Genomic DNA, 246271 nt, shown 5'->3' with positions numbered 1-246271 from the left:
TTTACATCACATGATTTTAAGTGATGTTCTCTTTCTCCAAAATGCTCTCGCCCTTCTATCTCCATATGCCCAAATTGCATTCACCTTTTGAAGAAAACTAAAAATAATCTCTCATTTATTTCACAAAAATTTGTTACATGCTTACTGTGGAGCAAGCACTCTGCAAGTGTTGGGAATACAAAACATGAGCTTTTACCTCATTAAGCTTGTAGTCAGGTGGGGAAGACTGACAATTAACAAATACAATTAAGTGATGGGGAAGAATAGGATACAACAGAGGGCTTTCCAGGTGGTGCTAGTGGGAAAGAACCCACCTGCCAATGCAGGAGACGTAAGAAACAAGGGGTTGATCCCTGGGTTGGGAAGATCCCCTGCAGGAGGTAAAAGCAACTCACTTCACTATTCTCGCCTGAAGAACCCCCACGGACAGTGGAGCCTGGCAGGCAACAGTGTGTAGGGTAGCAAAGAGTCAGACCCAGCTGAAGGGACTTGGCACGCCCGCAGGATGCAGTGGGAAGACAGGGAGGGTATTTACTTCTGGTGGGAATGGGGGCAGAATGAGGAATTTTTTTAGAACTTTTAAAAGAATGAGTAGGAATTGGGAAGAGGAAGGAAGATGTTCAAGATAAAGAGAAATCATAGAGGTGAAAGTGTTGGGGAAAGCACCCTTTGGGGAAAGCACCCTTGAAAAAGGCCCCTTTAATTCCTTCTTCTTCCAAGTAATTTCTCCATTTGATGAATGGATTTGCATAGTACACAATATGCAACTTTTATTTATTTATTTATTTTTAATTTTACTTTACAATTCTGTATTGGTTTTGCCATACATTGACATGAATCCACCACGGGTGTACATGCATTCCCAAACCTGAACCCGCCTCCCACCCCCTCTCCCCACAACATCTCTCTGGGTCATCCCCGCGTACCAGCCCCAAGCATGCCACAATATGCAACTTTTAGACCATAAGATCTGTAAAGATTAAACATATTACTTACACAGAGCACTTGATAAATATGAATTTAGCTTCAGAAGAGAATGAGGCTATGTATGTGTCAATGCAAAATGCCAAGTTAAAACATTAAAAACATCTGAGGTAAGAGATGCCTATGTAATATTGCTCTTTAGAATGGTAGGAATAGTCACACCCACCCAGGTGATTACAGAGATCAAAGCAGCAGGGAAGAATTGATTCATAAAGTTCTGGAGGGAGCACAAAATAATTATAGTTCCAATCCTCAGATGTTTCTTTAAAGGTTATTTTAGGAAACATAATGAAGACCTGGTACACATCAGAAAGAAAAAATCGCCACTCATTTTTGTTTGCAGAGTTTTTCTACTTGGTATTAGCTACTCTTTTTGTGTACTAAGGTTCTGGGTTACCGGTGGAGAGGGCCTTAGCAGACCTGATAAATTCCTTTTAAAATCAAATATTAAAAAAGAAAAATCAAAGTTGTTTCCTGTCACAACTGAGGTTTTTACCATTTCATTTTAGGTGTGTGTTCTAAAATCTTTCCGCTGCTTGGTTGACAGGAACTAGACAGAAGTAAATTTTGATGGGGAAGGAGATTCGAGGATATATCTGTTGTCTTGATAGGCCAGAATAGATGAAGATTGAAGAATCTCTTTTCCTCCCCTCACTTTATCCTAGTTCATTCAGCAATTCATCCCTGGGTTTGAGAAGGCAATTGTTTGATCCTGTCATTTCTATAGCTAAGTAAATAACCCTCAAATAATGAGAAAATGTACATAAATGTGTTTTGTGAATGGTATGGCTCTATACACAAATTTAATAACATTTTTTATTATTATCTTGGAAGTATTTTTGAACAATTTTCAAAAGTGTCTCTTTCAAGAGCAAGGATTACTTTTTCATATGCTGTCCTATAGTATGGTGAGTTGTGACTGAAGTATGGTAGGGGTTGATGCCAAATTCTCTAATTTGACAATTTGTTTATTTGATAATTCTTAACATTTTTTAATCTTTTATTAATAGACTTTATTTTTTTTTAAGTTTTAGATTTACAGAAAAATTGAGTACAGAGTACAGGAAGTCCCCATATGCCTCTCCTCACCCCCAGTTTCCTCTATTACCCTGCATTAGTATGATATGTTTGTTACAATTAATACACGAATATTGTTACACTGTAATTAACTAAAGTCCATATATATTCAGATTTCCTTAGTTTTTGCCTAATGTTCTTTCTCTGTTCCAGGATCCCATTCAGCCTTAACAGTTTAGTTATCATGTTAGTTGTGTTCACATTACTCTTAGTTGTCACATTTTCTTGAGCTCCTCTTGAGTGTGACATTAGTTTTGGGGGGTCATCTTCACTTTGGGGGTCACGAACTGGGTTGAAAGTTATGGATTCTCTTCACAGAAAAATAGGCAAGCTGTAGATGGCTAATTTAAGGGAGGTCTACCCACAGCAGATTCAGAAACCCTGCTTTAGAAGAAACAGATGATCCTTAGAATATCCACTTACCCACATCAGGGCCATGCTCTACCTCCAATTTGCTGTGTGACCTTCCTGCAAACCCATTTCCTACATGAGCCTCAGTTACACCAGCTGTGAAATGGAGGATTTGGTTTACCTGATATGTAAATCCTTTTCTATCACAGTAGAAGGTGGGGTCACCTAGAGCTGTCCATATCTGAGCAACAAAGATTGGTAACAGAAGACCATAACAGGTCAGGCAAAGAAAATGAATAGGCTTATCAACAGGAGTTGTGGAGGTTCAATAGGGGAAAAAGACAAAACCTGGGTTCCACTTTATGACTGTGGATTTTGTAAGTCATTTCCTTCCCATGAGCTTCTGTTTCTTCATCTGCAAAAAATATGAAAGCCCTGCTTCTGGTAGTTAAGAAACTCCTCGGAGCAACAGCGGAGAATGTACCAAGAAGGGTATCATGTGAGGAATTATAAGAAAGAAAATGGAGAAAGTGGGTGAAAGGCGGATGTGAGGAATGAGAAGCAAGGTTGAGGGCTCAGGAAAGAGGAACCATCCACACACCTAAGGCCTTCTGACTTCACCTGCACTTGTCTGGGTCAATTCCCTTTCCTTTCCGGCCCCGCCTCCGCCCCAATTCGCTCCCCTCCCCTCCCCTCAGGCTGCGCCTGGCCACACTTCGCATGGCCGCCATGCTCAGCCGCTTTCCACCACGCGAGGGTAGCGCGCGCGCTCTGGCGCCGCCACCTCACTCCCATCTGCCTGCCCTTGACCTCTTTCGATTGGTTCATCCAGTAACTGACGTAAGTGCTCCCTATTCCACCTCCAACAGTCCTCCAGCCTCCGCCCCACCACCTCCCTGCATCTCCCCAAGCCGGTGGAAACCTAACCACCCCTGATCTCCGCTGAGCGGGCGGAGCCGGGAAAGCAAGCAGAACCAGGAAGGCGCAGTCTGTGGCGCGCACGCGCACGCACGCACGCACGCCGGGGCTGGCGGGGCGGCAGGCTCGCGCCCGGGCTCGCCCCGCGCCGCGCCACAGGCTCGCGCACTCAGCAGGTTGGGCTGCGGCGGCGGCAGCTGTGGAGCTGAAGCGCTGCGTGTGAGAGGTCCCAAACGCTTCTGCGGCTCCCACTCCGCCACCCTCACCTCAGTTTCGGTGCCGGGTGCTGAGAGGGGAAAGGCTCTAGCCTTGGGATTCCCCCCACCCCTAGCACACCCCTGGCTGCTTCCGACACCGCCTTCATTCCCTTGCTAGCTGCGGGCCTCGCCAGGTGCTAGGCGACTCCGAGGGGAGGCGACGGCGACGGCTGCCTGTCTGTGTAGAGGAGCCCTGCTCTCCAGCCTTGCTCCGCCGCCGGGCCCTGCAGGGGCCGAAAGAGCTCGGCGCCGGCCCCTCCTCTAGCCTCTTCGTCAACCGGTTGGAGCGGCGTCGGTCCGGGAGGTCTCTGGGCTGAGGCGGCGGCAGCTTCTCCGGCTCCATCATGTCCGCGGGCGGAGACTTCGGGAATCCGCTGAGGAAATTCAAGCTGGTGTTCCTGGGGGAGCAGAGCGGTGAGTGCGCGGCTCCCCCACTCCTGGCAGCTGGCCGTGGCTTCCCCGCACCGCCCCCCAATGCGGCCCTCCAGTACGTGGAGGCTCCACGCAGCCCCTGCCCGTATTCGGTTCGCCGACCCCTCTTCGCCACCCGTTCCTCTTCCCATGATCCGTCGCTCGGATTTTGACCCTTCAGTCCCCGACTCCACCGGCTCCGTTCCCCGCAGCCCGGCCCTCTCCTGTCGATCTGCCCTCCCCACTCCTCACCCCGCCCAGCCCCAGCCTGCTGTCCATCCCTTTCTTCCTCCGGTCTCCGTCGTCTCGCCAACCCCAGCTCCCTCCCTTGAGCCCCACCCTTGTTCCTTGCTCTTATCCCAGTTGGTCTGCTCTGTGAGGCCCACCCGGGAAGCCCCACGGTGGGTAACCGGCCCTCTTCAGCCTTGCGCTAGGAGGGTGGGATCTGGGCGTTGTTTTCCCCAGAGGTTTAGCCGCGAGAAGTGCGGGTCTTAGAAGGTGGGAAGTAGGTGGGTGGGTGGGGGTCCTAGGAAATTATTGGATTGTTTTCACCTGGGTGGGGAATTGGCCGGGGTTTTGGAGGATATATATCTGAATCGGAGGGGACTTGAGGATGGAGTGGTTGGTGAGTGAGGGAGTGGCGGCGGCAGTGGCGATTTTTGCCCCTTGGGTTAGGCTGTGGCTCGTTGGAAAACCTCGTTTTCTTCTCTTGACTTTCATCCCTGACGATCTTTTCGGCAGTGTTCATGCCTTTCCAATCTCTGCCAGATGCTATGTCATGATCGTTTTACTTGGAATTTTTCACATCTCACCTCTCCTTTTTCTGCTTCAACGCGAAGCAGTATCTGATTCTCCTCACGGTGGTGCAGACAGGAATTACTGGGGAGGTGTTAATTATTCCATTTCATTAGTATTTTTCAAATATATATCAATATTTAGGATAACTTTGAGAGACCGGTTTAGAATAATGAACATCTTTGTTTTGTAGGATTTCATTTGGGCTTTGGGAGTAGAGAAGAGTAGAGAAGGAATCGATTCATCCCACTTGTTATCTAAATTAGATTCGAATATGTAATATCATTTTGACTAAATGATTTTTGTATAGTTAATATTAGTTAGTATCTGATGAGTGAAATTGTGTCATTTACCTGGTCAAACTTGTGCCGTCATTGTACTGCAAAGTAATACAAATTAGGTATAAGGTTCTAATTTTGTGATGACCGTTTCTAAAATTACTTCTTATGGTAATTCTAATTTTATGCTATATTATGCAAACTTCATACTCTGTAGTTTAGCGATTATCATGCTCTGTTGTTTCTCTCACATTTTTCTTGTCTTTAAAATTGAGTCATTGAGAGATTAATTAGTTTCTCCCGAGTCATCAGACAATTGAGTTACCTGCTAGATATTTTAGGTTAGGCTATAGAAAACATTTATTTCTTTTGATGGGAAAGAAAATAACTGATAGATAGCAAATAAATTCGGAGCTCTTATTACTACTTTGAACTATTTATACTAATTGGAATGGCATTAAAGTAGGTTAACAATAGTTGCAAAATTGCTTCCAGTTGGTCTTGAGGAATCGTTTTTCTCCTTTCATAAATAATCTTTTCTCCCTGATCTCTTATCAAGTCTCCTCGTTGCGTATTTTTCCTTTGTATATTTCCAAGTAAATATAAACTTGTTCCTTTAAGTAACTTACTGAAACCTCTGAGATTGATCCCTGTCTATGTATTTTATGACAGTTTCAAGACAGTGCCATACATAAAATACACCTATTGGTCATTATTGATAAATAGGACACACATACACATACACACACAAAGTGCTTATGGTGCACTCTAGGGATTTGATTGCCTGCCTTACATTGTGATGCAGAGCTATTCAGTTTGCTTGAAAAATACATTAATCTCTGTCTTAGGAAGATTTTAGTATGAATAGAGACCATAATTTAAGAATCTGCAAGTTTCCTTTGAATTTCTTGAGTATTTATATTCTAATTCACATTGCAGAGTTTTATGGCTTTTCATTTAATTTCTTAAATCTTAACTAACTCCCCTTCCTTCCACCGTCTTAAATTTTTTGTAACTAGACTTGATTTTTTAGAGCAGTTTTAGATTTACAGAAAAATTAAGATCTTGCAGAGTTCCCATCTAGCCCCACCCGGATTCCTCTATTGTTAACATCTTATATCTCTATGGTGCATTTGTTACTGTTAATGAACCAATATTGATACATTATTAACTAAAATATATAGTTTATTCAGGTCTTCTTAATTTTTATCTCTTTGTCTTTAAACATTCAATTCAGGATGCCACATTACATTTGGTAGTCCTGTCTCCTTAGGCTCATCTTAGATTTTTTTTTTTAGCATTGTGTTTACATGCTTTTTAACTCTGTAGAACTGTGAGATTTATTATCTTTTGAGACCACTGTATTGCTCAGTAATACCGTCCATTGGCTTTGGAAAGATTGATCTCTGTTTTCACAGGCAATGTCTAGTTTTCATATGTATTAGCAAAAGTCTAGAGTCCATGTCATCTTGATTTAACTCATGAATTTTTTATTTTTAGGTTTTAGAATTCCACAATTCATCTTTCAAAGACTAATCTGTAGCAAAGCCTTGTCTCTTTAATAGCATTTACCATATTTCTAATTCTTACTTGTGTTTATTTTTGTCTGTTTCCCATAACAGAATGCAAGTCCCATGAAGATTAAAAATTATTTTTTTGTTCATTGTATCCCCAGTGCCTAGAAGAGTGCCAGGCTTATAGCAGGTACTCAGAATGAATGATGATTGAATCTAATAGTAACCAAAGCCAAAGTCATCTTTGTTATGGTGAAGTCTACATTTTTTCCTTATGCAGTTAATAGTAACAGTAACTCTTGGGAGGGGAAGGCTGCACTGCATGGTTTCTGGGCCCAACCCAGGATTGAACCCAGGCCAGCCAGGGAAAGTGCGGAGTCCTAACCACTGGACTGCCAGTGAATTCCCAACAATAACATTTTGTACTTAAATTATTTGATTGTATATGGGGATAGTCCATATGCTCAGGGGACATGGATTCCAGTAATTTACATACAGCCTTTATCATGGCACGTAAAAAAAAGTGACCATAATTTTATACGTTTTTTTTAGTTGAACAAAATTAGTTTTGTATTGTTAAAGTTATTTTAAATTATTTTCTTTTATTATAGTGCCTAAAATGTGTCAAATAATTATAAAGACAGATTCATGGAACAGATTTGAAGTTAGATAGACTGTTTTATTTAGCTTTTCAAAAAATTAAGGATCTGTGCTCTATAGTGAAGGTGAATTGTTTAGTATTACGAAGTCTCATACTGAATTAATGACATCAGTCTTGGTAATCTTACTGTAGTAAACTTTTATGGTTTCTTTGTATTTCAGTAGTATAGATAATTTAATAAAGAAATGTTGAAATACACATCTTAAATCTGTGTATTTAAGTTTTATTTGAGGAACCTCTTTTGTTAGTACTTTTGATCATTGTCTTGAAACGCAGAGGCACTTCTAAGAATGTCATGATAGTTTAGAGTAGAAAATAATACAAACAAATGTTATGAGTTACAAATTAGGAAGTGTAATCTCAAAAAGAGGCACATACCTGGCTTAGTACTACTTACTTTTTTACTTATTACCTTTTTTACATTAGGTCTTTTGAATTGTAGTATGCAATGTTGGAAAAAAAAATCTTAATATCAGAGACAAGAAATACTGAACTGTTTTGACTGGCTAGGTCAGTCAGTGCTCTTTGTTTCTTCTCAAAATCCTGTTACGCTTTCACAAATTGTTGAGGCTTCTAAAGAACTTTTTATATCCCTGTTTACTGCATCAAAAGTTAATTGAGAAAATTTTAAAATATTTATTTCATCTAAAAATAATAGTATTAAGTCTATTACGTGTTGACATAATCATTTTAATGAAAGAGAACTATTTTCCAAACAAAAATTTCGTGAAAGAGTGGCATTGTTTTGCATATTTGCAAATCTCTGTAATGTCTGATGTATTAAACGTCATCTGGTTATAACTGCTTCTGCATTCAGTCTCTTATAATATCACACACCACATAGGCTCTGAGAAACTCCACTATACACTCATGAGAGAATGAAAGTGATAAAAAGCCAAATAACATCTTGATATTCCGAAAATGGTTTTGACCCTCAGGAGAGTAGTGGGCCCAGCCGAAGGGTCCTAGAGATCCTGGGAGTTGGTGGACCATATTTTGAGAACTACTAGGATCTAGATAATATTAAACCAGTTGTATCTTATAGCTTCATATTGTATTTAGAACAGAAGGAATTTTTTCCATATCTTGTTCTGAAATGGTAAAGCTAATCAATTAGTAATTATGAGCACTGTGTCTGCGTTTCATATTTTAACTCTAATCACTGATGTTGGGCAAATTATTGACTTCTTTATCTATAAAATAAAAATAACAGGACCTATCATATACAGGTACTGTTGAGATTAAGTTAGTTACCAAAAGGTAAAGTATTTAGAAGAGTGCCTGGCACTGAAAACTGCTATGCGGTCAAGTAGTTTAATATGAGCCTACTCTTAAGAAATAAACATTTCATCATGGAAGAAATATATAATGGGATTCCCAGATGGCTCAGTGGTAAAGAATCCACCTGCCAGTGCAGGAGACACGGGAGATTCAGGTTTGATTCCCTAGGGCAGGAAGAACCCCTGGAGGAGGAAACAGCAACCAACTCTAGTAGTCTTGCTGGGAAAATCCCATGGATAGAGAAGCGTGGTGGGCTACAGTTCTTGGGGTCGCAGAGAGTCAGACATGACTGAGCACACACACATGCATGCACAGTATAGTGTGATGAGTGCAGTTACTTTGAAAGGTATAAGTAAAAGGCACAGAGAAGTGACAGAGGAGTATGGTGTTTCGGGAAAGGTACGTTGTAAATAGGACTAATAGTTTAAGCATCTTCGAGTTGAAATTCTTGAATTAGAGCTTCCAAAGTTGAAGGAGATACTTAAGAAGTCAATCCATTTCTGTTAGGACTTTAAACTGGACCATTTTTTTCCTTCCCTAACATTATTTTTAACTGTTAATACAGTCACATATTTCACAAATCAAAATCATGTAAAATTATATTCAAGAAAACCTTACTACTGCTTCTGTTCGTGTGACCTCATTCCTTATTTCCTCCTCCATTAGTAATTATATGTATATATGTTATGTATACTCTGAGATTTTTTTATGCAAGCACAGGCAAATACGAATATAATTTTTTATTCCTCCTTTCATAAGATGGCAGATTTTCTTCTGAACTTGAATGCATCAGGTTTTCTTTCAGTTTGATCTGTCTGGGACATCTCCCCGAGAATCTTATGATCTTTTCTAATTTATTTGCCTGACCTTCAGCATCTCCCAAAGTTTGCTCAAATTCATATCACTGACTTTGCTATCCAACCATATTATCCTCTGCCACCCCCTCCTCCAGCCCTCAGTCTTTCCCAGCATCAGGGTCTTTTCCAATGAGTCGGCTCTTTGCATCAATGAGGCCAAAGTACTGGAGCTTCAGCTTCAGAATCAGTCATTCCAGTAAATATTCAGGGTTGATTTTCTTTAAGATTGACTGATCTTCTGCTTTCCAAGGGACTCTCAAGCATCTTCTCCAGCACCATAATTTGAAAGCATCAGTTCTTTGGTGTTCAGCCTTCTTTATGGTCCAAATCTCACATCCATACATGACTACTGGGAAAACCATAGCTTTGACTATAGGGACCTTTGTTGGCAAATTGATGTCTCTGCTTTCTATACTAGTTACCCTCTATGAGTGATGTACAGCTGTCAAGCTTTATTTTTATTTTGAGGTTTTCCTTGTCTCTCGTGTGCATGGATTCCTTGTTTCTCAGATTACATTTTTCTTCTTTATTGTTCACTCCCTCATTATGTAAACCTATCTACCAGTAAGTAGCTTCCTAATAAAAGGAACGTGTTCAGTTGAGACGCTCAGTTGTGTCTGACTCTTTGCGACTCCATTGACTGCAGCACACCAGGCCTCCCTGTCCATCACCAACTGCTTGAGCTTACTCAAACTCATGTCCATTGAGTCAGTGATGCCATCCAACTATCTCATCCTCTGTCATCCCCTTCTCCTCCCGCCTTCAATCTTTCCCAGCATCAGGGCCTTTTCCAGTGAGTCAGTTCTTCCCATCAGGTGGCCATAGTATTGGAGTTTCAGCTTCAACATCAATCCTTCCAATGAATATTCAGGACTGTTTTCCTTCAGGATAGACTGGTTGGATCTCCTTGCAGTCCAAGGGACTCTCAAAGAGTTTTCTCCAACACCACAGTTCAAAAGCATCAATTCTTCAGTGCCCAGCTTTCTCTGTAGTCCAACTCTCAAATCCATATGTGACTACTGAAAAAACCATAGATTTGAGTAGATGGACCTTTGTTGGCAAAGTAATGTCTCTGCTTTTTAATATACTATCTTAGTTGGTCATAACTTTTCTTCCAAGGAGCAAGCATCTTTTAATTTCATGGCTGCAGTCACCATCTGCAGTGATTTTGGAGCCCAGAAAAATAAAGTCTGTCACTGTTTCCACTGTTTCCCCATTTATTTCCCATGAACTGATGGGACCAGAGTCAGACTTTGTTTTTTTGGGCTCCAAAATCACTGCAGATGGTGACTGCGGCCATGAAATTAAAAGACGCTTGCTCCTTGGAAGGAAAGTTATGACCAACTAAGATAGTGTATTCAAAAGCAGAGACATTACTTTGCCAGCAAAGGTCCGTCTAGTCAAGGCTATGGTTTTTCCAGTGGTCATGTGTGGGTGTGAGAGTTGGACTGGGAAGAAAGCTGAGTGCTGAAGAATTGATGCTTTTGAACTGTGGTGTTAGAGAAGACTCTTGAGAATCCCTTGGATTGCAAGGAGATCCAACCAGTCCATTCTAAAGGAGATTGGTCCTGGGTGTTCTTTGGAAGGACGGATGCTGAAGCTGAAACTCCAGTACTTCGGCCACCTCATGCAAAGAGTTGACTCGTTGGAAAAGACTCTGATGCTGGGAGGGATTGGGGGCAGGAGGAGAAGGGGACGACAGAGGATGAGACGGCTGGATGGCATCACCGACTCGATGGACATGAGTTTGAGTGAACTCCAGGAGTTGGTGATGGACAGGGAGGCCTGGCGTGCTGCAATTCATGGGGCCGCAAAGAGTTGGACACAACTGAACGACTGAATTGAACTGGTGGGACCAGATGCCATGATCTTCATTTTCTGAATATTGAGTTTTAAGCCAACTTTTTCACTCTCCTCCTTCACTTTCATCAAGAAGCTCTTTAGTTCTTTGCTTTCTGCCATAAGGGTGGTGTCATCTGCATATCTGAGGTTATTGATATTTCTCCCAGCAATCTTGATTCCAGCTTGTGCTTCATCCACCCCAGCATTTCTCAAGATGTACTCTGCATATAAGTTAAATAAGCAGGGAGACAATATACAACTTTGACATACTCCTTTCCCAATTTGGCACCAGTCTGTTGTTCCATGTCCAGTTCTAATTGTTTCTTCTTGACCTGCATACAGATTCTTAGGCGTTCTCGCAGAAGATGAGCATGTGTCCTACTCCACCATCTTGGAGAAAATCCCAAAAAGGAACATGGGAGAAAGTTTTTTTAGACCTTGTATATCTGAAAATGTGTTTGTATAGCCCTTCCACTGAAGTTTGGTGGTGTTAGAATTTTAGGTTGGATGTGTTCTTTCTTCAGAAATTTGAAGACATTAATGTATTTTCTTGTAGTGTCTAGTGTTGCCGTTATAACTCTTCGTCTTTTGATCTTTCATGATAATGTGTTTGTTTTCATTTTATATGCTGAGTAATAGGTAGAAATCCTTTCAAATTGGAAATATAAGTTTAGTTTCAGGAAAATTTCTTGACTTAACTAATGTGATATTCTGTTCTCCATTTTCACTCTGGAATTCTTATTAGACCTTGTGGATTGATCCTCTAACTGTATCTTATCTTGTCCCTTTTTCATTTGTTTCTGTTTTAATTATCAAAAGATTTTCTCAACTTCTATTACATTTTATTTGTGCTATCATTTTAATTTCAAAGAGCTCTTTGTTTTCTGATTGTTTCTGTCTGTAGAATCTTTTTTGAGTCTAGCATCTTCTCTTGTCACTAACATTTTTTAATTGAAGTATAATTGATTTTCAACGTTTGTTAATTTCTTCTATATCTTGTCATTTTGAGAACATTAAAGGGATATGACTTTCTCATTACTCAGTTTTTTGTAAATTGCTTTTCACTTTTTATTCTAGTTTTTTAATTTCTTGTTTGATGTGGTCCTCAGAGAACTAGTAATTCTTAACTGTGCCTTTTTTAAGAGTTGAACACAAAAATTTGCTTTTAAGCTCTTATGTGGGTTTATTGGTCGTCTCTGTAGGACAATTTGCCTGATTTCTTTTGGGGGAAGGTCTCTGATGTTAGCTGTTTTAAGTCTTTTTGCCAGTCACATTTATTAAAGAAGAGTTGTCCAGTGTTTTGCTGGAGAGGATAAGCTTGGTTGCCAGCTTTCTTGGAGCTGAATGGAGATGTGTACTTTAAATTAGAAGGTGAGTTAAGTTGTTTATAATAGGGAAATAAAGAATGTGATTTAGACAGATTTTAGGCCACCTCTGGACTAAAGATATTTTGACCTATAGTTCCTTTTCACAAAAAGACTGAATTCGTTTAGTTTTAGATAAAGCATTCCTTTTGTACTTCCAAAATTCTTAACACTTTCCTCTCCAGAATATTGTACATTTGTTTTCAGAGTTTTTACTGTAATATTCTGTCTTTTATGTAAATACAATCTAAATGGTTACTTCAGTCTCAATCTGATAGTTCTTAAGGCTGCACAGAATCCATCTTACATCTTTTAAATTTCTGTCCTTGGTGTCTAGCATAATGTCCTTCATATAGGCAACCATAAAATATTGAATCTGTCCAGTCATTAGGAAACTGAGTAAATAGGACTTTCTTTCTTTAAGAAGATGACATAAGTACCAGCATATTGACATTAAGTAAATAGAACAAAACTGGATGGCTATTGCAGTTATTAATTTGCAAACCTCTTATGTTTGTTTATCAAGTTGTTTAATATGGAATGTTTATTTCCTTTGGTTCATGAAATTTTTATAGTTAATGTGATGTGGGGGAAAAGTTGAAGGGCAAGAGTAAGGGATACTGAACTATGTGATCTTTGCTCTACCACCTTGTATATTATGTGCTCTTAGAGTTTATTTTAATCTCTATGTAAAATGAGAAGAATCTACCCATATAATTTGGCCTGCATAAATGATCCTCTGTAGGCGCCATGCAGGGATTTACTGTCAGCACCCTCTCGTATTCCTACCGATTTAATCTTCACAAAGCCTCCAGAAATTGAAAATAGTTCCTCTCCACAGAAAGACTTGAGTATGTTTAGTTTTAAATAGAGGATTCTTTTTGTACTTCCAAAATTCTTAAAACTTTCCTCTCCAAAATATTGTGCATTTGTTTTCAATATATTTACTGTAGTATTTAGTCTTTTATGTAAAAACAATCTAAGTAGTTATTTCAGTCTCAGTCTGATTGATATTCTTTCTTATATGTTTGTTTATTTGACTGTCTGGTCTTACTTGCATCACGCAGGATCTTTTGTTGTGGCGCATGGACTCTCTAGTTGTGACATGCAGGCTCAGTCGTTGCAGCATGTGGGCTCTCTAGTTGCAAGGCATGGCCTCCAAGTGCTGAGGCTTAGTTGCTCTGCAGCATGTGGGATCTTAGTTCCCCCATGAGAGGTTGAACTTGCCTCCTCTGCACTGCAAGGCAGATTCTTAACCACTATTTGTTCTCATTTTACCATGAGAAAATTGAGGCACAGATAGGTTCAAATAACTTTTCTCAGTAGTGTTGAGTTGGCCAAAAAGTTTGTTTGATTTTTTTAAGTTAAAAATAAAAGACACATTTTTCATTTTCACCAAGAACTTTATTGAACAGCCTATTCACTGTTTTGTTCCACTACTTTCTACCATTTTTAAGGCAACTTCATAATTCCATCTTCTCAAAAAACTTTTTATCTTTTTGAACAAAGAACTGTTCCAGGTGCCTTTTACAGTCTTCCAGGGAGTTGAGAGTTTTTCCATTAAGAGAACTTTATAAAGACTGAAGTAAATGGACATCTGAAGATACAGTGTCTGGTGAATATGGCAGATGAATCAGAACTTCCCAGCCAAGCTGTAGCATGTATCATCAGAGAAACATGCAGTCTTGCATTATCCTGATGGAAGAGTGTGTTTTCTGTTGACCAATTCTGGATGCTTTTCTTTAAGTACTGCTTTCACTTGGTCTAATTGGGAGCAGTTCTTCTTGGAATTAATCATTTGGTTTTCCAGAAGGAGTTCGTAATAGAGGACTCCCTTCTAATACCACTGTGTATACAACATCATCATCTTTGAATGAAGACCAGCCTTTGGTGTGGTTGGTGGTGGTTCATTTTGCTTGTTCCATGATCTCTTCCATTCCACATGATGGCACAGTATCTAGTTTTCATTGCCTGTCACAGTTTGTTTTAAAAACAGAACGTTTTAATAGGGATTTGCATGCAAAAATACGTGAACTTATATGGAACCCAAACATCAAAATGATTAACAAAACCAAGCTGATTTTCAGCCCATGGTTTTCAGCACTTGATTTAGATATTTTGAGTATATCAGCTATATTCCACATGGTATAACATTGATTGTTCTCATTTAATGTCTTTGCTTTGATTGCTATCAACTTCAACTGGTCTCCCCAACTGTGGAGGATCATCTATTGAGAAATCTCCAGCATGAAGCTTTGCAGACCACTTTTGACATGTTCCATCAGTCACGGCACCTTCTTCATACACTGCGCAAGTCTTTTTTGCATTTTAGATGGTTTTTACCTTTATTGAAATAATAAAGCTTAATATGCCGAAAATGGTCCTTTTTTTTCTGTCTTCAAAATGACTACACAAAAATTCATGAATTTTTATAATTTTTTTAAAAAATGCACACTGATATGACAGCTGTCACAGTACAATCTAATTTTGTTTTGAATGAAGTTAAAGATATGTGAGTGCTACTAGAGCCATCTTACTGGGGAAAAAAAGAATGAACCTTTTATTTGGCTAACCCCAACATATACAGTTTACTAACTGGCCACACTTGGGTTTTGGCTCAACAGTCTGGTTCTGGAGCTCTAGTACTGAAACACAAATCTGTACTATCGTTCCTTGATAAATTTTGTATAGGTGAAATATGCAGAAAGTACAGGATACTTTGGTGTTCCTGAAACAATAAGAGTGAAAAAACTGTAATCATCTGTGGAAAGCTGAACTATATGAAGTAAATCTGTTAAGTAAATTTTAAGTGTTTCTCAGGTATTTTGCTGTACTAGAATTTTGTAATTTATATGACAGTTTTTAATACCTGTCACTTAAACTGTTAAGTAGATAGTAAGATAAACAAATTAGTTTTAAAATTCAGTGGCTTTGATAAAATTTGCTTTGTTAATGATCGTTACTGGCTAATACTGAATTATTAGAATCACTTCAAAATGTTCCTTATACACAAGGAAAATTATAGGTTTATTTAATCATGGAATTAAAATGTGATATTCAAATGAGAATTGTTTAGTCACCTCAAGAAGCAAAAGTACAACTGAAAAAAGTTTTGAATTTGTAATATCTTACAGAAAAGATAATAGCTTATTAATTTTCAGTTTAAGATCTGAACAATAGGAGAAAGGCTTAAGCTAAAACATGTGAATTTAAGTCATATATATGGAAGAATTTCCTGACTGAAAAGGTTGTAAAAGCATTAAGAGTGGGTTATGAAATCACCTGAAGATACTTCCTTTTTCAGAGAAATGATTTCTTGGGAGAGCTAGGCGTGCTCAGACAGAACCAGAAGTATAACTACAATGCTTAACATTCTATTTTGTGTTCTGCGGAACCATATTTGTTGATAATTAAATGTTCTTATTTGTTCTCAATAGTTTTAGTTGGTCTTACCTCAATATAAGCTTCATTTTATCAGACCTGGTGATGGACTGAATAAGTTTATTTATATAATATAGAATAAATTACATGACATGGATTGGTAGTGGGATAGAAAAAAGGTATTAGAGTATAATGCTGTATGAAGCTTTGTATATATGGTTGCACAGGAGTGTTAGGTACAAATGCTAAAAATACTGTTGAACAAAAAATGAATAGCCACAGTGTTCAGTATGAGATTGGTTAGTGTTTGAAATGATCATTTAAATTGCTTTTATATGGGAGGACATAATGACTGTTGTTGTGTAGTCACTAAGTTGTGTTAGACTCTGTTTCAATCCCATGGACTGTAGCCCTCCAGGCTCCTCTGTCCATGGGATTTCCCAGGCAAGACTACTGGAGCAGTTGCCATTTCCTTCTCCAGAGGATCTTCCTGACCCAGGGATCAAACCCACATCTCCTGCATTGCAGGCGGTTTCTTTACTGCTGAGCCACCAGGGAAGGCATGTAATAAATGTACTAGTAGGGATTTTGAAAACTGTTTTGGAGAAATAAGCTTAGCCGAAGAGCTCTGAATGAATACAGAAGAAATGCTGTTTTAAAAGTAGATATGTTTAGGCGGGGGGGGGGGGGGGAGGGGAGAGTAGATATGTTTAATATTTATGTGAAAAGGAGCTATTCTAATTTCTGGAAATCTTGTGATCATAAGTGGTTAGGAATATTTCAAAGAGGACTAAAATATGTCTTTTTATGTAAAGGAACCACCTAAGTGGATTATACTCTTTCTCTGAAATTTTGGGGTACTGTCCATATGAGGAAGATACAACAATTTCAGTGCTTGACCAGATGAGACATTGAGATCCTGATCTACTATTTGGAGATTCTGTCTTTAAAACAAAACAAAAACTAGTTGAAAATGTTAGTTTTAATGTAGATAGATGTATCAGTCTATAAAAATCTGAATTTTGTGTCCCATTTTAAGTAGTTTTTCCATAGTGTGAGTAATGAAGATAGCTTCCCATATAATACTTTAGAAATTTAGCTTTGTTTTTTGCATTTTGTATTAAAGAATTTATCCTCCACACCTAAATAATATATACCTATATTGTAAGGTATGTTTATTGCCAGTTTTAAACCCCATGAGAGCAAAGCCTTTAGTTTTCTTATTTCTTGTAACTTAAAAAAAAAATTAGTATGCTGGAAATGTGTTTTAATAGAGTTGAAAGGAGGGTATTTTTGAGCTTTGCTTTTTTCTTTGGGATTTTAGTTTTGATTACTTTATGGTATTATCAGAAGTATTTTTCCAAATCAAAAATTATCTGCTTAAATTCTGCCATGAACAGAAAAGTTAAGGTGCACACATCAGAGAGACTATACTCACAGTTTAAAGAAAAACTTTAAGGCAGTGACAGAGACACTGTGATAACTGTTGCTTCATCCTCCTTCAAAACATGTGTCCTTTATTCTCCATAAAGAAAAACAAAACATGTAATTTTTTCTTCTGAATAGGCCAACTTATGCTTGCTTGCGTTTTTCACTCTTAAAACTTTTTCATAGAAAATGTTAGTTTTAATGTAGATAGATGTATCAGTCTATAAAAATCTGAATTTTGTGTCACATTTTAAGTAGTTTTTCCATAGTGTGAGTAATGAAGATAGCTTCCCGTATAATACTTAAGAAATTTTGCTTTGTTTTTTGTGTTTTTTTTTGCCTTTCACATTTAGGTTTATAATCCACCTGAAATTGATATCTATGTGTACTATCACATAGATGTCAGGTTTAATTTTTTTCAATATGGATGTGTAATTATCCCAACATCATATATTTTAAAACATTTCTTTTCCTCAGTGCTCTGCCATGTCAATTTTTTAATGAATGTCTGTCTGTAAATTCATTTTACAGACAGTCTGTTTCTGGAATTTCTGTTCTGATAATTGCTTTGTCTACTATTGGAACAATATAAAACCTACCCAGTATAACTTAATATAAAAATTATTGATTTACCAGAGAGCAAATCCTCCCACCTTATTCTTTTTATTTAAGAATGGCTTGGCAATTCTGGACTTCTGCAACCATGGGGAAATTTTTTAAAATGGAGCTTCAATTTTTTAGTAAGATTTAAGATTTTCTTTTCTCTTTCTTATTTTTTCTTATTTTTCTAGGACTGTGTACATTTCATCTAATGTTTCAAACTTATTAGCACAAATTATTCATGTTCTAATGTCTGCAGAATCTGTCTGTAGTCATGCTTCATTAGTTTCTAATACTCGTTATCTGTACCTTTCATTCCTTGGTAAGATTTACTAAAGGTTTATAAGTTTAATTCTGGAGAAGGAAATGGCAACTCACTCCAGAATTCTTGCCTGGGAAATCCCATGGACAGAGGAGCCCAGCGGGCTACAGTTCATGGAGTCACAGAGTTGGATGCAACTGAGCACATATAAATTTAATGTGTTTTTTTTTCCCCCCCAGAAAACTATTTACCAGCTTTGTTGATTCTCAGTCATGTGTTTTCTGTCTTATTTCTGCTTTTTATTTCCTTTCTTATGGTTTCTTTTGTTTATTTCCTGATGTTTTTCATCTTCTTAAGAGAGAAATATATAGCTCTGGGTTTTTTTGTTGTCATTGTTTTCCTAATATATGCTGCATATAAGTGTGTGTGTATAATTGTATAAATTTCCCTTTAAGTACTATTGTAGTACTATTTTGGAGATTTGTTATGCAGCATTTTTGTTATTCAGTACAAAATGCTTTCTAATTTCTGATTTCTCATTTGACTCATGGGTTATTTAGAAGTTATTACTTTCAAACACTTGGGGAGTTATTTTTTATAATTTTCTTTATATTTTTGATATCTAATTGTACTGTGGTCAGAGAATATATTTTCAGTGTTTTTAATTTTCTTGAGACTTTATTTATGGTCCATATGTTATATCAGTTTTAATAAGTATTCTCTGTGTGATTGAAGAGAATGTATATATATTAGGTGCAGAATTCAATATATGGTCACTGGATCAGTTTTGTTAATCAAGTGGTTCAAATATTCTGTGTCTTTTTTCAGTTTTTGTCTGTTCTATTATTGAGAGAGGTATGTTAAAATTTCTCATGATTGTGTCTCTGTATATTTATCCTTATAGTTTTTCCATTTTTAACTTGTGTTTTTGAGCCTTTGATATTATTGCACAAATTTGAAATTGTTGTTATGGTCTTGGTGACTTGAACCTTTTATCATCATCAGGTGTTCCACTATTTCTAGTGCTTTTTGCCCTTAAGTTTCCTTTGATGTTATCCACTTGCCAATGCAGGAAATGTGGGTTTGGTCCCTGTGTTGGGAATATCCCCTGAAGGAGGAAATTGCAGCCCACTCCAGTATTCTTGCTGGGACATCCCATGGACATAGGAGCCTAGTGGGCTACAGTCCATGGTGTTGGAAAAGTTGGACATGACTGAGTGAATGAGCACGTACTAATATACTTACTCTGATGTTGGTATAGGTTTTATTGGAGGATAATTACTTTACAATATTGTGATGCTTTTTGTCATACATCAGCATGAATCAGCCACGGGTGTACCCATGTCCTCTCCCTCTTAAGGGCTTCCCAGCTGGCTCTAGTGGTGAAGAACCTGCCTGCCAGTACATGAGATGCAAAAGATGTGGGTTCAATCCCTGCATTGGGAAGATTTCTGGAGAAGAGCATGACAACCCACTCCACTATTCTTGACTAGAGAATTCCATGGAAGGGGAGCCTGGTGATCTATGTCCATAGAGTTGGAAAGAGTTGAACACAATTGAAGTGACTTAGCACACACACTCCCTCTTAAATCTCTCTCCCACCTCCCTCCCCATTCCACCCCTCTAGGTTGTGGCAGAACACTGGCTTTGGGTTCCCTGCATCATACAGCAAATTCCCACTGGCTATTTACATATGGTAATGTATGTGTCACAAGCTGTAACCAAAGATTGCCTGGAGAAATATTAGCAACTTCAGATAGGCAGATGATACCACCCTTATGGCAGAAAGTGAAGAGGAACTAAAGAGCCTCTTGATGGTGAAAGAGGAGAGTGAAAAAGCTGGCTTAAAACTCAGCGTTCAGAAACTAAGATCATGGCATCTGGTCCCATCACTTCATGGCAAATAGAAGGAGAAAAGGAAACTGAGGCAGATTTTATTTTCTTGGGCTCCAAAATCACTACGGACAGTGTCTGCAGCCATGAAATGAAAAGGCGCTTGCTCCTTGGAAGGAAAGCTATGACAAAGCTAGACAGCCTATTCAAAAGCAGAGACACCACCTTGCTGACAGAGGTCCGTGAACTGAACCATGGTGCTGGAGAAGACTCTTGAGTCCCTTGGACAGCAAGGAGCTCAAACCAGTCAGTCCTAAAGGAAATCAACCCTGATTCATGGAAGGACTGATGCTGAAACTAAAGCTCCAATACTTTGGCCACCTGATGCGAAGAGTCAACTCATTGGCAAAGACCCTGATGCTGGGAAAAATTGAGAGTAGGAGGAGAAGGGGGCAGCAGAGGATGAGATGGTTCGATAGCGTCACTGACTCAATGGACAGGAGTTTGAGCCAACTCCAGGAGATAGTGAAGGACAGGGAAGCCTGACACGCTACAGTCCATGGGGTCACAAAGAGTCGGACTGGGACATTACCTAGCAACTGAACAACAACAATGTATGTGTTTCAATACTACTCAAGTCATCCCGCCCTGTGCCTCCCCCATTCTTACCAAAAGTCTGTTCTTCATATCCTTTGTGTGCTAAGTCGCTTCAGTCATGGCCTACTCTTTGCTACCCTATGGACTATAGCCCACAAGGCACCTCTGTCCATGGGATTCTCCAGGCGGGAATACTGGAGTGGTTGGTTGCCGTTTCCTACTCCAGGGGATCTTCACCAACCAGGATCGAACCTGCCTCATATTTCCTGCATTGGCAGGCGGGTTCTTTACCAGCAGCATCACCTGGGAAGCTGCCCTGCAAGTGGGATCATCAGTTCCGCCTTTCTAGATTCCATGTATATATGTTAATATATGATGCTTGTTTCTTTCTCACTTACTCATTCTGTGTAATAGGCTCTAGGTTCATCCACTTTATTAAAACTGACTCAAATGCATTCCTTTTTATAGCTGACTAATAGTCCTTCGTATATGTACCACAACTTCTTTATCCATTCATCTGCCAGTGGACATTTAGGTTGCTTCTGTGTCCTAGCTATTGTAAATAGTGCTGCAGTGAACATTAGGGTACATGTGTCTTTTCAGTTATGGTTTTCTGAGGGTATATAGCCAGCAATGCGATTGCTGGGTCATATGGTAGTTTTTTTTCCTAGTTTTTTAAAGAGTCTCCATCCTGTTCTTTATAATGGCTGTATCAGTTTGCATTCCCACCAATAGTGCAGGAGGGTTCCCTTTTCTCCACACCCTGTCTAGCATTTACAGTTTGTAGACTTCTTGATGATGGCCATTCTGACTGGTGTGAGATGATGCCTCATTGTAGCTTTGATTTGCATTTTCCTAATATTGAGCATCTTTTCATGTGTCTATTAGCCATCCATACATGGATGCAGAGTCTTAACTGTGGGACTGTCAGGAGTGTCCCTCTATCTTTTTACATTCATCGTTTTTGAATTCTTGTGTTTAGATGTGTCTTAGTAGTCATCTAGTTAGGTTTTGTGTTTGTCCAGTCTGGTAATTGTTTTTAAAATTGGAACATTAGTACATTTACATTTTTAAAAAATATTTATTTATTTATTTTTGGCTGTGCTAGGTCTTCATTGCTGCACGGGCTTTTCTGTAGTTGATGCAAGTGGGGATTAACCTCTAGTTGCAGGGTGGGGGTTTCTCATTGCAGTCGTTTCTCTTGTTGCAGAGCACAGGCTACAAGGAGCTTGGGCTTCAGTATTTGTGGCACATGGGATCAGTAGTTGAGGTTCCTGACCTCTAGAGCACAGACCCAATTGTTGTGGTGCATGGGCTTAGTTGCTCTGCAGCATGTGAGATCTTCCCTGGATCAGGGATCGAACCTGTGTCTCCTGCACTGGCAGGCAGATTCTTTATCATTGAGCCACTAGGGAAATCTAGTACATTTACATTTAATATAATTATATATTTGGATTAAAAATAAATCTACCATAGGTTTAATGTGCTTTTTTTGGTCCTGAGTATTTTTTCTCTTCTTGTGTTATTTGGATTTGTAGTCTTTAAAAAAAATTATTCCATATTCTTTATTAATTGGGATGTTATACCTTTTTTTTTTCTTGTTATTAAGTGATTACCCTAGAAGTTGTGGCACATGGCCATAACTTACAAGTCTACAGGTAAGTGATTCCTTTACCCTTCTGGACAATTCAAGGACCTTGGCACTCTAACTCTACTTAGCATTCTTCCTTCTGACTTGACTTACAATGTGTACTTTAAGTGTGTGTGTGTATAAAACCCCATGTTACCATTTCAGGCAACAATTAGATTTTTATTTTACAAGGAAACGTTTTTATTGAAGTGCAACATATAGAAAAGCATATAAATCATAAGTGTCAGCTTGAATGAGAAAATTTGCTAGTCATATTGACCTGAATATTCCCATCCTTATGAAAGCTATTTCTTACATTGATGAGTAAATTTGGCCTTCTGGTTCTAAAACCTGTTTATTGAGTTTTATGATGTGTGTCCCTGTGAGCTATATCTATTTTAACTTGCCAAAAATGCAGACTCTTGACAGCCTTAGTGAATGCTGCCTACTTCTTGGTGGTTTCTTTCATTATTTCATTTAGTGCAGGCAGGTACCAAAACTATGAGTATAGCTGTGATCAAGATAGACAAGGTCCCTATTCTGCAGCTTATCATTTATAAATTGGGAAAGATAAAATGGTAAACAATGCATAAATAAGGTAATTTGAGATGTTCCTTATATTGCCATTTTTTCTAGTTTTCTCCCATTATAAAAAGTGGATCTTGCTTTTCCTTACCTTGTGTGTGGGTGCATAGTCACTCAGTTGTGTCCCGACTGTTTGTGACCCCATGGACTGTAGCCTCCAGGCTCCTCTGTCCATGGGGATTTTCCAGGCAAGAATACTGGTGTGGGTTGCCATGCCCTCCTCCCAGGGGATCTTTGCAACTCAAGGATCGAACCCAGGTCTCCCGCATTGCAGGCAGATTCTTTACAGTCTGAGCCGCCAGGGAAGCCCTTCCTTACCTTCAGTGTAGTTGCTCAGTTGTGTCCGACTGTTTGCAACACCATGGCTCCTCCATCCACGGGATTTTCCAGGCAAAAATACTGGAATGGGTTGCTATTTCCTTCTCCAGGGGATCTTCCCAACCCAGGGATTGAACCCAGGTCTCCCGCATTGTAGGCAGATGCTTTACCGTCTGAACTACCTTAAATTTGTACAATTAGACTTTAAAAGTTCTTGAGTAAAGCTAATGTAAAACTTACACTAGAATTTTGAACTTTCCATTCAACTGTTCTTTGAGGATGCAGATTTTTTTCCAGCTCATCTTTTGAAAATAATTTTTTTATTGAAGTATAATTGATTTGTGTTAGTTACTGGTACACAGCAAAGTGAATCAGTTTTAGATATATATGTATATGTAAGTGTGTATATACTCTTTTTCATATTCTTTTCTGCTATAGTTTATTATAGTATATTGAATATAGTTCCCTGTGCTATAAATAGAACCTCTTTATTTTCTATATAGTAGTTTGTATCTGCTAATCTCAGACTCCTAATTTATCCCTCCCCTACCTTCTTTTCCCTTTGATAACCATGTTTGTTTTCTAAGTCTGTAAGTCTCTGTTTTGTAAATAGGTTCATTTGTATCATATTTTAGATTCTATGTATAGGTGATAGCATCTGGTATTTGTCTTCCTCTTTGTGACTTATTTCACTTAGAATGATAATCTCTAGGTCCTTCCATATTGCTACAAATGGCATTTTTTCATTCTTTTTGATGACTAAGTAGTATTTCATTGTATATATACACCACATCTTCTTTATCTGTTCCTCTGTTGATGAACATTTAGCTTGCTTCCATGTCTTGACTATTGTAAATAGTCTGATATGAACATTGGGATGCATGTATCTTTTAAAATTAATTCAGCTCATTTTATCCATAAGATACATTCATAGATGGATGTTGACTCTGTTGTAAGAATAAGTTAAAAGCCTTGCAGCCATCTAAAATACTTCTCGAAATACAACCTTAGGCTGAAAGTAATTTTTTTTTTTTCACTGCACCATGCAACTTGCACAGTCTCAGTTCCGTGACCAGGGATTGAACCTGGACCACAGCAGTGAAAGCCCAAAATCCTAGCCACTTGGCCACCAGGGAATTCAGCTGAGAGTAATGTTGAGAGGTAATTTAGTTTTTCTCTCCTCCAGGCAGAACTGTATCTGATATTGAATTCATAAGTTCATAATGTAACCAGAAAGAAAAGTTCCACAAAATTAGGTTACATGAGCAAAATCTCAGAGGCTCAAAGGAACATGTTAGGCAAGAAGAACTAATAGCCTTCCATCACTGTCAGATGTTTTTTATGTTTGGCAGGGGTAGGAGATGACAGTAGAAAGGCTAGTTTCCAGTTTGAGTGCCTGCTAAGGATCTTTAGCTTATGGATACTGGGGAGCATTAGAATGTTTATAAATTGATGAATGATACCTCTGGCAGTGGACCTCCTAGGTGGCGCAGTGGTAAAGAATCCACTTGCCAGTGCAGGAGACGTGGGTTTGATCCCTGGGTCAGGAAGATCCTCTGGAGGGGGAAAAGCAAACTTATTCCAGTATTCTTGCTTGGAAAATTCCATGGACAGAGGAGCCTGGTGGGCTCCAGTCCGTGGGGTCGCAGAGAGTTGGACATGATTGAGTGACTGAGCACAACGTAACAGCAAACTCTGGCAGCGCAGAGAATGGACACTTACTTTGCACAGTGCTTTCTTGTTGATTCTCTTGTACGTGTGCATATTTGTGTCTCAGTGCCTCGTAAACTTCCTATGTGTTCAAGGCCTTACTCTTACTTGGTTTTCAGTCTCATTCTCCAGCCTCCTTGTTTCCTAGCAGTTGGTGGTTTTGGAATGTAGTGAGAAATAGTAGCCGTCCAAGAATTAATATATTTGTTTAAGTTGTGTTCATCAGTGAGTCTTTACCTGTATGTGAATATCTTTTCTGTCTTCTTATGTAATTAACTATTTTTTGTTTTTACTTTGGATATCTCCATTTCATCAGCCTGGAAATACATATCATAGATATAATGCCTTTAACATAAATATTATTGTAAAGAAATAAAACATCTTTATTAAAAACAACTTTTGAGCCATATTGTGAAATTGCTTATTTTAGCAATTAATTTATATGACTAAATTCATTCTCCCTGTTTTTTAAATATGATTGTACAAGTGTAGTTGTAGTTTTCTTCTTTTAAAAACTTTGGGAGAAACAATATCTTTATGCAGTTTTGGTCCTTAGAGAAAGGTTACTAGCTTTATTGAACTTCAGTGTTGTTGATTAGGTTTGCTACATGGGTGTAGTGTTAGCTTGGTTTAATTGATTTTCTGTTTTGCTGTAAAATTGCATCACCTAGGTGAGACATCCTGGGTTTGATATTGCAGTGAGTTTTGCTTGCAGCTGAGCTTTTTTTGTGTGGTCCCTAGGTACCTTTTTCAGGTGTCTTTGTTACCATGATGGACTACAGATAGTGTTGTGGTTTGTTGTTTTTTTATGCTTAACTCTGTTACTAAAATCATAGCATCTGATTTAAACTTGTATTATCATAGCACATTAATCTTTTATAGTGGTTTATTTTTGTGGGGAAGAGTTAAAAAATTTAAATATTTGTCCCTTTCAGTGTTACCCGGCCAATATAACTGACAAGGTTCGAAGCAGTTGATAAATGTTCACTTATATAGATTGTAGAATAACTGAGACTTCTCTTTTTATGCAAACATTAGTCTTATATTCTTTGAATCTTAAGTATTCTTGAAGAACATATTATGTAAGGAATTACTTTATAGAAGTTAACTTACAGAAGTTCTCTCTTAAATTATTATCCCTTGGTTTTCTGGAGGCCCAATAATTAGTTCTCTAATCTTTAGTAATCAGCACCTTTTTTTAGTTATCTTTGGTGTTCCAATATTAAAATTATTATACATAGCAAAATTTACCATTTTAACTTATTTCTATTTATACAGTTCAGTTGTTGTTCAGTCGCTAAGTTTTATCTGACTGTTTGTGACCCCATGGACTGCAGCGCACCAAGCTATCCTTTACTGTTACTATCCCCCAGAGGTTGCTCAGATTCATGTCCATTGAGTTGGTGCTACTGTATAATGATCTCATCCTTTGCCATCCCCTTCTCTTTTTGCCTTCAGTCTTGCCCAGAAACAGGATCTTTTCCAGCGTGTCAGCTCTTCGGATCAGGTGGCCAAAGTATTGGAACTTTAACTTCTGCAACAGTCTTTCCAAGGAGTATTCAGGGCTGATTTTCTTTAGGATTGACTGGTTGGATCTCCTTGCAGTCCAAGGGACTCTCAAGAATCTTCTCCAACACCATAGTTCAAAAGCATCAATTCTTTGGTGCTCAGCCTTCTTTGTGGTCCAACTCTCACATCCAATATATTCACCTTGTTGTACAGTAATCACCATCATAGGTTTTTAATCACAGCTTTATTGAGATAAAATTGTATACCACACAGCCCTGCTTTCCTGTGGAATCTGAAGGAACTCTCTCAGATTTTCCCCCTCTAGAACTGATACCTAAGTTAGGTCATCATGGTGACTGGAGAGAGGTTGATGAGAGCTGTTAGTTTTTAAATTTGGTGGATCAAAAGTGCTGTAACTCCAGTCAGATTCAGCAAGATCATTCTGCAAGACCATCAGGTTCTAATCAAAGTCCAAGCATGTAATGTAAACCTAGTGAACACATTTACTTTGGTGCTTAAAGTAGAAAACCCACTTCTATCTTATACTCCTGGTTTAGTTTTAGTTGGGATAATAGACGCTCTTGGAGGACATGTATTTGCTTTCAAGAAAGCTGACAGTTTTCACTACCAGCACATTTCGGGGGGCTACACAAAGTATGGTCTGGCAGGCAGTCAAACTTGTTTACACACTGCCAGAAAAACTGGACTTTAAACAAGGAGCTCCTGTATTTTACTGCTTACTGAGCTCTGCTCCACAGTACCCATGTGAAAGCTGGAGGAAGTATTCAGGTTATGGGGCTGGTGGAGGAGTTGGGTAGGCAGTGTGCCACATTGCTAGAGCTTATGGCTTAAAGGTTTTGTGCATAGCTGGTTCTGAAGAAGGACAAAACACTGGTTAGCAGAATGGACCCCATGAAGTATTTAATCACAAAGAAGCTAATTAAGTTGATAAAATTGAGAAGTCTGTTGGTAAAAAGAAGTTGATGTGATTATTGAAATTTTAGCTAATGTAAATCTTAGCAATGATTTGAATCTTTGTCACATGGAGGACAAGTAATAGTTGTTGGCAGCAGAGGTCCTTTGAAATAAATCCATGGGACATCATGGTAAAGGAATCTAGAATAGGAGTTGCTCTGTATTCATCTACCAAGGAGGAATTTCAGCAGTTTGCAGCAGTCCTTCAAGCCAAAATGGAAATTGATTGGTTAAGATCAGTAATGGGTCCTCAGTATCCATTGGAGAAAGTGGCCTAGGCTCATGAAGATGATATTCATAGCAGTGGGACTAGTGGAAAAATAATTCTCTTAAAATGATTGATCCTTTCATAGATTTCCTGTGTAATTAGAGGTTTCTTACTTCAGTTTTGTGTACACTACATTTTCTTTAATTACCATTCATTTGACTCAGTGAGTTTTCTAATGTTAAAAAGATTTATCTTTGAGATGATAGGCATTGGAGTGCAGTTTATTTAATACTGGCAGTATTCTTTATGCTTTCTGTCTCTCATCAAAGTACCATCATAGTAGGAAATTCTTGATACTTGATCATTAATTCCATGATTTTGACTAAAACATCAAAATAGGACTGCTTGATTTCCAAGCCTACTTCTTCATATAAAGGTTCTTTAGCCTCTGCATGCATGCATGTTCAGTCACTCAGTTGTGTCTGACTCTTTGTGACCCCATGAACTGCAGCCCACCAGGTTCCTCTGTCCATGGAATTTTTTAGGCAGGAATACTGGAGTGAGTTGCTGTTCTCTCCTCCAGGGAATCTTCCCAACCCAGGGGATAGAATCCCTGTCTCCTGCATTGGCAGACAGATTCTTTGTCACTGAGCCACCTGGGAAGCCCTTAGTCTCTGATTAATTCTGAAGATTTTTTGGGCTAAACAAGACCCCCTTTCAAAACTAATCTCATCTAGATCTATAAGTCTTTCAGAAGGGCAAGATGAACAGTATCCAGATAAATTTGTTAATTTTGCAATATTTCCCAATACATTGTGACATTAACTAGTTTAATGGTTGATTACCAATGATCCATATATTCTATGAGGACAGCAGCCTTATCTCTGGTATAATATGGTACTAGGTACGTAGTTTCCAAACAGATAATTATTCATTGATTCAATTTCAAGGTAGAGTTAGAATTATCTTTTTATGTGATTGGGTTTAAATATTTTTACTTCATTAATGAATTTGGCACGTTAAGAATGATCTGCTTTTGTTTTCATAACATGGTAGCTGTAATAAATTCTAGAAGAAGTTTAAAAAAATTTTAAATCATATATCATACAGTTCACTCATTTAAAGTGTACAATTCCATAGTTTTTAGTATATTCGAGAGTTTTGCAACCATCACCAATATCACTAATGAACATAGATATAAAACTTCAACAAAATACTAGCAAACCAAATCCAGCAATACATTGAAAGGATCATACATCGTGATCAAGTGGGATTTCTCTCAGGGATGCAAGGACTTCAGTATCAGCAAATCAATCAGTGTAATATACCACATCAAACAAATTGAAGAAAAAACCATATGGTCGTCTCAGTAGTTACAAAAAAAGCTTTTGACAAAATTCAACACCCATTTGTGATAACTCTACAGAGTGGGGTATAGAGGGAACATATCTCATATAATAAAGGCCATATATGACAAACCTACAGCTAACATCATAGTCAACAGTGAAAAGCTGAGAACGTTTCCTCTAAGATCAGAAACAAGACAAGGATGTCCACTTGTCTCTTCTGTTCAACATAGTTTTGGAAGTCCTAGCTTCGGCAATCAAAGAAGAAAAAGAAAGGGAATCCAATTTGGAAAAGTAGTGAAACTGTCACTGTTTGCAGATGAAATACTATACACAGAAGATCCTAAAAATGCTACCAGAAAACTGCAAGAGCTCATCAGTGAATTTGGTGAAGTTGTAGGATACAAAATAAATACACAGAAATCTGTTGCATTTTTTAAAACTAGTTTATTTTCAGCTGTGCTGGGTCTTTGTTGCTGCATGTGGGACAGATTTCTCTAGTTTCGATGGAGCAGGGTTTACTCTCTGGTTGTGCTTGGGCTTCTCATTGCGATGGCTTTCTCATTGCAGAGCACTGGCTCTAGGACACATGGGCTTCAGTAGTTGTGATGCATGGGTTTAGTTGCTCTGCGGCATGTGGAATCTTCCCAGACCAGGGATCGCACCCATGTCTCCTACATTGGCAGGTGGACTCTTCACCACTGAGCTACTGGGGAAGTCCTCTGTTGGATTTCTATACACTAACAATAAAAAATCAGAAGGAGAAATTGAAGAAACAATCTGGACTGCTACATGTTAAAAAAGAAAGAAAGAAAAGACATTCTTTAATACCATAAGCAAAAATAAACTCAAAGTGGAATAAAGGCCTAAGTGTAAAAGCAGATACTATAAAACCCTTGGAGGAAAATATATGCAGAACACTCCTTGACTTAAACTGCAGAAATATCTTTTTCAGTTTGTCTCCTATAGTAATGGAAATAAAAATAAAAAGGATCTAATTAAACTCAAAAACTTTTGCATAGAAAAGGAGAACATAAACAAAACGAAAAGACAACCCACAGAATGGAAGAAAATATTTGCAAATAATGTGACCAACAAGGAATTAGTCTCCATAATGATACAAATGAACTTAATCAAAACAGAGAGAGACTCACAGACTTGAGAAGGAACTTAAGGTTACAGGTTTGGGGGGCGCGGTGAAGGGGGGAGGAGGGAAGGGTGGGTGAGTGGATAAATGAGGAGTTTAGGATGGACATGTACATGCTAGTATATTTAAAATAGATAACCAACCTCAGATATGGAGATGGTATCACCGTAATGGCAGAAAGTGAAGAGGAACTAAAGAACCTCTAAAGGAACTAAAGAACTAAACCTCTTGATGAAGGTAAAAGAGGAGAGTAAAAAAGCTGACTTAAAACTCAACATTCAAAAAACTAAGATCATGGCATCTGGTCCTGTCACGTCATGGCAAATAGATGGGAAAGATGGAGACAGTGGCAGATTTTATTTTCTTGGGCTCCAAAATCACTGAGGATGGTGACTATGGCCATCAAATTAAAATACACTTGTTCCTTGAAAGGAAAGCTATGACAAAGCTAGGCAGCGTTTTACAAAATAGAGACACCACTTTGCCGACAAAGGTCCATACAGTCAAAACTATGGCTTTTGCAGTAGTTAGGTACTGATGTGAGAGTTGGACCATAAAGAAGACTAACACCGAAGAATTGATGCTTTTGAACTGTGGTGCTGGAGAAGACTCTTGAGAGTCCCTTGGACTGCAAGGAGATCAAACCAGTCAATCCTAAAGGAAATCAACCCTGAATATTCATTGGAGGGACTGACGCTGAAGCTCCAATACTCTGGCCATCTGATGCGAAGAGCTGACACATTGGAAGGGACCCTGATGCTGGGAATGATTGAAGGCAGGAGGAGAAGATGAGATGGTTGGATGGCATCACTGACTCAATGGACATGAGTTTGAGCAAACTCTGGGAGATAGTTAAGAACAGAGAAGCCTGGCGTGCTGAAGTTTGTGGGGTCAGAAAAATTGGACACGAATTAGTGACTGGATGACCACCACCAACAGCAAGGATATACTATGTATAGCACAAGGAACTCTGTTTAATAGTCTGTAATAACCTAAATGGGAAAAGAATTTGAAAAAGAATAGGTACATGTATAACTGAATCACTCTGCTGTACACCTGAAACTAACTCAACAGTGTCAGTCAACTATACTCCAGTATAAAATTAAAAGGAAAACAATAAATTCTACTGGAAATAAATTCTGCAATAAATTCTACTGGAAATTTTAAGAAAGCAAAATTCACGCATTTGAAGCGTTTGTAGTTTTTAGTATATTCACAAAGTTGTGCAACCATCACCATAAGCACTTTTTAAAATTTATATTGGCTATGCTGGGTTTTCATTGTGGCCCACAGGCTCTTCCTTGCTGCATGTGGGGTTCTGTTTTGACGAGTGGAGCTACTCTCTAGTTGGGATGCTAGAGCATTTCAATGCAATGGCTTCTCTAACTGCAGTTGCATGGACTCTAGGGCTTCAGTAGTGGCACCGTGGCCCCAGTAGTTGTGGCACCTGGGCTTACTTACCCCATGGCGTGTGGAATCTTAATTCTCCAATCAGGGATCAAACCCCTATCCCCTGCATTGGCACGAAGATTCTTAACCACTGGACCACCAGGAAAGTCCCACCGTAAACAATTTTAGAACATTGTCATCACCTCCAGAAGAATCTTTGCATCCGTTAGCTATCATCACCCAATTCCCCTACCCTCTTCAATCCTTAAGCAACTACTTATCTGCTTCCTGTCTCTATATATTTGCCTATTCTTGACAGTTCATATAAATGGAGTCATATGTGGTCTTTTGTGACTGGCTTCTTTGACTTAGCATAGTGTTTTGTAGATTGATCTTTTTTGTGGCATGTATGAGCACTTCTTTCCTTTTTATGATTGAATAATACTCTATTATATGGATATACCACACTTCGTTTATTCATTCATGAGGTTATAAACATTTGACTTTAATGAATCGTGTATAACATATATTTTCATTATCATTTAGTTGAGATTATTTTAAAATTTCCATTGTGATTTCTTCACGAGCCCATGGGTTATTAGTGTATTAGTTTATTTCCAAACATTTTGTGTCTTTCTAGATATCTTTTGTTTATAAATCTCATTTTCAGCTTCACTGAGGGCAGAAAATATATTCTGTGTATCAAATCTCTGAAATTTGTTCAGGGTTGCCTGATAGACCAGTATTTGTTTTCAGTTAGAGGATAACTAGATTCTAGATTCATCTAGAATTATTCTCATCCTTCTGTTGAAATCTTAAATCATTATGAAGAAAACTGTCTTCTAAAATGCTTCCTAATAATTGTTTATACTCACTGTGCATCCTTTTTGTACGTATTAATAACCACCCTGTGATATAGGAGCTATTATTATACTTATTTTATAAATGAAACTGGGGCACAGAAAGATTAAGTAAACTGTGTAGGTTACATAGCTGGTAAAAAAGTGGGCTAGAGAATAGGCAAATCCATAGAGATAGAAAGTAGATTAATGGTTGCTAGGACTAGGGGGTTTTGTGGAGTGACTGCTAATGGGTATGGAATTTCTCTTTTGGAGTGATGAAAATGTTCTGGAATTAGTGATGATGGTTGTACAACTTTGTGAATATATTAAAAACTATTGAAGTTTGTACTTTAGAGGGGTGAATTTTATGATATGTGAATTGTATCTCAATTTCTTTTAAAAAGACAGAACAGGAATTCCAACTCAGGAATTATTTCCCCTAAACTGCTTATTCAACTCACTCAGACTTTGGAGGTTGCAATAGGTTCAATATTATAAGTAAAATCTTCATCAGCTTGTAATTTAAGAGTTATATCCTATATATAGCTTATTGCAAATGCTCTTTTCTGATTTGTTTTTGAAGAATTCAGGTACTTCTATATAGAAATGGAGTTGCATATTTAATTCTTTTTAGATGTACTTCAGATAAGATTGGAAAATTAATTGAAGCTCCACAAGTAAGCTGTCTAACATAGGGTAGTTCATAATGCTTGTTAAGGTCATGAGATGCCATCTTATCTCTCTCCTAGCCTAATCTGTTTTTCACCTCGGCTTTAAAGGTTTTCTTTCAGGTTTTTCCTGGTCTTCTAGCCTCATTGTGTAAGACTACTCCCACCCACAATATTCTGTACATATTTCTACTTTTTAATCGCACTGCATTAGTTTTTTCTGTCTTCCCTACTTAATTTGAACAGGGACACCATTTGGATTAGATTTCATACCTAAATTATTCTTCAGTGATTGTTACAGTAAAATAAAATAGGAATCCCAATAAGAGCTTATCAATGCCTAGTCTGTAGTGAACTACAAGAGAGTGGAAGTAATGCTTTGCTGATGGTCTGATTTCAGACACATTGTTATAAATGTTGTAATTGGGCTAGAATTTCTGTTTCTGGAGGTGGCATTGAGGCAGCATTTTAAATGCCATTCTAGTCTTTTTAGAGATTACTTGAAAATAACATGTATCAGAATGGGACATTGGAATATTTCATTTGTTGTCATTCAGTCGCCCAGTCATTTCTGACTCTTTGCAACCCCATGGACTGCAGCATGCCAGGTCTCTCTGTGTCCCTCACCATCTCCCAGAGTTTGCCCAAGTTCATGTCCATTGCATCGGTGATGGCATCCAGCCATCTCATCCTCTGATGACCTCTTCTTCTGTCCTCAATCTTTCCCGGCATCATGGACTTTTCCATTTAGTCAGGTGTTTGCATCAGATGACCAAAATACTGGGAGTTTCAGCTTCAGCATCAATCCTTCCAACGAGTATGCAGGGTTGATTTCCCTTAAGATTGACAGGTTTGGTCTTGCTGTCCAAGGGACTTTCAGAAGTCTTCTCCAGCACCACAGTTCAAAGGCATCAATTCTTCAGTGCTCGGCCTTCTCTACGGTCCAGCTCTCACAACTATATGTGACCACTGGGAAGACCATAGCCTTGACCATACGGACCTTTATCGGCTTTTCAACACACTGTCTAGGTTTGTCATAGCTTTCCTGCCAAGAAACAAACGTCTTCAAATTTAATGGCTGCAGTCACCATCTGCAGTGATTTTAGAGCCCAAGAAGAGGAAATCTGTCACTACTTCCACCTTTCTCCCTCTGTTTGCCATGAAGTAATGGGGCCGTGGTTTTTTTCATATTTAGTTTTAAGCTAGCTCTTTCACTCTTCCTCCTTCACTGTCAAGAGGCTGTTTAGTTCCTCTTCACTTTCTGCCATAAGAGTGGTATCATCCACATATCTGAGGGTGTTCATGTTTCACCCACCTATCCTGATTGCAGCTTGTAACTCACCCAGCCTGGCATTTCTCATAATGTCCTCAGCATGTAGATTAAACGAACAGAGCAACAGCAGTCAGCCCTGTTGTACTCCTTTTTTGATCTTGAACCAATCACTTGTTCCATATAGGGTTCTAACTGTTGCTTCTTGACCCGCATACAGGTTTCTCAGGAGACAGGTAAGATGGTCTGGTATTCCCATCTCTTTAAGAGCTTTCCACAGTTTATTATGATCCACACAGTCAAAGGCTTTGATGTAGTCAGTGAAACAGAGGTGGTATTTTTCTGGAATTCTCTTTCTCTGTGATCCAACAAATGTTGCAATTTGATCTCTGGTTCCTCTTCCTTTTCTAAACCGAGCTTGGACATCTGAAAGTTCTTGGTTTGCATAATGCTGAAGCCTAGCATTCAAGATTTTAAGCATGACCTTACTAGCATAGAAGATGAGTGCAATTGTCCCATGGTTAGAAAAAAAAGTTTTTGTTTCTTCCTGGGGTTCTCTGATTGCATTTCAGTCTTAATTGCATAACAGTACCAATTTTAGTTTCTTAAAACATTGATATTTGCTACTTGAGAAAAAATTAGTGTATTTAACTACCTTGACCTCCAGTATTTTATAGTTGTCTTATTCCCATTTAATTTTACTCTGAGAGGGCTTCTCTCCTTTAGTTGTTTATTCTCCTCTAACTTAGATTTTTACTATTAGAAATTGTTTTGCTTTTATAAGTTTTAGTTATTGTAGATGTAATCTTTCTTGATTGTGAATAATTAATACATATGTTTGCTTTACCAAAATTAGGGTAATAAAATTATACAGATTTTTCTTTTACAACTTTATTTTACCCATTTCCTCTGTCACTAAGATTTCTATAGCAGAAATTTGAATTAGATACATAGCACTGTGGACCTTAGGAAGATGTTATAATTGATATAACCATGGATAGCCCTGTTGTAATAGCAGGCTCTTCCTAAATTTTACTCTTAAAGATAGTGGTACCTATACTATTTAAGGCACAGTCTTATACCTAAATCTTTGTGTATATGTCTGGTTATTTTCTTACTTGTTTAGATCAAACTGCATGCTGGATTGAACTACACATTTTGTTTTTTAATTAAAATATTTTGGCTGTGCTGGATCTTCATTACTGTGCTCAGACTTTCTCTTGTTGAGGTGAGCAGAAGCTTCTCTCTAGTTGTGGTGGGTGGGGTTCTCATTTCAGTGGCTTTTCTTGTTGCAGAGCATGTGCTTTATAGTGTGAGGGCTTCAGTAGTGGCTCAGGGGCTTAGTTGCCCTGCAACATGTGGAATCTTCCTGGAACAGGGATCAAACCCGTGTCCCCTTCATTGGCAGTAGGATTCTTAACCACTGGACCACCAGGGAAGTCTGAGTTCCATATTTGATAAATACAGCAAAGTGGCTCTATAGGAAAGGTTGTCCTTATGTTCCCAACTATGCAACATTTTGTTAGCTTTGCTAATACTGGAATTTGAAATAAAATACCCCAGATGCTTCTCCCATTTTAAATGAATGTACTTAAGTGACCTAACACTGTTGTTCAGTCACTCAGTCGTGTCCAACTCTTTGTGACCCGATGGACTGCAACACACCAGGCTCCTCTGTTCTCCACTATCGCCTGGAATTTGTTCAAGTTCATGTCCATTGAGTCAGTGATGCTATCTAACCATCTCATCCTCTGCTGCCCCCTTCTTTTGCCTTCAGTCTTTCCGAGCATCAAGGTCTTTTCCAGTGAGTTGGCTGTTCGTATCAGGTGTCCAGAGTATGGGAGCTTCAGCGTCAGTCTTTCCAATGAATATTCAGGATTGATTTCCTTTAGGATTGGCGGGTTTGATCTCTTTGCTGTCCAAAGGACTCTCAAGTGTCTTTCTCCAGCACCACAATTCAAAAGCATCAGTTCTTTGGTGCTCAGCCTTCTTTATGGTCTAACTCTCACATCCATACGTGACCACTGGAAAAACCATAGTTGTGATTATACGGAGCTTTGTCAGCAAAGTGATGTCTCTGCTTTTTAATACTGTCTAGCTTTGTCATAGCTTGCCTTCCAGGGACAGAGTGTCTTAAATTCATGGCTGCAGTCACCATTCTCAATGATTTTGGAGCCTGAGAAAAGAAAATCTGTCACTGCTTCCACTTTTTCTCTATTTGCCATAAAGTGATGGGACTGGATGCCATGATCTTAGTTTTCTGACTGTTGAGTTTCAAGTCGGCTTTTTCACTCTCTTCTTTCACACTCATCAAGGGGCTTTTTAGTTTCTCTTTGCTCTGTGCCCTAACCGAACCCTAACCCTAAGAGTGGGGTCATCTGCATATCTGAGGTTGTTGATATTTCTCCCAGAAATCTTGATTCCAACTTGTAATTCAGCTTGACATTTTGCATGGTGTACTCTGCATATAAGTTAAATAAGCAAGGTGACAATATATAGCCCTATTGCACTCCTTTCCCAATTTTGAATCAGTCATTTGCCATGTCTGGTTCTAGTTGTTGCTTTTTGACTCGCATACAGGTTTCTCGGGAAACATCATAAGGTGGTCTGGTATTCCCATCTGTTTTAAGAATTTTCCACAATTTGCTATGATCCACATAGTCAAAGGCTTTAGCGTAGTTGGTGATGCAGAAGGAGATGTTTTTCTGGAATTCCTTCGCATTCTTTATGATACAGCAAATGTTGGCATTTTGATCTCTGGTTCCTCTGCTTTATCTAAACCAACTTTTACATCTAGAAGTTCTTGGTTCACTACCCATACTGTTTAGGATTTGTAGCCTTTGTAATATTACTGTCAGGACCATTCGTTTATTTGTCTTTCCACAGAAAGATCCATTCTACCTAAGGAAAAGGGTTGTCATTAAGGCTGTATTTACTGTCAAGAGAGCATTAGAGGATGAAGCTGTAAAGACTTGGATAAAGACTTCATGTGAAATGATATTTGAATTAATGACAGAGCATCCTTTGACCTTTATAATAATTTAATTGTAACATGCTTATTTTCACATTGGGGCCATGATATGTTAGATTATGAAAATATTTTCAAATACTTTTTATTATGGACTTTTTCAAATGTATGTCATATAGTTCAGATAGTATAATGAACTCTGTTCAGTGCTTACTCCCTGAAAATAGCACTAACACAACCTGTTGTTAAGGTAAATCTGAGTTTATTGCTTACCACTTTAAGGAAGACAATGCTTAGTTTTAGGAGCTTTATTAATTTCTTAGGACTGCCATAGCAATTACCACAAATTAGTGTCTTTAAACTACAAAAGTTTATTATCTCACAGTTCTTGGAGGCTAGAAGTCCCACATCAAGTTGTCAGGGAGGTCATTCTCCCTCTGAAGGCTCTGTAATAGAAACCATCCTATCTGTTTCTCTTAGCTTCTGATTATTGCCAGAACCCATTCTAATCCATCATGACCAGAATTTAACTTGATTGTATCTGTGAAGAGCCCTATTTCCAAAGAAGGTCACTTTTCAGTTTGCCAGTGAACAGGAGCTTTGGGGATACACTATTCAAACCAACACTGTAGCCTTTTGGGAAGGAGGAGAGCAAAGTTGGGATGTTTATGGTTTGGGAGGTTTGATTTAAGGAGGCTATATTAATATGGAGGCTTGATTAGAATTGGGTAAAGACTGTTGCAATCATTTAAAATTTGTGGACACTACAAAGAGTGAGCATTTTGAGACAAAGTTCAAAGAATCTGTGAGAGACTGGTGGTCTAATGGCTAAGACTCCAAACCCCCATTGCAGGGGGCCCTAGGTTCAATCTCTGGTCAGGGAACTAGATCCCATATATGCTGCAACTAAGAGTTCACGTGCTGTTGCTGCAACTAAAGATCTTGCACGCCACAACTAAGACCTGGTGCAGACAAACAAGCAAACATTTTTAAAAAATCTGTGAGAGTAAACGATCATTTTATGCGATCTTATGACTAGATGGACAGTTTTATGTTAATTTGATGGACTTTGGGGAATTTCCTGAAGGAGCAGTAGTTATTTGCAACTCTGATTCCCTAGATAAGAATTTCCAGGTGGCGCTAGTAATAAAAAACCCACCTCCAAGTGCAGGAGACATGAGAGTCATGGGTTCAATCCCTGGGTTGGGAAAATCCCCTGGAGTAGGGCATGGCAACCCACTCCAGTATCTTGCCTGGAAAATCCCATGGACAGAGAAACCTGGGCAGTTACAGTGCATAGAGTCACAAAGAGTCGGACATGACTGAACTGACCTGCCTGCACACATGCAGGCCAGTAAAGTCAGATTGATAACACTAGAATGGTAAGCTGTGTGATTGTAATTGTTTCTTATTTTCAGTCCCCAAGTACCATCAGAGAGCTTATGTTACTAATGTTTTGCCATTTCTTGTTTTATTTCTCTCATATGCTCCTTCTCTGCTACCCTGAAAGAGTAGCAATCAAGCTTCCCTCCCTGTGGTCCTTTCTGTCTTTGTCCCTCTTTCTGTCAAACCTATAGATTTTTATTAACCATTTACTGGCAGCCAGACATAGAACTCTTCATACAGTCTATGTAAACTTGATGAAGTGTCCCTGTTTTCTGATCTTTATGATGATTCTATCCAACTTAATGAATGGTTTACTCAAGTGGATATAGTATACTCAGTTCCAGGATACTGTTACATTTACTGTTTAGTGCCAGTTAACTTGAATCTTCTGACCCTTTACAGGTCTCCTCTGATCCCCCTTTTTAGGGATCAAGCATGTATAGGCTCTGAGGCTTGTTAGATTTCTTTTTTTTTTTTTTGATTAGACATAATATATACACAGTAAAGCATACAAGTCTTTTAAACTTTGAATTCAGGGATTTTGTGTGTATGTTTTACCTTTGTTAATGAACTTTTTATTTTAGAATAATTTTAAATATGTAGAAATATTACAAACAGTACTGAATTCCCATTTAACCCTCTCCTAGGAGAAGGCAATGGCACCCCACTCCAGTGCTCTTGCTTGGAGAATCCCATGGACGGAGGAGCCTGGTGGGCTGCGGTCCATGGGGTTGCGAAGAGTCGGACACAACTGAGCGACTTCCCTTTCACTTTTCACTTTCACGCATTGGAGAAGGAAATGGCAACCCACTCCAGTGTTCTTGCCTGGAGAATCCCAGGGACGGGGGAGCCTGGTGGGCTGCCGTCTATGGGATCACACAGAGTCGGACTCAACTGAAGTGACTTAGCAGCAGCAGCAGCAGTTTACCTCATGTTAACATCTAAAATTACTATGGTACATTTGTCTAAGAAACTGACATTAGTATATTACTATATATAACTGAACTCTCTAGACATTTATTTGAATGTTACTAGTTTTTTCACTAATACCTTTTTCTGTTCCAGGATACAGTCCAGAGTGCCATATTGCATTTAGTTTTCATGTCTCCATAGATTCCTTTGGTTTGTGACAGTTTCTCATTCAGCCTTTGCTTGTTTTTCATGATCCATCTTGAGGCAAGGTGTCCTCTAGAGCAGCAGTCCCCAAAGTTCTTGGCACCAGGGACGAGTTTCATGGAAGATCTTTTTCCACAGACAGGAGTGGAGTGGAGTGTTTCAGGATGATTCAAGAGCATTACATTTATTATGCACTTTATTTCTCTTATTACTATATCACCTCCACCTCAAATCATCAGGCATTAGATCCTAGAGGGTTGGGGACCGCTGCTTTAGAGTGCCCCCAGTTTGGGTTTATCTGTTGTTTTTCTCAGGTGTAGGGTAGACTGCAGCAGAAGAAAAGACCCTTCTTAATACAATAGATCAGGATTACATGATATCCACATATATATATGCAGTTTTTATTGGGAATCACATATATATAATTAAGTATTTTACTTTAAAAAAAAATTCTTTTTGTTAAAGTGTAATATCTGTTAAGGTCATAAAGTGAAGTCGTTCAGTCGTATCCGACTCTTTCCAACCCCATGAACTGTAGCCTATCACGCTTCTCAGTCCATGGGATTTTCCAGGCAAGAGTACTGGAGTGGATTGCCATTTCCTTCTCCAAAGGATCTTCCTGACCTGGGGATCAAACCCGGGTCTGCTGCATTGTAGGCAGACGCTTTACCATCTGGGCCATCAGAGAAGTCCATAAAGTAGACAAATTTTAAATGTATGGCTTGTTGAAAATTTTACATATTAATACATTCTTGTAACTACTCCTCAGATAAAAATATAGGTCTTTCTAGCAGTCAGAAGTTTCCCTGACTCCATATTCCAGTTAGAAACTCCAGAAGTTACTACTATTTTGACTTCTATCTCCACTGATTAGTTGTGCCAGTTTTGAACTATATATAAGTGGAATCATACAACATATATATTTTTATATCTGACCCCTTTCACCCCATGTATTGTCTGTGAAATTTGTCCATGTTGTTGTGTATATAGACTTCCCTGGTGGCTCAGACAGTAAAGCGTCTGCCTACAGTGCGGGAGACCTGGGTTGGGAAGATCTCCTGGAGAAGGAAATGGCAACCCACTCCAGTATTCTTGCCTGGAAAATCCCATGGATGTTGGAACCTGGTAGGCTACAGTCCATGGGGTCGCAAACAGTCAGACACGACTGAGAAACTTCACTTAGTTGTGTATATAAGATGTTATTTTTGCTTGTGTAACATTTCGTTATTACGGTGCCATAATTTATTCATTCCCTCCACCACTCCCTTCTTTTTAGTCCCAGGGCACGTGCAATTTTAGTTCCCAGACTAAAATTGAATCCATATCCCCCACAGTGGAAGCACGGAGCCCTAACCACTGGACATCCAGGGAATTCGTAATCCATTCTGTTATTGATAAAGATTTAGATTACTTCTGGTTATTGGCCATTATGAATAAAGCTGTTTTTAACATACTTGCACATGGCTTTTTTTGTTGTTGTTCAAATACCACAGACATTCTTTTATTACTGAATTTTAGTATATTTTCTTGAGTAAATGTTCATTTGCTTTATGCCCTTAGGACTATTTCCAGAGATTTTAAATGCTTTTGGTTTTGTTTAAATTCTTCCCAGTTTCACTGGGAAGTTGGTGTATGCAGCTCCTTACAGTGTCATGCTGAAACTGGTTTCCCTTTCACATATCTCACAGTCTGGGTTTTCCTTCTCACTCTCTTAATTGTCTGTCTCTCTCTTGTTAAAATTATTTACTTATCTATTTATTTCTGGCTTTGCTGGGTCTTTGTTGCTCTGCATGAGCTTTCTCTAGTTGCGGTGAGTGGGGACTACTCTTTGTTGTGGTGCTTGGGCTTCTCATTGCAGTGGCTTCTCTTTTTCCCAAGCGTGGGTTCGGTAGTTGTGGCCCACAGCCTTTGTTGTTCCGTGGTGTGTGGGATCTTCCTGAACCAGGGATTGAATGTGTGTTCCCTGCATTGGCAGACAGATTCTTAACTGATGGACCACCAGGTAATTCCGAAGCTTTTTTGTATTACAGATCTGACAAGGAATTCTCTCCCTTTTGTTTGTCTGTAATCTTCACTTGTCTGTGGACTTGCCTGGTGGCTCAGACGGTAATTACGTCTGCCTCCAATGCAGGAGACCTGGGTTCGATCCCTTGGTTGGGAAGATCCTCTGGAGAAGGAAATGGCAACTCACTCCAGTACTCTTGCCTGGAAAATCCCATGGACGGAGGAGCGTGATAGGCTACAGTTCATGGGGTCGCAAAGAGTCGAGTACAACTGAGCGACTTCACTTTATGACCTTACTTTATAATCTTCACTTAATCTTCATTTTTGAAAGGTAGTTTTACGAGATATAGTATTTAAGTGTTAAAAAATGTATTTTCCTTAAGAAATTTAAGGAGGTAATTCCATTGTCTTGATTTCTCATTTTCTCTGTGGAGGAGTTCATAAAAATGTACATCACTCTCTCCTGCCTCTTCCCCCGTTCACCTCCTATGTGTAGTACATTTTCCCTGGATGTTTTCAACGGTTTTCTTCCTTTATCCTTGGATTTTAATAGTTTGTCAAGGTATGATTTTCTTTGTATTTGTCCTGTTCATTGAATTTCTTGGATCTGTAAGTTCTTAACTTTTCACTGTATTTGAAAAGTTTTCAGCTATTATTTCTACAAATATTTCCCCCTAATTTCTTCTATCTATCCAGTGGGAACTTCTTTTATATATATGTTAAACTATTTAATCTGTATTCAGCTTCACTTCTTTCTTCGGCTATTTCCATCATCTGTTAAATCCATACAGTTACTTTTCTGATTACTTATTGTAAGTTTCAATTTACATTTGATTCTTTTTTCTCATTTTTGTTTCTCTGTGGAAATTTTCCTTTTATTTCTTATACATACCTTCCAAGATATGTATAAGAATATGTCTCTGATAACTGCTTTAAATCCTTGTCTGCTAACTACAAAATCTGACTCATCTTGGAGTCTTTTGGTTTAGTTTTTTGTTTTTATTTTTGTTTTTACTTTTTATTTTGTATTGGGGTATAGCCAGTTAACAATGTTGTGATCGTATCAGATGAATAGCAGAAGGAATACAGCCGTACATGGACATGTATCCATTATCCCCCAAACTTCCCTCCATCCAGGTTGGAGTCTGTTTTTTTTACTACTTTTTTTCTTGGGTATGAATTATATTTTTTCATTTCTTTGCACATCCACACTTTTAATTGGATACAGAATGATGAAGAATACATATATACAGACTCTAGATTTTATTGTTACTCCAAAGAGTTGTTTTGTCCTAGAAGGCAGTTACTTTGGCTGGATTCCAATTCTGAACTGTGTGTTGGACTCTTTCAACATCCATCTGCTGCTGGGAACCCTAAGGTCTCCCCATCAAATCGTCATAGATCATTGAGGACATCAGCCAAGAATTTAGACACGTTTTAAATGCAGATCTCTCTATTTGGAGCTCTCTTTTCTTGCAGAAGTCTACTTTCCCAATCTTTCTAAGTGTTCTTTGAGCCCTGAACTTTGTCCTGTGACTCCTCAAACCTTTTAGGAATTGGGTCTTCTGCTACCAGAAACATGCCCATTGGGTTGTGTTTTATTGTTTGTTGTTTAGTCACTAACTTATGCCCAGCTCTTTTGTGACCCTTTGGACTCTTGGCTGCCAGGCTCCTCTCTGTATATGGGATTTCCCAGGTGAGAATACTAGAGTGCTGGAGTGAGTTGCCATTTTCTTCCCCAGGGGATTGTCCCAATCTGGGGACTGAACCTGTGTCTCCTGCATTGGTAGGCAGGTCCTTTACCACGTATTCCTAGTGCTTCAGGAAAAAAGTTACTGCCTGAAAACTCTCATTTTTCGCTGTTTTTTCTTTCAAGGATATACTCCCTTTCATTTTCTATTTCTTATGGTCTATGTTCAGGTTCTTTAAAACCTGGAGGCTAGGTAGGTGGTAACAATAGCTTTTCTGCTGTGGTGACCATGGGTTTTTTTTGTTTTTTGTTTTTGTTTTTTTTTGCGGTGGGGTGGGGGCTTGTTTTAAACAGCAAAAGAAAGTAGTATATTGAGAAGAACATGACCTTTGGTTAGAAATGGAATGGCATCGTGTTGTAATAGGGAACTGAATTACCTTGGATAATTTTCTAAACTCCTGAGCATGTTACCTTTTCTTGAAAGATGGAAATAAAATTTCACTTCTTGCAAATTAATGTCAAGGTTAGCATTGTCCTGTAAAATACCCAGTATAGGATCTGAGGCAGAAAAAGATACAGTATTCCCTCCTTTTCACAAGTCTGCTTTATGCCACTTTACTTTTGTGTAAGACCCATCAGTACTTGTTTTCACTACCCGAAAGAAATCTAAAGAGGATTTTTGCTTTTACCAAAAAATGAAAATAGCATCCAGTGTTTTTTACGTAGAGAGGTTATTGTTGAGGCAACACATACCCCAGGCAGCAAGAGTGGAACCTCCAAGCTCCTTCCCTGGGAACTATACTTAGCATCAAGCTGTTAAAGCTTTGAACTGTGTGGGTGAGCATCTGTGCTTTAACTTGATTTTATTTTGTGCATCCATTTAGCAAGATGTGTCCTAAGGTAATTGCTGCTTTGCTTTATGCCATTTTGGCTTAGGAAAAGTTTCGTATGAACACTCTACTTTGAGGTAGTGGGGGAAGCTGGTCGTTTAAATTTTTTTGTCATTATTATACATAGAAGCAAACCCATTGCCTTGGATTTACAAACCACAGGGTTTGTTGTTATTTTTTTTCCATATAACTGGCTTTATTGCAATACTCACTTTATTGTAGTGCTATAGTATGTAATATGTAGTCCTTGTACTGAACAAAAATTATTCTCATTAGACATCTTTAAAAATACAAAGTATATTATCACTTTGTTGTGTTTTGTAGAAGTATTTATAATAAAATAACTTGTTTAATTAAAAATAAGATTTATTTGGAAGAACCCTAGATATGTATATTTTATCTTCTGGAAAATTATCAGTTCGGCAAAGGTGTGTCAGACTCTGATGGTGTGGACTAAATAAGACAAATATGGGCCTTACATTTTATCAAAGAAAGCAAACATTGAACAAATCATTATAAGTTTACATACCATTTTACAGAAGGTTTTGGGGTAAACAAGAACAATACATTTACAAAGATCCTATATTGAATCATATTTAAAATGCCTAGTAATGAAATTTTAATCATTTGAATAAAAACTGTTTTAACAAGGTACTTTGTATTTCTTCACTGTATATTTTATATGTACCGTGGCTTTTCTCTACCTCTCTTTCCCCCATCACTGTTTTGCCTTTTATCTCTTCAGATTTTTAGATTTACTTTTTATAGGTTCTGATCAGTGTTAAATAATACTAGTAGTAGTATATGTATTGTTTCTACTTTACTATGAATGGTTCTAGGGTTTTGCCTTTAAGTACATATATATTTTTATATATAAAAGCATTTTAGAAAAATATATACTAAAGTTTTAACATTAGCTATATATAGGTGGTAGGATATACATAATTTTCACTTTGTTCTTGGTCTTTTCTGTATTGCCTGCTTTGTAGCATGCGTTTTGCTCTTTTTATAAAGAAGGAGGGACATTTTTCAAAACAAAATAAAAACTATACTATCTACTATTGGTGATGGACAGGGAGGCCTGGTGTGCTGCAGTCCATAGGGTTGCAAAGAATTGGGCACAACTGAGTGACTGAACTGGACTGATTTGTTATTGAAGAAGTGCATCGGTCTACTCATTGCTCCGGATAGAGACTTCTTCTCAAATATTAATTTGCTTTTGACTATGATCTAGGGAAAATAGCTTTAGCTCTTCTACCTACTACTTTAAATTCTTTTAAATGAGACATTTGGGAGTAGGTGATTTTATGAGATTCTTATCTCTTTGGCTCTGTTTTTCCCTCATGTTTTCATATGAAACATGGATGGAGGATGCAGTAAAGAGGCCCCAATCAGGTCTCTTAAAAATCAGAAGTTGAAATCAAAAGTTACTTAAATCCATACAAAAATATGAATGACCAGGTATTGTTTCTTCTTCCCAAAGTATTTACATTTTGGGGAGCATTTGAAATATTTTATTTGCCCAGTTGTTTTCTAATTGATAAAATTTATTGTATTCATTTAGTATTTATTGAGTCTTGGCCAAGCTACTGGAGAAATAAGAAAATTAGATATGGTTCTTGCCCTTGAACAGTGTGCCTGTGGATAAGGATATTGGCAGTATACCACTATTTTTTCCTGGTGACACTTCCTTGTGGATTAACCTAAAAATACCAATACAAGATAGTATTATGAATCTTTGGGACTGCCCTGTCAAAGAAGTATAGAGCTCTGATCCTGAGATGAATTTCAAAACAATTTTCCAGGTCACTTCATTTAAGCAGTCTAGTTTTTACAGCTCTCATACCCCTCCTGGAACTCTTCATCTTTAGTCTCATACTTCCAGAGATTAAGCTTTGATTCACTGAATGAAGTGGATCTGACCTTCATTTTCCCCAGGTTACTGTCCAGGAAGTTACTATAATTTCTTCCTAGTATAATGCTAGTTCTTTTTGTTAGGGCCCAAGTAAATATCTGCTTGCCTTTTGTGAATTAGAGATGTCAACATAATTGTTTTCCTTCATGTTTTCTCCTTATTTTCCTCAACTCTTAACTAAATGAATATGCTTTATTTGTGCTCTCAATTTGAGAGATTATCTGTTATTAAAGAAATACATTTCAACAAACTCACGGCTATATGTTTTTAAATTATCATTAGTAGAACCATTGCAGATATTTCTCAATGAATTGAATTGCAGTTCTCTGTAGAAAAATTACTTGAGAACCCAATTTAATGTGCTAACTGAGTGAATCTTTTTTTTTCTTTTCATTTCAGTTGGAAAGACATCACTGATTACCAGATTCATGTATGACAGTTTCGACAATACCTATCAGGTATTTTGTTTTTTTCCAGCCTACTAGTTGTCTTTATTTTGTTTGCAAGTAATATCCAAGGTGCTTTTAAATATTCACTTTTTTACATTGTCATAGATACAAAAGCACTTTCTGTAACCTGTAAAATGCTGTATAAATACAAAGTATAACTGATTATGCTCGTAGTCCTCAACTTTTTCATTTGATTTCTTTAGCTTCTCTTGCAGAATCTATTGAAAGGTTATTGGTAATACCATCTAGAATAGAAGTAGAGTGTTTATGTTGATAGATATTCTTTTGGAGAGATTTCTTCTAAGTCTAGGGTTCTGTGACATTTTGGTCAATACTTGAAGTCAAGAATAATTACTGTAATTAGAAATCATTAGTAGAAGGAGATTTGGGAATGGGTCAAAGACAGTCACAGGGAAATTAGGAAGTATTTTGATAAATGAAAAAGAAAACACAACATTCCAAAACTAATGGGATACAGCTTAAAGCAGTTCTGTAAGGAAAAGAAGAGATATATTAACTCAGTAATTTAATCTTCTATCCTAAGAAACTAGAAAAAGAAAAGTAAACTTAAGCAGCAGTAAGAAACAGCTTTAAAATGTAGGTTTTATTATTATTATTCAGGTATGATGAAGCCAACAGATCAGGAGATGATTGCTACTGAAAAGGCTGTTATACTCACAGATTCCAAGAGGGAGGGACACTCCAGGCCATAGTAGGAGGGCAGATGAAAGCAGTACTGATATTGATCAGGAGATGGGGTAGGGGACAGGAAATGTAGGTACTAGGGTGCTAGCCTTTATTGTGATTTTTTTTTTTTAATTGTGATTTTTATGAGATGGATGGGTAAGACCAGCAAATAAAGGATTGCCTAGTTTTAATAATTTCAGTGCTCCCTGGGCTGTGGGGGCTGTTCTTGGTTTTCTGGTACTTGGCCTTGGGGTGATTAGGGCAGGGGCATAGTGGCTCTGAGTGTGATCGAGGAGATGGTTGGGGTATGGGTCTGGATTGGTTGGTTTTCATATGAAAGTCCCTCTCACGAGCAAGTTTACATCTCTATGGAACTGGCAAACTCTGGGAGGGCCAGTCTCTCTGGTGTTAGGAAGCTCCCAGACACCAGGACAATAAAAACACAGAAAATAGACATGCTTAATTCAGAAACTAATAAAGATTAGAACAAAAATATATGGACGAGAGAACAGGAAAACAAGAAATTCAGTGAAACCAAAAGTGGTTCTTAGGAAAGATCTGCAAAATTGACAAGACTTTAGCTAACTAATAAAAAAAAAAAGAGGAATTATTAAATTATTAAAGTCAGGAGTGTAGGAGAAAATCTTATAACCAACCATATGGAAATAGAGATTACTATGAGAGAATATTATAAGAGAATAGTGTAAAATGGCTATATGCCAACATATGAGATAACCTAGATGAAATGGACAAAGTCAAAGAAAGATACACTACCAAAACTAACACAAGAAGAAATAGAAGATTTGAACATACCTGTAATAAGTAGATAAAATTAGCAATCAAAAAACTTGTCATAGGGCTTCACTCGTGGTCCAGTAGTTAAGAATTTGCCTGCCAATGCAGGGGACACGGGTTTGATCCCTGCTCCGGGGAGATTCCACATTCCACAGGACAGTTAAGCCTGTGCGCCACAACTATTAATCCTGTGCTCCAGAGTCTGTGCTCCACAGCAGGAGAAACCACTGCAGTGAGAAGCCCATGCACTGCAACTGGAGAGTAGCCCCTGCTCACTGCAACTAGAGAAAGCCCCATGTGCAGCAACAAAGACCCAGGATGGCCATAAATAATTTTTTTCTTTTTTAAACTGACAAAATTGCAGGACTAGATGCCTTCACTGATCACTTCAATGAAGTACGTGAAGAGCAACATTAATACTTCATAAATTTCCAAAAGTAGAAGAGGAAAAAACATTTTCCAACTTATCCTATGAGGATACCCAAACCAGGCAAAGACATCAAAAATAAAACTACAGAGTATATCTTTTACGAATAGAAACACAACAGACCTTAGTAAAATACTACCAAACTGAATTCGCTGACTTGTGAAAAGGATCTATGCCATTTACCGGGTGGGATTGGTAGATGAGTATCGAGGTTGCAAGGTTGATTTAACATACAAAAAGTAATGGAATATGCTATATGAATAGACTAAAGGACAAAATCAGGGAAATCCTCCTGTGGTTCAGTGGTTAGGACTCTGCACTCTCACGCCTGAAGGCCCAGGTTTGATCTCTCATTGAGGAACTAACACCCACAAACTGTGGGTTGTGGCCAAAAAAAAAAAAAGGATACAAATCACATGATCATTTCAGTAGACACAGAAAAAACATTTGACACAATTCAGTAGCCTTTGATGATAATGATAGCTTATGGTGAACAATGTTGGATTCGTGATCTCTGAAGATTTAGCTTCCAGACCAGGGACCAGGCTTGATCACTGAAGAGATTTTGTGTAGCAGAGTTTTATGAAAGTAAGAAAAGGGACAGAGAAAGCTTCTGACATAGACATCAGAAGGGGGACAGAGAGTGCACCTCTGCTAGTCTTCAGCAAGGTGTTTTATGTCTATTAGAAAGCTATTAATCAGGTGAGAGACACCTCAAGGCTGACAGAGTTTCACCAGGCCCCTCTCCCATAAAATGCATTTTTGAGATAGGATGGCACAAAGTGTGTCATCCCCCAGCCATAAAACAATTAACATGATTCCTGGTTTGTTGAACTAATATCAGGCCAAGGTTTGAGAAAAGAAAAAAGTTAATCTTAGGTGGAACCATTTTGAAGAAAGGCAAATTCCAAAGCAAATACATAGTTTCATTAACATAACTTAAGAAAAACATTTCCATAGAGAAACCTGCTTTTAATTTTGTATGGAGAAAGACAAAAAATCTGACACTTGTAGTTTGTTTCCTCCAGATTCTTAAGGGAGAGAGAAAAAAATGTCTGACACTTGCAGCTTGTTTCCTCCGTTTGGAGACCCCTGGCTTTCCTGCCTGTTAACTTCTCAGTAATACACACTCAGCAAGCTACAAATGCAAGGGAAGTGTCCAAACATGATAAAGAATATCTCTATGAAAAACCCACAGCTAATATCAGACTTCATGTTTGAAGGCTGAATGTATTCTCTAAGATCAGAAACAAGACAAGGATGTCTGCTCTCAGTTGCATATATATCTGGTTAAATATATATATATACTGCTACTGCTATATATATATATATACACACTGCTACTGCTACACACACACACACACACACACACACACACACACACCCCCCACTGCTGCTACTGCTAAGTCACTTCAGTCATGTCTGACTCTGTGCGACCCCACAGATGACAGTCCACCGCCCTGGGATTCTCCAGGCAAGAAGTGGGTTGCCATTTCCTTCTCCAGTGCATGAAAGGGAAAAGTGAAAGTGAAGTCGCTCAGTCATGTCCGATCAGCGACCCCATGGACTGCAGCCTTCCAGGCTCCTCCATCCATGGGATTTTCCAGGCAAGAGGACTGGAGTGGGGTGCCATTGCCATCTCCGATATATATAACCCTAACCCTATATATATAACCATATATATGTATATAAATATAACCATGTATATATATCTGCATATATATATGTATATGTCTAAGTTATATATATGTATATTTTAAATAGCTTAATTGTAAAACAAAAACCAAAGAATAAGTTAAAAAGAATAAATCAGTAATCTTCAAACCAGGTACTTTCACTTTCTGAAGTATTTCATTATACTCAAGTTCTCTGTAAAATTAAAGAGATCTTTAGGTGTCTAAAGTGCTGTTGCTACTTAGTCATTAAGACTATTGCTATTGTTCATGCAGACATTTTTTAAGGGAGGTAATGTTGATGGGGTGAGGTTACATTTGACAGATAAGCTAAGATTTTGATTCTTTCTAAAAAGTTGTTGAAGCCAAAATACCATTGTACTGTGGCATTAATAGGAGACATTGATTAACCATGTAAGCTACAAGTTTTTATAAGAGTTAGGCACAGTCCTAGATATTATCTTACTTTAACAGGGTAATTAGGATAATGTAGTACCCCACATCCTTACCTAGGGAAATTATCTTGACAGTGTATTAAGTATTACTTTGGAATATGAAGAATTGACCATATGTAGTTAGCTGCCAACTTAATTATCAGGTGAAGAATTCTTCAGTGGATTATTTTTTAAGATTGCCTATCTTATGCCCTGACCATACACACAACAGAAAGACTTCTGAAATAATTGAAGAGCTAGTCTCATAGCTAGAAATTTATTATTGAGCTATATGTAATGTATATCTGAAACTTAGGTTAAGTGAAATTTTATTTCACAAAAAAGATAAACTTTATATATAATTCATAATTCATGCTATTTATGATTCCTTTGCACTGAATTAATTTTCTTTGAAAAAGACTAAACTGGTTGGCCAGAAGAGTCCTTTATTGACCATATTTAGTCAATTATTTCAAAGTAAAGCAAAAAACCTGAGAAATCTGGTAAACATTTGTAGCTAGAGGCTGGAAGTGATTCTCTTAAGTTGCTCTAGTTTTTCACCAGTTTTTTGTTTTTGTTTTTCTTGTTCCAGTTGTCAATTTTTCCAGTAGTTTCAAATGTATCAGTTTGAACCATATTATAAAATTGCTATTTTTATCATTCAAAAATGATAGAATATTGGCAGTTTTATATTATATGGTTCAACTTAATATAAATAAGCTCAAGAAAGATTCCTACAAATGGAGTAGATTCTTTTGAGGAAGATTACATTACTCAGGGTAACCTTTGTGATTTCTTTGAATTTAGAGGATTTCTTATTCCAAGGACTGTTACAAATCAACAGTTAAGTTCAGGATGGCATAGATTAAAACAGTGGGTTTTAGAACTTGTCCAGAAAGATGATGGTGGTGATTAAGTATATCCTTAACCTGTATAAGTTAAAGCTCTAGGTTGTTCTATTCAAAATTCTAGTTATCAATAGAACCAAAATCCTTAACTAGATGGACTGTTTTTCTTTTTAAAATTATCATTATTATTTTTATTTTTTGGCCTCAAAGTATGCAGGATCTTAGTTTCCCAAGGGGGGTGGGACCCATGCCTCTTGCAGTGAAATCGCAGAGTCTTAACCCCTAGACTGCCAGGGAGGTCCCAGTGGACTGTTTTTCTGACTCAGTGTTTGATTTGTCTTTTTATTTTCATTTAATTTTTTAATGACTTTTTTCAGGATTTTTGCCTTTTCTAGAGGTGTTGTCATTTTATTTGGGATGGGTTTCTTTTTTTTTATTGTGGTAAGGATACTTATATGAGATTCTAACTTTTTATTATACTTTAAAGTGTACACAATATAGCATTGTTATCTACATGTTCGTACAATGCTCTGCAGCAGATTTCTTGAACTTGTTCACCTTGTATAACTAAAATCTTATGCTCATTATAATGACTCATTTTTAAAATCCACAGACTCTACCTAGTTTCTTTCCTAATGGAAAGAAATGTAATATGGCAGAAAGATATCGATACATATGTATCGATACAAATATATATATACATTTTCCCTCCATATATGTACATATATGTAAGGATATTTTTAAATGGGATTCTCTTCTAAATCAGATTATGTATCAGCATCTTCTCTCTGGGGTCCTTTCTTCTTTTTAAAATTATTTCTGTTAATTTTAGATTCTTTAACTTATCCACTCTTTTCTTTCTTTAGTCATTGCCTCTTTCAAATCCTTCTCTATTTTCTCTTGCTAGAGAAGGCAGCAACCAGGCAACAGAACTTTATGTGTGTTTGAACCACAGAAAGAAGCTGATTATCATTGCTTTGTACAGAAGAAAACTTGTTTTCCTTACTGAGTTACCTTTGTAACTGGGTAAAATACATTCCCCATGTGAAAATCATGTTTATGGGTTTCTAGCTTCTCTGGCATCAGGACAGGGGACAAACCACCATATACAAAGTCAGACAGAATTGTAACTTATATCTGCAATCTTTCATAAATTAGCTGTTGGGATAAATAAACACCTCTCTGAGTGAAGAGCATCCAAATAAAATAAACAAATGGAAGTTATCATCCTGACACCGATATATTTGAATAAGCTTTTGTTCAGTCTTGATTTGTAAGTTCCTGTAAAAGTACTGTTTAATTTTTTTCTCTCTGTTTTTTTTTTTGCAAAGTAGACACTCCCCCCAACATCCATGAATTAGTTAACATTTAAAATAATATGTAAAAGTAAATTAAGGTACATGAGAGAATTCTCTTTTTTAATTTCTTCTGTAATGATTGCTTTTTGCATTTCTCTAAGGAGATGAGCAAAAGACTGCACTAATGTCTCATCTGTCTTTTATGAAAGTTTGAATTAGTTCCACATCAGTAGCATTCAAGATGCTGAAATAGTTGATAATGCTTAGTTTCCCAGGCATCTCCTTTCTGTTCTTCCTGCTGTTGGCTTAATTCTTAAAGCTGATCAACTTCTTTGCTGTAGCAGCTCAGCTTGAAATAAAATTAACTTAAAAAAAAAGAGCAGGGGACTTCCCTGCCGGTCCAGTGGTTAAGACCTCGCCTTCCATTGCAGGGGGTGAGGGTTCAATCCCTGGCAGGGAGTTAAGCTTCCACATGCCTCAGGGCCAATAAATAAATAAACATAAATATTTAAATAAAATAAAAAAAAAAAAGAGCAGCAGCAGGCTATTTTTCAAATTAGTTTTGATCTTTATGAGTTCACTGGTATAAATGATGCCCTAAAACTTGGATAGTACAATGGAAGGGGGGGACTATTGTAAAGTCTGACTTTGTACTAATTGTAAAAACATTTATATCTTGATTATGAGATGTGAAAATACTCGTTTTCTATTTATAGCCATTAAAAATTACTTTCAGCTGTTTATAACAAATATAAAATAACATTGATAAGTGACATGACAATTGTTTTTTTCATGTAAAAGAAGTGTAAAGGTAGTGTGTTTCAGAGCTAGTGTGGCAACTCCATGGTCATCCAGGACCAAAACTTCTATTTTCTGTCTAACCTAATCTAATCTAGGGTTTCCATATTGAATTTTGCCTCATGGTTACTGAATGATTCCCGAATTCCAGCCTTGGTATCCACAGTTCAGGAAGGAAGAAGGATGAAAGGGGGAAAAAACAAGAATCTACCTCCCAACTGAGTTAACTCCATTTATTTAAAGTTCATAGAAGGCTGGAAAATGTAGTTTTTTAAATGGGAAAAGTATGGATTTAAATAAATGTTTGATTGTGTTAGTAAGGAAGGAGTAGATGGATATTTGTGTAGGTAGTTAACTACCTCTGCCACACTGAGTAAATGAGGTTCTACTAGTCAGATTTCTTAAATGCAGCCATGCCACTCCTGTACATTCCTGGGGTTTGTCAATTAGATTCTCTTGCATAGTAATTCAAGTTTATAAGCCCATTCCACCATATGAAAGAGTGGGATATAATTCTCAAATTGAATGTCATAAGGTAGAATTAGTACTAGGTTGTATGTTAGTCATATAGTTTGGGATAAAGGAGGAAGCTGCTTCTTTTGTTGTTTGTTTTAAAATATAAGTCTGTGTGAAATTGAAACCTACAAAACTACTCACAAAAATAAAAGAAGACCTAATTAAATGGAGAGATATCCCAGGTAAATGAATCAGAAAACTTAATGTTGTTAAGATGTCAATACTTGGCTTCCCTGGTAGTTCAGTGGTTAAGAATCCACCTGCCAATATAGGAGACATGGGTTCAATTCCTGGTTTGGGAAGATCCGTCATGCCATGGAGCAACTAAGCCTGTGAGCCACAACCATTGAGCCTGTGCTCTAGAGCCCAGGAACCACAACTGCTGAGCCCACGCACCACAACTACTGAAGCCCAAATGACTTAGAGTGTGAGCTCCTCAACAAGAGAAGCTACCACAAAATGAGAAGCCCATGCACCACAACAGAGAGTAGCCCCCACTCTCTGCAACTAGAGAAAAGACTGTGCAGCAGTGAAGACCCAGCACAGCCAAAAAATAAATAAATATAAAATAAAATGAATCTCTCTGGGAAAAAAGATGTCAATACTAACTACTCAAAGCAAGCTGCAAATTCATTGCAGTCCGTTTCAAAATCCCTATGCCTTTTTTTATAGATATGAAGAGATTAGTCATAATTTGCAATAGCTAAGACATTACTGGAAAATATGAAAAAGTTGGACGACTCACACTTCCCAATTTGGGAATTTAGTACAAAGCCACAGTAGTTAAAACAATGTGGTAATGCCATATAGACACAATGGAGAAGGATCAGTCGTGTCCGATTCTTTGAGACCCCATGGACTGTAGCCTACCAGGCTTCTCTGTCCATGGGATTCTCCTGGCAAGGATACTGGAGTGGCTTGCCATTTCCTTCTCCAGGGGATGTTCCTGACCCAGGGATCAAACCTGTGTCTCTTATGTCTCCTGCATTGGTAGGTGGAGTCTTTACTACTAGCATCACCTGGAAAGCCCCGTGGAATAGGGTAGAGAATCCACATATATAAGCACACGCACAGTTGATTTTGAGCAGAGACACCAGGCCCAACCTACAGAATAGGGGGAAATATTTGAAAGTTATAAGGATTTAATATCCAGAATATATAGGAACTTGTACAAACCAATAACAAAATGACAACATTTTTTGGCTGCACTGGATCTTCGTTGCTTCGCGCAGGCTTTCTCTAGTTGCGGAGAAAGGGGGCTGCTCTTCATTGAGGCGTTGTGCACAGACTTCTCAACGCAGTGGCTTCTCTTGTGGAGTGCAGGCTCTACGGCACACAGGCTCAGTAGTTGCAGTGCACAGGTTTAGCTGCTCTGCAACATAAATCTTCCTGGACCCAGGATCTAACCCAGTTCAGTTCAGTTGATCAGTCGTGTCCGACTCTTTGCAACCCTATGAACCGCAGCATGCCAGGCCTCCCTGTCCATCACCAACTCCTGGAGTTTACCCAAACTCATGTCCATTGAGACGGTGATGCCATCTAACCATCTCATCCTCTGTCATCCCCTTTTCCTCCTGCCTTCAATCTTTCCCAACATCAGGATCTTTTCTGGTGAGTCAGCTCTTGACACCAGGTGGCCAAAATATTGGAGTTTCAGCTTCAACGTCAGTCCTTCCAATGAACACCCAGGACTAATCTCCTTTAGGATGGACTGGTTGGATCTCCTTGCAGTCCAGGGGACTCTCAAGAGTCTTTTCCAACACCACAGTTCAAAAGCATCAATTCTTCTGCACTCAGCTTTCTTTATAGACCAACTCTCACATCCATAACTTGACTACTGGAAAAACCATAGCCTTGACTAGACAGACCTTTGTTGGCAAAATAATGTCTCTGCTTTTGAATATGCTGTCTAGGTTGGTCATAACTTTCCTTCCAAGGAGTATGCATCTTTTAATTTCATGGCTGCAGTCACCATCTGCAGTGATTTTGGAGCCCCCCAAAAATAAAGTCAGCCACCATTTCCACTGTTTCCCCTCTATTTGCCATGAAGTGATGGTACTGGATGCCATGATCTTCATTTTCTGAATGTTGAGCTTTAAGCCAACTTTTTCACTCTCTTCTTTCACTTTCATCAAGAGGCTCTTTAATTCTTCTTCACTTTCTGCTATAAGGGTGGTGTCATCTGCATATCTGAGGTTATTGATATTTCTCCCGGCAGTCTTGATTTCAGCTTGTGCTTCCTCCAGCCCAGCGTTTCTCATGATGTACTCTGCATATAAGTTAAATAAACAGGGTGACAATATACAACCTTGACATACTCCTTTTCCAATTTGGAACCAGTCTGTTGTTCCATATATCACCAGTGGGAATTTAAAATAGTGCAGCCGGGAACTTTCTTGATGATCTAGTGGTTAAGACTCTGCACTTTCATTGCAGGAGATGCGGGTTCAAACCCTAGTCCAGGAACTAAGATCCCACATGCCATGCAGCATGACCATAAAGAAAAATTAATTGATTAATTAATTAAAATAAAATAGTGCCACTGCTGTAGAAACTTCCCTCACAAAGTTAAAAAGAATTACCATATGGCCCAGCAGTTTAACTCCTAGTTTTATACCAAAAAGAGTTGAAAACAGGAACTATTAATAGCCGAAATGTCTTATCAGTGGATGAATGGATAAACAAATGGTATATCCATACACTGTAATTTGGTATTGCTTAATGGGTACAAAATTTCTGTTTGAGGTGGTGAAAAATTTTTGTAACTATTACAGTTATACAGTTGTGAATGTAATTAATGCCATTGATTAAATACTTAAAATAGTTCAAATATCATATTTTATGGTGTGTATATTTTTGTTGCTTAGTTGCTAAATAGTATCCAAGTCTTTGCAACCCCATGGACTATAGGCCACGAGATCCCCCCTGTCTGTGGGATTTCCCAGTCAAGAATACTGGAGTGGGTTTTCCTTCTCCAGGGAACCTTGCCGACCCAGGAATCAAACCCTCATCTCCTGCATTGGTAGGCAGATTCTTTACTGCTGAGCCACCAGGGAAGCCTGTATTTGTTTTACCACAGTTTGAAAACAAAGCTTGTCTTTAAAGAATTACATCACTGTCAGTGTTAAGTTCATCATTGGTAACAAATGTAGTACCACTCTGCTGGGGGATGTTGATAACAGGGATGCTCTGCGTATGTGAGGGCAGGGGCAAAAGGGAATCTCTGAACCTTTGTCTCAGTTTTGCTGTGAACCGAAAACTACTCTTTAACCCTCTTAACCATTTTTTGAGAGACTTTTTAAAAGAGCAGTTGTGTATTTTACCACAAGTATAGTTGTATATAAAATGTATAACATATGAAGTATATATGATACATGAAATTATAAAATATGTATATAAAGATATATATATATAAAGTGAATATAGAATTATGTATTAGAAAGAGATACAATTTTACTCTCAACTCCACAGCAGAAGTTGTGTGTTCTTAGACAAGTTATATAACTTCTCCAAACTCTAATATTGTTTTGTATAAAATGAGAAAAATAATGATGCTGGTAGCTACTTTGTAGGGATGTATTAGGATTAGAGATGATCATGTAAAGGGCCTAAAAGAATCTCTAATGTACAGTAAGTGCTCAATAGGTAAAAGCCATTATCACTGAAAATTTTGTTCATTTATTATTTGACTATGATAGTTTATATATTTATTCATTATTTTTTCTACAATCATAATGCCCACTTGAACTCTAAACTGCTGACTGTCATTAAATTATTACTATTTTTAACTTGTTTTGTTTTGTTTTATAGGCAACAATTGGTATTGACTTTTTATCAAAAACAATGTACTTGGAGGATCGAACAGTGAGTAATGTTTTCAGTGTTCAATTTTCTGCAACACTGCAGGACAGAATATTATGCTTAAAACTATAATCAGTGATTGTTGCCATAAGAGTACTTAGCAAAGTTGCCAAAGTTGGTGTACAGGCCTTGAGAAAAAGTGTTATTATAGAATGAATAGTACTTAGCACTTTGAATTTTTTATCCTCAAGTAGACTCCAAAGGGGAGAGAAAGCCATTATTTATAATACTCTGATAGCCCTAGGCTTGTTAAACAAAATATATTGTCCTAACTTGGAATATTATAACAAATAGCATTGAGATAAGAATATTTTCATGAAGAAATTAGAGCTGCTAAAGACCTTTTGTGTACTACTCTGAACCATTCAAACATTTCATTTGAATATCACACAATTTGTGAATTTCCAGGCTTTGTCGGAATATGGTATATACCAAAGTGACTGTGAATAGACAAAAGTAATGTGTATCTCCTTGTTAGATTTTTGTCTTCCATCTTTTGGAATGCTCTGTTTAAGTGCGATATAAATTCTGTATTCTAGCCTGCTGTCCCTTGAAGAGATTTTTGTCACCTAAACAGTAACTCTTAAATGCATTATTTTGGGACCTGTACCCAAAAAGCATTATCTCTAATGACATTTCTTTAAGTTTGTAAGTCTTTTTCTTTTGGATGTTCTCCTTTATGTTTTAATATGTAGCATTCCATTTCTTAAAATTTGAAAACAGAAACTGCTTTATGATGATAAAAGAACTTCATGCTTGTTTTCAGGCTTTTCTTCCTGGAATGTAGATGTGAAGAAGAAAGTAAAGACATGTTTAAGTAGGGTTGTAAAAAGATATTTCTCCTTTTTGCTAGATTATATATAATGTTCTAGAAATAAATGTGTGGGAGAACAAGCACAGTCGTCAGAGATCCAGTTTCAAAGTGTTCTATATCCAATAGAGAAAAGAGACATTTTATTTTCATTTCAGAGGGGCTGATCATTGACATTTACCTTTGTTTTTCTCTTTTATTTTGACTATTTGAACATGAGCAGTCTGCTTGTGCTGTCCGGAAGGTATAGGATTCAAAGAGAGGTTGTAGAGGGGGGGGATAAAAAGGAAGCTGTACTTCTCGTCCTGTGAAATCTTTCCTATTGCTGTTTTTTATTTTTTATTTTTTTGAGTTATGTACCTTCAGAGCAAGCAAATTTTAAATATTACTCCCTTTTGAAAAAGGAAAGGAATTTTATGTTGTTTTCATTCCTCATATCCCTGCAACCTTTTGCATGAGTTTCCTTTTTACCTCCTTGCCACCCTCCTCCCTTTAAAAATATTATTTCTTTTTTCTTTTTAGTATGAGTTTGGTTTTTTGTTTTTTTTTTTTATTTATTTTTTCCCATCCCACAGATCAGGCTGCAGCTGTGGGATACTGCGGGTCAGGAACGTTTCCGTAGCCTCATTCCCAGTTACATCCGTGATTCTGCTGCAGCTGTAGTAGTTTACGATATCACAAGTAGGTATTTTGCAACGGGTTGACCTTTCTTATTTTTCTTGCTTGTTTGACTGATTTTATTGTTAGGTACGATTGCAATTATGGGACACAGCAGGTCAAGAGCGGTTCAGGAGCTTGATTCCTAGCTACATTCGTGACTCCACTGTGGCAGTTGTTGTTTATGATATCACAAGTGAGTGGGGGGGGAATTACGCATTTCTAATCTTCTTTCAACCTTTAGCTTAGTTGCATGCATGTTCTTGTTTTGTGCTTGTTTTCTATACTGGCATGTAAAATTGAGTTTTATCATACCAAACCTTATCACACACCATCTAGGTCAGAGTATTTGCTTCATTGTTTGTACCAATATATCTTATTTCTACTATGCCAGGGTTTTTTGCCCCAGAAATTTTCATTTGGATCTAATTATGAACCCTCTCCAAGGCTTTCTTAGTATCCTGTTATCCCTAAGCTACACCATAATTATGACTGGAAGAGTGTCTCCTTTTTTACTTAATTTGATTTCAGATTTCTCTAAAATAATCTGCATTTATGTCTCTTGCCAAGTTTTCCAAATCCTTATAGGCTTCTACTGAGGCTGTTAAAAGCTTCTGATAACCAACTTTTCTCTGCTTTCACCTTCTAGCCATCCTCTCTATAGAGGAAGAGCAGAGAAAATTTCTGTTAATCATTTTCATTTGAGTGAAATCTGGATTCTCTGACTAGTTCATTTACTTTGTTGCTAACAAGTGACACTTTTCATTTCTCTCCAAGAAAAACATTTAAATGGGAGACTAAAACAAGTGATGGTCTTCCTTTTTCTTTTCCCTCAAGACTGAATAATAATGCCTTTGGCATTTTAAGTGACTGTAAATTTTGAATAGAGCCTTGATGACTGACAGGGAAATGTTATCTGATTAAAATTGTCTTTGTAAATTGGTTTATGATATATTAGGCAATATTAAGTATCATTCCATATAGTGCTCCATAATTTATAGGAAAACCAGGATAGTACCACATCTTGGACTTCTTTAAAAACATAAACTATAATATTAGCATACATTTTTACAAATTTGCTCAAACAGAAATCATATTTACTTAAGAATAATTACAATGGCAGAATTATAAGTTAGAGGTTTGCATTCAGAAACTTTTTATTTTGGTTAGGTACCAAATGCAGTCCTTCTTTTCTTGAAGCTTTTCTTTGGGTTGCTGCCTGTTTTAAGAATGTATGTTCATTATTGTGCTGTCACAAGTTTTGCAGCTTTAAAATGTTTGTGCTTACTTTAACCAAATCAAGTAAAACCAGGTGTATTCTTTGAAATTTGTGCACATATGGTTAAAATATTAGCAAATTGTTTTCTTTAGCTGCTGTAAGAATTATTGAAGTACTCAGAATCCAGGGCTGGAAAAGATGGGTTTTTTATAAGTGATTCTGGTACATTAAACTAATAAACTCCAAGTTAAAGTGATCACAAACTGAATAAGCAATGCAAACAGAGTGGTGTTGAAAGCTATTGAAAGGCTTTAAAAATTTTGTGGATGTGTTGGGACTTACTGGCTGACGTACTTTTGGAGATGCTTTCTTTGTCACGTTTGGTATGTGTAAGTAATCAAAAGAGCATTGTGGCAACATGACACCATATTATCTGCCATAGCTATCCTTTCATTATTTAAATTTTTTTTCAGTTACATATAGTATACTCATCTTGTCATGTACAAAAATTTAAAACTATTATAAAAGGTACCTTGTGGATTTTATTCTTATGATTTGTTTAGATCACTGATATTTGTATTCAGATAAAATGGAGTTATGTTGCAGGCACATTAAAGGTGGGTTCTAATGTGCCAACCCCCTTCCAACTTCCAGTGCTTTTTTTTTTCCTTTTTTGGTCCTTCACTTGGGAAGTTACTTGCAGTAACAGTAATCTCTGTCCACCTTCCTATGTACCAGATGTTAACTCCTTCCAGCAAACTACAAAATGGATTGATGATGTCAGAACAGAAAGAGGAAGTGATGTTATCATCATGCTAGTAGGAAATAAAACAGATCTTGCTGATAAGAGGTATGGAATGATTTCATATATATGGAATGTTTGATTTCTTTGTTAAGCAGCCTATTATTTTTGTTAGTGAATCCTATTATTTTTGTTAGTTTTAAAAGGAGACGTGTTTAATCCTTAATCTTATGCCCCCACTCCTTTTCTTTAATGTAAGAACCTGAAATAGGTAAACTCAGTCCTGGAAACTCCCTGATAGTCCAGTGGTTAGGATTCTGCGCTTTCACTGCCAAGGGACATGGGTTCAATCTCTCATTGGGAAACTAAGATCCCACAAACCCCGCAGTGTGGCAAAAAAAACCCCAAAAAACATTGAACTCAGTCCGTAAAGGAAAATAATTTTTCTGTGTGTGTAAGCCCATATATAAATAACTCGTGCAAGATTGTTTACACATGAACCTCATAGCTATTTTGTATTTTTTAAGTCTCATATTAATAAAAGCAGTATTCTGTTAGAGAACAAAATATTTTTAAAAACAAATCCTATCTTTAAAAAAGTATTCATAATGATTAAATGCACACTCTTTTGCTAGCCTTATAAATATTCATTATAATTCAGTAGTGTAGTTTTTTTCTTTTCTTTTTTTAATTGTATGGTTGAGCCAAACTGTGAGGTTGAACTGAATAGCTTGATTGTGATACCTTAGTCAAATGAGCAAAGATATATTCAAGTCACAGGATGCAAAATGTATTAACATTGACTGTAGAACCCATGGCTTGAATATCTGCCTTTAGCATTCCTCAGTGATCTACTAGATATTCTTTCTGCTTTAAGTAATCTTGACAATTTAATATTTGAAGTTTTTACTATTTATTATTTGTTTATTCATTAGTTGGATATTGAAATTCCAGTAATGAACTTTTGCTGTTAATTTAAAAGTTATAAATAAATACAGTATGTTCAAAGATTTATGAAATGTAAAGCCTATTTCTGCTCACAGTACCTCATTTGGAATTGGCAAGAAAGTCTTTCTTTATTTAAAAATAAATTCAGCATATGACTTCATCTTTTCTTTATGTAAATCATTTTTCAGACTTTGATGCTATTATATAAATTTTCATTATTTATCTTCACTATGAGAATTTGAAGATCTTATATGTATATATTCTTATAGTGGAGAGTCCCAGGATACCTTCACTATTAAAAGAAAGCTTATATATATATTTGTTTCTCTTTATAGCTGGAATTATCTAAAAGGATGCATACAAGCATCTGTTCTTTTACTGCATAATAGTTGAGTATACAGATATAGAAAGTTATCTAAATTATGTTTATAGTAACTTTTCTTTAAGATAATATATGTCCATTGCTTTAGAACTTCTTTCTCAGTAATTTTTGCCAGACTATTGCCTATTAGCTTTCACATTTAAAAGAATTAGTCTTAAAAAAAATTTAATTAAAAAAATAAAAGAATCGGAGTCTTGTTCATTCCATTAAAATAATTTTGTTTTTTCATCTATTTTTATTATTATTTGTTACTTCATCTACTTTATTTTATTAATGTAACAGTTGCCTTGTTTTTTAATTGAAGTATAGTTGATTTATAGAGTTTCAAGTATATAGCAAAATGATATTAATACATACATATGTATTTATCCTTTTTTGGATTCTTTTCCATTATAGTTTATTATAAGATACTGAATATAGTTCCCTGTGCCATACAGTAGGTCCTTGGTGTTTATCTGTTTTGCATACAGTGTGTATCTGTTAATCTGAAATTCCCAATAAAATACTTTTTAAATGAGGAAAAAAGTTTAAAAAAATTTTTTACAGCGTTAAAAGAAAATCTTTGGTAGTAGGTGGCTTTTCATAAGCATAACATGGAATTCTAATGCCTTAGAGGGAAAGATTGATGTTTAAATACATAAATATAAAAATTATATTCACCTATTAGGTTGGCCATTATTCAAAAGATTGATAATGCACTATATCATCAAGCATCTGAATAGATAAGAACTCTCATACACTGAAAATGTAACTAATACAATTTTCAGCAGAAACAGTTTAACATCAGTATTTAAAATACTTTTTGACTGAAATCTACCTCCAATAACTTATTCCATAGATATACCCACAGAAATGTGAAAAGATGAACATAGAGGAGTTATTATTGCACCATTATTTGTAATATTAAAGAATTAAAATCAGTCTAAATGACTGGTAGTAGTAGTAGAATTTTAATAATATAAATGAAATTCTTCTAGTCAGTAAAAAAACAAAGAGGAATTTATTGCTGGCTTACACATGAAGCTTAAGAAAAACCCTTGATCAGTGCATGTACTTGAATCCTTTGTCTTTAAAACAAGTAAATAAATAAGATGGTTCTTTGGCCTAGAACAAATCTGTGTAAGAATAAATGAAACTTAACTAGTATTTTTTGGGAAGAGAGTGGGATTGTATAGGAGTTTATTGTATTGGTCTTTTAAAAATTACTGTTGTAATCAGAAAAAAAAAAAGTTTTAATAACAGCAATTTAAATTACCTTTTCCACTTTCTTTGACAGTTTTTTCATGAAAATTTGGAGGAAAGACTGGAATATATCTGTTACAGTGTCTTAGCACCTAGATGCTCAGTATTCTTTTTGTCTTCTGTAGCCCAGTGCTTTGCAGATGTTTCAAACCTGAGAATCACTTGGTAAACACGGTATATTAGACCCTCTTTTAAGATTCTGGCTATAGAGGATTGTGGTCAACTTGAAATTTTTTGATGTTTTTGAGCCTTCTTCCAGATTCAGTTAATCCAGAGTAGGTCCCTTGAATCTATGTTTTAATTAATCTTTCTGGGTATGTGCATGCTAAGTCGTTTCAGTCATATCTGACTCTGTGGGACCCAGTGGACTGTAACCTGCCAGGCTCCTCTGTCCATGGGGATTCTCCAGGCAAGAATACTGGAGTGGGTTGCCATGGCTTCCTGCAGAGGATCTTCCTGACCCAGGGATCAAACCTGTGTCTCTTGTGTCTCCTGCACTAGCAGGCAGGTTCTTTACCACTAGTGCAACCTAGGAAGTCCCAGGTTCTGGGACTTCTGACAAATCCAAACCACTGTTGTGAACCTTGGTATAGCTAACTTTCAACCATTTTATTTAGGTGACTTATAGTTCTACAACTAGTTAGAATTTCTACCTGGAATCCTTCATGTGTAGGGTCTATGGACTAATAATCATTGATTCAGGAGATGTTTATTGAGTATCATGTATATTTCAGAGGATGCTATATATATTTCAGTGAACTAAAATCTTCAAGATTTTATTCCAGTGAATAAACCAGGCAATAAATAAATAAAGAAAAAATAGCATGTTTTATAGTGATATATGCTAATGTTGAAAATAAAGCAGGGAAAAGGAATGTGAAATGTTAAGGACAAGTTTGTAATATTAGATGCGATAGCAGTGGAAAACCTCCCTGAGAAGATGACTGGTGACTTTTGAGTAAAGAAGCTAAGGAAGTGAGGGAGTTAACTATACAAGTATGTTGAGGAAGAAAAGGTCCTAGGCAGATGACTCAGAAAATACAAAATTACTGAGTTGGGAATACACTTATTTGAGAGACAGCAAGGAAGCCTGTATAACTGATAAAGAGAATGATGGAAAGAGCGATATGGAAATGAAATAAAATGAAAGATAATGAAGGCCAGATCATATAGCACAAAGTAAAAACTTTCTGGATGAGATTGGAGGGTTTAAGCAGAGGAGTAGCTTCTCATAGGTCACTGTTTGCTCTGTTGAAAATGCATAAGGGGAGAAGAGAGGAGGATAAACTAGACTTTATTCCAAGCGAGAAATAATGATGACTTGGACCAGGATAGTGGTAACTTGTGTGGTGATCAGTGGTCAAATTTAGATATTTTGAAGATAGAACTGACAGGATATACTGATGCGATAGATAGAATATATACTGATGGATGGAATATATGATGTTGGGGAAGGAATTGTCAAGAATGACCCCTAGATTTTTGACCTGAGAAATCGTCATTAACTGAGACAGGAGAGACTACATAAAGAAACAGTTTGGGAGGGAATATCATGACTTCAGCTTTTGGTCATCTTAAGTGTAGAAAGGCTATTAGCTATTCTAATAATTAGAGGTCAGGTAGGCAGTTGGCTATGAGCATGCAGTTCAGAGCAGCAATCCAAGCTAGATATATAAGTTGAGAGTCATCAGCATATAGATGATATTTAAAGCCATGAGACTGCATAGGATCTCCAAGGCAGTAATGTAGATAGAGAAAAGGTCCAATGAGTAAGTTTTAGGGCATCTGAAATCGTTTTTCAGAAATCCATACTGCTGAATGGGGTCGCAAAGAGTTGGACACAACTAAGCGACTGAACTGAACTGAAGTGTTTAAAGTTCTGCTGCTGATTGTCTGTCAGCTTACTTTCAAATGGTTAAAAAAATATATTTTTAAAAATTTATACATGAATATGTCGAGAATGAGTGGATTTAACAAGCAGGTAGAATAAAGCATTAGCAGTTGAAGTATTATATATAAAGAATGATTTTGCTCTTAGAAGGTGGAGAAATTGTAGAATAATATCTTCTTGTAGACAAGAAGAGAGTGGAATCTAGTACATTGGTATAAGTTTGAGGAATAAGGACAGTTCTTCCACAGTCATGGGTCTAGAGGTAGAATATGAGGCACACACACAAGTAGATTGTAGGATAGATGTGGTGTGAGCTTGTAGAAATTCTCTTACATTGCTTTGGTTTTCTGTTTTGTAAGAAGCAAGATTTATCAGCTGATAGTTTCAGTTCAATTCAGTCGCTCAGCCTTGTCCTATTCTTTGCTACCCCATGAATCCCAGCACGCCAGGCCTCCCTGTCCATCACCAACTCCTGGAGTTCACTCAGACTCACGTCTGTTGAGTCAGTGATGCCATCCAGGCATCTCATCCTCTGTCGTCCCCTTCTCCTCCTGCCCCTAATTCCCCCCAGCATCAGAGTCTTTTCCAATGAGTCAACTCTTCACATGAGGTGGCCAAAGTATTGGAGTTTCAGCTTCAGCATCAGTCCTTCCAATGAACACCCAGGACTGATCTCCTTTAAAATGGACTAGTTGGGGGAAAAAAAAAAAAATGGACTAGTTGGATCTCCTTGCAGTCCAAGGGACTCTCAAGAGTCTTCTCTAACACCACAGTTCAAAAGCATCAATTCTTCGGCACTCGGCTTTCTTCACAGTCCAACTCTCACATCCATACATGACCACTGGAAAAACCATAGCCTTGACTAGACGGACCTTTGTTGGCAAAGTAATATCTCTGCTTTTAAATATGCTATCTAGGTTGTTCATAACTTTCCTCCCAAGGAGTAAGTGTCTTTTAATTTCATGGCTGCAGTCACCATCTGCAGTGATTTGGAGCCCAAAAAAATAAAGTCTGCCACTGTTTCCACTGTTTCCCATCTATTTCCCATGAAGTGATGGGACCAGATGCCACGATCTTAGTTTTCTGAATGTTGAGCTTCAAGCCAAGTTTTCACTCTCCTCTTTCACTTTCATCAAGAGGCTTTTTAGTTCCTCTTCACTTTCTGCCATAAGGGTGGTGTCATCTTAGATCCATTTAATTAGAATGGTTGCTTATTCATTAAACACCTATATGATTGCTGGGCACTGGGAAGACCACGATAAATGAGAGAATACTGCTCTTGAAGAGCTGACATCTTGAGAAGCTTCCCTGTAAAAGAAGCATTAATACTGTGTATCAAGAAACTTTAACATATGTATCTTTGACTCACTTGTTCCAGTTACAGAAATCCATAAAATCCAACCTAAAGAAATGATCCAAAGTGCTCAAAGCACAAAGATGTCCATAGCAATATTTTTCACAGTAGTGTAAAATTTGAAAGCAACATACATTTTTAATACTTTGAGACTAGTTAAAATAGATAAATGTCTAGCCATTAAAAATTGTTTTACATTAAAAAATTTTAATCACAAAACTAAATTTTTACAATCTGATATTAAAATATTGGGTTGGCCAAAACGTGTGTTTGGGTTATATATTCTTTTCCATTATGGTTTTATCATAAAATATTAAATATAATTCCCTATGCTATACTCCTCTGGTTCTTGTTGTTTATCCTTCTGTATAGTTTGAATCTGCTAACCCCAAACTTCCACGCCATCCCTCCCTCCCTCAGCAGCCACAGGTTTGTTCTTCATGTTTGTGAGTCTATTTCACTTATATCATATTTTAGATCCTATATATAAGTGATATCATATGGTATTTGTCTTTCTGACGTAAGAAGTGCACAAATTTTAAGTATATTGCAGTTTGATAATCAAACTAGTCTTACCTGTATAACCAGCACGGTATTAAGAAAAGTTCAGAACCTTGTTTATAATCTTCAGATCATCATCTTTCAAAAAGGTGAATTTGTTTTTTTTTTATTTTTCTACAGGCAAGTGTCAATTGAGGAAGGAGAGAGGAAAGCCAAAGAGCTGAATGTTATGTTTATTGAAACTAGTGCAAAAGCAGGATACAATGTAAAGCAGGTAAGTTATTTGAGAATGAGTGGGTTAAAGTTATCAAATTGAAAAAATATATTTTAAAATAATTGTATGAGTTTTCTGTTCTCTAGTGTAAGATTTTATTCCAGTTGACAGTAGCAGGCCTCATGAATTAGCAACATACTACAATGAACAGTGAAAAATCTAAATGTGACATAGTTTGGGATAAAGAAGAGACTTGTAAAACTTTTCAGATTGTTCATAGAACGAGTATTTCATTAAGATTAGAAGATGATTGCTGGGTTGTAAACCAGCCATACTCTAACTGCATCCCTACTGCTTTGTTTTAAGGTGAATTTTCTTCATTTTAGTGTTTGATGATAAGATTATGATAAAACAAGTATTTGCTTTCAGGCTTGTTATAAAAATGCATTCTGATTATTTTATCCTTAATAACTGCTGGTATTAACAATGTTTATAACAGTGTTTATTCCTGTTTTGGAGAACAGGAAAATATGGCGAGACCTCACATTATCAAGTTGTTACCTTAAAGGTGGGGTAACCAAAAACTTACCTGCTTAATTCTTCAGGTCTACATATCATATAGAGTACTGGTCCCAGATTTATAGGCTTTGAGTTCAGTTCAGTCGCTCAGTCGTGTCCAACTCTTTGCGACCCCATGAATCGCAGCACGCCAGGCCTCCCTGTTCATCACCATCTCCCCGAGTTCACTCAGACTCACATCCATCGAGTCCGTGATGCCATCCAGCCATCTCATCCTCGGTCATCCCCTTCTCCTCCTGCCCCCAATCCCTCCCAGCATCAGTCTTTTCCACAGAGTCAACTCTTCTCAATAATATAGGCTTTACCTCCCAATAAATTATTTTTAAATTGTATGTTATTAGTAAAGGGGTAAAATTAAATCCTTGAAACTGAGTAAGTAGAGCTTTATGAAAAATTCTCATTATTGTTTTCATTTTTGGCTCTTCCCAATTCTCTTTACCTTGAAACATATGTAAGTAATACTGAATTGTCATTAATTCCCTCCTCATAGTATATTGTTTCATGGCTCCATATCTGCATTCATGCTGTGTTCTCTTTGCTTAGAATACTCATTTTCTTCTTTCCTGGCTGATACCTACCCATATTTTTAAGTTTCAGTTTAGATGTCAGCTATTTAGAGGTATTTTCTCTTACATTCTCCACCGTGCTGTTCTGTGCTTATTTGCTTGTGTCTGACTCTATGTGACCCAATGGACTGTAGCTTACCAGGCTCCTCTGTCTATGGGGATTCTCCAGGCAAGAATACTGGAGTGAGTGCCATCTCCTCCTCTAGGGGATCTTCCCAACCCAGAGATCGAACCCAGGTCCCCCATTTCAGGTGGATTCTTTACCATTTGAGCCACCAGGGAAGCCCATTCTCCACCATACCTCCAGGTATTATCACTTAGTGATAAATGACTCTCTTGTGTGCTTTCACAGATCCTTAACCCCTGTGAAACCCCTGTTATAGAACTTACCTACCACATTGTATTGAAATTGCTTTCTCATCAAAATTATATATTCTCAGAGCCTGCAAGTGTATAAAAAATTTATTAAACAGTTTGAGTAGTAAAAGTTGCCATAATATTATCATATGTTACTGTATTAAGACAAAGAAGTGGGTAGCTTCATTTACCTTTCTCTATTACAGATGTTTTGATAAGGATGTGAAATAGTTGCTTATATGTTAGAATATGGACTTCTCCAAGACATCTTTGGATCTGGGTTAACCCCAGATCCAACCCCTTGGGGGTTCTGTGGTCCCCTAGTCCCAACCTTAAGTAATCTCATAGGTTTAGTAACAGCTTTCTTAGGTATAATTTGTGTACCACAAAATTCACTTGTTTTAAGTGTAGGATTCAGTTATTTTTAGTGAATTTACATCATTGTGCAACCATCACCATAATTCAGCTTTAGAACGTTTTCATCACTTGCCATGCAATTTTTTCTAGAAGCCTGATCTGTACAGACAGATATTGGTACCCACTGATAATGAAGAGAGACTTTTTACAAAACAATCTTATCCTGAATTTGAAACCCATTTGCTACTTTATTATTTCTCCTTATTTAGATGATATGTCTGAACGTGTGGTTTTGCTAAAGTCCCTATTCTGTTAGGACCTGATTTTGTTATTTTTTAAAATATAAATGTGACTAAAATTTCCGTTTTCAAACTTTGGAACAGAACTGCCTTTTAATGTTTTTGTAGCTTCTTAACTCATAAAAACCATTACATTTTATTTTATAGAGAGTACCAACGGTGTGTTAGAATTTTATTTCAATATTTAAAGACCTATGCTTTGTTAGCTTATATAATTAAGTTGAGGAAGAAGGAAATCCTGGGGTTCTCACATGCCCATGAAATAATGAAAAATTAAAACACAATTAAAATCGTATGTTAATAAGCACATTTAAATAATAGGTTTAAAATCTTCCCCCCAACTGTATATAGTTCATCATTTAGAATGCATTTCTGCCATGTGTGGAAATTACTGACTGATTTTAACTTTTAGATAAGAAATAAATCATTTTTAAAAATTATTTTTTATGGATTATCTGTTCCTTGAGTTAGGTTTTATAAAGGAACTTAAAACTAATCAGCTAGAGTATCACTTTTAAAAACTTAATTTAAAAAAAAAAAAAAAACTTAATTTTTTAAATGACCAGTGGTTTTTAAATGGAAGTGTTTATCTTTGTAGTTGCACCACAAGTCACTCTAATGTTTTTTTTAAAAAATAGTCTTTGATACTGGTTAGCTGTATAGAAAAATTCAGATTTTCCTAAGTAAAATCTTTATCAAATCTGCCCAGTAACCATTGCCCAGTTCTTGACTGGACAGTGCACCTTGTGTGGTTGGAGTTCAGTGCTTACTTTCCTAGGATTAGAGATTAATGGGTCTCAGTTTTAATGTGCATCAGTTACCTGAAAGTTTATATAAACTACTAGTTCCTGAGGCATGACTTACGGATATTGATTCAGTAAGTCTAGGTTAGTATCCTAAAATCTACATTTTTAATAAGAGTACCAAGGGATTTCTCATGCAAACCATACTTTGTAAAAAGACACAGAAAGCCATAGAGATGGTTTGTCAATTATATCAAATATATTCAGTGTGATAATTGTTTGAACAAGTGTTAATTCCCTAATCCCTGTTAGATGCAGAAGACAGGCCTCCTACACTGAAACCCCTCAATCTTTTGTAGAAGCCAAATTTAAAACATGAGGAATTAAATGTCATGTGTCCCAAGTGTCAAAATGTGTCTTCGTAAAGTAAGAGGACAAATGTAGTGAAACCCAGAAGCTCTCTTGATTTGGTTGTATCCACACTTTAGGACCATCATTTAGATACCAAGTCTTGTTGATTCTCCTTTTTCCACTGGTGTATTAAGGTACTTGTCTATTTATTGCCTTGTTTGCTCCCATACTTATTAACTGACAGCTGCTCCAATGTTGCCCAACTTTAGTTTACTCTCCATTCTGCTGCCAGAATGATTGTTTTACAATACAGATGTGCTCAGGTTACATCTGTGAATTTTATCCTGAATTTGAAGCAAACTCCTTAGTGTGCTATGCTCTCCTGTTCAGAATATGTGATCTGGCCTCTCCATGTATCACAATTCTAATCTTTGGCCACCACATGCCCATACAATACATTTTAAAGTGCCTGAAGTTTACTGTGTTCTCACATTTTCATTGTATGTGATTGTCCTTTCTAACACATTCCTTCCTCCCTATTTGCTATCTGTAATTAAAAGCCCAGTTTAAACATAATCAAATGTAGATTAAGTGCCTTTCCTATTTGTTGTAGTAGCTCTTTTCATATTGAAGTTTTTTGTCAGCTCTGCCTCCCATTAGACTGAACTCAGTAAATGTTCATTGAATGAAAGAATAATATACTGAGTTTGATTAATAATTTAATGACTGTGCTTGACTGTGTCTTAAGCTTAGAAAATCTAGGTTACATGGGGAATTTTCCTTCATTCAGTACTTTGACTGCAACTTAGATAAAGATACATTGAATTTGTTTTAATTTAGCTAAACTTATGTTGAACTTTTTTCCATTAGTTTGTTAAGATAAGTATTTATAGGGATGTGTACACATCTTGAGTTTATAATTAGATGAATTTTGATAAATGTAATGACCACATTAATGAAGATACAGAAATAGGTTGTTTGATTTCCAAATATTTGAGGCATTTCTAGATATTGTTATGGCTTCTAATTTAATTGTGCTGTGATCAGAGAATATCCTCTGTAACATTTCAGTTGTTTATAATTCACTGAGACTTGTTTTATGGCCTGGCACGTGGCCTATGTTGATGAATGTTCCATGTGTGTGCCCTGGAAAAGAAAAGCTTTTCTGCAGTTGTCAGGTACAGTGTTCTATAAATAATATCAATTAGGTCAAAACAGTTGATAGCATTGTTCAAATCTTAGATAGCTTTAGTAATTTTGGGAGGTAGGTAGTCAGTCAATTACTAAGAATGGGGTATTAAATTTTTCTATAACAATATTTGTATTCATGGGAAGTTAGTTCCCCAACTAGGGATTGAACCCGGGGCCTCAGCAGTGAAAGCATGGAGTCCTAACTACTGGAGCACCAGGGAATTCCTTCTGTCAGCTTTTAGTTCATGTGTGTTGAAGTTTTGTTATTAGATGCATACATGTTAATGTTGTTATCCTCCTAATGTGTTAATTTTTAAAATAATGAGAAATATTGCTCTTTATCTCTAATAATACTCCTTTCCATTATTTGATCTTAATATGGCCACAGGAGCTCTCTACTTATTGTTTACTTGGTATCTCTTTTTCTTTGTAAAGTGGGTCTCTTGTAGATGTTATACAGTTGGATTTTTTTTTCCCCCCTCTGGTGTGGCTATCTTTTGAGTGTTTGGTTTATTTAGATTTAATTGTAGTTAGGTTTATTTCTACCATTTGCTCTTTGCTTTCTACCTGTCCCTCTGTCATTTTTGTTTTAATCAAATATTTTTATGTTGTGTTTTAATTCCTCTTTTGATCCTTAGCTTTTGTTCATAACCTTTTTAGTGGTTGCTCTAGGGGTTAGATTAGAGTTAGTATTATGCCATTTCATATGAGATTATGCACCCTGTCCTTTGTATTCTTGTTGTCACATATTTTGTATTTACATATAAGCCTCCATATTAAATGTTTTTTGTTTTTTTTTTTTTAGATTTACTTTTATTTTTTGACTGTGCTGGATCTTTACTGCTGCATGTGGGCTTTCTTTAGTTGCGGCTCATGGGGGGCTACTCTAGTTGTGCATGGGCTTCTCATTGCCGTGGCTTCTCTTGTGAAGAGCTGGCTCTAGGTGCATGGGCTTCAGTAGTTGCAGTGCATGGGCTCAGTAGTTGCGGCTCATGGGCTATAGAGCGCAGGCTCAGTAGTTGTGGCATACAGGCTTAGTTGCTCTACAGCTTGTGGATTTTCCAGCACAGGGATCTAACTAGTGTCCCTTGCATTGCAAGGCAGATTCTTAACTACTAGATCACCAGGGAAGCCCAATAAATATTTTAATTTTCGCTTTAAACAGTAATTAAAAGAAGAAAAAAGATAATTCTATTTACCTATATACTTCCATTTCCAGTGCTCTTCATTCCTTCTTACAGATCTAAGTTTCACCTGATATTTTTCTTTAGCCTAAATAACTTCTTTTACTGTTTGTTTCAGGGGTCTCCTAGTGATAAATTCTCTCTGCTTTCACATATGCCAAAAGGCCATTTGAAGAATAATTTTGAAGAATATTTTTGCAAATTTTTAAATTTTGTTTTGGAAAGAAATTTTTCTCTTCCAGTACTTCAAAGTTGCCTTTCTATTGTCTTCTGGCTTCCATTGTTTTTAATGAGAAGGGAACTCTAATTTATATCATTCTCTGTTTGTAATGTGTTGTTGTAAAGTATTTTTCCTGTCCCATTTTCTTATTTTCTCCAGTGGCACATCTATTAAATGACTTGATATTATCCCATGCCTGCTAGTCATTAAGGCTTCTGCTCATTGTTTTTATTACCTTATTTTCCTCTCTTTTCAGATTATATATTATTATTGATGTGTCTTCAAGTTCACTAATCCTTTTTCTGCCATATCTAAACTGTGATGAAGTCCATTCAGTGAATTTATTATTTCAGATATTGTAATTCAGTCCTAAATTTTTTTATTTCTTAAAATTCCCATTTCTTTGTCAGAATTCTCCATCTGTTCAATCATTATGGCCATTGTTACCTTCAAGTTCTTGAACATATTTGAGTAATTGCTTTGAAATTCTTGTCTGCTAATTCCACCATGGGAAGTATCTGATGGCTCAGCAGTAGAGCATCCACCTGCAGTGCAGGAGACACAAGTTCAATACATGGGTCAGAAAGATCCCCTGGAGAAGGAAATGGCAACCCACTCCAGTGTTCTTGCCTGGGAAATCCTGTGGACAGAAGAGCCTGGCAGGCTACAGTCTAGGGGGGTCGCAAAAGAGTCGGACACGACTGAGTGACTAAACAGCAACAAATTCCAACATTTGGGTCAGCTAAGAGCCTATTTCTGATGTTTACTTTTTCTCTTGACTCTAAGTAGATTTTTCTTTTCTGTTTCATGTATCTAGTGATTTTTTATTGTATGCTTGGCATAGTATATACATAGAGATTCTGGTTTCTGTTATTTTTCTCTAAAATTTGGGATTGTATTATGGCAGGTTGTTATATTGCTGCCTGATGAACATGAATTTGTATAGTCTTGATATTATGCAGTTCGGGTGGGCCTGTAGAAAGCCTGAGATGTTTAGCAAGTTTTTCTATTTTGGTGAGATTCAAACTCTAAACTATATCCCTGATGCAAGCGGTAGCTGAAATCTCTGCTCATTTCTTTCAGCATTCTTTCTAGCTTTTGCTTTCAAGTAGTTCCTTGAAGTCACCTACATGGTGACTCCTTAGAGCTTCTCCTACATGTGTACCATTAAGGAGTTAACTGAGAGTTTGTAGGAATTTTATGTGTAAATTTTAGGGCCTCTTGGCTCCCTCCTTTTTGTTATTTCCTTCATCAGTATGGCCATCCTGGTAGTCAGTTGACACCTCAAACATGTAAAACTCTAGTTTTTGCTTGAGTTCTAACCACCCTTTATTGTACAAGCTAGGATTGGCTCTTGGGAAAACCTGTTGATAAGCATGACTCTCACCCATTGAGTTTTGTTTTTCCCAGGATTGAATTACTTCTAGTTTGTATCTCCTCTTGTTACTCTTGAAAGTCTTCAAATAGTTGTTCAGAGTTAATAATTGCTATCTGCAAGAGTGTTAGTCCTATACAAGCTGCTGTGCTATTACCAAAAGTGGAGTCTATCTTGAACTGGGGTAAAAATATCTGATAAATGAAATAGCTGAGACTATTTAGCATGTACATACTTAGTCTTATTTAATATTGAAGGTTAGTTTACTCCTCGATTCTATATGTTGTTGCTTATCTAAGATCAGTGTAAGTAGATCTTTGAAGTAAATTATTTGGTCAGTGAGTAACATATCAAAAGAAGTGATTTTGAAGAAATAATGTCAAATTCCTTCCGAATTTTTGTTGTAAAAAAAAATAAAATAATTAAAAAATAAAAAAAAAGAAAAAAAAGAATTTTTGTTGTAGGTCAGTAACAATTTAGAAATGGTGCTGGTATTCAAAAATTTACCAGGTAAATTTTACAGTCCAGTCACTTCCCTGGAACACATTGGGAATCACACTCTTGTGAGCTGTTCAGTAACCATTGTGTATGTTTATTCAGCCATGTGTTTGCAAAACAGAATTCCTTTTGATGATTGTGCATTGTACTCATTTTATTTGACAGAATCATGCCTTTTCACTGAAGGTAAACAGAAGTCATTCTGTATATAAGACATGTTTATCAGTACTAAAGGTACCATCTAGTTGTACTTTACATATACAGAGATGTCTTTTTAGTTTTTTCTGCTAATTGGATTCCTCCTCCCTACTCCCTCATGTACTGGCTTATAATACATATAATAAACATAATAAAAGCTTAAAATGGGCTTTCTCTATTGCTTGTTTTCATTTGTAAACAATTCTAGGAGAGAGTTCACTAATGCATCATTTAATGTCTAACCATGGTTCAAGTAATTGGGTCTTAGTGCCTGAGAGCTTTGGCTTAAAATAAAATAAATTTATTCTTACTCATTATTGCTACTTATTCTTCTTATTTAAAAATGATCTTTGCTTAAAACCTTTTACTCTTTAGTCTGGTTTAAGCACTTAACTCTGAAATCCTGATGGAAACACAGCCTAAGAAAAATTTACCCTTTATTTTTCTAAATTTGTTCTTAAAAAAATAATAATAATAATATTGTTTTCTTTGTGAAAGTGGTCTCATATTTAAATTGCTGAAGGAAATGGTAATGATAAGGTAATATTTAAGGTTCTACTTCATTTTTCATCTGATAATTAATACATTATTTTAGTAAAGTATTCACTGTGTGGGTGTTACCCTTCTTGCTATATTATGTAATTTTGCATTACTGGAAAATGAAATAGAACTGAAACACTCCTTGATCTTTCTCTTCTAAAATCATCAATACTTATCAGAAGAAAAAGATTTGTTTGAAAGAGAGGAGGACTTTTTGGGAAATTAATGATAAGTGATGGGCATCAGCACTAACAACTCAGTGAAAACTTGTGTACTGTTCATCGTGGAGTTGCATGTGTATATGAAAAAAATTGTTTTATATGTACTGAGAAGACATACTTACTTTCAGCATTGGTAGGGATGTTGTCTCTTCCACACCACCATATCCCATGTCAACTATAGTACTTGACTCATAGCAGATCTTAATCTTGTAATTTATCACATACCTTATTCCACAAGTATCAAGTGCCTACAGTGTGTATTACCTCTGTAGGTTTTTTGGAGAATATAAAGTGATATAAAATACGATTCTCAACTTCAAAACATTTATAGCTGAGGAAAAGAATCACATTCTCATGAAATCTGTGTAGTGAAAGGTAGGTAGTATGTGATAAAAGATGCAAATGCTACATGATAGTAAGATTCACATAATTATTGAGATGTAAAATGAATAGTGACACAAGGATGTATATTTGTTGCAGAAATGAATAAGATCATATTCAGATAGGATGATCAAGGAAGACTTTGTTTATAAATGCCGCAAAGGGGACTTCCTTGGTGGTCCAGTAGCTAAGACTCTGTGCTCTCGACACAGGGGCCCCAAGTTTGATCCCTGTCTGGGGACTAGATCCCGTGTGCCACAACTAAGACCTGGTGCAGCCAAATAAATAATTATTTCAATGCCGTGAAAAAAAGTTAAATCCTTGAGAAGTATATTTGAGGACTTCCTGATGGTCCAGTGATTAAGACTCCACACTTCCAATGCAGGGGACATGGATTCAATCCCTGGTCAGGGAACTAAGATCCCACATGCTGTATGGCTCAGCCCTCCAAAAAAGGAGTATATTTGATTTAGATACATAAAAGACAGATGATACTCCAAGAAAGAAGAGCAATTAACATATAGTACAAGAGTGCCTGGTACACATTGTATAAATACTTGTCATAAATCATAAATATTAAGTTTAAAACACTTCTTTGTTGTCTTCTTACCAAGTACTTTACATACAGTATATAAAGGCTTAGATTTTTGTTGAATACAAGAATGAATCCATGTAACAGTCCTCTAAGTCTGCTGCTATTGTTTTCCTGATTTTAGAAGATCTGAGACACAGAAATTATACAGTTTTCTCCAAATTACCCAGCTACTATGTGTTAGAACCACTTAATATACCAAGTGTTGATCTCACTTATTCCCATAGTATCCCTGTGAAGTAGATAGGTATATCCATCTCACTGTGAGGAAACCAAAGTTTTAGAGGGTAAGTGTCTTGCTTAAGATTATAGCTGAAGCTAGAATTTGAACCCAGATCTATTTAATTCCAAAATCTGTGCTCTTAACCCTACACCACTCTGCTTCTTTCATATTTAACCTTACCCCTAATTTATCCTTTTGTGCTTTATATCCCTAACACGGTAGGACTTTAATATCACTGAATGGTCAGGAATCCATATACAAGTGGATATGAACTGGTTAAATGAGAAATTATTATATTGCCCATGTTCTTATTAATTCACTCATCAGATATTTATTGATCCCCTCCTACATGCCTAGTTCTGTTGTGTTATAGGCACTGGAGATACAATAGTTAGCAAAATATCATAATTCCATACCATTATGAAGTTTGCATTCTAGTATGAAAAGTTAGGCAATAAATGAAAATACAGTACTTAATGAGGCTATAAGTGCCGTGGAAAAAAGTAAAAGTAAGGTCAGGGAAATAAAGAGTAGTAGTTAAAGTGTTAGGATATTGATGTTTTATGGAAGATAATCAAGAAAAGCTTTTCTGATAAGGATATTTGAACAGATATCTAAAGGAATTGAGGAAGTATGTTGTTTATGTATTTGGGGAAGAACATTCTAAGCATCAAGTGCAATGAGAAGTTCAAAGATACTTGGCATGTTTAAGGATTAGTAAGGCTGCTTCAGTTAGAGTGAAGTGAAGGAGGAGGCAAGTGATAGGAAATAAACTTACAGAGGGATAATACTAGGGGACAGAGATCCACGTCCATGCAGGCTGTAACAAGGATTTAGGCTTTTATTCTGAGTAATATGGGATTCCCAGGTGGCTCAGCAGTAAAAAAATCCGCCTGCCAGTGCAGGGACACGGGTTCAATCCCTGGGTGTGGAAGATCCCCTGGAGGAGGAAATGGCAACCCATTTCAGTATTCTTGCCTGGTGAATCTCCATGGATGGAGGAGCCTGGCTGGCTGAATAATCTGAGTAATATAGGAAGCTGTTGGAAAGTTTTAATCAGAGATTTGACATGCTATGGTTTAGGATTTAAAAGAAGTCACTGGCTACTCTGTAAAAGTAGACTGTAGAGGGGTAAGAGTAGAAGCAAAAAGATTATTCAGAGTTATTGGGGAAAAAAAAACAAAACCAAAAACCCAGGTAATAAAGTAACCTTTTATTTAAGAAATGCTTGGCTACTAAAAATAGAAATCTAGCAAAAAAAATCAAAGTTAACAAATACTGAGCACACATGTGCAAATGATAGTGATGTAAATACACTCTGTGCTCTTACAAAGATTATGTTCATAATGGGAAAATTTTTTATATGTTAATGGAGCTGATTAGGATAGCTTGCGGAATGGAATTTCCTCTTGCTTATAAAATACTTAGTTACTTTTATAATAAAGGTAAGAACTGGTAGCAACAGTGATTTTACTTTGAGATCTCCAATTTACCCCTTTAAATGAAATACCTTAAATTATAGCCCAAACTTTATTCAACTTTAAAGTTTCTGTGGAGAGCCAATATTCAGCTTGTCATCATCCCCAAAGCTAATTCCTGTAGCTGTCACTGCAATTTAAAATGTCTATTTCCCCCTAGAAATTACAAGTAAAATACCATACACCTGGAGGTCCGAGTGGAATTGATACGATTTTTCCAGGAAAGGAAAATGTCCTAGTAAGCATCCTGGCAAGGATGACCCAGAATGTCTGTAGAAAGTGGATTCTTGGAACTTCCTTGGTGGTGCAGTGGTTAAGACGCCATGCTTCCAATGCAGGGGGTGTGGGTTCAATCTCTGGTTGGGGAACTAAGGCCCAAAATGCCACATGGTGCAGCCAAAAAATAAAAACAAAAAACTTAAAGAAATAAAGTGGATACTCAGTAAATACAAGTGAGAGGATTTTAAAAAAATATTACCAACAGTACTAACCCCATAGTTAGTCAACTGTCATTTCTAATTTAGCAGAACCCTCTGTTAGCATATTGTTGGCATTTAAGAAATAGATTTTCCTTTAATAATTTAAAACAGCTTAAACCTCTAAAGTTTTCTCCTTCTCGTCTTTTACATTTATTTATGTAAGGGTTGAACTTGGTTTTTGTAAAGCGTTTTCTTGGCCCATTTTCAGATGTCTTAAGTTTAGTATAAGTTAGTTAAGTTAGTGACATTGTCCTTTTTAATTGACCCTTTTAACTGAAATATTTTGGAGGAGAACTAAATTTTTCAAATACATTGATTAAAGCTATAGGTAAAAATTTTAAGTTACAGAAAATGGATTAAATTTTTATGTCTGTAATTTGTGTATAATCAGTGTTTCACAAAGCAAACTCCTATACCCAGAATCGATTGTTAGCTATTTAACATAGCTCTTCCCACAGAAGAAACAACTTCCAATTATACTAGGCAACATAAGATAATAGGAAAAATATGAACTTCGGAATCTTGGCTCTGCTGTTCATTTGGTGAACGGCAAATACTCTCTTTAGCCTTAGATTTCTGTAAAATGGCGATATTAATACCTTCCTTACAAGTTACTGCAAGGACAAAAATGAGAAAATATGTGAAGTTAAACACTCAGTATTAGCTTCTTTCTTGCCTTACTTGATTTGATTACTTCACACTCCTTACAGGTTATTGTTAGAGCATTGGCCTTTAACTTTCGCAGTACATTAGAATCATCTGGAGATCTTTGAATGAAACACTGAAGATCCAGCCCCACCCCAAACTGGCTTACTCTGTCTTTGGGGGTGGAACCCAAGCATCTGGTGTTTTGTTTGTTTTTAAGTTTCCTGGGTAATTCAGATGTACTATAGGTGTTGAGAACTACTGGTCTAGAGCAAAGGACTTCACACATAACCTTTCAATAAAGCTTTCGTGAAGTATTTAGTCCTAATTACTCTCAAAGTTAAATAAAACAGTGGGAAGAACCTATGGGATCATGTTAACCTATTTACTCTTCTGTGTGTAATATATTTAATTTTGTAGATAGCGGAGGCTTGTTGCTTTCTTTAAGTGTATATTTATCTGTGTGCATGTGTGTTCACTCAGTCACGTCCAACTCTTTGCAACCCAGTGGACCATAACCCACCAGGTTCCTCTATCCATGAGATTTTCCAGGCAAGAATACTGGAGTGGGTTGCCATTTCCTCCTCCATGGGATCGTCCCAACCTAGGGATCGAACCCATGTCTCCTTCATTGTAGGAGGCTTCTTTACCATTGAGCCAATGGGGAAGCCCATATTTCTCTGATCTACCAGTTGTTCTGGTTCCTCTTGTCATTTTCTCCCATTATATTTTCCTCGTGTTAGTCAAATCCTAACTTTTTAAAAAAAATTCTTTTTCATATTTGATTGGAGATACTTAGAGGCATTTGTTTTTCATCAAATTGAAGTTCATCAGTGTTTTCCTTCACTGTCACTGCATATTCCTTTTATATTTCCTTTTTCTATAAGAAACTGAATACATTAATTTCTTTTGTTGCCTTTTTTGGGAGTTGGGAGAATTTGATGGGCATAAGTATTGCTAATTTTTCTTTCACTTGATTAAAAAAAAGAGGCTTTCTCAGATCTGTGGTCATGTGCTAAATAGTATTATGGATAGTCATGCCTAAAGAATTAGCTGAGAATTCAGATGCAAGTGAACTCAAAAAAGTCAGTAGTTAAAGGCACTAACAACCATTTGTACTGTACTCTGTTTTCTAATGTGTTTTCACCATTCTTTCAGTTAACATTAAAAAAAAAAATCTATTGCATGTCATGTACTAGGATAGCAAAAATGAAATATGAGCCTTGTCCTCCAGTGGTTAAAGTCTAGAGGGATAGACAGGTAAATAGGCCATTGCAATCAGTGTATTAAAAGTTCTGAAAGAAGAAATACAGGGTGCTATCGGAATATATAGAAGTATTTAATTGATTGTAAGATGATGGGATTGAAGGATTCTGGTAGTGGGTTAGGGATGTTTTTCTCAGGAATTATCAGGAAATGGATCCTCAGGGATCTGTCAGCTAGACTGATTGGGCTGGGAGTAGGGGAGGATGTTCCAAGGAGAAGCAGCATCATTATGACCTTTGAACTGCACGACTATGTCCCCCTTTTTATTAGAAGGAATCTAAGGATTAGAGGAATTCATATCCTTGAGGTCACAAAACTTGTAATAATGGGGTAGTTAGTACCAGAGAGTTTCTTAGCTCAAATTCTGTGTCTTTCTATAAACACATTAAGTACTGTAAACATATTAAATACTGTAAACACATTAAATACTGTGCTATGATGTATTATGAGAATAGGTAGTTGACTGTAATTCTAACAATATCCTCCTTGAAAGACCTCATTAGTTATCTGCTTTTCACTAATTAGAACTTATTTTAATTTTTTTTAAAGTCTCAAAACTTGTAAACTTCATTCCATTTTCATGGAAGGTAAACAGACCTCTGTGCCTCCACCATAAAAACAAAAAAATTCAATTTCTAAGCGAGCATGTAATAAAATATCCTTTGGAGCCAAAAAGATTATGTAGATTATAAACCGGTAGGCAGTTAATTAAATAAATATTTCATGTCCAGCCAAGCTATGAGATCTTGGGGGTAATTTCTAGATTTCCCTAAGGAAGGACATTTCAGTTCTGCTTAAATATTTTCAGATGGTTTCTCCCAGCCCGTACACCTTTCCTGTCAGTTTTATATAATTTCCTAAAGCAGAATTTTCTGTCTGTTGGTGTTTTGCTGTAGTCCTCGAATTCTTGCAGAATTTCATAACATTTGGAAAAACATTGTGTTTCCATAGTCCACAGGGCCATGGATGGTTGTGAATGATATTTTATTCTAATAGAAATAGAGCTACTGTATATGAAAGACTTTCTATATAACAGATCATCTTTAAGCAGTTTACATAATGATTTCACTTAATTTTCATAGTAATCTAGTTGGTTATGTGTACTATTATCTTAAGTCTATTATACAGATAAGAAAATTGAGGAACAGAAAGATGGCCTGTCAAGTGACCTACCCAGAATGTAAAAACTTCACCTTTTAATTTTTAGCCATCTACCTTAGTATCTTTTGTTTTCAATATGTGATTTATATGACTTTATATTTATAGTAAGATGCTGGATTTATAGAAAGAAGTCTTAATGCATGCTTTTTTTTAGCACCTTCCTTTGCTAGGATGAAGTCCACATTCTTTGCAGGTCTGTCTTAGTCTGGCCTTCAATATATATAGATTCATTCTAATTCTTTTACATATTGTGTGTTCCAGCTGGTCTGGACTACCTATCCATCCTTGAAAATCATTGCAGCCAAAACTGAGTATCATCATTATAGAATGAATTTCTGGGATACAAGATTTAGTGCCATGTTGTCAGCTGCTAGATTATTCCAATAATCACTATACAGTATACTGGTTTGCAGCCCTAAATAGATGATTATTTTCAGTTGATTTTGGCAGGGGAACGCTTTTTTTTTTTCCAGTCTTTCTTATTGTCTATAAAATGTTTTTCTTCATACTCTATATTCTTCACTTCTGGATGAAAAGTGATTTTTAATGGATGTCAGACTTTCCTGATGCATAAAATTTTGAGCTGACAAAGGTGGCATTCTGCTTTTAGTGTATTACCTAATACTAATATATAAAAACTTCAAAAAGATTAGAATTATTGTCCAACTTTGCATGCATTAATTATAAACACTTGCTAGTTTTGAAAGGGCATAATACTTTTCCTACACTTATCTAAAGTACTGTGTCAATATATTTCTCTGTTCATTTTGCTTTTGTAAATTTTAAGTTATTTCTGTTCATAACATTAACAGCTTTCACAGACATTAATTGTTGCAATATTTATTCTTGTATCTAGATCTAGAGAATGCTGATCTTTATTTGAAACTGAGTATTCATATATTAATCCATATGGACCCGCCTTATACAGTTAACTAATGGCTTAATTCAAAAGCAGAGACATTACTTTGCCCGCTAAGGTCCGTCTAGTCAAGGCTATGGTTTTTCCCGTGGTCATGTATGGATGTGAGAGTTGGACTGTGAAGAAGGCTGAGTGCCGAAGAATTGATGCTTTTGAACTGTGGTGTTGGAGAAGACTCTTGAGAGTCCCTTGGACTGCAAGGAGATCCACCCAGTCCATTCTGAAGGCGATCAGCCCTGGGATTTCTTTGGAAGGAATGATGCTAAAGCTGAAACTCCAGTACTTTGGCCACCTCATGCAAAGAGTTGACTCATTGGAAAAGACTTTGATTGATGTTGGGAGGGGTTGGGGGCAGGAGGAGAAGGGGACGACAGAGGATGAGATGGCTGGATGGCATCACTGACTCGACGGCTGTGAGTCTAAGTGAACTCCGGGAGTTGGTGATGGACAGGGAGGCCTGGCGTGCTGCGATTCATGGGGTCGCAAAGAGTCGGACACGACTGAGCGACTGAACTGAACTGAATGGCTTAATTAATTGTATAATTAATTAATAATTAATGGGCTTTCCGCATAGCTCAGTTGGTAAAGAATCCGCCTGCAATGCAGGAAACCTGGGTTTGATCCCTGGGTTGGGAAGATTCCCTGGAGAAGAGAAAGGCTACCCACTCCAGTATTCTGGCCTAGAGAATTCCATGGACAGTCCATGGGATTACAGTCGGACACGACTGAGTGACTTTCACTTTCACTTCACTATATAATTAATGTTGTGTTGATTTGATTGATAGTAATTTATACAATTATTCATGATCTTTGGTCATGCACAGTTTCTTGAGTAGCAGAAATGATGTTAAGGTAAGCATTCTGCAGTTTTAAGTCTAATAACTGATTTTGGTTGAATATTGAGGCTAATGCCTAACTTTGGCACATCTTTAAAATGCTACTAAATGTTATAGAACCAAGACAATTATACTTTTATTCATATCTTGCTTAATCCTACCCCATCAAGCTATTGCCTACAGATAAGGATTTGCTCCTTTTCTATACTTCTTTCCGTAAACAGATTATTTATAGTTCCATTCTTTCATCTCTGGCCTTCTTTCTGTTACTTCTCACTTCTCATTTTAATACAGCAACATTTATGGAACACAAACTCTGAGTGCTTTCCATGCTATGGTTTTCAACTGAGTGAAATCTTTAAATCCCAACTCAAATGTCATTGCCTAAGAATTTTTCTCAACTGCTTGAACAGGGCCTTCTTACAGCTGTGTTCGCCTATCGTTTTCTACTTCCTTAGTTTATAGCACTCATAACATTGTATCATAAGGAATGGTTTGAGTCTATATCCTTTGCCAAATTTTGAGCTCCTTACATCTAAAAACCACATCTTGTTCATTTCTGTGTCTCTGGAGAACTTTAGACAGTGCCTCAAGTAAGCAAGTACTTATTTATTTAGTACAGGTAGTTACATCATATGTGCACTTTAATTTATAGGAATTTTGCACTGAATGCCTAACAAAAAAGAGAAATGATTGAAATAATGTGGCAGTTTCACCTGCCATTCTACCCAGTAAGTGGATATCTAGGTCTGGGCACAAAGTAAAAGGTATAAATCTTTTGTCCTTCAGTCAGTTTCTGTTCCGCATGCCTCTCAAAGTGAACATCTCACCCAACTTGAGTGTGGTGTGGTGGTTTCTAAGATAGTGATTTCCGACTAGACTGACTTCTCATACTGTACACTAACTTTAGAACCTAACTCATTATAAATAAGATAGGAATGCCACTATACAGTTTAACTAAATTAATATTCTGTCCTTAATCTGAATTCCTATAGTACTTTGTTTTATGTGACTCAAATTATCTTTTTACTGCTTAGTTCTTAGCTGTTTGTTCATGTCTAACCTCACTTGTTGGAAAGCAAGGATCGTATCTTTATTCCTCTTTGTGTTTGGCATATTGGTTTTCATATAGCATTTGTTTATAGAATAGACATTTTAATGTGTTTTAATTGTGCTAAGGTCTAAGGAATAACCAAGAAGCCATATCCTTTAACTCAGCCATCCAGTGGTCTTTACTTGATGTCATTTGCTGAATTTCTCCTCCCAATTATCATGTTTTTTTGTCCCCCATAGCTCTTCCGACGTGTTGCAGCAGCTCTACCTGGAATGGAAAGCACACAGGACAGAAGCAGAGAAGACAGTATCCTTTTTGTTTCATAAGAAAATTTTGTTGTTAACATAGGCCTTTAAAGCCCAACTTGGTTGACTTAGGAATATTATGCCATTGCCTTTTAGAGCTAAGAATTGATGGTTTAGAAGCAAAAAAGCTCTGAGTTTTTCTATAGCAAATGCAGTCTGGTTATCCAAGTGTACTCTTTGCAGCCTGCTGCTCACTACAGTTAATCAGTGACAGGGTTTGTATTTGTTGTGCCTGCTTGGTTTTTAATGAGTAGGAAACTCCTAGCATCCCACCCTGCTGCTTCTTAATTTTGACTCCTCTTGACTCTGGGCTTTTTCACCACAGTATTTTCTAACATTTGAGCTTTCTACTTGGAATAGGCAGGAGATAACTCAGTCTGGAGCTTTATCACGGCCTCTGCTTTCAGAAATGGGGACAAAACAAAGCACATGTAAATTATTTATTTAAAAGAGTTTTTATATTTTCCTTATTTGTCACATATTTATCTTCTAGTGTTTTTCTATATGCAGACATTTTTATTAAAAGCCATGGAATTCATAGCACTTTATAGTCACCTCTTCCTATTTCTAAATGTTATGTGTTTTCTAAGCCTTTATTAATAGTATGATGTGTTCTATCGAGTTGAAGCCCAATTGTTTGTTAAATTCTGTCCCTATTGTTGGAACTCTTTCTTGTAGGCTGTTTTCAGATTTTTGTTACAGATAATTCCTTAAGGAACATCATCTTTGTATGGTTTCTTATTCTTGTAGAATAATTACTTTAGGATAGATTCTAATGAAGGGGAATTAACTTTGTTTGGAAACTTGCGGCATATAGGAGATAAAAGCACATTTATTTCATATGAGTACTTCATGTGGTGGACTAGCTATAGAGGAAATAATGGATGAGTAGGCTCTGAAGCCAAATAGGAATGGGAGAATCATTGGTGTCCAGGAGAATTGGAATTGTACTTCTCTGTTTATGGTTCCTTAACTTTTGTTTCAGTGATTGACATAAAACTGGAAAAGCCTCAGGAGCAGCCAGTCAGCGAAGGAGGCTGTTCCTGCTAATCCCCCATGGCATCTTCAGCTTTCCTCCAGAAGCTCACTGCTTTGGCCCCCTTACTCTTTCATTGACTGCAGTGTGAATATTGGCTTGAACCTTTTCCCTTCAGTAATAACGTATTGCAATTCATCATTGCTGCCTGTATCGTGGAGATGATCTATTAGCTTCACAAGCACAAAAAAGTCAGTGTCTTCATTATTTATATTTTACAAAAAGCCAGATGATTCCAGCATATTCCAGTGATAACTTTAAAAATTAGATACATTTTCTTAACATTGTTTTTCATTTTTAATGTTATGAGAATGTACTTCAAAATGATGGAACTCTCAACAGTATGTGGCTTGGTTACAGAATAGTTGTTCATAGGAGTACTTGCCTATGCCGACTTACTTGATCTCTCCCTGCTGTACTCACTTGTCCTTTACCCCATCTCCTACTCCTATCCACCCTCCCTCAAAACTAACAAGAGGAGGCAAAGCCAGACCAAGTCAGACCAAGCCCACTGGAATTACCTTGTATTTTAGCGATACCACTTGCTCTAGGCCTTGAGCCAAGATATCCAAAATTATTCTTGAGCACTGATATAAATTACTTAGACCTTAACTGAGGTCAAAACTCAGCTATCATGGAAGGCAGTGCTGGAATAAGGAAAGGGTTTCTGATATGTCTTCAGAATGAGTCCTAATGACCATACTAAGTACTTATAAGTAAATGAACATAAAATATATTTCTGACCAAAACAAATGATCCTTGCACATGTTAGACTCTGGGAGAGAAAAGTAAAAGCGCTTCAGAACAAGTTTTAAATATTTAATTCTTCTAAGAGCTAATTCTCCCAAGATTTTAAAATTGTCAAAATAGAGTTCTGATTGAAAAAGAAGACTTTTCTAAGCAATAGATTTCTCTTGAGTTTATTTCTTCCTTTGTTTCTTTTTTAAAAAATGCTATGCAGGCAAGTCACTGTAGAAATCAAATTCCTTTAAGAAGAACCAGTGCAAGAATTTAAATTTGGCATCTTAATCAAAACTACTGTAACAAGTGGAAACAATGATATCTAAAGCGTACCAACTGTAGACTCTTCAGCAGAATAGCAAATACTTTGCCCAGGACATTTGAGATCAAATTGAAGATGGAAAGTTTTCTTATAAGCCCTTAGAGGCAGATCTGAACAAGCATACATAGAAGAGGGAAAAGAGAGAATGAAAATAAAACTTAACATGCAGATTTATGCCTTATTTTTCAGCATTTTTTTTTTATGTTGGTTCTCTCAACCTGGTTTTGCTTTTTATTAGACCTGTATAGTTTGGTTAATTAGTGATTTGGTTTTATATTTAAGCTGCAATTAATCTTTTTTCTTTGATATTTATTTCTTTGCCTTTTTTAACTATTACTTTTTAGATGTTTTATTCAGTCTTTAGAGCTTCATCACAATGGCAATATGTATTTCCCTTAAAACACTGCAAACAAATATACTAGGAGTGCACCATTTTAATCTTTACTAGTTATTGTGAGATTGCTGTGTAAGTTAATAAACATATTTGTAAATACATTGTTTGCAGGAAGTAAATTTCTGAGTTACAGCTCAGGAAAAGCCTGCTGAATTTATGTTGTAAGCATTACTTAACACAGTATAAGGATGAAAAGACAGCAAAAATATCTTCATACTTCCTCATCCCCTCATTGCAACAAAGCCCTTAACTGGGAGAACCTTATTCCCCTCTCTTTCCTCTTCCTCCTCCACTTCCCACTTACTGTATCACCTTATAATATTCAGAGAGCACTTGGATTATGGGTCTGAATAGAGAAATGCTTTCAGATAATCATTAGCCCACATAGCCCAGTAACTTGTACTCAAAGATGGGATGGAGTTGTAAAGTGCTTTTATAATACAATATAATTGTTAAAGGCAAGGGTTGACTCTTTTGTTTTATTTTGACATGGCATGTCCTGAAATAAATACCAATTCAATATGGCAGATGGGTCGGTCATATTCTTTATTTGGAAGAAGTTGTGATTTCTGATATGGGGATGATTGTCTTCCTACACTGTAGCATTTGATGTATCTTTAAGGCAGTCACCAGTTATGCTGCTTTTAATATTGGTCTTTTTATTTGGCTTGGGGTTCTTCAACAGAAGCAGTGAAGTGTGTTCATAGTGCAGATTTTCTGTTTAATAAAGTTTTGCTGCCAAAAAAATGTATAAATAAACACAAAAGAAAACAATTATTGACTTGGTTTCCCATTCCTGCCAAAGTAATGAATTACCTTCTGCTACTTACTTCCTCCCAAGGACTATAAAGGGAATATGGAATCAAGATAAGTAACAACAAAACTGAGAAACCTCAGGGGAATCAGAAGACTCTCTTCTACTGTTGAGGGTGAGGGAAAGTGGCTGCAACTTGAAAGATAGGGTCACTGGTGGAGGCAATAATAAGATGTCTCAAGGAAAGCAGTTTAAGTTTTGCTTATGCCACCTCACTCTTAACTCCACTTTTGCTTTGAGACAGGAGTGACAAACTACACTTCCACCAAATCCAGCCTGCAACCTGTTTTTAAATTAAATTTTGTTAGACCTCAGCCATACTCACCTACAAAGACTGGGTTGAGTAGTTGTAGCCGACTTTATGGCCCCCAAAGCCAAAAATATTTATTATCTTTTACAGAAAAAGGGGCTGATCCCTGCCTTACGGCAAACCACAACTACCCCCATTACTATAGAAATGGAGGCCACAACCTAGATTACAGGTGCAGATATCCACAGGGGTGAAGTCAGGGCAGAATAGAATCTGTGAGGGAGTTGCCTGCTGATCTAGTGGTTAAGATTCTGGGCTTTCCCTGCTATGGCCCAGGTTAATCCCTGATCAGGAAACTGAGAATCCCACAAGCTGTGCAGCATGGCAAAAAAAAAAAAATCCTTGAGTAGTGAGAATGAAACTAGGTAGGAAGTAACTTATCTACCTTAGGCCTTTCACTCACTCACTATCCTTTGAAAACATTAGTTAGTGGTCTGTAATCTAGGGAGACTGCCTCCTACAAGAGTTGCTTCTTCCTAGACTGAATTTAAAGATTTGGTTTGGTGGGATGAAACTGAATGGCAACAGTCATATGTGGTCTTGTGGTTCCTAGAAAGCTGTGCCAAGGTTTGTCCCTTCCCTACCTTAATACTTGACATTCTGGTCTTTGGCTCTTGCCCAGTGTACCTTCCCAGAGTTATAGCCCAAACCCTAAGAGAATTCGGACCCATAAGCTAGAGTAGTTGGATATCTGAAAACTGCCTCAAAAGAAAAAGTGAATACCATTTGAAGCAGAAATACTTAAAAAGACAACCAATAATTTAAATATGGCATGATAAATATTAAAGAAATAAGATAATGGTAATACGTGGAGCAATAGTGAAAAATAACAAAAAACACAACCATTAAATGAAATATATAATAGCTGAAATAAAAAATACAGGTAAGTAGTAGACTGGATTGCATTGATTGAATTAGCAAATTAAATTGAGCCGTTTCATTAGACAGCAAAGAAATAGAAAAGTAAAGATTAGGAATAGAATAATATACATAGCAACATTCAGAAATTCCAGTAAGGTAAAAACCAAGAAGAATTATAAAGTACTGAAAACAAAGAATTTTGAAGATAATGTTTATATAGGCATCTGTGTATCTTCTGAAAGCAGTTTCTGAAATGGTATATCTGCCTCTAGTATTCATATTCATACATTTCATTATCCTTTCCCCTAGAATATAGTCTGCACCTGGTGACTTGCATCTAAGGAATAGAATACAGCAAGGGTTGCATCATCACTTTGAAGGTTAGATTATGAATGATTGTGGCATTTGTCTTGTCCACACAATCTGACTCCTCATTTGCTTCTATGCAGCAATCTGCCACATTTGAGCTGCCTGTGGAGAGGCCCAGCAATGAGTTGAGGGCAGCCTCCAGTCAGTGAAGAACTGAGGTTCTTAATTAGGCAGCCTGAAACGAACTGAACAAAAAGTAAGCTACAGATTGAGAAAATATTTGTAGCTTGCATGCTTGATAAAGGACCAATATTCAAAATACATGAAGAACTCTCATAAGTTGATAGGGAAAAAACCATGAAAAATGTTTGACATCATTACTCATTTGAGAAATGCAAATTAAAACCACAGTGAAATATATATCAGAAAGGCTAGAATTAAAAAGATTGGTCATACCAGGTGTAGGTGAAGACGAGCAACTGGAATTCTCATACTTAGATATCTGAGATTTTGGAAAAACAGTTTGGAAATTTCTTTAAAAGTTAAATATTTATATAAAGTTTCCATTCCACACCTAAGTACTTACCCACAAGAAATGAAAGCCTGTTTCTATGCAAAGACTTGAACACAAATGTTCATGGCAGTTTTGCTTGTATTAGGCAAGAACTGGAAATAACCCAAATGTCCATCAAAAAGTGGCTATGTAAACAAATCATGGCACATACTATGGAATCATATACAATAAAGTAGAAGGAACTATTGATACCTGCAACATAAATGAATCTCTGAAATTTATCCTTAGAAAAAATTATTCAAAAAGAAAAATATGTAAACTATTCTAAACAGCAATCTGTTTCTCCCTTTCCTTAGTCCCTAGTAACCTCTATTCTGCTATCTGTGTATTTGCCTATTCTGGGTACCATATATAAGTGGAATCACAACACTTGTCCTTTTGTGTCCCCCTTCCTCCACTTAGCATGATGTTTTCAGTGTTCATTCATGTTGTAATGTGTATCAGATTTGCTTCCTTTTTGTGGCTAATATTCCACTGTATGTATATACAATATTTTGTTTACGCATTTATCCACTACTGATGGATACTTGTGGCTATTGGCTATTTTACACTTGTGGACATCTTTTGGCTATTTTAAATAATGCTGCTGTGAACATTAGTGTACCAGTCTCTTGAGTCTCTATTTTCACTTCTTTTTAGTATATAACCTAGGAATGGAATTGCTGGATCATGTGATAATTCTATATTTAACTTTTTGAAGAAATGCTAAACTACTTTTCATAACATCAACACAATTTTATATTCTCAAGCAGTGCGTGAGGGTTCTCATTTCTCCACATCCTCAACACTTTATGTTCTGACTTTTTAAATGATAGCCATCCTAATAGGCATGTATTGGTATCTTCCTCATTGTGGTTTTGATTCACCTTTCTTTAATGACTAACGATGTTGAACATCTTGCTTACTTGCCATTTGTATACATTCTAAGTTCCTTGCAGGCTCTTTTACTGAGAGATTTTGGAGGTATGTATTGAAGTCTTTTAACCATTTTCAAATTGAGTGGTTTATTAATATTTTTGTTGCTATTGAGTTAGGAATTCTTCATATAGGCTAGATATTAATTTGATATATGGATTTACAAGTATTTCCTCCCATTCTATGGGTTTTCTTTTCATTCTCAAATAGTGTCCTCTGATGCACAAGTTTTAAAATTTTAATCAAGTCCAATGATCTTTTTTGCTTTTTTGCTTATGTTTTTGGTGTCATATCAGAAAAATCCTTGCCAAATCCAATATCATGAAGATTATTTCTTACGTTTTGTTCTAACAGTTTTATAGTTTAGCTCTTAAAGCTTAGATCTTTGATCAATTTGAGTTACTTTTGTAAATGACATAACATAAGGGTCCAGCTTCATTCTTTTTAGCATATAAATACTGTTTGCGTAGCAACATTTATTGAAGACTGTCCTTTCCTCATGGAATGGTCTTCACACTCTTGTTGAAAAGTGGCCATATGTGTGAGGGTTTATTTCTGTGCTATCTGTTGTGTGTCTGTCCTTATGCATTACCACACTGTTTTCATTACTGTAGCTTTGTTGTATACTTGGAAGCCTGGAAGTGTGAGTCTTGCTTCTTTGTTCTCATCACTTTGGGTAGTTTGTCATCTTAAGTTTTCCAATCCATGAACACAGGATGTCTTTTCTGTATTAGTCTATTCAGGCTGCTATAACAAAATACCACAGACTGGGCAGTTTATAAACAACAGAAAATTTACTGCTTATGGTTCTGGAGACTGAGAAGTCCAAAATTAAAGCACCAGTGTGATCACCTGGTGAGGTGCTAGTTCATTGCCATAACCTTTTCTTTCAATGAACTCACAGGGTGAAAGGCGTGAGGGATCTCTCTGGAATCCCTTTTATGAGTAGTCCTGTTCATGAAGGTTCCACCCTCATGACTTAAGCATGTGCCAAAGCCCTACTTACTAATACCATCATCTTTTGGAGGATTTAATGTATAAAATTTTGGAGGGACACAAACTTTCAGACCATAGCATTCTGCCCCTGGCCACCCAAAGTCCATATCCTTCTCACATGAAAAATACATTCATTCCATCCCAGTAACCCCCAAATCTACCTGTTCAAGTACTGACTCTAAAGCCTAAATCTGTGAAATTGTTAGTCACTCAGTCGTTTCTGACTCTTTGCAACCCCATGGACCGTAGCCTGCCAGGCTCCTCTGTCCATGGAATTCTCCAGGGAAGAATACTGTAGTTGGTACCCACTCCCTTCTCCAGGGGATCTTCCTGATCCAGGGATTGAACCCTGGTCTCCTGCATTGCAGGCAGATTCTTTACCGTCTAGGCCACCAGTCTCATCCAAATTAGAAATGGGTGTTGACCTAAAGCAGACAATGCGAGTTACTTCTCCAGGGGGGGATAAAAAGGCTTTATTCAGAATCAGCAGAGAATTGCAGTTTGGGATCTGCAACTGTGGCAAGTCCCTGCGTGGCAAGGGAAGGAGAATGGTTTTTTAGTGGGGAAAAGAAGGACTATGAGAAAGTTCATGGCTTTGCAGAGTCTGAGAGCTCCCTCTTCTGGTCTCCTAACTCTGACGCTTCTGTTTATTAATTTTTTTACATGGGTGAGATTCAGTGTTGATTCAACTTATGAACCCATTAAGTCAAACAAGTTATGTGCTTCCAGAATACAATGGTGGGACAGGCATAGGATAGACATTCCTACTTCAAAAAGGAGAAATAAAGGAATTCCTTTGCGGTCCAGTGGTTAGGACTTCATGCTTTCACTGCCGAGGGCCCCAGGTCAGTTCCTGGTCAGGAAACAGATCCCACAAGCCACGTGGCATGGCTAAACAAAAGAAGAAAGGGGTAACAAGTCCTAAGCAAGTCCAAAACCCTAAGGTACACTGGGGCAGGGACCTGCACTTTGGACTAACTGGAGTGGCCACATCCCGGCTCTTGTGAGTTGGAATCTTGTGCTTGTGGCTCTGGAAGTGGAATCTCACACTCAAAACTGACTCTACCAGTTTGGGGGTTTGAGAGCAGTCCCACCCCCACAACTCTTCTGGGCTTTGCCATCATAGGAGCTCTCTGCTGTACCCTAAGGTGGTTCTCTGATGGGGTTGCACACCAGAGGCCCAGAAGGGTCCATTCTTTGGAATCTGGGTGGACAGAGCTAGCTACACCTAGTACTGTGGAGAGTTAGCACCTGTGCCTTCTGAAAGAACTGCCACCATGGCCTGCACTACACCGAGGGCAGCTGAGGGGCTAGATGCCAGAATTTTGGGGATCAGATCCTGCAATGTGAAAGGGTACCAGGCAGCAGAAGCCTCTCCTTTGAAATTAATCTGTCCTTATATGCCCTTTCAGTTTGGGACAGTGATGGCAATGCCTTTGGGGCCATTCTTCTATTGCCTTGGACAGTAGGTCCTGTCTTTAGATGACCAACCAATCTCCCCATTGTCTAGAATAGCTCCTAGCTTCTGTTGAAATGGTAGCTCCATATAAATCTTACCAAATCCTGCCACACCCTTTGTATTCTCTCTTAAATGAACTCTCTTATTCAATATGAATAGGCTGAGAATTTTTCAAATTTCAAGTTCCTGTTTCCCCTTTGATTAAGAATTTCACCTTTTTATTATTTTCATTTTCATTTCACTTCAGTGCACCACATGGCATCAGCTATCTTAGTTCCACTCACAGGGATCAAATCTGCACTCCCTGCAGTGGAAACACAGAATCTTAACCCCTGGACTGCCAGGTTAAGAATTCCACCTTTTAAATCATTTCTCTCTCGTCATATGTTAAAAATGAAACAAACCCCAAATGGAGTCACTTGCACTAAGCCACATGTCAACAGGACTTAACCTAACCTAATTGCAGTTTCAGCTTCTTGGAATGTGACCTTTAACCACTTGACCTGGAATTACCTGGTCAGCACTAGAGAGATAACCCACCCAATAGATCCCATTTGTCCCCTCTAGGAAGATCAATCCGTTCTTTACTAGAAACATTTTTTTCCCACCCCCTGTTGCCTATAAAAGCCTTCTGTTTTGTAGAGGTCCTCAGAGTCCCTTTCTATCCACTAGATGGGTTATTATTAATGGATCAGTGAATAAAGCCAATTAGAGCTTCAAATTTACTCAGCTGAATTTTGTTTTTTAAACAGATTTGCTGGCAGCAGTTGAACTGAAGGATACTTCTGATGGCTTTGGGGATGACGAGAAACACAGGCAAACCCATGAACCCTTTTGAGTTCTCTGTCTTTCTCACCATTTCCAAAGATGGTGGGCAAGTTCCTCTTGTTTCTGAGCTTTGCTCTCTTTGCATGGAGCTCCCAATCTACTTTTTTTTTTTTTTTTCCACCATTCCCTATTTTGAGTGGAAAACCCCATCATTTGGTTCTAGCCCCAGATTCCACATCAGGGACTATTGGTGGTTCCTGACCACAGTTCAACTGGGTCTGACTTAAAAACCGGACTGGGTCCATTGTGTTTTGTGTAGGTAAAGGCTATTGCTAATGGAAATCTTGGGAGCAGCTATAAAATTGTTGGGCATGGGTTGAGCATTTAAAAGCTGATAGAGCACTTGCCACCAACGCAGAGACTCCTTTGTTAGGATAAGCTGGTCACGGAACAGGTTACATTGACAACAGGTCACCTGCCAACCTTAAGAAAATTTCCATGCAAAAATGCACTGTAAAACATCACACAATTCCCAACTCAGCTGCACACCTTTTTTTTAAATTTTTATTGACATATAACTGATTTACAATGTTGTGTTTCTGCTATACAGCACAGTGTGTCAGTTATACATAAATTCACTCTTTTGCATTTTTATTTTTTAATGTTTTTGGTTTTTTTAATATTTATTTTTAAAGTTTATTTTGGCTGTACTGGGTCTTGGTTGCATCACACAGGACCTTCAATCTTCATTGCAGCATGCATGATCTTTTAGTTGCAGTATTCAAGCTCTTACTTGCAGCAAGTGGGATCTAGTTCCCTGACCAGGGTTCAAACCCCCACCCCTTGCACTGGGAGCATGGAGTGCTAGCCACTGGACCACCAGGAGGTCCCTATCCACTCTTTTTTTTTAGATTCTATTCCCATAGAGGTAGGGCTTCCCATAGAGGTAATTACAGAGTACTTTAGTAGAGTTCCCTGTGCTATATGGTAGGTTCTTACTAATCATGTTTTATATATAGTAGTGTATATGTCAGTCCCAATCTCTCAGTTTAAATGTATTTTTGACTGCGCTGGATCTGTACTGCTGCACGCAGACTTTCTCGAGTTGCTGTGAGCAGGAGCTGCTCTCTAGTTGCGGCCCGTGGGCTTCTCATTTTCTCTTGTTGCAGAGCACAGGCTCTAGGGTGCAAGGGCTTCAGTAGTTGTGGCACTTGGGCTCAGTAGTTACAGCTCTCAGGTTCTAGAGTGAAGGCTCAGTAATTGCAGCTCAGCTCTCGGGTTCTAGTTCTAGCCCTATTTGTGAGGGCTCTAGTAGTTGCCGCTCTGACCTCTAGAGTGAGGGGTCAGCCCTGAAGCATGTGGAATCTTCCCAGACCAGGGATCAAACCCATATTTGCCACTTTATAATAGGAATTGCCTTTTCTCCTGTTTCCAGTAACACATTCTTTATTTCCATCTGAGACTTCATTACAATGGTTTTTTCCATCTGTATTTCTACCAGTATTCTGGTCACTACCACTTAAGTATTCTTGAAAAAGAGAGGCTTTCTTTAAGCTCTCCTGAGCCCTCCGAGTCCATTCTTAACAGTATAGGCTTTTTTTCTAGCACATACTTCCAAACTCTTCCAACCTCTGCTTATACCCACTTCCAAAGCTCTTTTCTGTATTTCTAGGTATTTGTTATAGCAGCACTTCCACACCTTGGTATTATTTCTTCTCTCTTAGTTCTTTTAGGCCACTATAAAAAGATACTACAGATTGGGTAGCTTATAAACAGCAGGAATTGATTGTTCACAGTTCTGGAGACTAAAAATCTGACAAGATCAGGGTGCCAGCATAGTTGGTTGGATTAGGGCCCTCTTTTGTGTCACTGACTTCTTGTAGTATCCTCACAGGGCAGAAGGGGCCAGAGATCTCTCTGGAACATCTTTTATAAAGGCACTAATGCCATTGATATAAGGGTTCTGCTCTCATGATTAAAGCACTTCCCAAAGCCCCATCTACTAATACCATAACCTTTAGAGTATAAGGAACCTTTAGAGTATAAGGATTTTTTTTTAATTAAAAAAATTTATATATTTTTAAATTGACATAGTTGATTTACAATGTTGTTTTAGTTTCTGGTGGGATTTTAATATATGAATTTTGGGGTATAGAAACATTCAGACCATAGAACTTTGCATTTGTTTATGTCTTAATTCTTTTCAGCAGAACTTTTCAGCATACAAGTCTTTCACCTCCTGGGTTAGGTTTACTCCTAAATATTTCATTCTTCTTTTAATTAATTTAAAGTGTTTTTTGCTTTATTGCGTCTATGTTGCTGTGCACTGGCTTTCTCCAGTTGCAGCCAGTGAGAGCTACTCTTCACTGTGGTGTGTTGGCATCTCAGTGTGGTGACTTCTCTAACTGCAGAGCATGGGCCTTAGGGTGTGTGGGCCTCAGTAGTTGCAGCACATAGGCTCTAGAGTGCAGGCTTACTCAGTAGGCTTAGTTGCCCTGTGGCATGTGCAGTCTTCCTGAACCAGGGATTGAACCCATGTCTCCTGCATTGGCAGGTGGATTTTTAACCACTGGGCTGCCAGGGAAGTCCAGTGTTGTGTTCTTTTTGATACTAATGTAAGTGGAATTTTTCCCCTTACTTCTCTTTTCAGATGGTTTAGTACTAGTGAATAAAATGCAACTGATTTTTGTGTTGACTTTGTATCTTGAAACTTTGCTAAATTGGTTTATTAACAATATTTTGTGGAATATATAGCATTTTCTACATTTAAGATCATGTCATCTGTGAACAAGATAATTTTATTTTCTTTCCAATTTGGATGCCTTTTATTTCTTTTTCTTGCCTAATTGCTCTGGCTAAAACTTCCAGTAGAAGTGACAAAAGTTGGCATGCTCTCGTTTCTGATCTTAGAGGAAAGCCTTTCAGTCTTTCAACACCAAATATAATATTTGCTGTGGGTAGTATATGTAGTATTTATCATGTTGAGGAAGTCCTATTCCTAGTTTCTTGGGTGTTTTTATCATGAAAATGTATTGAATTTTATGCTTTTTCAGCATCAGTTGAGATGATCATGGTTTTTTTCCCTTTGTTTTATTAATAATGCTGTTGCTGCTTAGTTGCTCAGTCATGTCTCTTTGTGACCCCATTGACTGTAGCCCTGCTCGCTCCTCTGTCCATGGGATTTTTCAGGCAAGAATACTGGAGTGGGTTGCCATTTCCTTCTCCACAGGATCTTCTCAACCCAGGGATCAAAACTGCATCTCCTGTGTTTCCTGCATTGCAGACAGATTCTTTACCCACTGAGCCACTGGGGAAGCCCTAATTTTATTAATGTAGTGTATTAAATCGGAGAAGGCAATGGCACCCTACTCCAGTACTCTTGCCTGGAAAATCCCATGGATGGAGCAGCCTGGAAGGCTGCAGTCCATGGGGTCGCTGAGAGTTGGACACGACTGAGCGACTTCACTTTTCACTTTCATGCATTGGAGAAGGAAATAGCAACCCACTCCAGTGTTCTTGCCTGGAGAATCCCAGGGATGGGGGAGCCTGGTGGGCTGCCGTCTATGGGGTTGCACAGAGTCGGACACGACTGAAGCATCTTAGCAGTAGCAGTGTATTAAATGGATGAATTTCATATGTTGAAAGTTCCTGGCACTACAGGAATAAATCCCACCTGATCGTTGTGTATATTCCTTTTAATACACTGCTGAATTCAGTTTGTTAGTAATTTTCTGAGAATTTTTATATGAATATTCATAAGGAATATTGATCTGAAGGTTTCTTGTACTGTCTTTGTCAGGCTTTGATATCATGTAATACCGCCCTCATGGAATGTTAGGAAGTGTTTCTTCTTCATTTTATGGGGAAGAGTTTAAGAAGTGCTAGTGTTAATTCTTCTTTAAATATTTGGTAGCATTCATCACCGAAGTCATCTAGTCCTGGACTTCTCTTTATTGGAAGGTTTTTGATTACTGATTCAATCTCCTTACTATAGATCTATTCAGATTTCTTATTTCTTTATGACTCAATTTGGGTAGGTTGTGTGGAATTTTTCCATTTCCTCTTTGTCATCCAATTGGTTGGCATACATATTGTTCATATTATTCTCTTATAGTCCTTTTTATTTCTATATAACCAGTAGTGATGTCTCCACTACTATTTTCTGATTTTAGTGATTTTAGTCTTCTCTCTTTTTTTCCCCCTTAGCTAAAGCTTATCAATTTTGTTGATCTTTTCAAAGAACTAACTTTTGGTTTCACTGAATTTCTCTATTTCTTTTATCACTGCTTTAATTTTTATTATTTTCTTCCTTCTCCCAGTTTTGGGTTTAGTTTGCTCTTTTTCTGATTCCTTAAGGTGTCTAGTTAGGTTACTGAGGTCTTCCTTCTTTTTTAATGTATGCATTTATAGGTGTAAATCTCTCTCATAGAACTGCTATCATCCTCCTGATGTATTGACTCTATGAAATGCCCCTCTTTTATTTCTGATTATTTTAGTCTTATGGTCTGTTTTGTCTAATACTACAATAGCTACTCCAACTTTCTGCTACCTACTCTTTGCATGGTATATCTTTTTTTTTTTTCAGCCTTGCTGCACAGCTCAGGGATCTCAGTTCCCTGACCAGGGACTGAACTCAGGCCCCAGCAGTGAGAGCACTGAGTCCTCACCACTGGACCACCAGGGAATTCCCTGGTGTTATCTTTTTCTGTCCTTTCACCTTCAACCTATTTGTGTATTTTAAAGTGTATCTTTTATACACAGTTACATAGTTGTGTCTTGCTTGTTTATTCTGATAATCTCTGCCTCTTAATTTATGCTTTTTGTCCACTTAAAATTAATGTAATTATAGTATGTTTGAATATGAGTCTGCTGTGTTGGTGTTTGTTTTCTTTGCTGCATCTACTCTTTAAATTCCTCTATTGGCTTTTTTAGCTTAACCTCTTCATATTATATTTTCATTGGTTGTTCTAGGGATTCCAGTGTGCATCTTTGATTTATCAGCATATACTAAGGTTGATATTACACTACTTCAATAAGGAAGGGGAAACTTGTCACAGTGTGACTGTTTTCCCACTCCCACCCCCATTCCCCTTTTCCTCTCTGTTTTTTTGATTCACTCATGATTTTGTGTATACTTTTGGCTAATTAATTCTTATTGACTAGTATTCCATTCTGTGAATGGAATATACCAATGAATCCACCTGTTCTAGAATTTGAGTTTTCTTCCAGTGTTTCTGTGACACATTTGTACCTACTGTTTTTAGGTGAATACAAGAATACATTTGTTTGAGAGTACCTGGGAGTAGAATCGATGGGTTAAGAGATACGCATATGTTTGGCTTACCTGATCAGTTTCCAAAGCAGCTGTACCAGTTTACACTTACATGAGATTCCCAGGGGTGTTCCACATCAGTATTTAATGTTGTCTTTTTCACCTTTAGGGGTATGTAGTGATATCACATTTTAATTTGAAACTGTAAAAAAACACTGTGGTGACCAGATAAAACAATATGTGGGCCAGATGTGATCCTTAGGCCAGCCACCTTCAGATCAAACTGCGTTGTCTGTAAGAATGAATGTCTGTTTTAATATGTGTGTGAATAATAGAATAATTGTCTGGAGAGCAACTGGAAGATTAAGTCATGCTGTAGTCATTAATGGAGAGATTTTGAAGCAAGGGAAGCCCTAGTGGCTCAGATGGTGAAGAATCCGCTGCACCTGAAACATCCATGTGCATCTTTCTCGCCCTGTCTGTGGAAGGTTCTCAGTAACCCGGCCCACCACTACCCCTTCTCATCACGCAACTTGCTGTGACATCAGACCATTGCCTGATTTCTCAGTACTCTCGAATCTAAAATGTTTTTAGGCCTTTGCATGCCGTCTCTTCTATCTGTTGTTTTTCCTTTCTCTGTTTGCAAACTCCCACTCACCTTTCAAGGCTCACCCTAAATTTTCACTTCCTATCCCAAAGCTTTTGCCACTCTCCTTGGCACAGTTGGACACCTCTTCCTCAGAGCTTCCACTGTACCATGTTCCTGTCTTACTTCATGGAATCATTGCTATTTGTTTATATATCCCTCTTAAGTTCATGTCTGGAAACATAACTGAGTTGGACATCTGATATTTTTGCCTCTCAGCTCTCACTTATTCATCTACTTCTGGAAACAGTGCCCTAAATTTCTTTTGGGACACTACCCCAGACCTGCTCTAAGCTCTGTTGTTTTAGACCATCTTTTCCAGATCACAGTAGATTCAGTGGCTGTAAAGATGGGAATGAAGCAAAGTTTAAGTGATAATATTCATGTCCCTGGACCACACAGTTTCTGGGTTCTCAGGTTTGAGGCCCAGTATTTTCCCTTGTGTGTGTGTATGTTAGTCTCTCAGTCGTGTCCGACTCTTTGTGACCCCATGGACTGTAACCTGCCAGGCTCCTCTGTTCATGAAATTCTCCAGGCAAGAATACAGGAGTGTGTTGCCATTTCCTTCTCCAGGGGATCTTTTGAACCCAGATCTCCTGAGTTGCAGGTAGGTTCTTTACCATCTGAGCCACCACGGAAGCCCCCTATATTTTCCCATCTCTGGCTTAAATCAGTTTGAGAAGGGATTTCTGTTACGTAACAGCCTCAAAAGGCCTGATTTAAGATGGTTGTTTCCTTCCGTAGGCACCTTGTCTCTATGAGTACAACTCATTGTCTCAATTCTAGAAGGATGGGAACCTACTGGAAAAGACCCTACCTAATACCACAGGATGCTCAGACAGGCAGGGCATGGCCTGGATCATGCATCAGCTCAGATGACAGAGATTCTCAGGCAACCTCTCCTGTCAAGCCCTCAAGGATGGCCAACTTCAACCTGCCAGCTTATAGTAGGAAAGCAAGGTCCAGAACGGTCAAGTGACTTGCCCCCAGAATTCCTCATGGCAGCTAACGTGCTGCCACCAGTTCTATCTGACCTCAGAATCCACACTCTTGTCACTATACCAGAGAAGGCACTAGTCAGTGCTGAGTCATGGAAATGTCCCAGGGAGACAGGGCACCCTGGGGGAACAAACAAAGCCAGAGTCAGGGCTAGAGCCAACCACACCTTTATTAGTTTCTGCAGCAGGGCAACTGGAGCCCCTATCTACAAGGGAATTTTAGCACGCTACTCTGGCTACTGGGCAGGAATGTTAGCATTTCTGCTAGTGACTGGGACAGGATGGGAGAGGAGACTAGAAGGGGACCAAATGAGACTGCTGGGCCACCTTCAGGGAGACACGTGTGGGGCCTCCTAGACTGAGACAAAGATGGATCAGGTCCCAGAGGTGAACACTGCCATCTCTCCCAGAGTGAAGCAAGGGACAGAGCCTGAGATGGTGACAGCCACAGCTATGGATAGAGGGCCAACCTCCTGGGGAGTAGAAAATCATTTATTGATGGAGGCACCAACCTAGGGGCAAGTCACAAATAGAGCTCACCTGCCCCCTAGCAAGGGGACCTCAGGTTCAGCTCAATTGCTGCCCCAAGTACCCTGACATGGAAAGCAGGGACTTTCTGAGCATTGAAGGAACAAGCGACCCAGAAATCTAGTAGTGGGAAAAATGGGGCTAAATTCAGGGGGTGTTAGGGTATTAAAACAGGCAATGTGTTCATTATAAGTGCAATCATGAAACTTCCCTCCAAAAGGCTCACATCTCCCCCTTACTCAGCACCTTCTTAGCCTGGAGGACCAGCATGATCTGGCCCCTGCCCACACCCCAGCCCAGAGGACTCCCTTTCAACTCTTTGGACATGCCATTATGTTCACAGCTCTGGACTCCTGCCAACAACTGCAGCCCTAGCCTACCTTCCTCACTCTGCCCTCATACTGTCAACAGATTGATAACTCCACTTTGTCAAGTGTCTCTTTACTCCTGTTTGTCCCCACCAAGCCTGGAGCTGCCAGAGGAAAGAACCTGATTCTTGTGTCTCCAGTGACTAGGGAACTTGAAGCCCCATGACTTGCGTTTTCTGTGTCCTGGTGTATTTGGGGGAAACATAACCAAATGTCTATAATAGATTTCTGGAATGTCTAGCAGTAGATAGAAGGATTTTGAGCTATGTTTGTGCCTGGGATAATAGCTTCCAAAGTGGGATCGGACTTGGCTAGTGAAAGGTGGGACCAAAGAGACAGGGGGTCTTTTTGGTCTATGCGTAGGGTCCAGGGCTCAGAACCAACAGGGCGACCACATGAGCGAGCCAAGTGCGGCACCTGTGGCGGCTCCCGCAAGCATGCCCATGGCCAGTGGGGCGCCCGCGCTGTAGCAGGGATCCTCCCGCACCACTACGTGCGTCACTCCAGGCCCTGCGGAGAGAAAATCTGTGAGGGCCGCGGACCTGAGAGAGCAGAGAGATCATCCGCCTCCTTCCACTAGGTCCCGGGCCCACTCTCTGGCTCTCCAGTCGGAGAAACTGAGGCCTTGAAACAGGAAGGATGCGCGCTCTGTGCCCACGGCTTCTATTCCCTGGATCTGCTACGGACGGTCTGGGACCACGGGGTTAGGGTCGACCGGCGAAGAAAGCGTGGGGTCTCTTAAGAATCTCTGGACCACACCTCAGGATGGGCCTTCCCAACCACTATGCCCTGGAGTGAGGGGAGGCCGCGTCTCCAGCATTAGCCACCAGGGGTCGCTACCAAGTCAGGAACGGGTATTGCCGGGCAGCCAGCGGATAGGGGCCGGCCTTGAGAAGAGGTCCGCTCTGGAGTGGTGAGGGGCTCTGATCCCAGGGCTGTTCTGATTTATGGGATGGGGAGGGCCTTGCAGAGGGTCCCGTTGGGAAAATACGTGGTCACTAAAAGGGTGGGGCCTGGTCCCGACTGACAGACCGTGGGTGGAGATATAGGCAGGGGCAAGGGCGGGCCGGAGACTTACCCGCGTAGGGCGGTCCATAGTAGCTGCGGACATACGTGGTCTCGTGCGCGTTTGGGGGCACCACCTCATAGTAGTCCTGGTACGGGCTGTAGACACGCACCTGGGAAGCCCTGCCTGGTCAGCTGCCAGACCAGGGGCCAGGCTTTGGTCCCCTACCCCTCACACCTGGTTCACACCCTTCTAGGCCCACAGCGCCACCTCACCAAATTTAGAAATGGATCTCCAGATAGCAGCAAGCTCCTGAAGAAAAGCCCCACCTCCCCACAAGACCGCTATTATCTAAAACTTCAGCTCCCAGTGAGGCCATTTTCCTGCCCCCGTTTTCCTACCTAGCCCTCCCCTGATCAAAAATTCTCCATGGCTCCCTACTTCCTTTGATAGATTTGCTATTGTCTGCTAGCAAATAGCAGCTTTCTAGTGGTCACACTTGGAGAAAGCCAATGGATTTCTCTACTCTCCCAGTCATGGAGAGGGGGTGCTGGACAAAGCCCAGGAAATAAAAGGGGGGTGTGGAAGAAGGAAGAGAAAGGAAGGATAAAGATGAGAAGTAACTAAAGTATTATTAAGCAACCATTATATTCCAGGTCCTGGGGGAGGAAATAATATGTTATTTCCTCTCACCCTTACAGCAGGCATTGTTTTCCACTCTACCACACAGCCAGGGGTGTAGGCTCAGAGGAGAACAGTCAGCATTCTCTCTGGGAGGGAGGAATAGATGTCCATGTTCCCTCCCTCATTAGATTTTTATCAATCCCTCAAAGCCTGACTCAAAGGTCACCCACTCCAGGAAGACCTTCTGGTCTCAGAAAAAATCCTTTCTTCCTGAGTTCTCTGTGACCTATGCTTGTGCCTCTTGTTCCTGGCCTTCCTCCTGACCTCTCCTGCCTGCACCACCGACGTGAGGTGTAGGCAAGGACTTTAATTCATTTGTATTGCCATCAGGGCCTAGTGACTAGCATGGAGTAATAAATATAAGCTGAATTAAACAAAGTTCCTAATTTCCTAAAAGACCTAACGTTCCTAAGTTCCTAAAGACCCTAAGTGCCTAAAAGACCCTCATTTTACCCAGAGGGAACAGACCTGAAGAGGGGGCAACACCCCCTTCTCTTCTGGCTCCCTCTTCTTAGCCCCTTTGCACCTTGTATTTCTGAGCTTTACACCTAAATGGTCCAGGTGGTCCCTTGGAAGCTCAGGTGTCCAAACTTAATGCATCTCACAGGGATCCCATCATCCTTCTACCCCCTCAGCCGGCTCTTCTGTAAATGCTCTTCTGTAAACGCCACCACTGCCCACTTAAACCAAGACAGCAGGTTGGCACTTTTGTCTTCACACACATCTCCCACATCACATTATCACCAGATCTCATGATTTTATCTTCTAAATATGTTCTGTCCATTCTCTTGTCCCATGCCAAGAGAATAAGCCGTTGGTTTTGGCATCTTGGAAATTGTGGGTGACCTTGAAAACACTTTTCAGAGGAGGAGGAAAGAAGGAAGAAGCCAGACTATGGCAGATTGAAGAATGGTTGAGAGGTGAGGGATGGAGTCAACATATCATGACATCTCTTTCAAGAAGTTTGGTTGTAAGGAGAAGTCCTCCAAGCACACCTTGTGATTTCAAATATCTATGCCATTTCTCTTTGATAAGGATGCCTTTCTCATCTTTTTCTATTCAACTACCTAACTTGTCTTTCACACTCGACTCAATATATCACTCTCTCTGAACCTCAGGTTTTGTTAGGGCCCCATCTGGGGCACCCACAGCCCTTAGAATTCCCTCATCACAGCACCAACCACTCTGTGGTTTTATTGTTGGTATCCCTGTGAGGTGTTTCTCCCATCACACTTGAAGAAAACACTCCCACCACCACCTGGGTCTAAAAATAGGCCTGACTGGAATATGGCAGGTGTCTAATATATTGAATTTATCTCGAGTCAAATACAGAGTCAGACTGGAACTATAGTCACCCAATTCTTAAGTCCAATTTCAAGTCAGGGATAATGATCAGACCCAGAGCAATGCAGAAGGCTCAGACAAACAAGGCTCAGTCTCAAGTGACTTTCCTGCTGTGCTCTTCCCCAAGGGTGATCCAATAGGGGTTTCTACTGGGGGCGACCAGGATCTGAGCTCTAAGCCTAGAAGGGACTAAAGAGATCTATGCTCTCAGATCCTCAGTTTTACTGGTTGGGAAGTTGAGGTCCAGAGCCTACATCTGCCCTGCAGTTGCACTGTGAGCCAGGGACCCTCCCAAGCCCTGAAGAAAGTGGAAAACACCACTTCATGTCTCTGTGGGGCATTTGTTTCTACGCTCCATGCCTAAGAGGCCCCAAGGTAAACTCATGTGAGTTACTTGGCAACAGGGCAGGGGACTTCCCAGACAGACCCTAAGGGTTTGATCCCAGATCCCCTCCCTCTCCCCAGGTCCAGCCCCTTTTGTAGGTGGGGACACGGTCAATCAGGAGGTCACATACAAATAGATCCCTCCCCTCAGAAAAGCTGTTGTACATTAATAATCATTTTACAGTATACAAATATATCAAATCATGTTGTACACCTTAAACTAATACAATGTTATATGTCAATTATAACTCAATAAGACTAGAAAAAAGGACACACAGAAGGGGAAAAAAGGAAAAGCTGTTGTGTATACGTAGGTTTATAGCTTTTAAAATTCTATTTTTAGGCATCTCCACTGTAAACAATTTGTATCCTAGTTTGGGTATGAGGATGTCTTACCCATAGATGCCTTAGAATTCTGGGCTGGGAATCACTGACGAATTAAGTGCTCCCAGTCATGTTAGATAACTTCTCAGAGCTTCAGTCTTCCCATCTATTAATGAGGACAGTCTTTCCTACACTGCCCACTCCCAAGGCACAGTGAGAATCCAGCAGAGCCACGTCTGTGCAGCCAGGTGATGCTAGCACTGCTGGGCTCAGTGGTTTTGCACATCAGAATTGTCTGGAGAAATTTCTGAAACCACAGATTTCCAAGGCATCACCCCAGAACTACACAATTAGAGCAGCCAGAGGTAGGATCTGAACATTTCCATTGTCTTTAAGTCCTTAAGTGATTCTAACGCACAGCTACATTGAGTGTCACTGTGTTAGAAAAGTTCACAATTGACCACAGGTGCTCTAACCTAAGCCCCCTCGCTGTGCCCACCTCATGCCAGGCTGAGCACTGGGGACAGAGAGAGGATTCGTCCCCAAATCCTGCTTTCTGGAAACACTGGCTGGGGTGTGTGGCAGGGAGACAGACACGGACTAAATTATAATATGCAGTAGTGAGGCCATCACAGGTTTTTTTACTCCTTCCTTTCTCCCTTTCTTCACTCATTCATTTGCCCATTAAGTGAACACTGCCTGAGGCCTTCTTGTGCCCCAGCTTCATGCACCAGGAGTAGGAGAATCAAAATAGACTGCCCACATCACTGAGCACTCATTGCACACCTGCAGTATACCCAGCACTGTGCCAGGCTCCCAAGGGGCACAGCTGACCTAACCTGATTCTTGCCTGTCTCGTGGGAGGGAGACTAGAGACAGAAATGAAGGAACTAGAAATCAGGCAGAATGAAGACAGTACCAGCATTCGTGCAGTGGGAGTGACAATGCCTGGAGGTTTGGGAAGTCCTCCCTGAGGAGCCGGCAGTCTTTGCGGGGCGTCTTAGAGGATTTTGTCAGGTGAGTAAGGAAAGTAAAGGTCTTTGCAGCAGAGAGGGCAGCATATACAGAGGCTGGAGAGAGGAAAAAGGTCTGGCACAGCTGGGAGCAGAGGACAGAGCAGAGCAGTTGGAACACAGGGGACGAGAGGGACGAGGTGAGCGAGTCTGGCCTAGGCCAGATCCCAGGGGCCTTGAAAGCAGGGTTGGTTGTCCTACGAATGGTTGGGAGCCATGGAATGCTTGTGAGCAGGGAGGGCATGTGGCTGGGCCCACTTTGGGAGGCACATCCTGGCGGCCAGAATGGTGGCAGGGAGGGCTGAACGCGCACTTACCCAGATCCGCCTCTCAACCTTACAGGGGCTCCACGAGCGGGTCACACACCTGACCTTGGGGCAAACTCGGCGGCTCCTGGGAGGGACGGTGGCTCCAGCTGGGGCCTGCTCAAGCCACAGAAACCCAAGAAGGGGAGGAAGGGGGGGTGTCAGAGGCCCTCTACATCTGGAGAGACTCAGAGCTCCTCACAGGCCCTAGCAAAGCCCTCTGCCAGCTGGGCAAGGGAACGGCTATCTTCTTCTTCTTCAGCCCACGGTAATGGTGGGGGGCTCAGAAGAGGTGGTGAAATTGCCAAAATTACACAGAGAAAAAGGATCAGTAGTGTCTCTCCAGAACTGGCCCACCTTCACCTGTTCCAGGCCACTGAGCTTCCCAATCTCCAGGGAGTACAGCATAGCTCCGATCACTGGCCCATCCACCTGCACCCATCACCCGTGAATGTGCCCCCCACCCCTGTGTTCTCTGGAACAGCCAGAGTCAGGGGCTCCTCCTGGAACCTCCACCCAGTGTAGGGTATAACCCTGCAGGATGTAGAGGGACGAAGCAGAGGTCACTCCTATGTAGGTACAGGACAGACAGACACAGGCGTGAACACTCAGAGGTGGGCAGACACTGGTACAAAGACACAGAGGCACAAATACACCCAGTTCGAGCAAGCCTAGGGACCAGAGGGAGGTGTGCATGTACGTGTGTGTAGAGCAGTGGGAGATGGAGTGGAGGTCAGAGCAGAGAGATGTAGGAAGCAGAGCAGCAGGAAGGTGGGCGCAGAGAAGGGAGAGGCAGCTTCATAGAGTCACAGAGTGCAGATGGCCAGCCCTCACCTACTTCTTTCTGACCCTCTTGGGTGAGATGACAGGTCTGCCCTGCCTCAGCCAGATTTGGAGCTCAGAGCCAGGTAACTCTACCCAGCTGACCACCACCCCAGCCTCCTCTTATACCGCCTCTACCCAGAAGCCCGAGTCTGCTCCCCAAAGCCTGACCACAGCCCCCCTGCTTAATGCCCTTTATAGTTCCCCACAGCCCTCAGGATAAAGTTCACTTCCTTCCTGGACTTCAAGGCATTTGTGATGTGGCTCCTTAGAGGTCACGTCTCTTATTTCTTTCCCTCCACGCTTTATCCTCCAGCCAGGTCAGACTCCTGGCCTTTAGATGTACGTGTCTGCACATACACATTTGTACATACCACTTACCCAGCTTTGCTCATGTAGCTCCTTCTTTGGATAATTCCCTTCCCTCAAAATCTCACTGACCTAGGTTCCAATCCACTGATTTATGACCATGAGACTTTGGACAAGCCAATTCCCTTCTGAACCTCAGCTCCGCTATCTGTAAAATGGGACTAAGAATACCAGCCCCTCCTCTTTCTTATTGAAGATTAACTCATACAGTGGATGCTAGGTTCTCAAGCACAATGCCCAGCCCTCAGCAGGCGGATACTGCGGGAGTTTCTAAATGTGTTCCAGTCTTACCTGCCACTTCCCAACAGACTTTTTCTCCAGATGAGAAGAGGCTCTACTGTGCCACAGGTAGAAGGAGCAGGCACAGAGTCTGGGGTCAGGCAGATGGGGGCTGAGGCCAGGCTGGGCCACCTTAGAGCTGGGGGCTTTGGGCAGCTCCTCAAAACCTCACCTCCATCAGTCACTGAGCTCTGTTGACTCCACCTCCTAAATGTGTCTTGTCCTCATCAGCTTGTCTCTGCCAGCAAGGCCTTAGTCCAGACCCCCAGCCAGATGCCCTGCACCTGTCCCAGCCTTCTAACAGATCTCTGGGCATCCACTTTGACCTTCTTCAGTCCATTCCCTACCTAGCAGCCAGATTATCTTTTTAAAACCACAAGCCTGGTCTTTTTAAAACCTTCAATGACTTCCAGTGTTCTCAGCAGAAACCACTCTCCTTAACTCAGCTTTTCGTGCCTGGCCTGCTAACCCTCCTTCCCCGACTGCTCTCTCGCTCCCTGAGCTGCAGTCACCCCAGCCTTCCTTCTGTTTGTCAACTTGCCAACATCATAACCTTTCTCAGGGCCCTTGCACCTGCAGCTCCCTCTGCCTGGAAAGCTGTTCCCCTCACCCCACCCCTTTCACCCAGTTGATCTCTGGTATCCTCCAGGTCTCATCTTAAGCCTTGTCTGGACTCCCACCTGGGTCAGGGCATCATGGTGGACGCACACTGAATGCACTCTGCTGTCTCTGTCTGAGCAGCTCCCATCACTGCGGTGGAACCACCAACTCTAATTTGTGACTTCACATCTATCTCCCCACTAGGCTGAGTCCAGGAGGGCAGGGCCCACATCTCCTCTGCTACCTTCTGATTATGGTCCTTGGCACAGTGCCTGGCATATAGTAGGAACTCAGTAAATATTTGTTATGTGAATAAATAAAGCTCAACCTTATCATCTGCAGAGGGGGAACAATAATCCCAACCTCACAGGAAGGCTATGAGAGTAGCTGGTATTACAACTATACCACACCTGACCCATAATGGTTGCTGAATAAAAGATAGTTCCTTTCCTCCTGCTCACATGCCACTCCCTTCAACAAGCCTTCTTGGAGGCCTCTCTCTCCCTCCAAATCTTTTGGTGAATATCTTTTATTCACCCATTGGCCGTCTTCCGTCCTTTTCCACTTGGGACTCAGGGCCTCTGAGTCTGCACAAGTCTATTCACTCACATATATGGAAACTGAGAACTCCTGGCAGGCGGGGACTAAGCCTGAGTCACCCTTGATTCCATGGCAAGTAGGGGTGGGGAGGAGACAGGGAGGAAGGGGGCTCACCGGCGTGGAGTTCGCCTCCAGCAGTGCCGTCTTCCACGCTCTGCAATGCAAACCCACGAGACCATGAGGAGGGAGTGCAGGAGAAGGGAGACTGGGCCCCACATTTTAGACTTTCCTCCCCTACCCCACCTCTAGCTCCAGTCCCTTGTGAAGGTGGAGATCCTCTTCACTCCCTTGGGAAGACAAAGGGGACCCTCTCAGCTGCCCCAGTCACACAGACAAGCCCCCAGCTGAGCTGCTGCAGTTCTATAACTCTCTTAGTCCATAGTCTCCTCACCGCTGGGGAGATTCCAGTTTTCCCATCTAGACAAAAGACAGTTGGGCTTGGGTGGTCCTTTAGTGGTTCAGATTCTGACATGCCTAGCCTGATCCTCTGGCTGCAGCCTACCTCCACATCCCAAACCTACAAACTTGGTTCCCCTACACTCTGACCCCAGAGCCCCGGGAACGCCTAGTGGACGCTGGACAATTGAGCCTTTGTTGGTTGCCATGGCACCTGGCTGGGGTGGACAAGGAGGCTCTGTGCTTTGTCTACCCCGAGCTCGGCTTCCCCTGCTCCCACACATCCCATCTCTTTCACTCTCCTATAGCGTGAAGGCCAACTGACCCTCTGCCAGAGAGTAGGAAGGGAAAGAATGTGAGTGAGCAAAAGGCGCCTGAGGAAGACACACCCAGGCTCTTGCAGTGTGGACCTGCGTCCAACACAGGGCGCCCCATGGGCTACCTCTCTCAGGTGCGTTAGGGTCTATCCCTCAGATCAGAGTACCCCCCACCCCAGGCCATTTTCTAAGAAGGGAGTGAGAGGAGGGCTCTCTGAAGATGCCACAGGGCTGTCTGTTCCTGTGTGTCACCCCAAGTGAGGGCTTACCTCAGAGGCTGTTAGATACCTGACCCTGAGGAATGACCAGGGACCACACCTGAGGCAGCTGTGCATACACTGCTCCCACAACAGTCTTGAATTCATCGGGGACCATGTCAGGACTTTACTGGATACCATACCAATCACCGTGAGTCATTCAAACCCCCTCTGCCCAGCCTCCACTGAACCACCATGCTCACTGGTCTTTGTCCCGCTCTCCTACCTTTAGGGTGCTAGCGGCTCAATGAGGAGGAAGTCATTGGTCATATTCCCGAGATACCGCCCCAACCTCTCCTGGGAGTGACTCACATGGCGTCATCTCTGGTCTCAGCACACAGGTGCAGGCGGGAGCCCTCCCGTAGGTTCACAGTCAGCAGGCCATCTCGGCTCCGGCCTTCTGGGGGCTGCACATCTAAAGGCCGACACACGCGTATGGGGTTTCCACAGGGCACAGGCCCCGAGTCTCCCCAGCAAACCGGGAACAAGAACAGGAACTGACTTCTCTGGGTCTTGTTGACTGGCCACTGCTGACCTCCTCTGATCTCACATACTTTCCTTGGGATTTTACTCAACTCTTTAGACCCTTCCACCTTTCCACATTGCCTGCTTCCCTAGCTAGGTACATCTCTCTCCCAGTTTCCCTGTTATAATTATGACCTGAGCCTTGGTCAGGGATATTTGCAGGGTAGCTCTGGGCCAGTTACTTAACTTCTCTGAGCCTCCTTATTTCATTTCATTTTTTCCCATTCCTAGCACTGGAGAGGGCAGGAACTGTGTCTGACTCACCTCTATGAACCCAGCATAGGGCCCAGGTTCAGCACAGGGTAGGAACTCAGTAAGGAACTCATTTCTTAACTTACACCACATAAACTGGATTTGATAGAGGCCCAGAAGCAATGTCTGTGGAAGGCCTCTGAAAGCTGCAAAGAGCCTTCCACCTGAGAATGGCAGGTGTTCTCAGACACAGTGGGAGGGCCGTGCCTGTAGTCAGAGAGAGAAGGAGGCTCACCGTGGCACTCTTGGCCGATCTTTATGTCGCGGACATTGAAATGGATGAGCACGCGGTCCTCCTCATCCTGGGCAGTCTCATCGTGGTAGTAGCCCAGGGTCCCATCCAGCCACAAGGCAAACCAGTTCCGCTTCCAGCGGCGGAGGATGGAGCCTGTGCGATATTCCAGACCCACAATGCGGGCTGATCACAGAGCCTGAGTGGGGGCAGGAGCCGTGGGTGGGCTCCCAGCATCCCCTTATCCCCAGCCTCCAGTGTTGTAATCACCCCTTCCTTGTCTGCTCCCTGAAATGATGGCAGGGCCTCTCTCTGTCTTGCTCACCCATTGCCTCCCATTGGGCCCTAACAACATAGTCAAGGTTCCATACATGTGCTGAATGGTAAATGAATGATCTGATTCCTTCCTTGGGGGAGGCTGGAAATCTTTTAAGTATCACAAGACATGTGATAGTATAAGTTCATATCCAATTGAACATTTGTTTCTATATGTACAGTTTGTCAGAGAAACAGCATTAAGTTGTTTTTGTATGAATGCAGAATAGGATTTTTGCAAGAATTAATAGAAAACTAGTCATCACATGCTTGCCTTAAGGAAACCTTCAGTTTCCATTGCATCCATTCTGCTGAGGGTTGTACAGTTATTGTGTACTTTAAAAACAAAGGCCCCGGGGGACAGTCATTTGTATAGTGTCAGTTTCTTCTGCCAAATGGAGAGCAGAGGGATTTTCCATAGCTCACCTCACAGATCCTAGAACCTAGCAGGACCTGGACTCAGTGTTTTCTGGACTGAATGAACTGAGGCTGGGTCATAGGGTATCGGGGAGCTCCTAGCCCAGGACAGCTCTTATTCAGACCATGACTCTGGTCAGAGGTGGATCTGGAAGACCGCTCTAGCTTTAGACATTTCGAGACTGGAAATCTTAACAGAAAAGGGTAAAGACTAAGAGAGCTTTTTACTTTACAAATTCTGTTTTTGCTCTTTTTTTTTTGACTTTACAAATTCTGAAGAACAGAGGCATTTTTCATTTTGTTCTGTGCCTTGTTCTGTGGCTAGCCCAGGGCCACAGAGGGTTAAACCCAGTCCCTGCACTCGGGCACTCACAGTCCGGAGACAGTATGAAGTAGGGGACTGGTGAGGCCCACAGGTAAGGACGATGAAGTATTGATCAGTGCTATAAGAGGGGTATGTGTGAGGCACTGGGAACAGAAAAGAGAGCTGCTACCCAGCTTGGTGCTACAGCAGGGGCTGCGGTGGGGAGCAGAGAAAAGGCAGAGAAGGCTCTTTTCAGAAAGGGACACCTGAGCTGGGTCTTGAAAAATAAGTAGTTTACTAAGCAGTCAGGAATGTGAAGGACATTCCCAGCAGACAGAAGAGTACGGACAAAGGAGGGAAGGATAAAAAGGGCATGGTTTCTTGAGAGAAGGGTTCACTGTGCAGGTCCAACAGGCCACTTCCCTCACCCCTGGCCCCAGATAAGGTAAAGGACAGACAAGGGCTTGGCCCAGGGTCACTCACTCTGTCTCCACAGCCAGCCGCCCCTCACCAGGGCCATTTCCTCAAAAGGACTCTCCAGGGTGGAGTCAGGCGGAACCTGTCAGAGGGATCACAGACTTCATCAGCTGCTCCACAAAGGCTCCCCTGAGAAAAACTCCCACCCCGGTCCTCCCTGGGGGAGCCACTGAGGAAAGGTTTAAGGGAGTGTGAATAAACAAACAAGGGCAAGCCTGCCTGTCTCCTCTCCATTCTTGGCTCCAGGCACATAATGAGAGCACTGTGCTTGTGGGGTCAGCAGGGCAGCCACACTTTGCAAATGGGGTGGGGGTGGGGGTGGGGGTCAGAAGCTTGGATTCCAGTCTCATCCCCATAACCTTGACCAAATCCCTTTTCCCAGCCTCCACATCTAGATCTGTATAAGGGTGTCCATCAGGGAGGTGGAGACTGGAGTGAGGAACTCTAAAAATGTTAGAAACTCTGGAATATTGAAATGCTGGCAGCAGAGAATAGTAGAATCATGGCAGTAAACAAGGGAATTTCATGATAAGAAAGCCCTCCTCACATCTGAACCCCACCAGGGTTTCCCAGGTGGCTCGATGGTAAAGAATCCACCTGCCAGTGCAGGAGAGGAAGGAGATGCAGGTTTGATCCCTGGGTCAGGAAGATCCCCTGGAGTAGGAAATGGCAACCCACTCCAGTGTTCTTGCCTGGAAAATTCCATGGACAGAGGAACTTGGTGGGCTACAGTCCCTGGGGGTCGCAAAGAGTAAGACATGACGGAGCACACACACACAAAGAACCCATTTACAAAGTGCACAGAATAATAGTTCAACAGCAACTATGCTTTATCGAGCACTGTATGCCAGGTATACTTCTAAAGTGGTTTCATCTATTACCTCACAATATTCCTTGTTATTTCCAGGAAACTGGGGCCTGGAGAGGTCCAGTCACTTGCACAGATCTTCTTGATTAGTAAGCAGTGGAGCCAGAGTTCACACCCAGCAGTCCTGTCTTCTAAGCATTATCCCCGTAGGAGTTTTTAAAACTCCCAAATATCCAGCCCATATCCCATAACAATAAAATCAGAATGTCTGAGGGCAGGAGGTAAGCACTGATAGTCTTCAAAGACCCCCAGGTGAGTCAATGAACAGTTTGGGCCCCACTGCAACTCCGTCCAGTGCTTGTGTGATGGAGCTTGGATTGGAATCCAAGTGCCCTCCCCGACTAACTCACACCTGTTGTTGCGTAGCAAGGGCTGGCTGGCACACCTGGGGTGGAAGGCCCGGCCTTGTCCCTGCTTCTCCGGCCGCTCCCTCCCATCTTCACGCTCTGACATAGGTCAGACAAGAAGGCCAGGTGTAAACTCCCTCTTCAGCCCCCCTTAATGCACCCACCTGTCTACACCTGTTGCGGTGCTGCTGCCAAAACGGCCGGTTACTTGATGCTGCTGCCGCCCAACCCGCTGCGCCTGCGCTTTGAGTGCCCCAAAGTGCCTGGGGCAATTCACTCTCCCCGCAGCAGCCCGGAGCCTAGCTGCCTCGGGGCCCCACCCCCCAGGGAGGGGCGGGGCGTGTAGCGACGGGCTGACAGAAGTCCTTCTGGGACTCGTAGTCTGCAGGCCTAGACCTGGGAACTATACAGCTTCTCGTGGGAGGTAGTAGCCCTGTGCCCACTCGGAGCACAGGTGCGAGGCTGCATCTGTGATTTTATTTTGCTATTGTCATTATGTTGTTCATTCATTTAGCATGAAATACTTTCCCCCAAGAATCTCGAGCTCTAATTTTCTAGAAAAATGTAAAACTACAGGGAGAAAACCAGGCTCCTAGTTTTGCCATGTTTTCTTGATACTCAGTTTGTGCCTGGCACTGGGCATTAGTAGAAGGCACAAAGAAACATCCGACAAGCCCCTTCATTTCCCAGTTTCCAGTCTGGGAAACACACAAAGTACAGTATTTATGTTCCACCATAAACACACAAAGTAGAGTATGATCTGACAATGGGAAAGTAGAGTTTGATGCTGATGAAGAGGTTCAGGAAGGCTTCCCAGAGGAGGCTGCAGGGTCTTGAAGGATGAGTATGAGTGTCTCATCACTTTATCGCAAATAGAAGGGAAAAAATGGAAACAGAGATTTTATTTTCCTGGGCTCCAAAATCACTGTGGACGGTGACTACAACCATGAAATTAAAAGACACTTGCTCCTTGGAAGAAAAACTATGACAAACCTAGACAGCGTACTCAAAAGCAGAAACATCGCTATGCCAACAAATGGTTTTTCCAGTAGTCATGTACAGATGTGAGAGTTGGACCATAAAGAGGGCTGAGTGCCCAAGAATTGATGCTTTCAAATTGTGGTACTGAAGAAGACTCTTGAGAGTCCCTTGGACAGCAAGGAGATCAAACCAGTCAATCCTACCGGAAATCAGTCCTGAATATTCACTGGAAGGACTGATGCTGAAGCTGAAGCTCCGATAATTTGGTCACCTGATGGGAAGAGAGGACTCACTGGAAAAGACCCTGATGCTGAGAAAGATTGAGGGCAGGAGAAGGGGTCAACGGAGGCTGATTTGAGCAGCCTCCAGAAGATAGTGAAGGACTGGGAAGCCTGGTGTGCTGCAGTCCATGGGGTCGCAAAGAGTAGGACATGACTGAGAGACTGAACAATGAGTGTCTAGTATTTCAGTGTTTGGAAAGCAGAGTGCAGGGGTTGGGGTGGGAGGGCATGGGGATCGGTGGGTGATGAAGCTGTAGGGGTTGCAAGGATGTAACATGAAGGCCTTGGAAGACAGGCTTAGGGGCCTGGGCATTTTATGACATAGTGATTGGAGCTTGGGGTTGGGTGAGGAGCTAGGTGGTACAATTTGCAGCCTGGAAAGGTATTTCTAGGACAGTAAAAAATGGATTGAAAGGGGCCCAGCTAGGGAGAGAAGACTATTTATCTACCACCACAGTCTGTTCCTCCAGGATCATTTCCTTGAATAGTTCAGCCCCACGAAGCCCCACCTAGGAGCAGATCCAGGATGTCATTCGAGAGGAGATAGACTGTCCAGGCCTGAAAGTTCCCTTGAGAACAGAACCCACCCTGCCCTGGGTCCATTGTCCTGTCCCAGAGACCTCTCTCTTACCGGAGCTGCAGGACTCATGGTTCCTGGGCGGTCAGAGCAGCATTTCCCGGAAGGCTCCTGCAGAGGGGCATATCCCTAAGAGCCTTGGAGATAAGGGGATCAGGAAGGTGCTACCAAGTGGAGACAGGAGGGGGTGGCGAAAGGGGGCACACAGCTCCCAGAGAAGCCGGCCTTTCTCTCAGTCCGCTCCCCAAGCTCACCGGTGGCTTCCCTATTTGACCTTCAGTTCGCTGGATAACAAGTCATCTATGATTCGGAGGTGGCGTTGCACTAGCATCGATAAGATTCCCGGGGTGGGAGGCGGGGCTCGCCCTCCCCTCTCGGTCGGGGGCGGGGCTGAATGTTCCTTCAGCCGGGCTTGACCGTGCCGTCACCCCAGTCCTGGAGACACGGCTTGGCTCTTTAAGCTTCCCCGTCTTGCTCCTGGGTTTCTATAATCCTGACCTCAGCTAACCCTGAACCTCGGCCCTTTGTGCAGTGCATGCCTTGCTGAGGGATCCACCAGGGCTGATCCTGCTTGCCCTGGAGCTCATCCCTTCCGTGCAGCCCGAGAAATCAGTTCTCCCAAGTCACGCTTTGCATCCCTGTGTCCTGGACGGACCGTCCCACCCTTCCCTTCTCCAGACTACAGTTGCCGCCTCTTCTGTAGAAGCATGGAAGGGAGGAAGGGAAGGGTGAAGCTGACCTCAGAGAATCTGGGTGCTGCCGCTCTTCCCAGCTCTGCTTGCTCCCCTGGGGTGGCTCCTTCATAGAGGGATGGTGTGAGGGAACAGTGCAGACAGCTCCAAAATTACCTTCTCTGGATTTAGTAACAGATGAAAAGAGAAGATTTTCCAGCATCATTGTGGAATTCATAAGAAGGTCTCCCTATTCCCCCAACCAAAGAGGGGGTGCTATGACAAGAAAAAAGGGAAGGGATGCTTGGCAAACTAAAACCACAGATTCCACTACAAAATCTAAACGCAGCATGTGTGTTAGTCGCTCAGTCATGTCCGACTCTTAGCGACCCCGTGGACTGTAGTCCGCCAGGCTCCTCTGTCCGTGGAATTCTCCAGGGAAGAATACTGGAATGGGTTGCCGTTTTTGTCTCCAGGTGATCTTCCCGACCCAGGGATCTAACCCGTGTCTGCTGCACAACGCAGCATGACCTGACATCAGTCTCTGAAATGCTGGTCAATGACTCTCTTTGAGAACCTGATAAATGTATTCTGCCCAGGAAAAAATGCACACACGTGTCACACTTTACTTATAAGTCTTGGGATTTCATAGATGCTTGAAGCTATGATGATTGCTATTGAGATTGTTTTTAATGTTCACAGCTGTGCAGATGAGTGGAAAGAGTATGGACTGACAAGCGAGAAGCACTGGGAGCATAGTAGGAATCATAGCTCCATCAGTGATGGCTTTGAGAGACTGTTTAATCAACTAAAATATGTTAAGACTAACAAGCCGATAAGTATTTACATTTCTGTTGTAACTGTGGTACAGAGAACCATTGGCAGAGAGAAAGTGTTTTGTTATTTCAAATGTCTCTGGTGGATGAACAGCTCTCAGATAATGTATTGTTTAGAGAATAGTGGGCTGGCTTATCAAATTAAAGTTTACTACTTACATTTTCTAGAAAGTAACATAATGAGAATGATTTATATCATCTCTATTTACTAAGAAAAAATTCTGAGATTTATATCAAACTGCAAATGGAGCAAAAGTAAAACCTCTTATGTAAAAGTTTAATAATAATTTTAGTGGGGTATAATTTACATATTATGAAATTCACTCTTTTAAAGTACACAATTCCCTATTCTGATAAATTCACAGAGCTGTGCAACCCTCCCCACTATTTAGTCTCATGTCATTTTCTTTCTTTTTTTTTTGGCTGCACCCCTTGGCTTGTGGAATCTCAGTCCCTCAACCAGGGATTGAACCCAGGCCACAGCAGTGAAAGGCCAGAATCCAAACCACTAGGCAACCAAGGAACTCTCACATATCATTTTCATTATCCTCAAAGGAAACATATATGGTTAAGACATTCAAGATGGCTGTTCTCTTGCTCTCTGTACATCCCTTGCCTGACCAGTGCCTATCTCACCACTCAAATCATGGACCTTCCTACCTACTTGCCCCAGGCCCCAACAGGTGATTGTTCTTAGCAAAGGGGCAGTGAGGGGTGTGCCCTTTACTGGTTTCCCTGGTAACTGATGAGCCCACCTGACACCAATTCCCCTGTAACTGGTAACCTTTCCTCCCCCTCTGCAGTGAAGGTTGCCGCCAGGTCCTCTCCTGCCGCACACCATGGGGCACTGCTTCAGGACCTTGCTTCAGACATGTGAGCTCCCCCTATCCTTAAACCACTGGTGTTTCTGTTGCTGACTCTCGGATCTTTCTTCAGTCTTGAAGCTGGGCAAGCACAGGCCTTGTAGGCCTGTGAAGTGCAGCCCAAAGAAACTCTATATCCTCTAGCAGCCACTCTCAATCCCCTTTCCCCCAAGTCCCTGGCAACCTCTACTTGGTTATGGTTGCTGTTGTTTAAGTATTTATTTATTTGGCTGCATCGGGTCTTAGTTGTGGCGTATGTGATTTAATTTCCTGACCAGATTTTGAACCCAGGCCTCCTGCATTGGGAGTGTGGAGTCTTAGCCACTAGACCACCAGGGAAGTCCCATGGCAACCACTACTTTGCATGAATTTGCCTGTTTTGAACATTGCATCTGTGCATGCATGCATCCTCAGTCATTGAGTCGTGTCTGGCTCTTTGCGACTCCACGGACAGTAACCCATCAGGCTTCGCTGTGTATGGAATTTTCCAGGCAAGAATACTGGAGTGGGTTTCCATTTCCTACTCCAGGGGATCTTTCTGACCCAGGGATCGAACCCACGCCTCCTGAGTCTCCTGCATTGGCAGGCAGATTCTATACCACTGCATCACCTGAAAGGCCCTCACATATGTGACCTTTCATGATTGGCTTCTTTCACTTAATGTTTTCTTGGTTCATCCATGTTATAGCAGGTATCAGTACAGTTGACCCTCTGTATCTGTGGAGAATTAGTTCCAGGATTCCCAACACACACACTCAGATGCTCAAGTCCCTATATAAAGTGACATAATATTTGCATATAGCCTACACACATTCACTTCAGTATACTTTAAATCATCTTTAGATTACTTATAATACCTAATACAATGTGAATACTGTGTAAAGAGTTGTAGATACAATGTAAATGTTTTTACAACTATGTAATTTTTGCCTGTCCTAGACAAATATTTTGTTTGCTCTTTGAAACTTACTGGAATTTGTTGTAGTATTTTTGATCTGTGATTGAATTCCCAGGTGCAGAACCTGTTGATATGGAGGACTAACTATACTTTATTTCTTCTTATTGGTGAATAGCAGTCTAAACCATGTTTTATTTATCCATTGATTAGTTGATAGACATTTTGGGTGGTTTCCATCTTACAATACTGCTATGAATATTTGTGTACAAGTTTTTGGGAGAAGGTATGTTTATATTCCTGTTGGGTATGATATTGCTAAATCATTTGGTAACTCTGTTTCACATTTTGAGGAACTGTCAATCTATTTTCTAAAGTGGCTGCACCATTTTACAATTCCAACAACAATCTGTGAGCTTTCCAGTTTTTCTCATCCTCGCCAACCCTTGTTATTGTCTTTTTTTAAAGTTTTATTTATTTATATTTAAAAATTTTTGGTTATATATGGTGATATGCAGGATCTTGGTTCCCCAATAAGGGATTGAACCCTTACCCCCTACAGTGGAAGTGGGCGGGGGGAGGGGGAGTCCCAACCACTGGACCCCCAAGGAAGTCTCATATTGTAAGATTGTCTCTCTTTTTGATCATAGCCACCCTAGCAGGTGAAAAGTGTTGTTTTGTGGTTTTGATTTGCACTTCCCTGCTTACTCCTTGGAAGGAAAGTTATGACCAACCTAGATAGCATATTCAAAAGCAGAGAGATTACTTTGCCAACAAAGATCCATCTAGTCAAGGCTATGGTTTTTCCAGTGGTCATGTATGGATGTGAGAGTTGGACTGTGAAGAAAGCTGAGTGCTGAAGAATTGATGCTTTTGAACTGTGGTGTTGGAGAAGACTCTTGCGAGTCCCTTGGACTGCAAGGAGATCCAACCAGTCAATGCTAAAGGAGACCAGTCCTGGGTGTTCACTGGAAGGACTGATGTTGAAGCTGAAACTCCAATACTTTGGACGCCTCATGTGAAGAGTTGACTCATTGGAAAAGACCCTGCTGCTGGGAGGGATTGGTGGCAGGAGAAAGGGATGACAGAGGATGAGATGGCTGGATGGCATCACCGACTTGATGGACATGAGTTTGGGTGAACTCTGGGAGTTGGTGATGGACAGGGAGGCCTGGCATGCTGTGATTCATGGGGTCGCAAAGAGTCGGACACGACTGAGCAACTGAACTGAACTGAATGATCAGTGATGTTGAGCATCTTATTAGTCATTGTATATTTGGAGAAATGTCTGTTTAGGTCTTTTCCCCACTTTTTGCTTGGGTTGTTTGTTTTTTTCTGGTATAGAGTTGTATGAGCTGCTTGTATATTTTGGAAATTAATCCTTTGTCAGTTTCATTTGCTATTATTTTTCTCCTATTCTGAGGGTTGTCTTTTCACCTTGTTTATAGTTTTGTTTGCTGTGCAAAAGCTTTTCCGTTTAATTCGGTCACACTTGTTTATTTCTGTTTTTATTTTCATTATTCTAGGAGGTGGTTTGTAGAGGATCTTCCTGTGATTTATGTCACAGAGTGTTCTGCCTATGTTTTCCTCTAAGAGTTTTATAGTTTCTGGTCTTAGATTTAGGTCTTTAATCCATTTTGAGTTTATCTTTGTGTATGATGTTAGAAAGTGTTCTAACTGAAAAAATGTAGATAATTCTCAAATAATTTTGAAGAAAAAGTGAAATGGCCTTGCAGTGTTTCAGGGGTTTGAATAGAAGGCTAAATGCCTATTCAAACAACCTGGAAAGTAGTGTACTTCTATTTCCTGGTCAGGAACGTCCAGAGAAAAACTCAACCCATGAGGAATGATAAGGACCACAACCTCTTGGGGGAAAACCAGCCCTGAGGGGTTCATCCAGGCTTCTGGAATGGAGGCAGTTCTTTTATTTATGTCTAGGCTATAATACTCTGTTATTCAATCAAACGCTAATCTAGGTGTTACTGTGAAGCTATTTTGTAGATGTGGTTAACCTCCACAATCAGCTGACTTTAAGTAAAGGAGATTATCCTTGATAATCATCCAATTAGTTGAAGGGCCTTAAGAGCAAAACAGAGATTTCCCTGAAGAAGATGACTGTCTGGTCTGTGGACTGTAGTCTCAGCCCCTGCCTGAGAGTTTCCAGTCTGCTGACCTGGGCTGCAGGTTTCAGACTTGCCAGCCTCACAACCCCCAATTCCTTGAGATAAATCACTTTTATGTATGTATAACCTACTGGCTCTGTTTTTCTGGAAAGCCCTAATACAGGGAAGAAGGTATCTTCTTGTCAGAACTCCCCATTTGGAACTATTGGAAATACCAGGTTTGGGAATGGAGGAAGAAAGCCTGACAGCCCAGGAGAAGGTCAGAGGGGAGGGGTGTGGAGACCTTCCTATCTCAGAAGAAACAGTACTCCATACCCAGAGATGAGGGGTTGCAAATGCTCCCTGGAAAATGCTCCATCTGGATCATCGAGAGGTTTCTTTCAGCTTCCTGTGCTCTTGTCCAATGATTGGGACCTTTTGGTTCAATTATTTCCTTTTGGAAATAATTTGGTTTTGAGAACAAATGATGCTTTCCAGGTTTTTGTAACTGTCTTTGATGTGCTGTCTGAAAGTCTTTAGCTCTTCATTTGTGTGTTCACCTGGTCATTTGCTTCAGAACTTGCTTCCTCTTGCTCCAAGTAATGACTTTCCAGGACAGGTAATTTCTTGAGACTCCATTTCTTTCTCTTGACAAAGTTCAGTCACTTCATTTCCTCTTCCCTGAAGACTCTGCACTTTTTCAATAGCCAAGATTTGCTCAGCTTGACTACTTCTAAGATGATTAGGCTTCGATGATTGTGTTTCCTTCTTCAGTTGTCGTAGAATTGATTTCTCTCTCCATCTTGGCTGTTTAAATTCACACGTGATTTTTCAACATCAGTCAGTTTCCTCTTGGCTCTTCTGGTCTGGTCATAAATACTGTCTCCATTTCCCAAGTCCAAGTCATTACCTGTATTCTCTTCTCCAAGTGGAGCTGTTAGATCATTCATCTTTAGCCAACATTCCTCCAGAGACTTGATCTGACTCTTTAAGAAGGGCTGGAGTTCTTTATGAAGGGCTTGAGTCTTAAGTATTACTTTTGCTTTTTCCACTTGTATTTTTTTTTTTCCCACACTGTGCAGCATATGGGATCTTAGGTACTTGACCAGTGATTGAACCCATGTTCCCAGCATTGGAAATGTGGAGTCTTAACCATTGGACCACCAGGAGAATACCCCACTTGTATTTTATTTCTTTATTTTTGGCTGTGCTGGGTCATTGTTGCTGCACAGGATTTTCTGTAGCTGTGGCGAGCAGGGCTTCCTCTTCCCTGTGGTTCATGGGCTTCTCATTGCGGTGGCTTCTCTTGCTGTGGAGCACAGGCTCTAAGGTGCACAGGCTTCAGTAGTTGCAGCAGTGACACTTAGTTGCTCTGGGACATGTGGAATCTTCCTGGACCAGGAATGGAACCAGTGTCTCTTGCACTGGCAGGCGGATTCCTTACCACTGAGCCACCAGGGAAGCCCTCCCACTTGTATTTTTGATGGATTTAGTTTCTGCTTCTAGAGACCAGATCTTTCTCATGTTATAAGAGATTGGCTTATCTTGATCTACATATTGAGGTTTTCTTTTCCTAGCTTGTTTCCTGTTAAGCCATCGGTTCAGTTCAGTTGCTCAGTCGTGTCTGACTCTTTGCAACCCCATGAACCGCAGCATGCCAGGCCTCCCTGTCCATCACCAACTCCCAGAGTTCACCCAAACTCATGTCCATCCAGCCATCTCATCCTCTGTTGTCCCCCTCTCCTCCTGCCCTCAATCTTTCCCAGCATCAGGGTCTTTTCCAATGAGTCAGCTCTTCGCATGAGGTGGCCAAAGTATTGGAGTTTCAGCTTCAGCATCAGTCCTTCCAATGAACACCCAGGACTGATCTCCTTTAGGATGGACTGGTTGGATCTCCTTGCAGTCCAAGGGACTCTCAAGAATCTTCTCCAGCACCACAGTTCAAAAGCATCAGTTCTTCTGCGCTCAGCTTTCTTCCCAGTCCAACTCTCACATCCATACATGACCACTGGGAAAACCATAGCCTTGACTAGATGGACCTTTGTTGGAAAAGTAATGTCTCTGCTTTTCAATATGCTATCTAGTTTGGTCATAACTTTCCTTCCAAGGAGTAAGCACCTTATGGACCAAATCACGTGGTTAGGCATTACAAGGGTATCAAACACTTCTTTCAGTCTCACAGGGGTCTTTGATGAGGATTCAGACAGATGGTGGAGAAGGCAATGGCAACCCACTCCAGTACTCTTGCCTGGAAAATCCCATGGAAGGAGGAGCCTGGTAGGCTGCAGTCCATGGGGTCTCTAAGAGTCGGGCACGACTGAGCGACTTCACTTTCACTTTTCACTTTCATGCACTGGAGAAGGAAATGGCAACCCACTCCAGTATTCTTGCCTGGAGAATCCCAGGGACGGAGGAGCCTAGTGGGCTGCCGTCTATGGGGTCGCACAGAGTCGGACACGACTGAAGTGACTTAGCAGTAGCAGCAGCAGCAGCAGACAGATGGTAGCTGGGGATGGAATATCCAAGATGACTTCACATGTGTGGCACATTGGTGGGACAGCTGGAAGGGCTGTGACTGCTTTCCCTGTGTGCCACAGCTTGGGCTTCTTTACACAACAGCTGGACCCCAAGTATGCAAAGTAAAAGCTATAAAGTTGTGAATCCTGGGAGGTGTGTTTCATTGGAGGCAATTTTCAGACACTCACTACCTCACTTGGGAGGCATGTTATGATCTAATTGAGGTTGTACCAACGTGATGTAGCAATAGAGAAAGATGGGGAAATTTAGAATGTTGGTGTTTTCTGGCTCCATGCTACTTTTAGCAAAGTCCTACCAGAGAGAAAGAGACAGAGAAGCTCAAGTTAGATCTAGCTACTCTGTACAACTTTGCTAAGGGAGGAGCTCTTTGCTATAACCTGTAATCTAGGTTGACTGAGAATCTTGTAATTTTAAATTTTGCAGAGTTTAAAAAGCCAGTTGCTTCCTCACTGAAGCACTTATGTGTGGTCATGGCAAAATGGCAGCCTTAGGAGGAGCTGAGACTAGTGCCCTCTTTAGAAAAGCTGTGAGCCTGTTGGTAAAGAATGGTGCAGGCTTCCCTGGTGGCTCAGAGAAGCCACCACAATGAGAAGCCCCACACCACAGCTAAGTAGTAGCCCCTGCTTGCTACAAGTGGAGAAAAGCTCTCACAGCAATGAAGACCCAGCACAGCCAAAAATAAATAAATAATTTTTAGAAAAGAAGAGGAACAATGGTGCTGGAAGGCCACCCAAGCCTGTTGTTTCAAATGGTCTGAAGAGAGCCATCAGTTGAAGAAACGGCAAGGAAGTAGAAGAGCAGAATGTTGGGTTTGAAAACCAAGATCTTTGACTATAGTTACTCACATTGGAACTGACCAGAACCAAGTAGGCCAGAGGTCTACTACATTTTTGAGGGAATCTTGCTATTAAGGAAACCCAAGTGAAAAGTAAAAGTTGCTCAATTGTGTCTGAGTCTGTAATTCCATGGAATTCTCCAGGCCAGAATGCTGGAGTGGGTAGTCTTTCCCTTCTCCAGGAGATCTTCCTAACCCAGGGATTGAACCCATGTCTTCCACATTGCAGGCAGTTTCTTTACCAGCTGAGCCACAAGGGAAGCCCCAGAATACTGGAGTGGGTAGCCTATCCCTTCTCCAGCGGATCTTTCTGACCCAGGAATCAAACCAGGGTCTCCTGCATTGCAGGAGGATTCTTTACCAACTGAGCTATCAGGGAAACCCATGAAACCAAACCCAGCCTGAAAAATCCTGTGATTGCTCCTCCTTCAGAACATTTCTTGGGTCCTTGAACCCTGCACAAGCAGGAAGTGAACTGATGATGGTGAATCTCCCAGTAAGCATCTGCTCTCTCCTATCCAGCCTTGAGCTTGGGTGCTGCTTCTCAGTAATGTGGTCAATCTAGGAATTAAGTGAGGACTGTTGACTTACTCATGAGTTTAACCAATTTTTACCAAATGCTTCTATGTGTCTTGTATGGGGTTAGTACTGGGGATGTAGCTGTGAAGGGAGGGAGAGGCAGCTGAGTCCAGAAGCTCTGGGGGAATCTTCATTCCCTTAGCACATCGTCCACAGCTGTATCTCCTCAGTGAGGCCCTTTGGAAGGGCTCCAGAAGTTCCCACATCTGTCCCTGTAGCTGATACTTGGTGCTCTGTATCCCGGCTGTACCAGCTTCCTTTCATTTTCTAGATAAGTCAGTTCTGTTAGATCTCCTAGATCATGTCTGTATCTGGGCCTCCTGCTGACATTTCCAGCACACTGGTTAGATAGGTTGCACAGGTTAGGGCTCTTGGCCCTGGTGCCCTGAGACAGGGATGCCCTCAGATGGAGGGAAGATGCCCTGCATCCCCAAAACTGTGCAAGGCAGTGACTTGCACTGTATTGGAAGGCCACACTCCTCTTGCCTAAGAAACCCGTCCCAAGTAGGAAGAAAACCTTGTGATAACAGCAAGAATTTTTGAGACTGTATTTTAGTTTTATGCTTTAGCAATAGGGGCATGAATAATTTAGACATGAATTCTAACATACACATATCATCTAGTCATAAAAATGTCATAAATCCCATCCCATTGCAGATAAGAGTGCCTGATCAGGAGAAGCTTTTAAAAATGGCCTGTATTAGGCAGAGCTTCTAGTTGTACATCCAGAAAGCTGAGTCTAGCTTAAGCAAAAGGTGTGTTCTCTCTCTCTGCCCCTGGCCTCTGTGTATCTGATTCGTTCTTGCCTATCTGCCAGCTCCAGAGGAAAACGTTCCAGGGGAGGATTCTGTCTGGCCAGCTTCTGTCACGTGTCCATCTAGGGCAGATTCTGTTTCTGAAAGAAAAGGCAGGAGGAGAGGAAGGGCTGCTGGGAGGACAAACGATGGACTTGGTTGCCTACATTCGTAACTGAAGGGAATGCTAACTTACATTAAGGGTTAATGTATATAAATATTATATATTTTACTACACAGACCCCATGAATTTTATGGGTCCATGGACCTCAGATTAAAATGCACTCTTCTAGAAAGAAACAAAAACAGTTTCTAGAATGGGTGCTCATAAGTACTACTGCAGCTTCTTCTGCTTGTTAAAGTGACCCGTGAGCCAACATACACAGATGTGTCTCTCTGAACAGCTCAGAGACTTCCACTCCAGGAAGCCTTCCCTGAACCCCCAAACTGAATCATGAGCTTCTTCCATTCTCTCATAGTTAAGGGCCTCCCTCCCTATTAGAATCTGGCACATCCATGTCCTCCTTAACCTTCTTTGTTCTGTCCACACATGTTCATTGAGCTCCTGTTATGGACCATACATTGTGCTATGTCCAAGTGATCCATTAATGAAAAAACAAAGTCTTCACATTCTAGAAAGAGGGGAGAGGAAAAATGCGAGAAAAATAACAAGCAAGACAATAGGAAAAACTCCAAAGGAAGTAAATAGTGTGCTGTAGTAGAAATAATAGTGTGGGTGGAAGGGGGAGCGCTGGTTAGGGTTACCTCCAAGGGAGGCAATGTCTAAACTATGTCAAGAAGGAGGCAAAGGAGGCAGGGCCCAAAAAGAAAAGCATCCCAGGCTGAAGAAACAGCTGATGCAAAGGCCCTGGGGCAGGGAATAACCTGGTGTGTTTGAGAACAGAGAGGCTGGGCCTTCGTGAACAAAGAGAGAGAGATTGGTATGAGGATGTTCAGAGAGGAAAATAGGAGCAAACATACCCTGAGCGAAATGGAAGCCCTTGGAAAATCTTTGTCAAGTAAATGACATGATGTGATTTATATTTTTAAAAGCCACTTCCTAGGTGAAGAGTCTTCAAGTGGGACAAAAATGGACCAGGAAGACTAGTTAGGAGACCCTGCCAAGCACGAGGAGGTGGAAGTGACTTGGGAGGGGGAGATGGCAATAGAAATGGTGAGAAGTAGATAGATTGTATGTAAATTTTGAAGATTGTACTAACCTGCTGATGGACTGAGCGTAAATCTTGACAGAAAGAGAGAATTGGGGGAAGGTTCTCAGGCTTCTAGCCTGAAGTGGAGGCATTTGCCTATATATGGATGTCTATGCAAGTGTATGTATGATTTGTTTAAATATGTACAAAATATTTCTAGAAAGCTGTACAAGAAAGTCCATGGCAAGCAAGTTTGGTAGATTGCAGAACATGGCCACGAATTTCATCCAGTCTCTGTGTGCATGACCTTTTGCTATGTGACTTTGCTGCTCCTACCATCAAGAGATGGAGTCTGTTTCTCCCCCCTCTCACAGCTGTCTGGCCTGGTAACTTGCTTTGACCAATAGAATGCAACTGAAATGATGTTTGAGTTCTGAGCTGAGGCCTTAAGTATCCTTATAAATTCTCTCCTTTCCTTCTTCTTGCCCTGAAACCACCATGTGAAGGAACCTCCCTAGGAATGAGAACCCACAAGGAGAAAGAGGCCCAGCTGGCAGACAGCCTGAGCAACACACATGCGAGTGAGGCCGTCTGAGAGCTATAGCCACAGTCCATCTGCCAAGGGAGTGAGCAGCATGGTTCACCCCGGGGGAGGCCAGCAGAAGTACCACCCAGCTGGGTCCAGCCCAAATTACTGACTCCCAAAACTGTGAGCAAACAAGTGGTTGTTGCTTTAAGCCCCTAAGTTCTGGGGTGATTTATTGTACAATAATAGATAACTGTTACAGGAGGGAATTCAGTGGCTGAGGAACAGGAATGGGAGAAAGCGTTTCATTCACCTTTTTGTAGGATTTGAATTTGGAACCTTGTGAATATATTATCTATTTATTCTCAAAAACTTTTATGCTACATTCAGTGTATAAATCACTTATTTTGAACAAAGTAAGTACAGTTTTTAGTTGACTTATTAATTTTTCTTGAAGCATAGTATATCTACAGAAAAGTACGTATATCATAATATCCAGCTTAGTGAACTTGCACAAAGTGAACATGGCTGTATAACTAGCACCCAGATCAAGAAACAGCACCAGCCTCCTTCAAGCCCCCTCCTAGCGGCTGACCACAAGGGATGTATCTATGCTTATACATTTACACAAGCATTTATTATTTTATTTACATATATTTATTAACAGAAGAGTAGTTTCTTTTCCTCTCCACTAAATGTATTTAAACAGGTATTTAAAGAATGTCATTTTAAAGGCACATCAGGGTATTTGCCTTCACCAGGGTACCCACAGATCTCCATCTGGCTCTTCTGCTGTTGGAGGGTGAAAGCATCTTGAGGTGTTCCTGGTTGTAGCCAAACCCCTCCAGTTGTGAAGATGTGCTACTGCCCCCTTGTGGTCATATTTGGTTGCTGCACCAAAGCGGGCACCCAAGTCAGTTTAAGACTTTCCAATGCTTTAGCCACCGCTAGTGTTCTCATTTTTAGGGCTTTCCTTGCAGCTCAGTCGGTAAATAATCTGCCTGCAATGCAGGAGACCCGGGTTTGATTACTGGGTAGATTCCCTGGAGAAGGAAATAGCAACCCACGCCAGTATTCTTGCCTGGAGAATCCCATGACAGAAGAGCCTGGCAGGCTCCAGTCCATGGGGTTGCAAGAGTAGGACTTGACTTAGCAATTGAACCACCACCAATGCTTTAGCTAAGGTGAAGAGTTAGATAAACTGGGCTCCATTCTAGATTGGCATTTTACTTATTTATTTATTTTTGGACTTGCCGCATGGCTTTAGGATCTTAGTTCCCTGACAAAGGATTAAACCCAAGCCCTAAAAGTGAAAGCACAGGCTCCTAACCATTGGACTGCCAGGGAATTCCCTGGACTGGTATTTTATTTCATTTATCATTTATTTATTTGGCTGCCCCCAGGTCCTAGTTGTGGCTTATAGGATCTTTCTAGTTGCTGCACTTGGGATCTAGTTCCCTGGCCAGTCAAGGAACCAGGGCCCCCTGCATCGGGTGCTTGGAGTCTCAATCACTGGACCATTGGGGAACTCCCTGGACTGGCATTATTCTTTATTTTTTTATTCTATATTTATTTACTTGGCTGTGCCAGGTCATACTGAGTCTTAGTTGTGGCATGCGGGATCTTTAGTTGCCACCTATGGTATCTAGTTCCCTGACCAGGGATTTGAACCTCGGCCTCCTGAATTGTGGAGAAGGCAATGGCACCCCACGCCAGTACTCCTGCCTGGAAAATCCCATGGACGGAGGAGCCTGGTAGGCTGCAGTCCATGGGGTCGCCAAGAGTCGGACACGACTGAGCGACTTCACTTTCACTTTTCACTTTTGTATATTGGAGAAGGAAATGGCAGCCCACTCCAGTGTTCTTGCTTGGAGAATCCCAGGGACAGGGGAGCCTGGTGGGCTGCCATCTATGGGGTCACACAGAGTCGGACACGACTGAAGTGACTTAGCAGTAGCAGTAGCTCCTGCATTGAGAGCTCAGAGCCTTAGTCACTGGACCATCAGGGAAGCCCCTGGACCAGCATTCTAGAGCAACCCTTCTAATTGACAGTCCTGGGCTTGAGTAGCACTTCTAAAGGTACTGTAGTGGCTAGTAGATAATTGCCACCAGTAGGCTGTCCTTCACGGGGAGAAGAAGGGTCAAGATGGGGAATAGGGAAGCACAGCTGAAGGTCCCTCCTGAAAGAGCAGCAGCTGCTAGAGACTGCCCTTGACATTCTCAGAACATAATACTTGGGAGGGCCCTGGGTGGGCCCACATGGCTGAAACCCTGAAGCCCCACTTCTCTGGAGCTTCTCTCCCCTCTCAGGTCCTGTGGGAGAGGTGTGGGAAGTTTCTGTGAAAACCAGGGGACATAGCCACAGATACCCTGGACTTCCCAGGCTCAGTTCAATTCAGTCACTCAGTTGTGTCCAACTCTTCACAGCCCTGGCTGCAGCACACCAGGCTTCCCTGTCCACAACTCCTGGAGCCTACTCAAACTCATGTCCATCGAGTCGGTGATGCCATCCAGCCATCTCATCCTCTGTCATCCCCTTCTCCTCCTGCCTTCAAACTTTTCCAGCATTAGGGTCTTTTCCAATGAGTCGGCTCTTGACATCAGGTGGCCAAAGTATTCGAGCTTCAGCATCAGTCCTTCCAGTGAATATTAAGGATTCATTTCCTTTGGGATTGACTGGTTGGATCTCCTTGCAGTCCAAGGGACTCTCAAGAGTCTTCTCCAATAACACAGCTCAAAAGCATCGATTCTTCAGTGCTCAGCTTTCTTTATGGTCCAACACTTCACAGGGTAGGACCCACCAGTGAGCAGCACAGGGAGGAAGATAGGCATGTACACACAGAGTGTGATGGAGCGTGTTGGAGAGGTTTTGGCAAAGAAACGACATTGTGTGATTTATGTGGGAAGAGGAAGGAACTGATGATTTCTTGAGATGAAGCCTGGTAGATGAAGAGCCATGGAAAGTGGATCTGCTGGGGAGGTCTCCATGAGTAGGTGGTGCTGCTGGGACTGAAGGCTTTGCCTCCCGCCTCTCACACCCGGGACCTTACCCTGTATGTAGCTTGAGGAGCAGGTCTGGTTGAGAGGACAAAGCTGGCTGCAGTCAGTTGATGTTGACACTGGCCAATTCTAGTTTATGGCTACTTTTGTTGTTGTTGTTCAGTTGCTTAGTTGTGTCCCACGCTTTGCAACCCCGTGGAACTGCTGCACACCAGGCTTCCCTGTCCTTCACTATCTCCCTGGGTTTGCTCATACTCATGTCCATTGAGTCGATGATGCCATCCAAGCAACTCACCATCCGTCAACCCCTTCTCTTTTTGCCTTCAATCTTTCATACCATTAGGGTCTTTTCCAATGAGTCGGCTCTTTGCATCAGGTGACCAAAGTATTGGAGCTTCAGTGTCAGTCCTTCCAATGAATATTCAGGGCTGATTTCCTTTAGGATTGACTGGTTTACTGGCTACTTTACTGTCTTTATCTGATAGTCTCCTCTTTGCCTAATGCTTTTTCACACAAAGAAGTTATGGGACACACACCACTTGCCCCACTCAGCAGGGCAGGTGTATAATGGGGGAAACAAACAAGTAGAGAAATCAGGTACAGGTTCCAATCCTTGGAGGTCTCTTTACCCCACTGCACCAGGCCCAGTAGACAGGGCCCTGTTCCTGCAGTGCTGAAATGGAGAAGGAACAGATTCTGCTGACAGGAATGATTTTAAAAGAGCAACTTTTAAGTAGAGTGGGTTTGGGGAAGGGAATAGCTATGGGTCTGTGTCACACTGGAAGCTTCCCTGTCAAGGGAGTAGACTCATTAAGAACGGGGAGCTGAACCCAGCGACTGACCCCGCCGGGCTCACACCGACATGTTACGCTGGCTGTCTAGGGGGTGCAGTGAGCCTCCATCTAAGGCCATCCAGTTATGTCTCTTTGCAGACTTAAAAAGATAATTCCATGTCAGTTAGGATGTTTGGGGCTTTCCCAACAGAAAGCGATTTAAGCCATAGAAATTTTATAATCTTGTTTACCAGGAAGTCAACTGAACAGCCCCTAGTTTGACTCAGTGGCTCAACCTGTCACTCAGGACCTTGCTGTCTCTCCCCTCAGCCACCCTCCCTGGCAACATCTTCCTTCAAGGTTATAAGAGAGCTGCTGCAGATCCAAATATCATAGCATTACCCAACAATGTACAAGATCTCCCCCACCCCTATCCTTGTCTTTCTCTGTACATTCTTTTTTATCAGGAAGGGAAATTTTTCTTAAAATTCTGCTCCTACCTCCCACCAGGAGGCCTCCACTTTCATCCCACTGGTCAGTAGTGGGACACCCAGGTTCCACTAAACCAACTGCAAGGGACAGAGGCTGGTTCGAACCAGCCATGATTCATCCTACCAATCATGATTCATCCTACCAATAGAGGGAAAGAGAGTAGGCCTGTTGGGAAGTGACTGCCTTTGCCACTGTATTTTGTGTTCTCATCTCTGATTACAAAGGTCATATATAAACATTTCAGGAAATTTTGGGAAATCCAGAGAAGGATAAAGAAGAAAAGAAAATCTCCAAATATTCTACCACCCAAATCCAACCACTGGCTTATCCATTTTGCACTGGTTTTCTCCCTCTCTTTGCTTCACTCCTTCCAGCCCCCTCCATCCTCATTTTGCACCTGCCCAGTTATCTGCCCACCCACTCAGGTACACAAAAGGTTGTTATAGGCTTTGGCCCTAAACTTGTTGTTACTTTTTTTTTTTTTTAAACCAGGTATGTATAATGGATATGTATGGCTTAAAGAATAACGACGTGATGAATATTTGTGAACCCACCACTTGGCTTGAAAAGTGAAGCATTGCTAATACCTGAAAGCCCTGATCATATCCCCTCCTTTCCCTTCCTGAATTTGCTGTTGCTACCTGTATTAGTTGGTTGTTGTCAGAAAATTCCACATATTCCCTCAAAACCCAGTGAGAATTATCTTACCCTCATGCTTTACACCAACCTAGGCTGGGCTTCCCAGATGGCTCAGTGGGTAAAGAATCCACCTGCCAGTTCAGGAGATGCAGGAGATGTGGGTTCGATCCCTGGGTCAGGAAGATCCCTTGGAAGAGGGCATGGCCACTCCCTCCAGGATTCTTGCCCGGAGAATCCCATGGACAGAGGCACCTGGGGGCTGTAGTCCATACGGTCACATAGAGTCAGACACAACTACAGTGACTGAGCGTAGAGGCACGCACAACCTAGGCTGGGTGTGGGGTGGTGTGGACCTGCTTCATTTAATAATCGTTTTTTAAAGTCTATAGGGTGTGAGAAAGCAACTGTGGGGTTCTCCCCGGACCAGTTTTATATGCTTCAGGTTATGGATTGGTTGGATTTGGATCCAGTCTGCTCTACATGTCTCATCCTATTTGGATCAAAGTCTACCTGGGGCCTATTCTTCTGGCAGCTCAGTGAAGTGTGAGAGCCACGTCCGACAGCACAAGCACATGTAAGGCGCTGCTCCTGGCTTATCTGCTAACATGCCACCTGTCAAAGCAAGTCACGGGGCTGAGCGCAGCCTCAGTAGTGTGGGGAAGTACCGTCCCTCCCAGCGGAGGGAGGTGCAGCGAATGTTTGCTAATCCATAATCCAGACTATCACAAGTGTACCTTTTGTTTTATTTACCAAACAGAAATGTATCTTTAAATTACATTACTTATAATATATAATACATGCATATTAGTTGTTTTCCTCTTTTTCTGAACTTTGTATAAGTGGCTTCAGAGTAGATTTTTTTTTTCCCCTCACTTGCTCTCTCCCTGTCTTATCAGCCAGGCTGCTTGGTAATGATTGCAGACATCAGTCTCAGCTCACTTAAAAGAAGGGGACTTATTAGAAGGGTGATAGGTGGCTTATAGAACTGATGGAAAGGTTGGAGAACCAGGCTCAGGAAGTGGACAGGATGCAAATCAGTAGTTGCCTGAGGCTGGAGATAGAAGAGGAATTCTCTGTAAAGGGGCACAAGGAAACTTTGGGCAATGATGGGAATATTTTGTATCTTTATTATGGCAATGGTTACACAGGATATTGGCATTTGGCAAAATCCATCGAACTATATATTTTAAATGGGTACAGTTTTTCCTCCAGGCTAGAATATTAGAGTGGGTAGCCTTTCCCTTCCTTCACTCTGAATCCACTTATACAAAGCTCAAAAACAGAAGAAAACAACTGATATGCATGTATTATATATTATATTATAAATAATATAATTTAAAGATATACTCCTATTTGGTAAAACCATTAAGAAAACAAAAGATATACTAAATTATACATATATATATATATATATATATATATGAGAGAGAGAGAGAGAGAGAGAGAGACACTTCCCTGATAGCTCAGTTGGTAAAGAATCCGCCTGCAATGCAGGAGACCCTAGTTTGATTCCTGGGTCAGGAAGGTCCCCTGGAGAAGGGCTAGGCTATCCACTACAGTATTCTTGGATTTTTCTTGTGGCTCAGCTGGTAAAGAATCCGCCTGTCATGCGGGATACCTGGGTTTGATCCTTGGGTTGGGAAGATCCCCTGGGGAAGGGAAAGGCTACCCACTCCAGTATTCTGGCCTGGAGAATTCCATGGACTGTATAAGGGTCGGAAAGAGTCGGACATGACTGAGCGACTTTCACTTTCATATATATATATATGAGGACATGGTTCATTTAATAATAATTTTTAAAAGTCTGTAGTGGCTAGGGTTTGAGAAAGCAACAGTGGAGTTTCCCCAGATCAGTTTTATCTGATTTGGGGTGGTATTTCTGCCCCCATATCCGTTTTTACAAACCTCTTATTAAATCTGCGAGATCCCTGATAGCATTTTTTGTTTTTAAAATATAACAGGTTTATTGATATGTCTCAGTAAATAATTCAAAGGTTTTGAGTATATTCACAGAGTTGTTCAACTACTACCACAATCAATTTTGTTTAACATTTATTATTTAAGTTTGTTTAAAATTTATTATTATTATTTTTTGACTGTACCGAGTCTTTGTTGCTGCACATGGGCTTTCTCTAGTTGCAGTGAGTGGGGGCCACTGTTTCTTGAGGTGCACAGGCTTCTCTTTTTGCAGAGCACAGGCTCTAGGCAAGTAGGCTTCACAAGTTGCAGCTCAAAGGCTCAGTTGCTCTGCAGCATGTGGAACCCTCCCAGGCCAGGGATCGAACCCGCGCCCTGTGCATTGGCAGGCAGATTCTCATCTACTATGCTGCTAGGGAAGTCCAGCACAATTTTAGAATATTATCACCACCCCACAAAGAAAGCCCAGATCCTTTAGCAGTCCCTCGTCATTTCCCCTTAGATCCCTGGATTCGTTTGCTAGGGCTGTCATAACTGAGAACCATAAACTGGGTGACTTACAGCACCAGAAATTTATTCTCTCACAGTTCTGGAGGCTAGAAGTCCAAAATCAAGGTGCTGGCAGCACCACGTGCTCTCCGTAGCTCTCCGTGAGCATCTGTTGCTCGCTTTTCTCTTAGCTTCTCATGTCGGCAATCCCTGCTGTTCCTTGGCTTGAAGTTGCATCGCTCCGATTGCTGCCTCTATTGTCATATGACATTCTCCCCACGTCTTGTGTTTTCACATGGTGTTCTTTTTCTGTGTGTCTCTTCTCATAAAGACACCAGTCATCTTAGATTAAGAAGCCATCCTACTGTAGTGTGACCTCATCTTAATTTACATCTTAATTATATCTGCAAAGACCCTGTCTCCAAGTAAGGTCACATTCACAGGTACTAGGGCTTAAGACTTTGACATGTCTTTGTGGGGGACAATTCAACTACAACCTCTCATCCCTAGGCAACCACTAATCCACTGTCTGTATTCATGGATTTACCTACTCTGGACACTTCACATTGATCTCTGGTGGCCTGAAGGATCTTGGGTGGCTTGAAGCAGGATCTCATTTCCTGGACCAGAGATTGAAGCCAGGCCGCAGATGAGGGCACCCTGAGTCCTCACCACTAGACCACACAGGCCAGTGGCTACTGACCATGCCCTGGCTTGTCTGCTTTGGAGAAATGGATCTCAACAAAGACAGAAAGTAGTGAAACAAGTCAAGTGTTTATTACAAGGAATAAAGTACAGTGGATAGACATATACAGGCAGGCTCAGAGAGTGCCACCTTCATGATAGTTTAAATCACTTATATGGGGCAGTTCTTCTCGGTTTTCTCTGACTAATCATCTTACTTTGCCTGGCTCTGAGTCCACATTTGGTTTAACCCAAGGTCCTCCCCTGTGTGAGTACATCTCTCGGCCAAGATGGATTCCAGCGCAGAGGCCTATGAGAAGGTTGACATCACCTATTATACAGTGACACCCACTCCCTTTTTGACCCATGAGGAGCCTTTCTGCACATGTGTAGTCAGGGAGGTCTCTTTACCTCAAGAATGGGAAATATGTAGTCTCTTTATCTCTTATCTGATCAGTACTCAGCTCCTCTTTGCTCCTTGTTGTTCAGCTGCTCAGTTGTGTCTGTGCAGACCCCATGGACTGCAGCAGGCCAGGTTTCCCTGTCCTTGACTGTCTCTCGAGTTTGTTCAAACTCATGTCCCTTGAGCTGGTGATGCCATCCAACCGTTTCATCCTCTGTCATCCCCTTCTCCCCCTGCCTTCAATCTTTTGCAGCATCAGGGTCTTTTCCAATGAGTCAGCTCTTCGCATCAGGGGGCCAAAGTATTGAAGCTTCAGCATCTTTGCTCCTGCCATTATCTTTATCTTGGAGTATTGGTCCATAGGGGACAGATTCCAGCTGCTCAGCCTGGGGCCTATCTCCTGCCTCAGTATAAGTGTAATTATTCAATGTATAGTCCTTTGTGACTAGTTTCTCTCACATAGCTTAGTATTTTCAAGGTATATCCATGTTGTGGCATGTTGTACTAGTACTCCATTGAATTTTTTTTTTTTTTTTTTTACTCCATTGAATTTTGTTCCATTTTGATACATTCCATTATATGGATATATCACATATATATTATTCATTAGTTGATGGGGTTGTTTCTACTCTTCAGCTGTTATGAATAGTGCTCTATGATTATTCATGTACACAGTTTTGTGTGGACATATGTTTTAATTTCTCTTGATCACAAACCCAGGAGTGGAATTTCTGAATCATGGTAACTCTATGTTTAACTTTATGAGGACCTGCCTGATTGTTTTCCAAAGTAGCTACACCATTTTCATTCCTATGAACGATCTATGGGGTTTCCAATTTCTCCACATCCTTGTCAGCACTTGTTGTTATCTGTATTTTTACTTATTAGCAATCCTAGTGAGTTTGAAGAGGTACCTCATTGTGGTTTTGACTTGAATTTCTCTAATGAGGAAAGATTTTGAGCATCTTTCCCATATTCTTAGATAAATTTCTTCTCTTAATGAACAGAAATTTTGTCATATATTTGTTGCTTACAATTGTGAACCCCAGAAATGTTTCTGAAGGTTTCCTTGAAAGGTGTCTGTTTTCTGAGTTGGTTGTGGGCATAAGAAAAGAGTTCTCTAAGGGTCCTTTGAGTCTTCAGTAAGGTCCCTGAAGATCTCATTGGTACAGAAGTTTCATTCTACAGAGGCCCTCCAAATTCACCAAGACCATCGGGGGTGAGAAGGTGTTTCCTAACTCATTCAGTCATTAAGTAAACACTCACTGACTCTCCCTACCCACCCCATGTCTGCCTTTGTGCCTGGGGTCCTGCCTTCAAGGACATTATCATCTCCTACAGAAGGCAGTTGTGGACGTAGTTGGTCAGGGTGACCAGTGCTGCTGCAGAGGATAATGCGGGGACTCTCTGTCCTTGGAAACAGGAGGCTTCTTAGAGATGGAGAGACAGCTGAGGTAAGTCCTGGAGGATGAAGGAGAGACAGCCAGGTAACGTGGTGGGGAGAGTGTGGTGGAATTCAAGGAAGGTCTCAGTCAGAGGGACAGCTTTGTATTAGCAGTGATAAAAGTTCAACTGCTGTGGGACATAAACAGATCATCTTTTTTTAAATTGTTATTTACTTACTTGGTTGTGTCGGGCCTTAGTTGTGGTGCTCAGGATTACATGGATCTTTGCTCTGTAATGTGGGGTTTTTCATTGTGGCGCACAGGCTCTCTAATCATGGCGCTTGGGCTCAGCAGTTGTACACGGGCCTAGCTGCTCCGCTGCATGTGGGATCTTAGTTCTCCAACCAGGGATTGAACCCATGCCCTCTGCTCTTCAAAGTGGATTCTTAACCACTGAATGACCAAGGAAGTCCCCGAAACAGATCGTCTTTAACAGGTCAAGGTAAGCAGTCCAAGTGGGAGTATAAATTATCTATTTCTACATATTACCCTAAAACTTAGTGGTGTAAACAATAGGCATCTATTGTCTCAGGTATTGTCTGTGGTCAAGAATTTGGGGACTTCCTTGGTGGAGCAGTGGCTAAGAGTTTATCTGCCAACGCAGGGGATATGGGTTGGATCCCTGATCCAGGAAGATGCCACATGGCACAGAGCAAGTAAGCCCGTGTGCCACAGCTACTGAAGCCTATGCCCTAAAGCCTGTTTGCCACAGCAAGAGAGGCCACTGAAATGAGAAGCAAGGACCGCAACAAGGAGTAGCCCCCGCTCGCCACAATTAGAGAAAGGCTATGCAAAGCAACAAAGACCCAGAGTAGCCCCTCACAATTAAGTAAATAAGAATTTGGAAGTGGCTTAATTAGGTAATCATGGCTCAGAGTTCTCATGAATCAAGACATCAGACTGGGCTGCAACATCTGAAGCTTGACAGGAAGTTTGGCTGTTGGCAGGAGATCTCAGTTCCTCATGATGGGGATCTGTTCTTATGACATAGTAGCTGGATTCTGCCAGAGGAAGTGATCCAAGAGAGAGTGAGATAGAAGCCACAATGCTTTTAATTAGTCTTAGAAGTCACACACTCTGCAGGGCTATGAATACCTGGAGGTAAGGATTATTGGAGGCTATCTTAGAGGCTGCCTAATGTAATCTGCCTTGTTAACCCAAGTGACTTAAAACTCTCCTCCTGCACATAAAATGCTGTCACCCTCCTCCAAGACCCTCAAAAGTCTCATCCCATTACAGTATCAATATGAAATACAGAATTTTGTAATTTTAGTCAATTTACATGCAAATGAGGCTCTTTAGGGGCAGTTCCTTAAGTTCAGCTCAGTTCAATCGCTCAGTCATGTCCGACTCTTCATGACCCCATGGACTGCAGCACGCCAGGCTTCCCTGTCCATCACCAATTCCTGGAGCTTGCTCAAACACACGTCCATCGAGTCGGTGATGCCATCCAACCATCTCATCCTCTATTGACCCCTTTTCCTCCTGCCTTCAATCTTTTCCAGCATTAGGATCTTTTCCAATGAATTGGCTCTTCACATCAGATAGCCAAAGTATTAGAGCTTCAGCTTCAGCATCAGTCCTTCCAATGAATATTCAGGACTGATTTCCTTTATGATTGACTGGTTTGATTTCCTTGCAGTCAAGGGACTCTCAAGAATCTTCTCTAGCACTGTAGTTTGAAAGTATCAATTCTTCAGTGCTCAGCTTTCTTTATGGTCCAACTCTCACATCCGTACATAACTACTGGAAAAACCATAGCTTTGACTAGATGGACCTTTGTCAGCAAAGTAATGTCTCTGCTTTTAATGTGCTATCTAGGTTTGTCATAGCTTTTCTTCCAAGGAGCAAGTGTCTTTTAATCTCATGGCTACAGTCACTGTCTGCAGTAATTTTGGAGCCGAAGAAAATAAAGTCTTTCAAAGTTTCCATTATTTCCCCATCTGTTTGCCATAAAGTGATAGGATGAGATACCAATATCTTAGTTTTTTTAATATTGAGTTTTAAGCCAGCTTTTTCACTCTCCTCTTTCACCTTCATCAAGAGGCTCTTTAGTTCCTCTTTACTTTCTGCAATAAGGGTGGTGTCATCTACATATCTGAGATTGTTGATATTTCTCCTGGGAATCTTGATTCCAGCTTGTTCTTCATCCAGTCCAGTGTTTCTCATGATGTACTCTGCATATGAGTTAAATAAGCAGGGTGACAATATATAGCCTTGACGTACTCCTTTTCCTATTTGGAACCAGTCCATTGTTCCATGTCTGGTTATCTAACTGCTGCTTCTTGACCTGCATACAGGTTTCTCAGGAGGCAGGTAAGATGGTCTGGTATCCCCATCTCTTGAAGAATTTTCCAGTTTGTTGTGATCCACACAGTCAAAGGCTTTAGCATAGTCAATGAAGCATAAGTAGATATTCTTCTGGAATTCCCTTGCTTTTTCTATGATCCAACATATATTGGCAATTTGATCTCTGGTTCTGCCTTTTCTAAATCCAGCTTGAATATCTGAAAGTTCTCAGTTCACGTACTGTTGAAGCCTAGCTTGGAGGATTTTGAGCATTACTTTGCTAGCATGTGAAATGAATGCAATTGTGTGGTAGTTTGCACATTCTTTGGCTTTGCCCTTCTTTGGAATTGGAGTGAAAACTGACCTTTTCCAGTCTTGTGGCCACTGCTGAGTTTTCCAAATTTTCTGGTGTATTGAGTGCAGCACTTTTACAGCATCATCTTTTAGGATTTGAAATAACTCAACTGCAATTCCATCACCTCCACTAGCTTTGCTCATGGTGATGCTTCCTAAGGCCCACTTGACTTTTCACTCCAGGATGTCTGGCTCTGAGTGATCACATCAAAGCAAAATGCCTAGAAGAAAATAGGAGAGCTGGAAAGGATGGAGTTTGTCTGGAAGCACAGATTTCTCATTCTCTTTGAAATCAGTTTTGACGGACAAAGCATGTTTGTTCACAATATATAAAGACTTTCAAAATTAGAGAAAAAAGAACCATTCCCTTCTCTCCCTCTTAAGACCACAATGAGAGCTGACTGGTGGGTACACAGGTGGCTGTTATCCTGTCCTAAGAGCTTTTCTATCTCTTGGACTGTATTAACAACAATGTAGCAGGCTCTAGGTATTTGCGCAGAGCCCTGGCCTTTGAGGGATGTCCTAGTTTCTAGGCTTTTCCCTCCTGGAGGTTTTCCTGCCTCCATTCTTCTCTCTGTCCTCTTTTGTTTGACTAAAGTGTATTCCCTGAGAAGCCTAAGATCTCCATCCTGAGACAACTTCTGATCTTGTCACTCTGCTCCACTCATCACTGTCATTCACAAGTGCCTTTTGCCAACCTTTCTGGAACTTTCCTCCTTTGTAAAGAACCAGAAGAGGGACTTCCCTGGTGGTCCAGTAGTTAAAACTCCTGCTTCCACTGCAGGGGGATGGTTGGATCCCAGGTTAAGGAACATCCCTGAACAAAGAACACTGCAGGGGCATGGGCTGGATACCTGGATCCCTGGTCAAGGAATCCACATGTCTTTAGGTTTGGCCGAAAAGTAAAAACAAAACAAAAGAATACAGTTATAAACAAACAGCAACAACAAAATGCAAAATCCTTTTCTCTGTACAGAGCTTAAGGGTTAAAGAGATGTTTACATTAGATTCTCAGAGCGATCCTGTGAGTCTGTGTGAGTATCTGTATTTTGCAGAAAGGTGAAATGACTTGCCCAAGGTCACACAGCTTGGGTTAATGCAAGGATGGAGAAGGGGACCTCAGTTCTGGCTGACTCCGTAGTCTCTGCAACTTCATCCCACTACCTCTTCAACCCCATACTCCATTGAAAATTACTCCCCCAGACACAGCCTGCCAATCTTTTCATCTCTTCTGAAATACTTTATGCTATAGTCTAACTACTTGAGAGAGAGGTTCTTATCCTGGCTCCTGAGAATCTTCTGGGGGGGTCTGTGATCTGGATGGGAAAATTACATTTTTATATTCATTAATCTTTACAGTGTTTTCTTCCATTTTGCATACAGATCACAAACTATGGTAGAATTAGCAGGAACTGTGACTTTATAACCAACAAAAATCACACGTTTCCATATCACATTTCAATTGTTACAGATATCTTGAAATACTGTCTGTGAAATTTGAAATTGAGGCAGTTATTAAATAGTGTGTGACATTCTGTTTTCTGTCAACAAACATATTGCTGATTAAATGTTAAAATATTTTGATAACTGTATTTCTTTTGTAATCTTATGTAATTTATGTTATGCACTTACAATCATTATTTTGAGAGGGATTCATAGGCTTCATCAGCCTACCTAAAAGGTCCATGAAAAAGGTAGAGGACCCCTGATTTCAGTTTTCCTGAATTCAGGGTGTGTTGCTTCTGCCCCTTACAGAGCCCTTCGCTGTCTGCTTAGTTCTTCCTCCACAGTAGAATTTAAGGGTCTCAACTGCGAAAAATTTTCCCCAGGGACCTCAGTCTAGAATGGAATTTGATGACTAGAGTACCAGTGACCCCTGTCTTGCCCCCGCCCTTGAGCAGCCATTGCAGGTGTAGCTGTGCAGGGCAGCCTATTTCTTTTGGCAGTGCAAGGGGCTTGCTTTGCTGGTGATCTTTGATGGAAGAGGTTAGCAAGGCCAAGTCAGAAGCTGGAGGGGGCCCTTGCTGAAGCTCCAGGCACAAAAGCCCTGACTGCCTTGGGGTCCAGGTGAGTGCACAGCACAGAGCTGGGGAGAAGACCCATCTCTCCTCTGCTGAATGGAATCTGGTGCATCCTGAAGGCCTGAGGCTGAGCTAGGGGGACACCAACACAGGGCACAGGGGAGCTGGGCCAGGACTGAAGGAGCAAGGGGTTACGTAGGGAATTTTTTGTTTTGCTAGACCATGAATTTCATCTTATAATTGAAGACTTGGCGGTCCCGTAAGAAGAAATGATTTTCCCAATGTCATAGCCTCTAGGTGACTGAGTTGGGTTATAAACCCAGGTCTGGACTCCTCTTATCTGTGTATCTTGTATGACACCAGAGTTCTTCACACTGATTGAAAGTATGAGCCATCACAGGAGGCGGGGTAAGAATTAACAGTGCAAAAAGGATTAAGAAAGGAAAAGTCACAGATTCAAAGACAATGGATGTTAACACCAGTTTTCCATAGCTGCTGTTAGAGATGACAGATGAAATGAAACTGAAAAACATTTCCTAAAATAGGCTCCTCTGAATCTATTTGGGGTACTTAAAATATTTACTAATTACCTGACTATGTGAGTTTTTTAATTGGTGTATTAGTTTCCTAGTGGTATCTTAACAAATTGCCCCAAACTGGGAGGCTTAAAGCAACAGAAACGTATTTTCTCACAGACTTCTGTGGATACCAGAAGTCTGAAACCAAGGTGCTGGCAGCGTTGGTTCCATCTGGAGGCTGTGAATTAGGCTCCTAGCTTCTGGTGGCTTCTGGTGAGCTTCGGTGTGCCTCAGCTTAGGGCTACATGCCTAATCTCTGCCTCTGTCCTCACGTGGCCTTCCCCTGGTGTCTCTGCGTCTCAGATTGCCTCTCCTTTCTCTTATAAAGACATCATTCACTGGATTTAGGGTCCATCTAAATCCAGAACTGATTTTGTCCTGCCTTTCTTTCCCCCCTCAATATTTATTTATTTGGCTGTACCAGGTCTTAGCTGTGGCATGTGGGATCTAGTTCCCTGACCAGGGATCAAACCTAGGCCCCCTGCATTGGGAGTGTGAGTCCCACTAGACCACCAGGGAATTCCCCCACATTCTGCCTTCTTAACTGCCAAGGGCCTCCTACCAAATGAGGCCAAAGTCACAGGTATGTAGATGGGGGTTAGAACTTGGGACATATCTTCTATGGGAGACACAATTCACAATTCAATGCACTGTAATTGGTATGCTTTTTGTGGGGGAGTTGGTTAAGTTTATCAGCTTGAGCAGCTTTATGTAAAAGAATCCTCCTAGGGTGGGAGGGAGGTTCAAGAGGGAGGGGACCTATGTATACTTATGGCTGATTCACATTATTGTATGGCAGAAACCAACACAACATTGTAAAGCAATTATCTTCCAATTTAAAAAAAAAAGAACGGGAAAAAAAAGAATATTCCTAAATGTAAACTTTCCTCCAAATTTTCTTCTAAATTTGTCAGTAACAACCCTCACCTCTGTCAGCTTGTCATAGCTTGCAAAGCATCTGGTACCTTAATTACTCTTGTATCTACCCTGGGAGTTCTGCAAGGTCAGATATTTTCAAGATATGGAAACAGCTGCAGGAGGGAAGGGACTGTGAGGACACCCCATCCTGGCTGAAGTGGCATTTGAACCCAGGACATCAAGGCTCTTTTCTCACTGCTGCAGCTGGGCTAGAGCTTTGGCAGCAGTTCCTGAACGTTCATTTGTGATTTACTTGTGCCCTAAATTTTATTTAATGTGCACTTTTCCCTTGTCATTAATTTTTCAGCTTTATTGAGGTATTTCCCTTGTCATTTTAATTGATTGTCTATAGCATCTGTATGTTTGTCATGTTAATTGATTGATTCATTCATTAATTCAACCACATTTACAGGAGCCTTACCTTGAGAAGCTTCAGGTTGAACTGAGCTCGGGCCACAGAGGTGAACAGGACCACCTTAATCCTTGTCCTTGAAGGCAGTAAACTGACAATGAACATCCAGTGAGAGCTGGCTGGGGGAGCTCAGTGGGCTCCTAGCTTAACGGGAAGATCAGGAGAGGCTTCCTGGCATCTGAATTGGGTCTTAAAAGATAGGCAGGATGCAGTCTTATTCCTTCATTGTTGTTCAGTTGCCAAGTTGTGTCTGACTCTTTGAGACCCTATGGACTGCAGCACACCAGGCTTCCCTTTCCTTCACTATCTCCTGGAGTTTGCTCAAACTCATGTCCATTGATTATCTAACCATCTCATTCTCTGCTTCCCCCTTCTTTTATTATTAGCTATTAGAATTAAATATTAGTGTGAGCACTTGACATTCATCTATTGAATGTCAGAAGGATGCTATTAGTTTTCTAGCATTCTTCCAAGCTGGCATAACAAGTTTATATACCAGCCTTCATCACAAATGGCAGAAACTTCCATTTGCCCAGTGTTGTGTCATTTACAAAACATTTTCACACTCTTGGTCTCACTTTTTGTCACAAAAAGCTCTTTGAGAATGCTTTGTTTATATTGATATATTTCTGTTGTTTTGTATCCTAGTGAAAAGAAAAATTTTTAATTTTCTAACAAGATAAAATGCAGGGACTTCCCTGGTGGTCCAATGGTTAAGACTTTGTGTTTCCATTGCAAAGGGCACAGGTTCGATCCCTGGTTGAGGAACTAAGATCTCTCATGTCATGTGGCTCAGCCAAAAACAAAAAACAAACAAGATTAAGTGCAAACATTTGAAAATTAAGTTAGGTAATTTTGGAACTTACAAATATTCAAATCGCACTGAGAATTAAACCAGTGCCTGGTTTCTGATCCTTAAGTTTGCCAATATCTCCCTCTCTCTGGGTCTGAATTTCCTTTATTATAAAATGGGTGTGTGAAGGAACTTTTAGGCTGTAGGATTAAATCAGAAAATGGATCTTAGACACTAGCACAGCACCTGGCTCATTAAAGATTGGTTCTCCTAATATGGTCTCTAACATCCATTTTCCTCCAATTCTGAGACATTCTTAAAGTAATATTCCAGCCCACACTGTGTGCCAAAGCTCCTAAAGAGGTGCTTTGAGAGAAAGAGAGAGCTCAAAGCCAGCTCATTAACATAGCTGGAACAAAACCATTTCAGTTTCAGTTAATCAGATAGTAACAGGAAAAGGACAGTGTTTTGACACTGTCATTTCGTCCGAGTTTGTTTTGGTTAGGGTGCAGAAAAAAAATCGAATGGGTAGAAATAACACAAAACTGACAATGGCTAAAACTACACGTGGTAAAAATTTCTTATGGATGGAAAGGCAAACTGAATGATCCCATTTTTGTTGGTAACATTGAATGTTGCAAAGTTGACCCCTGGAAAAATTCCACTTGGTAGAAATAATCAACACAAAATAAAACTGACAACAGTTCAAATTGCTCCCGAGGAAAGGTGGACTTGGTGCAAATAGTGATGAGAAATTTCATGACAGCTGAAACAATAATCAGTAAAAATTGATAAAGAGAAAAGATAACAGATGAATCAGATCTTTCTTGCAAAACTGATATAGAAAAGGATATATCTTTATGAAATTTCAATTTAGAAAAAAATTTAGAAAAGTCAAATTGTTTTAACTGTGCTATACAGAAAATTTATCAAGGAATTAAATTGGTTTAATAGAACAAATTCCTTAAATACTTTAATAAATTCATTAATAATAATATAATTCTGAGTAAAAGGTTTACGTTACAGTCCCCACAACTTAGATGTGGGGATTTGGAGAGAGAATTCCCAAATTAGATGAAGGATTGGATTGTAAGTGGCAATTTACAGTCTTCAAAGCACTTTCATACCCATTGTTTTATTGGATTCTCCTAATAACATTATGAGGTGACAGGCCAGGAATCATCTTGCCATTTATAGACATAAACATGAGGTTCAGAAAAAAAAACTTAAAGGACTTACTAAAGGTCACCCAGCATGTTCATGGCAAGGTCTAATTTAGGATCTGATTCCCAGATTCCTAATCTGGTAAGCTTCCTCATACCTATTCCCCTAGCTCAGATATGCTTTACTGGCTGGATAGACTCAACCCTTTTCATTTTGACTGCCCAGCCTCCACTCTCTGCCAGTTGGTGAAGAGGAGGAGGAGGAGTGAAGCAGGTTTAGAAGGTGGGATGGTCAATGCAACACTCAGATAGGGGACGGGATATAGCCCACATTTCATAGGCACATTTCTTATTATTTTCAGAAAAGAGAGAAGAGGGTCTAGGATTTTGGGGGCAGGGAGGGGACTTGGAATTTTAAGGCTGGGAGAATAGGATGAAAAATGAGGTAGTTTGAAAAAGACAGAGCCTGATGCATTTGGGGAAAATGAGTCATAAGTCATAGGAGTGTAATTAGATTTAGGTGGGGTGAAGCTGCTGAAGAGATTGGCTGCAGCAGGACTATGGACCAAATTAAGCTTTGATTCAGACAACCTGGGCTTTCTCTGGTAGGCCTGTGCTTCTCCAGTTGGCTAGCTAGTGGAGCTGGAATGTTCTGGTGTTTCTTGTAGAACAGTGAGGAACAATTATGTAAGATCTAAAATGCTGTAACATTTTTCATACAGGATTTATGTTAAGTCAGAGGTCATCTGATACCATATTCCGTATTCTAGAAGAACTGGGCATAGAAGAAGGAAACAATTGTTTTTTTTTTTTTGGTAGAGCCACTCAAGATCTTAGTTCCATAACCAGTGATCCAACAGAAGCCCCCTGCAGTGGCAGCATGGAGTCTTAACCCCTGGACTGCCAGAGAAGTCCCAGAAACAAGTTTTAAGTGTAAGATTTATTTTATTTGGTTTACAGACGATCCTTGAAGTGTTGCTTTGTAGTCCCTTTACAATAACTTTATTCCTCCCTCCTCATTCCTCTCCCCAACAGTGATCTCTGGCCCATAGATTAGAAACCATTGCTATAAGAATTCAAATAAAAGGAAAATCAGTATGTCTAAAATATGTTCTTGGGGAGGCAGGACCTTGGCTTGAGTTTCAACAATGAGTAGGAGAAAAGGAGAAAATGGGTGTAGAAAGACCAGAAGATGGAAACATTTAAGAAGAGACAATGAAAACTGAGAAAATCCTCTCTGCTGCTGCTGCTAAATCGCTTCAGTTGTGTCCAACTCTGTGCGACCCCATGGACTGCAGCCCACTAGGCTCCCCTGTCCCTGGGATTCTCCAGGCAAGAACACTGGAGTGGGTTGCCATTTCCTTCTCCAGTGCATGAAAGTGAAAAGTGAAAGTGAAGTCCCTCAGTCGTGTCCGACTCCTAGCGACCCCATGGACTGCAGCCCACCAGGCCCCTCCATCCATGGGATTTTCCAGCCAAGAATACTGGAGTGGGGTGTCATTGCCTTCTCCAATTCTTTTATGAATTTTAAGTGACCACTATTATTTGTTTTAATAGTGGAAATGTTGGGCTCCCAGAAAAACTAGATAATCCTCCTCTCGGAGCACCACTGAAGACAACAGAAAGCCATGAAAAGCTTTTAGGTAGCAAAACTGGTTGTTGCTAGATTTGAAAATTTTATTTTTTGAAAATAGTTTATAGCTTAAAAAGTTTGTACAGTTTTTAAACAATTCTGGCAGTGTGAAAATGAAAATTACTTTAAATCTGACACACTTTATTCCAAGATTATTACAGGTACTATTTTGAGGAATGTTTTTACTGAAATCGTTCTATGCTTATAGAATATTGTCTCAAGTTTCACATAAATTAGATCACTCTAAACATGTTCTATTATCATTTGAGAATAAATTGTGAATAATTTTTGATGTCAAGAAATAGACCCATATCATTATTTTAAACAGCTATTTAATGCATTGTTTGTATATATAATTTAACCAGCTCCTAGTGACACTTAACGTTTACCCCACTATAATCAACAACCTGCGATAACAACCTTGTCCATTCATCTTTTCCAAACTGATCATCTTTCTAAGGTAAATTCTTAAAAGTAACGGAGCTGGGTCAAGAAGTACCCTCTTTTTATATTTGGGCTCAAGCTGCCAAGTCGTCTAGTTTTGCAGGGAGACCAGAAGGAAGCTGCTGCATTAGTTCTGGTGCGAGACAGTGGTAAACGGTTATTTCGAAGAGTACAGACTCGCATGCAGGTGATCTTGCCCATCTAGGCCTGTACTCGGCTGGGTGGCATATTTCCTTCCCTTTCCCCTCTCTTTCACATCTTTTTTTTTAACATGGAGGAAGAACTGAGAACTGCATCTCCCAGCGTTTCGCAGGGACCACACTCCCTGGGAACTGTAGTACCAGGTCTGAGAAGGGTCCGGAAAGAGGGCGAGAGGCTGTGAGACATGCTGGGAAGTGTAGTCCAGTGGGAGGAGGTCGTAGGGCTGTGTGGAGGTGTGTGCGCGCGCGTAAAGAGGTTGGAGAAGCCGCAAACATCGTCCCTTGAAGATGGGGCTGCTGGGTGACCTAACTTCCTTCCTGTGTGGTCTCTGAGTCTACAAAAGCTGCTCGCGGATGGTTGCCTTTACTCCATTGTCTGTGACCGAGGAGGGAGCGGTCCCTCCGCTTCGGGCGCGCGGTCGGAGGCGCAGGCGACGCGCCGGGCGGAGCGGGGCATGCCGGGAGTTGTGGTCCCAGCGAACTGAGGCTGTGGGACGTGTCGCGGCGCTGCGCCGGCTCCTCCTTCCCCTCTCTTCTCAGCGGTCCCCCGCCCCTTCCCTCAGCCTCCTCCTCCCTCGCCCGCAGCCCAGCGTCCCCTGCCCCCACCCGTCGGGCTCCTCGGCGGCTACTGCAGAGGATTCAGAGCCGAGTCGCTGAGGAGGAGGCGGCTCCTGGTCCCTGCGCGCCATCCGCCACCTTACTGGACACGGGCGACGGAGCGAGAGCGTCGCCTCTGTAGCCCTCAGAGAAGACAAGGGCATCGCCGCCTCAGCTGCCGCCGCCGCCGTTTTCGCCTGCAGCGGCTCGCCGGTGAGGAGATACACCCCCACCCTTCCCCGCTCCGCTCTCGCTGAGCCTGGGCCGGTGGTACTGGGGAGAATGGGAATGGGGGCTGCGGACCCCCTCGCGGGTTGGGGGAAGGGGGTTAAGGTCGCGATGGAACGGCGGGCTGGCAACGGAGACTTGTCCAGGCGCGGGCTGGGGGTGGGGAGAGGGTGGGACACGAGCAGGTTGCGGGGGGAGCGACGAAGCGAGGGGACTTTTAATGGAGACGACCTGGGACAGGAGCATGGGATTGTAGGGTTGGGATGGAATTTGGATGGTTTTGGGCGAAATGGATGGTGAAACTGGAGTGGGATGGCTTTTAATGGGGGAGGGGACTGAATGAGGGTGGTGGATTTGGGGTTGGCCTGGAGCAATTGACAGCTTGGGATCTGGGCCGGGTTGCGGGCTAAGGGGTTGATTTCAATAGAAAGTGCGACTGCAGAGTTGGATAGGACCCTGGGGGGTGGTTAATTCTGGAGTGTGGCGTGGACCTTCGTCAGGCTGATAGAGGAGGTAGGATCTGGGGGTGAGGGGCTTGGCATGGGTTGAGACCTGAGCTTGAAGTGGGCGCTTGCCATCTGGGGTGGTAGGATTTGTTGAGACTTACGGAATAGCGTGGGTTAGGCTAGCAGAGGAGGTAGAATTTGGGGTTTTCCTGGGGAGTGCTTATGGAAGTTGTAATAGGAGCTGGTGGGGGTGGGACTTTCAATGAGGGGAGTGTGAGGGTGAGCTGGCAGGACGGGGTAAATTAGTAGAAGTTAGGCCCAAAATGGGCAAACAGGGATCGAAATTGGGGGTGGGGTAGGGTGGGAACACAGCGGGATGGCATTTAGAGTGATGTTAAAACTGCTGGTGGCTCCCTGTGTACAGGATGGAGGCGGAGGGCAGAGAAGATGCTTCCAGGCTGGACTCACCAAAAGAACAGTGGCAGGTGGTGAGCAAGGTTGGGGAAGGTATCTTGAAAAAGATGTCCCTTGGCTAAGGTGGCCGAGGCAGTTTGGGAGAAAGAATGTCTGAGATGAACTAGGAGGACTGGAGAGGTGGTTGATGATAGTGAGGTGGCAGATGGGGCTAATTGAGGAGTGGGAAACCTGGGGCTATTGGTATGGAGTGGGCAGGGAGGATGGAGAGGGGCAGTAAGCAATATTGGGAGGAGGTTGATTGGATGATTTTGGAGAGGAAGGATTGGGATGGCCTCCAAGAGACAGGAGAGGGTTGGGAGTGGACTTAAATGGACAGCTTTGGAGGCTATGGTTGGGGGACTTTGCAGGGGACAGAGAAGGTACATTAAAGACTGGTTTCTAAAGGACTTAAGCTGTTAGTTTTTGTTTCATTTGTATTAGTATCATGTGGAAGTAAACCATCACAAAGGGTAAAGTTGAGTGGGGCTTCAGTTAAGGTGGAATTGAGGAGGGAAGACATCTTCTATTATTCATGTATTTTAAAAAGAAAGTTGAGGGAAAAACCCACTGTCATAACTAAAGGTGAAGAAGATGAAACTGGAATGTGATAGATACCTTTCTGTTTGATGTCTCTGCCTTCTTTCTGCCCAAGGTGTGTTTTAAAAATTAGTCCTGAAATTTGGTATTAAATAGATTTGATGAGCTTAAGTAGTTAAGGGAACATTCCTTGCTTGAGAACTGATGAATGAGACTGAAAAATATGAGGCTGAATTTATTTCCTAGTCAGGCAGCGTGCATGTATTCAGAAAGAGCTTAGGCCCCTTTTTTTCCCCCTCTTAAAATTGATTGCTTGAAGACTCCATTTATTGGTGTCCTTGTTTGCAAGGCAATTAGGCCCATCATTGTATTGCAGGCTAATAATCCTGCACTACCGCTTGGCACTACCGCTTTATGTAAACATAAGACAGGAAATATGGAAATGTCATAAATATTCATTGGTGAGATGGTTTGCTATTGATGGAGTTTTTCATTTGATTCTCTTTTGACATTACTTGATAAGATTTAAAATAATTGAATTGTATTTCTATAGATTGAATTTTCTTCCAAAGGAATTCGGTGGTTAGAATTCTGTCAGATACAGATAAAAACATAAAATCATTTTTATTTTATTTATTAGGAGATATAAGCATATTGCATTAACTACAAAAATAATACATCCATATATTCATCAGAAATTTTATTTAAAGCTTAATGATATGCTCATTCTTATGGCAGAATAGTGATGCTGGAAGGTAGAGAAGGATGTTAATGGAGGAAACATCTTTAGGGAAATAGTTTTCTGGACTTAATTGCATTAACTATGATATGTTAAACATGAAGTAGCTGTTGATTAGTGCTCAGACTGGGGAAAAAATGGGGAGAGATGTAAAGATAAAATTGGCACCAATGGGATCAAAATAAATCTAGTTTTTGGTTCAAGCTTCAGAGTTTAGCTCGTAAATAAACCGTTTTCCTTGGCTTTCACAATTGAGCACATAAAAATACCCAATATAAAGAATCTTTTTTTGTCGTTCTGAAATGGGTAGAATAATTGAAGGTTGGACTTAACCATTGGAATTGAAAGTGTTTTGTTATGAGGAAGCTTTCTGTGTTACAATGAAAATCAGGTTTGAGCAGTTACCGGTAATTTGATGAGAGTGTAATCTAACTAAATGCAAGCCTTTCTCCTCGTAACTTTACTCTGGGGTCCAGCCATTGCTTTTGTGCATCTGCAGGCTTGATATAGAGGTGGGACATTTATATTAAAGCTATAGCTTTTGAGAACTCAAAATGGAAAATAATCACTTGGGAGAAATGTCTTGGTGGATTTTTTTTTTTTTATCATAACTGTGTTCACCTGTTCAGTAGAAATGTGTATAAAGCGTTTTAGTATCTTTACCTCATTTGATTCTCCCAATATTCTGGTAGCAAGAGGAGCGGTGGAGGTATTGGTATACAGGTACATTGGTTGAATGAATTGCTTGTGAATTAAGAGGTTGAGAGTCTTGGTTTCAAATTCCCTTTCTACCACTTGATAGCTGAATAATTTTAGTAAAGTTATTAAAAACTTTTCGTACTTAGTGGTAATGTTTAAACAACATTGTGAATGTATTTACTGCCACTAAATTTTACAATTAAATACAATTAAAAATGGTAAAAATTAAAAAAACTAACACTTCAGAAGGCTGTCTAGGGGAACAAATCAGATCATGCCCTGAAATAACTTTATGTCCTAAAAACATTGCACATATGTGAAATATTTGTTTACTGTTTATTTACTTATTGCCTGCTAAGTGCCAGAGGAAAATGAAAATGAACAAAAAAACAGTTGTCAAGGAGCTTTCAGTGTCATAGGAGAGATAGATGATTTAAATGTAGTGAGAAGGGACTTCCCTGGTGGTCCAGTGGTTAAGACTCCACGCTTGCAATGCAGGGGACATGGGTTTGATCCCTGGTGAGGGAACTAAGATCCTGAATGCTGCAAGGTGCAGTCAAAAAAAAAGTAGTGAGAAAAGTGAGGCAAAACTAATATGGTGGTCAAGAGTGTGGATTCTGAAGTCTGTCCACTATTTACTACTAGCAGTGTGACCTTGGGCACAATGGTCTCATCTGTAAAATGGGCATAAGAGGACTAATCTCACAGGTTGTCTTGAGAATTAAACTAATCCATGGAAAGCATTTAATACAGTGTGTTATATAGTACATTAAATAGTATTAGTTGTTGCTAATATTATTAGACAGGAAAAGACTAGAATGTGAATAGCCTCTTGTGTCCACCATTGAGTTCTTAGTTATTTATGTTATTTATGTTCTGTTATTTATTAAGGAGGTATTACTTTGTATTATTATCTCAGTTTATCTGCATATACATGTTTGCATGTTGGTAGTATAGTCTAGGAACTTTAAACAGTAAAGTACTAAACATATGTTAAGTGTTAGCTTTCTCATATAAAATAAGAAGAAAAATTGCTCTGAGAAGAGTAAAAACTGGTCTTAATACTTAAGATTATACTGTAAGTGGAAGAGTTTGGGTTTTAGCCCTGAAGTTCTAATTCTTCAATCCTATTTATATCTTCTTTTCAAATTGTGAAATCATATATATAAAAGTTTGTGTAATATAAATCTTCAATTTAAAGACTGATAGCAAATCGAAGGCCTCAGTTTTAGCTACTCAGCTTAAAAGGAGATTTTTAGTATCTTTAAAGCTTCTTATGATTGATTCCTTTCCTTCCTTCTCCCTCAGAAGTAATCACCACTTTCCTGAATTTTGTGTGAATCATTCCCTTTTAAAAATAATTTTAGGAAACAAATATGTATCATATTTTATACCTTTACAACTTTATATAAATAGAAAAATGTGTATTTTTCTGTAGCTTGCTTTATTCTTATTTATTATCCTTATTTTTTAATTTTAAAAGAGCTTTATTTCTTCCACCATTAATTAAAATAATACACTCATGATAGAAATTGCAAGTTATAAAAAAGTAAAAGGAAGCAAAGTTATTGTCTGTAGTCCCTTTACTCAGCAGCATTTCTTATTTGTATGTATATTATATGTGCTTAGTTGCTCAGTTGTGTCCAACTCTTTGTGACCCCATGGACTGTAGCCCGCCAGGCTTCTCTGCCTGTGGGATTCTTGTAGGAATTCTGGAGTGGGTCGTCATGTCCTCCTCCAGGGGATCTTCCCAACCCAGGAATAGAACCCAGGTCTCTTGCATTGCAGGTGGAGTCTTTACCATCTGAGCTACCAGGGAAGCCCATGTATATTATATATACATATTTAAAAATGTATATTCTTCAGTAACTTCCTGTAAGTATGCACACACATACCTATATGGGTAGTCTAGATGGCAAGAGGAAGCCAGTTTGCATTTATGGATGACCAGATTATCCAGATATGGGTCAGTCAGTGGGTAGTAGCAACCTTTGTGAGCTGTGAAAGGACAGCATCTTAGATTTACTACATAGTAATTCATTGTAATACTGACTTAGAACTTCATGTCATGTTTTGGCAAGTCACTTAACTCTACTCTGATCAGAATTTTTGTGCATCTTTTTGCAAAAAGGCAACCTGGTACATTGGTCCTCACCTGACTGTACAGGAAGGTCTGTCATCTGATGTACAGAGCATACTATGAATAGGAAATCCGTATACATATCAGAAGCTTAGCAACCTAAGCAGCCTAAATACCAAGAATTTTTTTGTCTAAGAGATGTGAAATCCAAATTTATTAGTAATCAGTTGGAGCTTCAGTTTACTCACCTGTAAAATGGGGCTCAAGTGAGATAATAAATGTGAAAATACTCTTTAAACTGGGAAGGATAATATAAATGTTAAATTTTTTTTCCCCTCTAGTTTACAAAACTGAAATCAGGCACCCACACAGAGGTGAAAAGCTTGTCAAATTTGGTTTATTGCCTTTCTGAAGGGTTCTTCTCCTAGTGGAAGAGGAGTACATAAAGAGCAGTTCACAGTTTCTCCCTTAAAACTTGAAGATTGTTAGATACAGTGGGACAGAGAGGCTGTCAGAGAACTTTCTCCTAGTGAGTTTATGGGACCTGGTTCTGTGTTAACTGTGCTGGCTTGCTCAAAATGGAACAGTTGAGACTTTTTGAAGTGGAGAATGTGGTGTGCAATGTTTGTTTTCCACTATCCTGACAAATACAGTCTTTTCCCCCTTAGTTTTCTACTTGTAACTTATTACAGAGATAGAGTACAGTGAGATGGATCATTTGTGCATATGTAAAAGATAATATTCAGTTGTTGGGTTGTTGTTTAATGGATTATATGAGATAAGAGGTGCTTCCTTGGTGGCTCAGATGGTAAAGAATCTGCCTGCAATGTGTAATAGTTCAGCTTTCCAGCATGTAAAGTGAAGGTTGCTCAGTTGTGTTTGACTCTTTGTGACCCCATGGATCTTGGCTCACTGGACTTTTTTAAGATTCTTTCTTTGGGTAGTCTTGCCCACTCTATTGGCTTTAACTGCTATCATATGCTGATGACTGTCAAAATTTCTGTCTCCAGCTCAAACATCTTTCCTGATCTCTAGACTATCTCTAGCAAGTATATCTCACTTGCTATTGACAACCTACATACATCCATTTTGATGATCCTTAAATTCAATAGGTCCAAAACAGAACTCATTTTCCCCATCTACTTCTTCTGATTTCTCCCTTTTTATCTCCCCTAAAAGTTAAAATCATCCCTTCCTGTAGTTTTGTCCTAACTTAAAGGCACTGCTGTCCATCCAGCCATTCAAGATATGAATCTGTGCTATTAGTCTTTTCTTATCCCTTATCCTGTAGCCCCAAATAAATCCTCCTAAGTATTCCTGAAATTCATCTTGTCTTCACTACTGTTATCACCTTAGTGCAGCTCTTAATCTTGCCTGTACAAGGACAGTAGCCTCCTAACCTGTTTTTGTATCATCCATGTGCGATGGCAAACCTGTCTTCCTCTCAGCAGCAGAATGTCCACATCATTCCCTTGCTTCAGTCCCTTCATTGGCTCTAAAGTCTAAGCTCCTTAGCATGACATATTATGCCTTCTGTTGTGACCTGTCCTGATGTACTTCTTCTGCCTAATCTTCCATCACTGGTAACACTGAGCAGTATGTAGTTTATACAGATGTTTTACAGTTTAACACCTTTGCTCATGCTGTTTCTCCTTTTATTCATCCCTCCGGGTTCTTTCAGCATCCTTAAAGTTTGTCATAAGTTCATAAGGCGCACCCAGTGTATGCCTCTGTTACAGTACTTGGGCTGTTTTGGGAAAATTGACTGTTTCTGTCTGCCCCTTGACTTAACTGTAAGTTTCTTGGGAGCAGGGACTGTGTTCTAGTTATCTTTATAGTCCTTGCTCCTGGAGGGTGCCTTATAAGTAGTGAATGATTAATTTTTGAACTGAACATAGAAGAGATGACAAACCAATAGTATGATATTCTACTGAGTAGTAAGATAATAGGTACTTTTCCAGATGTAGATTTTTATTTATTTACAGTGTAATTTAGAATTTAATTGGATTGATAAAGGCTTTGGTAATAATGATATATAACACAAGTTTCAAAAGTGGAAGACAGCAAGATGTGGTTAGCAAACACTTCTGTAAAATATTTTAGGCTTTGTGGGCCACATGCAGTCTGTATTATTTTTTTCTCCTCCTTCTCTTTCCCCTCCACATCTCCCTTCTTCCCTTCTCCTATGTTTCATTCTTAGTTAATAGGCTGTACATAAGCAGGCCATGGGTGTGCCATAGCTTGACAATCCTTGGTATGTTATCAGAAATCAGACTTAAAAGTTGTAAAATTTTTATTTTTTTGGCCCTATCACGTGGCATGCAAGATCTTAGTTCCCTGACCAGGGTTAGAACCTGCGCCTCCTGCAGTGGAAGTACAGAGTTTTAGCCACTGGACTGCCAGGGAAGTCCCTTAAAGTTGTATAATATTGAAGAGCTTAGAGACTAAAGCGAGTTCAGTTTTCATGTTTTGTTTATTATAAAATTTAGTTCCTTTAGGCAATTATGCCTTTTAGTATGAAAAATAATTGTACAGTCTTTTTTGTCAAGGTATTTTATCTAAAAGTTTGACATTTTGTTAAATAGGCCATTGATTTCTGTATAAAGATGCTTTGAAAACACCTTGGTTTGTAAAATTCCAGTACAACTCCCCCACCTTTCTCAGTTTATGCAGATGTCTGGGTACTTTCAGAATATGTCTGTTTTTATGATGATACAGATTGTCTTGTTTTTTAGATGCATACATTTTGAAGGAACCCTAGGCTGATCTATTTTTCACAGAAGGTTCAATCCCTGGCTGACTAGAAATTATAATCTTGATTTGGCTTCTGATCATGTCCTTTAAGCTTGATAGTTTCTGCTGATACTCCTTTTCTAGTCTCTGTGTTGTAATTTTTTATACATATCCTAGTTTTCTTTTCTTTTTTTTTTTTTTTAAGGTATTGTGTTTTTGTTTCTGTTTTTTGGCTGTGCCATGTGGCTTGTTGGATTTCAGTTCTGCCACCAGAGATTGAACCTGATCCTTGGCTGTGAAAGCCTGGAATCCTAACCACTAGGTCACCAGGGAACTCTCTGTCTTAGTTTTCTAATGTGTTGTCTCTCTCTCTTATTTTGAATTGATAGCAAAAATCCCTATCTGTATGTGTGTGTATATATACATATATATATGTTTGCATTACTTATATTTCTGCAAATATAATTATACTGTTTTATTTGATCTGCAGTGCACAGGTTAGTCATGTAGCATTATTTTCTTTTTAAGGATTAAGAAGTCAAGACTCAAGGGGGTTATTTATCTTTGGCCATAGGAATAGTAGGAACTGAGTGTGAAAAGATGAAAAGGGCTTAATATTTGAATATCTGTGGTAGGGAGTATGCTGGGTGCTTACTCTCTCTGAGTATATAATTTAATCCTCATATTTACCCATTTTAGGGTATTGTGCTCATTTTATAGAAGAGGAAGCTGAAGAAACTGAGACCCACAGGGACTAAGTAGCTTGCATTTGGTTATATAGTAAGAGAAGAGAAGCTTGTATTAAAAATCTGATCCACCTTACTCCAAAGCCCTTATTCTTTTTACTGTACTGTATATAAAGCTCCCTTGTTTTAAATTCTTAGATCAGTATTTTTCAACCTACTTAAATGAGTAGTAGCTTGGCTACACATTCAACTTACCTGAAGATCTGTTTTTAAAAACTGCGCTAGTTCAACTCTGACCAGTGCTAATGAAACTTCTTCCGGTGAGTCTAAAGCAGGTATGTGTATGGGTGTATTATTTATTTATTTATTTATTTTTTATGGGTGTATTTTTTTTAAGAAAATATAAATTAAAAAGAAATTGTATTGCTGTATATATAGCGTATGAAGAAAAAGTGCACAAAAAATGTAACCAGCGTTCAGATCAAGAAATTTGGGAATTCCTGGTGGGTCAGTGGTTGGGACTTGGTTCTTTCACTGCTGTGGCCCAGGTTCAGTCCCTGGTTGGGTAATGAATATTCTAACTTCCAATACCATAGATTATTTTTTGCCTCTTTATGAATTTTTATAAGGTATGACTGGCTTTTTGCACTCAGCTTTGTGAGATTCATTTATGTTCTTGCATTTAGCAGTGGGCTTCCCTGGTGGCTCAGAATCCGCCTGCCAATACAGGAGACTTGCGTTTGCTCCTTGGGTTGGGAAGATCTCCTGGAGAAGGAAATGGCAATTCATTCCAGTATTCTTGCCTGGGAAATCCCATGGACAGAGAGGCCTGGCAGACTACAGTCCATGGGGTGGCAAAAAATTGGACCAGACTTAGCAACTAAACAACAATAACAATGTAGCAGTAATTTATCCTTCTCATTGCTGTATAGCAATAGTTCTCAAACCTTTTGGTGTCTTCACTCTTACTTTTGAAGACCCCTAAGAACTTTTGTTTGTGGGTTGCATCTACCAATATTTGCTGTTTTAAAAATTAAAACTGTGCATTTAAAAATAATAAACCTATTAAATATAGCATATTTTAATGAAAATAGCTATATTATTACCCCCAAATAGAAGGATATTATTTAAAGTTTTTCCAAAGCTTTTCTCCATCTGACTGGATATATATCTGCTTCTACACTCAATCTGTTGCAGCTGGTGTTTTGTTTATGGTATATAAAGCATATCCTTTCCCATATATGAGTGAGTGTGCATGCTCAGTCGTGTCCAACTCTTTGTGACCCTGTGGACTGTAGCCCACCAGGCTCCTCTGTCCGTAGGGTTTTCTAGGCAAGAATACTGGAGTGGGTTGCCATTTCCTTCTCCAGTCCCATATATATGTGGCTAGAAAAGGGAGGAATGTTTTAATTGACTTTTTTTGGCTGTACCACAAGACTTGGGGGATCCTAGTTTCCTGACCAGGGATTGAACCTAGACCCTCAGGTAGTGGGAGCATGGAGTCCTAACCGCTGGACTTCCAGGGAATTCCCTTGGTTGACTTTTTAGATAATTGATGGATATTCTTTTTTTTTTTTTAATATTAACTGAAACGTCAACTGGTAGTTTCTTTAGAGATCCATTATTTTATGGACTCTGAAGCTATACAGTGAGCCTTTCATGCTCTGTTATATTAACGTCGGCTGGTCTGTTTTATACTTTGAATGGGTTTTCTACTCATGCATAATTTTGTGTCACTGTGCTTTGGTCATCTGGAAAATATTGGCTCATTGAGTTATGCAGATCTTGTAAAAATGTTGACATATTTTATCATACAGTGTCAAATACTACATTTGTTAATATCTCCACCAATTCTATCAGGCAAGACTTCTCTAATTTTTGCTTGAAAGCTCAAATTTTGTCATTGGCAACAAATACTGACAGTTGTTTTCCTTGAAGTGACAGCCGCACATTGTTCATTTTTGAAAAAATGTCTGCCAAACATCCAAGTCTGAATAATCAGTTTGTCTGGCAGTTGTTCTTTTAAGTTAAAATGGTGTTTCATGAAAAAAAAAAAAAGCAGGTAATTCAGCTTGCAACTCAATTGCATAAGTGCCTTAGTGTTTTTTCTTGAGAAACCTCTTGTACTTTGTTATGTAGAAATATTTATAGGTAAGGAATGAGACTTAATAGGATTCATTCCTTTTGTGGATTCAGCAAGGCCTCAAAATAGTTTTTTTTTTTGGCATTGGCTATGAAGAATGCAATGACAGTGTCACAGTTTGATGTCACTGCCTTACTTCAATTCAAGATGGTATAGTTTTATTTATTAGTATAATTATGTTTCCAGGGTTTACTTATTTCTTATTGGAGAAATAAGTAGATTTCTTAGTGAAAGGGGCTTCCCTGGCTCAGAGGGTAAAGAATCTGCCTGCAATGCAGGAGACTTGGGTTCGATTCCTGGATCAGGAAGATCCCCTGGAGAAAGGAATGGCTATCCACTCCAGTATTCTTGCCTGGAAAATTCCGTGAACAGAGGAGCCTGGTGGGGTTGCAAAGAATCAGACATGACTGAGCAATTTGTTAAAACTTTATTAAAAATACTGCTTTGAAAGCTAGCATGAATATAACTGGTTTTTCCTTCGCTTCAAGTGTTAGTTGCTCAGTTGTGTCTGACTCTTTGTGATCTCATGGACTGTAGCCCACCAGGCTCATCTGTCCATGGAATTCTCCAGGCAAGAATACTGGAGTGGGTTGCCATTTCCTTCTCCAGGGGATCTTCCGAACCCAGGGATTGAACCCGGGTTTCCTGCACTGTAGGCAGATTCTTTACCTTCTGAGCCACCAGGGAAGCCCTTTCCTTTGCTTAGTAGAACCAAAACACTTTAGAGTTGAGCAATTTTACAACTTTATCAGTATGTTAGAAAATCACTGGGCTTGATCCTTATCCTTTAATATTTGTGTTGAAAGAAAAGTGTAAAGTGGTTTTTAGTGAACTGTGCATAGCTGTCTATTAAAGTGATTCTCTGTCTTCCTACCCTTAACCAGGAGCATTTGCAGTAAAAGAGAACGATGCAGATAAAGCCACGACCAAGTGATCTTGTTGTATAATGACTGGTTTTTCACTGTGATTGGGCAGAGGCGGATGGAGGAGGGTAGGCTAAACAAGTTATAGTACTGAGCATTATTTTACCTTTCAGCCAACATCCTCATACAGCCTGGAACCTTAGGGGAAGGAGAATTAACTTTCACTGTGTGCCTACTTTGTGCTAGGCTGTTTAAGTATGGTAACTTACTTAAATATACAGTTCTCCTGTAGGGTGGCTGTAATTATTTTATTTTGCACCTGAGAAAGCTTTGGCTCAGAGATGTAGAGCCTACTCAGGCCCACTAGCCAGTGACTAGGGTGGGGTTTATCCCCAGACTTTTCTACCTCCAGAGCCTGTGAGTGGTCTTTGCTATATTCTGCACTATTGTCCAAGGACAGTGTCTCACTGATTATTTCTGCATCTTTGATATCTGGAACCTAGTAGGGTTTAGTAAGTTTCTGTTGAATACTTGACCTGGTGCTAAATAAGTGAACCAGTTTTTACAGAGTAGGATATAACCCATCCCCTCTGGGCTCTGTGTAGATTGGCATGGGAGAGTCTGGTCACCATTTGTTGTTGTGGGGAAGGGTCAATCTTCTTAATGATAGACTATCAAACTGTTTAAATAATTTGGAAATTTAGGAGTTGAGAAAATCTAATAGGATGAGTTTTCATTAGATTGTCAATGGTTTCTTCAGGAATAGATAATACATCTATGTTGCCTCTGATTTCCCCCTTAATACCTTTGAAACCTTGTGCAAGTTACTTTACTTTTCTGTGCCTCATTTTAAAAAATCTTTAAAAAGGGAAGGGCAGCAATAGTAGTACATAATTCTGAGGTAGTTTTGAGGATTGAATGAGACTGTTCATGTAAAGAAATTACCACAGTGCTTATTATATACTACGGTCAATAAATGAGAGCTATTATCCTTCTAGAATGAAGCATGAATTTAATATGATTTTTAGCATGTTAAGAAGGAACAGTATTTTGGCTTCTAAAACATTTTTGTTAGCGAAATAAAGCACTGAATTTATTGGGTTTTGTATTTGGGGATTTGTTTTCTGATTGTAGTTTGCTTGGTCTTCCTGGCAGCGAAGGTCTGTTATTTTGGTTGTGTGCCTGGATTTATTCATGAACCAATGCAGGATTTATGCATGAACCAATATGACCTTTGGCTCTCTGTCAACTTTTTAAAACTTTTTGGTCTAGTTGAAATGGTTTGAATTGTTCTGGAAAATTTACTGATGTTGATCAGTTCAGTTCAGTCGCTCAGTTGTGTCCGACTCTTTGCGACCCCATGAATTGCAGCACGCCAGGCCTCGCTGTCCATCACCAACTCCCGGAGTTCACTCAGACTCACGTCCATCAAGTCAGTGATGCCGTTCAGCCATCTTATCCTCTGTCATCCCCTTCTCCTCCTGCCCCCAATCCCTCCCAGCATCAGAGTCTTTTCCAGTGAGTCAGCTCTTCTCATGAGGTGGCCAAAATACTGGAGTTTCAGCTTTAGCATCATTCCTTCCAAAGAAATCCCAGGGCTGATCTCCTTCAGAATGGACTGGTTGGATCTCCTTGCAGTCCAAGGGACTCTCAAGAGTCTTCTCCAACACCACAGTTCTTTCTAAATTAAAAATGTCAGTGAATGTGAGAAATGCCCCTTTCTAAATTTTTTTCTAACTATACTACTCATTACTGAGGGGATCAAGTATTTCTCTGTAGTACTCTGCCCCAGAACCAAAGAAAGAGTGTTCTTTGAATTTTTCTGCCTTTATTTTTGTTGGTGCTAATATTATCCATACTTTTGAGACTTAACAGCACTTTTTAAGTATAGTTGACAGTACATTTTGATCAGGCTGTGGAATTACGGAGGAGGATACCAACTATCCATTCTAAATGAGCATATCTGAAAGCCAGCCTGCCCTTCAGTCACATGTCGATGTAGGTATACTGTCTCTTAGATGGGGTTCTCTTGGTGGTTTAGTCACTAACTTGTGTCCTACTTTTGTGACACGATGGACTGTATAGCCTGCCAGGCTCCTCTGTCGATGGGATTTCTCAGACAAGAATACTGGAGTGCGTTGCCATTTCCTTCTCCAGGGCATCTTCCCAACCTAGGGATAGAACTGGAGTCTGCTGGATTGCCAGCAGATTCTTTACCACTGAGCCACCAGGGAAGCCCCAGATGGAGCTCTGGTATGGTGTTTTTAGTAAGAGACATAGCTCAGTATTCTCCCCTTAACTCTCTCCAGTGTCATTCATTGTTTGTCTCTCCTCCCAGCTTGCACATTTTACCTCTAGTTCTAATGAAGTGTACGTTGTTGGGTGTTTGCAGTTCTCCAGACGTGCCATCCTTCTTGCTTTAATGTCTTTACACATGCTTCTCTCTGGGCCTGGATATCTCCTTTTAACTTTTGGTTGGTCTAACTCCTGTTCAGCCTTTAAAACTCAGCCTAGGAGTTAACCTTTTCCAGAAAGCTTTCCTTGATTGGGTGGGATTGGGTGCCCCATCTCTGGGTTGCCTCATCGCTGGGTTGTAATTATCCATTTATTATTTATTGGTCTCCTCTAATAAATTTGCAGTGAGCAGGGATTGTATGTAATTATCCTTTTATTCTCTAAAACTCATTTTTCGACCTTACACAGAGTAGGCATTGGTAATGTCTTATTTGTGAATCCATAGTTTCAGGCTGATGTGTTAGCATTGTAACTTCCCAACCCATGTTATTCTAGGCTGTTGTAGTAGAGTGGTTTTTCTTTTGCGGCCATTGAACCTTGCCTTATGTTTTCTTCATTACCCTTCAGCTCACACTCATCTTCTATTTTTTGCCCATAGGTAGGTCAGTGGAACAGTATATACGATAGACATGTAGATCCTCATAAAGAACTTGATTTGTGACAGGTCCTGAATCTCACTTGGAATGAATGAAATCACATTGGTAAATGGAAAAGCTGGGATCTTATGATTGCTTTTTAACTCTTAGTTCTTTTCTCTGCTTCCAAGTTTTCCTCTTTATTAATTTTTTGGTCAATTTTAACTTTTAGGTAACATAAGATGAATGCTCCAAAACCAAACCACAAGTACTCCGGTTGTGCGTTTGATTTTTTTGAGCCTACATACAGGATTTGACTTATCTCTTATGATGGTGGGATGACTGAGACTTTAACAAGTTGTGGGGGTTTTAAGCCTTATTAAGAACTTAATAGTTCCTGACAGGTGATTTAAGTTATGGCTTCCAAAAATACTTTGTTTAGAGTCTTATTAGCACACACAAAAAATCGTTTATGCCTGCATTCATTTAGTTAATATGAGTGTTAGGCTCTATGCTAGGTAGGTTCTGATGATACACAGAGCCGAGTAAGATGTGGTCTCTGTCTCTAAGGAGCTCCCAGGTGCAAGAGAAAAACTATACACAATTTCAGATGAGTGTGCTGTACAAGCTGTAAAATAAGTAGCAGAGAGGGAGGTGTTAATGCCTTTTTCAGGGAAGAGTTCTTGGAGGAATAGACACCTGAGCTTATTTCTGAAAGAAAATAAGGTCTTTGTGTGTAGAAGATTCTGGATGTATGCTCAAAATCTGGATTTGAACCCCAGCTTAGTCACTTATGAGCTGTCTGACTTGGGGCAAGTTGTTTAAGCACTCTGAATCTCACTGTTTTTCCCCCTCTAAAGTGAGGACAATCATGTCTGTCTGTTTTTGAAAGTTGTGAATATTTAATATATGTGAAAGAGTTTCGTAAATGTGCTAAACAAATATTACATCCTGGTTTTTGTTTTTCAGTTTGACAGATTGGAGCATAAGTTTTCTTATTCAGACCAGAAATGAGAAAAAAAAAAGACTGGGTATATTAGTGGATAGATATTAATTATAAAGTGTTAACACTGTAAGCATCATGATTTACAGTAAAGAGTTTTAAGCTCAGAATCCATGAAACTTTGGTTCTGTGCTGTTATGAAAGATACTGCTTAAGATGCTTAAGGAGTGGTCTCTGAAAATGTACTGTGTGTAGTTCTGAGTGGCTTGGATGGCAAAAAGCCAAACTGGAAAGAGCTCCATTGCTTGTCAGAAGACTTATATCTGTGTCGCTATTAAAAAGATTACTTAACATTTCAGAGTTAAATTTTCCTTATCAATAAAACAGAGAAAAGTAATAGTTTGCAGACTGAGAATTAGGGATAAGTTGGGTAAAGTGCATACTATTTGCCATAATCAGTTAAAAGTTTAATTTGTAGAATATTAAAATAAACTTTCTTATCTTTCAATATGAGAAACTTCGTTTAGTGAAACTTGCTTGAAGAATAAAGAGAACGTACTAGGTGGTGCTAGTGGTAAAAACCTGCCTGCCAATGCAAAAGACCTGGGTTCACTCCCTGGGTCAGGAAGATCCCCTGGAGAAGGAAATGGCAACCCACTTCAGTGTTCTTGCTTGGGAAATCCCATGGGCAGAGGAGCCTGATGGGTTGCAGTCCACGGGGTTGCAAAGAGTGGGACACGACTGAGTGACTAACACACACAAGATTATATTTTACTTCTTTCTTCAAGTTCATTCGTCAGAATAATATTGCAGTTCAGTTCAGTTCAGTTGCTCAGTCGTGTCCGACTCTGCGACCCCATGAATTGCACCACGCCAGGCCTCCCTGTCCATCACCAACTCCCGGAGTCCAAACCATGGACCCAGACCCATGTCCATTGAGTTGATGATGCCATCCAACCATCTCATCCTCTGTTGTCCCCTTCTCCTCCTGCGCTCAATCTTTCCCAGCGTCACGGTCTTTTCCAATGAGTCAGCTCTTTGCATCAGGTGGCCAAAGTATTGGAGTTTCAGCTTCAACATCAGTCCTTTCAATGAACACCCAGGACTCATCTCCTTTAGGATGGACTGGTTGGATCTCCTTGCAGTCCAAGGGACTCTCAAGATTCTTAACACCACAGTTGCAAAGCATCAATTCTTCTGTGCTCAGCTTTCTTTATAGTCCAACTCACATCCATACATGATGACTGGAAGAACCATAGCCTCGACTAGACGGAGCTTTGTTGACACAGTAATGTCTCTGCTTTTTAATATGCTGTCTAGGTTGGTCATAACTTTCCTTCTAAGGAGTAAGTGTCTTTTAATTTCATGGCTGCAATCACCATCTGCAGTTATTTTGGAGCCCCCCAAAATAAAGTCTGATACTGTTTCCACTGTTTCTCCATCTATTTCCCATGAAGTGATGGGACTGGATGCCATGATCTTAGTTTTCTGAATGTTGAGCTTTAAGCCAACTTTTTCACTCTCCTCTTTCACGTTCATCAAGAGGCTCTTTAGTTCTTCTTCACTTTCTGCCATAAGGATCGTGTCATCTGCATATCTGAGGTTATTGATATTTCCCCTGGCAATCTTGGTTCCAGCTTGTGCTTCTTCCAGCCCAGCGTTTCTCATGATGTACTCTGCATATAAGTTAAATAAGCAGAGTGACAATATACAGCCTTGACGTACTCCTTTTCAATAATAATATTGCAAGGTGAGTTTAAATCCCAGCTCTTGTACTTACTAACTACATGAACTCAGTTACTTACTATTTCTGTAACTTTTTTTTTATTCATCTATGAGATGGGAATAAAGTGGTATTTACAACATATAATTGTTTGCAAGATTAAATGAGATAATTAGGTAAAGTGCTTTGATTGGTGTTTGGCACATATTTGTTGTTCGGTTGCTTGATTGTGTCTGACTCTTTGTGCCCCTATGAACTACAACACCAGGCTTTCCTGTCCTTCACTATCTCCTGTAGTTTGCTCAAACTCATGTCCGTTAAGTTGGTGATGCCATCCAATCATCTCATCCTCTGTTGCCCTCTTCTCCTGCTCTCAATCTTTCATCTTTCCTAGCATGAGGGTCTTTTCCAGTGAGTCAGCTCTTCGCATCAGGTAGCTAAAGTATTGGAGCTTCAGCTTGCGCATCAGTCCTCCAATGAATATTCAGTGTTGATTTCCTTTAGGATTGACTGGTTTGATCTCCTTGCTGTCCAAGGGACTCCCAAGAGTCTTCTCCAACACCACAGTTCAAAAGCATCAATTCTTAGGCACTCAGCCTTCTTTTTGGTGCAACTCTTACATTCATACTGGAAAAACCATAGCTTTGACTCATAGTATGATGTTAATAAATGCTAGCATTGTTACTGTCACTTTGATTTTATAAATAAGAAGCTGAATACAGATTTAGCAACCTGAATAGATTCACTTGTAAGAACAAAGGATGTGTTTCAATCCAGGTTTGTGCAATGCCATTCAGTTCAGTCGCTCAGTCGTGTCCGACTCTTTGCGACCCCATGAATCGCAGCATGCCAGGCCTCTCTGTCCATCACCAACTCCTGGAGTTCACTCAGATTCGCGTCCATCGAGTCAGTGATGCCATCCAGCCATCTCATTCTCTGTCGTCCCCTTCTTCTCCTGCCCCCAATCCCTCCCAGCATCAAAGTCTTTTCCAATGCCATTACTCTATCTTTTTATCAGACTTCATTTTGTAATTAATGTTTTATTTGTTAGAATATGCATTCTGAAGTGCTGTAGAGTGTTTGGAAATAGTTTGTGACTCTTAGATATTTAAAACTATCTTTCTGTGATGTTTTACTAATAGTTTACATAAACTCAGAACTAAATTGGTTAGAGAAGGAACTATTTGGCCTGGTTTTCCTGTGATTAGATGCAATTTAAGGGCAAATATTCTGGGGTCCTGGTCAGTGGTTAGTAAAAAGAACAATGTGTTTTTTTCCTGCCTAAACAGGGTCATTGAGGTGAAGCTGACAGACAATAAACGACACAAATTTAATATAGTTTGCTAAGTTTTAGCATGTGAAAACATCTATGAAACCATCATTGCAATTCAAATAGTGAATATATCACACAAATTGTGGGAGGAATCACCTCCCACAAGTTTCCTGGTACCCCCTATTCAATCCCTTCTTCTTGCTCTCCCTGATCTCTCACCCACACAAACATTGGTCTGCCTTCTATTACTTTTTACTTCTATTATTCTTATAGATTAAACAATGGTTTTGAAGTTGTAGCAATCAGGATTTAGATCCCCCATTCTGTCACTGTGTTAGTTGGGTGACTTTGGAGAAGTCATTCTATCTTTCAGCTTGGTTTATTCGCCTGTAATCTAGGGATTCTAGCACCAGCCCAAAGGACCATGAGGAAGAGAACAGTGCCTAGAAAGAGCCTTGCATGGTCCCTGGCTCACAGCTGGTCTTCAGTCCCGGGAAGGCACCAGACCAGCTTTCAGTTGGTGGCTCAGAGTACATTTAGGCGTCAGAGCTCCAAAATGCTTTTCTGTCACCTAGACCTTGTGTTCCCTCTTACTGAATGAGCTTTCTTGAAATAGGAAACTTTAGATTAGACAACTTGAGGCCCTAAAGGGCTCTGTGGTACTTCTTCCTTCCCTCCTGCATGCCCAGTGTTGCACATGCTATTAATTATAAACAGATGTTCTTCATAAATAAACAAAAACTTCACCTCAGATTTCTGAGTTCTTTATGCCTATGTTTAAGTCTGACATTGTGATAAAACTGCATGCGCAATGAGCTTGTAGTCAAAGTTCTGGATTTTAGTTCCCATGCTGCCCTGGGCAAATTGTAAAATCTTTTTGAGTCTCTGTTTTCTCAGATATAAAGTTGAAGAGTATCATACCACACAAATTTGTTGGGATGATTAAAGGAGAATTTTGAAAATGAATTGTATGATGACATCATAGTTCATCTGCATTGTCCTGTGACTGGCTTGCAGTGTAGTATTTAAACTTGATATTCTAGAATTTTCTTTGAGTTTATTTTATTAGGTTTTACTAATAGATAGCACAAGAAAGCAAAAACCAAAGATTAAAAGTGCTTAGAATTTAAAGTCAGAGAAACTTTAATTCAGGTATTAATTTAGTAGTTGTGTGACCTTGGGCAAGTTACATACTTTCTCTGAGCCTCAATAAGGTATATCTGGTCTTCCTCAGAGGGTTGTGGTGAGGAATAGAAATAAAATGTGGACTGCTGCTGCTGCTAAATCACTTCAGTCGTGTCCGACTCTGTGCGACCCCATAGACGGCAGCCCACCAGGCTACCTCATCCCTGGGATTCTCCAGGCAGGAACACTGGAGTGGGTTGCCATTTCCTTCTCCAATGCATGAAAGTGAAAAATGAAAGGGAAGTTGCTCAGTTGTGTCCGACTCTTTGCTATCCCATGGACTGCAGCCTGCTAGGCTCCTCCATCCATGGGATTTTCCAGGCAAGAGTACTGGAGTGGGGTGCCATTGCCTTCTCCGTAAAATGCGTACTGCTGCTAAGTTGCTTCTGTCGTGTCCAACTCTGTGCGACCCCATAGACGGCAGCCCACGAGGCTCCGCCGTCCCTGGGATTCTCCAGGCAAGAACACTGGAGTGGGTTGCCATTTCCTTCTCCAGTGGATGAAAGTGTGAAAAGTGAAAGTGAAGTCGCTCAGTCGTGTCTGACTCTTAGCGACCCTGTGGACTGCAGCCTACCAGGCTCCTCTGTCCATGGGATTTTCCAGGCAAGAATACTGGAGTGGGTTGCCATTGCCTTCTCCGAAAATATGTACAGTGATTGGCAAATAGCAGATACTTAGTGGTGCTACTTTTTTCCTTCCATTTCCAAAATTGGTAGATTTGTGGAGTTCAGTGAGCTATCACTGAAGAAGTTACTTCTGTCTTCCCCATTCCATGATAGAGTTTGGCCCAGGATAGCCATTAGGTGGTGTCTCAGATTTCCCATTTGAAGTCTGAAAATGCGATTTGAGGTTTATGATGCCAACAGTTATTGTAAAGGGATTTCCCCCCACTAATAATGGGAGGAACTGATGCCATGTTTTTGTATTTTCTCATTAATTCTCATTGCTGTAGCTGGAGGTACTTTGTACTGTGGGAGCCAGGGAAATTGAGGGCCATATTGTTTTTTCTGTCTGTGTTTATTTGGATTGGAGAATTGTTTAAAGGCTTCTTAGGGAATAAAGTAGATTTGTTAAATTCAGATTCTTCCTTCCTGGGTGAGCCCAGGAATGACCTTCTGAGAGAAAAACATAGGAAAACCTGGGGGTAACTGGTGAGTTCTGCTTGTGAAGTTGTCAGGATCTTTGAGTTGGGGGCAGTGGAGAAGAGTTGATTCTCCGTTCTCCTCTTACCCTCCAGAGCGTTTACAGCCCAACACAAAGGAAGCTTTAAGATGGGGGTCTGTATTGTAATTTCCTAGAAATTGCAGCTTCTGGTAATAGCTCATTCAGTTTGCACCTCTTTGCTGCAGTAGATGAAACAATAGAGACAATAAAGCCTTTTATCTGATAGCAGTAGCCTCAATGGGATGTTTGTTTTAATAATGGTATAATTTGCAGGGCTCATAAATTGTGATTTTATTCTCATGGAAATAACTGCCCAGTGGTATTTGGATTCTCAGGTCTCCTGTTGTGGATAATTTCACTAACATTCTGGCTGACAGTTCTCTTTAGTTTGCACTTTGTTTTAGATTGTTCAGACTGGTTGGGTAATTAGACCAGTGCAGAGCCAATTTTCTTTAGTTTGAGGCTGGCAGGTGGTTACTAGGTAACTAGAGGATCTTCTGAACAGGCAAGAAATTCTGCCTAGGGATTCAAGGCAAAAAAGCTGAGTTTGCTTTTGATTGTCATCTGGAATTTTTTTTTAAGGTTTTATTTATCTGATGGCAAAATATCTAAAAGAAAAAAATTATTTTTCAGTCATCTGTGTATTTACTTTCCATGGTACCAAACAGCCAATTCTATTTGGAATCATATAGTTCAGTTTTTAATTTTCATCTACTTTTTTTTTCTGAGAATATCCACAGAGGGCTAAGGATGAGACTAGGTACCATGTGCTAGACATTGTCTAGGTTTTTACACACATTATCTCTAAATCTTAATTAGAACCCTGAGAGGTAGGTATTGTTTCTATTTTACATAAGTGGAAACCTAAATTCAGATAATTTAAGTAACCAAATTAAGGTATCTCAGTTAATAAGGGGTGGACAGCAGTTTACCAGACTCAAAGCTCACGTTAGGTTTTCAATTATAGTATAAGATATTCTGAAGATACATTAAAGTTTCTCTTACGTTCTTAGATATTACAGTGATTGGCTCAGTAATATATTGTACATTAATTAGTGTCATCAGATGGATATCTGGTTGTTCTTCCTGTCATCTAATTTTTTTAATTTAATTTTTATTTTGGACTATTGATTTACAGTGTTGTGTTAGTTTCAGGTCTGTAGCAAAGTGATTCAGTTATATCTATACTTACGTCTATTCTTTTCCAGGTTCTTTCCCTGTATAGGTTATTACAGAATATTGAGTAGAGTTCTATGTGCTATACAGTAGGTCCTTGTCTATTTTATATATAATAGTGTGTATATGTGTCATCTCAGTTTAGTTCAGTTCAGTCGCTCAGTCATGTCCGACTCTTTGTGACCCCATGAATCGCAGCATGCCAGGCCTCCCTGTCCATCACCAACTCCCGGAGTTCACCCAGACTTATGTCCATCGAGTCAGTGATGCCATCCAGCCATCTCATCCTCTGTCATCCCCTTTCTCCTCCTGCCCCTAATCCCTCCCAGCATCAGAGTCTTTTCCAGTGAGTCAACTCTTCGCATGAGGTGGCCAGAGTACTGGAGTTTCAGCTTTAGCATCATTCCTTCCAAAGAAATCCCAGGGCTGATCTCCTTCAGAATGGACTGGTTGGATCTCCTTGCAGTCCAGGGGACTCTCAAGAGTCCTCACCAACACCACAGTTCAAAAGTATCAATTCTTCAGCGCTCAGCCTTCTTCACAGTCCAACTCTCACATCCATACATGACCACAGGAAAAACCATAGCCTTGACTAGACGGACCTTAGTCGGCAAAGTAATGTCTCTGCTTTTGAATATGCTATCTAGGTTGGTCATAACTTTTCTTCCAAGGATTAAGCGTCTTTTAATTTCATGGCTGCAATCACCATCTGCAGTGATTTTGGAGCCCCCCCAAAATAAAGTCTGATACTGTTTCCCCATCTATTTCCCATGAAGTGATGGGACTGGATGCCATGATCTTTGTTTTCTGAATGTTGAGCTTTAAGCCAACTTTTTCACTCTCCTCTTTCACTTTCATCAAGAGGCTTTTTAGTTCCTCTTCACTTTCTGCCATAAGGGTGGTGTCATCTGCATATCTGAGGTTATTGATGTGTCATCTAATCTTACATTATTATAGCAGTTAAGGTACATGGAGTATTTTGATTGTCTTTCCAAAATTAAAGGCCTTCCAGACATACTCTGTTTTAGGAATTCTTTAAAAGTTTGGCACTATATGATGTGCCAAAACATGATATAGTCACTGGAAATAGACTTGAAGTTTGGGAACCGGGTTTTAAAATCTTGGCACTGCCACTTATTGGGTGAAATTGAAATTGAAGTTGTTCAGTCATGTCCGACTCTTTGCGACCCATGGACTGTAGCCCACCAAGCTCCTCCGTCCATGGGATTCTCCAGGCAAGCATACTGGAACGGGTTGCCATTTCCTTCTCCAGGGGATCTTCCTGACCCAGGGATCAAACCCAGGTCTCCCACATTGCAGGCAGATGCTTTAACCTTCCCTCTGCATCACCAGGGAAGCCCTTAAATGTAAGAATACAATCTCTCAGAAAACCTCCTATAGAGACACAGAACTTCAGATCCAAGTACTAACATCAAAGATTTCAAGGGAGGAAAGGAAGCCAGGTTGAAAGAAGGGGGAGGAGGCGGGAGGGGTGGGGGTGAAAGGGGTGGCCTTACAGACTTCTCCTGCCACCTACAGATACCCAGGCATTATGGGACTTTTCCCTGGGCCTCCAGAGAAGGGAGGACTGGAACTCAGCCCTACCAGAAATCAGACCAGACCAGAACCAGAATTCGAGTTCTCTGCCAAGAGGAGGTGATCAGTCTCTAATCCTCAGCTCAGGCTGAGGGCCCTTTGACCAGATTACTGCGTCCAGGACCAGGGGACTAGAAAAACAGGGAAGGATAGGAAGGGTTAAGGAGAGGAAAGAGAGAGGGAAGGGGAGAGAGGCCAATGAAGTCTTACCTGGTTGGGGCACTCTGGCAAGTTGTCTGCGTCAGGAGGAGACCAGGGACAAAAAGGTCCCAGTTGCGGCCGCTGGGTCTGGTCCATTGGCAGGCAAGCTGGCCCCTGAGTACCCCGAGTGGTCAGGATGTCAGTCTCAGCAAAGAAGAATCCCACCAGAGTCACCATTTGTTGCAGGAAGGAGGACCAATTCCAGGGCCCGAAACTGGGCTCTTGTCTAACACTCGGAAATGAATTGTCTGAGGAGACACATGTGCTGAGAAAGCAAGAGATTTTATTGGGAAAGGGCACCTGGGTGGAGAGCAGTAGGGTAAGGGAACCCAGGAAAACTGCTCTGTAGTCTTGGATAAACCCTTTAACTGTCTTTGGCTAACCCTTACTCCTTGCCTAAGCCTTGTTTTACTCATCTGTGAAATAGAGATAATACCCAGATTATATGTGGTAGTGCCTCGTATATGCCTGTAACACGGTAGGGGCTCATTAAGTGTTGGCTACCTTCCTTCTTTAAGTCTTCTGGGAATATATACAGTAGAATAGATTTTGTTTCATTCCCAGTTCTTTCTACTCCCCAGCAGCTAACTGGGTCCATTACTGAACTATTGGGATAATTTGATGCTTTTTTCATCGCTGGCCATAGGATTTATTAAAAGATGATCAACTTTTAGTATTGTTTTGTTACATTTCGTGTTGATGCTGTTAAACTGATGGAATTCATTTTCCTCTAGGAACTTGCTGTAAGGGATATTTAGACATCTGGTTCACTGTTTATACTCTCTTAGTCAAGAAAGTGAGTACATATATGGAAAGGGCACTGACTTGTGATTTTACAAACTTGGTTAAAGTTCTAGCTTTGCTGCTTCCTAGCTGAGTTTCTTGGGACAGCTGATTTTCTTAGCTGAGACTTGGAGGAGGGATAATAATAGCTGACCTGCTTTGTTGTAAGGATCAAATAAGAATGGATGTGAAGATGCCTTTTAAATTGAAAAATGTTAGGTAATCATTATGTGACTTTCATAGTTAGACTAGATGGGAATTTACTACCATTTTAAGGGAGATTTTAAATTTCAATTATACTGTATAAAGGAAACATCTTGATGAGTTTTATGTTAGCTCTTAGGGACAGCTGAAGAGAAGAGGCCAGAATGAGGTCCTGAGTAGAGAAAGTATTGAGTGAATATAATTGAATGGTAGAGGTGAGAATGGAGTGTGAGTGGCAGTAGAGTAGTGAGGCAGGCCAAGGGAACTTAAGAGAATAATTTAGATCGTTTGGATCTTGGTCTAATCTTGACCCATAGAGCAAAAAAGATGGATGCTTCTTCATTAGAAAATCTTAAAGCTTGAGCAGTGTGTGGAGCACTGGTTGAAAGAGTAAGGATGGAGGTAACAGCTGTAGGTTCTCTCATGAGGACTCTGAAGTTGAAATCCCAGTTTTAAGTCTTCAGGAATATGTACAGAAATAAAGTAGATTTTGTTACATTCCCAGCTCCTCGTAGCCCCCAGCAGCTAAGTGTGTCCATTTGGCGAGGGGGTGGGGGGGCTGTTCCAAGTAAAGCTTGTGCTTATTGTATGTGAATCACTTAGTGGCTCTCAGGTGGGCATAAAGGCATATTTTCATGTAAAGAGGTCCAGGTGGCTGGCAAGTGGGAGATCTACTTTTACAGACTAGAAAGCTTAGTTTTATGCAGTCATATTCAGGTTATCTCTTCCCTGAAAATTGGTTCTTTTATAGCATTTCAATAAGGCAGATGGTATTTTTCCTAAGTGGAACATCAACCAAAATTTTTACTGTGTTTAATTATTGATGTGTCAGAGTGGTGCAGCATATTGGTTAAAATAAAGATTTTTTTATATGAAGAAAGCCTTCTGGCTTTGGATTTTGGTACTGCACCGGTTTTTTCATTTTTCTCTTGGGGATGTAATCTTTTTCTTTACTACAAGTGGCTGCGTTATGCTTTCTGGATCATTGCCTTCTCTATTGAGTACTGGGGTACAATAGTGGTTGTACAGGTTAGTTTCACAGTCTCCATTTTATTTGATTATAAGAACCCATTTAGGCTTCTGTCTTCTACCCCCTTTGCTACTGGTATAAAGGTATTGCAGTGTTTAGGTAGGAGATGGATTTCTATAGGCACAGAATGAATCTGAGTTACTTTATCATATTAGCTTCATATATAATAAACTGATATTTGCATAATTTTTTAGGTAGGTATTTTGTTATTAGAAGTTTTTCTTTCTACTGATCTGTTTTTTGCACTAAACTGGTAGCTGTTTTGGGGCAGGTTCATGTATTTTTTTTCATTTTTGTATCTACTGTATTCAGCGCAGATCTAATTATGATGATGCTGGCCACACTGTACTGTATGTCTGACATTGTTTCAAGTGCATGTAATATTTGTTTTCATCCTCATCCCCATTTTATAGAAGAAAAAACTGAGACTTGGAGAAAGAAAGTAACTTGCTCATTGTCACAAATAATGAAGAGATATAGCTGTGATTAGAACCCAAGCAGTCTGACTTCAAAGCCTAAATACTTAACCTCTACCCTAAATTTTCTTAGAAACTGCTTTATAAGTATATATAAATATATATAAAATATGTCTTGTCTGTGCCTTAAAATTCTGTGAAGCAGATATGCTGTATCCATTTTATAGGGGAGGAAAAATGAAGTAAATTAATTGTACAAAGCTACACATTTGTTGAGTGGCAGAATCTAGAGTCTCAGTCTCTGGCTTCCTGATTCCAATTCCCCTACTTTTTCCCCTCTATCATTACTGTAGACACTGGTTAGAGCTATACATCTATTTTAGGAATAATCTTTTTAGATTTGGAAAATAGATTTCTTTATCTGGACTATTTGGAGATAAGCGGCAGGTTTTTAAAAGTCTTCTGTTACATCCTTCTTTTTCAAATCCAAGGAGCAAAATTCTCTGGTAGATAGACTATGAGAGCTGATTGAGAGTAGATAGGACAACTTTGTGTGTGTGTGTCTGCGTGTGTGTGAGAGAGAGAGAATCTGTTTTTCAAGTACCTGACACAGAGTATGTTTTCTGTAAAGGTTGCTGAGGACTGCAGGATTGAAGGAGTTCATGCTGAATCTAGTCTTATTAAAAAGGGATGATGCTAAAATTGCTAGATTACTTTTATATTCTGTGCTTTCTCCTGATTCCTTCATTCTTGGTCACTGATTATGCTTGAGAATTACAGTAACACTAATGATAGTGGCATTTAATATATATTTGAGCCAGTATGTGGTCACTGTCTATAAGAGAGCCTTTATATGAGAGAGGGATTGCAGTTATGCATTTGGAATATTTGAAGAGGCAATTTTTCTTTTTCTTTAATATTTATTTATTTATTGGCTGTCCTGGGTCTTCGTTGCTGCATGGGCTTTTTCTCTAGTTGCAGCAAGTGGAGGGCTGCTCTAGTTGTGGCAAGTGAGGGCTTCTCATTGTCGTGGCGTGTGGCCTTCAGTAGTTTCTGCACCTAGGTTCAGTTGGGCTCAGTGATTGCGTCTCCCAGGCTCTTGAGACCACGCTTAATAGTTGTGGCGCACAGGCTTAGTTGCAAGAAGCAGTTTTTCTCATGTGAACTTTTTTTAGGTGAACTTAATTGTACTGAACTCTTTCTGACTGCCTTGTCAGATTTTCTTTTCCTATTTGTGTGAAGAAGATATGACAGTGGCAAATTAGTTTTCCAGTTGTTGTTTTTTTTTGCTTATATACATATTTTAAATAAATTGAAGTGATGCTCTATTGTGCCTTTCTTTTATTTTACATTGAGGTATTAACATTAAAATAATAGGCTAACTCAGTAATATATCATTAGAATATTTAAGACTTTGGAACTTCATAAAACTGGATGACACCCTCACACTGTCCTATGTTACAAATGCAGACTGGAAGCCCAGGGAAATTAGTTAATTGTCCAAGGTCATACAGTTTGAAAATGGATAACCTAGGACTAGAACCTAAGTTTTTTTTGTTTTTTCCATAGCGCACTTTTTTCCTTTTGAAAATGATTGTTTTACTTTGGTACTTATGAAGCCAGATATTGCCCTAAAGGTGACATCATAGGGTCAAAATCACAAGCTCAAGGGTTTTGGTTCATCTGTCCTGTAAATGAATAAATAGATAAGTAGATTATGTGGCTTTTGATAGGAACAGTGTAATGTCAACAAACATCAAGGAGCTAGTTCCATTAATAGTCTTCTTCCAGGTCCTTGAAGCTGGTTTTGTTTCATTTAGGTTCTAGGCAATAAAACATTCAAATCCAATCATGACATAGTAGCTACTTAATTTTCTGGGTATGTGGCCCTGCATTATTTTTGTGTATGATTATAGTACAAAATGCTTGAGAATTCCTAAGCCTCTCTTACTTTAGTCTGACATGATTGTTATTCATGTAAATTACCCCTTACCTAGGAATGTCATAATTGATTCCTTTGTTCTAGATTGTAGATTTGAGTGTCAGGTAGTAATTTACATATTACTTTATCTTTTAAGAGTTAGTTGTTTTATTGTGGAAACTGTATGAGATCAAAGTTTGAACTTTCAGTCTTGATCACTTAGCTGCAAACCTGGTCCTGCTCTGTCACTTGGCATGCCTCAGTCCAACTGTTTTCTCATTTTATGTCTGTGAGTGCACATGTGCATATCTATTCATGAAAGTTCCCCTCTGATCTTAAAGGTATTACTAATATATAGTAGATTTTTAGGGTCCTATGATTTGTCTTGCACAGTTTCTTTCAGGTTTTTACAAGTTTAGAGAGTATACAGTTAGAGTACAGGATACCTGCTGAAACAGACACTCAGGAATTCAGTGGCTCAAACAAGACAGACATTTATCTTTTATGTAACAGTTAAGAGGTAGGTGTGTTATGGCCAGGGTGGGCAGAGGTTCTGTTCCAGGAAATCACCCAAAGATCTAGACTCCTTTTATCTTACTCTCCCAGTATGATGTGCTTATCTGTATGGTCAGTTCAGTTAGTAACTCAGTCGTGTCCGGCTCTTTGTGACCCCATGGACTGCAGCACACCAGCCTCCTTGTCCATCACCAACTCCCAGAGTTTACTCAGACTCATGTCCATTGAGTCGGTGATGCCATCCAATTATCTCATCTGTCGTCCCTTTCTCCTCCTGCTTTCAGTCTTTCCCAGCATTAGGGTCTTTTCCAGTGAGTCAGCTCTTCCATCAGGTGGCCAAAGTATTGGAGTTTCAGCTTCAGCATCAATCCTACCAATGAACTCCCAGGACTGATCTCCTTTAGGATGGACTGGATGGATCTCCTTGCAGTCCAAGGGACTCTCAAGAGTCTTCTCCAACACCACAGTTCAAAAGCATCAATTCTTTGTTGCTCAGCTTTCTTTATAGTCCAACTCTCACATCCATACATGACCACTGGAAAAACCATAGCATTGACTAGGTGGACCTTTGTTGACAAAGTAATGTCTCTGCTTTTTAATATGTTGTCTAGGTTGGTCATAATTTTCCTTCCAAGGAATAAGTGTCTTTTAATTTCATGGCTGCAGTCACCATCTGCAGTGATTTTGGAGCCCCCCCAAATAAAGTGTGCCACCGTTTCCACTGTTTCCCCATCTATTTGCCAGGAAGTGATGGGACTGGATGCCATGATCTCAGTTTTCTGAATGCTGAGCTTTAAGCCAACTTTTTCACTCTCCTCTTTCACTTTCATCAAGAGGCTCTTTAGTTCCTCTTCACTTTCTGCCATAAGGGTGGTGTCATCTGCATATCTGAGGTTATTGATATTTCTCCCAGCAATCTTGATCCAGCTTGTGCTTCATCCAGCCCGGCATTTCGCATGGTATACTCTGCATAGAGGTTAAATAAGCAGGGTGACAATGTACAGCCTAGACATACTCCTTTTCCAATTTTGAATCAGCCTATTGTTCCATGTCCAGTTCTAACTGTTGCTTCTTGACCTGCATACAGGTTTCTCAGTAGGCAGGTAAGGTGGTCTGGTGTTCCCATCTCTTTCAGAATTTTCCACAGTTTGTTGTGATGCACACAATCAAAGGCTTTAGTGTAGTCAATGAAGCATAAGGTAGATATTTTTCTGGAATTCTCTTGCTTTTTTTTCTATGATCGAGTGGATGTTGGCAATTTGATCTCTGGTTCTTCTCCCTTTTCTAAATCTAGCTTGTACATCTGGAAGTTCTTAGTTCACGTGTTTCTGAAGCCTAGCTTGAAGGATTTTGAGCCTTACCTTGCTAGCGTGTGAGATGAGTGCAATTGTGCAGTAGTTTGAGCATTCTTTGGCATTGCCTTTCTTTGGTATTGGAATGAAAGATGACCTTTTCCAGGCCTGTGGCCATTGTTGAGTTTTCCAAATTTGCTGGCGTATTGAGTGCAGCACTTTCACAGCATCATCTTTGAGGATTTGAAATAGCTCAATTGGAATTCCATCACCTCCACTAGCTTTGTGCGTAGTGATGCTTCTTCCTAAGCAGGTGAGTGATCACACCATCATGATTATCTGGGTTGTGAAAATCTTTTTTGTACAGTTCTTCTGTGTATTCTTGCCACCTCGTCTGTGTATTCTTGCCACCTCTTCTTAATATCTTCTGCTTCTGTTAGGTCCCTACCATTTCTGTCCTTTATTGTGCCCTTCTTTGCATGAAATGTTCCCTTGGTGTCTCTATTTTTCTTGAAGAGATCTCTAGTCCTTCCCATTCTATTGTTTTCCTCTATTTCTTTGCATTGATCACTGAGGAAGGCTTTCTTATCTCTCCTTGCTATTCTTTGGAACTCTGCATTCAAATGGGTATATCTTTCCTTTTCTCCTTTGCTTTTCTCTTCTCTTCTTTTCACAGCTATTTGTAAGGCCTCCCCAGACAGCCATTTTGCTTTTTGCATTTTTTTTTTCTTGGGGATGGTCTTGATCCCTGTCGCTTGTACAATGTCACGAACCTCCGTTTATAGTTCATCAGGCACTCTATCAGATCTAGTCCCTTAAATCTATTTCTCACTTCCACTGTATAATCATAAAGGATTTGATTTAGGTCATACCTGAATGGTGTAGTGGTTTTCCCCACTTTCTTCAATTTAAGTCTGAATTTGGCAATAAGGAGTTCATGATCTGAGCCACAGTCAGCTCCTGGTCTTGTTTTTGCTGACTGTATAGAGCTTCTCCATCATTGGCTGCAAAGAATGGAATCAGTCTGATTTTGGTATTGACCATCTGGTGATGTCCATGTGTAGAGTCGTCTCATGTGTTGTTGGAAGAGGGTGTTTTTTATGACCAGTGTGTTCTCTTGGGAAAACTGTTAGCCTTTGCCTTGCTTCATTTTGTACTCGAGGCTAAAGTTGCCTGTTAACTCCATGTATCTCATGACTTTCTACTTTTGCGTTCCAGTCTCCTGTGGTACTTCTCTTCAAGTGGTTCTTCTCTTCTCAACTTGTCAAACATAGCCCTGTTGTATTTTTAAAAATCTGGCACCAACATCACTTCTTCTATAAAGCTATTGCTTTTGACTGTTTTTCTTTATGCTTCTTTGTGCCTGTGATAGACCTGTAATGCTTTATAGTATTCGTTTATGTGTGTTTCTTTAACCATCAACACAATTGCTAGAGTGAAAGGAGTATACTGCTGGAACTTATATCCAAAATCTGTGTTTTTCTTATTATAGTGATTCATCCTATGTGTGTACATATTTTGAGGGAGTTGCTTCCCAACCCCGTATTTGGAGATCTGACCTTCTGGGAACTCTTCTTTGGCAGCCAGGGGCAAACTCTGTTTGAAAAGGGCTATTCTAACAAATGGGTACCTTTGTTGTATCATCATTGCCCTGTCACATGTTTAGAGTTCACATAAACAGTTTAATTTGTAAGAGTCTGTCTCTTTGAAAGGTCACACTTTGACCTTACAATAATCAAACTTGGTGGGAAAATTATTTTTCCATTTGGGTTTTGGGGATGTGTTTATTTGGCTTTTAATGCAGGTGTCGCTAATACAATTGTCAGTGACCTGCAAAATAGATATTGAATGTTTGTGTTTAATTTTATTGATTAAATCAAGGAAGAGAGGTTTGCTGTACATCTTGGAGGAAAGGTAGAAAGTTAGAAGAAAAATGCATCCCCTTAACTGTGGTTTTAGTGATTATCATTTCTGATCACTGAAGCTTACTTATTGTGGATTTAAACCATCTGTTTTGGTGTTAATCGTTTAAAACTCAATTGGTGGATGTTAACATGATAAAGGGTAATAAAGTTTGAAATATGGTAGTCATTTAGTCTGGTTTACTTTTCAGCTAATTGCATGCAAACTCAAGTGTCTGGGAAAAAGAAAAGAGGAATTAATGCTGTAGTCAACTAGTTTGATCTCAGCTTGAGCCCTGCACACCTGTCACTGGCTTGTGGAAGTTTTCCTTTGTAATTAAGAGCTCCTCTCTCATATTATTACTTAATTGGATGCCACTAGAGCCTGGTGAAACAGTGGAATCCTCTTAATTGCATGCCAGCTCTTAAAATAAATCACCAGTGTTTAATGTGGCATTGTTTTTATAAGCCTTTCCTGGAAACAGTTTTTATTTTCAAGTCAGGAGGATATGTAGTCCCTATATTTTGAAGCGTTGAGGATTCTGCTTTTTATAGACTTAGAAGTTGTATAATACTTTGAAACATCTTTCCAGAAAGAGTTAAAGAACATAATAACTAATGTTTTCACAGTGGTTTACAATTTTATCAAGTGCTTTTCCCTTGCTCTGTGTTGTTTTTTCCTGTAAGAGCTTCATGAAGAAAGAATATATTCATGTTTCTCGTTTTACAGGTTAGGAAACTGAGGGTTAGAAAAGTGACTTGCCCATCGTTATGCAGTTAGTAACTGGTGGACTGATACAGACCCCAAACCCTGCCTTCTTTTGGGTACCTCATGCTGTCACAATGAGCAGAAAGTGCATGTGTGGAAATGTCAGTTTTATGGGTTTTTCTTTTAATTCCATTTTATCATATGATAATGTGGCCTCAACTTGGTGTGTTTGGTACTTTCCTCTTTGATCTTTCAACCCTTAAACGTACAGTGAAAAGAGGCAGCATGGTAGTAGGTGAGAAAGCTAAAATGCTGGGAAATGATGGATGGTCTAGTTCCATGTTTGAACCATGACTGTATCTAGCTGAAACATCTTTCTGTAGGCTTGGCCATGGTCTTTGCATATAATGACAATTACCCTTTATTGATGCCTCAGTGACAAGAGATCCATTAGCTTCATGGCAGGAGGTACCTTGAGTACAGTAGAACCAAGTGGGCCTGGGAAGATTCCAGGCACCATGGGGACCCTGGTACACATGCCCCTGCAGGAAGAGATGGGAAGGATAAGCTTATGTGGACAAGGCCTTTGCAGTGTATCTAAGTGCTGAGCAGATTTGACAGCTAATTTAAGTGAGCTTCTGTGGCAGCCATCTCCATTGATGACCCATCTTCCTCTCCTACCATTAGGAGGAGATCTCTTCACAGAGAATAAGGAAACCTTTGTTCACCTGTTGTAGCTGAGTGATTTACTATCTGACCTGGTTAATACCACCTCTATGAAGGTTTCCTTGAGTCCCTGGTGGCCTTAGTGCTTTTCTTCTCTGGATGCTGTGACAGTTGCTGTAGTACTTATCACTTTGTGCTGCAATTATGTTTCTTTCCTATTGGAACCATACCTCTAACCCTTTCTTCTACCAGACATTTGCACTTGTGATTCATTGCCTTAAATTCTAAATTCCTGAAGAGTACAGTCACAGGGTTCCTTGTGGTGGACATTTGTAGTTTGCTTCTTTAGCTTCTCCCCCTTATCTTGATAATGGCCTCAGATGTTGGTTTAGGAACTATACCTCATTATTTTGTGGTTTGAGTGGGAACTCTGGTGTGCCTGAACTAGGCCCAAGCTAACCAGCACATCACATTCCTCTAGGCACGGTGATTGATTTAGGAGTAAAAATATGTTCTAAGCCATTCTACACTGGATGTTCAAGACTTTTGTGGGAGCTATAGAAATCCTTTCCCAATCCTGCTGGGCTGGAAGGGTGCTAGCTTCTAGAAGATGCTAAGCTGTTTTGCTGTGGTTGGAGAGGACTCTGGCTTATGATGTAACCAACACTGAGGAAGCACGGCTAAAGAGATGGAGGTAATGACTTGGTGCTCTGAATTAGAGGCTCTTACCTAGTCTTCCCAAATCCTGGCCTTCAGTTAATTAGCCAGTAATTAGACCTTTTGCTTAAACTAGTTTTGATTAAATTTTCTGTCATTTACAATGGAAAGAGCTTTAACTGATCTGTTCATGATAAGTTCATGGCCTAGAATTTGTTAAATATATCAATGATCTCTATGAACATGAACAGGGATTTTTTCTTAGTCTCTCTCTCTCTCTTTTTTTTTTTTGATAAAATGAGAATAGTAATTTCTGTCCTACCCAATTCAAGAAGTTTCTGTGAATTAATAGAAGAGGAAGCTTTCTGGTCTCTTTCAGCACTTAGTCTATGCCAAATAATTTACTATTTAATTATATGATTATATGTAACAGTTAACTTGTTTTCTCTAAAAGTGGGACTGCATCTATACCTATTGTTTCACTAAGTGCTTAGCACAGTGTTGGGAGAATAGTGGGCACTCATGAATGCTTATTAACAATGACAATAACAGCTATAATTTATTGCATACTTGCTTTAGGCCAGACATTGTGTAGACATTCTATGTAAATTATCTTTAAACTTAGCTAATAGCACTACCTGTTAGATAGCTGTCAAATAACTATTAATAGTATTGTCTTCAGAGGTTATGTTTGAGGAGTCTGGCATAGGTGAATGAGAGATGAGCATCAGGTAAATGGCTGATGGGCCTGGACTTGCTTCAGAAGCCACCTTTGAGTCTTTTCTTGGCATAGTTTCATTGATTTCACCAATTTTATCAGTATTAAATAACAGATATAGAGAGTAGAGGCATTAGCAGTTCTGATTGTGAATGTATAGTTTGGTGATGCCCCATTGAATAGCTCAGTAAATGCCCCTTCCTTGGCTCCTTTGTGAATTAATGCTTTGACAAATGTGCTTGTCTGATGCCCGGGAAGTGTTTTGTTTAGGTTCTTGCAGAACCACCCTGCTAATAGGTAACCTTTAGTTTTTAATAAGCTTTAAAGTCAGAAACCAGATTAAGCAAGACATCAAATGGAAAAAGTTCAGCATTATAGACTTCATTCTATAATACAAATTACCGTTACCAAGTAGCAAGCCATCTGAATGGTAGACTGGTTCTGATTCAGTTCAGTTGTTCAGTTGCTCAGTCGTGTCCGACTCTTTGTGACTCCATGAGTCACAGCACGCCACGCCTCCCTGTCCATCACCAACTCCCAGAGTTCACCCAAACTCATGTCCATTTAGTCGGTGATGCCATCCAGCCATCTTATCCTCTGTCATCCCCTTCTCCTCCTGCCCCCAATCCCTCCCAGCATCAGAGTCTTTTCCAGTGAGTCAACTCTTTGCATGAGGTGGCCAAAGTACTGGAGTTTCAGCTTTAGCATCATTCCTTCCAAAGAAATCCCAGGGTTGATCTCCTTCAGAATGGACTGGTTGGATCTCCTTGCAGTCCAAGGGACTCTCAAGAGTCTTCTCCAACACCACAGTTTGAAAGCATCAATTCTTCGGCACTCAGCCTTCTTCACAGTCCAACTCTCACATCCATACATGACCATTGGAAAAACCATAGCCTTGACTAGATGGACCTTTGTTGGCAGAGTAATGTCTCTGCTTTTGAAGATGCTGTCTAGGTTGGTCATAACTTCCCTTCCAGGGAGTAAGCGTCTTTTAATTTCATGGCTGCAGTCACCATCTGCAGTGTTTTGGAGACCCCCAAAAGAAAGTCTGCCACTGTTTCTACTGTTTCCTCATCTATTTCCCATGAAGTGTTGGGACCAGATGCCATGATCTTAGTTTTCTGAATATTGAGCTTTAAGCCAACTTTTTCACTCTCCTGTTTCACTTTCATCAAGAGGCTTTTTAGTTCCTCTTCACTTTCTGCCATAAGGGTAGTGTCATCTGCATATCTGAGGTTATTGATATTTGTCCCAGCAATCTTGATTCCATGATACAATTTGTTGAGTACCTGTTGTAGCCACATGTTCTGGGAAACAAACTCACTCAGAAGGACAATGCAAATAGTGGAGTGCAGTTTATTACACTGGCAGGCCCAAGGCACAGTCTCTTCTTAGCCAAGGACCCTGACCAGTTTTTCTGAAAACTTTATATACCCTAAGTGTATATGCCCAAACCCACCTCCCCAGATTCCCTGAAACTAATCTGAATAAAAGAAAAGAAAGATACAATCAAAGTTAACCTGTGATTCATATGCCTTAAGCCTAGATAGTTAACAGTGGACAATTATCAATAGGCCTGTGGTCATACCCCAATAAGCATAATAGAATTTATGATTCTGTTTGGTTACACAGATAATTAGGGTATTCTTTTAGGCAACAGAGAGTCTAGGTACAAGCCCTGGGACTCTTCCATCTAGGGGGCCTGGTTTTCCAGTTGGTATGTCGTGTCCATCTATACTGGGCATATAGCTCAAAGTCCACAGTCCGGCCCAAGATGGAGTCCTGCTTTCAAGATGGAGCCTGTTCTGTCTTTCCTCCTTCATACCTACTAGATGATTTGCATATATTGTCTTATGTAATCTCCAAAAGAGCCCTTCAAAGTAAGTACTACTCTCCCCATTGATGATGAGGATCAAAGAGGTGACTAGAGGTTATACACCTGTAAATATTCCCCTGTAGTATTCTCTATTACAGTCCTTCCCAAAGACTGTATTGCAGTATTGAACCTCAAAGCAGGAATCGTAAAAGAGAAGAGGATACTTAAGTTATCCAAAAATTTTATTTTTATTGTTGAAAGTGAGTGGAGTGTCACTTTTTACCACTTGGTTAAATTATACAGATATAAGAATAAAGTAGTTTTAGTAATGGAAGGAGGCCTGATAAAGACTTTGGTTTATGGATTTTTCTTTTAAGTGAATGGCTTGACCATTTCCAATCTTGTATGCCATAATTTTAATATACTGATTCAGGATATAGTATTAACCAAATTTGTGTAGTCTTTGTGTTCATTCTACAAAGGATTTAGGATAGGTTACAACTTAATAAAAAGGACATTTTTCAGTTCTAATGAAAATGGAATAATATATGTGTCTTCCTGCTTGCTGTAGGTGAGCTCCAAATTTACTTCTGGATTTTCCTAGAAAATTTCCTAGAAACCTTTTCCAATGACCAAAAAAGTCATCAGAAATAAAGATGACTTTTAAAAGTAGAAAACAAGGAAGTTGCCTGGCAGTCCAGTGGTTTGGACGCTGCACTTTCACTGTTGTGGGGCCAGGTTTGATCTCTGGTTAGGGCACTAAGATCCCTCAAGCTGCACAGTGCTGTCAAAATGATAATAATAAAAGGAGAACACAAAACAGTTTCTTGTTTAACATTCAATTAAGTTTATCATTCAGGCATAGGGAACAGCACACTCATAACCATATTGGCAAGAAACCTGAGCCAGATGCTCTTTGTTTACATGTTTCCGTCCATTTTTAATGTAGTACCTTCTTGTAAGGACCTGCCCTTAGGGGAGATGGGTTAAAATGTGCAGGCTATAGTTTAAGGTAGTATAGGGTAAGTTCCAGTGAAGTGTTGGTCACTCAGTTGTGACTGACTCTTTGTGAGCCATGGACTATAGTCTGCCAGGCTCCTCTGTCCATGGAATTCTTCAGGCAAGAATACTGGAGTGGGTTACCATTTCCTTCTCCAGGGGATCTTCCCAACCCTAGGATTGAACCCAGGTCTCCTGCATTGTAGGCAGATTCCAGTTCCCACAGGTGGGATTAATCTACACTTCTGTGAATATAGGAGATCCAAGGAGGGGGAGACCTCTTTTGGCTAGGGTAACCAGGAAAGGTTTCCCATGCAGAGCTGTGGGAATATTGGGAGTCCATCAGTTAAGCCTGTCTGGCTGGAATGGGGACTTCGTATAGGAGCTCAGACCATTCAAACACATAGGTAATCCAGACATTCCTGTTGCAGGATAGGTTGCAGCCTTTTCCCCCTTTTCAGGACTCAGAGGCTCCTCATTTCTCTATACCAGATACACTTTATACCAAGACCCTCCTTTGTGGTCTGCTTAGTTCCATTTCCCAGGATGGACATAGTCTAAGAAGCTACTGTATCTCCTATATGTTCAAACATACTTTCTCTTTCTTTTTTTTTTCTGAAATGACTTTTTCCTTAGCTTATGTGTTTCTGCACTTTTCAGTCTCTTCACTGGAAAAAGGAGAGCTGGTGATACATCTGTTAGCTCCTGGTATCCTTATTATTGGTATTAAAAATGTGCTTTGGCATGTGGAGATAATAATGTACTTCTTAAGTATGTTCATAATAAATTGAGTTCAGGATAGTTTCCATATTAAAGAAAATCAATAGATTAGTCTCAGCAAAAAGTATCTTAATTTTAAAGTGGGTAGGCCAGGGGTATCAAAATTGAAACTATCTACTATGCTCAAACAAGAGCATGGTAGATAGTTTTTTTGATTAATTATATTACACTACAGAATATCCTTACATAGTACCTGACATATTTATTGTAGATTTTCAGCAAACATTTGTTGAATTGTGTTTGTTGTTATTGTTCAGTCACGCAGTTGTGTCTGACTCTGTGACCCCAGGGACTTCAGCACACCGGGCTTCCCTGTCCTTCACTGTCTCTTGGAGCTTGCTCAAATTCATGTCCATTGAGTCAGTGATGTCATCCAACCATCCCATCTTATCCTCTGTCTTCCCCTTCTCCTCCTCCCTTCAGTCTTTCCAGCTTCATTAGAAAGGGTCTTTTCCAATGAGTTGGCTCTTCGCATCAGGTGGTCAAAGTATTGGAGCCTCAGAATTGTATTACTTAACAACGAAATAGCTTTTTATTCTGAAATAACTGTAGACTAACAGAAAATTGCAAAAACAGACATAGAGTTCTGTATAACCTACCAACTTTCCCTGTTGATGACATCTTATATAATGAAGAAAATGTCAAAACCAGCTAATTGACATTGGTACAATATGTTTACTATACTACAGACCTCATTCATTCTTTTTTTTTTTTTTTAACATGCATTCCTTTGTGTGTTTGTGTGTGTGTAGGTCTATCTATCCGATGTATAGATTTGTATAATAGCCACCACAGTCAAGATACAGAGTTATTCTGTCACCTCAAAGGAACTCCTTGTACTAGTCTCTTTAAATTTGTGCACACATTTCCTTCTCTCCCTCAGCCTATTCCTATCATCTCCATTTGTAAACTAGTTTTGTGATTTTGAGAATGACATATAAATAGAATTACATAGTATATAAATATGAGATTGACTTCATTAAGCAGAATGCCCTTGAGAGTCACTTAGATTGTTGTGTGTATCATATTTTGTTGTCCTTTTTCGCTGAATATAATTCCATTGTATGGATGTTGTTGTTGTTTTAGTCACTAAGCCCTATCCAACTCTTTGGTGACCCCATGGACTGTAGCCTGCCATACTTCTCTATTCATGGGATTTTCCAGGCAAGAATACTGGAGTGGGTTGCCATTTCCTTTTCCAGGGGATCTTCCCAACCCAGGGATTGAATCCTGATCTCCTCCTTTGCAGGTGAATTCTTTACTACTGGGCCACGGGGAAGCCCTGTGTTGATGTACTGGTGTTTATTTAACCGTATTTAACCACTCACCTTTTGAAGAACATTTGGGTTGTTTCCCAGCTTTTGCTATTACAAATAAATCTGCTATAAGCATTTGTATACAGGCTTTTGTGTTTTTATTTCTCTGGGATAAATACCCAAGGGTGTGATTGCTAGGTTGTATAGTAAATGCATGTTTAATTTTATAAGAAACTACCAACTTGTATTTTCTAGAATGACTGTACAACTTTACATTCCCATCAGTAGTGTATGAGAAATCCAGTTTCTCTGCTTCCTTGCCAGCATTTGGTATTATTATTGTGTGTGTGTGTTTTGTTTTTTTAAAATTTTTATTTTTGGCTGTACTGGGTCTCATTGTTGGGCAGGGGCTAGTCTCTAGTTTTGTTCCCTGGGGTTACTCTCTACCTGTGGTGCACAGGCTTCTTGTTGCCATGGCTTATCTTATTGCAGAGTGCAGGCTCTGGGGCATGCAGGCTTTGGTAGCTGTGGCCTGAGGGGTCTAGAGCATGGGCTCAGTAGTTGTGGTACATGGGCTTAGTTGCTCTGAGCCAGGTGAGATCTTCCCTGACCAGGGCTTGAACCTGTGTCCCCTGTGTTGCAAGGCATTAACCACTAGACCACTGGGGAAGCCCCTATCATTGTATTTTATTTCAGCTATTTTAATAGATATGTAGTATTTCTTTGGGGCGTCCTTGGTGGCTCAGATGGTAAAGAATCTGCCTGAAATGCAGGAGACTTGGGTTTGATCCCTGAGTCAGGAAGATCCCTTGGGGAAGGGAATGGCTACCCACTCCTGTATTCTTGCCTGGAGAATTCCATGGACAGAGGAGCCTGGCGGGCTATCATCCATGTGGTTGCAAAGAGGCGACATGACTGAGCAACTAACACTTTCACTTCTTTCAGTTTTTCTTTGATTAAAGGCATATTTGTCTTTTAGTGGTGGGTTGATAGCCTTAGTCAAGGATAGCTTTTCAAATTTTTTGTTTGTACCATTGCACTTAAGTTTTTTTTTTAATGTACTTTTTTTTTTGGCTGCATGTCGCAGCTTGCAGGATCTTAGTTGCTCAACCAGGGATCAAACCTGGGCCCTGTGCAGAAACACAGAGTCCTAACCATTGGACCACCAGGGAATTTCCAATGTACTTTCATTTTTTAAAAAATGTAGACCTGCAAAGCTGTTTAAAACTTTTCCCAGTATTTTAGTTTTCTCTTTGTCTCTACCTGTCTGCTAGATCCTAGCAACAGGTGTCTTAGCAACAGTGCTTTCACTGGTCTTTGCTGAGTGAGACAAATTCTGTAGACACAGCTACTTGGACTTATTTAGTGTTAGCGTAGTGCAATTGAGGATTTTTTTTATATTCTCATTTGTGGCAGCTCCCTAGAGATATTTTCTTTCCTGATGAGAAATCAAGAAATGCCTTCTGTCTTTTGTTATAATTTGGGCCATGGGAAGAAAAGGCAGGCAATACATGGCTAAATTTTGGGAATGTGTTTGTAAGGGAGGATTCTCTTACATTATGAATCACTGAGGTTAAATTCTCATAACATGAAATTAACCATTTTACAGTGAACAATCCCGTGGCATTTAGTACATTCACAGTGCTGACAAATATTTCTATCTAGTTCTAAAACATTTTCATCACCTCAGATAGAAATCCATACCCATTAGGTAGTCATGCCCTTTTCTTCCCTTCCCCCAGCCCCTGGAAGCCACCAGTCTGCTTCTGTCTCAATGGATTTACCTGTTCTGAATATTTCATGTAAATGAAATCATGCCAAATGTGGCCTTTTGTTTCTGGCTTCTTTCTCTTAGGGTAGTGTTTTTGAGGTTCATCCACATTGCAGCATGCATCAGTGCTTCATTTCTTTTTATAGTTGAGTAATATTACACTGTATGGATATGTCACAATTTATTTATCCATTCTCCTGTTGATGGACATTTAGGTTGTTTCTACCGTTTGATTATTGTGAGTAGTACTGCTGTGAACTTGTGAGTATGTGTATTGTCTGAGTACTTGTTTTCAGTTCTTTGGGGTCTATACCTACCTCATACAGTAATTATTTAATTTGTTGAGCTGCCAAACTATTTTCCATAATAGTTGCACCACATAACATTCCCAGAAGCATTGTATGAGGGTTCAAGTATCTCCACATCCTTGCTAACATTTCTTTTATCTTTTTTTTTTTTTAATGGCCATGTTATTGGATGTGATGTAGTATCTCATGGTTTTGATTTGCATTTTCATTTTAACTAATGATGTTGAGCATCTTTTCATGTGCTTGTTCACCATCTATATATCTTTAGATAAATATTTATTCAAGTTCTTAATCTATTTTAAAATTGGATTGTCTTTTGGTTGTTGAATTATAAACATTCTTCATATATTCTGAATACCAGACCTTTGTCAGATATATGATTTCTAAATATTTTCTCCCATTATGTAGGTTGCCATTTCACTTTCTTGATCATGTCCTTTTTTTGCACAAAATTTTTTAAATTTTCTGAAGTCCAGTTTGTCTGTGTTTTTTTTTTTTGTTACTCATGCTTTTGGTGTTATATCTAAGAATTCATTGCCAAATCTAGGGTCATGAAGATTTACCCCTGTTTTCTTTTAAGAGTTCTACGGTTTTGACTTTCATTTTAGGTCACTGATTTATTTTGAATTAATTTTTATGTATGGTATGAGCTGAACATCTAGCTTCATTCTTTTGCGTGTATTAATAAATATGCAGTTGTTCTGGCGTCATTTGTGGAAGACAGTAGTCTTTCCCCATAGATTGGTCTTGACATCTTTGCTGAAAATCGAGTGGCCATAGATGTTTGGGTTTACTTCTGGACTCAATTCTGTTTCATCAGTCTGTGTTTCCCCTTATGCCAGTATCATGTTGTTTTGCCTACTCTAGTTTTGTAGTCAGTTTTGAAATTGAGGCTTGAGTTCTCCAGCTTCGTTCTTCGTTTTCAAGATTGTTTTGGCTATTAATATTTTGAGCTGCTTGTAATTCCATATGAATTTGAGGATTGGCTCTCTCATTTCTAAAAAAAAGCTGTTGGATTTTTGGGCTTCAGTCTAGGCTCTCTTTCTTATAGATTGTATAACATTGTGCAGTATAGATACTGTGTTAGCAAAAACAGATATCATTTCCATAAACTTGAGCTTATAGTCTAGTAAATGAGACATTGAGCAAATGGTCATACACAGAATATAAAAATTATAACTGAGGTAAGTACTGCCAGTTAGTGCTTCATGTTGCTGTGGGTAAATGTCATATGGGAATCTGACCTAGTTAGAAGTTCTGTGAAAGCTTCTCTAAGGAAGTGATATTAGATGTGAAGTCTGAAGGATAAGTTGGCATTTTGGGGGCAAAGACAGGTGAGTATGGTGAGTAGAGTCTTCTAGGTAAAGGGAACAGCATATATAAAGCCTCAATGATAGAAAAGAGCTTTGTGTATTTGAGAAAATGAAATAAGGACAGCCTGTTGCAAAGTATAGAGCTAGAGGGGGAAAACATAAATAAGAACATAGAAGACCTGAAGTTTTTCTTTATACAGAGAATAATTGGAAAATAAAAAATTTTTAAATAAGTTATTATAAAATATTGACTATATTCCCTGTGCTGTAAAATATATCTTTATAGCTTATTTATTTTGTACATAGTAGTTTGTACCTCTTAATCCCCTACTCTTATCTTGCCTGTCCCTCCTTTTCTCTCCCCACTGGTAACCACTAGTTTGTTCTTTATATCTGTGAGTCTGTTTATGTTTTGTTATATTCATCTGTTTTATTTTTTAGATCCTACATATAAGTGATAACATGCAGTGTTTGTCTTTCTCTGTCTGACTTATTTCACTATGCATAATGCCTTCCAAGACCATCTGTGTTGCTGCAGATGGCAAATTTCTTTTTTATGGCTGAGTAATATTCCATTGTATATCTATACCATATCTTCTTTATCTATTCCTCTGTTGATAGACACTTAGGTTGTTTCCATATTTTGGCAGTTGTAAATAATGCTGCTATGAATATTGAACTGTATGAATCTTATTGAATTAGTTTCTTTTTTGGTTATATACCCAGGAATGGGAATTGCTGGATCACATGGTACTTCTATTTTTAGTTTTTGGAGGAGCTTCCACAGTGGCTGCACCACTTTACATTCCTATAAACAATGTACAAGGATTCCCTTTTCTCTACCTCCTTGCCAACACTTGATATTTGTTGTCTTTTTTATGATAGCTATTCTGATAGATGTGAGATGATATCTTATTGTGGTTTCAGTTTGCATTACACTAATGATTAGCATTGTCGAACATGTTTTCATGTGCCTGTTGGCCATCTGTATGCTTTCTTTGGGAAAATCTTTATTGAGATCTTTTGCCCATTTTTAAATCAGATTGTTCTTTTTTTGTTATTGAATTATATCAACTGTTTATATATTTTGGATATTAACCCCTTATTGGTTATATCATTTGCAAATATTTTCTCTCATCCAGTAGGTTGTATTTTTGTTTTGTTGATGTTCCTCTTTTGTGCAAAAGCTTTTAAGTTTAATTAGGTCATGTTATTGTTCAGTCGTGAAGTCATGTCCAACTCTTTGAGACCCTATGACTGTGGACTGCAGCATGCAAGGCTTCCCTGTTCTTCACTATCTTCAGGAGTTTGCTCAAACTCATGTCCATCGAGTTGATGATGCCATCCAACCAACTCATCCTCTGTTGCCCTCCTTTTATTCATGCCCTCAATCATTCCCAGCATAAGGTCTTTTCCAATGAGTCTGCTCTTTGGATCAGGTGGCCAGGTATTGGAGCTTCAGCCTCAGCATCAGTCTTTCCAATGAATATTCAGGGTTGATTTCCTTTAGGATTGACTGGTTTGATCTCCTTGCTGTTCGAGGGACTCTCAAGAATCTTCTTTAGCACCACAGTTTGAGAGCATCAATTCTTTGGCTGTCAGCCTTTCTTGTGGTCCAACTCTCACATCCAGGAAAACCATAGCTTTGACTGTATGGACCTTTGTTGTCAAAGTCATCTCTCTGCTTTTTAATACTTTGTCTAGATTTGTCATGGTTTTTCTTCCAAGGAGCATGCTTCTTTTAATTTCATGGCTGCAGTCACCGTCCACAGTGATTTTAGAGCCCAAGAAAATAAAACCTGTCACTGTTTCCATTTTTTCCCACATTTATTTGCCATGAATTGATGGGATGCCATGATCTTAGGTTTTTGAATGTTGTTTTAAGCTAGGCTTTTCACTCTCTTTTACCTTCATCAAGAGGCTCTTTAGTTCTTCTTTGCCTTCTACCAATTAGGGTGGTATCAGCTGCATATCTGAGGTTGTTGATATTTCTCCTGACAATCTTGATTCCAGCTTGTGATTCATCCAGCCTGGCATTTCACATGATATACTCTGCATATAAATTAAATATGCAGGGTGACAATCTACAGCCTTGATGTACTTCTTTCCCAATTTTGAACCAGTCTGCTGTTCCATGTCCAGTTCTAACTATTGCTTCTTGACCTGCATACAGGTTTCTCAGGAGGCAGATAAGGTGGTTTGGTATTCCCATCTCTTTAAGAATTTTCCATAATTTGTTGTGATCCAAACAATGTTTTAGTGTAGGCAATGAAGCAGAAGTTTTTCTAGAATTCTCTTGATTTTTCTATGATGCAGTTCAGTTCAGTTCAGTCGTTCAGTCGTGTCCAGCTCTTTGCGACCCCATGAATCGCAGCACGCCAGGCCTCCTTGTCCATCACCAACTCCCGGAGTTCACCCAGACTTATGTCCATCGAGTCAGTGATGCCATCCAGCCATCTTATCCTCTGTCATCCCCTTCTCCTCTTGCCCCTAATCCCTACCAGCATCAAAGTCTTTTCCAATGAGTCAACTCTTCACATGAGGTGGCCAAAGTACTGGAGTTTCAGCTTTAGCATCATTCCTTCCAAAGAAATCCCAGGGTTGATCTCCTTCAGAATGGACTGGTTGAATCTCCTTGTAGTCCAAGGGACTCTCAAGAGTCTTCTCCAACACCACAGTTTGAAAGCATCAATTCTTCGGCACTCAGCTTTCTTCACAGTCCAACTCTCACATCCATACGTGACCACTGGAAAAACCATAGCATTGACTAGACGGACCTTTGTTGGCAAAGTAATGTCTCTGCTTTTGAAGATGCTATCTAGGTTGGTCATAACTTGTCTTCCAAGGAGTAAGTGTCTTTTAATTTCATGGCTGCAATCACCATCTGCAGTGATTTTGGAGCCCAGAAAAATAAAGTCTGACACTGTTTCCACTGCTTCCCCATCTATTTCCCATGCAGTGATGGGACCAGATGCCATGATCTTTGTTTTCTGAATGTTGAGCTTTAAGCCAACTTTTTCACTCTCCTGTTTCACTTTCATCAAGAGGCTTTTTAGTTCCTGTTCACTTTCTGCCATAAGGGTGGTGTCATCTGCATATCTGAGGTTATTGATATTTCTCCCAGCAATCTTGATTGTAGCTTGTGTTTCTTCCAGCCCAGCGTTTCTCATGATGTACTCTGCATATAAGTTAAATAAGCAGGGTGACACTATACAGCCTTGATGTACTCCTTTTCGTATTTGGAACCAGTGCAATGAATGTTGGCAATTTGATCTCTGGTTCCTTTGCCTTTTCTAAATCCAGCTTGTACATCTGGAAGGTCTCTGTTCACATACTGTTAAATACTAGTTTGAAGGATTTTGAACATTACCTTGCTATCTTGTGAAATGAGTGCAATTGTGTGGTAGTTTTAACATTCTAATGAAAAGTGACCTTTGCCAGGCCTGTGGCCATTGCTGAGTTTTCCAAATTTGCTGGCATATTGAGTGCAGTAGTTTAACAGGATCATCTTTTAGGATTGAAATAGCTCCATTGGAATTCCATCACCTCCACTAGCTTTGTTTGTAGTAATGCTTCCTAAGGCACACTTGACTTCACACTCCAGGATGTCTGGCTCTAGATTTGTGACCATACCATCGTGGTTATCCAGGTCGTTAAGACCTTTTTTGTATATTCCTTCTGTTATATGCTTGCCACCTCTTCTGAATCTCTTCTGCTTCTGTTAGGTCCTTACCATTTCTGTCCTTTATTGTGCCCATCTTTGCATGAAATGTTCTCTTAGTATCTCTAATTTTCTTGAAGAGATCTCTAAATTCTTTCCCATTCTGTTGTTTTCCTCTATCTTTGCATTGTTCACTTTAGAACTTTATTTCTTCTTGCTATTCTTTGCAACTCTGCATTCAGTTAGATCACATTAGTTTTTTTTTTTTTTTGCTTTGTTTCCCTTGCCTTAGGAGATAGGTCCAAAAAAATACTGCTACAATTTATGTCAAAGTGTATTCTGCCTGTGTTTTCTTCTGGGAGTTTTCTGGCTGCACATTTAGGTCTTTAATCCATTTTGAGTTTATTTTTGTATATAATGTGAGAAAATGGTGTTCTAATTTTATTCTTTGACATGTAAGTGTTATTTTTACCAGCACCACGTATTGAGAGACTATCCTTTCCCTATCGTATATTCTTGCCTCATTTGTCATATGTTAGTTGACCACAATATATGGGTTTATTTCTGGGTTCTCTGTTCATTTTCTTTTAACTATGTGTCTGTGCCAGTACCATACTTTTTTGATGATTGGAGCCTTGTAGTATATACAGTGAGAAGCCAGGGAGTGTGACACTGCCACCTCTGTTCTTGTTTCTGACGATTACTTTGGCTAGTTGAGATCTTTTATGTTTCCTCATGAATTTTAGAATTATTTTTTCTAGTTCTGTGAATAATGCCATTGATATTTGTATAGGGGTTGCATTGAATCTATAGCTTGCCTTGGATGGTATGGTCATTTTAATAATAGTCTTCCAATACAAAGATACATGGTATCTTTCTTTTAAAAAACTTTACTTTTGGCTGCACTGGGTCTTTGTTGCTTTGTGCAGCCTTTTTCTAGTTGCAGTGAACAAGGGCTACTCTTCATTGTGACGTAAGGGCTTCTCATGGCAGTGACTTCTCTTGTTGCAGAGGTGCCTGTGCTTCAGTGGTTGCGGCACACAGGCTCAGTAGTTGTGGCTTGTAGGCCATAGAGCATGGGCTCAGTAGGCGTGATGCACCAGCTTAGTTGCTCTGCACATGCTCTGCATATGGAATCTTCCTGGACCAGGCATCAGACCCGTGCCCCCTGCATTGGCAGCGAATTCTTATCCACTGCACCACCAGGGAAGTCCCATAGTATCTTTTGTTGTGTTGTCTTCAGTTTCTTTCATCTGTGTCTTATAGTTTTTCCAGTACAGATCTTTTACCTCCTTTGTGAGATTGATTTATAAGTTATTTGGTTAATTTTGATGTGATGGTAAATGGGATTGTTTCTTTATTTTCTCTTTCTGATAGTTTGTTGTTGTATTTTAGTTTTATATCCTGCAACCTTACCAGATTTATTGATGCATGCTAGTAGTTTTTTGGTGGTGTCTTTAGGATATTTTCTGTGTTTGGTATCATGTCATCTGCAAACAGTGACAGTTTTACTTCTTTTCCAATTTGGATTCTTTTTATTTTATGTTTCTTGTCTGATCGCTGTGCCTTGGGCTTCAGGGTTTTATGCAAGGGAGAATTGCATAATCTGAATTTGGAAAAGAGCACTTTGACTGTGATGTAGAGAAAGAATTACAAAGGAGTATCAGTCAGTGCAGGTATGCTCTTGCGTAGGTATGATCCCTGTGAGAGATAAGATGGTAGATTGGATGAGGAAGATGGTAGGCAGAGTTGAGAAATGTTACAGATGTATTTCAGTTCAGTTCAGTTGCTCAGTTGTGTTCAACTCTTTGTGACCTCATGGCCTGCAGCACGCCAGGCCTCCCTGTCCATCACCAACTGCAGGAGATTTTTTCTCCCCAGCATCAGGGTCTTTTCAAATGAGTCAGCTCTTCACATGAGGTGGCCAAAGTATTGGAGTTTCAGCTTCAACATCAGTCCTTCCGTGAACACCCAGGACTGATCTCCTTTAGAATGGACTGGATGGATCTCCTTGCAGTCCAAGGGACTCTCAAAAGTCTTCTCCAACACCACAGTCCAAAAGCATCAATTCTTCGGTGCTCAGCTTTCTTTATAGTCCAACTCTCACTATACATCCAGATGTATTTAGTAGGTTGAATTGATAGAAGGGTGTAATCTTTGGCCACCTGATACTTTGGTCACCTGAAGCGCAGAGCTGACTCATTTGAAAAGACTATGATGCTGGGAAAGATTGAAGGCGAGGAGAAGGGGACACAGAGGATGAGATGGTTGGTTGGCATCACCAACTCAATGGACATGAGTTTGAGTAAACTCAGGGAGCTGGTGATGGACAGGGAGGCCTGGCATGCTGCAGTCCGTAGGGTCGCAGAGTCAGACATGACTGAGCAGCTGAACTGAACTGAATGGATGTTACAGATGTATTTAGTAGGTTGAATTGATAGACCTGTGTAATGGATTATATCTTGGGGATAAAGGAGAAGTGATAAAATGACTCCAAGTTCCTGGCTTAATCGCTAGGAGGTAGATGGTGGTACCTTTAACTTGAAGGCACTGGAAAGAGACTGGCTTGCGATGGAATATTATGACTTTGGTTTTGGACATGTTGAACTTGAGGTGATTTTAAGGGGCTTCCCTGGTAGCTTAGACGGTAAAACGTCTGCTTACAATGCGGGAGACCTGGGTTTGATCCCTGGGTTGGGAAGATCCCCTGGAGAAGGGAATGGCAACCCACTCCAGTATTCATGCCTGGAAAATCCCATGGACCAAGGGGCCTGGTGGGCTACAGTCCATGTGGTCACAAAGAGTTGGACACGCCTAAGTGACTTCACTTCACTTCTTAAGACATCTGACAGATAATGTTGAGTAGGCAGTTAAATAAATGTGCCTGGAACTTAGAGGTAAGGACTAGAGGAAAATTTTTTGTATATTTGGTGTTTAGATGGTAAATAAAGTCATGGACATGGATTAGATTTTCTAGGGCGAGAGAATGGAATGAGAAAAGAATAGAGAATAGTATAATCTTGACCATTTAATCATTGAGCAGAAGAGGATAAACTTGGAAAGCAGGCAGTGAAGGGGCAGGTGGAGAGCTAGGAGGAAAACTAAGAGAATGTGATATTCAGAAGTCAAGCAATTCAATTAGAAAATGAACAACTGTGCTAAAAGATGCTGAGAGATCAAATAAAAATAAGCTCTGTTCATTGGATTTATCATTGTGAAGGTCATTCATAATTTAGTGAAATATAGTGAAATGATTAATGGGAGATTGTTCGGCTGATAACCTGTTTTATTGAAAAATAGATTGTTTACCTAGAAGAGATGTTATTGATCGTGTAGTTTAGAGAATTAAAAAATTTTTAAGCACTTAGAACCCTTTTCTACCAAATATTACATGAGCCTCAATACAAAGAGATCAAATGAGCTATTCTAATTTAAGTGGGATTATAACACTGCTCCTTTGTATCCCTTCTTCTATTTACTTCTGGTCTTGAATACCTTTTCATAACCCTTAATATTCTGAAGATCAGTTTGAAAATCTTATCTAGGTGCTCTGCCTTTACTGAAGGAGAAACTGAGTGTTGGGGAGAGGTAGTCCGTTAGCAAAGCATATACTTAGCAGACTTTAAGTTTAGAACTAGTATTAGTACTAGTTATTATACTAATAGTACTAGTACTATTTTGGACTGTTACTGAAACTAAAGTCCCTAGATCCTCTTCCAGAGCATGTGCCACAGACTCTGGACTCTAGTGAAATGTCTGTTCTCTTTTTCCCAGGCTAGCATTTCTTACCCCTTGAGTCTTCAGGGTCCCTGTGACTTGAAGAAAACATACTAAGAGGGTCTGGAGACAGCCTGCTTCCCCAGTTTTTCATATTTGTGTCCTCAAGGTGATGGGCCCTGTGGTGATTGTGTGTTTGCCAACTTCCATTCCAACCCAAGGAATTAGTTCGTGAGTTGGCAGTGGTAATCCCATGCTTCTTGCCAGTGAATGACTTTGGGTATGTGTCCAGATTCTGGCCAGTGAGACATGACAATAATGCTACTGGAAACTTTTGAGAAAGTTTCTTGGTTTAAAAAAATAAACAAAAAAATGATACCTGAAAGGTGGCCTCTTTTTCTGGTGGTTATTTTCTACTACTTATTTAGAGTAAACTGAATCAGTTTGGTCAAAAGGATATATTAATACTTATCTCTTAGAGTTATTGTAGGAGTAAATTATTTAATGTACTTGGAGATACCTGAGAATTGTTTGTTCATTGGATAATAGACCACCCAGCAGAGGTAGGTGGAGGAGTGGGCCACAGGTTTGGAATGTTTTAAAAAGTATGAAAAGTGAAAGTGATAGTCCCTCAGTCGTGTCCAACTCTATACAACCTTATGGACTTAGCCTTCAAGGCTCCTTTGTCCATGGAATTTTCTAGGGAAGCATACTAGAGTGGGTAGCCATTCCCTTCACCAGGGGATCTTTCCGACCTAGGGATCAAACCCAGGTCTCCTGGACTGCAGGCAGATTCTTTACACTGAGCCACAGGTATATGGAGAAAGAAAAGATCTTATTTAAATTAGCCTTGAATTTGGTGGTGCTGGGAGTGGGCTAGGATGAGGGAAATAGGCCAAAAGGTGACTGGAACTGGTAACGATTTATAGGGCTGATCTGGGAGAGCTATTAATCAGTGAAACATTGTTAACAAATGTCTTAAGTGTCTGTGTCCTGCTTGGTCAATTTGAGGTCTGAAAGACCTCTGGGGAGCCACTTCTCTTCTCCTCTAGTGGCTCAGTGCCTGGCCACTGGGGATTACCTCGAAAAGTATTAATACTTGGTAATGACTCAATCTAGGTACTCCTAGCTGAAACTTATAGCAGAGCTGGAGGGGAGGGTAGGTCAGGGGCCTAGGACCCGGTAGAGGCACAGGAGAGGTACCTGGTTTGAGACAACAGCTGATCATTCTTAAAGTATTTTGGAATCGGATTAACCAAGATTCTGAATTTCATCTTTACCATTTATATCATCCTAAATAAGTCAGTATAAAAACAAAAATGTAACATTTGCCTTTCAGAATTACTGTTATGATTAGAGCTAATGTTTTTAAAGTTCCAACTATAGAGCCCCATGCATATTAAGTGTTCAAGTACATGATAGTTGTTTTTGCTGTTGCTAACAATTAACAAGGTTAAGTCAATGAGACTGTACTTTCCTTAACACATCTCTCAGAATAACCATGGATTTCCTTGTTTGTGACCCCTTTGGAGTTCTATGCTTAGTATTTGTTTTAATTGAGGCTCAGTTGCATGCAGAATTACTAAATTGGATGTAGATGAAAATGGCAGTTGGAGGGATGGAGGAGACATCGCTGTTTTCCTTTGGCTCCAAGCTCCTAAGTGTTGGCCTTAGTCTTCAGAGTTATACTCTTACTTCTTTATCCTTTATTCCATTTTTTGTTTTCCTGTTAAGTATTTTTTTTTTTGCATTTTGTAATTTTTGAAAAATTGTGGTAAAATATACACATGTAAAATTTACTGTTTTAACCATTTTAAAGAGTACAATTCAGTGATGTTAAGTACTTTCACATTGTTGTGCAACCATCCTACCACCCTTCTCCAGAATGTTTTTTGTGTTGCACACCTGAAACTCATTAAACTAACTCCCTGTTTCCCTCTCCTTCCAGCCCCCAGCAACTACTTACTCTACTTTCTGTAACTGAATTTGACTACTCTAAGTACCTCTTACAAGTACTTAGAATCATACAGTTTTTGTGATTCTGTGAGTGGCTTTCACTTAGCAGGTCTTCATGGTTCATCCATGTTGTAGCATGTGTCCGAATGTCCTTCCTTTTTATGGCTGAATAATTTATTCAGTTATATGTATATCTCATTTTTAAAACCTATTCATCTGTCAGTGAACACTTAGATTGCTTCTACCTTTTGATTATTGTGAATTTCCCATTACTTCCCCTCTTTTTCCCATTGCTTTTTAATATAACAGAAAGCCCCCCTCTCTTTTTCTTTCCAAATACTTATAGAGTACTGTCTTCATGCTCACTGTTTTTAGGTTGGAGAAATGGCAGTGAACAGGACAAAGTGTTTGGAGCTTAATTCTGCTGATGAGACTGGGCCCCTCTTTGGAAGTCTTGCAAGGGCTGGTGCTTTGATTTGCAGTTATGTCAGGCCAGAGTTTGTATCAGTGGTGTCTTACCATCTTGAATGTCAGAAACCTTAGACTAATTTTTCCTTTAGTTTCAACTTTGGCAGCTTTTCTCGAGGCCTTTTATGAGCCCTGAGGCTGAGTTGGTTGCTCCCCTGGTGGCTCAGAGGTTAAAGTGTCTGCCTGCAATGCGGGAGATCTGGGTTCGGCCCCTGGGTTGGGAAGATCCCCTGGAGAAGGAAATGGCAACCCATTCCAGTATTCTTGCCTGGAGAATCCCATGGACGGAGGAGCCTGGTGGGCTACAGTCCACGGGGTCACAAAGAGTGGGACACTGAGCGACTTCACTTTCACTTTCTCTGTGCTAACCACCTTTCACTCATCTTTATCATAATGCTATCTGTCTCTTTTGCTGGACTGATCTCCCTATCTCCAGGTTCATGCCTTTTCCCTTTAAATTAATTGTCTTCCACAAAGCCTTTATGGACGCTCTCTGGATTATTTTGTCACATTCTGTTGCTGGCTTCTGTCATGGCCTTTAAAACACTGTATGATAATTAATGGGTTCCATGTCACCAAGAAACTCAGATTTTAGCACTAGATGTTAGTTGGATTTCTGCCATTTTCTCCCAGCCATCAAGCTTCATTCCTCACCTCATTCACTGAACTTGACTTTGCTATTGACAGACATTCTGGAATGAAAGTGACCTCCTGGGAATCTGATTGGATTTCCTCTTTATTGCTCTCCCATTGTGTTTCATTCATCCTTGTAGTTATGTCATTTCTCACTAGGATTAACATAATCCTTTTGCATAGATATAATATGTCTTTTATATTCTTCTTACCTAGCAGAGAGTCTAAAGATCTTGATCAGTCCTGATGGTATTTAATATTCCCACTTTTCTTCTGTAAATCTCTTCTACCCTTTTTTTTTCTTTTCTTTTTAATGCCTATTATGGAAAATTTGAAAACTTGGCAACATCTCCCTATAGGATATTCTTCTTATAGCATACCATGTAGAAATTAGCTTTGAAAATTTTCAGCATTGTTAAAAAGTTTTTTTTATATAAAGATCATATTATATATACTGTTTGTAGAGTGCTTTTAAATTTAATATTAGGTTATAAGCATTTTTTAGTGTCACATTTTTTGTTCAGCATCTATGACTATGCTATTTGATAGCATTGCATGATATGATTTATTTACTCATAACCTTATTGTTGGACATCTAGGTTACTTTCCATTTTTAGATATTGTAACATTGGTAAACACCTTTGTAAATTTTGGTCTGTATTTTTTGATAGCTTTGTTCAGATAAAAATGTAGGAATCTAGTAATTGGAATAAAGGTGTAAATTTTCTTTAGGTTCTTTCTGTGTACTGTCAAAATTGTTCCCCTAGTTCATTACAGGGACTCAGTTAGTATTTGTTAAATGAAAAAAATATCTGCTCCTCCAAAATACTGTACCTAGTCATACTTTGAACAAGAGGGGATGAGTACCCATAACCCCCGTAATGCCTTAAGGCAATGCAAAAGAATGCTCAAACTACTGCACAGTTGCACTCATTTCACACGCTAGTAAAGTAATGCTCAAAATTCTCCAAGCCAGGCTTCAGCAATACGTGAACCATGAACTCCCTGATGTTCAAGCTGGTTTTAGAAAAGGCAGAGGAACCAGAGATCAAATTGCCAACATCCGCTGGATCATGGAAAAAGCAAGAGAGTTCCAGAAAAACATCTATTTCTGCTTTATTGACTATGCCAAAGCCTTTGACTATGTGGATCACAATAAACTGTGGAAAATTCTGAAAGAGATGGGAATACCAGACCACCTGACCTGCCTCTTGAGAAACATATATGCAGGTCAGGAAGCAACAGTTAGAACTGGACATGGAACAACAGACTGGTTCCAAATAGGAAAAGGAGTACGTCAAGGCTGTATATTGTCACCCTGCTTATTTAACTTCTATGCAGAGTATATCATGAGAAACGCATGGCTGGAAGAAGCACAAGTTGGAATCAAGATTGCCGGGAGAAATATCAATAACCTCAGATATGCAGATGACACCACCCTTATGGCAGAAAGTGAAGAGGAACTAAAAAGCCTCTTGATGAAAGTGAAAGTGGAGAGTGAAAAAGTTGGCTTAAAGCTCAACATTCAGAAAATGAAGATCATGGCATCCGGTCCCATCACTTCATGGCAAATAGATGGGGAAACAGTGTCAGACTTTATTTTTCTGGGCTCCAAAATCACTGCAGATGGTGACTGCAGCCATGAAATTAAAAGACGCTTACTCCTTGGAAGACAAGTTATGACCAACCTAGATAGTATATTCGAAAGCAGAGACATTACTTTGCTGACTAAGGTCTGTCTAGTCAAGGCTATGGTTTATCCTGTGATCATGTATGGATGTGAGAGTTGGACTGTGAAGAAGGCTGAGCGCCAAAGAATTGATGCTTTTGAACTGTAGTGTTGGAGAAGACTCTTGAGAGTCCCTTGGACTGCGAGGAGATCTAACCAGTCCATTCTGAAGGAGATCAGCCCTGGAATTTCTTTGGAGGGAATGATGCTAAAGCTGAAACTCCAGTACTTTGGCCACCTCATGCGAAGAGTTGACTCATTGGAAAAGACTCTGATGCTGGTAGGGATTAGGGGCAGGAGGAGAAGGGGATGACAGAGGATGAGATGGCTGGATGGCATCACTGACTCGATGGACGTGAGTCTGAGTGAATTCTGGGAGATGGTGATGGACAGGGAGGCCTGGCGTGCTGCGATTCATGGGGTCACAAAGAGTCGGACACGACTGAGCTACTGAACTGAACTGAAGTGTCCTGTATCCTCATTTGTTCATAGTAGGACTTTATTCTCTTGTTAGTTTCAGACTTACTTGGTTTGTCTTTTTTTCAGGTTAAGTAAAATCAGTTTTTTTTGCTCCTTCTTTCACAAGAAGAGATATTGACTTTCTCCGTATTTGGTCATATTCCTTCTTCATTCTCCCATCATTCATTAGTGGCATCTTCTGACTCAGGCAGAGGTCTCTTCCTGAAACCATAGAGTATGGAAAAACTTGACCAGTCTCATAAGAAATGTTTAAAATATGGAAAGAAAGGAAGCCCTATTAGAAGAAACATCTAGTACTAGTTTCTTAAAGACCAAAGGAGACTCTTGTTTCTCTCCAAGCTGAGTGATCTTCAGTTCAGTTCAGTCGCTCAGTTGTGTCCGACTCTTTGCGACCCCATGAATCGCAGCACGCCAGGCCTCTCTGTCCATCACCAACTCCCGGAGTTCACTCAGACTCTCATCCATCGAGTCAGTGATGCCATCCAGCCATCTCATCCTCTGTCATCCCCTTCTCCTCCTGCCCCCAATCCCTCCCAGCATCAAAGTCTTTTCCAATGAGTCAACTCTTCGCATGAGGTGGCCAAAGTACTGGAGTTTCAGCTTCCACATCATTCCCTTCAAAGAAATTCCAGGGCTGATCTCCTTCAGAATGGACTGGTTGGATCTCCTTGTAGTCCAAGGGACTCTCAAGAGTCTTCTCCAACACCACAGTTCAAAAGCATCAATTCTTCGGCACTCAGCCTTCTTCACAGTCCAACTCTCACATCCATACATGACCACTGGAAAAACCATAGCCTTGACTAGACGGACCTTTGTTGGCAAAGTGACGTCTCTGCTTTTGAAGATGCTATCTAGGTTGGTCATAACTTGTCTTCCAAGGAGTAAGCGTCTTTCAATTTCATGGCTGCATTCACCATCTGCAGTGATTTTGGAGCCCAGAAAAATAAAGTCTGACACTGTTTCCCCATCTATTTCCCATGAAGTGATGGGACCGAATGCCATGATCTTCATTTTCTGAATGTTGAGCTTTAAGCCAACTTTTTCACTCTCCTGTTTCACTTTCATCAAGAGGCTTTTTAGTTCCTCTTCACTTTCTGCCATAAGGGTGGTGTCATCTGCATATCTGAGGTTATTGATATTTCTCCCAGCAATCTTGATTCCAGCTTGTGTTTCTTCCAGCCATGCGTTTCTCATGATGTACTTAAACTTTAATCTCTTTCAGAGTTCTTTATCTGTGAGACAGACCTACAAGAATACTTGCCACACAAGGTTTGGTAAGGTTAATTGATTCTTGGTATGATTAGTCAATTCACAATACATCCTTTTTTTTTTTTTTGTTCTTTTTAAAGTATCAGCATTGACTTATATTTCTACACTTATTTACTGGACAGAAAAAGAATTGTTTATCTTAATTCATTTTTATACAAGTTAACTTCTATTTTTTTTTCCGCACAATACATTCTTTTTGAATTGCTGCTTGTGAAGATTGTGTAATAAATTCAGAGAGGTGTTCTTGTTGTCACAGAACTATGATACCTTCAGTTCATTCATTCTGCCAGTCATCCATTATTTATTCAGCTGGTCAACTGAATGAGCCTCACTTATTGTGGCTTTATGCTAAATATTAGGGAAGAAGACAGCAAATAAGTTGTAATTCAGGGTTGGTAGTAATGATGACAGCAACAAACAGCAGTTTCCTACTATGTGCTGAGCCCATAACCTATGTTAATTCATTTAATTGTCGTAGTAAACTTTTAAGGTAGGTGTATAATTACTGTGCTCTACAAATTATAGTGAGGTACAAAGAAGAGTATAAAAATAGTTACCATTTAGTGAATGCCCACATGAACCAAATGTTCCGTAAATATCTGATGTACATTTTCTTTCATCCTCACCACAACTCTGAAGGTTTGGGAGAGTATCTTTTGTACCTAAGCAAATAGAGTCTCAGGAATAGTAAGAAATGTGCTAATAAGTTCATATAGTTTATAAGAAGTGGAGTTGGAATTGAACCCACTTTTAGTCTTGGTTTTTATGATTTTGTTGGTTCAGAGCAGGAGGGTGGGTAAAGCTCTTTAGGCCAAGGAATTATGAGATCAGAGATATCAGAGTCGATTGCCTTTTAAGAGAATTGGAGGTAAACTGAAAAATAACTTCCTTAAAATTGTGAGATTGTGTCTACCATTTCCCTACATGTCTCCACCTTTCCAGGACAAAGTAATCCTCTCGTACCAGTGTGACTGTGTAGGTACTTTTTAAGTACCATACTAGTGGCTCTTGGTGTTCAGTTATGGCACAGGGCACTTCTGAATGCTTTAGCCAAGTGCCTAATAGCTGAAAATGTTATATTCATTCAGGACAGCTGCACCATGACACCAGATGGGATTTTAAATTGGTATGTGCATATTTTTAAACTAATTTAAAAATGTCAGTTTGCAACCTGATGTTGCCATGTAGATTGTTAAATATTTTTCTCCAATATAAAATAGGAAATGTTTCATTAAACTCCTGTTAAATTGTTCACACTTGTTGCACACTGCACAGATGTGCTCAGCTGGGTGAAATGGTTTTACAGGATTGTTATGTGGTAGAAAAGAGAAAAATGTTCAGTTTTAGTTTGAAGTTCAGAATGGCTATTGAGTAAAAAGAATGAGTATAGTTTTTTTAGTTTATGTAACTGACTTCAACAGTTGCTTTTGTAGTTGTTCTATATTGAACATGGTGTTCTAATTGAACCATGGTGTTATAACTTTGAGAGGCATAGACTAATGGAGAGACCCATTTAAAACAGGTTGTATTTAAAACTATTTGCATCAGATGAGCCCTGTCTCGTCACTTTTTTCTTGCCATTTTTGGAAAAAAAAAAAAAAGATTGTGGTAAAATATACCATCTCTTCACGTTTTGCAGCAACTTCCTGACTGGTCTCCCTGCTTCTGTCTCACCTCCCCCAGATCATCTTCCATACTGCTGCTTTGTGAGCTTTGTTAAACGTAGATTTTCACTTCTATTTCCTTTTTTAAAACTTTCAGAGGTTTCCCATAGCCTTGAGGATAAAATTCAGGCTCCTTAGTTTAGCTTGCAGAACTTTTTCATGGTTTGGTCTCTGTCTGCCTCATTAGCCTCAAGTCATCATTTTCATGTTGTTTCAGCCAGCCTAAGCTACTTGACATTTACTGTCAAGTTAAATTCCTGTAACTTCATCAATGCTGTTGTCTCTGTTTGTGACACTCTCTCACCCATTCTTCATCTCCCAACCTTTCGGAGTGTAGCTTGGGCTCATTTCTAAGCAGCCTCCTTTGTGATTCCCTCACCCTATGCCACATTTCACCATGGGGTTCTGAGCCTCTCCTTTTGTGTTCTTCATAGTTTCTGGTACAACTCTTTATCATAGAACATATAGCACTTTGTATTATTAACAATTTAAATTTCTGTCTGCCAGTAGAATTTATTTCTCTTTCTTTAGCTCCTAACCCTTAATAGATGTTCAGAAAATGTGCTAAATGACTATTTTTAATACAAAGAGTATATTTTAGATTTTTATATAAAGGGGATATATTAATTTGTCACCACAAGTGTGACAAATTTTGAACAGTGTCTTTGTTTTCATTTTTGCTGAGTTGTGAAATTTTTCCAGTATTTGAAAGAAGTTCCTTATAGAATCAACTATAGTTTAATTACATGCCAAACTTGAAACAGGAAATAAACCCTCTTCTTCATCAGTAGTGGAGCTTTGGTTTGGAGAAAGCGACTCAACAAAGACTTTCTGATCGTCTCTAGCCAGTGTGGTTCCTACCTCTTTCCTCAAGTTGGGATGACGGTGGGTAATTATATTGATTCTACCCTAGAAGGGACATTGAACTGATGGAGCAGAGACTCTATTGGCCTGTGAGAATAAGAAAGGTGGACCAAGCTCTTTGTTATCCAGTGTCATTCATAAGAGACATTTACTGGGAATTTAATAAGTGCAGGGTGCTGTGATACAGAAATAAATTAGGTAGGGCTCTTGCCAAACTGCCCTCTAGACTGTGTGTTCCTCAGAAAATACACATGATCTAGACACAACCCTGTCCAGTTGAACTTTCTGCAGTGATGAAAATACTCTGGGTTGTCCAGTGTGGTAGTCACCAGCCATATGTTGCTCTTGAGTGCTTGAAATGTAGCTAGTGAGGCTGAGGAACTGAATTTTAAATTTTATTTAGTTTTAGTTAATGTAAATTTGAATTGAAGAAGATACATGTAGCTAATGTGTGGGAAAGCACACATCTAGAAGGATGAACCAGTAGGTAGACAGATGTATAAGTAAGGAAGTATAATTAAGTGTAATAGGTGCTATGATAGAAATATATCTAGTGCTTTGTCTAGGGTTGGGTCAGGTAATATCTGCGGTAAAGTGGAACCCAAAGGAAGAAGTAGATTCGTCAGTTCTGGGAGTGGGGAGAGGGATTCAAGAAGTTTCGTACGTTTATGAGTCTTAAAAGATGAATGAATATACTTGATTGGCACCTGCTAGGTTAAACAGTCACCGCTGTCTTAGAGCGCTCACAGTTTACTAGTTTTCCAAGAATCAAGGCATAGTAAAAACATAGTTATGCCTGAAACCTCACTGTATACAATATAATAATATCTTTGATTCCAAAAGAAGTTTGGAGATTAAAAACTTGTAAATATTTCTGGCCATTATTATTAGAGCACTTATTGTATAAAATTGATGAGAAAGCTGGTAAGTTGATAATTCTTTTATTATATAATGATATAATGTTACATTAGTTGGCATTTGCACTTTAAAATGGGGGAAGATGTTCAATTTTCACATGAACAAAGAGCATTTACTAGATACAGGCTAGTTTTCTAGCCACTGGCAATAGAGTAAGACAGATATGTTATTGCTATTATGAGAGCTATTGATTGGAGAAGCACAGCATACCTTTGTGTTAATCTGTATGTGGATGTATGCCGTCTGTATAAAGATAACAACATGGTATTGTTGAATATGGTATGAATGCTATGGATATTACTGCCTCAAGTCTAAAGGAGAGGAACACTGTGGTCTGGGATGATTATAACAGATTTTGTAAAACTGAATGGAACTACAATTGTTTCATGTATGTGGATGGAACCTAAGTAGACCAAATTTTGGTGGTGGTGAGTCTCACTGAAACTACAGCAACAAGGGTGCTGAAGCAGGAACACAGGTCATATTTAAGGAGCAGCGGGCTTCTTGTTTGGCAGGTGCTCTGAGTTCTTGAAAAGGTGTTTTTGGAAACAAAGGCAAGAGCCAGTTTACAGAAAGGTCTTACATGCTAATGAAGGTGTATAGTGTTTATTCTGAAGGTAGTGGGGAGCTAGTGGAAGGTTTTATTTGGGATTTGCTGTCTTTCTTTTTTTTCCCAGAAACAGTTGTGGGTTATCTTGAACTCTTGGGTGGGTGGCCTTGCAGATGCACCATACTTTTGTGTGTGTGAGTGTTTATGAAGAATCATGGATTGCATCATGGATGCTTATAGGAACCCTCCCTTGTGAGATGGATAAACCCTTTCAATCTGACTTTATTCATTTATGCAGTCATTTATGTATTCAAATATGAGTGCTTCTCTGTGCCAGGTTCTATGCCTGGGGATGTAAATTATAGGTGTAAATATATCTAGATGTAAATATAATTTCTGCCCTCAAGGAGCTCATGATCAGACCTTCATCTGGTGTGAGTTTTTGTTTGATGAATCACCTGCCCCACCCTGAGGACTAGGGATGAGGGTCCCCATGGTTGGTGCTGACCATCCATGTTAGACATTCCCTGGTTCCTACCACATGGCAGTGACTTCTTTTCCTCCCTAGTAGATGCTTGTTTCTCCTCTCACTTTGCCAGCCAGAGAATTCTTGCTTCCCCTGCAGCCTGTTGCCTGGCTAGAACACTGTGGCTTTTTCTATTTCTGTCACTTTATGTTAATTAAGCTAATTATGGCTTAAAAAAATGTTCCACCTGCATTTGTGTCTGTTTGTCTAAGGGAGAATAGAGGAGAGGAAGTATATTTTATGCAAGTTTCTGAGCAAAAAGAGCTCTACTGCGAGCATCCCAGCTGCTAGGTGAGCCAGAACTGCTCCTGAGACATCCCCGGATTATGAACATCCTTGTGAGGACCAAGACAAACCCAGTTAATAAGAGAGCTAAGAAAAATAAAGGGTAGACTTTAAAAATTGCTCTTTGTTTGAGATAAGCCAACAAATGAGACATTTCAAGCATGAAGGAAGAAAGGGAAAAAACCCAACATTTGTTGAGGAGTGGCCACTGATCTGAGTGCTTTGCCTGTAGTTCCTCCATCAAGTCTTGAAGATAGATAACATTTCTGTTTTGCTGATGAGGAAATTGAGGCTCAGAGAGGTGGAATACAAGGTCTGTGTTTGAATCCTGGCTCCTCTACTTTTTTCCCCTTTGCTTTTTAGTTGTGAGATTTTTGAAATTTAACTGCATGATTCTTGTCTTAATTGGTGGTTAAAAAAAAGAGGGTGGCAGCCAGTAATACTTAAAGGATTCTTTTTCAGGATTAAATGAAAAACCTCCTGTGGAAAAATCTAATTCAGAAATATAGTAGGTGCTCAGTTAAGTTTGGTTGAAATGTGAACCTCTTGTCACTTTGTTTAATCAGGGATTCCTTTTAAAGAATGGATTAAAATTCCTGGAAAAACTAAGATATTTTTACAAAGCAATACGGAGAACTAGATGTGGCCTAGGGTGTAATAAGTTCAGCTAACAGGTATATTTATTATTTGGTGTATTAGGTTTATTTGACAGAAGCATCAGAGAAAGGAACTCATGGGCTGAGGAGTCTTCCCTTGAGTAGTGAGTACCGATTGTGCAGAAAATTAGAAGATTAGTTCCATGTACCCTCTCTTATGTCCTCAAGCTCTCCTTAGGCCCCTGTTCATGCTGCTGGCACTTTAGTTTGGCTTATTGTGCTTCTTTTTCTTTTTTAAAGTTTCTACTTTTCAGATAAATCAGCACTGGCACATAAGTCTTATAAACTGTGAGATATGAGGGAATAAATAAATAGAAACAAGGGAGATTTGCTTAGTATTGGGAATGGAGTTAAGTTCTAGCATATGTTTGTGGGGTGGAGATACAAAGTGTGATGTTTGTTCTGCAGAGTCTTGGGCTAAAGGGGACAGCCTGTTGCCCAGAGTAAATATGAAAACTACTCAAAAGTACAAAATACCACCAAAGTAGGATGGTGGCACTTGAGTCTATGATATTGGAGGCAGTATTGAGATTGGGATGCTGGAGACTGGGGTCTTAGTAGACGTGTGTGTGTGTTTCCTGCCTGTGATGATATAGAACTGCATTATTTTGCTTTTGGGCATGGAGTTACTGTAATTGTGGAACCAATTACATTTATTATTTATTTATTTATTTATTTTGATTTCTTTTTTTAAAATTAATTTATTTATTTTTAATTTTTACTTTACAATTCTGTATTGGTTTTGGCATAGATTGACATGAATCCACCACAGGTGTACATGCGTTCCCAAACATGAACCCCCCTCCCACCCCCCTCCCCACAACATCTCTCTGGGTCATCCCCGCGCATCAGCCCCAAGCGTGTCATATCCTGCATCAGACATAGACTGGCATTTCGATTCTTACATGATATTATACATGTTTCAATGCCATTCTCCCAAATCATCACACCCTCTCCCTCTCCCTCTGAGTCCAAAAGTCCGCTATACACATCTGTGTCTTTTTTGCTGTCCTGCATACAGGGTCATCATTGCCATCTTCCTAAATTCCATATATATGTGTTAGTATACTGTATTGGTGTTTTTCTTTCTGGCTCACTTCACTCTGTATAATCAGCTCCAGTTTCATCCATCTCATCAGAACTGATTCAAATGTATTCTTTTTAATGGCTGAGTAATACTCCATTGTGTATATGTACCACAGCTTTCTTATCCATTCATCTACTGTTGGACATCTAGGTTGTTTCCATGTCCTGGCTATTATAAACAGTGCTGCAATGAACATTGGGGGTACATGTGTCTCTTTCAATTCTGGTTTCCTCTGTGTGTATGCCCAACAGTGGGATTGCTGGGTCATAAGGCATTTCTATTTGCAATTTTTTAAGGAATCTCCACACTGTTCTCCATAGTGGCTGTACTAGTTTGCATTCCCACCAACAGTGTAGGAGGGTTCCCTTCTCTCCACACCCTCTCCAGCATTTATTGCTTGCAGATTTTTGGATCGCAGCCATTCTGACTGGTGTGAAGTGGTACCTCATTGTGGTTTTGATTTGCATTTCTCTGATAATGAGTGATGTTGAGCATCTTTTCATGTGTTTGTTAGCCATCCGTATGTCTTCTTTGGAGAAATGTCTATTTAGTTCTTTGGCCCATTTTTTGATTGGGTCGTTTATTTTTCTGGAATTGAGCTGCAGGAGTTGCTTGTATATTTTTGAGATTAGTTGTTTGTCAGTTGCTTCATTTGCTATTATTTTCTCCCATTCGGAAGGCTGTCTTTTCACTTTGCTTATGTTTTCCTTTGTTGTGCAGAAGCTTTTAATTTTACTTAGATCCCATTTGTTTATTTTTGCTTTTATTTCCAGAATTCTGGGAGGTGGATCATAGAGGATCCTGCTGTGGTTTATGTCGGAGAGTGTTTTGCCTATGTTCTCCTCTGAGAGTTTTATAGTTTCTGGTCTTACATTTAGATCTTTAATCCATTTTGAGTTTATCTTTGTGTGCGGTGTTAGAAAGTGATCTAGTTTCATTCTTTTACAAGTGGTTGACCAGTTTTCCCAGCACCACTTGTTAAAGAGATTGTCTTTACTCCATTGTATATTCTTGCCTCCTTTGTCAAAGATAAGGTGTCCATATGTATGTGGATTTATCTCTGGGCTTTCTATTTTGTTCCATTGATCTATATGTCTGTCTTTGTGCCAATATCATACTGTCTTGATGACTGTGGCTTTGTAGTAGAGCCTGAAGTCAGGCAAATTGATTCCTCCAGTTCCATTCTTCTTTCTCAAGATTGCTTTGGCTATTCGTGGTTTTTTGTATTTCCATACAAATCTTGAAATTATTTGTTCTAGTTCTGTGAAAAATATCGCCGGTATCTTGATAGGGATTGCATTGAATTTGTAAATTGCTTTGGGTAATATACTCATTTTCACTATATTGATTCTTCCGATCCATGAGCATGGTATATTTCTCCATCTATTAGTGTCCTCTTTGATTTCTTTCATCAGTGTTTTATAGTTTTCTGTATATAGGTCTTTAGTTTCTTTAGGTAGATATATTCCTTAGTATCACAAGCACGGAAATTGAAACTGTAATCAGAAATCTTCCAGCAAACAAAAGCCCAGGTCCAGACGGCTTCACAGCTGAATTCTACCAAAAATTTCGAGAAGAGTTAACACCTATCCTACTCAAACTCTTCCAGAAAATTGCAGAGGAAGGGAAACTTCCAAACTCATTCTATGAGGCCACCATCACCCTAATACCAAAACCTGACAAAGATACTACAAAAAAGGAAAACTACAGGCCAATATCACTGATGAACATAGATGCAAAAATCCTCAACAAAATTCTAGCAATCAGAATCCAACAACACATTAAAAAGATCGTACACCATGACCAAGTGGGCTTTATCCCAGGGATGCAAGGATTCTTCAATATCCGCAAATCAATCAATATAATTCACCACATTAACAAATTGAAAAATAAAAACCATATGATTATCTCAATAGATGCAGAGAAGGCCTTTGACAAAATTCAACATCCATTTATGATAAAAACTCTCCAGAAAGCAGGAATAGAAGGAACATACCTCAATATAATAAAAGCTATATATGACAAACCCACAGCAAACATTATCCTCAATGGTGAAAAATTGAAAGCATTTCCCCTTAAGTCAGGAACAAGACAAGGGTGCCCACTTTCACCACTACTATTCAACATAGTTCTGGAAGTTTTAGCCACAGCAATCAGAGCAGAAAAAGAAATAAAAGGAATCCAAATTGGAAAAGAAGAAGTAAAACTCTCACTGTTTGCAGATGACATGATCCTCTACATAGAAAACACTAAAGACTCTACCAGAAAATTACTAGAGCTAATTAATGAATATAGTAAAGTTGCAGGATATAAAATTAACACACAGAAATCCCTTGCATTCCTATACACTAATAATGAGAAAGTAGAAGAAGAAATTAAGGAAACAATTCCATTCACCATTGCAACCAATTACATTTAATGATATAGTTTTTATTTTATTTTTTTAAAAGAACAATTTTGATGTTTCTACAGTGCTTCTATATTGGTTGTACAGTCTAATGCGGGTCTCTTCAATTGAAAGCTTAGATTATCAGGACTAGCCTAAGTGGTTTTCTTTGTCAACCTCTATCTGCAATATTTTATATAGTATTTTATGTTGTAGTATAGTGGTTAAGGGCCTTGGCTTTGGAGTCAGATTGCCTGAATTTGAATTTAGTCTCAGGGAACTATTAGGTTGGTGCAAATATAATTGCAGTTTCGGACCATGATTTTTAAATCATTATAACAAGGCTCAAACTCATCTTTATTAATCAAATTAGGAACCATTATAATCAACACATTTTTGCCAATGAGGAATAAGTTTATTTATTCCTGTTGCATAAAAATCCGTGCCTCGGGATTCGATGAACTCTTGAAAAGCATTTTCTGCCTTCTGCTGGTTGTGGAAGCATTTTCCCTGCAAAAAGATTTTGAGTGCTTGAAGAAGTGGTAGTCGGTTGGCAAGAGGTAAGGTGAATGTGATGGTGAAGCAAAACTTTGTAGTCCAGTTATTCAGCATTTTGTTTTTTACAAAGTGATGTGTAACTTAAAAAATTTTTTAGTTAGAGGATAATTGCTTTACAATATTGTAATAGCTTATATGCCACAGGTATACGTATGTCCTCCACCTCTTGAACCCCCCTCCTACCTACCTCCCTATCCCACCCCTCTAGGTTGTCACAGAATGCTGGCTTTGGGTTCCCTGTGTCATACATCAAGCTCCCACTGGCTATATGTTTTATGTACAGTAATGTGTATGTTTCAGTGCTTTTCTCTCAAATCATCCTACCCTCTTTTGAAGCATTGGTTGTGTTATGTTCTGTCGAGAGTTGTCATGGAGAAGAAGCGGGCCCTTTCTGTTGACCAATGCTAGCCACAGGCATTGCAGTTTTTGGTGCATCTCATTATTTGCTGACCATACTTCTCAGATGTAACAATTTTGCTAGGATTCAGAAAGCTGTGGTGGATCGGACCAGCAGCAGACCACGAAACAGTGACCATGACCTTTTTTTGAGGCAAGTTTGGCTTTGGGAAGTGCTCCGAAGCTTTTTCTTATTCCAGCCACTGAGCTGGTCGTTGCTGGTATCATACAAAATTCACTTTTCGTCACAGATCACAGTCTGATTAAGAAACATAAGAGAAGACACTTCAGAATAATATTTTTTTAAAAAATTTTCAGTCAGCTCATGAGATACTCACTTATCGAGCTTTATCATCTTTCTAATTTGCTTCAGATGTCAAACAGCTGTAGAATGGTTGACATTAAGTACTTGGGCAACTTCTTTTGTAGTTCTAAGAGGATCAGCTTCGATGATCCTCTCAGTTGGTCATTGTCAACTATGATGGTCAGTCACTGCGCTCATCTTGACGGCTGTCGTCTCCTTTGCAAAACTTCTTGAACCACCACTGCCCTGTATGTTCATTAGCAGTTCCTGGGTCAGATGCATTGTTGATATTGCAAGTTGTCTCCACTGCTTTACTACCCATTTTGAACTTGAATAAGAAAATCACTCAAATTTGCTTTTTGTCCTAACATCATTTACCTAGTTTAAAAATAAATCTAAAATGAGCAGCAAGTAACAAGTCATTAGCAAAAAAAAAAAGACAAAGTAAGAAATGCTCATTAAAATGATGGATAACATAACCACGTTTATTTAAGAATATATTCCAGTATCAAAAAGCAAAGTTCAGCAGTGTAAAACCGCAATTACTTTTGCACCAACCTAGTAACTATATGATCTTGAGCAATTGGGTTGACTTTACTTAGCCTTCTCATTTGTGAAAGAGAGGTCATAATAGTTGGGATTATGGTCAGGGTCAGGTGAAATAATGTGCTCATTTACAGTAAGCACTCATAAACATTAACTATTACATTTTACTTGAGGTAAGATTACCACATGTGCTGGCTTGCTTATTTATTTATAAGTTGTAGCAAAAAATACATGTCATAAAATTTATCATCTTAACCATTTTTAAGTATACAGTTCAGTGATATTAAGTACATTGGTATTCTTGTACAACCTTCCCACCATCCATCTCCAGAACTCTTTCATCTTGCAAGACTGAAACTTTATACCCATTGACCCCCCAGGGACCCATCCCCCAACTCCTGGCAACCACCATTCTGCTTCCTATCTCTGTGATTTTGACTGCTCGAAGTACCTCATTTAAGTGGAATCATACAATATTTGTTTTTTTGTGACTGGCTTCTTTCAGTTAGCATAATGTCCTTGAGGTTCATCCATGTTATGCTGTATGTCAGAATTTCCTTTCTTTGTAAGGCTGAATAATTGTGTCTGTGTGTGTGTCTGTGTGTATGTGTATGTATGTGTATATATACAAACATACCAAATTTTGCTTATCCCTTCACCATTGATGAATACTTAAGTTCTTAGCTATTATGAATAATGCCACTATGAACACAGATGTACAAACATCTCTCTGAGACCCTGCTGTTATTTTTTTTTTAGTATAAACCCAGAAGTAGAACTGCTAAATCATATGTAATTCTGTGTTTAATTTTTTAAGAAAACATTATAGTGTTTTCCACAGCAGCAGTACCATTTTATATTCCCACCAATAGTGCATGAGGATTCCAATTTCTCCACAGTGTCACCAACACTTGTGATTTTCTGTGTGTGTGTGTGTGTGTGTGTCTTTTTGGTAATAGGCATCCTAATGAGTGTGAGATAGTATCTCATTGTGGTTTTCATTTGCGTTTCCCTAATGATCAGTGAATGAGGGCAGAAGGAGAAGGGGACGACAGAGGATGAGATGGTTGGGTGGCATCACTGACTCAATGGACATGGGTTTGGATGAACTCCGGGAATTGGTGATGGACAGGGAGGCCTGGCGTGCTGCCATCCATGGGGTCGCAACTGAGCAACTGAACTGAATGATCAGTAATACTGAGAATCTTTTCAGTGCTTGTTGACCACTTGTATATCTCCTTTGGAAAAATGTCTCTTCAGATTCTTTGCCCATTTTTGAATCAGGTTTTTCTTGTTGTGAGTTTTAGGAGTTACCTATATGTTCTGGATTTTAATCCTTTATCAATATATGATTTGCAAAGATTTTCTTCCATTTTATAGGTTGCCTTTTTTACTCTGTTGATAATATCTTTTGATACATAAAATCTTATTTTAAAAAATGTATATGCCATTTTTATTAAATTCTACTTTTATCTTAATAAATTTGATCTTTTTGTGTCATAATTTAATCATAGGTTTGTGTAACCACTACCACAGTCAAGGTACCGAATAGTTCCAACACCCCAAAAAACTTCTTTGTTACAGCTAGCTTTTTAACAAGTGCTTTTTAGTAGTGTTATTAAGATGTCTTGTTAGGGAATCACCAAGGTCAGCTGCAAATCCTTTCGAAGTGCTAATAATTTTTCATTGGCTTGCTCGGGGATGCTGTGGACTTTTCTTTTTGTCTTTCCCTCTTTCTTTTTCCCCACTTTGGTGACCTTGGAAATCAGATCCAGCCAACTCTGTTTTCATGAAGCATAGCACTGCTGACCAAATAGTTAAATGTAGAGATATTAGATTTTATGATATACAATTTTGATAATCATTCTGTTAAAGGGGGATTTTAAGTCTTTTCTTCTGATCTCTTAGTCCTTAGCTTATTAATTTACGGCCTTTATGAATAAGTGCTACAGGCAGGTCTTAATTATACTTCAGTTATATCTGATAGAGTACCTGAAGAACTATGGACAGAGGTTCATGACCTTGTACAGGAGGCAGTGATCAAGACCATCCCCAAGAAAAAGAAATGCAAAAAGGCAAAATGGTTGTGTGACAAGGCCTTACATATAGCTGAAAAAGAAGAGAAGGAAAAGGAGAAAAGGAGAGATATACCCATTTGAATGTGGAGTTCCAAAGAATAGTAAGGAGAGATAAGAAAGCCTTCCTCAGTGATCAATGCAGAGAAATAGAGGAAAACAATAGAATGGGAAAGACTAAAGATCTCTTCAATAAAATTAGAGATACCAAGGGAACTTTTCATGCAAAGACAGGCACAATAAAGGACAGAAATGGTATGGACCTAACAGAAACAAAAGATATTAAGAAGAGGTGGCAAGAATACACAGAAGAACTGTCCAAAGAAGATCTTCATGACCCAGATAACCATGATGATGTGATCACTTACCTAGAGCCAGACATCCTGGAATGCAAAGTCAAGTGGGCTTTAGGAAGCATCACTACGAACAAAGCTAGTGGAGGTGATGGAATTCCAGTTGAGCTATTTCAGATCCTAAAAGATGATGCTGTCAAAGTGCTGCACTCAATATCCCAGGAAATCTGGAAAACTCAGCAGTGGCCACAGGACTGGAAAAGGTCAGTTTTCATTCCAGTCCCAAAGAAAGGCAATGCCAAAAAGTGTTCAAACTACCACACAGTTGCACTCATCTCACACGCTAGCAAAGTAATGCTCAAAATTCTCCAAGCAAGACTTCTACAGTACATGAACCATGAACTTCCAGATGTTCAACCTGGATGTAGAAAAATCCAAAAAGCAAGAGAGTTCCAGGAAAACATCTACTTTTACTTTATTGACTACACCAAAGCCTTTGACTTTCACAACAAATTGTGGAAAGTTCTTCAAGAGATGGGACTACCAGACGACCTTACCTGCCTCCTGAGAACTCTGTATGTAGGTCAAGAAGCAGCAGTTAGAACTGGACATGTAACAACAGACTGGTTCCAAATAGGAAAAGGAGTATGTCAAGGCTGTTTATTGTCACCCTGCTTATTTAACTGACATGCAGAGTACATCATGTGAAATGCCAGGCTGGATGAAGCACAAGCTGGAATCAAGATTGCCAGGAGAGATATCAATAACTTCAGATATGCAAATAGTACCACCGTTATACCAGAAAGTGAAGAAGAACTAAGGAGCCTCTTAATGAAAGTGAAAGAGGAGAGTGAAAAAGTTGGTTTAAAACTCAACATTCAGAAAACTAAGATCATGGCATCTGGTCCCATCACTTCATGGCAAATAGATGGAGAAACAGTGGAAACAGTGATAGACTTTATTTGCGGGGGTGGGGGGTTGCTCCAAAATCACTGCAGATGGTGACTGCAGCCGTGAAATTAAAAGACACTTGCTCCTTGGAAGAAAAGCTATGATCCACCTAGACAGCATATTAAAAAGCAGAAATATTACTTTGCCAACAAAGGTCCATCTAGTCAAAGCTGTGGTTTTTCCAGTAGTCATGTATGGATGTGAGAGTTGGACTATAAAGAAAGCTGAGCACTGAAGAAGTGATGCTTTTGAGCTGTGGTGTTGGAGAAGACTCTTGAGAGTCCCTTGGACTGCAAGGAGATCCAACCAGTCCATCCTAAAGGAAATCAGTCTTGAATATTCATTGGAAGGACTGATGCTGAAGTTGAAACTCCAATACTTTGGCCACCTGATGTGAAGAACTAACTCATTAGAAAAGACTCTGATGTTGAGAAAGATTGAAGGCGGGAGGAGAAGGAGACGACAGGGGATGAGATGGTTGGGTGGCATCACCGATGCAATGGACATGAGTTTGAGTAGGCTCCAGAAGTTGGTGATGGACAGGGAAGCCTGGCGTGCTGCAGTCCATGGGGTTGCAAAGGGTCGGACATAACTGAGCGACTGAACTGAACTGACAGCTAGGTCTTAATTATACTTCCTAGCAAGATGTTGGGGATGAGAGTGACAAAGAGCCTTAGATTTGGAGTACATGAATGTCGGACCAACTCTTGTCTCTGATAATTTACTCTAGATCTTGTTGTTCAGTTGCTAAGTTGTGTCTCACTCTTTGTGACACCATGGACTGCAGCATGACAGGCTTCCCTGTCCTTCATTATGTCCTGGAGTTTGCTCAAACTCACATCCATTGAGTCAGTATTGCCATCCAACCATCTCATCCTCTATTGTCCTCTTCTCTTGCTGTCAATCTTTCCCAGCATCAGGGTCTTTTCCAATGAGTCAACTCTTCACATCAGGTGGCCAAAGTATTGGAGCTTCAGCTTCAGCCCAGTCCTTCCAATGAGTATTCAAAGTTGATCTCCTTTAGGGTTAACTGGTTGTAGTCCAAGGGTCTCTCAAGAGTCTTCTCCAGCACCACAGATTGAAGCATCAATTCTTGGGCACTCAACCTTCTTTATGGTCCAACTGTCATCAATACATGACTACTGGAAGAACCATAGCTTAGACTATACAAACCTTTGTCAGCAAAGTTATGTTTCTGTTTTTTAATATGCTGTGTATGTTAGTCATAGCTCTTCTTCCAAGGAGCAAGTGTCTTTTAATTTAGTGGCTGTAGTCACTGTCCACAGTAATTTTGGAGCCCAAGAAAATGAAATTTGACAGTGTTTCCACATTTTCCTCATCTATTTGGCATGAAGTGATAGGAGCAGATGCCATGATCTTCATTTTCTGAATGTTGAATTTTAAGCCAGCTTTTTCACCCTCCTCTTTCACCTTCATCAAGAGGCTTTTTAGTTCCTCTTCACTTTTTGCCATTAAAGTGGTATCATCTGCATATCTCAGGTTGTTGATAATTCTCTCTCTAGATCTTGTTATTGTTGTTCAGTTGCTCAGTTGTGTCTAACTCTTTGTGACCTCATTGCTGCAGAATGCCAGGCTTTCCTGTCCTTCACCAACTCTTGGAGCTTGCTCAAATTCATGTCCTTTGAGTTGGTGATGCCATCCAACCATCTCATCCTCTATCATCCCCTTCTCCTGCCTTCTATCTTTCCCAGCATCAGGGTCTTTTCCAGTGAGTCGGCACTTCACATCAGGTGGCCAAAGTATTGAATCTTAATTCATTTAATTTTTATGAACTGCAAAATGGGTGAGGTGACAACTCCTATCTCATGGGCTTTTTGGTTGTGTTGAGTAAAGGAGTTATCTGGCTTTCAATAAATGTTCATTTTATTGTGAATAGTAAGAATGTTGATAAACAGAACCTGAAACAACCCCCAGATTACATTTTTAAAGTTTTTTAATAACAGCTTTATTGAGCTATAATCCACATGCCATACAGTTCACCCATTTGAAACATACAGCTCAGTGCCTTTTTATTCATGAAATTGTGCAGCCATCATCACAGTCAGTTTTAGAACATTTTCATTATCCCACAGAGAAACATATACCCTTTAGCAGTCACCCCACGCTTATCCCATCTCCACAGGCCTAGGCAAACACTAATCGGTCGTCTACAGTAGGCTTGGCTAGTCTGGATATTCCATATAAATGTTATCATAAAATATTTGGCTTTTTATGACCAGACTTCATTCGTTTAAGCATTGTAATGTTTTCAGGGTTCATCCATGTTGTCTCATGTATCAATACTTCATTCCTTTTTATTGCAGAGTATTCCAGTATATGGATATTTATCTATTCATCAGTTAATGTTAAATTAAATCAATAAATCAATAAACTTAATATAAATTAATTTAATATATAAAATATATAAATATATAAACAAATAAATTTAATTTAAATTAATAAATTGATCAGTTTATTTATCTATTCATCAGCTAATGCTTCTCAGCTGTTGCAAATAATGCTGCTATGACCATTTGTATCTGAAATTTTTGTGTGGATAAATGTTATATGTTTTCATTTTCCTTAGGTAGAGGAATTCTAGGGGTGGAATTGCTGGATCATATTATAAGTTTATGTTTAACCCTTCGGGGAACTCCAGACTGTTTTCTCAAGTGGTTGTACAATGTTATTCCCCCAGCAGTATATGAGGGTTTCACTTTCTCCACATGCTCTCCACCATTTGTCTTTTTTATTTTAGTCATCCTGGTGAATGTGAACTGAGTGGTATCTCGTGATTTGATTTGTATTTCCTTGATGGCTAATGATGCTATCTTTTCATGTGTTTATTGTCCATCTTATTACTATTATTACGTATCTCTCTGTGTTTTACTATGTAGCTAGGTTATATCCCTCTTTAATAAGGTGATGATCTGAACCCAAAGATGTTCTTATTAATAATTGCTGATTTGTTAGCTGATTATAAGAGGAACCCAGAGGAAGAAAAATAGGGCTTCATTTTATCAATCTCTCCTTTTTTAGTTAATTCTACATTCAGTTCAATTCAGTTAAGTCGCTCAGTCGTGTCCGACTCTTTGCGACCCCGTGAATCGCAGCATGCCAAGCCACCCTGTCCATCACCAACTCCCTGAGTTTACTCAAACTCACGTCCATTGAGTCGGTGATGCCATCCAGCCATCTCATCCTCTGTTGTCCCCTTCTCCTCCTGCCCCCAATCCCTCCCAGCATCAGAGTCTTTTCCAATGAGTCAACTCTTCGCATGAGGTGGCCAAAGTATTGGAGTTTCAGCTTTAGCATCAGTCCTTCCAATGAACACCTAGGACTGATCTCCTTTAGGATGGACTGGTTGGATCTCCTTGCAGTCCAAGGGACTCTCAAGAGTCTTCTCCAACACAACAGTTCAAAAGCATCAATTCTTCGGCACTCAGCTTTCTTCCCAGTCCAACTCTCACATTCATACATGACCACTGGAGAAACCATAGCCTTGACTAGATGGACTGTTGTTGGCAAAGTAATATCTCTGCTTTTCAACATGCTATCTAAGTTGGTCATAACTTTTCTTCCAAGGAGTCAGCGTCTTTTAATTTCATGGCTGCAATCACCATCTGCAGTGATTTTGGAGCCCCCCAAAATAAAGTCACCCACTGTTTCCCCATGTATTTCCCATGAAGTGATGGGACCGGATGCCATGATCTTCGTTTTCTGAATGTCGAGCTTTAAGCCAACTTTTTCACTCTCCACTTTCACTTTCATCAAGAGGCTTTTTAGTTCCTCTTCACTTTCTGCCATAAGGGTAGTGTCATCTGCATATCTGAGGTTATTGATATTTCTCCCGGCAATCTTGAGTCCAGCTTGTGCTTCTTCTAGCCCAGCGTTTCTCATGATGTACTCTGCATAGAAGTTAAATAAGCAGGGTGACAATATACAGCCTTGACGTACTCCTTTTCCTATTTGGAACCAGTCTGTTGTTCCATGTCCAGTTCTAACTGTTGCTTCCTGACCTGCATACAGATTTCTCAAGAGGCAGGTCAGGTGGTCTGGTATTCCCGTCTCTTTCAGAATTTTCCACAGTTTCTTGTGATCCACACAGTCAAAGGCTTTGGCATAGTCAATAAAGCAGAAATAGATGTTTTTCTGGAACTCTTTGCTTTTTCCATGATCCAGCGGATGTTGGCAATTTGATCTCTGGTTCCTCTGCCTTTTCTAAAACCAGCTTGAACATCTGGAAGTTCACGGTTCATATATTTCTGAAGCCTGGTTTGGAGAATTTTGAGCATTACTTTACTAGCGTGTGAGATGAGTGCAATTGTGCGGTAGTTTGAACATTCTTTGGCATTGCCTTTCTTTGGGATTGGAATGAAAACTGACCTTTTCCAGTCCTGTGGCCACTGCTGAGTTTTCCAAATTTGCTTATCAGTAGTTAAATTGAAGATTCTCAGAGAGGATATCCAGAATAGAGATTTTCATTTGAAAATAATGTTTAGTCTGTTTAGGGGAAGACTAATTTGAGGACATAAGATATTAATTTAAAAATAATTAATGGTTAAATTGTTAATGCTATGGGTTATAGAGCACATACAATTTGATCTTGTCACTGGGGATATAGCAGTGAATAAAGTCCCTGATTTCATTGGCAATCTAGTGGGCAGAGACGTGAAAAATTAGACAATATATGGGGAAAGGGAGTTATTGAAAGGAAGGGATCTATTTTATTTATTTATTTATTTTGGACCATGCTGCATGGCTTGTGGGATCTTAGTTCCCCAACCAGGGATTGAACCCAGATCTCTGGCAGTGAGAGCGCCAAGTCCTAACCACTGGACTGGTAGGGAATTCCTGGGAGGGATCTATTAATAGTTAAGATATGACTGGTTGACCCAGACCTTTTTGGTGAAGTGAAATTTGAGCAGATATCTTACGAAGTAAAGAAACTCGTCATATTGATAGTTTGAGAGAAGAATGCTTTAGGCAGAGAAAATTATAAACACTAAATCCTTGGGGTGGGGTTTTGCTTGGTTTGTAAATGAACAGCAAGGAGGGAAAGAATATTCCTCACTGAGTTAAGAAAGTAGTCAATGGAAGGTTTTTGCCTTGAGCAACTGTAAGATTAGAGTTGCTATTTACAGAGATGGGAAAGACTGGCAGGTGCAGGTTTGTAAGGAAGGGTCAAGTATTTGGTGTTAGACATGTTACACTTCAGATGGTTGTAAGACAAACAAAAGGAGATGTTGAATAGGTGGTTGAATATGCAAGTCTGGAATTCAGGAAAATTCAGGTCAGAAATGGAAATCAGTATATGTAAAGCCATTGAGTAGATGTTATCACCCAAGAACTGTGTATAGAGAGAGCAGAAAAGAAATCTGACATCTGATCCCTGGACATGCTGACATTGGTTGGGGCGGTGGTATTTGAGAAGATCAAAGGAGTAGCCAGTGAGGTGCAAGAAGAATCAAGAGAAAATGAAGTAGCAGAGGTCAAGTGATTTTTAGGGATAATGGCAGGTGTCCCAGCTTGGTTGCCTGAGAACCTAGAGTCTAAGTATTGTTTAGTTCTAGGGACAGTTTTGGGGGCCTTGGTTAGGGTGATCTTTAAAGTGAAAAGCCTTGATCAGATTGTCTCTAAACTTTTTCTCATTGTAATAATATCTTATCATATATTTATATAACACATTATAGTTTGTACAAAGCATTTTCATGTGTTTATTGCATTTAATCATCATAATAGATCTATGGGACTTATACCCATTTTACAGATGAGAAGGTTAAAGAAGTTTAGAGACTTGTCCAAGTTCACACAGTCATAGTCAATCAGAAACTAGAACCCAGATCTGCCTGATCACAAAGCCTGTGCTCCTTATAATATGTAACAAGTACTTTTTTTACACTAACATTCTAGAGCTCTGTGATTTTGATCACAAAGAATTCATTCATTCATTCATTCATTGAATATTTGCTGAGCACCTGCAATGTACTAGTTACTGTTCTAAGCACAAGGGATACAGTTGTGACCAAGAAAATGTCTTTGTCTTTAAAGACCTTTCATTCTAGTGGAGGAGACTGACAGTAAACAGATAAATAAGCTAATAAATAATATAACATTAATGCCATAATAAAAATAAAGCAAAGTAAAGGAACAGTATGTGTTGGGGGGATGATCAAGAAAAGCTTCTCTGAAGAGATGGCATTTGAGCAGAACCCTGAATGATCTAAAGTAGAAAACAATGAGAAAATAGGAAGATAGAGGGAATAGCAGGCATAAAGGTCCACAGTGGGAGTGAACTAGATGTGTTTGAGGAGCAGCAAGAAGGTCGTTATTCGTTGGACAAGAGGTTGACAAACAAAATGCTTAAAGCTTTGAAATCATTTAGCCCTGGTGAGTCATTTTTGATTCCTGTCACTTAATTTACTGTGTGATTAGGCAGAATCCTTGACTTTTCTGGGTTTTAATTTCCTTATATACAAAATGGAGATAATAAAATAAAGCCTATTGAGAATTAAATGAGAGAATGTATGTACGATACCTGAATGTTGTCTGGCACATTACCTTGTTAAATATATATTTACTGCACATCTTCTATTATGTCAGCCCTGTCATAGAAACTTATTTCACTGTCATCTGGTAAGTTCAGTTTGTTTTTCTGTTTTTTTTTTTTCAAGTGGTTTAGTCAGCAGATCTTAAAATTCTATTCCTGTGCCTGGGCTCTGCTAGTCATCCTCCCTGAACTCACCTTTGTATTGAAAAATCAAGGAAGAGTGTTGGACTGAAAAGAAAATGATTTAGAAGTTGATGAATAGGTATAAAAATAAGGCTTTGGGACTCTGGTAATTACAGCCTCTAATATATTCATTTATTATGAAAAGAAACTGCGTGTGCATTTCTGTCATCTTTCCTCATCACTGAATGCTAGCTCTACTCCAGCACTTCCCAGCCAGGCTTCCTGCTGACCAAAACCTGCTTGCTTTAGGAGAATCAGATAGGAGCCAAGTCCTCCATCCTTGTAAGACCATCTGTTTTCAGACCCACAGCTGCTGCCCCTGCAGTTGCAACCCAACACAACTGGAATGATTTATTCATCTACAGGTAACATTTGTGCACCAGGCTTCCAGCAAACTATGGTATCAGCTTTACACTTAATGAAGCATCCAGCACAGGTGGTAAGCTGTACCATAAAGGATGCTTCTGGCTTACAAATGGCTGATGGACAGATGGAGGTAAGCTGTTAGTCCTGAACATGTAGCCAGAGGAAGAGCAGAGTGAACACTGGGCAATAAGGGAAAATTTCTTGTCCAGTAAAGAGTCTCGATTGTATATACGATATTCCTGGAATTTCAAGATAATTTAACTCATCTTTAAGTTAAATGTTGTACCACTGTTAAGTTAGGTGAGAAAATTAAAATCCAGAAAGGGGAAGAGACTTAAACTGCATAGCAGTTTGGCATAGTTAAGACCAGAACCCAGTCATTGCAATTCTGAGTCCACTGTTTACCTACAGTTGTTTTATTGTGCAGTGAAAAACTTTAAAACAAATATGAATGGCATGGCATTATTTACTTATTTTTGCTCAGTTTGTAACTTTCTGATACCATGAACAAATCTCAAGTTTTTGTCCCTTAATAACTAAATGACCAAGACCAAGCAAGTTGCTTAATCTTTTCGAATGTCTTATATATATAATATATATATTTATTATATAATATATATATGAGGATAATTATATATGAGGATAATTAACACTTGTTCTGAATTGTTTTATGAATTAAATGAGGTAAAGTATACAAAAGCTGTTTAGGTCATTTTTATTAATCAGAAGATACTAAATGAATGCTAATTTCTCTTCTTCAGTTCACTCCAGCAAACACTGATTAAGCATCTACCGTGTGCTAGCTCAATTTTTATACTCTTTACTTAAATTATCTTGTTTAACCTTTTAAGTTCCTTCTCTCTCTCCTTATTATATTGAGGATCTAATTGATATAATCTTTTTTCCATAAGATCCTTCTATAATGAAATCTCCATAACCAAGCACTTATTATTGCAAACAAGTGATTCTTGCTTTTAGAAAAATCTACAGTGTTAGTATGAACCTAATACATAGGTACGATAATATCTATGGGCCAGTGCAGCTAGAGCTAGTCTTGGCTTCTGCCCCTGCTACAAGGTGCTTTGGGGATGCTGTGTTTGGAGGGCAAGTCATATAACTGTTTCAGCACTCTTTGTCACCTTAGAGAATGTGGTTTCTCTTTTGGAAAGCTTGGTTTTAGTGAATTGCTTCCTTTTCACCTTAGGTTTTAGGCTCTTTGACAAGCCATCTGCTTCTCAAATCCAATTTCCCTTTACCACCAAGGGCTTGTAGACAGTTGTTCAAATGGAGAACAAAAGCTTTCTCTAGTGGTTCTATAAAAGTGAGAAGGCCTCAGGGAGAGATTGCGTCTGCTTATTGGAATTCATTTTGTGATGTGTGCCTGACTGGGCACTCTGCTGGGGCTGGCTATGGAGGAGATAAAATTTAGAGTCAACATGAGTTTTGGCTATATCTGTACTTCCTGGTGTCAGCTAGGGCTCCTAAGAGCTTGTTGGACTCAGTGTTGCTGCTGCTGCTGATTTTCTTTTTTGTTTTCCTTTTTTTCTTCCCACTTTTCTTTCTGGTAACTGTGTCTATTGCCCAAGTTTTCCATTTGTACTTGGTTCTTCTGTTTGGTTGTTTTTCCAGATAATTGATCTGTTCAGTGAGTGGCTTGGTATAATGCAGTTCAATGACTGAGTTAAGTGGAGATTTAGTAATGAATAAATAAGGTACAGAGAAACCTAGAGTGAGGCGATAGAAAAGCCTTGGTAAACCCGTAGACATGTGGCTTCAAATCTCAGCTTTGCCTTATATCTGCTCTGTGATCTTGGGTCAGTCATTTATTCTCTTTGAGCCATAGTTTTTTCATCTCTAAAAATGAGAATATAAATATCTACTTTGTTCAAGGTTGTAGTGAGTACTGTGACATTAAATGAAAGAAATGAGGAAAGAATAAAGCATTAAGTTGGTGCTTGTTAAATATTCCTTTCCATCTTTCCTCCCATTTCCCTAAAGAGTATACATGGAAAAAATGGACATGTATATGAATGATTGTGTGTTCATGTGTACATGTTAGTTTATGTGTGTTCTAGTTTAATATAGCTCTGAGAAGTGGCAGAAAATTGCCATAATCATTGGGAATTGGGAGGTAGGGGCTTGGGGTTCATGCGTACCTTCCTTAAAAACCAGGTTGAGAGACTTCCTCTGATACAGTATAACCTAACACAGTCTTTGTGCCTTTAAAGAAGACCTTAGGAAAGAAAAAGAAAGAACCTAGTGGTGGAAGCCTTGGTAGGCTAGTTTCGTCAGGGGAATCATTAAAGTGTCTCTAGTATCTACTTGTATCAGAGATAGAATAATCTGCTTCACAGTAAGCTGAGAGCAGAACCTGGGTTTGTAAGCATGAGAGCTGCCTTTTAGAAACAGTACACAGCTGGGAAGATTGCAGCCACCAGCCTTTCCCTTTCCACTCATAAAATCTATTATATCATCATCAGGGTGATATTTTCCAAAATTAAAATCTAGTCATCTTAATTTGCTCTTAAAACTTTTCGTTGTCTCCCAGTTGCCTTCAGATTAGTCTGAACTCCTTCTGTCACATACTAGGTCTTCCTTGATCTGATCCCTACCTCCTCCTACTTCTCGTACTAACACTGCATTATTTACAGCTTCTTAACAACCCCCCCCTTATGTATGTTCTGAGCCATGATAGTCTTTCTGCTATGTTGTACTCTTTCTTGTTCTTCTGTTTTACTTGACAATCTCTACTCTTTCTTTAAAACTCTTCTCAACTACTGAGTTTTCCATGAAATCTTCTTTGACTTTCGAAGGTGAGGTGCCATGGGATGGGAGACTTCCCTCCTCTAGGTTCATCTAGAATTTTGTACATACAAAAGTCTAACAACATGTAACATCAGTAATTAGTAGGCATCAGTGATGTCTCTTAATGCTTTTATGACCCATTGATTTCTTTATATTAGTGCCTTCATTGGGATACCGAAACCATCTTTATGTAGATCTTTTCAACAACTGATATCTTTAGAATTAGAAAAATAAAATGCAGATACAATATTACACCTTGCCAGACTTAGCAAATTCTATCAATACTTTGTTATATGCCTCTTGTCCCTGATGAAATGAGTAGCCGTCAGTAAAATGAACCATTAAGTTTGGAAGGAGCTGTTTATTAATCAGCTTGATGGCATAAGTCCACCTGATCTTTTCTTTTTTTGGCTGTGCTACATGGCTTGTGGGATCTTTAGTTCCCCAACCAGGGTTTAAACCCAGGCCCCCTTCAGTAGAAGGGGGGACCTAACCATTGGACCACCAGGGAATTCCCTGATCTGATTTTTTAATCACTGGCAAACTTTGGTCAAGATAAGCTAATTATTATGCTTCTTTCAAATAACTTTTCATTTGAATCCTCAAATTTCTTCACTATAAATAGGATCTGAATTCTGCTTTTCATGCTGGAGTTTTCCCCAGGTGTCTGACGATCCTTGACTGTTCATATTTTAAAAGGAGTTATTAAAAAGCTAATTGGAAATTTTAAATACCTGGGTGGAGTTTACTGATTTTGGACCTCATCCTACTGGTGATCTGCCTGGGCTGTTTGTGGAGCAACTGAAATGTCATTAGGTCTTTCCACTAGCACTGGTCAGATTCTCTGGAAGGATCCTCTAGTCTCCTTCCTCGAGGTTATAATGCTGGATACCTGTGATCTGAAAGCTGAGTGGAGGAGAAAGGCTGCGGGTAGGCCCTCAGTGTTCACTTTACTTAACACTCTTATTTTCAGTATAGTAACCCTGCATTCAACTGTGGTGCTCCCACATTATGAGTTTATTAGATGTTTTTAAAGGAAGAGTGAGGCTCCAGGAACTCTACTGGTATCAGTAATAAAGTGTGAAGAATTAGAGCCAGTCATTTTGGTTCTGAAGAGGCTTTCTTTAAACTTACTTTCTAGTTTTCTGTGTGTTCCAGAAAGACAAGGTTAATCATTAGAGTTCAGTGCAATAAGGAATAGTCCTCATTTGATCCTTATGGTAGCCCAGTGGGACAGGTAATATTTTTCCAATTTCCCACCTGGGGAAATTGAAGCTCAGTGAGATTAAATGACTTGTCCAAGGTCACTTAGCAAAATAAAGAGTGGCAGAGCTGGTCTTATTCTCTACCTTTGACTCTAAATCCTACTCTGATTGCAACAGATACTTCCTCCCCCAATATGAATGGGCTGCCAAAAGAGAAAATATGCTAGCCACATGGGTATTAGACAGCAATAGTTTGAACTGTTAATAAACAGCCAGGTCTTCTTCCCTGGGAAGAGTTCAGCTGATTGGAGTTCTTGGTCTATTTTTCCAATTTATGTAAAGGACGTTAAAGAACTGTAGTGTTTGGACTTGCAACAAACTTTAATTCCTGTAGTGGAAGCCCTAAAGATACATAGTTGCATTGCCAGTTTGGCGCAAGGAAATACTTAAGCTCTCAAGTAGAAATAACTGAACTCCAGGAATCCATCATGAATCAGGAAATGTTAAGGCTCTAAGATCCATTCATTCTTGGGCTTGAAGGCTAAGCTTGTGTAGGCAAGCTTCGTAGAACAATTTTGTGTACCTTTTTTGAACTCCTGCTTACTAAGAACAATAATAGATCCTGGGAAATATCTTGCTTAAGATTTTCATAGTCTAATTGGGAAGGGATACACAAATAATAACATTATGTGTAAAAATGCTATAATTGAAAGATATACAAGTGCTCATCAGGAAATGATTCATTCTGCTCAGATCAAGGGTACAGGGAATGACTGGAGAAAACTTTACTGTGAAGACAGTTGATTTGTATCTCACAGGAAGATCAGATCTTTAGATAGACAGGAAATGAAGAGCATTGTAGGCAGAGGGAACAGTATGTGCAAAATCCCATATTTGAAAGATGAAAGAGCTTGTTGTTTTGAGGGAAATAGCAGGCAACTTAATTCAGCTAGAACAAGAAAGTAACATAAACCAGACCTCTTCTCTGGTCTAGGGCTCTCAAGGCCCCTTTCTGCCTATCATGCTGTGCCAGCATCTGCTCACCATAGGTGTATCCTTCCTACTATGCAAGTGTTCTTGAAGCAGTCTGTATCTCCTCTCTAGTCTTGCTCACCTTTCTTCAGAGCTTAGGTAGTATAATTACACTGTCCTCTAAAAGGTCTTTCCAGGCTGATACCTGATACTTCTCTGAATCCTGTTGCCCTTTAAAAGCCAGTGCAGTACCCTCCTAACTTAATACTGACAGATGTTCATCCTTAATTTGTTTCTAGAAGAATTTGCCATATTTCTGATTATGCCCAGAATGGAAGTTTATTGTTCGGTAACTTGCATTTCTTAAGCCTTGATTATAGATTTATTTTCAAGTTAACTTTCCATTCAGCTCAGGAATCCTTCAGCTTAGAGAGTAAAGTGTGGTAAAATGAAACCACCTAGGATGCATCTTTTACTAGCCTCGAAGATCTAGTAATTTCTTTTCTTTTTGTCTTAGTGCTTGTCACCCCTCCCTAGAGTGCTCTCTTTTTTTTAGTGTCTGTCTCCCTGACCAGATAGTGGGCCTTCTGAGAGCAAGGATTTGTTATTGTTCATCTCTTGTGTTTTCAACAGCCAACATAGAGCCTGGACACAAAAGTATCTGATAGATGTTTATTATTTATTGAGAGTCAGGATACAGGAGTTCTAGTTTCAGTTCTGCCACTGTGTGACTTTGAGCAGATTACTTTCAATCTTTGAAACTGTAGTTTTCTTATCTATAAAATGTAGAGGCTGGACTCCATGGTCAGTATCATAGCATTTCTCCTACTTACAGCAGTCAGGGTCCGGTTGAAATGATAGAAGTCACACCACCAATTTGAATGGGTAAAATTTAATATAAAGAATTGCTGCTGCTGCTGCTGCTGCCGCTAAGTCGCTTCAGTCGTGTCCGACTCTGTGTGACCCCACAGACGGCAGCCCACCAGGCTCCCCTGTCCCTGGGATTCTCCAGGCAAGAACACTGGAGTGGGTTGCCATGTCCTTCTCCAATGCATAAAAATGAAGTCGCTCAGTCGTGCCCGACTCTTTGCGACCCCGTGGACTGCAGCCTATCAGGCTCCTCCACCCATGGGATTTTCCAGGCAAGAGTACTGGAGTGGGTCGCCATAAGTAGGTAAAAAGTAGTGAACTACTAAGAGTACCAACCTTAGGGCTGAGGGGAAAGCAAACAAGGAAGGAACTTAAAAGCTTAAGGAAAGAGAGCTCCACAAGGCCAAGATTCTGAGTGTGTATGGAATACGGTCATAGGAACGTGCTACTTATTGCTGTAGAGAAGAAATTGCCTGGCGCTTGCTTGCCTCAGAACCTGGAGAGCCACTGTCTTGAAATCTGCCATGGCTCTCTGTGCTGATCTGCTTGCTGCCGTATAGAAAAACCAAACGCTAGAAAAAGCCGCTTCTTTCTCTCTTAGCCTTGTGGCCTTGTTCCAGTACTTTCTGTTGGCAGAATCTGATGTGAACCAGCTGGGAAAAGAGAAAGGTAGTCTGCAGAGTCCAGTGCACTGTCACTGAATAGGACAATGAAGAATCAGTTTAGAGTTATAAGGCAAAAATTAACGATTTCTATATTCTAATAATCTGTTTTGATATTTGTCTTCCTCATTGCATCCTGAGCTTGGTAGTGGCTGGAAAGTTGTCCTGTTTGCCTCCGTATCTGCATTGACCCAGAAGGGGCCTGGCACCTAAGAGTTGCTTAGTAAATACTGTTTGAATGAAGGAAAGTCTCTGTAATACAGGGGAAATTACGTGTTGCTCTAGGTTGACTTCAGTCTTACTGTCTTGAAAAGGATTGGGGCTAGACATCCAAATCTTATTGAGTGCTATTGTCCTGTGCTTATCATGTGCATAGTTGCATTAGATACTAGAGTAAGGACAGGAAAAACATTCTGCTTTTAATATTCATATATTCTATAAAATTAAACTCTTGAAAGTTCCTTGGATAGCAAGGAGATCAAACCAGTTAATCCTAAAGGAAATCAGCCCTGAATGTTCTTTGGAAAAGACTGATGCTGAAGCTCTGATACTTTGGCTACCTGATGCAAAGATCTGATTCATTGGTAAAGACCTTGATCCTGGGAAAGACTGAGGGCAGGAGGAGAAGGGGTGACAGAGATTGAGATGGTTTAATGGCATCACTGACTCAGTGGACTTGAGTTTGAGCAAACTCCAGGGGATAGTGAAGGACAGGCAAGCCTGGTGTGCTGCAGTCCATGGGATCACAGAGTCAGACACGACTTAGAAACTGAACAACAACAATGAAATTAACATATTCCCATTTCTAAAGGGTGACAGTCTAAAATCTAAGTTAGGTACTTTGCACTTAAGTGTATTCCTCAGAAGAAAAAGACTAAGCATTATTGTCGTTATATGGTCCAGTGGTTAAGACTCCATGATTCTGCTGCAGGGGTTGCAAGTTCGATCCCTGGTTGGGGAACTAAGATTCCACATGCCGCACAGCATCCCCCCACCAAAAAAATCTCATTTACAGATAGAGAAACTGATGCTGAGGGTCTTGACCGAAGTTATACAGCTTGTAAGTAGCAAAGCTAGTCCAGGCTTGACTGTTCTAAAACTTGAACAGGACAGTACTCTCTCTTTTCTCCAGCATATGAGAGCAAGCACAGAGTTTTTGTTAGCAGATAGCAATAAAAATCTGTGAAACTGATTTCTGTTTCTGGCTGTTTGGGGCTGGACAAGTAACAACAGAACAAAATAGTAATCCTTGCAAGGCTACAATCATAGAGTTTGCTAGTAATTGGCCTTTTATATAAACCAGTTTGAGCCTGTGCTTCAGACCCCTGATTTGTGAAGCAGTTACTGTCTGGCAGCAGAGTATTCTTTCTTCTTCCTCTTTTTTTTTTTTTTTTAAATCCCACACTAGCAGTTTACAGAAGAGTTCTGATACATTCCCTGAAACATTAAGCTTCTTTTCTCTTGCTCCTCTAGGTTTCTTCCCTTTTCTGAGACCTAAAACTAGATAGACCAATTTATTATGAGGAAGCAAAATTTGTGAGACTGGTGTGTTTCTTGCTTCTGGGCCAGCACACACAAAGCCTCTAGGTAAGTTACGTAGGGTTGAGAGTCAGTTGTTCTTTCTCAGGTCATCAGCCAGGCAGAGCTGAGGACCCCGATGCCAGTCTCACTGCTTGAAGGGTCAAAGTATGGCTCATAGCCTGAGAGAGACACTGTTATAAGAAAAGCTTTACTTTAAAAGCATTGGAAGAAGCCAGTGATGTCAGGATTTGCTTATCAAATTATTCTGCTGGTTATTTTGTGACTATCCATTGGGATGCCCACTGAGATTGGTTGACATGGGAGTGTGATTTCATCTTGACAGTGAGAAGCCCTTGGACCAGTGTCACCTATCCTTGATGTCTTTTGGTACTTCCATTGACTAGGGGATCTTAGGACCTTTGACTTTCTTGGCAATAAGGGCTGCTGCTTAACTGCTTTTCAGAAATGATGACATTTATTCTTTGGAAGGAACTGAAGAAGGAGTCTGTACATGTCATTTATTTTTAACTGCATACTCAACAGAGTTGAAATCTTACTTTCGTTTTTGTGGTTTAGCATCAAACAAGAAAGGGGATGTAATGGAATTAGTAGGGGCTTTAAAAACAGAGCCACCTGGCAAAACCCTATTCTACTTAATAACTTAATAGTTCTTTATACTGCCTGAGCCTCAGTTTCCTCATCACTAAAATGAAAATAGTAATACATAATAACAACAATAATAGTGATCCACCATTTTGGGTGAGTAAATTTCTGTGAACCTCAATTTTCTGTGAAATGGAGGCAGTAATTCCTCAGTAATAGATTTGGTTTGAGAAAGAAACTGGCTAATATAAGTGGAATACAGGTAAATGGCTATGACTATTCTTAGAAGATCTAAGAGAAAAGATCCCTGAGGGTAGCATAGTTCCTGTGGGATGGGTCAGGGCTTAATAAATATTCATTGATTAATTCTTTCCATAGGGAGCTCTTATCATTTCCTTTTCACTTGCTTTGCTCTGCTGGTTTTCTTTCTCCTACCATCATTTTTGCAGACACAGCTATGGAGTTGTTCTCTTTGAGAGTTTCCTTCTCGTGCTATAGTCCTGATTTTGTTGTTCCAAGTTGCTCTCTGTAGAGAAAGTGGGGGTACAAAGGCTGAGTTAATGGTTCACAACTTCCAGTAGCATGTATTTCCGGGTCTAGTGTTTTGTATATAAGATCAAGGAGGGTTTGTCAAAGGTCTTTAAGGAGATGTGATCATGCTATTATTTGCTGTTTCTTTAGTATATGCCAAGAAGGAGGGCTGGCCAGTAAAAAAAATGTTTTATGGACCAATAAACTAGATATCTCTGCAAAGCTGGCCTGTGATCTACTCAGCCTCTTTAGGCAAGAGACTCTGGCAAGTTTAAATTCCAACTGTTTCAGTACAGGGTTTCATTTCTCTTTTTGGTCACAGAATTATAGAATTCTTAGATACCTTCAGAAGCTGACACAAAGATGTTAGAGGGCTTGTTTAAGTCATATGGTAAAACCAGAACCTAGATTTCTTCCTTTTAACTCTTCCTGTAGTTCTTTGGAAAAGTAATTGTTTATTTCCTAGGATGGCTAACCAGCAAGGCTAGTTTTAGTTTATATTTTTTTAGTTTATTTTGAGGATACTCTGATTTTCCTTCTTATAAATGCTACAGGATTGTATTGAGCTGTAAAGTTTGCTAGGTTCTTTCAAGACCCATGTTGCTTTTTCCTTTACATCTCTGTGAGATAAGCAAGTCAGACACTCCTAATGATTTAGATTTTTTTTTAATCTTTTTTTTTTTTTAAACTGATGAGAAAATTAAGGCCCAGAGAGGGGGATGTGAGTTGTTCAGAGTCATATAGTGAGTGAATTGTAGGGTTAGAATTAGCGAGAAGGCCCTTTTATTTTAAGGTTTTTAATAATCACTGGGAGTATTATACCTTATCATCAGTGGATATTATCACTTTCTACAGTTTTTGCCTGTCTGTAAGAGAAAAATGTCTTATTTTACTTTTTATCTCTAAACACTTTTTCATGGCCATTTGTAGTTGTTCTGTGAATTTTGTGTCATTTATTGCACATTTTCCATTAGGTTGTCTTTTATCAATTTTGCAGGCTATGGGAGGTTCTTTGTATATCAAGGGTATTCAGCTTTTGGTATATATGCTGCAAATATTTTTGATGTTTTCTTTATGAAACTTGATGCCTCCCTAGAGCACCCTTATATTGGAATAGCTATTTAAGAAAATAGCATACCAAAAGAAAAGCAAACAAAAGATTTTAAAAAAAGAAAAAAAAATTGCATACTACTGCTACCACTAACACTACTACTGAACTTTTACTTTATAAGTTTTCCAAAAGCTTTCATATTTTGTATTTTGTCCTTTTAGTAACTACATCAGGGAGGTTATGATTAAAATAAGGTGGATTGAACTATTACTTTTTAACTTTCTTTTTAAAAACTCCATTGAAATGGCATAAAACTAGTATTAACTCACACAGACTAAGAGAATAAAGAAGATGAGAAAGTGAAAAGTGAAAGGGAATGTTGCTCAGTTGTGTCTGACTCTTTGCGACCCCATGGACTATACAGTCCATGGAATTCTCCAGGCCAGAATACTGGAGTGGGTGGCTGTTCCCGTCTCCAGGGGATCTTCCCAACCTAGGGATCAAACCCAGGTCTCCAGCATTGCAGGGGGATTCTTTACCAGCTGAGCTCACTAGGAAAACTCTGAGAAGATGGGAAAGAGGCACAAATGAGAAATGATTTAGTGGCTTAGGGAAAGCAGAAACCTGGAGCTACAGAGGGAAATTAATCTGAATAAAGACATCTTTGTCATACAGAACCCTAGAAAGTCCTTGGTATTGGAGATTCTTGGCACCTTGAATGTTAGCATGAGAGATGGAGCCGAAAACAGGAGTTCAGAGGTATATAAGGAACATTTAAGCTATCAGATCTTTTTGTCTATTTCAGCAGAACATTGAAGGTTTATCCTCCAGAGAAATATAATCAGAGAGGCCCTGGATTTGAGATTACCAGATTTAGCTGAGAGTAAACGAGAGGTGACATTCTAAAAACAGGGATTATATGAAGGGCTCCATCTAGTTCTTATCTCTCACACATAGGTAGTCAGGTTTATTCTCCTCAGGTGGGAGATGAGAGGATTCCTTGCTGAGAAACTGACTCTCGGACATTTGGAGACCTCTGCAGTTAAAAAAAAAAAAATTGGCTTGACATTTTCTCTTGTTAACTTTGAAGCCTAGAAGTTAACATGCCCCACTGCCCATGCAATGTATCTCTGTGTGCCTTCCTCCTAAATGTGAAGAAAAGAGGCAAAGAGCTCCTGATGTTTGAGAAAAATCTCTAACATAACAGAAATGAAAACAAACAGAAAAGGAACCTCCCCCACACCAAAAGAGAGCAGTGGGGAGAGAGAGAGCACAGGAGACAATGTAGGGAGCAAAAGAAAATTTGAAAAAACTCAGACCAGGGACGATACTGCCTCAGTGAAATAAGAATAGGGTCCTGTTAAAAAAAATAAAAAAAGGAATAGTCAGACAAGAAAGCTATTTTGGACAGTTGAAAAGATACATCAGAATAAAGAATTTAAAACAAGTAGAAAATAAGAGAAGAAATAATAATCCTAAGAGGATCAGTTTTAAATTTATTTAAATATAAAAGTTATTTAAATTTAAGAAAATTGGCGTAATAATTTTTGATAATTTCATTCTCTACAATTCCTCTAGTTTTTTCCCCTTTAGGTCTCTGGATCTCCTGAGAGTAAGATGTAGAGTCATAGAGGGAAAGAAATCATCTAAGAAATAATACAGCATTTTCCCAGAACTTAAGTACACATATGTTTATATTGGAAAAAAAAAACCATCAAGCAATCAGTACAATGAATTTTCAAAAAGAAACACATCATTGTAAAATTTTAGAACGCTGGGCAGAGTGAGAATATCTTAAAAGCTTCTCGAGAGAATGAACAGGTCACATAAAAAGGCATTGGATTTCTCAAAAGCAGTATTGGAATCTAGAAGAAAGTGGAGGAATTGCCTTACATTCTGAGAAGAAATTATTTCTAACCTAGCATTTTATACCTAACCTAGCATTTTATTTTTGACAACTAACAATAAAATATGAAATTGGAGACATTTTCTGACATCTCAAAAGATTTGTTTCCCATGGATGCTATCTCAGATAACTTGGTAGTTTGATATAGCATAATGAGGATATGGATGAAATAGGAAGGCATGGACCCAGGAAACAAGGGAACCCAGCATAGAAAATGAATGTAAGTCCTCAAATGATTAAGGAGTATTCAAGGACTGCAACTATGCAGGAGACCTAAAGACTAGAGAGAGCTATCAGATTTGAACAAGACGCTCGGGATCTCCAAGAGATGCTTTAAAGAAAAAAACAAACACATCAGTAAATTATCTAACATGTTCAACCATTTTAAAAAGAACCTTAAAGTTGTTTTGGAGAACCTGGAGACTTGGGGAAAAGGACATTAAAACCAAGCAAATTAAAAATGAAACAACTGTTTATTCTAGGGAAACCGGAATTCTAGTTATTCAGGAAAGGCAGTGTAGTCATAATACACTATGTGGCTTAGCTGTGAAAATCATTGCTGCTGCTGCTGCTGCTGCTGCTAAGTCGCTTCAGTCGTGTCCGACTCTGTGCGACCCCATGGACTGCAGCCTACCAGGCTCCTCCATCCATGGGATTTTCCAGGCAAGACTACTGGAGTGGGGTGCCATAGCCTTCTCCGTGAAAATCATTATATTAATAATAATATAGACCCTGAGTATTCCTGAAGAAAATAAGAAAGTGTTGGAATATTTGTTCCTCCAGATAACAAAACTTATTTAAAAGCTTTGGTAATCACACCTTGGTGTATTCCCAAGAGAAATGAAAGCTGCTAACCACACAAAAGGCTTCCCAGGTGGTGCTGGTGGTAAAGAACCCACCTGCCAGTGTAGGAGATGTAAGAGACCTGGGTTTAATCCCTGGGTCAAGAAGATGCCCTGGAGGAGGGCATGGCAACCCACTCTAGTATTCTTGCCCAGAGAATCCCTTGGACAGAGGAGCCTGGTGAGCTGTCGTCCACAGGGTCACAAAGACTAGGACTGAGGCAACTTAGCACAGCACTGAACACAGCCACATAAAGGCTTTTGTACAAATTTTCATAAAAACATTGTTTATAATAGCTAAAATTTGAAATCAGCCTGTTGTAGGTTGAATTGTAGTCCCTCTAAATGAATCAGTTGTAATTCCCCCAAAATAATATAGACTCTGAATATTAATTTTTTATTGGGGTATAGTTGATTTATGAATATTAATTTTGAACAGCATTTTAATTTGAAATAATTATAGATTTACAGGAAGTTGCAAAGATAAACAGAGAGGCCTCATATATCATTTACCCAGTTTTCTCTAATGGTTAGATCTTGTGTAACTTGTAGTATAGTATCAAAACCAGGAAAATGACATTGGTGCAATGTGTGTATATAGTGCCATTGAGTCACATGTGTAGATTTGTGTAACCATCACTGCAGTCATGGTTCAGCATTCCATAACTACAAAAATTTTCCTCACTCTACTCCTTTATAGTCACAGAACACCTGTTACCCTCCTCTCTGACTCCTGGAAACCACATTTATCTAACACTTGTATAATTTTGTTTTTCAAGATTAAATCTATAAGTGGAATCAAACAGTATGCAAGTGGTTATATGTATCAATAGTCTTTTTTATTTTTTTAAAGGTTACTTAACTTAGTTTATATTTTGGCTGTGACGAGTCTTCCTTCCTGCACTCAGGCTTTCTCTAGTTGTGGTGAGCATGGGCTACCCTTTGTTGTTGTGTGTGGGCTTCTTATTGCAGCGGCTTCTGTTGTTGTGGAGCACAGGCTTTAGTCATGCAGGCTTCAGAGCCTGTGGCACTCAGGCTCAGTAGTTGTGGCACACAGGCTTAGTTGCTCCAAGGCATGTGGAATCTTCCTGGACCAGTGATCGAACTGGTGTCCCTTGCATTGCAACGCAGATTCTTAACCACTGAGTTACCAGGGAAGCTCTCTGAGTGAAAATCACTCAGTCGTGTCTAACTCTTTGCAACTCCATGGACAGTAGCCCACCAGGCTCCTCTGTCCATGGAATTCTCCAGGCAAGAATACTGGAGTGAGTTGCCATTCCCTTCTCCAGGGGATCCTCCTGACCCAAGGATTGAACCTGGCCTCCTGCATTGCAGGAAGCCCTCTGGTTCATTTCTTTTTGGTTGCTGAGTAGTAATCCATGGATTGGGCATATCCTAAATATTAATGTAACTAAAAATTGTGATGTGACTATGTTAGTGGAATGGGAAGTGTGTGTACATGTGTATGTATGGGTGGTCATGAAAGTGACGATAACGATATGAAAGAGCAAATCTTCATAACAGAAAGATGATAAATAGTGAGTAAAATTGATCCCCAAAGAGCCAGTATATGTGTATTTTTGGAAATAAGGAGAAAAAACTAAAAGAGCTAAAAGTTGAAAGTGATTGCCTTTGAGAAGGAGAAATTCTCAGTAAGGTAGTGGATTACTGCTTTTTGTTATATGACTGAAATCAATAATTACCATACTTAAAAATAAGGCCCAGAGACTTACGGGCCCAAAGTTTTAGAATGAATAACTAGAGAAGCTGAGCCTTCAGCTCTGGCTCCCTACTCTCACCAGTGACCTTTCTGCCTCACCCTGCCTTGGAATGTTTGCTGATGTTCATAGGAGTGAAAGCTTGTGCTCCCAACAGAGCCCTCTCAGTGTTTTTATATTGGCTGTTATAGTCTCTGCCTTTGGGATACTGCAAAATATGTGATACAGCAAACACAAGAGTTCTCAAGACTCAGTTTCTAAGTGACTGATGCTGGGGTAAAAAATCACCGTAAAACTATTTTTTTTGAAATGCCAACTTGACAGCCATGTCCATTTTCATTTCTTTTGATGGACTAGGTAGGGATGGCTCTTTTATAGGAATTATATGGACCTACTTTTTGATTTTGTTTTGTTTTTTGTTTAAAAATTTGTTGCTGGCCCGTGACAAAATACTCCTGTCATGAGAGAGGGAAGTCATAGCTTAGGCTTAGGAATCAGAGAACTTGAATGCAATCTACTGCTCGGCTACTCTCTGTTTTGGTTTTTGTTTTGGAGGTAGTTGTTTGTTTCTCCTTCAGCAAAGTAGAATTCCTTCTTTTCTAAGCTACAATTTCAGCTTCCTTGAAACTTCCCTCTTTGACATCTTTGCTGAGCTGTAGTATTCCCAGATTTTCTGTGCCCATAATAGTTCTTTGGATTCTGTGTCTGCAAATGATTTATTGCTCATTCATCATGCATGAGAATTTTATTTTCAGTGAAGAATCCCATTGTCTAGTGCTGGGGAATCATTCTTTGCCTGCCTGTGCCAACTATAAGATACAAGTCCAGAGTGAAGGCTTTAGAATGAGCCAGTGCCCTAGTGGTAAACTTAAAATTTTAGGTTACCTCCTTCCCCACTGTTATTACCATTACAGCGTTCTTGTCCACAAGCATTAGCCGTAAGCTCCTTTGGTTTTCTTTGCTTGCTTACTGATGAGGCTGCTCTTTGGTTGTTTTATCCAGTTGAAGACTAATTTCCTAACTGTGAAGATGTTATCGCCACCAGAGCAAAATGTCATGACCAAGTATGAGCAAAACCAAGAGCAGAGTTTCATTTTTATTACCTGCCACCCCCTGGGCTCAGTGGTGAGGAAGAGGGGGGCCCTTGGCCTGGCCAAGTGCTCTTGATCACAAGGTGTGTAGAGGTAGGTGTGTCTCAGCTTTTTCCCGAGGAGCAGTCTATGGAGGGTTCCACAGATGTCACAACAGTACAAATTTAAGAGTGCTGTTATTCAGACTGTCCTGGAGAGGGGGCCAAAGGACTCATTTCATGGCTCCTGCTTGAGAGCCACAATCAACTTTCACAGGCTAGGTTGCACATGCAGGAAAAACCATCAATTCTTTCAAATTATAACTCTAAAATCAATCTTATTATTTAAATAATAGCACATATATTTCCTAAAACTACCGTAATAAAAAGTTATCAGCTCATTTAGAACTTGATACTTGCTGGTTTTAACTAGTATTAGAGATAGGCTTCCAGACCAAACTACCTTGCTGTAAAGTAGTGTTTGCTGGGAGATCCCAGGCCTGCGAGGTGGTTTTCTAGCAACAATTGCCAGTAATTTTTTTTTTTTTTCAGCTGATTATTTCAGTTGTCTTTGGGTGCAGGGATAGATGTTTGACAGTAGTATGAAATAATGTGTAAATCTGATTCTTTTTTTCCTGGGCTTGACAGATGATAAGAGGACAAAACTTTGGGCAGAGTAAGCCTTTGGGTAGCATATGTAGGGAGCCACTTTCATGTTCTGAATTCTATAAAGGAGCCATTTCTTTTTAGCCAGGGGCATCCTCTGGGGATAGGCTTGATCATCCTCCCATTTAAGGATTGTAGTTTCAGTGAAACATTTTGAGATGTCTGCTAAAAAAAAATCTAGGTCAAATCAGGTATGATTTATGAAATGCACCATTAATGAGACAGTGAGAAAGTCAATTTTGTCTGTGTCCTGAAATTCTAAAGAGGTTAATTACAGGAAGTCCTTCAAACCGTATGGTTCTTTGTCTTGGAAACATTCCTGTTTTTGACATTCCTGTGCTTGCTCTTTGACTACCTCTGGTCATATGAAACCTCCAGTACTTTGGCCACCTGATGCGAAGAACTGACTCATTGGAAAAGACCCTGATCGTGGGAACGATTGAAGGCAGGAGTAGAAGGGGATGACATAGGGTGAGATGGACATGAGTTTGAATAAACTCCAGAAGTTGGTGATGGACAGGGAAGCCTGACATGCTATAGTCCATGGGGTTGCAAAGAGTCAGACACAACTGAGTGACTGTACTGAACTGGTCATATAGTTTCAGTATCAGCATTTATTGCTTGAGTTCTTCTGTTTTATATCTGAACTTATATAAAGCTAGCTTCAAATAATATTTAAATTAGAGTTTTGAGAGGTAAATCTACTGATGTGCTGCACTCATTGATCTGTGAGTAACCCAATATTGTTGCTTCAGAAATCTCTTGTCTGGTCTTTTTGCCACTCTCCACCTTGTTCATTCGATACCGTCCACAGTCTTCTCTTAAAAGAACTTCGAGTTCTTTTCTGCCTAGTACCTTTTCCCATGCTGTTACTTTCGCTGAAATGTTTCCATGTTCTTCCCTCCAACCTGGCTAACTACTCGTCTGTTACGACTCATTTAAATGTCCCCACCTTAGAGTATTCTTTTTTGACTTGTCATTCTTGAGAAAATCTCTGTTTGCTTCTTTATGAGCATCTCTTGCATGTTGTAATGATAGGATGTATTCGTTTTTCTTACCTATTCTTTGTCTTTTTCCTCCCCTGGAGTATAAACTGTGTGAGGACAGGGATAGTGACTGAGCGGTTCACTATTGCATTCTCAGTGCCTAACACAATGTCTTAGGTCTGACACACAGTAGGAATTTGTAACAAATATTTGTTGATAGCCTGAATGAATGAATGAGGGAGCCCCTTCTTTTCGGGGAACATCTAGGAGAACCAGACAGAAACTGAATGGCCTGTAGTTGATTATATTTAGGGGGCCCATTTTTTACTTAGCTTTGGAAGTCACACAGCATT

At 39.8% G+C, this 246271-nt stretch overlaps 3 protein-coding genes and 1 pseudogene across 7 annotated transcripts in view; 3 read left to right on the top strand and 1 right to left on the bottom strand.

Annotated features, from left to right (window-relative positions):
* The first annotated feature begins 3228 nt into the window (after positions 1-3228).
* On the top strand, positions 3229-89289 carry RAB6A (RAB6A, member RAS oncogene family). Of its 2 annotated transcripts, none has more exons than XM_040258803.1 (8): positions 3229-4001; positions 46657-46715; positions 57993-58046; positions 59602-59707; positions 61469-61580; positions 67971-68064; positions 85957-86023; positions 87008-89289. In XM_040258803.1, the coding sequence occupies exons 1-8, from the start codon at positions 3932-3934 to the stop codon at positions 87070-87072; spliced, it is 627 nt and encodes a 208-aa protein (XP_040114737.1). In that variant the 5' UTR covers positions 3229-3931; the 3' UTR covers positions 87073-89289. The 2 variants fall into 2 exon arrangements, with proteins under 2 accessions (XP_040114737.1, XP_040114738.1); XM_040258804.1 differs by lacking the exon at positions 59602-59707 and adding an exon at positions 59430-59535.
* LOC120876752 lies at positions 26591-27756 on the top strand (annotated as a pseudogene).
* Positions 89290-102589: 13300 nt separating the features above from the next.
* On the bottom strand, positions 102590-116088 carry PLEKHB1 (pleckstrin homology domain containing B1). 2 transcript variants are annotated; one of them, XM_040258802.1, is made up of 8 exons: positions 115935-116069; positions 114562-114637; positions 113046-113198; positions 112346-112448; positions 111178-111217; positions 108406-108510; positions 104412-104511; positions 102590-103843 (listed from the first exon to the last, which is right to left on the bottom strand). In XM_040258802.1, the coding sequence occupies exons 2-8, from the start codon at positions 114596-114598 to the stop codon at positions 103707-103709; spliced, it is 675 nt and encodes a 224-aa protein (XP_040114736.1). In that variant the 5' UTR covers positions 114599-114637; positions 115935-116069; the 3' UTR covers positions 102590-103706. The 2 variants fall into 2 exon arrangements, with proteins under 2 accessions (XP_040114736.1, XP_040114735.1); XM_040258801.1 differs by lacking the exon at positions 108406-108510 and having other exon boundaries at positions 115935-116088.
* A 34441-nt stretch (positions 116089-150529) lies between these two features.
* FAM168A (family with sequence similarity 168 member A) overlaps positions 150530-246271 on the top strand; it is a 206969-nt gene continuing 111227 nt past the window's right edge. For 2 of the 3 annotated variants that reach the window (XM_040258800.1, XM_040258797.1), the window contains exon 1: positions 150610-150856. The gene's annotated coding sequence lies outside the window, so the exon portion shown is untranslated. Of the gene's footprint in view, positions 150857-246271 lie in introns of all 3 variants that reach the window. The other variant, XM_040258798.1, reaches the window with a different exon arrangement.

The sequence above is a fragment of the Oryx dammah genome, unplaced genomic scaffold, assembly GCF_014754425.2.
Source record: "Oryx dammah isolate SB20612 unplaced genomic scaffold, SCBI_Odam_1.1 HiC_scaffold_17, whole genome shotgun sequence".
Lineage (NCBI taxonomy): Eukaryota > Metazoa > Chordata > Mammalia > Artiodactyla > Bovidae > Oryx > Oryx dammah.
This window is presented reverse-complemented; position numbering and strand designations above follow the sequence as displayed.

Excerpts from the sequence above, each read along its gene's own strand:
- PLEKHB1 (XM_040258802.1), bottom strand. The coding sequence starts at position 114,598 with ATGGCCCTGGTGAGGGGCGGCTGGCTGTGGAGACAGA. Across the intron at positions 112,449-113,045 it reads GATCGGCCAAGAGTGCCACG|ATGTGCAGCCCCCAGAAGGC; the intron begins GTGAGCCTCCTT and ends GTCGGCCTTTAG. Across the intron at positions 103,844-104,411 it reads CTATGGACCGCCCTACGCGG|GGCCTGGAGTGACGCACGTA; the intron begins GTAAGTCTCCGG and ends TTCTCTCCGCAG.
- RAB6A (XM_040258803.1), top strand. The coding sequence starts at position 3,932 with ATGTCCGCGGGCGGAGACTTCGGGAATCCGCTGAGGAAATTCAAGCTG. Across the intron at positions 61,581-67,970 it reads ACAGATCTTGCTGATAAGAG|GCAAGTGTCAATTGAGGAAG; the intron begins GTATGGAATGAT and ends ATTTTTCTACAG. Across the intron at positions 86,024-87,007 it reads GGACAGAAGCAGAGAAGACA|TGATTGACATAAAACTGGAA; the intron begins GTATCCTTTTTG and ends CTTTTGTTTCAG.